The 236,527-nt window shown below is 42.8% G+C and overlaps 16 protein-coding genes across 22 annotated transcripts; 5 read left to right on the top strand and 11 right to left on the bottom strand.

Moving 5' to 3' along the window:
* Positions 1-9,845: 9,845 nt before the first annotated feature.
* On the top strand, positions 9,846-28,535 carry sacs (sacsin molecular chaperone). The gene is made up of 5 exons (XM_041941028.1): positions 9,846-9,876; positions 10,181-10,327; positions 10,946-12,431; positions 13,613-13,704; positions 15,708-28,535. The coding sequence occupies exons 1-5, from the start codon at positions 9,861-9,863 to the stop codon at positions 27,260-27,262; spliced, it is 13,296 nt and encodes a 4,431-aa protein (XP_041796962.1). The 5' UTR covers positions 9,846-9,860; the 3' UTR covers positions 27,263-28,535.
* Positions 28,536-29,458: 923 nt separating this feature from the next.
* sgcg (sarcoglycan, gamma) lies at positions 29,459-41,590 on the bottom strand. 2 transcript variants are annotated; one of them, XM_041940668.1, is made up of 9 exons: positions 41,418-41,590; positions 37,207-37,408; positions 36,497-36,601; positions 34,854-34,941; positions 33,834-33,953; positions 32,458-32,530; positions 32,025-32,148; positions 30,853-31,035; positions 29,459-30,754 (listed from the first exon to the last, which is right to left on the bottom strand). In XM_041940668.1, the coding sequence occupies exons 2-8, from the start codon at positions 37,399-37,401 to the stop codon at positions 30,868-30,870; spliced, it is 873 nt and encodes a 290-aa protein (XP_041796602.1). In that variant the 5' UTR covers positions 37,402-37,408; positions 41,418-41,590; the 3' UTR covers positions 29,459-30,754; positions 30,853-30,867. The 2 variants fall into 2 exon arrangements, with proteins under 2 accessions (XP_041796602.1, XP_041796601.1); XM_041940667.1 differs by having other exon boundaries at positions 29,459-31,035.
* A 3,963-nt stretch (positions 41,591-45,553) lies between these two features.
* Positions 45,554-48,086, bottom strand: rps25 (ribosomal protein S25). Its single transcript, XM_041941030.1, has 5 exons — positions 48,042-48,086; positions 47,359-47,448; positions 47,055-47,238; positions 45,715-45,813; positions 45,554-45,627 (listed from the first exon to the last, which is right to left on the bottom strand). Exons 1-4 carry the CDS (start codon positions 48,042-48,044, stop codon positions 45,719-45,721), a joined length of 372 nt encoding a protein of 123 aa, XP_041796964.1. The 5' UTR covers positions 48,045-48,086; the 3' UTR covers positions 45,554-45,627; positions 45,715-45,718.
* A 256-nt stretch (positions 48,087-48,342) lies between these two features.
* Positions 48,343-50,480, top strand: trappc4 (trafficking protein particle complex subunit 4). Its single transcript, XM_041941195.1, has 5 exons — positions 48,343-48,531; positions 48,841-49,015; positions 49,613-49,716; positions 49,947-50,073; positions 50,212-50,480. Exons 1-5 carry the CDS (start codon positions 48,357-48,359, stop codon positions 50,288-50,290), a joined length of 660 nt encoding a protein of 219 aa, XP_041797129.1. The 5' UTR covers positions 48,343-48,356; the 3' UTR covers positions 50,291-50,480.
* Positions 50,481-50,678: 198 nt separating this feature from the next.
* Positions 50,679-56,606, bottom strand: slc37a4a (solute carrier family 37 member 4a). 4 transcript variants are annotated; one of them, XM_041940831.1, is made up of 10 exons: positions 55,931-56,590; positions 55,618-55,793; positions 55,146-55,173; positions 54,510-54,742; positions 53,296-53,539; positions 52,637-52,795; positions 52,440-52,525; positions 51,785-51,898; positions 51,531-51,669; positions 50,679-51,242 (listed from the first exon to the last, which is right to left on the bottom strand). In XM_041940831.1, the coding sequence occupies exons 2-10, from the start codon at positions 55,672-55,674 to the stop codon at positions 51,076-51,078; spliced, it is 1,227 nt and encodes a 408-aa protein (XP_041796765.1). In that variant the 5' UTR covers positions 55,675-55,793; positions 55,931-56,590; the 3' UTR covers positions 50,679-51,075. The 4 variants fall into 4 exon arrangements, with proteins under 4 accessions (XP_041796765.1, XP_041796763.1, XP_041796767.1 ...); XM_041940829.1 differs by having other exon boundaries at positions 55,146-55,793; positions 56,522-56,606; XM_041940833.1 differs by lacking the exon at positions 55,146-55,173 and having other exon boundaries at positions 54,510-54,671.
* cfap45 (cilia and flagella associated protein 45) lies at positions 56,422-60,938 on the top strand. The gene is made up of 12 exons (XM_041940731.1): positions 56,422-56,427; positions 56,987-57,097; positions 57,290-57,354; positions 57,500-57,644; positions 57,737-57,907; positions 58,858-59,036; positions 59,303-59,432; positions 59,567-59,713; positions 59,788-59,901; positions 60,066-60,259; positions 60,495-60,719; positions 60,827-60,938. Exons 1-12 carry the CDS (start codon positions 56,422-56,424, stop codon positions 60,891-60,893), a joined length of 1,554 nt encoding a protein of 517 aa, XP_041796665.1. The 3' UTR covers positions 60,894-60,938.
* Positions 60,939-61,032: 94 nt separating this feature from the next.
* Positions 61,033-87,325, bottom strand: LOC121608749 (clathrin heavy chain 1). Of its 2 annotated transcripts, XM_041940079.1 has the most exons (33): positions 87,013-87,325; positions 84,716-84,923; positions 84,270-84,272; positions 81,006-81,274; positions 80,430-80,591; positions 80,105-80,218; positions 79,770-79,943; positions 77,763-77,960; positions 77,199-77,399; positions 76,472-76,624; positions 76,169-76,291; positions 75,712-75,849; positions 75,222-75,386; positions 74,872-75,052; positions 74,615-74,778; positions 74,374-74,499; positions 74,111-74,253; positions 73,055-73,289; positions 72,761-72,883; positions 72,407-72,552; positions 72,114-72,297; positions 71,834-72,026; positions 71,495-71,652; positions 70,811-70,975; positions 70,518-70,625; positions 70,132-70,299; positions 68,932-69,081; positions 68,646-68,777; positions 68,314-68,424; positions 68,019-68,189; positions 67,629-67,850; positions 62,895-62,970; positions 61,033-62,737 (listed from the first exon to the last, which is right to left on the bottom strand). In XM_041940079.1, exons 1-33 carry the CDS (start codon positions 87,052-87,054, stop codon positions 62,607-62,609), a joined length of 5,037 nt encoding a protein of 1,678 aa, XP_041796013.1. In that variant the 5' UTR covers positions 87,055-87,325; the 3' UTR covers positions 61,033-62,606. The 2 variants fall into 2 exon arrangements, with proteins under 2 accessions (XP_041796013.1, XP_041796014.1); XM_041940080.1 differs by lacking the exon at positions 84,270-84,272.
* Positions 87,326-87,831: 506 nt separating this feature from the next.
* On the bottom strand, positions 87,832-114,253 carry vaspb (vasodilator stimulated phosphoprotein b). The gene is made up of 14 exons (XM_041941442.1): positions 113,775-114,253; positions 98,183-98,354; positions 95,649-95,829; positions 94,589-94,655; positions 92,981-93,093; positions 92,226-92,476; positions 91,856-91,980; positions 91,549-91,600; positions 91,342-91,369; positions 91,177-91,216; positions 90,932-90,988; positions 90,269-90,338; positions 89,620-89,677; positions 87,832-89,525 (listed from the first exon to the last, which is right to left on the bottom strand). Exons 1-14 carry the CDS (start codon positions 113,777-113,779, stop codon positions 89,491-89,493), a joined length of 1,254 nt encoding a protein of 417 aa, XP_041797376.1. The 5' UTR covers positions 113,780-114,253; the 3' UTR covers positions 87,832-89,490.
* Positions 114,254-125,924: 11,671 nt separating this feature from the next.
* snrpd2 (small nuclear ribonucleoprotein D2 polypeptide) lies at positions 125,925-129,626 on the bottom strand. Its single transcript, XM_041940853.1, has 3 exons — positions 129,512-129,626; positions 128,459-128,638; positions 125,925-126,340 (listed from the first exon to the last, which is right to left on the bottom strand). Coding segments are annotated over exons 1-3 (357 nt in total). The 5' UTR covers positions 129,514-129,626; the 3' UTR covers positions 125,925-126,165.
* A 3,785-nt stretch (positions 129,627-133,411) lies between these two features.
* On the bottom strand, positions 133,412-134,647 carry foxg1c (forkhead box G1c). Its single transcript, XM_041940729.1, has one exon. The coding sequence runs from the start codon at positions 134,645-134,647 to the stop codon at positions 133,412-133,414; it is 1,236 nt and encodes a 411-aa protein (XP_041796663.1).
* A 1,375-nt stretch (positions 134,648-136,022) lies between these two features.
* Positions 136,023-138,019, bottom strand: pglyrp5 (peptidoglycan recognition protein 5). Its single transcript, XM_041941144.1, has 4 exons — positions 137,950-138,019; positions 137,642-137,837; positions 137,360-137,478; positions 136,023-137,199 (listed from the first exon to the last, which is right to left on the bottom strand). The coding sequence occupies exons 1-4, from the start codon at positions 137,960-137,962 to the stop codon at positions 137,024-137,026; spliced, it is 504 nt and encodes a 167-aa protein (XP_041797078.1). The 5' UTR covers positions 137,963-138,019; the 3' UTR covers positions 136,023-137,023.
* A 458-nt stretch (positions 138,020-138,477) lies between these two features.
* Positions 138,478-140,803, bottom strand: polr2i (RNA polymerase II subunit I). Its single transcript, XM_041941138.1, has 6 exons — positions 140,662-140,803; positions 140,439-140,493; positions 140,073-140,146; positions 139,504-139,578; positions 138,963-139,014; positions 138,478-138,811 (listed from the first exon to the last, which is right to left on the bottom strand). The coding sequence occupies exons 1-6, from the start codon at positions 140,721-140,723 to the stop codon at positions 138,749-138,751; spliced, it is 381 nt and encodes a 126-aa protein (XP_041797072.1). The 5' UTR covers positions 140,724-140,803; the 3' UTR covers positions 138,478-138,748.
* A 731-nt stretch (positions 140,804-141,534) lies between these two features.
* On the top strand, positions 141,535-150,787 carry lbhl (LBH regulator of WNT signaling pathway, like). Its single transcript, XM_041940727.1, has 5 exons — positions 141,535-141,546; positions 142,073-142,563; positions 147,294-147,363; positions 147,625-147,919; positions 148,952-150,787. Exons 1-5 carry the CDS (start codon positions 141,535-141,537, stop codon positions 149,020-149,022), a joined length of 939 nt encoding a protein of 312 aa, XP_041796661.1. The 3' UTR covers positions 149,023-150,787.
* Positions 150,788-150,959: 172 nt separating this feature from the next.
* LOC121609483 (C5a anaphylatoxin chemotactic receptor 1) lies at positions 150,960-153,263 on the top strand. Its single transcript, XM_041941131.1, has 2 exons — positions 150,960-150,988; positions 151,239-153,263. The coding sequence occupies exon 2, from the start codon at positions 151,251-151,253 to the stop codon at positions 152,298-152,300; it is 1,050 nt and encodes a 349-aa protein (XP_041797065.1). The 5' UTR covers positions 150,960-150,988; positions 151,239-151,250; the 3' UTR covers positions 152,301-153,263.
* Positions 153,264-154,665: 1,402 nt separating this feature from the next.
* On the bottom strand, positions 154,666-164,212 carry LOC121609708 (dapper homolog 3). The gene is made up of 4 exons (XM_041941408.1): positions 163,982-164,212; positions 157,382-157,514; positions 156,902-157,012; positions 154,666-156,176 (listed from the first exon to the last, which is right to left on the bottom strand). Exons 1-4 carry the CDS (start codon positions 164,210-164,212, stop codon positions 154,666-154,668), a joined length of 1,986 nt encoding a protein of 661 aa, XP_041797342.1.
* Positions 164,213-166,952: 2,740 nt separating this feature from the next.
* On the bottom strand, positions 166,953-229,562 carry LOC121608734 (protein Aster-B-like). Of its 2 annotated transcripts, XM_041940049.1 has the most exons (21): positions 229,477-229,562; positions 225,328-225,354; positions 189,343-189,553; positions 186,971-186,991; positions 185,384-185,407; positions 182,709-182,729; positions 176,189-176,273; positions 175,123-175,226; positions 174,903-174,998; positions 174,430-174,510; positions 174,198-174,313; positions 173,415-173,577; positions 173,074-173,266; positions 172,832-172,975; positions 172,597-172,715; positions 172,363-172,505; positions 172,135-172,238; positions 171,743-172,043; positions 171,182-171,289; positions 170,656-170,776; positions 166,953-170,313 (listed from the first exon to the last, which is right to left on the bottom strand). In XM_041940049.1, the coding sequence occupies exons 3-21, from the start codon at positions 189,454-189,456 to the stop codon at positions 170,224-170,226; spliced, it is 2,148 nt and encodes a 715-aa protein (XP_041795983.1). In that variant the 5' UTR covers positions 189,457-189,553; positions 225,328-225,354; positions 229,477-229,562; the 3' UTR covers positions 166,953-170,223. The 2 variants fall into 2 exon arrangements, with proteins under 2 accessions (XP_041795983.1, XP_041795984.1); XM_041940050.1 differs by lacking the exons at positions 185,384-185,407; positions 186,971-186,991.
* Positions 229,563-236,527: the final 6,965 nt, after the last annotated feature.

The raw sequence follows: 236,527 nt of genomic DNA, 5'->3' as shown, positions 1-236,527 counted from the left end.
GAGGTTGACCCAATAAGAAACCGTACAGGCCACAGGTGTACGAGCAGCATACTTTGTTTCTGAAGCATGACTCATTATGACATCTAATACAATGGTAAAAAGTAGCTATGGATTTTTAGTAAAGGACTGTACTTGAGTACAATTTTGATGTGCTTGCACTTTACCTGGACAGTTCTATTTTCTGCTACTTCAGACTGCAACTCCACCATCAATGTATCATTAATTATAAGACAGTAATATAATAAAACATTATTCTGAAATGAGACATTAAGTACATTCTGATAATACTCAAGTAGTTTCACAAATATTTAACTTTAAACAGAGTATTTCTACTGTGGTCTTGATACTTTTACTGAAGTAAAACATTTATTTCTTCACCACTGACGTAATGCTGGTTTGTAGTCTAAGCTGCATTTATTCAGAGGTTGTCGACATTAAGTTAATTATGGAAGCTTTCATCTGTATGAACTGCAGATGTCATGATGTCAGTGTGCTGCTCCAGGATTGGCTGAATTTCAGCTGTCTTGTCAACCCGTCTGCTGGTGAAGAGCACAGTTCAATGTCAAGTTGCTGATTTTGTCTGCAAATTTGGGGGTACACTGGAAAATAAATGTCTCATTCATGAATACAAATACATACACTGAATGATTTGTACCCATGAACAAATGCTCCATTCATGGATACAAATCATTCAGTGTATGTTTTAGGATTTGATATATTTCTCCTCTTTCCAAAGCTGGGCCATTTATAAAATTATGTATCTCAAAAATTGACACAGCATTGGAAACTAATTAAATCCCAGTGAGTAAAATAACCCACTTTAAGAGTGCTATTAACAGCGAAGAATCCAGTAAAGATAAACGTCTTGCTAATTAGTCTTGGTTCCTTTAAATCTAGATGTGTAAGAAAACACAGTTATCACATACACATGGATATGGACTGTGTTAACACACCTAAAATTTCTCAACAAACATTTTTATTTTCTCACAAATCCTAATATTGTCTTCATTTTCCTAACAGGTGTCTTGAGAGCACAATTAAGTTTGTGAAGATTGTTGCAACAAGAGCATCAACTGATTTGACAACGGCCATGTTGACACAAAATGTACATGATCATAGCCACCTCTGGCAAAAAAAATGTGCTGTGTGCTCACTGGTGTTTGTGTGAAGCAAGGCAAAGACACTGAGGACAAAAGTTCAGCACTGCAGCAAAAGTGGCCAATTACTGTACATGTCCGGACATGTTGCATATCAATTCCAAGAAATCAGCCTCTACTTTGCAAATGCAATTAGCTGTTACTTGCTTGCCTGTTTTGGAACATTAATATTCAAATTGCTTCCTGTATAATTCAGCCTGCAAGAAACCTGTTTGGTAATTATGGTAATTATTACCATTTATAGCCATAAGTATGTGTCATAATACTTGAATCATATTTCTGTTTTTTAATGAAATCGTAGAACATTAGTTCCACATTGTAGAAGTGACAATAAAATATTCTTACATCTCCTTTTAATGTTTATAATATACATATAGATATTCATTTCCACTGTGTTGAGGTCAAATCTGTAGATTAGAGACCTGCACCATGTGACACCAGTCATCTAGCTGTGAGAGTGTGGTATTACAGTCAAGGCCTCTCCCTCATACAGCAGGAGATTCAAGCTTTGCTGTTGTCCCCATCTACTGGGAGGCTGGCGTCATGGTTTATGAGTCCGTCTTTATTGCTGCTGAACACTTGGTGTTGTGTCTATGTACTCTCATCTGCTATGAAGCATCTATTAAGCAGTTCTGTCATTAAGAGGTGTATGGACATTATTTCCCACTATTTGCTCTCAATTCTTTATATCGTATTTCTTGCACAAGTAGATTCTTAGTCTATTCTGTTTTATTCTGTTCTATTCTATTCATATATGCAGTTGATGATTCTAGTTTATTCATGGACTGTACAGTCTATGATTCTGCTCTATACTAATGTATCTATTCTGTTAAGTATTATACTTCATACATAATGTTTGTGGCATCTTTCTCCTATTCTATTCTATTCTATTCTCTAGATAGTCTATGTTCTATAGACTGTAAATTCTATGATTCTATTCTATTCATTACAATGATTTATTTTGTTCATGGACTGTACAGTCTGTGATACATTTCTATTTTATTCTATTCTATTCATTCACTGCATAGTCTATGATTCTACTCTTCTATTATTCTACTTCTACTTCTACTATTGTATGTATTCTATTAGATATTATGTCATATTTTTGCATACTTCACACATAATGTTCCATGGCAAGTAGACCCTTATTCTATTCTAGAAAAATTGATGATTCTAATATATTCATGGACTGTGCAGTCTATGAGTCTGCTTTATACTAATGTACTTACATACTTTTGCATTCTTCACACATAATGTTCCTTGGCAAGTAGACTCTTATTCTAGTCTATTCTATTCAGTTCTATTCTATTCGCCCATCCCATATTTGCTGGTGTGTTGTGTCCCACTGGAGCTGTATACAGAAGCTGTCGCTTTAAGAGACCAGTGCGTTAAAACCTGCAGTAGCTGTCCAGGGGTGCTCACGACTACGAGACATTTCATTTTGAGGTCATCCCATTCAAACAACCATCCCTTAAGAGTTCAAATCATTGTTTTTGTGCAGTGATTTAAAGGAAGTTGATCCCTCCGCTGTGGTGCAGAGGACAGGACAGAGGTGCTGCACTGATGCTGCTGCTTTCCTAACGTGAGTACCCCCCTCTCTCTCTCCAATGCGGCATTAAAATGTAGGCTACCGGGGCGAAAGGGCACCGGGAAATAGCTATAAGGATATTTTATGACGACAAAACAATGCATTTTTCTATACACCAGTTCTTTACATAATATAAACGATTCTTAAGGGAAAGACACTAATATAGCCGTGGGCGCCTGAAGTCGTACAACTCTGGTAAGTCTGACGTATTTTTGCATATGTTAATTGAGTCCTATTGTACTGCGCTGTATTGCTATAGAGTTGTTTCTGCAAAGGGCACTGTTCACTAGATTGAGTACGTGTTTTCGGGAAACCCAAGAAAATACCACTGAGAGCAGTTCATATTTAAGATGCTGGGAGTCCTTGACTCTGATGATGTCACTTATCTACGTAATTCTGCTGGTTTTGTCAAAAAGCATTGCACCACACTGAAGATGTGTTAGAGAGAGTTTACATCGTATGTGCATCAGATATTACTGTCAGAACAGCTTCTGGATATTCAGCATCCGGATCAACCCAAAAGGAAATCTTATTCGATTTAATACGAGTGTCGTATTGATCCCGGGCCTTGAAAATGTGGCTGATCAGATTTAGGGGGACAAGCACGATCCTCAGCCACTGATTCTCGTCTACAAAGTTGATGTGCGCATCTTCGACTGCAGTGTGCTGGCGTCTGAGCCCTTTGGTGTCTGGACTGCAACTCCCAGAATTCAGCGGAATAAGCCTCTCAGGCTAATCAAAGTAATGCAGCTGCATGCAGTCACTAGTGGGAATGTGGCTAGAAGTCACTACGATCACACCACTAACAGCATAGGCCCTATGAGGTTGTTGTTAGGCCCAATTACAATGTTCAGTAAAATAAAATTGGGCATCGTGACCAGTATGAATAAGACAGTAGGCTATGAGCCTGAAGTGTGCCACTAAGTTTCACTGTAATTAATTGAAATAAATAAAAGTAGTCTGACCAGTTAGATTAACTTTAATTTAAGTGAAGCAAAAAACAAAGTAAGAAACAATTTTAAGAATTTTATTGAGGAATTGATAGGAATAATTGTTTTCATACTAAGAATTAATAACTGATATATTCAAAGTGGAATTGAACTATAAACTTTTAAAGTCCTCTTAGATTTTAATTTTTAAAGATTATTATTATGTGTCTACCTGTTATATTCCTTCTCTCAGTCAATTTTCATCCTATTTACATTACTATTTCCATTTTGTAATCGCCTTGATGTCAGATGCATAAAATTGTGCCTCCTAAAAATGAAATGACCTGCCAGAGCACCAAACAGGAGGCCAATCAGAGTAATTTATAAATGTATCAAGATAATGTTATTAAGCTGCATATTTCCCTCAAGCGTTGGCGGAGAACGGATCTGAAAGGATAGTAAATATGGAATAAGCAGCTAGTTAGACGAATGCTAATATTGCCCGCTGCTGTAATTGTTGTCTGCTGGATGTGTAAATAGGCAACTGTTGGCTAACATGTTAGCCATACCAACTTCTGTTAGCAGTTATATATTCCACAGCATTTTTCAGATTGAAGTGTCCCACCCTGAAGTAGAAAAAAAAATCAATTAATGCATCTTTAAATTCTATCAATCGACCCGACCCTTTGCAGCACAGATGCTCATTGTTTGAACGGATGGTTTCAAGCCCACCCGAGCCTTGGAAGTACTCCAATTGCCAGTCACTCATTTATCAATGCAATGTAATATCAATAGCTTTACTTCCGGAACACTGGGCTAGCACAGTAGACCAGAACAGAGTGAAGCTCTTTGGTACTTCATTTCTGAGGCTTTAACTGCGCTAAACTCACACATTGTGTACGTTAGTGTGCACATTTATTATTATTATTTAAAACATATAAATAGCCAGCTAAAGTAAACAACAATTAATACTTAACCTACAAGAATGTTCTGAATTAAATAGACGTTAGTTGCTGCGCATGCGCAAAACTAAAATACTGCTTCTCACCAGTCTGTTTTAGGATTACAAAATTCGCAGAGGATTACGAAAAACGAAAAATAAACCCCTTGAAGAAAATATTTATTGAATGGTTTCGGTGACACAGCTATGCCGACTCCCAAAAAGGCAGGAGAGGTAGTTGAGACCGCTGTGTCCGCCTGACACGGAAGTAAGAGGGAGTGAAGCCTCTCGCTCCGTCTCCGGAGTTTTTGCTCTCACGCGCAGTGTAATTCATTATTAATAGAACATCGCCTTTGAAGGAGTCAATATGTTGATGGAGGCAAATAACCGTGTCACTTGCTATTGTTGCTGTCATTGTTTCCAGGAACACAGACTGCAGTGAAATGCATCAGAGGACCGTTAGCGGCGCGCGCTGGACACATTCAAGTGAGTGGGCTTTGCTGGGATAACCATCCTAAAGAGGCTAAACAAGCCACCCGGCGCCGGCTATACGCGGTTAAAAGAAAGCCTCTTAGCCACAGTCACAACAACATATTGATTGTATGTGTCTTCTCGCCTTATACACATCACCAAAGGAAGCTTGGTGTGTATTTATCGCACAGTTATGCAGAGCAGGCAGGTGTTTTGGAGGAAAATAACGGTTCGCTTGTTTTTGCGACAGCCGTCTCCCGGGTGGAGTATTCCTGCGCTCGGTGCAGAAGATAGTCCAATGACTGTGTATGTGCTGGGACACATAACAGCAACGAGATGGCCAACTGTCCAGACCCGTGGTAAGTTTAATGCCTGCTGTGAAATACTCTTGGTAACACTGCATATTGAATGTTAGCAGTTGTGCTTCAGTGGCTGGTATGTTCGGCTTGTTCACAACTGAACCGTCTGACAAAGGGATAACACTTTTCCAGGCTCACTGACTTCTGTAATGTGTTACTCTGTATCTGTCCTCATACTGTAAATACTGGTCCAGTACCGGTTATTATGGGCTGAGGAGCCTTTCAGCTCCCCCTTGCATGCTGCCACACCCACCCCAGCTCCAGTGAGCTCCACTGTGGACTTGGCTGCGTGGGTCCAGTGGCCTGCTGCTGAATAAGCAAGAATATTTTGCATTATTGCTGTTAACATGTTGACAGGCTAACTAATGTTTGCCTTACATAAGTAAAACAGCCATGCTGTTCCCTGAAATAGCAGCACGGTCCTTTTTAGAGTGGGTGGTAGCCAATGTCATGGTCATGGAGGCAGAGTTGACAAAACAACAGAGGTTGAAGGCCTTCAGATGGGAAATGGCACAATTCTCTTGAGGATGGCTTCAATCAACATTTTTAAGTGTTTTGCTTTTCACAGAACACATATTACGCTGCAGTGCAGTAAGCCTGCAGGCTGAATATGAAGGTATACTGATCTCAAAATCTACTAATGCACTAATGGACCACTAGCAGATGGACCTGGAGAGGTGTCCATTCTCATGTTTCTTCCTAACCTAAACTTTGATCAATAATAGCAGTAAGCAAGACTCAAATGTCCTCTGCAGTCAAGATCAAATTTGACACCTCCTTTTCTCTGCAGTGACTATGTAGTCTCGTCAATGCATGTGTACATTTTACATCAGTTTTTTAAAAAAGCCTTTACTTAATACTGTGCGTGCACAGATGACTCCATTAGAGGAATTTTAAACATTATATGAGCAAAAGCATTCAATCTCTAGGCCATCCTCTGATCCCCGTGATTAAGACACATAGCGTACCATATAAGTGTAACATCTGATGTTTCTGAATGGGGAACTTCATTGTATTTCACACCCCCTTTTGTCCCTGTGTCTGCTGTCTGTGTCTTTACTGTCACTGTCAAATAAAGGAAAAAATCCCATAATGATTGTGTTACTATTAAAAAAGCTCTACCCACACCCCACACTAGTTTCAGTGTGTACTCAAAGATTTTATTCAAACCTCAAACAAAATTTCTCTCTGTATTTTTCAGGTTGCCATGGGTGACGGTTCGTCATGAGTACATTGGCCTGAGGTCCTACCAGGTCTCTCCTTTCACATCTGTTCAAGATGTCAAACAGCTGCTCTACGAAGAGACAAACCTGCCTGTCAAAGAGCAACGGCTGACTCACAATGGAAGAGTGGTAAGTTGTTTATTTTTATTTAGACTTTTTTTTTAGTAGTTGATAATTAGGAAAGATGCCTGTTCATCGTGTTCATACACTGCATATGTCTGAGACTAATGCTTTTAATGTGTCTAATTTCTGGGTTGCTTGTTCATTGTTTCCTTATGTACTGTAAGGCTTTCCAGTCACAAAAATATTAGATTGCATGATGGGTAAATCAAAGAAGAAATTGACTTTTTGTCCAAACCAAAGACAAAAGAGAGAAATCTAGATTTTGAAGTATGTAGTTAGGCAGAGACTCAATCCCAGGAGTAGTACTCACAACACAATGTTATTATTTTACCCATGTTCTGTGGTTCTGTCTATATGTCATTTTCCAATGACATATAGAAACACAAGTGGTTTCTTTCTCTTGTTGAATGATCCCGTGCCATAGCTGCAGGACAAATTATGTGATACTGACCTAAACCATTTACAGTGCCTTCATTGTTCAGATGCTGTGAGCCAAGTTTCCCTCAGAGGTTTAATTTGTTGTCACTGTGAACAATTAATTGAATCCTTTTTGTTTTGTTATTGATCTTATGATTGATTTGAGCTATCTATCTATCTATCTATCCATCTATCTATCTATCTATCTATCTATCTATCTATCTATCTATCTATCTATCTATCTATCTATCTTATCGTCTGTTATCTTGACTGCAGGCTTTTGTTAGATTCCCACAGAGTAATGCAGTGGTCCTGAACACATTATTAGCTCGGATGGCTGCAGTCAAATAATCTGACTCATACTGTGGGCAACATGACAAGGCACCTCATGGCCAGAGTGTATTGAACAAAATGCAGTAGTTCACTTGCTGCACTGTTTTATAAATTAATGTCTTATGCTTGCTAATTATCTTTCATGCCTAAAAAATATATTTTGCATAAAACAGGTGTGTCAGAAGTGTTAATGTAATTAATTAGTTACTTTTTCTGCAGATACAGTAAATGTACTGTGTGGCTCTTGTGTGGTAGTTTGTGATGGCTGTGTCAGTGATCCCCCTTCTTGGGGCTCAGCTGATGGAAAGCACCAGGTGGTGGTCAGTGCGTGGCAGCCCCCCCGATCTCATATGCAGAAATTAGCTGCAAGCCACACCCACAAACTAATGTCAAATAAACACACAAGGTCAGGTACAATTCAGACAGGAGTTTTAAATAAAAGGAAAAAATAAGATGTATTCCTGTTCTGCCCGATGCAGTTAAAAATGTGCAGTAGTCTGATGGAGGAGGCACCGTGCCAGACACTGTACTTAGCTTAGGAGTGGTATGCACTTTAGGAGACACTGAAAGGAAAGTTAGGCTTGTTCTCCTTGATCCTTGTTAGGAGAAAAAAACGTACAACCAAAGCACTTTGTTCTCCAAATTGATGTAAATTGCACAAGACATCAGACAAATATAAATCTAGGTAATCAATTATGTTGCTGTTTCTGAGTCTGACTATGTTCTGTGTGGGTACACTTCCACCAGTATCAATGTCTGTCTCACACGCCTTTTATATGTTGGGACACAAGTACAGAATTTGACACAGAATAACTGATTATTGAACAGTGCAGTGACCATGATGAGGATGATGACTGGGGGTTTTGCTCATGCAGAGCTCAGTTTACCAGGCAGCATGATGATGTGCAGAGAAGACTGCTGAGTGCAGTGGGTCACAGTGTCACCTTGAAAGGCCTCAAACGGCAGGAGCAGCAATAATCGGCCTGGTACAAACTCTGGATCCCTGCTGCATCGATTCTGAAATGTGCACCAGGAAAAGACTGCCTGTCACACTAATATGTGCAATAATGCAGCCCAAAAGGTTTAACAGTCACTGGAGTGAGAGACTGATGATACATCAGCCTTGATGGGAGGAATTCTAAGTCTGTTAATAGTTGTCATAAACATGTCAGTTGCAGTTGGCTTTCGAACTGTTTTATGAGCACATGGAGTAAAATAGAGTTTATGGCAGAAGTTATTTTTTCATTGTTCACAACATCTTTCACAATAACATTATTCTGACACACAGTGCAGAGCAGTCTTTGTATTGAATTTAGTTTTTGTTGAATCATAGCCTAATTTGCTGTTTGATTTCTGCACATTTCCACAGGACATTTTCTCTATATAACAGACCAGATCATTCAGATTAATTAGATTTTCTCAATAAGACAGTTTTGTTGTGTGTTAAATTATGCTTTGCCTCCATATCAACCCCTCCTAGCTGGATGACAGTGTGCAGATCAGGACGTTGGTGCCTACAGGAAGCCCAGAAGTGTCTGTTACACTGGAGGGAAGAGGGCTTAAAGGGGGAGGTATGGTTGCAACCTGCCACATATTTGCAAAGTAACCAATTCCTATAACAGCGAGGCTTACTCGGCTTGGCTCTTACAGGGAGGTTTGGACAGACTACACCGCCGCTCGTTGAATTTCTGAAAGATATCCTGAGGAGGTATCCTGAAGGTGGACAGATTCTGAAAGTAAGTGTCAGGCTATGTTGTTATTTCACATTTCCACAGATATTAAATGCATTTAGCATCACTGTTTTGTGGATGTTGACCTAATACAATTCTCTCAAACAGGTAAAAATGATATCGTTTTTATTCTTAGTACAATGCTCTGTAATGGTTGAGATTTCTCCCTGACAAAGGCTACAGTCAGTAACACAGATGTCATGGGATTTGGAGTGAGAAAATATGTCAAGCTTGCACAAAAACAAAGGGCATAGTTTTATTTTGGCTTTAGTTGCTGGCATCAGCTATATTACCATACATGGTAGCAGCATTACAGGGGCAAAGGGATGAAGTCCCACCGGGGCCATTCACTCTAATAATGTGCTCATTTTACTGCAGTGCTTTTTGGATAAAAGCATCCACCAAATAAGCTGATGTCATCATGTAAATCATTTCTTAAACTCACAACAAAGACCCTGCCTTCATAAATGTATTTGTTGCATTCTGTTTGGAAGGAGTTGATTCAAAATGCTGAGGATGCCGGAGCCACAGAAGTCAAGTTCATGTACGATGAGACAGAGTATGGAGTGGAGTCATTGTGGTCACCTGACATGGCTCAGCATCAAGGTGAGTAGTTACAGTAAACAACTAAGCAGTCAGTGATCAGTGGCACTCTTTTTTTAATTGGAGGGCATAAGTTCAAGCCCGTGTGTTGGCAAGAATCTGTACACGTACGTGTCGTTAAGCTGGTGTTCAGTAGCTGATCCTCTGCTCTGACCTCTCTGTGAACAGGGAAAAGGGAAAAGACAAATACATTTGTTTCAGGGATTATTAACATAATACACTATTATACTTGTACTTTTACTGTACATGCATTTTTAGATTGTCATAACTTGTTTTGCTGACCTGGTTTTAACTTACTGTATTGCAGGTACGGCATTGTATGTCTACAATGATGCTGTGTTCACTGTGGAAGACTGGAATGGGATTCAGGAAATTGCGAGGAGCAGGAAGAGAGAGGACCCTTTGAAAGTTGGACGATTTGGGATTGGCTTCAATTCTGTGTACCATGTTACAGGTGAGGACTGAATACCTAGTGTAAAGAATTTTCCTGCCAAAACGTTTTCTGTTTAACTCTGTGAATGTTTGTCTATACTTTTTGCTATACGGGGTAGGTAAAATTTCATTGTAAAAGATGCACTGTAAAAAACTCATTTGAGGTGTACATGAGAAGCATATCAGACAAAATCATGTCCAGATATCCTTTTGATGATGTGACAGTTTTAATAAAAGCTTTGCTAAAGTTCCCAAGTAGTGCAACACTAACTATTAAATCCTGGCTTTTAATTACTCTAAGATATTTAAAGGCAAATACCTTCTTGAAAGAAAGCAATTTTTCCATTTTAAGTTAAGTATGGCTGCAACAAAATATTTTAAAAAGCACAGGATGACATCCTCAGATGTCTTGCTTTATACAAAAAAAACAGTAGAAAATCCTAATATATTTAGTTTTTTATACATAACAATTATACATAACACTAAAAAGCAGTGAATCCTCACACTGGAAAAGCTGGAAGCGGGGGATGTGTGGCATTGTGGCATGACTTGAAATGAAACTGATAAACACTGAATGGAGAATTAACAACATGTTTAAGTTTTAATGAATAGTTTTTGTGTGTTTCTTCTCAATGTTTAGATGTTCCCAGTATATTCAGTGGAGACCAGATTGCCATGCTGGACCCTCATCAGACCTTGTTTGGAGTGCATGAGTCTGGACAGTGTTGGAACTTGAAGACAGACATTAAGGAGATCACAGAGCTGGCTGACCAGTTTGCTCCCTACATCGGGATGTTTGGGAGCTCTGAGAAAACCATTAAGGATGGCAGCTTTCCTGGAACATTGTTCCGCTTCCCGCTGCGGCTGAAACCCTCCCAGCTTAGTGGCAACATTTACAACAAAGAAAAGGTTTTGGAGCTCTTTGAGTCTTTCAAAGCGGATGCAGACACAGTGCTCCTGTTCCTCAAGAGTGTTCAGAAGATTTCCTTGCATGTCCGTGAGTCGGATGGTACAGAGCGCATGTTGTTTCAGGTCACAGCAACAGAGAATCCTGATGACAAGTTAGAAAGGCCGAACGCGCTGAAAACACTGGGTCAGGCTATAGACAGCTACAGCAACGGTGTTCCCAGTTCCACCGTCACATGTGTCACTTACCAGGTCAACATAGAGACTCAGGATGAAACAGCTAAAGAGATTCAGAGGATGACGTGGCTGGTTTGTAATGGAGTTGGGGGCAGAGGAATGTGTGCTGAGTTGGACTCTCTGGCAGATGATTTGAAGTTCATGCCTACCATTGGCATTGCTCTTCCTCTTATTATGATTAACAAGGAAGACAAAGGTGCCACATCTGGTTTCTCAGGACGAGCTTTTTGCTTCCTTCCCCTTCCCCCCGGAGAGGAGAGTGAGACAGGGCTTCCAGTTCACGTCAGTGGCTTTTTCGGTCTCACAGACAATCGTAGGAGTATCAAGTGGCGGGAAGTGGACCAGTGGAGGGACCCAGCGGCCTTGTGGAATGAGCTGCTTATAATCACTGTCATCCCGAGGGCTTACTTCATTCTCATCACTGAGGCTATCAAAAGGGTAGAGACAAAAAAGGACCAAGACTTTCCATTGTCCCCTACAGGGACCTATGGGGCCTGGCCAGACCCTAAGCAGGTCAAGTCCCGCTGGAAACCCATCCTCCAGCCACTGTTCAATGATTTACTGCAGCAGCAAGTAATCTATTCCCTCAGTGAGAGCTGGGTCCAGGTGGACCAGGCTGTGTTCTCAGAGCTGGACACAGACGAGGACATTTCAGAGACAGTGATCAACTACCTCCAAAGCTCAGGAATGCAGGTGGCAAAGGTACCTGTTGCCGTGGACGTTGTCTTGACTGCCTACATGACTGAGTCCACCGAAGTGAAGAAGGTGACTCCATCTTTGTTGCGGCAGGTGATCAGGAAGTACAAACACAAAGGTCCCTCTCAAGAGAAGCTGCTGCTGCTGGAGTTTGCACTTAGTGACGGCCATTACAGCGACCTGATTGGACTGGAGCTGCTGCCACTGCAAGATGAGACATTTACAACGTTTTCGTCACCTGTCAGTGAAAAGGATGCCATTTTCATTGCATCTGAAGAGTATCCCAGGTAGAGATTAAGAGTGAAATAATATATTTCCAGTACACTGAGTAGCAAAGGCAGTCCTTGTTTCAACTAATCTTTTACAACTCACTAAATTGACACTTGACCAAATTACATCAAGTCTTTAGTCTCCCCTCATTTAGCGATTAGCATTTCAAGCAAAAACATTTGACATTCACTGGGAACTGTTCAACCATGCTTTAAAGACCCTCCTGCCCCTCCCTGCACATGCACACACACACAAACTAATTTAGTCTGGCTCTTATAATAAGTAGCGTTAGCAACCCAGACTGCTCTGCCGATGAAAGAAGGTAGCGAGCCGTAAACAGGAACTTTATTGACTGTGCAGTAGCAAACACAACTTCTAACATTATTGGGCTGCAACCTGAGCTTATCTGGACACTTTTACACTGGCTATATTCCCTGTAGAATACACTTTACAGTGGCTTCTCTAACGTGCAGGCTCTCACACATGAGAGATTTGCTTCCAACAACACCCGATGAACTACGTCACACCCACAAAGTTTAAGAACAATGTAAAATATAAAGACAAGACAATAGCCATATGAACTATTCGATATTTTATAGTTTAATGACTTTTCAAAAATCATGACCCATCCCGACTCTTAGTGCACATTTGATGTGACTTCAGAACTGATTATAATAGGTGGAATCAATACACTTTTTTTTTTCCAACCTGAAATTAACTGCAGCAGATATTTATTTTAATATTTTGTATTTTGGACCAGATTAAAATGGGTGCACCAGCCTGGAGGATTAGTTCAAAGGAAGAAGTTGTGGCTGATTACTTGATTAGCTGCTGGCGTTGCTTCTTCCTTTGCAAATCAGACAATATAATTACATGCAAATTTAAAGCACAAATTGAATGGCAGCCATTGTGCAAATTTTGCTGTGTTCTCATGCACATGGAGTACCTTCTTAGTTTTCAGATGAATGTTTTCTTTTTTACGCAAACTTCATCCAGATGTATTTATTCCTCAGCTATATTGCACTGAATGACTAGACATCAAATGACTAGATCAACAACAGCATCAAGCCTTGTATATGGAATTTTGTTAGCATTAAAAAGCATGCACATAAGAATATATTGACTAAAAAAACGCATGTGCATGTAGAATTGAATTTGTAGAATTTCTCACCTTTTTTTTCTTTTTCCTTCTTCCAAGGTCTCTGTATCCAGGGCTTGAGGGCCGGTTCATATTGGAGAGCATTAAACCTTCAGTAATGGACAATTTGAAGAAAGCAGCCAAAAGCAGAGGTAATGCAACATAGTATACATGTAATCTCCTCCCCCCCAAAAAAATGTATGCATAAATATCCTTGGTCCCCCAAAAATGACCAGGGCACTTTTATATTATAAAAATATTTTGACCAGTTTATTTGTAATCTTAATCTGACAGTAACGCTCAAAAATCTGTGATTTAGATCTTTAGGGGCAGCTGTGGAAAGAATGATTTATAGTTAAGTATAAAATGTATGAACTCAAACTGAAACAGAAAAATCCTCAGTGTGCCTGTGATGACTACATGGGTTATGTGGCTTCAGACATGTTGTAGTAATGCTGGGTCACTTTACTCCTGTAGTGCCAGCAGGTCATAAAATCTGGTGCTGCTGATAGATAATTAAGGAGGGAAGAGAGAGTGAGCATGCTGATTCATAGAAGAGTTGTTTTTGTGCCACACATTCCATTCAATCCACAAGATCAGATCCTAAGTGCACTCTCTGCCATACACAACCATGATTATGACAAGAAGGCAGTGAGCCAGGCAGAAGAAATATGCTGAGTAACAGATTTGTCCTCTAAACCCAAAATGAAAGACACAGAGAATGCTACAACAATGTGTGGATGCTTATAATTTTTGTGTGGATATGGAATTTTTTAAGACACATACAGTAATATTTCTACTCATTTTGTATGGTCATTTTACAGTACAAGCTACGGTATCTTAACTTTCAGTAGCATCCTTTATCTGTTAGAAATCTTCACTCTGCTGCCCACACTGACCCCACCCGTGTAGATGCTGTTAGAGGACCACTATAGAGTTACTCAGATCCTCTGACATCACCTGACCTCCCCCTTGCCTCCTACTGACTAGCTGTGCATTGGTTAAGACAGGCTGAAACAATTCATCATTGTATACTGATGCTGAACGGAGTGGAACAAAAAACAACCGTGTTATTAGGTACACCTGTGTTTTGCCAACTAGGACAAGTCAAAATGTCAACTGCGAAAAAGGCCTATGCATTTGCAGATCTTAAAATGTTTTTCTTTATTCTTTTAATTTAAATAGGACAGAGATACAGGGTACAATTCATCCCAGACTCTAAAAATTTCACTTGAATTACAGTGCAACAGTATCTTTGGGGGTGCTCAGGTAGGTTTTTCAAAGTGTGTTTAGTATTGAACCTTGCTACTAGTAATCTAAACTAATGCATGAGTGTAAATGAGCACCATGGTAACTGCAGTTAGAAAACTCTCATTGATATGAGAAGTAGAATAAACAACCACTCACATATTTAATTTCTGTCCTGTAAGTGAAAAACATTCACTGATTATCTTTCAAACGGATAATTTGATACAGGTTTCCTGCAGTGTTTCATGGTGCACCTTATGACTTGCAATGTTTTAGTAGTTATTAGTCTCTTTCAAAAATGTTTTCCCTTACACTGAAATGATAAAAATGGGTTCAAGGATTTTGTTATAACTGTGTATGTGTGTGTGTGTGTGTGTGTGTGTACAGAACATGGTTTGTGCAAGTGTATTTGCATGGCTTACATCAGCAATATGTGCTGCAATATTGCTTTAAGTCTCAAATGTTGAGTATGCACATACTTATTATTTATTATACGAAATTGAATAAAAGTGAATCTGTTTGTGTAAGGTAACTCTCTAATTCATTTAGAAATTGATTTTAGTCGACTGTTAAGCCAGTTTTGACAGTTATTTCCAAAACAGCTGCAATATTTTTGCAGTTTTGAAATTGTAGCTGATTGAAGGCAAGTGCCCAGAGTGTTTGCACATTTAGGAAGGTTTTAGAGAACTGTCAACCATCTGTCGTGCCGTCGACTTGACATGACATCTGTCCTGAGAAAAAGCCTGTTGCACCTTGTTATACCTCACTGAAGCAAACCTTTATGCTCAAACTGCTGCATCGTGCAATAACAAGAAAAAAACTAACTTTGTCAGCGTTCATATACAACATTTATCAACATATTTCATAATGACTCTAGCTAATTACATTTTCCCTGTTATTTGAACAGGAAGACCCTGTACTCAGCTACAACTGCTGAATCCTGAACGATCAGCTCGACTCGTCAAGGATATCCTATCAACAGCCTGGCCAACCAGAGACTTCAGTGTCCAGTGGGAACCAGGAAACAGAGAGTTGAAGCATCCTACAGTTTCCTGGTTGAAGATGATTTGGAAGCATCTCTACATATATTTTGCTGATGACCTAAGTACCTTTGAAGACATGCCTTTGATCCCACTTGTGCCGCTTGAGGAAAGCATGGACGCAGTTATGCTTCTGCGTCTCAAAACTCCATCCCCCATAATTCTTGTGGATGAGGAAGAGGCACCGCTTTCTGACAGCCTTCTTGACATCATGGAAAAGCTTGGAGGAGTAGTGATAAAAAAGATGGATTCATGTTTGCAGCACCCTCTGCTAAAGAATTACATCCATCCCTCCTCTCCTGGTATGCTTCTGCAAATTATGGATAGATTGTCAACACAGCGATTATCTAGCCAAGTCTCTTCTTTTACAGTCAAAGAGAAGATTGCACTCAGAAACTTTCTAGCAGGACTGTCTGACATTACAGAGAGGGAAAAGCACACCCTGCTTGAGCTTTCCATCTTTGAGAAAGTGGGGGCCTGCTCTGGAGGTACCTCAGCATTTACTTCACTGAGAGGAGCTAGAGCTTTACATCATAGAGCCAAGTATCCACCAGATGTGAAATTATCTGTAAATCTTGTTGGTTGCCGTGATGAGGAATCAATCCGCCTCATTAAGATGCTAAATCTAGAACAAGTGAAAACAACAGAGTGTTTGAAGATGATTATTCAGGATATTGAGAGGGGGTTCTACACAACGGATGAGATAACCCAAATCATGCTCTGGGCACTCAAGCATCTGGCATTTCTAAAAAATGAAAACTCATCAGTAATTGGATGGCTTTCTGCTCTTAAATTTATTCAGCTGCCTTGTGGAAAGTCAGTCAAAGCCTCTGATCTTTTTGATCCTGAGCTGGAGATTCTGCAGAATCTCTTCTACATGGAGGAGAAAACCAGGTTTCCCACAAATACATTCACGTCTTCCCCTGATATTCTTCATTCACTCAGACAACTGGGACTAAGAAATGAAGTACAGCTCAGTGAAAAAGATGCACTCAAAGTGGCAAAGAAGATAGAGGAGTTACAAGGCAGCAAAGAACCTGAGTGGGACTTCATAATCAAAAAGGCGAAAACACTCCTGCAAATACTTAACAGACAAACCAAACTGGTAAAATCAGCTGATGCTCAGACATCATTGCTAAAACTGAAATGGGTACCTGTCTGCAAAGAAAGACCTCTAACTTACCCTAAATCCCTTGCTTGGGTTGGAGATACTCTTAATATCTGCGCTTTGTCTGAGATGTGTGACATATCCCATGCAGTGCTTGTGGGATCTGCAGTAGCACTGGTTGAACACACATCTGCAGGTATGAAGAAGGCACTGAAACTAACTGTTGAGCCACAGGTGGATCAAGTGTTACAGCACCTGAAAGCAGTGAATGACTGGCATAAATCTCAAGCATTCACCACAGAGGATTGGTATCAATTCCAGCAGATCTTGTTTGAGATTTACGGTTTCATGCAGGCTCATCTTGAGGATGCTAGAGAAGCAATGAAATCACTGCCTTTTGACTGGGTGTGGACAGGAAAGACATTCTCATCACCTGGTCAGACGGTCCTAAAGCCCCTCCCTGACCTTGACTTGCAGCCTTACCTGTACTCCCTGCCAAAGACAATTAGGAAGTTTCACAAGCTTTTCAAGTTTTGTGGTTCAGTTGAAGAGGTTGTCCCAAGCCATGTTTTTCAAGTCATCAGCACCATCCAACAAAGATGTGAAGGAGAAATTACCAAGGAGGAAAGCAAACATGATATCCTACTTTTAATCAACATTCTGAGATGGATGTACAACAGTCAGATACCTGTAGATACTAACATGCATGTGCCGATTCTTTGTTACAAGGACCCAAGCAAATTAGCCATGAAGCCTATTCATGAATGCACCTACTGTGACATCAAGGTTGACGATTTGAATGACTTGCTTGAAGATGCATCAGAGCCCATTATTTTAGTTCACGATGACATCCCCATGAAAACTGCAGAGTGGCTAAAGGTGCCATGTTTGAGCACAAGGTTGATAAACCCAGAGAACCTTGGCTTTGAACAATCAGGCCAACGAGAACCTCTAACAGTGAGAATAAAGAACATCTTGGAGGAGTATCCATCTGTAGCAGACATTTTTAAAGAGCTTCTCCAGAATGCTGATGATGCAAGTGCAACAGAGTGCAGTTTCCTCATTGACATGAGAAAAAACACCGACATTCGAGAGAACCTCCTTGACCCTGGCATGGTTGTTTGTCACGGGCCCTCCTTGTGGTCTTTCAACAACTCTGTATTCTCAGATACAGACTTTCTGAACATCACAAGGTTAGGTGGATCAGTCAAGAGATGTGAAGCAGACAAAGTTGGAAAGTTTGGTTTGGGCTTCAACTCAGTTTATCACATCACTGATATCCCCATCATAATGAGCAGAGAGTTCATGATCATGTTTGATCCGAACATCAATCACATCAGCAAGCACATCAGAGACAGGTCTAATCCAGGGATCAAAATCAACTGGAGCAAACAACAGAGAAGGCTGCGAAAATTCCCCAACCAGTTCAAACCTTTCATTAATGTCTTCAATTGCCAGCTTCCTCTAGCTCAGGACTCCCCATACAAATACGATGGTACACTGTTCAGACTCCCATTCAGAACAGAACAGGAAGCCTCACTAAGTGAAATCAGTAGTCTGTACTACAACACCACTGACATCTATTCCCTGGTTGATGAGTTCAGCATATGTGGCCATCGGTTCATTCTGTTTACTCAGCATGTTGGAAGTATGGTCTTAAAATACCTGAAATATGAGGAACTAAATCCAGCAGGAGCCCAAGATGTTGTCACCATCAACAAAAGTGTGTGGTCTTCTAAAGCCTCATATGGACCTTTGAGTATCTTAAAATCTGCAGCAAAGGTGATGAAGAAAGTAGCAAGCACCAACAAGGTGCCTGCTGATGTTCCCAAGTCTGGCTGCATCATACGCGTTTTGGTGGAGGAGTTTCACAATGTGTTCAAACGCATTGTCGATCTCCACTCACCACTGTTCAGAGGTTCAGAGGAAGATCCTAACCAGTACTTTGAAATGGCTGCCAAAGGTATTCAGACAAGAAGACTCACAGATGAAATGCCCCAAAAGGCGGTCGAGGTCACCAACTGGCTCATTTGCTCATGCATGGATGTAACTGAGGCACTCAAGTTTTCCCTCAGTGATAGTGGAAAAAGACTTGGGCTAGTTCCTTGTGGAGGAGTGGCTGTTCTACTCTCAGAGGAAGAGAATCGTAAATGGACAGTGAAGACAAGTGCCACACCAATCGGAGAGGTGTTTTGTTATTTACCTCTCAGAATCAAAACAGGCCTACCAGTTCATATTAATGGATGCTTTGCAGTAACATCCAACCGCAAAGAGATCTGGAAGACCGACACCAAGGGACAGTGGAATTCTGTGTTCATGAGACATGTCATTGTCCAGGCCTATTTAGCAGCACTCACAATGCTACGTTCAATGGCTGAAAGTGGAGAACTGCTCGACTACAGCTATTATGCAGCATGGCCAGATCCAAGTCAGGTGCATGATGACTTCACACTGATCAGCCAGGGTGTCTACCAAGAAATAGCCAAAGGAGGTGACAGCGACCATGCAAAAGTTTTCTCAGACGGCAAAACCTGGGTGTCAATCAAATACGTCAGATTCCTTGATGATGCCTTACTCTGTAGGCCAGACATTGGTCCTGCTGCTTTCAAGATATTCTTGAAATACCTCAAAAAGAGCGGCTCACAAAACCTCTGTGCTGTTGAACTGCCTGACTGGGTGAAGGAGGGATTTGATGATGCTGGATGTAAAGGGAAGTTGATGGAAAACACCCTGACAGAGAAGCAGTTCTTTTCAGATGTCTTTTTCCCTCACATCCAGGAAATCGACAAAGAGCTCCGAGATCCACTGATGCATTATGTCTTGAATGAAAAACTTGAAGATTTTGCATCAATCCTGAGGGTTACTCCTTGTATCCCGTGCTCTGGCCCCAATAAGGAACTGGTTTTACCTTCCAGGCTCATCCACCCAGAGGGAAGAGTTGCTAAACTCTACAACACGGATGATGGAAGATTTCCTGAAGGGACTTCTAAAGACTACCTAAACCCTGTGTGTTTAGTGAAGCTGGTGCAGTTAGGCATGGTTAAAGATGATCTGTCATGGGAAGACCTGACTGAACGTGCTCAATCTGTTATTGAGCTTAATGAAACTGATCACATAGCTGCATGCTTTCGTAGCAGTATACTACTCAATCTCATTGATGAGAAACTGAAAGTGAGGGATCCAGGGGCAGCTGAGCTCTTAGAAAAGCTAAAGGACATCAAGTTCCTTCCATTCCTGACAAGACCTGCCGGCTTCTCACTGCCGTGGCATGGGAACAACTTTTCCCCAACAACAATGTTCTCTGCTAGAGAACTCTTCACAACTGAACATCAGGACACAGTGTGCCTGATGAAGCCAATCTTGAATGAGAATTCCCCATCTTTCAAAGGTTGTGGTACAATGTCATTGGCTGTTAAAGATTGTCTTGGTCTGATAAGGAAGCCCACAATTGGACTGGTCATCAGTCAACTCAAGAAACTGTCTCAATCATTTGATGGTGTTACACTGTATCAGGAAAACATAACAAATGCCTGTTACAAGTTTCTTCATGAGGAAATGCTACAAGATGAAAATGCAAAAGGACAAATAACTGAGGAACTGAAAGCATTCAGTTCCATCCTGGTGGAGAACACATATGTCAGTCCCTCCAAAGTTGCATTCCACATGAACTTTGATGCAGCTCCACATCTTTATCAGCTTCCTAACAAATACAGAAACAGCTGTCGTGAGCTCTTTGAAAATGTTGGGGTACAGCCCAGCTTCACAGTCGAGGATTTCTCAGCAGTTCTTGAAACTGTAAAGCAAGAATGTGGGAGAAGGGCACTCGCTGAGGAGAACTTCCAGTTGTGTCGCAGAATTATCAGTGAAGGAATATGGAGCTTGATACGTGACAAGAACCAAGAATACTGCCAAGCAAATTATGGTGGGATTCTGTTACCTGATTCCAGTCTGACATTGCAGCCATCAAAATCACTATGTTACAATGACTGCCCCTGGATCAAAGTGAGAGACTCTTCTGTGAAATACTGTCACGGGGACATTCCAAGAGAGGTTGCTGTGAAATTAGGAGCAGTCCCAAAACGTCACAAAGCCTTGGAGAGGTATGCCTCCAATGTCTGCTTTACTCGACTTGGGAGTGAGTTTGGACAGAAAGAAAAACTCACAAGCAGAATTAAAAGCATTCTTAATGCTTACCCATCAGAAAAAGAAATGCTGAAAGAGCTGCTTCAAAATGCAGATGATGCCAAAGCCACTGAAATCTACTTTGTTTTTGATTCAAGGACACACCCCACAGATAGAATATTTGATGATAAATGGATCCCAATGCAAGGCCCTGCCCTCTGTGTATATAACAACCAGCCTTTCACAGAGGATGATGTCAGAGGTATACAGAACCTCGGAAGAGGAACAAAAGAGGCCAATCCAGGAAAAACTGGTCAGTACGGCATAGGATTCAACTCTGTCTATCACATCACTGACTGCCCATCCTTCATATCCAACAATGACATTCTGTGCATCTTTGATCCACATGCACAGTATGCACCTGGGGCTACATCTGTGAGTCCTGGCAGAATGTTTAGAGACTTGGACTCTGACTTCAGATCTCAGTTTTCAGATGTTCTCAACCTTTACTTGGGAGCTCATTTTAAGTTAGAACGCAGCACTATGTTCAGATTCCCCATCCGCTCTCCAGAGATGGCAAAGACTTCAGAGATCAGTTCTGTGCCTGCATCAGACAGAATGGTACAAAACCTTCTGGATAAGCTTAAAACTGATGGTGCAGAACTTCTGATGTTCCTCAACCACATGGAGAAAATATCAATCTGTGAAATTAATCATGCATCTGGAGAACTAAAAGTGCTCTATTCTGTGACAGCCAAAATAACTGATGGTGATCGACTAAAACGCAAACAGTTTCATGCCTCTGTCATTGATAGTGTGACCAAAAAGAAGCAGCTTGCTGCAATCCCAGTCCAACAGATAACCTACACAATGGACATAGAGGACACTGATGGAAATTTAACCACATGGATGATCTGCAACCGATCTGGCTTCCCTAACATCGAAAAGGTCTCAAAAGGTGTAGTCTCAGCTCACAAAAATGAAGACATAACTCTCTTTCCACGTGGAGGGGTAGCTGCATGTGTAAGTCACAACTACAAAAAGCCCCACAGAGCCTTCTGCTTTTTGCCCCTTTCACTGGAGACTGGCTTACCTTTTCATGTCAATGGGCATTTTGCCCTAGACTCTGCGAGAAGAAACTTATGGAGAGATGACAATGGAGTAGGGGTAAGAAGTGACTGGAATAACAATTTGATGACATCACTGATAGCCCCTGCCTGTGTGGAACTGCTGATTCAGCTTAAGCGTAGATACTTCCCAGGTCCTGATCCCACCATGACCGTACTACAAGGAACACCACTTCATGTTGTTAAAGACACATTGCGGAAATATCTGTTCTTCTTCCCTGTCAACAGACTTGATATACAGCCAGATTGGTACTGCCTGGTTAAGGCAGTGTACAACTGTATCCATGCCGACTTGAAGCGCCTGCTTCCTGTAGTCAGAGCAGCACACATGGACAACTCTGACATGCACTCTGTCATTTACATTTCATGGGTAAATACATCCACGGCTAATAAAGGCAGAGCCTTTTTTGATAATCTGCTACAAGATGAGCTGCAGCACTTAAAAAACACAGAGTACAACATCACTTCAAGGAAGTCTGTTGCTGAAAATGTCTACAGGCTGAAAACCTTGCTTCTGGATATTGGTTTCAACCTGGTTCACAGCTGTGATGAGACAGCAAATCTCTACTTCTGTTTGGAAGATGCAGGGATACCAGTGAGTTATGTGACACCAGAAGATGTCCGTAACTTTCTTCACACTTTCTCATCACCCGATACATCTTGCCATGTTGGAAAACTCCCCTGCCGTCTCCAACAGTCAAACTACAAGCTAGTTCACAACTTGAAGCTTTTAGTTGACTACTGCTTCAAAGATATTGAAGTAAATGAAGTCAAAATTGAAGGTTTGCCTCTGTTGATAACAATGGACAATATGCTACAGGTGTTTGATTCCAAGAGACCAAAGTTCCTGACACAACACCATGAGCTAATCTCATCAAGGAAAGAAATGTTCATGAACACACTGTACATCAGGTACAGCAACATCCTTTTTAAGGAAGGAGTTGCAAAGATCTTTGACATTAGCTGCTTTGGTGACTTGCTGGGGTCTGTTCTTCCAAGAGAGTATCGAACAAGGATCCCTGTAAAGTGGAGAGACACCTTTGCAAATGAACCTTGGCTGAAGAATGTTTGGAACTTCATCAGTGAGAATATTGCTGTTAAGGAGGATCAGGTGGACATTAAACCCAGTTTTGACACGGTGCTTGACATTCTGAAAGACTGGGCTTTGCTACCTGGAATCAAATTCATGGCAAGAGAAAAGATAGTTGTCCCTGAGCAAGACGTGCTTTTACCACTGAGTCTGATGAACATAGCCGTATTTCCACATGGCCAAAATGACAAAGTCTTTCACACCCTAATGAAAGCAGGGTGCATTCAGCTTGCAGTGAACAAAATATGTGTCAAAGAGAATCCCATCATGCATTTTCTGGCACAACACACAGCAAACATTGAAAATCCGTCAAGTGTTCTGAAAGCTGTAGAGTACATGATTCAGACATCTGCATTCAAGGCAGCAAACCTGACTGACAAGGACTTTGAGGCTCTTCTGTTGTATTTCAACTGCAACCTAGCTAACCTCACACAACAGGATGCACAGAGCCTAAAACTCCTCCCATGCTTCAAATCAGTTAGTGGGAGATACATCAGCATTGCAAACTATGGGGCAAATTATGTCCTTGCAAAAAGCAGCATTCCCACTGCAGACATCGACAAATGGGCTCACACAGCATCCTTTGCCTTTCTTGCTGACAATCCACAGCTGAAAGAACTATACACCTTCCTTGGCTGCATGCCAATTGATGACTTAGAAATCTACCTTCAACATCTCCTGCCAAAGTTTGAGAGTCTTTCCTATGATGCCAAAGTTGAACACATTGTCAACTTGAAGGAGAGACTTTTGTCAATGGAAGAATCGTGCGAGATGAAGGATCAGCTCTATGAGAAATTGGAGGGACTGTTGTTCATCTATGACTACTCAAACAGACTCAGGCCAACCAAGTTTTTCTATGATGAGACAGTGAAGGTGTTTGAAGTTATGCTACCTGCAAAGTCATTCATACCAAGTGACTTTTTTAAGAAAGTTGAGCAAGTGTCAAAACCCAAGAATGGGACACTGTTGCTCACATCATGGATAACCTTTCTGAGAAAAATTGGTCTCAAGCATGAAGTGTCACAGCAGCAAGTTCTTCAGTTTGCAAAAGAGGTCAGCATCAAAGCCCAAACAGAGAGCTGGACCAAAGAAAAAGTGCAAACCATTGTCGATGTTCTCTTGAACCACATTTTCAAAGAGAGGACAGACCTGTTCCAGGGTACTTTTCTCAAAGAGCTCTCAATGATACCATTCCTGTGTCCCGAGAGAGCCCCCAAAGAACTCATTAAGCTTCATTCGCAGTACCAAGAGATGAGTGGTACACTTCCTCTTATTCGCTTCAGTGGGTCTCAGGTAAATCCAAAATTCAAGCAAACAGACATCATTCACTTGCTTTGGACATCTTGCCCAATTCTGCCGGAGAAAGCTACACCATCAAGCATAAAGGACCAGGATGGGAGCACTCTCACTGGACAGGAACAACTTGACCAAGTGCTGAACATGTTAGGAGTCAACTTGGACCCACTGTTGGAAAAAGTCATAAGCAACTGCAAGAACGTCTGCAACATATCCAATCCAGATGATGAAATGGTGAAAACCAGGAACAAAGTTTTGAGGTCCACCTATGAGTTCCTTAATGCAGATAAAAGAGATTTCCGTTACCAGCTTCGTGGGGTGGCCTTTGTCATGGTTGAAGATGGCTGGAAATTGCTGAAACCTGAAGAGGTTGTCATTAATTTGGACAATGAATCTGACTTCAAACCATACTTGTACAAATTACCTCTAGAACTTGGTACCTTTCATCAACTGTTCAAACTTCTTGGGACAGAAGACGTTGTGTCAACTAAACAGTACGTTGAAGTGCTGTGGCGAATTTACAGAAGTTCCGAGGGCAAGCAGCTTGACCCAAATGAAATGCGAACTGTGAAAAGGGTTGTTTCAGGATTGTTCAAGTCTCTCCATAATGATCCAGTGGAAATTCGCAAAGATCTTGAGAGTCTCAGAGATTTGATATTTTATCTGCCAAGTCATGATGGTAGATTAGCAAAATCCAGTTGCTTGGTGTTTGACGATGCCCCACACTACAAGAGCAGAATTCAAGGTAACGTTGGAGTTCAGATGCTTGTGGACATGAGCCAGTGTTATCTGGGCAAAGATCACTCCTTCCACACAAAGCTGATCATGCTACTTCCACAGAAACTAAGGCCTAGATTGTTGAGTAGCATTCTTGAAGAGCAACTTGATGAGGATTCTCCAAAAATGTGCCAGTTTGGAGCTCTATGCTCACTTCAAGGTCGCCTTCAACTGTTGCTGTCATCAGAGCAGTTTATCACAGGACTCATTAGAATAATGAAACACGAGAATGACAACGCATACCTGGTGAATGAGGAAAAAGCCATACGTCTCTGCAAAGCACTTTGTGAAGGATTGAAAGTCTCTTGTTTTGAGAAACTCCAGACAACATTAAGAGTGAAGGGATGTAGTCCCATCCCACACAGCCGCAGCGAAACACTAGCCTTCCTCAAGAGGTATGGGACAGCTGTAATTCACCTCTACATCCAGCACTCAGACAGCAAAGACATTAATTTTCTCTTAGCACTGGCAATGACACTGAAGTCTGCTACAGACAATTTAATTTCAGACACATCCTATCTGATTGCCATGCTGGGATGTAATGACATCTACAGAATTACGGAGAAGCTGGACAACCTTGGGGTTAAATATGACTCAACAGAGCCTTCACAACTTGAGCTACCCCTCCCTGGAACACCTATACCAGCTGAGATACATCACACACTCCTCATGGATCCCATGAATGTATTTTATCCAGGAGAGTATGTGGGTTACCTTGTAGATTCTGAGGGTGGAGACATGTATGGGTCCTACCAGCCAACCTATACATATGCCATCATTGTTCAAGAAGTAGAACGAGAAGAGGAGGAAAACACAAGTTTCCTTGGAAAATGCTTTCAGATTGACATTGGTTACAGTGAGTACAAAATAGTCAGTTCCCTCGACTTATACAAATTCTCACGACAAGATGAAAGTACCCATGTGCGAGACACCACCGCCCCATCAACTCCTACGAGCCCAAACAGTCATTCCTCTGGTCTACGAATGGTCCCTCCTCTTTTTGCTGGTAAGGAAAACCTCAGACCCCCCCCTCAAAAAGTGTCTCCAAAAAAGATCAAACTTCATGCACTGCCTGAGATTCTGAAAGAAGTGACCTTAGTAGTGGAACAAGCTTGGAAGCTTCCAGAGACAGAGAGAAAGAAAATAATCCGCCGACTTTATCTCAAGTGGCATCCAGACAAAAACGCAGAGAATCTGGACATTGCCACAGAAGTCTTTAAGCACTTACAGAATGAGATCAACAGGATGGAGAAACAATCTTTGGCTGATCAACAAAATACAGACAGAGCCTCCAGGAGATCCTATTCCACATCATCATCCCGCTTCCAGTCAGAGAAGTTCTCGTTTCAAAGATTTTATTCATCATGGAACCAAGAAGCGACAAATCACAAGTCAGAAAGGCAACAGTTCAGGGAACATCATACAAGCTATGCAGGTTCGTCACACTCTCACCGTTTCTTTGTGCCCCCGACTTTCAAGACAGTTGGGAACCCTGTGGAGGCACGCAGGTGGTTAAGACAAGCAAGAGCGAACTACTCTGCTGCTCGGAATGATCTTCATAAAAATGCCAATGAGTGGGTTTGCTTCAAATGCTACCTGGCAGCAAAGCTTGCACTGATAGCTGCCGACTATGCAGTCAGAGGGAAGTCAGACAAAGATGTAAAACCAACAGCTCTTGCTCAAAAAGTTGAGGAGTACAACTCCCACCTAACAGGCCTTGCCAATGATGTTCAGATCCTGGAAGGATATGGTGTGGACAGCCTTAGAACTCGCTATCCTGATCTCCTGCCGTTTCCACAGATTCCTAATGACAGATACACATCTGAGGTGGCAATGAGAGTGATGGAATGTACCGCACGGATTATCATAAAGCTTGAAACATTTGTGCAGCAAAAAATGTAATAATGTTGACACTGAAACTACAGTTTGCATAGTTCCTCTGTGGAATAGAGGATGCCTGTGGCTGTGTGCAATACAGACCATGTATATTACTTTGAATAAAATTGAAGTATCCAGCTGGCAGCTTATGGTAAATATGCAGTTTCTAGCTGTGATGGGGGTGCTGTGGCCCATGCACAGTAAATAAATGTATGGCTCCCATAACTTATTCGGCTGTCTCAGTATAGATTTGCTGTAATATGTGAAAAAAAATCTGCATATGCTGTACATACAAATGCCTAAGCAATACGTTTTGTTTACCAAAGTCCCCACACTGAATATATTCGCTCTGAGTTAGATTTAAAAATATGCTGCTTTTTTACTTTATCTTTTATAGAAAAAGACATCAAAATATATATATTTTCTTGCTACAGAATACCAGTTGACTGTACTGAAAGGATGTGCTTATAATGAAGAAACAGATACAGACAGAACTCTAAATGTCAAATACTGCAATGACTGTCATGCAATTTGTCCTATTTACAAGATCTCAGCAAGTCAAGGGAATTACAATCATGTTTGTACATTTTCTTTTTTGTATTTTTATGGTTGATTTCATATAATTTCTGTAAAAGTTGTAAATTTTCTGTAACATAGCCAGTCACTTGTATATGGACAGAGCACCTTTTTGAAACTCCTCCGCATGCACTCGCATTTGCAGTTATAGAGCGCTTGTGTCACCCCAGCAACCTGGGAAAATCCAACTGTGAATGGAAAACCCTTCAGGTTTAAAACACTTTTTTTGTATATGTTTTCTTTTGTTAAAGCTATGTAAAATGCTTGTTGTGCTCTGTACAGTATATTTGGTGACTGTTTTTCATCATTACCTTTCATATAAACCGTGGGTACTCTGGGGCCCTACAGAGAACAAGCCTGGGTTGATAAGTCATGTTTTGGAGAGGACCGTGACGACGGTGGCTTAGCTTTACCTTAAACAAGTCATCCAGTGATGGCCTGTTTGGGAATACTCAGTAGGAGTGTGATAAAAAAAGAATAATGTGGGCACAACCCTTAACACGTCAACCGTTGCCAGCGTTAAACCATGTTCATACATTTGGGTAATTTTAACTTTTCAGGTTTAAGGAACATAGAACAGCACTGAACTGTGGTGCTTGCGTGTTTTTACTGTATTATTGGATTTATTTTACTGTTGATGTGACGGACTACACACACACACTGACCACATATTGTAAAAGTCATTCTGAAACATAATTTGAAATGTGCTTCTTGGTATCTGTTGTCTTATTACACCTCAAACTTGAGGTGACTCAACCGAGGCGGTCTCCGTTAATAAACCACGGAGAACCTTGTGTATCATACATGTTGATGTACACTGTGCCATAGGAAGGCCAAATAAATTCCCCTTAAACAAACTATCTGTTTTTGTTTCTAGGATTATAAAAGAAGGCAGATTTAAAGATACTGTTGCTAGTCAGTCTAAGTCAGTCTTTAAACTACAGTATTTCAGCACTTGTAAATTGACATATTTTGTATTGCATCATTTTTAATAGTTAATGTAATATTTTTTCATATGTTGGCAAGCAAAGCACCCTATTTGTTCTTGTAAGTGGAGAAATATTAACTCAGTTATAATGTAATCCTAATATTGATATTGATATGGGATTGTCACAGCTGGTAGGTTCACACATCTGATCTGACATCTGAAAATCTGATTTTCTGATATGACAAATTTTCGTTGAAGTCTGAACAGTCCTCATGAATCACTCAATTTAAAAAAGGGAGAATTCTTAGCCAGATCTGATACAAATCATGCAAGAGTATATGGCTGATGTCAGGAGCAGGCTAGCTGATATTGACATTGAGTATTGTCACATGCGGTTGAGCATGAAGGCCACAAATTTTAGCTGCAACAAATACACACTGGAACCTGTTGAACAGATCAGAAAGCTTGCAGGTGTAAGTCCTTTAGTTCGTGCTGATTATCCGACCATGTGTTCTATGCATCCTGGTGGTACTGCAGAGCTTTTCCACTGGAGGGCATTAGAGAGCCAATAAACATGGTTAGGAAACGATCAAAACTCTGTCCATCTCCACATTACAATACATTATGAGACTTGTCCACAAGATTTTGACTAGAAAACATGAGACCAGTCTTCAGAAAAACAAACATGAAAATGAATAGCTCTGATAGACACATCATAGAAGAATAGCACAAAGTTTATTTAACATACAAAATTAATAAATACACATTACACACTTTATCAAAATATGGCAGAACATAGGTGAGAACTGCAAAAGTAACTACTTATCTACACTGACAATGACAACACAACCACATGAGATGTTAATTATGCTAAAAAATAGTGTCAGAGATAAATTGATGCTAAACTCAGTGGAACTATCATTACAAAATATTGCCCTTTTTGATGCAGTGAACTGAAAACATTACAACAGAGGCAAATGTTGTTAATCACCTGACATGCATACTGCATAAAAAGAAAAGAAAATCCAGGCATATATGATGCAAAAGGCAAAATAATCCCATTATTGTGCCACATAGAATCCTAAACTACTGACAACTAAAGTACCTTCATTAGACCTGTTTGGCTTTTGTTTGCTGTTGCTGTGCTCAAACGTAATGCTTTGTTAATCATAAACCCTCGGCTTTAAATGGATATTGAATAAACAGAGCAGCTTTCTTGCAAGAAAAATATCTTTTTGCTAATGCATAATTACATGCTTATGCAGGGCTTCAAAATAACACAGGCCAAACATACATAATCTTACAAACTGGAAAAAAAAAAACATAATTACACATGTGTTGCCACACCACTAACACTTTGTGGTACCATAAGGACATTGTATGTAATCTCAACCCCATAAAGTAGTCAAAACAAAACAAGAAACAAATCGGTTGCCTAGAGTTACATCTGAATTTCAGTTAAGAAAGAAAGAGACAAAAATCCATCAGTGAATCTCTGAAGTGACTGACGGTGACAAAATATATACCAGCAATTCTCTCATTTTTCCTTCAGTTAAATACAAACATGCTGAACACCAAAAAACAAACAAAAGAAAAAAGAAAAAACTACGTACCAAGGGCTTGGAGCCAGAAGGGTGTAAGTAAACCAAAATACATATTTTAATAACATTCTGTCAGCATTTGAGAGATTTCTTCTTTTTATCATTCCAAGCCCTTGACACGTGTCACTTTCATTTATTGCACCACAAGATAATATTGCATAGGATGTAAGCTGTTTCCAGCTCCTCATTGCCCAGCCATGATACTGTGTGTGTAAAAAAAATTCTCCACGAAGCTCTGATGTAGATAAATTTGGAACTGAGTGCCAATTTGTTTCATCTGAATAGTTAGAAGGTCATAAATGCAACTAAAAGAATGCATGACATCTCCAACATGTACGCCAGCAGGCATTTGTATATTTTCAGGCCTCGATGTGCCAGTGGGATCTTAGCACTGAGATCATCACAGATCCACTGTGGTATAAAGATAAAAATAAAAAAACTCAGATATAAACAGTTGTGCTTGTTGCCTCCCAGAAGTTACAACAACTGAGAGATGGAAAATCGATTACCTTGTCAGAGTCTCTCTAGCACTCCTGATTCTCACTGCATGTGGAGGTGACCCCAGCCTTGGACAGGAAGAGCTTGCCGCTGGGACAGACGCAGACTTCATAGAGACCCTGAGCATTTCCAGAAACCCCTCCTTCACTCAGTGGCAGGCTCGGCATGCGCACCGTCTCAGCATCCAGCACCAGCTGCACAGCGGATAGTGTGGAGAGCAAGGACGATACAAGGAGAGCAACAGAGCTGCACTGAGACGACAAGGTAGCATTCACTCTGCTTCACTCTCTCCACATCGTGGCACGCAGAGATAGAAAGTGGTCCATAAGGAAGATGTAATAAACAGAATGTGACACAAAGGCTGAATTGATGCGTCCGAAAAACCCAGAAAATATGAGCGCTCAGATTAATTTTTACTATCATCCAGGACAAACTCAGTGCAGATTAACACCCGCTTTTCTGCCCTAAAGCAAGAAAAGAGAGATGAGAGTGTGCTCTAGCCTGCAACTACGCTGTCACAGAAATGCGCTGGGAATGCATTCAAAAAGGTCAAATAAGTGCCTGTGTTACAAATGCTTTACGTAGTTCAGCCAGTTAGCTGCACCACAACAATTACCCGGCCCTGATTCAGCCAGAATCAATCACCAAAGCTCACTGTAAACGTGGAAAATGCAAACCACCACACCACAACGGACTTACAGGGCCCAGAAAAATGTTTTGGAATTTGAAAGGGCAGCTCACAGATGAGTGTATTGGTGCTGCTTTTGGCTTTATTAAGAGCTCCTTGTGTGCTGGAAGTCCAAAGAGATAGTATAGTCTAGAATAAAGCCCAGCTACCTTTAAAACCACAAGCAATAGATAGATATGTCACTTTTTACAGTAGAATCAAGTAGAAATGTTAAAACTATAGCAGAACTGCTCTAATGAGCTCTCTCAGGGCAATCTGCAAGCAATTTTGGACAAAAACGTCCAGTGAATGGAAAAAACAGAGCTACTGTCAAACTGCACTTGAATGAACTTGTGGATGAAAAACTCCCAGGTGTGACTCTGAGAGATTATGGAAGCTTGAAGCTGCGTGTTGCTGAAACGCATACTGTGTATATTCCCTCGGTAATCACAAGAAAAAAACAGAGCAGAAGTCGGCGTGGAGCAGACTTCAGAGAGTGAACAGTGTCTTTCTTACCAGTCCTATACTCGACTGCAGAATAACATCCATGTTGGAAGCAGCATCGATGTTTCCAGCCAGCGCTTTAATATGAACTCCTTTGGGTGCGTCCATACTGAGAGAGCGAGTAGGAGACTCCAACCTAAAGCAGCACAGCTCAGCTTTAGACAAGTACAGCTTCCATCCATATAGTTTGTCCTTTATTAAACACTGCTTATTTAAAACTTTAAAAATCTGTAAATTGCATCCTCTTAAGTTTCATTTTACATAGTATGCATGTGTTGTAAAACCTTTGGATTTTGCATTTCTTTAGTGGATGTCATGCAAATTTGCTTACTGCAAGGTCCAACCAACATGACAGCCTGATCCTTCCACATCACTTGTAGGAGTCAGTCTCAACATATTGTCCGATAACATGACCCCTGCAGTACTAGATGGCGGAAATGCTCACCTCAGATCTTTGAAGAGTTCAGATCTCAGCAGAGGCACTTCCACTGAATGCTGGAACAGCGCTCCTTCAGGACCTGATGGAGAAAGAGATGTGCACATTCGCTGACTTCCACTGAGGTTGAGTCAAGGTATATTACAGAATCTATTGCAGTCTGAGGGCTACTTACTGAGGGCTGTAGCTACTTAAAGAGGCAGTTAATTATCTATTAGAATCTGTGGCATTTAAGCACAACATTTAATTTTTAGCAACGCTACCAACATGGCTCCAAGGACGTCTGTCTGTCTGTCTGTCGGTGCACCACTTTGGTCCTGACTGAAATATCTCAACAACTGTTACATAGATTGGCATCAAGTTTTTTAGACGTTCATGGTCCCCAGAGGATGAATACTGACTTTAGTGAACCCATGATGTCACTTATTGGTCAACCAGCAAGGTGGCATTTCAGGGAAGTATCTAAATAACTTGTGTCTTTTGCTAATTAGAAAATGCTAGCATGCCAAAAAACAAATTCAAAACGATGGTGAACATGATAAACATCCTCTGCTTAGCATAAGCATGTTAGCATGCTGACATTAGCATTTAGCTCAAAGCAGCGCGGCGAGCACGGCTGTACTCTGTCTTCTTTAAACTGTATAATGCTTCAACGTGCACAGTTCATTTTTGAAAGTGGGCTTTCTGCTCACTTTGACTTCTGTACACAAGGCAATGCCAGAGAAGACAGGAGACAAATTAGAGGAGACACGAGAGGTAAAACTGGATCCGAAACCTCCAGCGAGCTGTACAGCACGCGGCTCCAGCTGTGGTGGATGTAACCGCTCCACTCGCAGTGGGAGCAGAAGGCTTGTTTCGAGGGTTTTTCTAAGCAGCTCCTCTGCTGCTGCGTGCTGCTGTCTGTGGATGGAAACCACCCCGGGCATAATGAAGCTATCGGCCGACACTCCGATCAACATTAATCAGCCGGCGCAGTGTGCGGTCAGTGACCCACACCACCATCGATGAACACACACTAGGCACGGAGACAGAAAAGATAACCAGGGATGCTTCAGCCTGATATTGTAATGCTTTACCCCTCAACACTTTGTTGAGCAATATTGCATAACGTGGGGTACTGAGCTCCTGACATTCATTCATATGTAGGTGTGCTTTAGAGATATGCATGCTCTCAAACTGTAAGACATGAATGACCATGAAATGACTGCATCAGTCTTTGTCCTTGGCTGCTGGATGGCTGCACACATATCTGCCATCAAACCAAATTGCTCCTGTTGAGTTAACATCTGTTGTCAATTACATCCTTTTCCAGATCTGAGAAACATTTTTCGCCAAGAGGTGTGCAATTTTTTCAAGAAAACAGCAGGTGGCACACGTTGGTATACCTGTGATTCGTAGCTTGTCTGGTCCAATCACAGCCTGGTCGCCATCTGCAGTGAACAGCATGTTGTCATTGTGGGAGCTAATGAGCAGATTTTGAGTGTGTCCCTGAGCCTCTTTTGGACCTGCAATGACAAAAACAACAACAGCAAGAGTACTTGAAGTGGTCTGGCATTGGAAAGAAATGTTACAATCATCAGAATCAAATCTTCCTCTTCCTGTTATACTGTTCAGATCTGCAGCGCTCTAATGAGACACATTCATGCTTTTCTGTGTGAAAATGTCAACCTCCTCTCATGCAGCAAAGAAGTGAGGTGTGAGCGAACGACCGTCTACTGCGAAATGTGTAGATTGAACATGTGAATCCAGGAAGTAAATTAATAATCCCATTTCCGCTTAAACTGAAAGGTAACACGTCTGAGGTTATTTCACTTTACCCTTCATTACATCAATGTTCCCAGTCCTGTACGAGGTAAATCTAAAGCAGGCTGATCAGTCAGTGAGATATTTAACCCGCGTCAGCACCTGCAACTGTGAGCCGGCATGTAATCTTCTCTAACAAGCATTCCACTTTTATGCACAGGGGGCCAAGAGGATGCAGGCGATGGCTTAATGATCAAGGACACATAACGGCACCGTGGAACACGGCAATTAGTTGGGTCATTTGTTGGCCTTTTAATTATGACAAAATACCCCAATGCAGCCGTTGGTGAGCCATAAAAGAAGCACAAATATGATCCTCCACAGGCCTCGGGCCTTCTGTGTAATGCAGAACAATCCAGAGGCAATGGTAGAGAGAGGAATGTTGCATTTAATGGCTTTTAAATGGAAATCCAAGAGATTATAAATGGAGAGATGGCTTCTTGTCGCTGTTAATGTTGGATGAGAAATTGCTGCGGGACAAGTGCATGAATGACTTCACTATTGCCCTCATACATCAATGGGATACTTTGTTATGCATGAGTGCTATACTGTATGCGTCTGTGTGTGTGTGTGTGTGCATGTGTCTTCTTGCAGGCTCTTACCGACAGACATCCTCCCTGTGACGTTACCGTTTTCATTACGGGCATTAAGCGAAACGTCCTCCGTTGAGTGCACGAGAAGTGAAGAGTCCTGAAAAAAAAGAAGGAGCCATTTTAGCATGTTGTGTATATCCAACTCAAATACATTTGAAACATAGAAATTTAAAAAAAAATCAGCTTGAGTGAGCGAAAGAATATTTTTAGATTTGCACAACTGAAACGCATGGACTGTGAGGTTTTTAGCCGTGCTGGCAGCGCGGAAACACTGAAATATCTCAAAAGCTAATTCCTGCATTGTCATGACATTTTGCACAAACATGCATGGTCCCCAGTGGGTGAACCCTGTTGACTTTCATGGTCTTTGCCACTTTGCACCAACGTGAAATTCCTCAACAAGTGCTGGCTGTGTTGCTATTAAAGATCTTTGGTGAAGAGCTTTGATGATCTCCTGATTTTCTCATCTATAATTATCAGGTTGGTTTATCACCACTGCCTGCAAATCTCATGACCTGCATTCAGCCTCAGCTGTACTTTGCAGCTCTACTTTAAGCAAATGTTAGCACGCTAGCAATCGCAACTAAGATCAGGTCAGCATGGTAGACATTATACCTGCTGAACATTGGCAAGTTAGCCTTGTAATTATCATGCTAACTTTAGCATTTGTAGGTTGTTTTGAACCACATACTGACAGTAGACCAGAGAGAGGGGTTTCACAAACTGGAAAGCTGACCTGTGAAGTATTAGTAAATGATTTATTAAGCAGTAACACAGTCATTAGTTACAGCATATACAGCCTTTACATGTGATGCAGTTTTTACACAAATATTAGCAGAGGATGTGACACCAGCTAATTGAGCGAGACATTACTGAAGCACATCACTAAAAAAGTAAGCTTCAATAAAATGTTTAAATGAGGCAGCCTCTGCAATAAATTACTACTGTTACTCTGGAGCTGTAAGGAAAACCTGTTTATAAAAACGATCTAAGAAAATAACTTTGACGTCGAAGGCGAGAAGGTGGCTCACTAAATCCTGAATCTCATTAGAAATCTACAGAAGACATTAGAGAAAGTGTCAGTCCATAAATGAGGCATACATTGACTTTTTAATGAGGCCCATAAAGAAGAAAGAATGCTAAAAAAATTGCTGCTATGAGCAAGAAAAGCCATAACATGTAAACAACTGCAGCAAAGTGTTCCCATCTGCTGCTGGCAGGCGGGCCATAAACTGCGCAAATATCCCTGAGGTTAATGGGGAGCTCACTGCACCACCACGTGCACTTTGTGGGACTGCCAAATCCAGTTTGCTCAGACACATCTCCCCAAAAAAGTACAGTCAGAAGTATCACGACAGCTGCATAAAAACTGCTCGAGTGGAACGAGATTTCGATGATAGCAGCATGTGTTGTCCGCGTGGATCCAGCTCACAATGAAGCTCGGTAAACAGTGAGATGAAATAATGGCCGGGCGGCCAGGCCACTTAATGGAAAGAACAGTAGTTTGAGAATGAGCCGCGAAGAAGACAGAAGAGGGAGGAGAGCAGGAGGTGGAGGGGGAGGAAAAGAGGGATAGCAGAGGGAAGAAGAATGTGGGAAGAGGAGCAAGAAAAGTGTGTGTGTGTGTGTGTGTGTGTTCCTGATTATCTTACGTCTCTGGAGTGGATCTCCTCAGCGTAGACGGGGAAGAGGAACTCAGACTCGCCCTCCTCCAGCTTGACCCCATCTGAGTGCACTTGCAGGAGTCCCATCCCATCCTACAACCACAATCAGGACACACACGCCCTCAGATAAAGACACAGCGCAGCCAGCTTAACAGGGAAATGACAACCTGCGAGCGAAGCTGCATGACTGACTGTAAATCAACTGAACGGCTTCATTTGCCAGGTAAGAATAATAATAAAAAAGAAGGCAGGTTATGAAACGCACATAGGAATGTTCCCTGTAGGCCAGTTGCTTTAGCATTCACAACAGAGTGTGTGTATCCAGTGTGTGTGTCCAGTGTGTGTGTGTGTGTGTGTAGGTTTGTTGTGTCCCTTTTTTCTGCTTCCGCATAAATCCACAGTTGCCATCTGGGCTTGAGACAAAAAGCTGACAAGAAACAACAAACTCATTAACCGTCCTGTTTAAACAGCCAAGTATCACTTAATGATTGATAACACTACTGCTGATAACGATAAGCAGGGTCACTGGGTCAGCGTGGTGAGGTGAAAAAAATAATAATATAAGGAAGAGACACTGATCGCTACCATAATAACACTGAGTGCATAAAGAAAAGCCTGGGAGGAAGAAAAGGGGGGAAAGGAGGGAGTGAAAACGATCCCAGCTGAAAATACACACTGCCAAGGTGAGTCATGCGTACCGTGTTGAACCACATCACCCTGAGGATCCAGATGGTGAGGGCGAAGTTGACCACCAGGATGATGATGAGCAGCAGGACAAACAGGTAGAGGCAGCGCTTCCTCCAGCCATAGATGCCGATCTTGTAGACGTGGTCGGGCACCGGCCTGGGCGTGCTGCTGCCCTGGGTGGTGGTGACATACTGCTCCCGCACCATCTGCTGGCTGGGCACGACACATGAAGACATCGGGCAGCAGAAATAGACAAAAAAAAATATACACAGACATTAATCTGGCGTGGAACGTCACAGAGTCGGTGGTAGTTAGGGTCAACTGATTTTTTGTTTATTTGTTACTTGGGAAGGGTGGAAACACATCTGTGACTGCAACACTGACGTACTGTCATCTTTCTTTATCAACTGTTGCCTATTTACACATCCAGCAGTTATAGAGCAAAAGTTCCTTTTATTTGGCGTCGCATTTCTGGTCACCTGAGCAATCTAAGTGCAGTATTCACTCTTTTTTAGCTCTGGTTTTGGTCCCCACCAACTCCTGAGGGATATATCTGGCTCTTAAGCTGCTAAATGCTCCACCATGTTCCCTAGCAAAGGGTTTTTGGAGCTTTTGTGCTAAAAAAAACTTCAGTCAAAAGTTGTTATAAATCTCTGTAGAGCTGAGTTTGTTACTGTAAACAACCTCATTCACTCTTATCTGATATAAAAATATTAATTATAGCAGCATTAAGTAAGCCTGTGAAGCCTGCTGCCATAGAGACTAGAAACATATTTGTACTTATTGTAGTTTTATTTCCTGCAAACACTAGTTCAAGAGGAGTCCAACTTTTCCTTTCATTGTCTTTTTTCCAGATCTGCACAGAAGAACCGTTTCATAAATTTGTTGCCATCTACATTATTAGCATGAATGCTAATAATGTAGGTTTGAAGTCAATACAATGCTGTATTATAAAAGATGCTATAAGCAACAGTTCTTTGACATGGGTTTGGTCTTAGGTGGATCCCCCCCTCTGAAGTTTGCCATGAGGTTGGGTTTTATATCAGCTGTCAAACTTCCTGTAAAATCCGGATTCACTATGTTCAGTTTGAGTATTTTCTCAAGCCTTTAAGTTTAGTTGTATGCATGCACACTGCCTCACTGCACCTCTATACAATGCCTTGTTCACACAGTACACAGCACATCATTCATGAGGCCGGAGCTTGTGCACAGACTCAGTGGCTATCTGGCTCATTGTGCCAGTGGAAAACTTGACTGAACTTCCAGCAGTTTTTCAAAAAAGGCCAAGGCAAAGGAACGTGCCACTTTTTACAGAGCAGAGGCGGTGCTTTCTGGCTGCACAGCAGCAGGCTATCAATGACAGAAACCACAGAGATGAATGTCAGCATATTTCAAAACACAGTAGTTCTCTGTGATTAGTTTGCGCGAGGGCAGGCGGAGATCTAACTGCAGGGCTGCAGCACCTGCGAGCGAGCCCCCCAGTCAGCACATTTAGACCATCTGACACAGTGACAACAGGGGACCCTCGGGGACGGAGTGACATGGGGAGTGTGTGTTCGAGCGCAGTGGAGCCAAGGACCGCACAGCCTCATGGGGCTGCAGAGAGAGGAGCCGTGTCACTCTCTATTGAATAATCTGAATTAATAACCAGATACAGGCTGCAGAGAAAGGTGCTTTCAGGGCTGAAAGCTGCTGTCAATCATGGATTATTATGAGTCAATAAAACACCCAAAAACAGGCAGGAACAAAGACAGACTGCGGCTTCCTGCGAGCAACAAACCGCTCCAGATCTTCATCAACAGTTCAGAGCCGTCACATCGCGACTTTATGTGAAAAGTTATCTGAACAAATCTGAACAAAGACGCATCGAGGTTGTGTCATCAGTCTTTTGTGAAGCCGGCAGGGCTCAGGCTCCAGTCGCCAGGCTGATTTACATACGGGACAGATGTTGGGTCTTACTGCCACACTAAAGGTGTTTTCCATCATGTTAAAGGAGCCACTTTTCAAACGAAAAAGTCATTTGTCTTTGACATTAACAGATGTTCAGCTGGGTGCATCATCCCGCTGTGACTCCCATGTGATGATACAAGCAGAAAAGGGCTGATAGACTCTGCATACAGTGATCTGCTGCATATGTAAAGAAACTACTGTAAATAATGAAGTAAATATGCCTCTGCCCTCACAGCATGGCGTTATGAATAAAAGCACACACGCTCACAGCCGGGGTCTGAGCTCTCTGAGGTCCAGGGAGAGATGTTTCAGAGAGACGATAATAAAGGCCTATAGTCTGCGTGGCTGGTTTCTTGCTGTTTCTAGTAAACACAGGGAGGAGACGTGTTGGCACGTAAGGCGGAGAGTATTTCTATGACCAAATCCGCCTCTCTGCAGGACCTGTCACATGGCCTGCAAGCCCAACTGTGATGAATAGCCCTTAATTCACAACCAAACAAATGAATGTTGCCTGAAAAAGGAGGAAAAAAGGACTTTGTGCTATTTTCAAGGGGAGAGGAGTGCGGAGGTTGATAAGGAGCAAGATATGTGAAATGCTCATTTATATTTATTAACCATACTTGTGAGAATGAGTCTTAATGACTAATTGAATTTCTGCAATGCAGCAGAGTATCAGCATTTTTTTTAAGCGAGGGCATGCACTACAGCATGGCATTACTCAGCTAGTTTCATGGATGTGGATTCAGTTGGGTCTTATTTTTGGTGTATTTTCAAGGGAGTTCTCCATTGAATCTCACAAAAGGACTAAGATTAATCAGTGTTAGTTAATTGACCAATTCCAATATCCCCACACTATACCTATTAACACCCACAGATCATTTGTGTGTTAGCATGTTGATCAGCCCACTCTGCACTTTGGGCAAATGAGCAACAAGGATGAAAGAGCTCTGGATGTCTTCATTATAATGTTAATGAATTTGATTTAACCCGGTCTAATTACGTTAAATGAAGCCATTACGTGGCTTCCGTACTGAAGCAGCAGTAGGAGGAGGAAGCAACTTTGAGGGTTGATCTTCCAGCTCCAGTTTCAGTGTTAACCACCAGCCCTCAGCCACAACTGGTCCTTCCATAGCAACCCAAATAAACACTCCCCGAACAGTCTCGCTGCTCAAGTGCCAGGAATGCTCAATGTATGGGACTTTATGGTCGGAAATACAGGCTGACTTTGAAGACAAAGAGCGAAAATAGTTTTTATCAGGTCCACGCCTTTATTTTTAAGCTTCCCGGTGAAAGAGCGTTCAGTTTAAATGAGATTCTCAGTCTAAAAGTTTAAAACTTTACAAATAAAGTTCCTATACCACAGGAGAGACAGCTAAATGCAAGATTCAAAGGTACTGCAGACCTCTAACACAGTCCCAAAGCTGCTCCCAAAGATGAAGAGCACTTGGTTCAGCACAGTTGGCAGGGCTATTTATTCTAGGGCACCATCTCAATTAACCTTAAACAAGTGATGCTCCCTGCACGCCTCTGTGCCTCTCTCTCCGACCTCTGGACGAAAGCGAGAATCCACTGGGTCCGCCTGTAATTGAGAATCCAGGCTTCCCTCTGAGCTGAGGCTTGACCTGACAGAACGCCAAAAGTTTCAGCGAGTTAGGGAAGCTCAGATTGTTGGGCTTGAGGACGTTTGACGAGGAGCACTCAGAGGAGCTCGGCGTGTGGGGCGAGGAGCGATCGAAGGCTGAGCACAGGGCTGCAGCTCGTGTCTGTCTGTGCAGTAAGTGGTACCACTCTGCTCTGATGCCTTAACTTCTAAAAATAGGACACGGCATTGTGAACTAAATTTAAAAAAGCAGCACAGGACACACACACACGGTCATACACACACAGACATGCACACACACACTGCATAGGTGTAACTAATGAAAAACAAGACACTGTACTTCTGTGACTGAAGTACTGCACACAGCACACATGAAACATTAGTGAGGTGCTGTTCCACAGAGTTATTTCTGTATGCCCAAATTGTGGCCATGTATGGTAAAACTGCAGCTGGCAACCAGAAAACACTTTTTCCAAACCCCGCACTACTTCTGCAAGGACTCCAAAGTGATCCCAGCACAACACGAGCCACAGAGGAAGACAGAAAATGGGGAAAATTGTACAGTGGGTCAAAGGTTGCCATTACAGAACACTTGAACATTATCTTAAGAGGAAGTTAGGAAAGAAACCAGAAGAGACGGAGTGCTCTTGGAAGAAAAGGCAGGCTACTCACCGTTGTGTGTTGAGGCACAGTCCTCTTTCCTACGAGACACTAAGCAGAGCTCGAGCTGGTACGAGCAGCTTGAGAAGCAGCAGTGCTTGAGCTCCTCACGCGTCTGTCAGCCACTCAACAGCTGCGTGCCATAAATCCAGCTCTGGAAGCGCCCTGACTAATCACCACGAGACGGCGCTCCCACTCCCCTCTGCCTTTTTAGCCTTCCTGCAGACATTTGAATATCACCAGGGTGTATCTGAGAGAGAGTGAGAGAGACAGAAACACAGAAGAGGAGGAGGAAAAGGAGGAAGGGGGAGAGTTGACCATCAGTGAGGAGGTTCAATCTCTCTCAAATGCACACACACTCACACACACACGCACACACACAAAGCTTCCAGTTTGTCATGCATGCCAGTGAGTCACTTTCACTGCCCAGCCCAAGGCTTCAATGCAGTCCAGTCTAATTCAGGACGTGAGTCATGGCTCTCAACATGAAGTGAAGCTGGTCTTTCAGATAACTGTGCCGGGTGACAGTCAGCAGGACGGGGTGGCAGAAGAGATGGGCAGCAGACAGCGTATTAATGGAGAGGAGGGGGGGGTGAAGGTTGCAGTTGTTGGAATGGAAATTGTTTCGTGGTTTTGGATTATTTCAGTTAGAGAATTCAGCTCACTTTCAGAACTTCATACCTCAGGTAAACAGCTATGAGTAACCCAAGGTCATCCATCAATATTACTAATGACGATCAATTTTTTTCCTCCAGAAAAAAAGGTGCTTTCAAATGACCAGTAACTCTTTTTTTTTTTTTTTTTGCACGTTCATAACTTGTGCGTTCAGCCTGACACACCCGTCGAAGAGGACTTGATTGACATTCACTTTGGGTGATGGCTCCAACAGTCCTGGAGCTGCGTGGTAAGATTGCACACTGGGAGAGACATGGCTGACAGAAAGCGTCTGCATCTCACCTGCCTGTGCTTAAGAAGCTGTAAAACCCAGAATTAAAGCAGAATTCTTTAACATGCTACCACATGCAGAGTGTCTGCAGTGAAAAGGATCTATTTTGACTTGTCATAGAGGGAAAAGAAGCGCAGGTGTTACTAACAACATTAACGTTGGCTCTGTTCACCCCAAGTGTCCCAGTAACTCGTGACAGTGAGCCAGCATGAAAATACCAGGACCCTGAAGCAGCTAAATGGAATTCAGCCATCATTAGTCTTCTTACTGTCACCTATGTTTTTGTTGCTGCTCATGAACTTGCTCTCCCTGTGTTTACTTTTTTTTTTTTACCTCTACCTTCATTCACTACTATGAAATATTAAAAATGCCACATTAGAGGCCATGCACAGCCCCGGCAACCCGCAGAGGTATGTGAATGATCGTGTCTGATTGGACCTCTTCTCAGGACTGTGCAGGTGCGCACACACCGAGGTCGATTTATGTCTCCTTGATTCTATTGTTAGCTTTGTTGCACCTGTGAGGGTGAAACAAATTACACCTTAAAGACACAGTCACATCACACTTCCCACTGTATGAATAAACTGCAGCGTCGTTCTCATACATGGTTTACAGTGGGTGATTGTTCTACTCAATATTTATTTATTACCCTGTGTGTGTGGCATTACATTCTTTTTTAGCACTGAGTGTGGCGCAATGTCATTGGACTGAAGGTTAATGGGACTGTACTTTTACATGGGGTCTGGTGACCTCACAAAATCCCCAGCATAGCCCCCACCCACCTTCAACCAGAATAGCTGAAAACACCAGTGTGGGGATGCAGTGCCTTTAAAATGTGATGCATTTGTAAACAAAGAGATATAGGAATTCACAGAGCGAGTGCCCCATTAATTATCAGTGACACAGCAGGAAGATCACTGATTACTGTTATGACATTTAGAAAGGTAACATGATTACAAGCACTGATTGCGCTACGCAAAAATAGGCTACTGGAACGTTGCACGTTGAGGTGGGTTTCTGAGCAGCTCGGACTTCCGTGTGCATGCACAGTATGAAGGGTTGAGGAGATAAAGGCAACACTGTCAGTTCCTTTACAAGGATGAGAATTGTTTTTGCAAAAATCTTTACCTGCAAGGCTTATTTGACAAGAGCACAATGCCCAGTATCTACAAGCAACCAGCACACTACAAGTGTGATGTATACCTTTCATTTACCTTATTAAGTGAAGAAATAAACAGATAAAACAGGTTCGTTCGTTGCCTCAATATGCCAGATGATTCCAGTGCAGAAGCAGCAGCAAAACCCACAAAATAATCAGCCTTATAAAGAATTCAGTTAGGCCAATGGAGATGAGAAAACCAGCCACAAATACTTCAATATGTGACAGTTGGTCTGTTAAAAAGTCACTAGTGAGTTACATCAGTGAGAAGTGTGCTCCACTGAAAAACAGACAGTAAATGTCTCGGTGTTCTCACAGGCAGATGCTGCAGGAGCTGACTGTTGGTGCATCTGTCAGTGGCGTGCATCCTGCATTTTGTTTTGCCGAAGCTGCCCGAGGTGATGCTGTGCCGTGACAAAGGGACATCTGACAGCATCCATCACTAGACTCCTGTGTCTTTCATGCCCTGAGAGCAAACATCTGATGGTGGGGACAGCTTCATTTCATGCCATTTCTTATCAATATCTCATAACCTTTGACTGCCCGTGGCTTCTAACAGACAAATAGAAGACAAATGATTAATCGCTTGCACCACGTTAAAAACAATCCATCCAACACTGAAAACAAGATCAGTTGAGTCAGGATGTCTCTTTGAATTTACTGGATGACAACACTAGGTACACTGTGTTGGTGAAGTTCTGAGGATTTTCATTACCAAGGACACCAATAATTGAACACAACAAGCGCACTAAATGAGGTGTGAATGCATCAGGCAGCACAGGCTCCAGTCAGTGTAACACTCATCCCAAGTGTGCAGTTTTAAACAGAATAAAGCAGGGAAGGCTTTCAATGTGTTTGCTGTGTGTCAGAGCCCACACCATTTTCACAACACCCCAATCCAATCAGTGCAATTAATTTTCAGCGTCAACAAGAGAGGGGATAGACTGCCATCCACTATGTATGCATAAAAAGGTACTGTTGGAAGTACAAGAGTTAAAGCCTTTGTGGGTAGATGATTAAAATCCAAAAGCACATTATGTAGCCACAATAATAAAGCCCTTTTCACTGTTGTATATTAATCGAGCAAAGCAGGGACAGGGGCTTCCTGCACGTCAGGAGCACCTGCTTTGTGTTAAATGACTGTCAGATCCAATCAGAGCCTCCTCCCTTGGTTTTACGACATGATTTGCAACTTTGTTTTCAGCATCACAGTTTTAAGTGCATATTTGAACAGAAACGGAAGATTGAGGTTACTCAACAGGGTCTTTGGCCTTAACTCATCCTAACTTGAAGGAGCATCAGACAGAGTGCATCACCACACCAGGAACCATGTCCACCATCTCAAAGGCAAAGGCATGATACTGACATGATCTTATGTAGCACTGGGTCCATAGTCGCTGTTTTTGCACTAATATGTGATTTACATTTACTTGATCCTGCCAGCAGATACACATGGTGCCTTTTGCAACATTACATTTTTATTTTCTTTAAGTACTCAACCTACACATATTTTATTCTGACACATTTATTACTGTGCAATAGAGCAAACACTGTACTTAATTTATCCAAACCCACCTTGTGCAATTTTCTTGAAACATTTATTATTCCTGTTCCTGCTGCCTGTAACACCCATATTTCCCTGGTAGAGGATCAATGCAGCATTCTTATTCTTGATGTAGGGATTTTCAGGTGGGAGGACACCAGAGATCCCACAAGAAATTGAATATGGAGACTGTGTGCACATCTTTACACAGAAAGATAAGCTGTGATTCAGAAGACTGCGGGAACTACAAAACTATTGTGCCACTGGCTTTGTGCATGTTTTATTGGTGCTACCCTTATCTTATAGTACTTTAAGCCTAAAGTCTATGATTGCTTTCCTTGCAATGTCATACCTTACGATTTTAACTTTCATATGTTGCGGCACAGGTCCAAAGTTGTAATTTAGTCATATTAAAATAACAAAACAAAAAACAAAACTTATAGGATGAATAACCAAACTAGATAAAACAATTTTGGACACAGGAAGAGTAAATACAAAGCTGAGATTTTGTCTTTTCAGTTTTTATTCACCTTTCATTACAAACAGCTCATCAAAAGGAAGCAAACAGGAGAACCTGCAAGACAAACAGGATGCAGGTCAGTGGATGCAGCTAAAAGGAAATACATATGATGTATGCAGATGTACAGTTCTGCTGCTGTACCTGATTATGCTTTCTCTGCTGCTGCCTCCTCGTCTCCACCCTTGGTGTTACGTGTGTAAATCAGCTGTGCTCTGTGTTTGGACACCAGTTTGATCATGCCTGGAAGACAAAAACAGGATCTTCTGTCAGTATATTCTCATTTTCATGTACACATTAGCCATCTGATATTGTCACTTATTGTAGTTGGCCTGCACTGCAAATCACTTGATCAGTGGATGTGTGCATCAGACCACTTCAAACGTCACAGCAACAGTTCTGTTATCGATGCTATTGGATACCGTTTTCATTTTACGAGGACATGGAGGTAAAATGGGTTTCAGCTACACATAATTTAGCACAACCTTCAGAAATGGCAGCAAAATGAACTCCTGCAGTTTAACCGAAAATTAATTTTGGCACCAGATATTATACAACTAATCAAACTGTTCTTTTGTTACAGGTGGCAGGGTTCATTTAGAAAGGAAATAACATTCACTGTTATACTGCTTGCTTTCATCTTGCAATTTGTAGCTTGGGTATATTCAAGATGAACATGTCAATGATTTCAATGGAATGACAAAAACAAATGTTGCAGCTGTGATTAGCGATGTTAACAGTAGTCACGCTGCACATTAACCAGGCAAATCACTGTCACTTTAAAGAACTAATGGAACCGTAACAAAACACTTGTGTGTAAACATTTAGAAATGTTAGAGACAGCCAACAAGCAATGCTGATGACTGCTGGATATACGGGTGGGATGAGCGTAGTGTTGCATCAAAATACGGTAGACGTCAAATGTGTTATTGTTGCCATTTTGCAGCGGGGGAACCAGAGAAACCAAGAAAACGTTTAGCCCAGCTCGAACATACAACTAGTGGCATTTTTTTCTGGATCCAGTTTGTCAAGATGCTGAAACATTCATTGTAAGCATCTCATTTTTCTGCTTCTTTGGCTAAAATATTGCTTTTCAATTGCTGAACCAACAGTCGAGCAAATACTGACAGGACTCCCAGAAACAAAGTAAGAATTAAGCATCAAGAGTTAAAATATTGACAGTAAACACACAGGTTACAAATGATGTCTAATTTTCATGATCAGACATTATCAATTAACAGCTGCATAACAATCTGTTATTTAATCTAAATAAGTGTACTGAACTGAACTAGACCAAAACTACATAAATCCAGAAAATAGTGTGGTGCAAGGCACTATGCCCTGAGTTAAGCCCTGGTAACAGAGCCCATCGAGAGCATCCACTAATATCTCCTGATGTGTTAAATCCAACTTCAAAATATACTTGATTTGGATGCAGGTATTGTCTCTGAACCTGTGCTCCCCATTCTGGACTAAAAAGTCACCTTTGGCAAGCAGCTCCTGGAGGGCGTTCCTGGCCAGGGAGCCACGGATCTTCAGCCTCTCTGACACAACAGCGGGTGTGATGAGTTTGTAGTTGGGAACTTCTTTGTACAGCTTGTCGTAGGTCGCCTTGTCGAAGAGCACCAGGTTGTTGAGCTTATCCCTCACTTTTCCCTTGGACCACTTCTGCTCACAAACAGACATATCGTTTCAATGATTAGGAAAGCTCCACAGTGCAACTGGTCATCACTTATTTCACATCACATGTTAAGGGCCAATCCTGGATCGGTATTAACCACTGCGTACCTTCTTCTTGGCTTTGCCTCCGGACTTGTTGACTGGGTCCTTGTCCTTTTTGGACTTCCCAGTGTCCTTCTTCTTATCCTGCTTGGGAGGCTGAAAACAGAGAACACGTTCTCACACCTGTCAGCACCTGCTTTAATGTACCCACATTTAAGTATATCGATGCTTCTGCAGCAAAATAGCTTGATGAATAATGACAATGCCCGGCTGATGGACAGAGTCAACAGCCTGAGGTTAACTCGGTTGGCCCGGCATGGGATGGCCTTGTCTACGTCTGTACAGAGCTTTACTAGCGTCACAATTAGCACTGTTGGTTATTCTCATCGTTAATGTGTGCGGGCATTATAGTATTTTTCCAGCATTAACGCCACGTGTACAGTTTTAGATATCGCTAACATTCTGCAGAATTACGACCGATAACTTTGTTCGGCCCATTTTCTATAACCTCAGTACAGCATGAAAGCATGGTGGAATTAGCAAACTTGCTAACGTTAGCTAGCTAACTAGCCAGCCGCTAAACTGTTAAAATTTAACAACTGTTTGCTTCACCCACACATTCTTATCACACCGTGGGAGAAGCACATTGATGTTGCCAGCTAATCCGAATAATTACAACTCCAGATGAGTTCCAGAAACATGGGTCATTTTTAATTTGTTTCTACAAAACGTGTAATGACTGTCCTCACCATGTTTCCTCGTCAAGATGTCGGAGCGAAAGGAAGTTCACCCGTGCAAGAGCCCCTTAGACAACCTGTATATGCGGAAATGGAATAGGGGGTTATGGGAAATAGTGTTTTTCTGCGTTGTATCAGTTTAGCTGTTTTTTATTTTTGATACTGGCTCCCCACTGTTGCACAGCAGTGATACCGGTAATTTAGAAATTAATAAACGTCGCCAAAAAGCTCAAACTAGCAAAGTATTAGCTCATATAGATCCTTTTCTGTCTTTTGTCGCTTTACGGTCATGTGACACTTTTGTCAGCTGGTCTTGACGTTGCAAAGATGGTGATCTTCAGTGTGTATGTTGTGAACAAGGCTGGAGGTTTAATTTACCAATATGACAATTATGTCCCGAGGGCGGAAGCCGAGAAAACGTTCAGTTATCCTTTAGATTTAGTGCTCAAGCATCACGATGAAAAGGTCGTGGTGTCGTTTGGACAGCGGGACGGAATCAGAGGTAACGTTTTACAGCGTATCGTTAGCGCTTTACTAGCTAACCTAGCTAGCCGGAGATGTATAACGTTACTCAACACGTAATACTTAGACAATTCAGCGAAAGTAAAGCAGCATTTATGCCAAGCATTTAATTAACTAGCACCAATTTGAATAGTTTCCCACGAACTGGCTAAAATGTTCATTTTCTGCAGTCTGCCTGTTAGCATCAAAAGTTTCCTTATTGTAGCATTGCGGATGTGAACTGCAAGATTTGCCGAAGCCTGACTTTAAACTGTATTTTCTGAGACTTGCGCGTGTTGTCATTCTCCAGTGGGCCATGCAGTGCTGTCCATCAATGGAGTGGATGTGATTGGTAAGAGCACGGCAGATGGAAAGGACATCCTTGAATACTTAAAGGACCCTTCAAATTATCCAGTGTCTATTCGCTTTGGACGGGCACGCCTGAGCTCCAACGAGAAGCTGATGCTGGCATCTATGTTCCACTCGTAAGTCACATCCGTGTGTCACATTTACACCTGCTGGGCAGTGAAGGTGGTCTAGTTGAGGAGCCCCATCAGTCAGCCTAGCAGAGAGGTCTGGGTCTGGTCTGTTTTAAGGGGAACTTCAATCCATCTTTTTCTACCCTTTCTACCAATTCTGATCCCCAAATTGAGGATATCTGTCAATACCAATGTTCTTTTCCCCCCAAACTGGAAGCAATTAACATCATTCCTCTGTACGTACAGTAAGGAGAGGCTGTAGGCAGACAATGGTTTACAACTGTAATTGGAGACATTCACACAGCAACATCCTTTTTAGGCTTGTGCGAATTTAACCCCTGTCGTTCTGGGGGATTCGTGGAATTGCGTTAGTTATTGATGGTCAGAACCAATGTATTTTCTGTCTTCTGTGTGTGCTAGCTTCACTTAGTTTAATCATGTTTGTCTTCACTAAACCACATTACCTGTGCTTGGCTCCATGTTTAAAACTACTTCTGGTTTCAGCCTACATTCATTTATTAAGCATTGGCCTCATTATATTGTGTATGGCTGCGTGATCCCAGCATCAAGCATGAATCTGCCTGTCTTTGTGTTTTTCCCCAGGTTGTTTGCTATTGGCTCACAGCTGTCCCCTGAAGTTGGCAGTTCAGGGATTGAGATGCTAGAAACGGACATGTTTAAGCTCCACTGTTTCCAGACTCTGACAGGTCAGTAGTGTGAGTGAGTGCCACTGTTGGTGAAAGTCCAGTGCAATCATTTTGTTGTCAGCCATGAGCTGTTGCCAGAAAAAAGCTGAGACAGTGATATTCAGGCCCACTGCCCCATTAAAGATCCACCCACTCAGTAAAACGACCACTCATTTACTCATTGTATGATTGACAGTATGTATTTTAAACTGACGTCTTCCTCACTGCTTGTTCCATCTCTGTTCTGTCAGGGATCAAGTTCATCGTGCTGGCAGACCCTCGTCAATCTGGTATTGATGCGCTATTGAGGAAAATTTATGAGATATATTCAGATTTTGCCCTCAAGAACCCGTTCTATTCTCTGGAAATGCCGATCAGGTAATGGAAAGAGTCGGGATGATGTTGCCTTCTACTGTGTTATGTGTCTTCGTTTTATATTTAGCTTCTGTTACATTTCAGATTACATATCAAGGGTCCTGTGTCTAACACCTGTACATCCAATTGCTTGATTTTCAGGTGTGAGCTCTTTGATCAGAATCTTAAGAGTGCGCTGGAGATTGCGGAGAAAGCTGGCAACTTTGGAGCTGGATCTTGAACCAGAGAAGGCTAGTTAGAATGAGCTAAAATTTCTAACCTCAGCAGATTCACTGAATTCATGTGACTGTAGTTTAAGTTCAGTTGGAGCATTGTCTGTGTTTCTTTTTATCTTTTGGTTTCAAAGTGGCAGTTAACACATTGTAAATATGTCATGTTTTGTAAATACTTGAAGATTAAATTACATACTGTGTGTAAACGTTCCGTATCCAATCTTCTTTTTGGCTGCATATACATTGAAGTAATAAGTGATCTAGTTGTAGTCTACAGTGCATTGAGCATAGACTATGAAAGTAACTGAAAAACTTCATCAGGAAGACCACACACTTTCTACAAAAAAGACGAGTATTGTGTAATTTAATTCCATTCATCATTTAATATTACAAAGTAGTTGTTTAACACAGATACTGTATAATATACCAGGTTCTAGTTTTGTGCTTGCATCATGAAAAACTTCAGCAGCCTTTGGAGAGAAAACCTTTCTCTTGTGTTTTTGCCACTTTTCATTATATGACATACGCAGTCATTTACATTCACTTGTTGAGCTATTGATGATATGTTTACAGACTGTAAATGCTGTATGTAGAAAACCAACTTTCAAAAGCCGTTCCTGAAGACAAAGTCCTGAACTTCTCAGAGCTCCCATTTATGTTTATGTCCTGTGAGATTGGCAGAGAACATACTGCGGTATAAAAAAATAAACAAGTAAGAAAAATATGAAAATACAGTGAGGGCTCAGAGCATCCAGTTCTCCTCTGGGCGCAGAGGATGAGGTGTAATGACGTTTTACTCTGCCTTCTTGGACACGTGACCCATCTTGGTTCGGATGTTGCGCAGCAGGAAGAATCCAATAGTGGTGACGACACATGTGATCTCTGCTATCCAGAAGGCCATTTCCCAGCCATGGTGCTTGGCAATAGTGCTGAACGGTAGTCCAGACAGGAAGCCACCAACTGGGGAGAACGCAAATTGAAAAGTTTGCTCCGAGGATTACAGAATATAAAAAGTATAGCACAAAATTCACTTTGAATCCTTTGAGTCTCAATCTGCTACACCAAAGATGAGTCAGTGTCCTGTGGAGAGCTGTGGGGTAAGTATTACAGTATATAAACTAAACCAGAGAGAAACTAGTGGTCTGGAATAGTATAAAGGGCATTTAGCAGTTAGTAACAGCTTGTACAGGCTCTGTATGTATAGTGAATGCAGAATGTTGAGACTGAAATGAAAAGCAATCCACTCACAGTTGGCCATCAGGGCAACAATGGCATGTGATGTCCCGCAGTAGTTGGGTGGGGCGCTCTCATTGGCTATAACTCCAAACAATGCAATTGGTCCATATGAGGAGAAACCAAAAGCAGCCCCCAAGCTGAGAATCCACATCTGTAGAATGTAGAAATAAGAGATACAACCATGAGGGGTCTGACACGCTGTGTGCTGCATTACAGAGTCAGTCATTGATTTTTGTCCATGGGGATGTCAGTGTGAGCGCAGATACCTTTGAGCTGTCAGGAGTAACTGTGACTCTGAACAGGTACATGGACACAAACATTCCAGCCATCATGCAGATCAGGATGAAATGGCGTGGATTGCCATAGATTCTCATGCCTTGCTGTACAAAATAAGGAAACGCATAGAGATAAGATGGTTTTGCTGGTGATGAGCAGAATTTTACTGGTTTCTATTGTTGCAAAATTCAATTCGGTCATGAAATGCAGACCAAAAACGTGAGAGAATTTATTGTCATTTTAAGGCCATGAGATATCTGTGTATGCAGTGAGGTGATCCTAACATTTTACCATCTGTGTACTGAGTGACAGTGAACCCTGCCAATCAATAACACATATATGACTGTATTATTTTTTGTGTAATATGAGGGAACAATGGCAATCCAGGAATAATCAGTGTGTTGGTTTGCTATCAAGTTGTACCTAAAAAAGTCTTTTGGGATTTGTGGCAACCATATTGCCCAAATGGTACAATCAGTTCAGTTGCACATAGCTGATTATGGAGGAAATTTTGCAGAAAAGAAAAAACATGGATCCATGTCCCAATCTTCATGTTGCACAAGACAAGAGCAGTCAAAAACTGATGTAGGCTGAGACAGAGTGTTTTTGCCACATTGTGGGAAATAGTTCTATCTGCAAACTCACTTTGGCCACAGCCTTGTCAGAGAGGAAACCTGCTGCGAGACTGCCCAACAGGCCTCCAACCTCCAGGGCACTCATGTATGAGCTACCTATGAAGAAGAACATAGTGATTCACAAGAAATACTAAGCTAACGAAGTTTAACTCGCAACATAATTCTCTACTGAACTTGGAGGTGTCTACCCTGTCCCCCCTTCCATACCCATGAGTGTAGACTGGCCCTTGTCCTGAATGAGAAACAGCTGGCCCCAGTCAGTGCACACCGTCTTCACCCCGAACACCACCAGGTAGGACACAGACAGCAGCCACAGGTAGGGTGACAGCAGGAACTCAGACAGTGTGCTGTCATCACTGGAAGATCCTGAGCAGGAAGCAGGCGGAACAGAGTATTATTAGCCAATCTGGTGTTTGTTACATGCCTCTGAAACATGACCATCAACACGGCACAGTGGATGTAACATAACCGAGGTGGGGGTGGGAGGGATGTCTGTTTCTAATAAGATGATTGGATACAACATCTCTTCACCATAAATATTACTTTCTCACTTTGCTTGTTCATGATCTAGACACAGCTCACAGAAGTGGCATGTGAGGGGCTCACTGGTACAGAGTCCACCAACCTTTAGTCACAAGAGACACATGCTGTATGAACACACACACACACACACACACACACACACACACACACACGCATGCACGCACATCTAGACAAAGCACATGTATATGTTCACTGTTTTTTGCCATTACACAAATGCGCTACTTCAGTCACTGTCAGAGAAACGTAGAGGCTACAAACTGTGTTTCTGATTGTTATCCAAATTGAAGAATTATTAGAAATCATCCAGTAAAAATCATTCTCACCTCCTTTGGTCTTCTTGGCTGCTGTCTCTATATTCGGCAGCCCCACCTCCTTGGGCTCATTCTTGATGAGCAGCAGACAGACAACGGAGAACACCACACAGACCATCCCAGATACCGACAGTATCGTCCTCCAACTGTAGCTCTGGGCCAGCACCGTGGCAATAATGGGGCCCAAGCTGCCAGCCAGATTCATGCTGCAGGAGAGGACTGACCACCATGTCCCGAACTGAGAGGGCTCAAACCACTGAGAGCAGAGAAGGGGAAGTACCGATATGAAATCATGACAGAGTTGAGAGGAAGTATCTTGCCTTTCATATACAGGAAGGATGAAATAATTGAACCAATGCAGTGCTCTGAACTGACAGCAGGTAATAAGTGAATGGCAGTCATTGGACAGTTGCAATGTTGCATGGTTTAAGTATAAATCAATGACATCCAACACTCATGCTGTACATACATTATAACACAGCTCTCATGCATTGCAAACGTCCAAGTGACAAAGATAGGAAAAAAAGGAAAAAACACATTTTCTTAGATGGCTTCTCACCACGAGCAATGGGGCCCAACATGAACTTCCAATTTTCTGCCAAATCTAATCAGGATTTAGCAACATTTAAAATAAAATGTGTCGGCAGTTGTGGGATTGTTTGCTAAGGGGTGTTTTTGGGAGCATTTGGTGATTTTGTTCAAAAATATAAAGCAGTTCCACCTTTAGTGTGTGAACAAATGGTTCCCGGCCCACTGTGCATAATTTCCACCTTCTTCGTTTCATATTCAACTATAACATTGAAAACATAGAATTTAATAACCAAATCATTGGTGATTCTCATGTGTGGAATGCCCCTCTGGTTGAAAAGAAATATTTGGTCAGGAATACTGAATTATTCTGAATATAACAAAGGAGCAAGGATGTGAATTTTTAAACAATAAAAAAAATATCCTTCCTAAATCAAAAATGTAGCCTTTAATAATTGTACGTGTCATGAAGCCAACATTAGAATAACTCTTATTTTTGTGGACTGCATATGTCTGATTTGAATTGTGCTTCTGCCTACATGTACAACTGAACCCAGTTCATGCTGCATGTTCCCGGTTAATTATAAGATGTGTTATGGTGCCTGTTTGTTCTTTGCATCACAGGAGAGAAAAAGAAACCTCTCCAATCAGACATCAGTGTGCGGCAGCTTTGATATACTGGTTTGTGGCTCGGGTACCTTGCGCAGCACCCTGCCGCAGGGAGGCCAGCCAAGGCCCTGGCCCAGACCGTTGAGAAACCACAGGGCAGCGAAGACAGCAACAGTGGAGGACCAGGAGAAGACCATGTTGATGCCTCCCACCATGCACAGGCCAATGGAGAAGAGCCAGCGGGCACTGATCTGATCGGAAAGCACACCACTGATGAACTTACTGATAGCGTAGGCCAAAGACTGACTGCTGGTGATCATGCCTGAACAAAGGGAGGACATGAGACGAAGAATGTCCACAGGGCAGATAGTTAGAACCAGAGAAAGACATACTGTTCTCTGTAAAACACACAGATAACATGTAACGCATGATAGAAGTGTACTTGTAATCTAGAGTCTAACAAGAAACAGTGAACTATAGTATGTGAGAATAAGTCAATGTAACAGCATGTATGGAAGTTAGTCAGTCATGCTTATAATGTCAGTTTAGGGCTTAATAATTCATCCAGTTCTAGATTTTTTCAATAAAAAAAGTCAAAGTTATGATTTTTTAAAATTTTCATTTAAAATACTACCTACGTATTGTAACAGCATTAATTGTGCCTTACGGTTGTTATGCAGAACTTGTAAAACATGGCAATCAAGCATAAGGTCAATGTCTCATACCCAGGTCATCCTTATCCAGCTTAATTTCCTGCATCAGAGAAGGCATCACAAAGGAGAAAGTCTTTCTGTTAAAGTAGTACAATGTGTAGCCCACAAACATGGCCAGAAATATAGTGGCTCTGTAGTATCCATAACTTGGTGAAGCCATGGCTGCAGATTTAGTCCTATAAAAATGGCAAAAACAAGAATAGAGGACAAATCCAGGGTAGGGAGCAAGCTCCTGCTGCTTGACAGACTTCTGCTGCCTGTGACAGTGAACTTTGCTTCAGGACCCGCTGTACAGAAGCAGCTGCTCACATGTGGAGAGGTGATTGCAATCAGTAGGGAAGGTTAATAGTCAACTTTTCCAGCCCGAAGCTGATTTAATTTGGGTTGTCATGTGCTGCAGGCCAGCCAGAGGGGTAGGAAAAGGAATTCATCAATCAGTTTGTGACATCAGCGCTGTATACGATCTGTTGTTTTCTTCATCTACCTGTTTACACTTGAAGAACGACCTTGCTGTTCTTTGGATCTGTTGCTGTTTGTCCATCTGAGGATGTTAGGGTAGGCCTCCGCAGATTTATGTGGTTAATGATCTACTGTGGAGTCCAATAGTCACAGCAGAGCAGGGGGCAGCTCCTCTCCAAGTGAGGGGGGGCAGCAAAACATCTAGCACACAGAGATAGTGCGAGCAAAATGTTCACAAAGTTGCAACAGAGACGTTACAGTCATTGTGGGTTGCCTGAATATATCATGAAATAACTAAAGCATGGCTACAAATCACCTTAACATAAGTAAAACCTTACATTTACAGTTGTCCATACATCACAGTAGTAGTAGTAGTATGCAAGATGTGAGGTATGTATACTCGACAAAAACAGTCTTCAGTGGAAAGAAACCACTCTGATAGTTTGTGTGTCCAGTTCTTCCTTCATGTGTCCACCTCACACATGTTTGCGTGTTGGACTGTTTCGTCCCATAATAAAGTCGTTTGTTTTCATTGGAGAGTTGCTCATGTCAAGGAGGCAGAGAAGGGCTGGAGCATGTTCGATTTCCGCATTACGTGGATGAACTGACACCGCCCAGCCACAGCGGCTAACTACACAACGCCATGTTTTAGCAGCAGTGCCGCTATTATCACAACAGTGACAGGCGGTTGTTAAAAGTAATTAATAGATAAACATAAATGTTGAACCAACAAGTTTCGCTTTATCATGTACTAAAGCAGTAGTAGCGCCAAGCACAGTAGTTCATGACACTGTCGTTACAAAGTATTTACCCAACAGGAAGCACTAATATGGCGGTTAGCTTGACGCACGCGAGTAGTTACACTACGCGAGGCTAATATAGCATTTTTAGGCAAAACGGTTAGTTTCCTTTTGCACGCAAAATCCCACCTAAGAGTATAATGCTTCATTTCTCTCTCTAGCTCGGTGCAGTTGCTCATGTTGTTATTCGTAGCCCGGCGTAACGCTCACAGAGCTTCTGAACAGGATGTTACGTCGCCTACTTAGTAAAGCCCTCACGTTTGTCCCCATGGCAACAGGCAACAAACCTTTCCAAATTGTCAGCGGATGTCGTGATATTGTCAAGTTTATGAGTAAGCTAGCTGCATTTATAACAATTTTCTTGCAAGTATTATCAGCCTTGAAACTTAAAGTAGAAACGAACACACTAGCCTCTCTGGACACGACTAATTAAGGACCATGGTAAGTTTTAGGTTAAAATAAGAAGCAATGCCATGGCACTTCTCATATAACATTACCTACTTTTCAAAGGCATCTCAATTTAACTGTTCCACTAACCCCACCGAACCGCTTTCATTTATGCAGAACGGTTATTTATGTTGTTAATCTCCATAGAAACTAGGATCCAGCACCAGGTCCTCAAGGAGCGGTTCTTATACCCGCCGGTACCACACACGAGCCCCCACTTCGGATGTGGACGAAACCCTGTTTGGGAGCCCACCACAGGTGAGTGCCTGTGGTAGAAACAATAGCCTACCCTGGTGAATGAAGTTATTGGTAAAGGTGTTTTGTTATTATTATTATTATTATTATTATTATTGTTGTTGTTGTTGTTGTTGTTGTTGTTGTTATTTCTAATGCCATCACTATCGATAGTAGTACAATGCATCTAGTTTGAATCATTTGTTTTTGAATCAGTCTCAGAAGAACAAAGACAAAGAGACTGTCCAAATCATCACCAAAGACCTCATTCGCAATCTAAGGTGGGTGAGAAATGTAGAAACTTTATAATCAATAGATCATAGAATTAAAAAAGATAATGTCACAATAGTTTAAAGGTGCTTACAATTCAGATTGATAATGCAGTACTGAAACCCATTTGACAACTCACACCTGCCATTATGCCAGGATCCCATCCAAGGATCCTTCAGGAGAGTCCGTGGTTCTCCCTTCAGCTGAGTTTGAGCGCATCAAATCAGATGCCCGGGTTCTCACCAAGGAGGAGAGGGAGGCCCTGAAGGAGGCTCATCAGAAGAAGAAAGAAGAGGAAATTGTAAGAAACATGAAACACTCCAGAAACGGTCCTTTAACATGCATAATTTATGGTAAGACGATAAGACCCTCGCTTCTTTTGTAATATACCAGAAAGCTGTAGAGGAAAGGAAGCGCCGACTCTATGAGGCAGACCTGTCCCGTAAGAAGAACCAGGCCCTGACTGAGCTGGAGCTAGAGGCCCAAGACCGTGCGCAAGGCTTGGTGGAGCGAGCCAGAGCGCTAAAGATGGAGGAAGAGGATGAGATCAAAAAGATCAACAAGGTGGTGAAGTTTATTTATACAGCACATTTCACAAGACAGGCACAGGCTCAGTGAGCTTCAAAATAAAAGGCAAAAAAAAAAAAAAAAAAAAAAAACGGGCAAAGGTCATACTCGACAAAAACACATAAGAACATATAAGATAAGAAGGTATTACAATAAAATGGGAAAAGGTTTGAATATTGTTATTAATAAGGTAAAAATGATAAGAATAAAACGATTCAAATATTATACAAGTTTTACCTGTTAACCACACACTTTAAACCTAACTAAAGGCTTGTGAAAAGTTATGTTTTAGTCAGCTTTTAAAAGAAGACACTGTTGTAGCAGCACCATAATGGCTGAAAGCGACATGAGCTGATTTAGAATTGATTCTAGGAATAGTAAGGGGACCTTTACTTGATGATCTGTCTGGTGTGAATCCAACAACAGGGTAGGACATACAGTAGATAAGCCATTCATAGATCGCAGAAGTATTTTAAAATCAATTACTAGGAGCCAGTAAAGACAAGTTAAAGAAGGAGTGATGTGTTCAGACCTTTTGAATTTAGTTAATAGTATTACTACTACTATTATTACTACAGTATTCTGAATCAGCTGGGGTTTATTTTGCACCTGGTTTGTCGGTGCAGGAAAAAAGTGCATTCCAGTAATCTAGGCTGCTAGAAATAAATGCACAAAGCAGCCTTTCAGAGTCTGACTGTGACAGAAAGCATCTAACTTAAGATATTTTGCTAAGACAATAAAAGGCAGCCTTAGAAATGTGCTTCTGGAACTGAAGATCAGCATCTAAAGTCACACCCAAGTTTTTGGCATGTTCACAGGGTTTTTCAAACAGGGGAGTTAACAAAGAGCCTGGTGCCTCAAAGCCAATCACTGGCTGCTGTTTTTTTTTTTTTTTTTGTAGCAGTGTCATCGGTACATCAATACTTCTATGTGTGTGGTTCCCTCAGCTTATTCTGGGTGCTCAGTGTCAGGCCACACTTGACACCCAGATCCAGGAGAAGAAACAGATCCAGACGGAGTTGTCTGAGGAGGAGAAGCGTCTGGACGCCATGATGGAAGCAGAACGCTGCAAGGCCTTGGAGACTGAGGAGCAGATTGATGGGCTGCGCAAACACGAGAGGATCCGGTGAAGGGAGTTCTACTTGGAAATACAGACAAAATCATTTAATGGATTAATTTGATTTGATGAATGAAGTTGAACAAATATTCTTACACTTTACCAACCTGGTGGCATCTTCAGTGCTTGCTCGATCCACCCAAACCACCCACATCCTTCCCATCCCTAATAGTGTTCCTTTTTCTAATCGCCAGTCTGCTGGTGAGCAGTAAAGGCAAAAGGCTTCCTCTTTAGGATAGTTATCACGTGTGTGTTGTGCCTGTCTTATATTGTAGCTGGATGCAGCAAATTAATGACCAGATCCAGGAACGTCTGGAGGACAAGAAAATACAGGAGACGATGAAAGAGTATGAGAGCCAGCAGATACGAGAGAAGCAGGAGAGAATGAACCAGGAAGATCTCAAGGTACAGCCCATGCACAGGCAACGCACACAAACACAGACAAGTCACATAGTACATGCTCAGAGGGACATGCAACCACATGCAAGGCACACTTGCACTGGTGTCTGTTTCCTCTCTGACTGGTTGTCTTCATCCAGGCCCTGGAGATGAAGAAAGAGGAGCAACGGCATCTGCAGGAGGAGATCATGCAAATCAATGCCCTGACCGTGCGGGCCAAGGAGCAGAGGAGAGAGGACGAGAAGCTGGCCGACATGAGAGATATGGAATACGTCCGAAACAAACTGGTCAGATGAAATGCAAATTATCTCCATATCCACACATTTCAGTGAAATAACTCTGTGTTTCGTAACCTCTGCAGGAGCGGGAGGCAGAGTATGAAGCAGAGCAGCGACGAATCAAGAAGGAGAAGGAATTGGAGATTGCCAGTCTGAGGAGTCGGCTTGAAAAAGCAAAAGACTACAAGGCAGAGCAGGTCAGGAGCGAACCACCAGCTGACTACTCCCTTAAAGGTGGTACATGCTGAATTTAACCCTACTATAAATTAAAAGTCTCTAATTACAATCACAAGGGTTCATGGGAAATAAAATCATTTCAGTATGTCCAAATGTAGTGCGTTTGTGTGTGTGCATTTGGAAGGATGAGCTCCGTGCTCGGAGGAACCAAGAAAGTGCAAACAGAGAATGGAGGAGAAAAGAGAAAGAGCTGGCTGCAAAGAAAGCGCAGGAGGAAGCGATGCTGAAGGCGGCTTACTTGGAGCAGATTCGCTGCAAGGAGCACTTCCTGTCGATCGAGGCTGGCCGGGAGAAGGCAGAGTTTGAGAGGGTGCTGAAGTAAGAAAGTTGATTTTATCTTTTTTTCTCGTCATCAATTCACATTACCATAAGATTTTGAATAAACGTAGAATAGCACAACCTACAAAAGGATGGTTCAACCACTGAGGTAAAAAGTGTACATATTATTTAATCTTAAACATTTGTTTCCATTTATTCATATGAATTCACACATTCACCTATACCACTGTATTAATATTAGTTTTCCCTGCCCCTTCTACCTTCCTCCACACAGGGTGCAACAGGAAGCAATCACCAAAGAGAAGGAGGAAGAGGAGAAGCAGCGTCAGAAAGCACACCGTCAGGCAGATGCCCTCCGATATCAGGTGAGGCAACGGGAGCTCTCAGCCATAGCTAAGCGCAGGGAGATCTTGGACGAGGCCGATCGATTGAAGGAGGAAGCCCGGCAGAGACGTGTGCGCCTCAGTGAGATCAAAGAGAAGAAGCTGAAAGAGCTCAAGTAAGAACGAGCGGCTTAATGGCCTCACTGTCTACATGGAAATAGAGGCTCTACTGCGCTGTGAATGTGTGTATTATAACTGAATAACCCTGTTTGTCAATGTGCAGGGCTTCAGGGCTCTCTGAAAAATACTGCAGTGAAGTGGAAAGGAAGGCCCAGGACTACGTACCCTGATTCACTCACAGCTGGATCCAAAATGGTGTGAAGCTATCACGTCTTAATTTAACATTTAATGTAGCTTGAACATACGTAAGAATGTACCAATAAAGGTTTCTACAGCCACTTTATTTTTGATCACTGGTATGTGCACGTTTTACAAGCTTTTGTTTTAGGATGGCTCTTTGAATGGATGCATATTTGAGACATCACCACTTCCTCTCACACACTGACTCCACCAGAGACTGGGTACAATTTTGAGTTTTTATTTAGGCTAGTATTTCCCTTTCAGGTGAGTCATATTCTTCCACTTATCAATGACAGATCCCCTTTATTACTAATATGCATGACAACAGAAAGGAATTCAACTTATGTTAGGGTTAGGATGACACTTTACACACACAGCTTAAAGCATGTAAGGAAGTTAAGTACATCAAGGTAAATACAGGCTCTTATTTCAGACCATTCTTGACAAAGAACTGGATGTACTGAGACCTAATTTCTTCATCATAACCATCTAAACACACAACCTACAGGAGTGTTTATGGATCTAATCAAGTTGTCTTTAGGACACCAAAGATTCCACTGGCCCGTCTTCTTCTGCCTCCTTATTTGTTCTTGCCATTAAGCATTGACGAAGGAGGAAACAGGACAGGAGAGCAGGTGGAGGACAGATGGGTGGGGTCTCCATCTAAAAGTTTTCAATTCGTCATGTTCACATCTGTACACGCAAAAAAAGTAATGGTGACCGAGGGAAACAGCACAACACCTGGCATACACGGACCTCAGCATGAGGAGGGTTCAGAGTAAATACACACACACGGTACGGTTAAGGGTTAAGGGCCCTGGGGTTTGGTAGCCGTGGTCCCGTCCTTGCACATACACAGATACAGTCTCACACAAGCACTGTACACGGCACAAGAGGTCACCTAAATACATGGAGCCAATGAGGGAGAGCTAACACCTAGGAGGGTGGATTGAATAGCCCAGTACAGGCTGAGAGGGGTTTAAAATTCTTATTTAGACCATCAGGTCACTCTCACACACAAACACACACTCATTCACACAGTGACATACGTCTGTATGCATTTAAAACTCCATAAAGCTACACGCCTGTGCAGAATATACTATCATCACTTAGTGTTGCTAGCTATAGCCATTGAAATGGCAATATATGTTCAAATATTATATGTAACCTTTTTTTCCTCAGAATATACAATGATGAAATGCATTATACAGACAAACAAGACAATGTAAGCTGTTCACATGTTCCGTACATCAAAAGTAAGAGCTTCTCTACATTAATTTCTTCACGAGTGCAAAATCCAATGCTCCTCCACCTACTTCAAAGGTTCATTGCTGAGCTTTAACAAGTCCACTTCTGCACAAACCATAAACCAATTAAAAAAACATGACATTAACATCAACACAAAAATAATTCTAAATAAGTAGTCATAAATATGGAATGTGAAAAACAAACAAACATGTGGTCCAATTTCTTTTCAAACAATACAAATAAAAGTCCTTCAATGCAGTTAAATGTTTTCTCTTCTAACAGGACAACGTAATAAAAAAATAGTACTCAAAATGAGAGTGGGCTGTTGCTTGCTTGTGGCCCCTGTTGTGAGTAGAAGACCATGGGAAGCTGGTGAGGAACACAAAGAGAGAATGACAGATGGAGGGAAGGTGTCGGGTTAAGTCGTGATGGGGGTCGTTGGAGTTGGTGGGTGTTCACATGCCATAACCGAAGCTGGGCTGTGGCGGCTGGCCGTAGCCTGGTGCTGCTGTGTAGCCGTAGCCGTAGGGCTGCTGAGGAGGAACGGCCACGTTGGGCCCTGCTGTGAGCATGAGCTGGGGTGTGCCTGCAACACAAACATCAGAATAAGTTGTTAGAAGAGCATGGCTGTGGTCATATTCTCAAAATATTCTCCACTTTTCCTTTAAACATCCTCAAAACTGGTGAGGGCTGGATTACACTAACACTAACATTATCATCTGTGTGAGTGTGGTTTTTTTTACCGTAAACAATGGGTTGAGACTCTGTAGCCTGCTCCTCCTGTTTCCTCAGAGACTCAGAGGCTTCGAGTTTGTCCACCTGTGTAAAACACAACAACAACGACAGTGTCAGAACTCAGTTACACTGCGGCCGATGGGGCTCGTGAAGAGCAAGGGCTGAGGCGCCGGGTTTGTAAAAACTGACCTCTGGGGCATTTCACTGGCTGACGGATGGGACCATTCCTGACAGGCGAAGACGAATACAGTCCAGATTTAAATAAAAAACAGGCTGCAGGACGCAGGCCTTGCTAATGTGTTGGAGGCCCTCTAGAAGGCAACAGGTGTAACTGCATCTGGAGAGCTACTGGCTACTCTATCGAACTTGGCTACAGCAGTCTGTCAGATAGACATCGACTTCTTTGTGGAAAGTATTAGGGATTAGGAGGGGAGACAAAGACAAACAGCTACTGGGCAATAATGGTCCCACCATCCAGCCATCCAAATCATCTACTCTACCATGTTGGAAATATGGAGTATGTAGAGAACCAACCCCTCACCAGTATAAACAGCTGTACAAAAACCTACATTCATGTTTTTCACGTAACAGTTTGTCCGTCCCTTAGCAGAATATCAACACGTTTTGCACATCTTTGTATTAAAGACAGAGAAGCAGACCAAGTCACAGCTTAGTTAGCCTTCAGTAGCGTTTCTGTCTGTATTATAATACATTTTCCAGCTGTTACTATGAACCTAACAGAGGCAGAGACTTGATTCTGAAAAACTGAGCTCTAAAGATAATAAAATACAGTTACTAAGTAAGACTTAACTGAGAAAAAGCTTCATGTCCCTGTGTTTACGCTCACTTGTCTGTAGACTGCTGTGTGCCATCCAGAAACATGTATGCACACTTACTTCACTCTGTCCTTAGACATTCATGGGACAGGCGTAAAAATGCTCTTCACGAGGATCCTTTATAGCTTTTTGTGGTCAATAAGGAATAAACAAGAATTTATATGTTTATTTGAAATGCACTGAGTTTCCTTCTACAGTATAGTGCAAATAATTAATGCTGAAAATACGGCTGCATCTAATAACTATTTTCATTATTGATTAATCTGCTTAATTACTTGATCAGAGAAAAATGTCCACCGAGTGGAGGGGATGTCATCAAAAGGCTTGTTTTGTCCAAGCAACAGTCCAAAACCTTGAGATATTAAATGTATTGCCACATATTTGCAGGTTAGAATAAGCACTGACAAATTTGTTGTTCTTTTATTTACCTATTCTGTCATTTTCAAGTTTGAACATTTCCAGAGGCATGTCCCTGGCCTTCACACATGGCCCAGTTAAGTCACTGCCTGCCTGCCAACAGCTACAAGAAGCATGTAGCAGCCTTGAGACTCAATTTGCTAAAACTTCCTGGACTTTAATTGGTGCTTCAGCACTTGTTGAGCAGAGCAGAAGAAGACAATGGCGGGGAAAGGACAAAAGATAGAGCTAAAACAACTTAGAGAATGAAGCAGGCAGCAAAAAGCTTCAGGTATTACCCCCAGCTATGACAGTGTGCATCTTCAATACCAATAAAAGTCAGTGAAGGACAATGCTACATGATGTAACAGCATAGCTTCCATCTCATGGTGGATTTGGGTTCAGTTCTCTACATACTGTCTGGTTTACTACTACAGTCAGTCAGTCTGGTTAAGCAGGCTGTTTCAAGAAAAGACAAGCTGTTGTTTTGTTTCAGAAGAGAAGGGTTGAGAGACATGCTGAAGCGGCAGTTTTGTTATTTTCTTCTTGAAGAGTGCATGAGAAAGAAAGACGGAGAAGCAGAGAGTATAGTGGAGGGAGTGTGAAAGAGGGTGGAGGGGATGGTTTTGTACAGCCAGTTCAAGTTTCCAGAAGCGGGCACAGCCAACAACGATGTCTCCTAGCCTGGCCTGAGTGCTGCTGATGCTACCAAGGGAAGGGGAAATGCATGCTTGTTGCTCTACATGTAGTTTTTCCCCAGAGAACACACCCAAACTACAGATTATATGCTCTCATAAACTCATCTTGTTTGTCACTTGAAGAGACCACACTTTACAGTAGTGAAGAATACTCAGACATATAGTGTAGGAAAATACCTCCCTCTTGAATGCTGCTTGGTTTTTATAGCACTGACATAAATTCAGTAGTACAGACAGACATGGAGAAAATAATAGAGAGGTCTCTGAAAGAATGGTCACTTCACTTACATAATGCCTCACTGGCTTATCTATTACTGAAATTAGGTGTTACACTGCAGTCTATGCTACTGCACTGCTATCCACATGCAGACATAAATATGCCCTCACAACATGATGATATATTACGCCAGGATAATGTCCAGCAGCAGCCTGCAGCTGAGTGGTGTTACAAGACGATTGAACATTAAAACTGATCTACAAGTCTGTGAGAAAAGGACCTGACCACAGCAGGTGGAGTATTTATCCAGAGTAGCGCTCTTCACCCACACCTATGGAGAGCTGATGGGTTTGCTGGTTTAAGTGCGTGGCTTGGTGTGTTTGAGGAGAACGGCTGTCATGGGGCATATTTGATAGAAAAGGGGGGACACTCGTATTGACAGACCCACAGAGAATTAGCACCGGACTCTGCAGTTGGCCCCAGCTCTTCATAGCATCTGTAAACTTAGTGCTTCGGTTCACTCTCACTGCTCTCAAAGTGTCGTCGTCGGCTGCAGCAGGCAGCTGTTTTCAGAGAAAAATCTCTCGTCTAGTCAAGCTTAAAAGACAATAGCAGGTTAGGGTTGTATTTATGGTTTGTTTCCTGCTGACAAAAAATACATTTTACCGGTGTCAGTGAGGCTTAGAACAACAAAAAAAAAGTCTAAGGCTAATGCTCTGAACTGTAATCCTGCCAATTAAAAGTAGTATTTAGTCAAACCAGAACATAGATCCTGAGTCAACGCTGGCTAGCTTTAGTTAGGATCAGACGTAAAGGCATTGACACGTCCCGAGAAAATCTGACATCCCTGACAGCAACGTGTCACCACTTTAACAAAAACACAAGTTTACAGTGATCTCATAAGATCTCCCAGTAGGTGAATCCATCAGCAATAATTAGTGGTGACTTTGACTAATGCAGAGGAGGAAAATAATCTAAAGTCTTGAACACATTGGAATAAAAGACCTCCGCTTGGAGTTTTTTGTCCCTTCCAATATCAATAATTGGTTTTTAGGTGACTCTCTTTGATCCAGAGCCATCACTGACACCAGTAAACCTAGCAGAGCCCTGAGGGATGGGTGTGAAGAGCCCCACTCTGAAGTCTTGTGGGTTGGTAGGTGGTCTAGTGGAGATGTGGAGTTTACAATCAGAAGCAGCAGAGTGACATGGGGGGAGGGGAGGGGATGGGGTCATGCAGTTTCTGCTAATTTTACTCCTCCAAACTACAGGCTACAGGACAGGGGAGAGGGGTCAAAAAGAATGATTAGAAAATGGATTCGACTTTCACCTTTTCCTTTATCGCATCAACCTGGAAAGGAAATTCAGAGAGGCAACTTAAGGAGGAAAAAAAAACAAATGGAAGTCTCCCAAAATAGAAATCGACAGAGAGAAAAGAGCAAACAGGCGATTTGTCACAAACACAAAAATCCTGATAGAGAGAGAGAGATGCGGGTAATAACACCACTTTTGATACAAATGCAGACTTGAGATCACTTTGGTACTGTGAATGTTCCCCTTGTTGCTTACAACAGTGTAAAAAATAAAACACAGATGTTGCCTAATAGGGACTACAGTATGTTTTAACACTTAAACAAGGTTTAGAAATAATGTTGAGTGTTTAATATATAATGCAAAGACTTGAAAATGACTTATTGTCACTATACAAAGAATTCTTTATTTCAGCTGCTTAAGTAAACAACTGGTGGGGTTTGCCACAACAAGCACCAACAAGTAGTCAGCCACAAGAAGACTAACTACATGACAGCTGAAATGACAAACTGCATTTTTTTTGATGTAGTAAAATCCACCAACTTGACATTTCAAGTTTGGCAAATAAATGCAACAAATTTTACAAATGCTCCCCTCAGGTCTACTATCTGTTATGAAAGCAATAGGTGGGTCATATTTTTTGCCATGTAACAGAGATAAATGGCATGACGAGCGACACAGCAGTTATGAATCTCCTCCAGAACACATTTGTATGGAAAAGTAGCTTGAATGGATGGAAACTCAAATGAAAAGGAAAACACCAGTGATGACACATGACAGAAGCATAGGAAGATGAGCATGAATGGAGGAAAGAAAAGGCCATACTGGGGGCTTCGTCTTTGATATGGTCTGGGGGTAAACTGTGTGACACTGCCTACAGCTGTATAGTATTTGCAAACACATTTTAGCAGCTGCTTCTATTTAGGTCTCAGGTGGCTGGAAATACCAGACAGCAAATAGGGAAAGAATAAAGATTTAATTGAATATTAAGTTTCTTTCTGTGGTACACCCACCTGAGCAGGTCTCACAAACAATAGAAAGGTGGGTCTCCACAGATACATACAGGTTTACAAATACTATTCCAGAAGTATCAACACCTAACAGCATCATAGAAATAAAAAACACAGTGAACACGAAGTCTTGCCCCTCTACCTTCAAATGACCTCTTTTCGCTGTAGTTACTTTAGGTTTGCTAGGATTTTGCCTTTTCTTTTAAGAAATCTTCCCATAAAGCCATATATCTTATCCTGATACACTGCACACACTGGTTACCTCTGGCCAACCCACCTTAGAGAGGTACTCCCTCATGACCTGGATGAAGTATGGCATGGAGAAGTCCATGATGTTGTGTCGCCATGCGGTCTCCAGCACCACGTCGGGCCGCAGCAGGTCGTAGCAGGTGAATAGGCAGGCTGCAAAACACTCCTTCTTGTCTTCCTTCAGGAACCAAGCAAGAAGCTCCTCTGCCAGCTCGATGTCTTTGGACTCAGATGCGTACTGCATAGCATCCTGCAGAGAAGACAGCGACAATACATTGGCATGGGGAAAGGTGTTCACATCTGCAATTCAATTTGCATAGCAAAACCAATTCACATGGGTTTCAGGGCCTTGGTTTACATTATTTGGAAGAAGTGGAGTATTTACTGAAAGCTAGTATTTGTTTTAGTGATCATGCACCTTGTAGAGCTTGTCCTTCTTGCAGAGCTCGACACTCTGTTTCCAGCGGTTGTTGCCCTTGAAAAGGTAGGCTGCGATCCTCCTAAACTCGATCAACTCGTGCTTCTCCAGGCCCTGGGCCAGTGAGATGTTGTCAAAGTTGTCATAGGCATCAATGGAAGTGCGCAGTGCCTGGATAAGAGAGAGAGGGGATACAACTGAAAATGCAACTCTGTGAAAACATTTATTCTACTGGTAAGAAATTAGAAAACTTTGGACACTATCTGTTAAAATACACAGTGTTAAAATATCATACCGCATAGTCTTCCTCAATGATGAAGAGGTTGTTTAGTGCCTCATTCACTGACTTGTTGTTGTGGTTCTGGACAGACCTTAGGTATGGTTTCACCAGAGGAAGCTGTTTCACCTAAACAAAGAATCAGAAAAAAGATCAATGTCTATTTTCATGTAAACTCTTATTAAACTGCATGTTGTTTTCACAGGTCACCATCTCACAGCACCTCTATCGACAACTTAATACAAGTGAGTCACAATAGCATTCATTTCTATCATATCATTTTTAGAAGGTATTTCGTAATTAAACACAATTAAACACCTGGAGAATTGTTTACAGAAAGCAATAATGACCTTGCTGAAGAAGTTGACGGCACGTGTGTGGTCCAGTCTTGGAGAGAGGACGATGAGCAGGTCATTCAGTAACAATGGTTTGAACTCCAGGTAAAAGTGGATGGCCTTGTAATACAGCTCCACATTGGCCACCTACAATGAAAAACACAGATATACTCAATTGATCATCAATAAATAATTTCTACCACAATTAAAGGTCATTGTTGTGCTTGGGCCCTCACTAGTAGAATCTCTTACCATAATGATAACTAACACCACTAACCGATTTGTCTTTTCTTTTTCTTACCTTGGTGACAATGTCTTTGAACTGGCCCTCCTTCCACGCGTCAGATGGGTGGTTCATCATGGTGATGATGGCGTTGTCATACTCCTCGTACTTGTCGTAGAGGAACACCAGCTCTGCCCAGAGGTGGGCCTGCTCTGCTGCCCTGAGAACCTGATACAAAAACACACACAACAGGAATTGATTATTATTTATTTATTACAGCTGCTTCTACAATGGTGCATATGATTGTTCAGGATTGTTATATGTACACTGTATTCCAAATTATTATGCACATGCCATTGTTGTTTGTCTTTCCTAAAGAGCCAATACGATTAAGGCTGTTTTATCCTCAACAATTATAAAATAATGTGGATATTATTACAGGCAAAACTACGAATGATCAAAAAAGCTTTTTTAATATTTTGAAAAGGAATCAAACTACATTGTTCAAAATGATTAACGCAGGTTCAAAACATTCACAAGGTCATAATAAATTCAAAACAAAAAATCTGTTATATTTGTTGCATGAAATGTTGAGTAAGGTACTCCACATATTCTGCAGGGGTTATACTGAGATCTCCCCTAAAAGAGACCCACCTCCTCTCTTCCCAGTATTCCTGGCCAAAACATCATCCCACCACCTCTTTGCTTTGCTCTCGTTGGAATGCGGTAGTACCAAAGCACTCATCAGTGAAAACCGTTTGAAAATGACTCTTTATCCATTTCTGAGCCCACTGCAAACATTTATCTTTGGGAGCATTGGTTAGAGGAGGCTGAAATACAGCTTTACGCACACCTGCAAGCATCTGGAGGAATCTGCATCGAGAGGTTCTTTGGACTCCAGAAAGAAACCAGCAGCTTCAAATATCTGTTTGAACAGGCTTTTTTTATCGTTGCCCTTTTAACACTATTAATTTGCCTATCAGAGACTTCCCTTAAAAGCCTTTATCTCAACAAATTTGTCTGTGTTCTGAATCACATACAAATCTTTTTAACAGTTCAATAATCTGTTTTTGGTTGTCGATGTTTGTTTTCATGCTTTTTGCAAGGCAGTGCACGGTGCAAAATAGGACAAATAAAAACAGCCAAACACTTTCATTGAAAAACTAAAAACTAAGTGACCTGCAATCCTACTGATATGTCACCTGCATAACGATTTGGAACACAGTGTATATGTTGTAAAGTTGATAATTAATCATGCTTTGTTTGAAGTTGCCTTACCTTAGGAATATTGACACGAGACCAGAAGAGCTCCAGGTGCTCCCTCATCTTCTGGGGCTTGAATTTGGAGTAGAGGATGGCCAGCTCAGTGAACATACCCATGTGAGCACGCTCCAGACCGAGGGCGGCCTCCAGCATGGTGATCAACTCCTCAAAATAACCGCGGTCCTGGAGGGTACAGAGACACTTAATGACACTAGCCATAACCCTTTAAACCATACAATACAAACAGAATACAAAAGACATTTGGCATTTAAGTGCAAAGCAAGGCCAACACAAAACCATACTGTATGTGCACAAAAGGATGATTGCAGATAGTATATGTGCTCAGTTACCCAGCATTCATAGTATATTTAAAAGGTAAGATTTACACTGGTCCCAGTTACCTGGTAGTAGTTGATGAGTTCTTCCAGTTCATCGGCATGGACGACAATATGCAGGCCACACATTTGGGCAAGACGGAACTCTTTTCCATCTACACATGCAAAACACACCTGGAAGAGAAGAGGAGCAAATCAAGCAATGAGTTTAAGTACACTGCCCACAGGCACTGTAGGACAGCTTAGTGGCAGATAGAGAAGACTGAAACGCTTCATTTGACTCTATACTCTTCAAAGAACGGAAGGTTACAGAAGAAAGAAGTACAGACTTTAAAATGAGCTGTATCATCATTCCTTACCTCCTTCCAGGTGCGGGTGCTGTTGGCCTTGCGAGCTCCGTCCACAGCTGCCTGGTACTCTCCCAGGTGCACCAGAGTGGAGGCCAGACGACCGAAGTTGGACACGTTGTTGTAAAGCAGCTTGGCTGCCTCGTACATCTTGTCATCATAGCAACGGTCACCCACCTGAAGAAAAATTGACAAAGAACAAAAAAAGATCAGTAAAGTAGCAACAAACAGTAAAAAGAGACTTAAGTGGTACAAACTGTGTAGAGCTGACTTTTTTTTTTACATTCACACAAAACCCTCAATTTGAATAAAGTGATTCATCATATAAAATGAGTTAGTCATTTTTCTTTTTTTTTTTTTTTTACAATAAACTTTGATTTGGACTTTACAATGCTCTGGGGCTACTGGGATTGGATTGCAGCCCATACTGGACTCTAATCCTCCACTTTAGTATGACATGATGAATATTAGAGTAGCAGAAGCTTTATCTGCAATTGTGCAGAAATATCTGGTTTCTACAAAATGGACAGACAGAAAAGAGAAAACAAAATGCTGCTTAGCATTAGAATTCAAACGTTAGTATTACGAATAAAGCTTCAAGGCCTTGAACTATTCGAAAGCCCTACAACTGTGAGTAGTGAACTGTGTCCAACTCTCAACTGTGTGTTGCATGTCTCTGTGCTTCCCAGGACCTACTTGCTGAATGTGAGCATTATTGGGCCCGTTGATGAACTCTTCAAGCTCAGCCAGGCGGTTGGTCTTGGCCAGTGCAAAGATCAACTCTGTTTCAACGTATGACTCGCGGGCCTTCTTACGGGCCATCTGCAGAAACTTCACCAGGTCCTCCCAGTTCCCTGTACATGACAATCAACTCTGATAAGTTTCATACACACATCTATCTATTGTATATTTACCAAAACACTACTAAAGTGTCTTCATGAAATAAAACAATAAATGACAAAGCACCCTGAACTCAGCATTTATCCAAAATACTTCAGATCAAAGCATCAAATGAGCTAATAAAGTTCATCTTACCACTTTGGGCTGCAGCTTGTCCCACCTCCATGTAAGCAGAGGGGTCATCAGCCTTGATGTAAGAGTCAATGGCTTCTTTGACCAGGCCCTTCTGAAGCTGGGCCTTTGCTAGCTGACTCCACACTGGTGGCTCATTGCACCGCTCAGCAAACTCATAAGCTCTGTCCAGGTTACCGATGTGCTCAATCAGAACCTGGAAAAATTGAGAGCACAGATCATATCAGATCACGTTACATCAACTTTAATAACACAATTCTGGTGGCCATAGTAATTAACTGACCTGCACAGCAGAGGTGTTGACATCAAATTTTCTAAAAATAGCAAAGGCTTCCTCAAACAGCTCATTGCTGATGGCAATATTTGCAATGTCTGGGGCATCGTAGTTGTCAAGACGGTTGATGTACTCCATAACGCGTGTCCGATCAGCTTTAATGGCTGTCAGGATGAGCAGATTTTGGAGGTTTCTAGAAAAAAATACAACAACAAAGGACAGTCTCAATGATTTTCTACGTATATCTTGGAATCAGAACCTTAAACATTTTGGATGTACAGGTAATGTCAAGCCTCTCTCACCTGTGCTCGCTAAAGACAGAGTTGTCCAGGACAATCTTCTCCAGAAGCTCGATGAGCTCATTGGGAAGGTCAGCGGTCATGAAGGCCTTGACTGTGACAGACACCTCCTCTGGATCCTGGGTCTCAGACAAAGCTGTCTGGACAACCTGTAGCAACAGATGTGATGTATTATAGCTGATGTTTTAAGCAAAGGTAAAAAAAAAATAACCTAGATTACAATTTAACAATCCTATTGCCAAACTGGTAGATTGAAAGAAAAAAAAAACAAATTAGAAGACACAAATTGCGTAATGTTTCCAATTATAATAAATTGGTTAGTTATAAGTTTGTATCAGAGATGGCAAGGGGTCAGACCTGGTCGATGAGTGGTCTTCTATAATTGTTGGTCTCCAGCAGCACGCTTGCCCACAGTTCAGGGTTCTTGCGACGTACAAGGTAGCGTGACAAACTCTTGAATAGTGAGTTCTCATTGCAAACCTAATATACAAATAAAGTTAACATGAGAGACAACAACAGTTCAGAAATGTCATGAAAGTGATGTATGCACATCAGAACTAAAACATCAAACGTTAATTAACAAATTGAGCAACATGGCATGCATGATCGATTTTTGTCTTCAATGTAAGTACGATTTCAGATTAAACTCACGTGAATGAGTTCCTGGTCACACTGTCCTCTTTCATAGGCCACACAGGCCAGGTGGGGGTCTCTTTTCTCACAGTACTTGCCCACTACGCGGCTGTCGTAGTAGGGGTTCTCCCTCAGGAAGCGCTCAGGATTGTTGTTGCTGTCGATGTAGATCTTTGCCAGGGCGTTGTGGGTAGCGGGCTCCTCACATCCTTCATGAATACGAGCCTCCAGCCAGGGCAGAAGCAGTTTCAGTCTGGAGAAAGACACATGGTAAGGACTTCTCAGCACAAGGTTTGAAGATGAAAAACAACTGCAGACTCATGAGAAATTAGTCATGAGTCTCTAAAAAAAAGTGTTACCTAAGTAAACTAAGTATTACCACTCAGATACGCGTAGTGTAGCAGGACATAGCAATACACGCTTTGTCGGGCTTCGTTACCATCTGAGTGCATGTTGATTTCCTATAATTTGGTCTCACCCCTGTGTACAAAGAGAAGTTTGTCTTCAGGGCTTTCTGCTAGAAAGCCTTTTGGAAGACAGATGACACAGTATAAAGAGGGACAAAGCCCATGGAGGGACCAGGTTTTGTTGGGTGAATGGGTCAAACGCAGGACATTTAGTTGTACATATTGTCCAGTATGATGTATTGATGGTCAATTTGTGAGTTTACCAACAGTCATTTTAAAATCTACAGGAATTCCAGTTGTGTTTCCTGCATTGCCAGCAGTACAAGGAGCAATAATCTTCATATGTGCATCTTCATAAATCCATGATCACAAAAAAAATTACAATCAGGTATGAGATCTCTGTAGGCTTAATCACGGGGTAATGGCGAACATTAAGTTATTGAATAATTTTTAGAGTATGACTTTGCCAGTTTATCCAAAATGTGATGAGATTACTCAATGTGAGCCAACAAGAACCTATATCGGGCACACAACACTGTATGACTGCAGGAAGTAAGGCAGCGCCCCCAGGTGAAATACCAAGTTTTTAGGGAGCCCCATATAAGGCTAGGTTGTGAAGGTTTGACCCACCATTGTAATTCAGTTCGGTTAGTTCCTCTCTTCTTACCGATTTCTTTTCTCCACTTCAGCCACCAGTTCGTCTGTGGAGAACTGTCCTCTAACCACCATGATCAGGTTCTTAATCACATCCTCTGCACAGTCCACATCCAGTAACCCTCCAATGACTACAGGCAGACGGCTTGGGTTCACCTGAAATAAATGATAAATATTAAATTATTCATGGACAAATGCGCAATATACAATAATATAATAATATTTTATGGACATTACAAAAAACAGTTTCCATCAGGCTTGAAAGTAATGATGTACCTTCTGCACATAGATCTCAATGTATTTCTGCAGGCTGTTGCGGTACAGGTACAGGACCAGATCATGGACAAAATCAAAGCGGTCACACACAATGATCAAAGGCAGCTGGTCGGTCAGCTTGGCTTCCTGTTGAGAAAAATATGAAGCATTTTTATTGGCTAATAGATGCCTGTTTCGTTGAGTAATAGCCTTGGAAAAAGATTACTGAATTAAGTGTATTCTGCTCTGGTCCATTTCTGACCTTGAGGAAATTCTTCACACGCTCAGGGTCGTAGCAGTTACTCTCCCGGCAGATTCTCTCCACCTCTTTGATCTGGCCTGTCTTGCAGGCGGCCTGGATATATTTGAAGTGGACCTCTGGATCCTGGCTAAAGTTCACAATAGAACCCAAGAAGTAGAACAAACCTAAAAGACAAAAAGAGTCCAAATCAAGAGGAGAACTAACTAAATGAACAGGACAAGCACATTTGCTTGGCACTCTGTATGTTCCCAGCTTACCCTCGAAGCTCTTGAAGGACTCAAAAAGTTCAGTGAGAGACTGAGTACTGAGCTGCTCATGGTACTTGGAGGCGACCTGTACGCAGATCTGCAGGTTCTGGCGGATGTTTGCGGAGAGCATGGCCCTCAGACACTCCAGAGAGTCCTCCACTGACAAGGAGCCAAAGAAATTCACCAACCACTGCAGAGACAAAGAGAAAACAATCAGCAACACGAACGCAATGACAAAGCAATTAATCAAAACACATTAATATGTATTTTTCAAATGAGAACGTGTAGCAAACAGGATTAGTCATGTTGTATCATCAACTCTGTTCGTATTTTCCCATGTTCCCTGGTCTGTGTTGTACCTCTGGGTTGAGAAGGTGTGTGTGCACCACAGCGCGCTTTATGTCATACAGGTCAGTGTAATGCTCCAACGCCCTCTGCAGGAGACCAGCCTTTTCACACAGCTGCGCCACATGTGCACGATCATAGTGTGTGAACATCTGATTGCCCAGGATGGCATCTGCAACCTGCAAGACATGACACAGAGACAAAGTCATTTCAACTTTACTTGAAGCTTTCTTGACAAGAAACTTCGTAACAGGGGCAACAGGAAATTAAAAAAGGAAAGGAAGAAAAAACCTTATGGGGAGTTTTAAAAAGCATGATTCAAAAAACTGAAGTCATAAATTGAATGAATTTATAATCTGGACGAAAGTTGAATGTCAAACAATTAAAGATATACAATCATTAATCTGTAACTAAACGTGAGAATTGTGTTCATTTTAACATTTGGACTTCTGTCAACCCAAATTAACTGTGGCTTTCCATCTCAAGATCAGGACGTTTATGTACCTGTGGTGCATGGACCAAATTCATTTCCAGCAGGCGTGTCTGCAGTGGCCCTTCCATGGGTCTGTTGTTCTTCAGGGCATCTAGCAGGAAGGATGTGCACTGCTGGATCAGGTTGTACTCCATGAACACATCAACAATCTGGAGACACAAGAGACAGAAATTATCAAAGATGCCAAACTCCTCCTGGCTATTGGATGTAGGGCAGTAGCCTTTGCATAATTCTGTTTCTGCATCACTGATTTTCCGGTCATGAGGTTACTCTTCTAAGCTTTAGGCCAACACTGGTCCAGGTAGTGTAGGTGCAAGAAATGGGGAAAAGTGGACCTGCTAGAAGCTACTGCTGTACGCTGCATAAACCTCTTGATGAAAACCACCAGATGTAATAAAATCCATTTGTTATTTTTGACAATCTGGCATGTAGTTGCTTGTGTCATGATAACATGTTTTTTGTTTTTACCTGTGTAATATCAGCAAGTGGCTCTTCATCCTGAACCAGCATCTGTGAGAACTGAAGACCCTGCTCTGGACTGATCCGCATTACGTTCCTTAGCAAGAAGATCCAGTCTGGAGTATAGCCCACCTACGGGGAAAACAGATCTTAATAGGTCTACATCTGAGATTTGCCATAGCTACAATGCAATCATATAAAACACATAAATGATACAGTGGAACACAGGTTACAACATTGCATTTTGGAGAATAAGTACATAGTCTTATATTATATCACAAAAAACTCTGAATAGTAGGCATTGTCACAAACCTTCTTGGCATAGAGGACAATCTTCTGGAACTGCCCAGTCTCTGCAAAGCACTGAATGACCTTATTGGGGACGTTGGCTCTAAGGTAGACACTGAGGGCAAGAGTAGGGTCCACAGACTTCACCAAGTCTCCAAGCTCCTCAGAGCACTCCAGCTATAAACACACACACACACACACACACACACACACACACACACACACACACACACACACACACACAGAGGGCCATTGAAAACCAGTGTAGGGTTTATAAGTGATACAAGTACAGGAAAAAGCAATTAAGGAAACAGGAGAAGTAAATCAGAGAATCAAATGGGTGTACTTTAAACCTCTTTCAAGCAAACAAAATGACCAAACTGCCATTTATGTGTAATCCTCAAGCTTCACGACTTGCTGTGTTTCAAAGAACAGGGACAGACTGACTCTGAAATGAGTCATATTGAATAAAAGCACCATACTGGCTTACAACTGACTCCACTCCCACTATTTTACAAAAATGTTCTTACCTAAAATTTCCTGGTCAGTTCTTCCAAAAACAAAGATGATTCAGCAGCAGTGTAGTGGTATTTGTAGAAGTGGAGGAGCCACCTAACTGACTTTGGTGAATATTGTCTGATTGCAGGTATGTTTCTGGATATATATTTTTTCATGACACAATTGGTGAAAATAATTCTTGTAAAGGTAAGACAAAGCTTGTCCACTGCTAAACCACCTGCTGAACACATACCTTGTCCTCTTTCAACCATTTTTCTAACAGCTGCTTGCGGCCCTGCTGGAGGACTGGCCTGCACAGCTCCAAAGACTCGAACTTGTTAAGTTGGCCTTGGTCCAGCAAGATGCCAAAGTATTGGAGCAAAGGAGAGGTCTGGCCTGGTTGGGCTGGAACACTCTGAAACCGACGGATTGTGTCTGGGGTGCGCAAGATACCCTGGAGAAGAAAAATGGATGGACAGACAAAGTAATTAAGTGCCAGTGGGAAGATTCAGTGGGGTATGGTTACATTAGGTGAATATTAGTGACTGTAGTGAATTTAGATTAATAATGTCTTCCTTTCAGAAACTTCTCAGGCCATTGCAGTTACAATAAGGCAATCTGTCTAATTGCCTTTAAACTATTTTTAGTATGCAAATCAACACTTGTTCTACATATCCAGTACCTCTGGGTGTTTATTGTCACACTAAGCTACAGAAATCTGCTTAGTCCTAACAGTCTGAGCTTGTATTACTTGAAGTACGAGTAATGTCACGTTGCTTGACCCTGCTGTGAGTGCACAGTGGCACACTGGCAGTACCTTGGGTGCGTTGGCTGCCACCTTGGCAGCTTCTGAGTAATTCCCTGCTGCAAAAAGGGTGTTGAATTTGCGGGCAAACAGCTCCTCAGCACCGGCTAAGTTGTTGCGGACAGCCATGCGGAGAGCCAGATCTGGGTTCTGGAGCACATTAGTGATGTAGGGAATGATGTTTTCCTCTTCCACGCACACTGACAACACCTGGAGAAGTACATTTACATGTTTTATTGTCTGTACACAACAGAAGATATCTAATGGACAGGATTTATTCCTGGGTGTAAAATAATGCAATGTCCATGTTGCATTTTTATGAATTTTCTTCCTCAGTCCATTCAAAAAAGCAATTACCACAACAGTAAATGAACACATATGGTGACATAAACATACAAAGGGTGACATTCTTCACCTAGAACACCTGCAGTGATTCATCCTGGGTTAGCGCCCCACACACACTATACTTACACTATTTCATGCCAGTGAACACAAATACTAGCAATTATCTGCAACAACTGGACACTTTCCTGCATGAACAGTACACTTTGGAACGTTCTTTGTTCACACCTCCTTATGCAAAAATAGATTTAAGTGAATTATGTCCTAAGAAGTGTACTTGTCACATTCCTAAATTACAGATAGGGATTAGCCCATTGTTGCGTGTAGTGTTACATTTAGTGCATGTGTGTGTGTGTGTGTGTGTGTGTGTGCACACCCAACACACCGAGCTGTATATGGTAGACCTGCAGGTGAGAGCCAAGAGCAATAACAGGATTAGACTGTGTAGTTTGCCTAGCCAAGATTAGCCCTCCTGCTGTGACTGTCACATGCTGCCTGACACCGAAGATGCTGCAACAGCCTGTTATTTTCAGAGATTTCCTCAGTCAAGGTCACACGACAACACCCAAGGACCCACACTGATACAGTACACAAAAGGGCTGACATACTAGGAAAGTGAATCATCAGGAACAGTCTAGTATGCACATACACATACTGAGTCTCAAACTGGCACATATTTAGAAATAAACACCATGGATTTATACCTGTGTGCATACCTATGTTCGTCTTTTAGAAGATATTCATTATTCAGAACTTACTTAAAAAATTGTAAAACAATTTGAATTTTTTCACATTTTTTTAAAATGTGTATTGTAAGAAGTTCATAAGGGTTCTCAATGGTTACCTTTGTACCACATTTCATGCCTTGAGCAACATCCCAAATCAAAAATCAATAATCTTCAGTGATATATACGTCCAAGTTGTCAATTTGCAAAAATTCAGAAAAAAAAAAATGTATCATGAGGCTGGCTATTCCACAGACAATTATCAAGCAGATGATTCAGTGTCCCAACGGAGTGGGCTACATCATGTGATTCAACACTACATGAATCTTACAAACATTTGTCAGCCTGACACCTTCAGGGTTGTACAGTGTGACAAGAAGCCAATGACTTGAATCTGTTGCATTCTGCTAGAGAGCGAGAAAATCTTCTGGATTCTAGTTTTAGTTGTTACACAGCTTGTCATGTGTGTTAGTGTTAATCACTGATGAGGGAACAAAAACACTTTATAGATTTATACTATATGATCACTTTGAATTTAATATAACTAATATAGTATGTATGATGATATAATTTTACTAAGACATGTGCTACTGATTTGAAGTTTTATATGGATGTTTCAATGTTTTCAACATTTGATAAAGTTTAGTAATTCTAATTTATGTTTAATCTGAGAGCCCTACTTTGAAACAGAAATAATTTTGTGAAATTTGCAATATATCATAAACGTCAATAATTCAGTGTTTACGGCAGATAACTTGTATGTACGTGTATGATCGAATATGATCTTGATGAACATTAACCCATGTTATGTATGTGGTTGTTAAAGAATGTCCTTTTGCACTGTATGCAACATGGTGTCATTAATTAGGAAATTACATAACATTAATTTAAATGAATATTAAACACATTTTCACTCTATTAAATAGATGGGGTGCCGGTGTGTGCACATTACCTGTCCTTTCCTGTTCACTCCAATAATACCAGCAGTAGGCTCATGGGGCGCAGTGACAAAAATGGTCTCCCCACTAATCCTGTTCATGTAGATACAAGTTCCAGTCTCCAGGTCATAAAGGTGGATGTAGCCGTATTTGGTGATGAGGAAGACTACATCTTGCTTGGAACTGATCTAGATGTACAGAAAAAGAAATCTGGTTAGAAAATCTAAAGAATGAACAAAAAGATCATTATAAAAATGCCCCTCAGAAAGACACTGAACTCAAATGTTAAACGCTGCATGGCCCCAGTTCCATGTCATATATTTCAGGGGGTTCAGAAAAGCTTCTGTACCTGCATGGCTACAGGGAAGTCATTCTGGGCCTCTGGCGGAAAGAAAACATCCACAGCTTTCTTTGGAAATGGCTGGTTCCCAGTCGGTGGAGTCCCCACTTCAATGATATGCAGCTAGAAACGAAAAGACGTTGAAACAAAGGGAGACAAAGTCAGGTTACAAAGGTCTCTGGACAGTTTTTTTAAATGTGGTAATTTTGATTTGGATTCTACATACTACCAAACACTTGTTTATTATTGACCTCCATTTTTTAAATGAGTCACTCCTGGTTTCTACATTTTCATAGCTGTCAGCCTGAAACTTTGCAGTGCAAGTACATCTTACTTTTCCTCCTGCCTGTCCTCGCACAGCAAAGCAGAACAGAGTTGACTCTTCAGTGTTGCCCTCCATCTTGAACTGTGCAAAGCCAGCGGCATGCCCCTCGATGGGCTGAGACACCTTCCTGTCCACTGAGTATAGCTGCATGGCTCCAACAACACGGTTTTGCTAAAGTGGAGAGAAAGTTTGTTTAAAGCCCAAGATTCTTTAACACCTCTGCTTCCAGCATCACCAACAGTACTGAAATCAATGATAAAATCTTCTGTTTCAATACATAAACTTAATCTGCAATATCTAATATAAATGCATCTTCATGTCCGAGACAGTGAAGCATTTTTGTATTACACTTTATGGTGGATGAAACCACTGTACATGTAAGTGAGTAATTAATCACACAAAATGATTCCACTGCAGATTATTGGGCAAGTAAGACAATGTGTGACATTGTTAAACTGTGGTGCTGCTGTTCTCCAGTGCAATAACTATTTCCTGAAACTGAGACATACAATAGCATTTAGTAAATGTGTTAACAATTAAGATTAAACAGGTTTAAGCAACTCTTCAGCCACACAGTTTATTTACCTGTGCTGAAATGCCAATGAGCAGCAACCACTTCTGTTTGGCATCAGTGCGGTAGTTGATGATCTGGCAGCCTGCAAGGCTGGAGTGACGGTCAAAGACTTTGATTGGCTGAGAGTCACCCTCCATGCTCCAATGGTAGACTGCGTTGTCTGTGACCAGGGCAACAGTGTTGAGGGAGATCCATTTCCAGAAGGTCACGTCATCTGTCATAGTGTGAGCCTTCATTTTGCTCTTCATCTCAATGTTGAAGATCTGCAAGGTCTTTGCCGCTGAAAACATTAAGAGCTAAGGTTAACATAGTGTGACACAGATGAATGCTGTGACACTGCAAAACATCCTAATAATCATAATAATGCTCAGAAAAGTATTTAACAAAATCAGTCTAGTGACTAAAGCTACCACACACAACCCACAGCAGACTTTGGGAGTAAACATACCGTTTGGGCATAACAAACTCCAGTTGCTGTAAAAATGTTGGTAGTCAGGGTTTGGTTGGAGTAACACCAAAGGACCATACAAAAAGCCAGTACCAGTGTCAAAACAAGAGGCAAGACCAACAAAAGGGCAACCACTTAGGTGGTGGATCTGCATTCAGTTAGGTCTGATGCAATAAACTGTTAATGAGAAACCCATTCATATGAGGCTGAATATGCAAACCCCTTGTGGAAATGTGAACTGAAAATTTAAAACCATCTCGAAAACATACTTTAAAATTGAGAAACTCCAATAGACTAGACTGTGTTCAGACTGATATAAGCACTGCATCAAAAAATGTATCATAACTTTTGTCATAACATGAGGCACTGCACTGACCAAATAGGTGCAGGTGAAGATTCCAGGTAGATTTATTTTTGCAATGTGAACAAAGTATTGCAACTTTGCAATCATCGCAAGGGACATTAAACTGTCACTGTGATTATTTCCAAAGTAATAAAATCCTCTTTGGTAAGGCATAAAATGTTGTTCAGTGTTTTGGTGTCTGATTAGCCTTTAGACTTGTAGATCTATTACTTAAACTGGACTTTCTGGATCCAGTATCATTGTCTCAACAATGTTTTTTAATACAGTGCTATTTTAGGTCTGGACCCTCACTTACAGATAGGTATCACTATGGCTATGTTTTCTGTGCTTTTTAACTGCATCAGCAATGGCCTTCAGTGTTATTTTGATACAATGATTTAAATCTCAAATGATTTCTTCAGCGAAAACCACATCAATTAGCAACCAATGTCTGCCGAAATACACGGTGCACAGTGCAGTCAAAATGAGGTTTTATGGCCTGTGTCCAGCCCTCCGCCCCCACCACCTACTAGAGGAATGAAACTCCGAGCATGTTGCTTTTGCTCATAAGGGATTCACATCAAAATTTAATCCTAAAACAAGGGATATGGGAATTTGTGTTGGGTCTGAATGCAGATTAGCAAAAGAAGACCACAAAGCACACAAACAGATGTGATGATGGGAAAGATGCTGGACGGATGCACTCACACCCATTCTGTTTTTTTTTCCCCCTCCAGTTCAGTCTCACTGGAGGAAAGACACTGCAATTCTTTGGGTCCCAGCAATTAATTTCAGATTCAAACACAAGCCAAAAGGAGGAAAGTAATCAAAAGAAAGTCCATTTGTCTCCATCTCTACATTGTCCTGGGGCTGGCCAGTCGACACTTTATCTGAACGTTCAGTAGCACATTCATTTGATCCATCTGACTGGTGTCACAGGTTAATCCAAGATCATCATCAAAGATGACACTGCAACTCTACTTGTATATATGATAGTGCTTAACTACAGAATTATGTTGCATTAAATAAAAAACAAATTAAGCTTGCTCAGTGTCACCCTCTTGCTCGCCAACTCTCAAGTTTGCTTGCTCTTTCTCTTACTGGAAGCTGGAATAAACCCAGGCAAAGCAGAATATTAAGATGTGCACTTCAGTCTTATCTTTCATTGATAAATTATGTATAATTTCATGTATTTATTTATTGTCAGTATCTGTGCATCTCCCAGTGTTTTATTATGTGTTTTTGCCCATGTTGCCCTGTGCTTTGCTACATGCCACAGTGTCTTCCTTGATTGTACCACTGGGGGTGGCAAAATGGAACATTTTTTTATTCTCCATATCGTAACTAAACGGAAAATTTGGCACATAAAACCTTATTACATCAAAACTCTGACATCAGCTCAAGGTTAGATTAACATATACTTGAATGAAACAGAGAAACAAATATCGTCTACAAATCAGTATGAATGTACCAGCCTCTGCTGGCTGACATTATATATATGTATATGTATATATACATATACATATATATATAGGAATACATTTCATTATAACATCACAGGCCAGTAGCATACAATTCTTATGAGAATAAGAGCTACTTCCACAAGAAAGCCAGTGCATTATGGCCTACTATTTGTTTATGACTGGCCTAAATGTCACTGCTTGCTTCATTTTGCCTTTGTTTAAATGCTATATTTTTTCTGCATGTTTTAGCCCTTTAACATACATACATAATATACATTACTACCAACCATTTTCCAAGGCACATAATACTTTGCAACATTTCTGAATATTCAACTGATTTACTGTTAATGCCAGGGTGTGTTAGTCATTAATTTCTTAATTCAATCTTCTGGCAGAGATGGGTATTCTGTTATGTAGATGCCTTCAGGTTAAGACTGACAGTTTAAAACTGATTCAGGGTCTGTATTAGTGAACACTGGCACATTTTTTAATAATATATCAAGGTCTATACATTGTTTTTACACTACCTATGTTTGCCTTCAGGTTTGCAATGTGTATCTCAACTTTAGGAGGTTTTCACCACCAAGTCAATGGATACATTCAACTAAAATTCTGACCATAGACATACAGTCTGTGATAACCACAATAATGTTGTGCAGGATGTAATTAATTATGTTTCTGAAGCTAGTTTTTAGCCTTTATGTGCTTATGTTCATACCGTACCGAAGTAATTACAAAGTATAACTACATTCAAAAATATGAAGCACAGTATGTTCCAGAAAATGGTCAGCTGTAATATAAAATATATGTACAGCATAGCAAATGGGACAAACACACACACACACAAAAACATAGAAACGATAGTCCTGAAGCTGCTCTCTTAATTTTTTTATGCCCTGCCTGTGTTATCCTCATAAATTCAAGCATTCAAGGAAATTACTATCAGTACTGTGCAAACAATTCAAGACAGTGCATACAGGATTACACTTTGACAACTCATGATATGTAAAATTCAACTCACCGTCTGCAAACATAAGAAAGCAGTAGGAAATGAAAAAAGAGCAAAAACAAGCAAAATACACAAAGCATTCATGACAGCATGACATTTTACTACCACTGGTACCACGGCTACTTTTCCTAAAATATCAGCGTCTTGTACATTTACACTTGTTACACTACAATTTAGTTACTCAACCTTTTTGACAAACAGAAATGGGGTGGTCTACATGTGAACATCGAAATGAAAAGCAGACTGTGACAGCTATGTAACTGACTGACAACACAAACGAAATTTACACAAATGACCCAGTGTATTAGAAAAGCACCATAGTGTGGTACGTGAACAGACAAAACTTAACGGTTTACTTTTCAGTCTATGTGATTCCAGAAACCTAGTGCGCTCTTCTCTAGGTGGCACATAAAGCTATGTGCTAACAGTGCTAGATATGCATTTTTGCGAGAGCTTACCTTTAAGGGCAATAACTTTGCTGGCAGGGTTCATGATGGCGCTGTCTGCAGAGATGGGCCTGCGGATGGGATTGTTCGGGTCGGCCATATCAATGATGACAACCTGGGCCTGCTCACCCACTTTCTCCCTTATACAGATGAACTTGTCGGACTCCATGGTGAGAGTGCTGAATCCAATGTTGGCTGGGTTGATTCCCAGATTCTGGAGCTGAGATACGAATGCACAACCTGTTTTAATAACAGCCAATGGCCTACACAGCTTGCTACAAAAAATGCATAGTATAGTACAAGACCTCTTTGCATTGTAGTCCTTTCTGCAAAGATATCATATATGTAGGAGTCCTACAATCATCTCAAGTCAAGCTTTTTAAAAAAAATCACACAAATGATCAATCTCACTCCTTTAGGTGTCCCACAAGGCATAATTTCACCTTTTTAAAATTGTGGTGGTTACATTTGTTTTTTTACGATAAATATGAAAAGGCAACTTGTTCAAATTCCTGGCACAAGAGAACCTAAGTAACACAATCTTGATATTGGGGCTTTAAGTCTTAATAAATCTTACACGAGAGAGTAATTCAAAAATTCACCCCCTATGCAGTTGTTATGAATAGGGAAACTGGCAATAGAGACCAAAACCATACTTTATTTGTACCAGGCTGTTGGGCATTTTAATAAGGGGTCTTCCTTGGGAGCCAGCCTCAAGTGGCCATTCAGGGAACTGCAGTTTTTGGCACTTCCACATAGGCTTAATTTTTGAGGCCCGGAGGTTGCAGCTTGGTAAAAAGGTGCACAAAATCAAATGCATTATCATTACGAGTGTAGTGTTAATGGGTTCCCTCAACACTACAATGTTGGACTTTTAGGAACATGGGGGCTGTGCTGTTATAAGTATTATGTGCTGGACTGAGTTACAGTTCACTACAGCACCATCCTTCAAGTATAACCATTCTTGTTGACGAACATGTAACACAGACTTCAGTTTCTTAGGTATGCTTTGCTAAAACTAATAATTGTATTGTGTTGTACTAACAGGTGTCTCCATTAGTTTCTCCACCCCATTTCTATCAATGAGGGTAGGTTAGATAACAGAAACACCTCTCTGTATGATGCACTACGGTTCAGCAGCACCACAAACTGCAGCCTCCAAATGACCAAAAAGTTGAACCTCTCAAAGGGTTTCAATAGAAACTGACTTTATATTATGATTGATATATCATACTTTTATAACCTATGAATGTAGGATTTATTGAACGACTGTTGTATTAGGCAGCATTTGTTTTAGCTAGCTGTACTTAATTCACTGGCAAAGAAGTGTATATTGTACCTTGGATAACAGTCATCTAAGGTGCATTGTCATACCATGAAAACTGCCCCTAGTGGGGTTGAATCTTGAATTTAAGGTTTTAGTGACAACACTAAACACATTTTATAATCCAATACCTTTAGAAGATGTACCTGCTGAGCTTGAATTTGACTCAACTAGCTCTAATCCGTTCGCAGGTGTTCTAGAAAATGATGTGTGTATGTATGCGAGAGAGAGGAAATTGTTTTTTTTTTGACAGAATGGGTGACATTTTACAGTTATAACCCCCCTACAGAATAACCTTAAAGACTCCATTCAGTTGTAAAAATACCCTGTCGTACCATAACCTTATATTGTATGATGACGCGAAATGGTACAGGGTTCAGTCAGACTGCAGCTGACCACGGTTTCACAGCTACTAGTTAGCTTTGAGTCACCACAGACATTTCATTATCAGGTGTATTAAAACCTTAAAGGCTGCATCAAAACAGCCACCCCAGCGATAAACTTTGATGTAAGCCAGGTCGACGAATGAATGTCTTACATAGATACAATTAGATGACGTGACTCCCAACATCCCTCACGACACACAACCTGCAACTGTTAGCTAGCTAATGTAATAACGTTGGATATTAACTAACGTTAACCTAAATGCAGCCATACATTGTCAATAACGCAATAACTGGTCATTGAAGGTCAGCAAAAGTGCTTAATGTTAACTAGTTTATCCCCATGGTCGCCACTGACAGCTAACATCGGCTAACGTTGAGTCGGCTAGGCAACAGCATCACTGCAATGAATGAGCGTTGCTAGCCTGAAAAGCTAGTTGTTAGCTGCTGGCTAAACGGGGGAGGGGAGGTCATTCATTTGCTGCGGGTATTGACGTTTAACATTAGCTCAGCCAGCAAGCTGTCAAACGATGGTTATGCGGGGAAATCAACAATTAATGAGAATGTTGGTGTTTCTAAAGTTTTTACGTGTTCCCACATACCTGCAGGTGCTCCTGGAAGCGGATAGGTAGGATTTGAGCCATGGTGGTTTCCTTGAGCTTCTCCGGAGTCCTGAAATTCTAGCCGTGCAGCTAGCTAGCTAGGCAGTAGCACCGCGCTAGCTACGACCTCCTCACTGTATGTGTAGGTCGGAGCCAGTCAGTGAAAACAAAAAAGAAACACGATAAAACGTAATATGCAATGTTGTTAATCGTGTTTCCGAAATCTGGGATCAGTAGAAATGCTAAATATGTCCCCCTTCTGTGTGTGCTTTCTGCACTGCATCGATGGATAGCAGTGGCTACGGCTGATCTTCTGTCCAAAATCCGCAATGGCGGCGGAAACGGCTCAGAGCCTTCCCAATCCGGAAGCATCCAGGGAGCTCTGGAAGGACACTGGCTCTGGCCCTGTGTGTAGGACAGGCATTGAAAACTTGTTTTCATTTTTTATTTTAAATTTGAGCAAAATAACAATTTATCTATGTTTTCTATGTCTTATCTATGTTGATATTTTCACTATTCCGTGTAAGACCAACTCGCAATTTGCCCACGTAGGTCAGTTCCGTGACAAAATGTTTTTTTTTAAAATCAATGACAACATATTTTTTTTAAGTTTTAGTCCCATTACTTAAAATATTAGTTTAGAAAACACATACAAGCAAACAAATGTAGTAAAACTGTACCATTAAAATGTCTAACTTCTAACTACATAGTGCAGATTGTCTGTCTGCACATCTTCATTGTCTGGAAGCAACAATGCAGTCATGAACACCACAGCTGAAAAACTTCGTCTGATGGTGCAAAGATCTCTGAAGTTAAATATTTTTGTTTTCATTTTCTTTATTTTTTCTGTTTCACAACATTTCTAAGCCAGGCTTTCATTCAAATGTTTCTATTTAACAGATGAGTTTGGATTTCAGTGTAAGAAAGTTGGTGCAATACAGCTCCATAATTGATCAAATTTCATTAGTCTGAAATCAAAGAAATCTTAGGACAGGATGCAAAAGATGACTCAAGACAAAGTAATGCATTTCAAGAAGCAGCTGTATTCGACTATAAAGGCATTTCTAATCCAGTGTCTCTAAGCTGTTTTCTTAATATTTCAGTGTAAAAAGCCTAGACTCTATTAGAAAAAAGAAACAGTAAACCCAAAATAACATTTCATATGAAAACAATCATTGAAAAAAAAAGGAAAACAAAATCCCCATTCACCAGTCATTTCAATTAAAATAGAAACACCATTTCATTTTTGCTAACATTTTCCCTCAAAACAAATATATATTTTCCTTATATATATATATTTATATATTTATTCTCAAGGCAGTTGGTCATGGCCAAATTAATTGACCTCATCATGGCCATTTTCATGTTTCAAAGTTAGAAAACATAGCTAGAATGGAAGAAAATAACTAGCGGAAGCGCAGTGTAGGACCACTGTGCTGGCCAACAAATACCTCATTTATGAGTGAGAGGGAATAGTCTGTCAAGGCAGTGTGGCACACAGACACACTTCCTCTTGAACAAGTGCAATGCAAAGAGAATACATTTCTCACACATCATAAAACTACTACTAAACACACTCCCCTTTCACAGCACTCAGGTTGTCCATCAGATTCCCTTTGCTTGTCTCCTCTTCCTCCAACTTCTCTATCTGGCAGCAGTGAAAGCTTGTGTTGTGCTGTTTCAGTTCTTAGCCGTTACCAGGAGCTCAAAGTCCACTTGATGGAGAGACATTGCAGTAGTCAGGGAGTTTGGGTCTCTGATCCATCCTCGATTACTGTTGCTTTTCCACCTCCAACTACCATTCGAGACAATTACCTACGAGCAGATGTCTGAACTGAACTATCGCAGTGTTTGAGGTTGAACATTTGTCAACTGAGAAAAAGAGAAAAAAGGATCCCAGCATGCCAGCATCTTGTTTTTACAGTAAAAATGTGACTAATATATTGTCCCTGAATACTGAAGACTGCTCTATCAGTAAATGGTGTGTCTGATAGCAGAAGGGAGAAGACACAAGTAGCAGGATATCTGCAGAAAAGAGGGTTATGATGAGTTTACGTGATGACGAATTGGGAGGGCCACTGTGGCTGTAGCTATGTGCTCTGAATTGGTTCAAATGAACAGAACACATGGAGGACACACAAGGAGACGGGGTGAATGAGCAGGGGAGAGATGGGATAGATGGGATCACTGGCGCAATATTAGTAAGTGATCATCAAAAGTGCCGGATGGCGACGTGAGGAGGTTCCCTGGGTTACCATTTACATGAAGTGAATATGCATGATGTACACATAAGCAAGTATGCTCACATGTGTTTGTGTCAGAAAGAAAAGAGAAAATGTGTTGGAGGAAAAAAAAAAAGAAAAAAAAAAAAAAAGAGAAATCCCTGGGCTACACGGGAGGGCGCAGTGGAGGAGAGGTCCTAACGAGGCCTCAACCACATCCATCACATCCCTCTGTTACACCTGACACGCAGCAGAACTATGTGCTTCTCTTTTGCAGCTCCTGAATAAAGGCTGTGAAAGGGGAAAGAGAAACTGTGCATTACATTCTGTGTACTGAAGCAAAATTAAATGTTCTAACATTTATAAAGAATAAAAGTAATCTCACCTCCAATAATTTCCTCCTTGACTTTTTGTAGTTCTTTCCGCACCTCTTCCAGGATCTCCTGCAAAACAGTGATTGACAAACAGACTGTCGGTCATGGTGACAGTGATTTAACTCTTTGTGCACTTTGTAAATAAATACATAAAAACAAATGCAATCATTTGCAAACAAACTGTGTTTACTGGTTTTACAAAGTGTTCCTGAGCCCATGCAGTAACATCTTTTATACAATCGTGTTCACAAAGTGGTGAACCTCGCTTCATTCTCGCTTGTGAACGACTGAACCTTTCCAGGATGCTCCTTTCATACCCAATCATAATACTATCACCTGTTACCAATCAACCTGTTTACCTGTGGAATGATCCAAACAGGAGCTTTTGGAGCAGTCTGTTGTTGCTCCTGTCCCAACTTGTTTGAAACATGTTTCTGGCTTCAGAATAATTTACAAAAGTCAATGAAGTTGATGCAGTAAAATATTAAATACATGATCTTTGTACTGTTTCCAATTGAGTATATGTCAAAATGGATTACCAAATTATCACATTCCTGTTTTATTTATGTTTTCCACAGCGTCTTTTTTTTTTGATCTGGGCTGTTCATAACGCTAACAGAATTAGCGTACTGGAGGAGGCCAAGCTAATGAGAAATTCACCTGTTTCATTTTCTCTAAATCTGAGTCATCCATTCCACCTGTATCGTTGCTGTTGCCAGCAGGCTTCGCCCTGTAAGAGGACAAGAAACAGACAAACGCACGCAGTTTATGTTTGTGTTTCACACAAAGCCAAGAGGGTCCATGGCACTGCATTGACAGGCCAACTGTCCAGCACATCACTATAGCAACAGAGGGATGAAGGAATAGTGAATGGAAATGTACACCCAGAGATGCAATGAGATATAAGTTCATTTTGCATACATTTATGCACTGGTTGGAATTTATCCACCCTTTAACAACTGTATAAAAATGTCTCGACAACAATATACGGACAAGCTACACAATCAGCTGTAAAAATAAAAGAACATGGTAAAGTTTACCACAAGAGGACAGCATAGACCCCAGCACTCAGAAGTGGGAAAAAAAAAAGTATTAATCACAGTATCAAGCCTCTATCTCATTATACAGTTTTCAGAGGTAGCACACTCAGCTGTTACATCTACAAGTCCCTTGGGTGTATGCCATTCTCTGATCCATTAGATGGTGCTATCAACTGTAAAATATGCTAACCCAGTATGAAGCTGCAGCGATGCTGCGCTAACCTGAAGAGAAAAGAGAAGCAAAGGGGGCTGAGGTCATGAGTGAACGGGACAGCATGTATACCTGGAACCGTGAGACAATGAGGAAGTGGAGTCCATGCTCTTGGTGATGGTGTTATTCCTGTTAGTGAGACACACACACCCTCCTCTTAGAATGGAAATGGAAGACATTCACACGCAAAAGGACACATGTTCACGCAACCACATTCACACTGATGGAGAACTACTCTGAGGGCGAGTTCAAACATCAGGCGTCAAACACTGGTGGGGGGAGGGGGGGTCAGATTTGCTGACTGAATGCTGCATTACCTGGTCATAGTAGATTTCTCCCAAGGTCTTTTCATGGTGTCTGAGAAGGAGAATGTATAAAAACACGAGAGGTTAATATTCCTTCCTGCATTATGTAAAAATTATAATTATAATATCAGAATGAATGTAGGTGGCGTGCTACAGATAAAAATGTTCAGTTCTCACCGCTTTGACCTTGAGGCTCTGAATCATCCTGTATAGAAAAGACAGAGACCTGTTGAGAGTGAGTCATCCTCAACCCATTTCTACTTTATTCCATAACGGAAATATCCCTCATCTACTGTGTCACGCCACATATAAAAACGGATATGTTATGCGTTCTTTGCAGCACTGAAAACAACGTGACGAAAAAGCCTTGCAAAGGACCCTTACATTATCTTGTGTCTTCACAGGTGGCTTCTCTCCAGTGTCTGCAGCTTTTCGCCTGATGTAAGGAGGAACCACTTCAAGTTAATAAAGAGTCAGCTACAGTTAAATAGACTTGGAATTTTACACAATAGTTACAGTTACACAAGTAAAACTGCATTTTAAACACTCAAGCTCAATATTCAGAGGAGGAAGGGCATAAATGAAGATCAAAAGTACCTTATATAACAGCAGAAACACATGAAGCCTAATTGTTTAATTGAGTCTGGGCACTGTGTATTTCAACCGAATTCAAACATGTGATGTCACCCACCTTCGCGCCAAGATGGCACTCATTTCACCCATCAGGTCACCTCCCCCTCCTCCTCCAATAGAGGAGTTGCTGCTGCGGCTGGAGTCAGTTCTGCCGATTGGAGCTGCAGGGGCGCCGTCCTCCTGCTGAGGGCAGCAAATAACAAAACACAGAGGAGTTCAGTGGCCATTGTGCAGGCATGACGACTCCATAAACCTTGATGGGTGCAAGTTTCATCACTATGCAAGCGGGAGCATTACATCATTACAGTAGCAGAATTCCACATGTTTAATCAGAAAGCACATAATGGATTCAACTACATACAAGTTTACTTCAAGAGCAGCAACAAAGTAACAGTACTATCAAAATCCAAGCTTTGTTATGTAGTCACCTTGGATACTTTGCGGAGTTTAGCTCCTGCTAGAGCAGCTGCCAAGCCTCCACCTCCTATTCCACCACCTCCTCCTCCTCCTGCAGGGGGCAGAGGCGGGGCCGGCGGAGGTCCTGAGGAAGGTGGTCCCGAGGGAGGTGGTCCCGGCGGGGGAGGGATACCAGCAGCCGGAGGAGGGCCAGGGGGTGGAGGAGGGGCCGGTGGAGGAGCGGGGCCTCCAGGGGCCAAAGGTGGAGCTGGAGGAATAGAGACTAAAAAACGGAGAGGGACCATCGGTAACCATTCCCAAACTATTCAGCAATAACAACGTGCCACAGGTGACACAGGTGCACTGTCATATAACCGAGGGAGAAGTAAGGGTCCCAGACATTTGACAATCTTTTAAGAAAGGTGGAAATCGTTGGTCTATGATCCAAAACAGTGATCCTAAATCATGACGCAAAACAGCTAATTCAGAGGTTTGGTGCCACAGGATGGCCAGTGTCAAAATTCTAGTTGTGTCAGGAATCAGCACCATGAATTGTTAGGCTGACTTGATTTAAAATTGGTATCATACAGTAAACTTTTTATTGGACCTCTCTTGCACAGTATGCAAAGAGCCTGTAAGATCACGAGTATCGTAGTGTGTGGGGTCCTTAACAAATACTGTGTTCACTTAAGACAAAAGACAAAGAAAAGGACTGAAATATGAGAAACTCTTAAGACTGGGCTGTACTGTAGCTGAGTTATGCTGACCAGCCCAGGTGTTTCCTGACCTGCAGCAGCTTGTCGTTCTCTATCCAGTCTCTCTCTTTCCTGCCGCTCCCGCTCCTGTCTTTCTCTCTCCTGTCGCTCCCGTTCCTGCTGTTCCAACCTCTGCTGCTCCAACCTACATACAAACAAACACATCTGTCAGCGACAAATACACGTAAACAGGCTCAAAATAAAATCAGTGGATGGACAGGACAGACAAATGACGCTCGAAATTATTATACTTTATTTGGCTGTTGTGATTAGACAGATTAGTCATTAGATAAAACAGGGAGCCAGTAAGCAAAGGGGCATGAGGGGTACTGCCAGCATTCAGCCATCCTACGTTAATATGCAATTGTCTGGCAAATTATTTTATTATTTATGTAACAGCCATTGTTAACAAGCAACTCCATCTAATTATAGTATTTGGCAGTGGCATAGAGAGCTATAATAAGGATTTGTATTCAATATAGCGACTTTGGTAAAAGGATGAGAGGTGGATTTATATAGCTTCTGATTAGCTTGCCACTCAAAAGTCCACAGCTGGACACGGTGGCCTAATTCGAGCTACCTCGGTTCACTACCACTCCCTCCCCTATCCCCCGACACATCTGCCGCTCACAACAGCTGTATGCAGAACAGCACACACACAATGTACACATACAAGCACTCAGAAATACTCAGGTCCACACATCATCATGCACACAAAGAGAGGGTTGCTGTGATTTAAAGCACAGCTGATTGACTTAGGCAGAGTGCCCAGGAAAGGAGGAGGGGAGATGATGTCCATGTTTGTTTGTTTGTTTTTTCATATTTTATTTAAGAACCATTTCATCCTTTGCATATTGTGAATCTATGTTCATCAGATTTAAAAGTATTCATGTAAATAATACGCAACAACACCTGTATATGCTGGATTTCAAAGATTTTAAAGGTGCCCTAAGCCACAGTACACCACCAGCCACTGAGGCTGCTAGCAGCTTGACAGACAGTCCCTGTAGCCAATCACAAAGCCTCCCCAACTGTGCACCATATTACCTTTTAGTCTAAATAAGATTAAAAGGTTAATGCCTAGTCTATGCGGGCGTGCATGGTGTCACCACAAGGGGTCTCGCTGTAGAAACAGATAGACGGAGAGAAGGTGGGGTTGATGCGAAAGGAGTCCGCCTTGCTGTATTTTTAACCTTTAACCTACAGGGGCTGACGGAGGGTTTAGCACTGTCAGGCTAATGCCATCAAATCCTCTACATATGCGTGTGTGCAAACCCTTGCCAACAGGGCTACCACAAAGCCAAGACGGCTTGAACTGCTATTGATTGTTATGCAACTAAACCCGGAGGATGGTGTGCTTCTGTTAGCAACAAAAACTTCACATGGACCTCACACAGCAGCCAACTTGCCTAAATGCTAAAAAACTTGCTTATAAAGAAAATCTACTCTTTAAACAAATATTGAGAACACTGTGTATCTCTGGTGCTGAAAACAGGCTGCAGACCCAGAAGAAGCCTGGCAATGCTGTCAGGGTTATCTACATTTTTGCTGAATCATGTCCAGAGGCCATCAAATGGAATTCACAATAAAAAGTGACAAATAAAATAAAGGTGGGTTTAATTTAGGAAGTCTGGAAGTACCTCCTCTGTTGTTCAAGCTCTTCTGGAGAAGGTCCATTTGACACTGGGCGGGGGAGGGTTGCATAGCCTGCCCAAACACAACACAAAAAACATTAATAGATTTGAAAAACATTGTGGAACAGGGTATAAGACATCGCTGTGAATGGGTTTAACAGCTTTTGAGCAATTCATGACTTTTGTTCTTGTGATATTATTTGAATCAAACTGTTTATGTGCTTTTATTGGTGTACACACCTTTTATACCCATGCAGTTGAGTGCACAAAGTCTGAGGGCTGTGTAGACAGCCACAGGGACTGAAAAGGGTGGTGTGTGCATCAATCAAGGATTGGTCCTTTAGGGCATTTTATTGTCTATAATTGCACTAGGATTGCCACACTGTATCACAGCTCTTACAGTACAGTTTTTTAAATTTTGTTCATGGTTCAATAGTACAAGATATAGAAGGTTAGCTAATGAAGGAGGATGCAAACTGCAAGCTAGCACATTTACAAGCCAGATCAGCTTAGGGAGACTGGATAAAATACCTGATGTTACTTAGCACAAAACAAAGCACCTTCCTTGCACAGACACAACAGGCTGAACCTTGCTATTGCATCAGGTTCTTATTTTTTCAGCCGACTAACTTGTTTAGTGAAAAGCCTTCAGTCTTCACTCCTATATTGGCTGCACTTAGCAGGAAATCGGTCATAATGCCTGAATAACCATTCATTAGGGCAGTAAAGCAGTGTGAGAAACGTATCTTCAAAAAATAAATGTTAAAACTAGGAATCAGAAAAACATCCATCAGCCTTATTAGGGCACAATATGGGAGTAGCATGACAGGTACCAAACTACAGATGTGGATCAGCAGAGGGGGCCTAAAAACTCAGACATGCTGTGCTAAATGTAGTCTGGAGAGAGAGAGAGAGCTGCCAGCACTGGGGAAGATCGCAGGCATCACTGTCAGGTGTATTGCACATAGATGATCAAATCTGCAGACAGCATTTCATGAATGAGGCCCAATCAGTGGAAAGCAAACAGGAAAATCCATAAAGTAGAATGTAGTGAGAACTAATTTACCTGCATCTGCTATGGTGTTGAGCACATCCAGAGCATGGGTCATGCCGTTGGCGAACAGAGCAGCATCCTCCTTGCTGCCAAAGTTGAGTCCCCACACCTGCCTGGCATCCCGCCACTGATGGAAATTGGGTGTGGCCTGGTTATACTTGAGGCCTCTCACGATTGGACAGTTTATAACCACCTGGTAAAGAAAGGGAACAGATGATCAGTTCAAGGACCCTTTTGGTAGAGATGGAGTGCAAAATTAGTACTTTTGTGGCTTTTTGTTTATGTTCAATCAAATGGTGACAGTTCTATAGCTCTGGTTTGAAAACTTAAACCCGAATCCAAACCTGCTCATCAGAAGTTTAAAGTAAAGACCCAAAACAGGTAAAAGGATGAGAAAAAGCTTTGGGAGTTGGTTCCCTCAGAAGAAACTTGGAAAAACTATTAAAAAAACCCTAAAACCCACATGCCCTAAAATTGCTTAAAATGCTTAAAATTACAGTGTCTGTTTTATTTTTGTTGGATTATCCTGGTTTATTTTCCACCCAGCAGGTGGCGTGAAGCCTACGACCCAGGCGGGAAAAAAAATGTTCTGGGTTTGAGCGCTGCCTGAATGTGCTGACGCGCCATTTCACTATTTGTTTAACAGCCTCTGGATTCCACAGAGCAGAGAGGAGAGGAGACCCTGTCAGGGTGAATATCACAGCGGGCAACGTGCAGTGAAAAGAGAGGGGAGCAAGTTCAGCTGCCACTGCAGACAGCGGCATTCCTGAACTCTCCACAATCCTGTCGAAAGGCAAGAAAGGCAGGTGAGACAGACTGAGGATGTGACCAGGAACACATTAAAAATCGGGATAAAAGGGTGCGCTTTTGTAATTTTTTTTTAAGCAAAAGGAGAATGTTCAAACAGCCTGAAAGCCTGCAGAGAACCGTAATACCACGGTTCCTCTTGAGTTTTCAAAGCATTTTAATCGTACAATCAGGCTGGGATGCATAAAACTAATTGAAAAGACAAGCGTGAAAACAACAAAAAGTTACTCTGTATGCAGACAGCCAGAGAGAGAGAGAACAGGGAAGCAGAGAGAAAATACAGCCACCCTGTATTCTCTCATTAGCTCCTCCATGATCTCATCCACCACCATCCTAAACCGAGCTGCACGTCTCCATCCGACACAAATATAGAGTCCTTTTTGGGTATCAGGCTTCTCCCTAAATTGTCGCAGGAAATGGTTGAACAGGCTAACTATCTCACAGGAAACACCATCCACTTTAAGACCGGTCTCTGGGGAACACTTTAGAGTCCTGAATGTTTAAAGAAGGAGAGAGGCACTGAGGCAGCAGGGAGAGCAGGGCATAGTCAAGAATAGACCCACCCAAACTCAGTTTACCCAGCTTTTAAACTTGGAATCTGACCACCTTTATCTGATGGTATCTGGTCAGTCATAATCTGGTGATAACAACAAGGAAGCCATCTTTGCTCTCCTTATGCAGCGTGCTGGTGGCTTCTCAGGTTTGAAGAACAGAACAATCATGTTTAGGTCTGAGTGTGGTAATACAGCTTCCCTGCAAGTCCACATAAAGGGTTGAGCAATAACTGTAAAAACGCTTGGACAAAACACAACCCGTAACTTGTGTGTGCACGCTAAAACCATGGCTGATTCATGATCTTCGTAACATTTAAGCAATAAGAGAGGTAAATTAGTACAAGGCAGAATTATATGAAGACTGGTTTTAGGTAAATGGCTGCCGAGTGCTGCAAAGTTACAAATGACCAGCACTTGAAATCATCACAGCCAGTTGTTTGCAATCAAACTAAAACTCATCTGTGAGCTTGGTATCGTTTTCCAGCTTCCTCTCGAGCACATGCAGAACTGTACATGTTCTCTCATTCCACTGAACCCAGCTGACAAGATAAACAATGTGAACAACAGCGTCCTGTCAAGTTGAGAAATTTCGGCTGTAAATCGAGCGGCCTAGCCCCTCGCGCTCTCTGAACATTAAGATTTACGATCAAATGGAATAAAATAAACCGAACCGGGAAAAGTGATGTATTCTTCCCTCTGCTGAAACAGTGGGCTCTGGCGGAAGAGTTCAGTAGGTCACCAGTTTTTTTTGTAGTACTGGAGCCAGCTGTCATATATGCATCAAAGTATGCAACTGACAAAATGAACGCACTTAAAAAAGCAATTAAAATCGATTGACAATAATGCTATTGTAGCCAATAAAATGATCATAGAACATACAGTAAATATTCTCCATACAATCTTCCAGCCTAGTGTGCAGTATCAGATAGAAAATGTGAATGAATGGGCAAATACAAAGATAGACTGTCTCACACTTGCTTACTCATACACCCTTAGGTACCTACAGGAGACCACAGACACCCACAAGGCCACATGACAAACACAGATGAATGAGCTACTCACACAAACACACAAAACTACATACACCCACATTTCCAGAGGCAAAGTCACACACACGCGGCAAGCACGCACGCACCAAACACAAAAAGTCAGACACACAGCGAGCCCAAAAGCTGATAGATGTACCTGCTGGTCCGTCTGCATCTTGCGTCCCACTATCCTGAAGGCGTTGTTGGCGGGGTTATGATAGATCTGGACTCTGCTGAAGGACTGGGGTCCAGCGCCCGCCGGCAGCCACTTCTTATTGCCATCGTCATAGATCATCACAGTGGCCCGAGCCTGGCAAATACTCGACTCACTGTAAGACAAGAGGTCAAGACAGAAAGACATAAATCAGTTGGGAGTTTTGGAAGCATGAAGGCCACGACTGAATTGTTAAAAACTAAATCTCACTCAGGATGCAGTCAGGAAATTGGAGATCTGATTCGTCATTCTTTCAAAATCGGTAATGGCAGCCAAGCATCACATTTAAGGCTACAACAATATGGGATTAATCTTATTAAATGTATTAGGCTTTGAGAGGTGCATCATTTCCTTTGCTCGACACAACACACAAAAGAAGTGCAAAGCCTGTACCTTAGAGGAGAAAGTAGTAACAACTGCAAGACAGCAAAAAAGACCACAGAGGTTTGTGGCAGTGATTGCACACTCAGCCGATAAGATGATCAAGGATCATTGCCGTCGCTACCACAAACACATAATTCATTTTTTCTGGTGACAGCCCAGAGGATCTGTAGAGGTTTAACAGCTCTTCATGGCTATGTCTAAAAGATGCTGAGACTCATATTTCTTTTGTATTTTGAGAGGTGACAAGTTACATGCTTGAACTTCAGTTTTGGTGAATCTCATAATCTTACACTTATGAACGAGTATAAAATAGAGCTGAAACAAACCACTTCGCTGTCAATTTCTACAATATCTACTGACAAATGCCAAATTAATCACAGGCTAATTAATATAATGCAAAATCTCATATTTTGTCTTCTGTTTAACCACAATTTAATATAGTTTTCTTTTACCATTTTGAAATGCTACTCGATTATGGTATGTAGTGTAGACTGCAGCTGGAAGGAAAAAAGCCAACACAAGGGGAGGTGAAGAGGAACTGGAGACACCGGATGGACCAACAGACCAAAAACACTCAGTAGTCTCCACTATAAATAAACCATGTTAAGAGATAAGAGTCACAATACAGTGTTTTTGAAAGTATGCTATGATACCAACATACAGCTGATGGATCATACAGTACAATATGCTTATACATCCAGTGTTGTTGATGGTGGAGTCTCTGAATTTCATACTGTGTCTGTCAAGCTGTCGGACAAACAACTACACCACACCCTGGATTGATTAAAAAGCAGGATCTGCTTTAGCAATCATAAATGACATAAGGGCTGCAGCTAACAACTGTTTTCATTTTTGATTAATCTGCAGACCGTTTTCTTGATTACAAAAATGTCAGAAAACGGTGAAAAATGTCCATCTCATTTTCCCAGAGCAGCCGTCAAACATCCTCTGGTCTAACCAGCCGGAGTCAGACCACTCCATGTGTCCAGGATTTTAAAATCCCAGACAAATATTATCTGTGTATACTGAGCCTAGTAACAACCTATAGGCAGGCTATATAAAGGATGACATCATGGAGTTTGCTCAGTGAGAGCTGAGGTTCTCATGTTCGTTGCTCCTCTGGTGAATCCATTCTTCCTCTCCGAGTCTCGCTGTGTGAGCTAAACATTTTTTCTTCCCCATCTACAATGTTGCGCCCGAGCCAGAGGAATTTGCCTTTCCATGCAGGCCTGAACGGTCTACATTTCTGTTTCTTTTTCGGCTGGAGCCACGGCATCAGCGGCCTCCTCATCGTGACTTCAGACTGTATCTGGGACTCATCGTCGTCACTGTCATTAGAGCTGCTTGGTTTCAGAAAGGACTTTTGCTTGTTTGGCCATGTCCGATCTCTCTCTATGGTGGTCAGGGATGGCTATGGCATTCAATCTGAGTGAGCCCTTTATCAGAGTGAAGCAACAATGAAACAAATGTAGGCTTGTTTTGCCTACACATTAGAAATACGAATTCAAAAAAGCATATGAAGGATGTGAGGAAATTTAATTCCCTCTAAGCTCAAAGTTTGCTTAGAGGGACATGTAAATATGTCAGACTGCAACAGAATTTCCAGGTTAAAAAAAAACAACAACTAACTATCGGATACAGGAAGACCATGTAACCAGCAGTCTAAAACCCAAAGATATTCGATTTACAATGACATAAAACAGAGAAACAACAAATCCTCACAGTGGATTAGTCCATGATCGAAATAGCTGATTAATTAATCAGCTAATCACTGCAGCTCTAATCATGACCATGCGATTGAGGCGTTTAGCATCTGTGCAAAGAAAAGAGGATACTTCCCACCTCTTTTACGTATGCCAAAACAATATGAAGTGAAAGACTAGGAGAAGGAATGCAGCAAAGTGTTGATTTGAGAGGAGAAAAAGAGATTAGTTTGATGCCGAACAAGATGGGAGGCGAGACAACAATGGAGGGTGACAAAGACAGGAAGTTGTGCCGAGCTCCGCCAAATAGACGAGGTTCTGGAATCTTCCACCTGCTCTGCATCAACCTCAGCACGCTCGGTGAGAAAACATGTGCTGTGGCCAGTGACAAAACATTTATTTATAGTTCCATGCATGCAGAATGCACATAAGCTGCAACGCAGCCAGCAATGCCCACAGTTTAGGCAGCAGTGTTAGAGGCTGCAGACTGTGTGTATGTGTGTCTGCATTTCAGACAGTAAGATCCAAAGATAAACAAATTGTTCATTGTAGGAAACCACAATTTTACACCACAGCAAGTATTGCCCATACAAATACCTCACACAGGTATGAGGTATAAACAAACTGGAGCGAGTACAGAAGAATAACAGTGAGTACAGAAGGTGGAGGGGAACACAAAGAGAAACAAAGGCGGCTGACTGTCAATTCCAGTTTTTTACCATTCCTCCCCCTCCTCTCCTTACTTGCACCCCATGCTCTCCCCACAGTCCCCTAATCCATCCCTTCCACCTCACCCCCTCTCCCTCCATCTGTCCTGCCCATGATACAATCTGCTACTTCCCGTGACACAGCACCAAAGCCACATCCCACTTCCTGTTGCCAGCACTGCCTAATAAGGACAGCCTGAGCCTGAACAATCAGTGTCCACACACTCACACAAACACACACAGGCCTTATCCTATATTTTCCCACAAGTAGATAACATTGAAATTCAGTCCATATTAACTGGAAAATATATTTCTGCTTCACAGCGACAGTATGAGAGCCAAATGAAAAGAAAAGGGAGAGTAATGAGCAAAGATTTAGGATTAGATGAATGATTAAGTGTTTGGGATGCTCGCTTTTCTCCAACCTGGAACTACTTAAATGTTTAGGCCTACAAATATCCCTTTAAACCGCTCGAGTACTCCTGATGGAAACGGTAAATTACACATGGGAGTAGTTTACGATTTCACAAAACGTCAGATAGCTTTGGATTTGCTGTCAATCACAGAAAAGTGTATTACATAAACTTCAAAACGCTTTCCTGTTATTGTGTTATTTGGTGCACGTCTTAAAATAATTGTGCCCACAGTGAATGTTAGTCTGTTTTTTATAAAGTATCTTAAGTCTCCTCTGTGCTTTTTGGCAACCTGTATCATAGAGGTTTTTGCAGATGTTTGGCACTTAAATTAAATTTCCTGTAGTTATTTTTCTGCCTCTTAGTTTCTAGTTTTTCTTGTGTCTGCATTGTAAGCGGTCAAACTTAGCACATTTTGTGACAAATACTTTCGGGCAGATAAATCAGTCGAGAGAGCTGTGATGAGGTGGGATCTAATCTTTGACAGTGTGTGGAGATGTTAATGGTGCTTCTAACATAAGCAAAAATGTGTAAATACAGTAGTGGTGAGCTTTGGGTCAGAACTGACTGAGGTCGAGACCTCAGCATTAAAGGATATTTCTGAAATTTCTTTCAGAACCTGAATTTCCCGATACTGTATGCTGCTATTTGCCCGATAAAGAGGTGACTCGGCCTATGCTAAATACAGGTAGAGTGAAAAACTGCCCCGGCTGATGCATTGGTCAATTTCATCTTACTGCAGATCCATCATATCTGCATCTCTCAGCTGACAGCTGAGGAAAAATTGCAATACAGAAATGGCTGGATATGTTTGAGATTATGCACCATTACAAACTTTGTCTACCAAATACAAATGACCAGTTTATTTTTCAGATGCAGAATGTCACACTCAGGCAATGTTGAGCCCACTCAATGTCCAGCAGGTTTAAAGCACCTCGGGTTGGACGGATAAACACTGCAGCGCTCTCTGATCTCATCTCATCTGCATCGAGCATGCCGTCGATGTGCAGGGCAGAGAGGGCTTATGGGAACTGGGAGGGGACAGAGACATAGGACTGGGAAGTGGATGCATATTTAATGGCAGGGAAAGCGAGGGCTCAGGAGTGAGACCGAGAGTGAGCAGATGCATTATTGATAAAACTACGGACACCGAGACTCTAAAAGCGTGTGCGGTACACGCGCATTAAGCCGAGGACTCGCACACACGCTCAACACCTGTCAACCTGCCAACACGTGTGTCAGCGTGCTGCCCCGGTCCACTGGGTAAAACAGGGTGAAGAGGACTCACAGCTGGGTTTGAATATGTTTTAGTACTGGAATAAACCACAACAGGCGCAGCCATAAACAATCTATTCCTGTCCTCTCTTGGCTAACGACCACCAGTTCACCACTGAGGACACTGAAGTCGGCCGTGGAACTAAGCTAACTAAGTGACCGGTTGACTTAAGAGGGTTTTCTCTTAAGCACAAATAGGTCACAGGTTGATGCTGCTGGGGAGGGATTTCAGCCACCAATCTTTAAAATACCTCCAGCGAAGGACTTGCTTAGTACAACAGAGGACTTCAGGACAGGAAGTCACAGGCAGGATGATATGCGCACACACTAAGAACAACACTTTAAAAACCGAACCCAGTCCTTTTCTACTCGTTAATACAGGCAGCGTGAGTTCCTCATGCCTCCGCGGTTCCTCGCTCAGTGAAGGGGTTAACAGGAGACTGCAGTGCGTGGCCGGGGCACACGCTCTCTTGGAAATGTCTGTATAAGGCTGTGCTCTCAGAGCTTTTCCCCAAATGTGCTGGCAAGTACAGTCAGGCCCAGTGGCTCTGTCTCGTCCCTCCTCCTCTCCTCCTAAGTTTACCTGACCCTCCCACCGCTCCGCTGCCACTCTTCTCTCCTTCCCGTCACCCCTCTCTCTGAATCAAATAATTTCAACAAGCGCAAGATCTGTCAGGAGATGCCTCTTGGTGGCATTCACGCAGAGGGATATTACATAACAGCGCAGTTCACATTTATATATGGTGCAGGGATAAGAAGACCTAAAGTACAGTGAAATGGACAGGAGTACATTCACCCTGTGCATCGCTTTTCCAAAGCAAAGAGGCAGACATGACAGACAGACATCAGTCCCCAGGCTGAGACAAGACACACTGAAGTTACACAGTGTTGTCCAACATTAAGTAGAGTAATACCCTTTGTCTCTGCATCTATTCCATGAGGCTCATTTCTCCTCTAGAAGTTCATAATGCCTATACCCACAATACTCTAGGCCCGCACAACTACAGCCACCTGTCTTCTTTTAACGACGTTCAGGCTTTTTGAGTTATCCTTGCCTTGAGGAGTAAGCTGTCTTACTCTGCAGTAAACAGACAGCAGAGAAGACAGACACCTCCAGGTAGGTTAAAAAGGTGTTACTCATGCTCGACATTTTACAAGCGCGTGCAATCGAACAACAATAACATCCGGGAAGCTTCTCGTCTCTCATCAACATGAAAAAAAAAATCTGTTTTTTTCTTTACGTAGCTTTGAGAATTGATTCACACACATCTCACGGGCAAACATGAAGATGGGAAAAAGGTGTCATATTGGAGTTCATAAACCTAAAGGTGGTGGTGCTGCACCTTAGATGGACAAACAGTGATTCATTACTTATTTTCTTTCCCTACAGTCACATGACACATTAAAGCCAGACAATAAGTCACTTGATAACGTCTGTGTGTGCGTAACCACACCAGTTCCTCCCTCTCCTTCACAGCCTGATAAAAATACAGACAACAGCTCACAGATGACAGTCACACGTGATAAATACTGATATTACGGGAAAAAAGGCATCAATTTAAATGACTTCATATACTATGTAAAACAATGTTTTATATATGTTCCACTAATAATTTACATGTGAATTCCTCTGTCTCTCTGAATGTTACAGTCAACTGAAAACTATTTAATACAAATTTAAAAAAAAATCAAGTAAAATTAATTATTCAGTCCAATCAGTACATTCTTTCTTTTTTCCTCTGGATTTGAGAATTCCTCTGGAGTTCAGAAGAGTGTAATCCGCTTTTAGATATAGATACAGATATATAGAGATAGAGATATAGATAGACAGATATGTAAGAGTATACAGTGAGAAGTCATTCAGTGTGAGGGAGTGAAAGTGGACCGCTGACAAGAGACACACATGGGAAAGTCATGAATTAACACAGATGTGAGAAGAGGAAGTGTTAGTTGCAAAGAGGCAACATGGGAAAACACAGCATGTGCCAGTATGTGAATGCTCCTCTGTGTATTATCTATCTATCTATCTATCTATCTATAGTGCTGCCTCATTACACACACTGGACTGAGGTCACGATGGTGGTAAAGTACTTGACCTCTGATGCTGACTCGGACATGGGGAGTCCACACAATAGCCTGTTGACGCCGGCCTGGTCATCTGACAGTACACTGTCCTCAAAGCACCCTCGGGCCATGTACACGGCTGTCAGCGATGTTGAGCCGGGCCCACATGACTCTGAAATCTACCCCTCTCTCAACAACACACATCTCGGGGAACTTGTTAGTCCCTCCGTCAATAACCAGTGACTATCAGTGATGGTAAAAGTAGGTGCGAGATAAGCTCGCAAACGGCAAAGTACAGTTCCTGATGAGCTGTTAGAGCCAGCTGCCCCATAAACGTTAATATGTAGCCTGACGCCCAGCCATGAGATCAAACTTCCCACTGATGCGGCTTCTTTTCCTCAAACAAGAGGTGTGAGGATGACACCGGCAGAAACAGGAACCTCAATGCAAACGCAAATCATTCAGAAGATTCTGCTTCAGGATTTCATTCATGAGCGAAACAGAAAGGAGATCACCAACATTTTAAAGAAGTATAAGCGAAAAAAGGAAATTTAAGAAGTAGTTTAGGGGAAAATTGTTATTTTGTACACGCATTTTGGAGGTTTGATGACAGATTTTTGTCAAAGCAAATGGTTTTCCAATATTGTCCTTCTCATTACAGTAAAGGCTAAATAAAAAATTAAGGGGTTAAGACCATGCACCCCTCCTTACTACCCTTCACTGAACTTCACTCCCTCTTTCTTTGTCCTTTCCCTCATGCCTGTTTCTTCTCACACAGGTCCTAGCATGCTGCTGAAGCACACAAATAGACACACACTTGCTGCAGGCTACTGCTTTCTGCCTCCACGAGTCAGCCTTACAGAAAGAGGCATCCAGGCTATCGCAGCTATTCTTAAGCTCTTCCTCTCTTCAATATCTTTGTCTGAGCGGAGTCAGACATTTTCAGCTGAAACTCCTCAACCAAGAAAACCCCTCAGCGTTCTTTGAGCGCTGACTCATCCTCTGCCTGGCATCGTTTATCGGGCATTGTGGAAAAGCTGAATAGACGTTTGGCAGAGAACTTTCATTTTGTTGTGCGACCACTTCAAGAGCGGAGGTGAATTCCTTCCCGCCTCTGAGGCAGAGCAGGGCGGCTGTGTGTGTGTGTGTGTGTGTGTGTGTGTGTGTGTGTGTGTGTGTGTGTGTGTGTGTGTGTGTGTGTGTGTGTGTGTGTTGGGGGGCGGGGGCGGCGGGGGGCACGTCTGGCACACTAAATGCCCATATTTGGAACCATCTCACCTCTGTCCTCCTCTCTGAGCTCAATTCCTTTTACAGGTTGGAGCACATCCTCTTCGACTTGGGCTGAGGAGGAGGCAGGTCCCGCTTCTCCGCAGAAGAACAATCCAGCGAGAAAACCTCCCTCCCCCTGTCTCAGCTGCTCTAACATGTACACTCTTCCCTTTGCACCAGAGAAGAAACGTCTGCAACTCTGAGGCCAAAGCTGAGAAAAGCAAGAGGGAAACGCCTAATTATGTTTCCTGCTTCACACCGTGGCATGAGTGTGTACACGCTGAGCGTACACTAGTCTACTTTGCGGATAGCCAGGTTACCTGGTTAACAGTCTCATTGGACCGGCTTGCACCTCTTCCTCTCCTCTGCACTCCAGCACCTGTTTTGACAGTCACCTATGACAGGCTGCACAACACAAGCCTCCAAGCATCAGAAGATGTGATGGAAAACAAACTGTGATAAAGAGCCTGAGTGCTCTTGAAGACCTTGACAATTCATTTCTTCATCTTACTGGTGAAAGCTTTGCTGGCAGCGACAAACAAGGCCTTTTACTTGATAGCTGTATGACCCTCAGCTAAACCTTTGTGCTACCCAAGCAAAAAGCAATGCAAAAGACGATGATCTAAACCGGCCAATCCACATTTTGATGTTTATTCTGCTAGTGACTGAAACTATGTACAAACAAAACAGCACGAGTAACATTCAGGCCAATATTCACCCATGACTGAGCATTGAGCATTAACTATTTCACTGATGACAAAAGGATAGTCCTCTTGACTACCCAATTGACCTCAAATTCCCAAATTAAACGTGTACTGTTCAAACAGAGCAGACTGCCGCTCATACAGACAGAGTGGGAGTTTCATGCAACAGCCAACAACATTAAGTGCATCACTATTCATGCCCAAAAATGTCGCCCATGCAGAAAATGACTCAATCTTAAACAGAAGAAGGCCAAACAGGTTCTCCTCCTCTCACTGTTGCTTTCTCTTTAGTTACCTTAGTCCATGTCTGGTCAAACTCTCCTGAGGCAACGTTATCTTTCCTCATCCGTTCCCAGAGTTTAAGTGGTGCCTAATGATAATGTAAGGAAACTGCTGCCCACAAATCATCTGCTGGGCTCCCTCCAACACTGCTTTATCTAATGCAGCCTTTGTGTATCAGCAATCACCAGCATCCCAGATCAGTGAAGTTAAGATCTGAGGATCTGAACGATAGGAATGCTTGAGACGGCATACAGCAGTTTTTCTACTGACTGGCATCCATTACGCTCCATTAAGTAGTGGACCCCTGATGAACCCAATGTATCTTTGCACCCATTAGCAGTGCTGACCATACAATATATCATGGCTGCATTACTGCCCACAACAAGCTTTGGTTTCACTACGTTGTTAGGCTCTCCATCAGCTGGGATGATGCCACTGTTTGGCTACTGGAAAAGGACCACAGGGTTTGTAGAGGTGCCTTACACCTGACAGATCTTTGCCACGAGACAAGTTGTACAAGCTAAAATAGAGACATCTAAATGGCCATATATTCTTATCCTGGTTACAGACCTCTCAGATTTGTTTAGCGATTTATATACTGTATACACCTCTGATGTTGTGCCCACTGAGAATCTGAGAGACACAATCGTCCAATCAAAGCTGTGTAGGTGGGATTAAAAATGGTGACATAACTTCCTTCATTTTTGGCTAGCTACCTTGCTACATCCGTGAAAAAACGGTGTCGGAAAAATGGGCAGAAAACTGGCAACAAGTGTTGATGTGATCAAGGCAGCTGTACAGGTTGGTTTAAGTCAACAAACAGATATCACAACTGCCAAATCAACTTATTTGCTAGATAGCTGCTCCTCCTAATCCCAGCTTCTGCGATGGACAGAAAAGGACCCCGGCGGGACAGACACCTCAGTTGCATGCTGAGTTTATGTTGCAAATCAAAACGGCAGTTCTGTATCTGGCCAGTGTATTCTGCATGTAACTCCACATTCAGTCATCGCACTGCAATGGAACCCGGAATGAGACTGACTCACTGAGATATTTTCCCTCTGCTTCATCTGCACAATGGTCAGTCTCCAAGGAGATATTATTTTCCATATTTATCAGCAACAACCCTAGCATTAGGGCCTGATTTACTTAGAGTCAATTTGCTGCCTGTCAGATTTTGCTGTAACGTTTAGACAGAGGTAGGTATCTATCTCTGGTTGTAGCTGTTGGTAGCCATGTTTCCATCAATGGTTGATGGAAAAAGCTAAATTTGCTACATAATATAATAAATGAATTTCCTCACTAGCCATGTTTCATTTGATTGTCAAGCGAATATGAGGCAAACTTTTGAAATGTTGCGAAAGAGAACACCGAAAATCCCGCCAAAAAAATCTGAATCAGAAGTTGGCGCTACAGGCTACATTAGACACGGCTGCAACAAACAGAGTCAAAGAAGAAGAGGTCATGAACTGAAAGCAAAACCAGCTGTTTGCCCAGCACCAATACACTTACACAAGAAGCAGAAGAGTATGTGTGAACTCATTAGTCTACACATACCTGTTACTACTACCATCCATGCCTTGTGCATAGTGGGAATTTCCCAGAAGACGCCAACAGTGGAGACGGCTGATCAGTAATGCGAGTTAAATGTTTGCTGTCAAAATTCATTTGAAAAAGGCTATGCAAAGCTCAGTTTGGTCAAAAGGTGGTGGTATAGGCTGCAATGTGCATGGCTTTAAGAAACAGACAAAAAGTGGGAGTTGTGAACTGCCAATAAAGTGAGAAGAAGAAGAAGCTGGAACAGAAGAAGCAGAAGAGGCTCCCCCCCTGTCAAACCACTTGTGAAGATGTATATGGCCAAGACAACTGGTTTCTTCATCATCTTCTTCTTCTTCTTCTTCTCCGTCTTCATCATCTTCTGGGCAGTTGGCAAACAACTGGTTTTGCTCCCGGTTTACAAGCTCTACTCTTTCTGTAGTTATTACAGCCATGCATATCATAGCCTAAACCACTAACTTCTAACAACAACATGGCCTAGTTTATTCTCTCCAAACCAGATTATGGAAACGCACCTAATTTGCATTCTTTTTTTCTTTTTTGTGACATTTCAAAAGCTCACTTCAAATTCACTTGACAATTAGACAGAAACACAGCTACTGAGGACCACTTTAGCCATATTGGATTTACAGAACATTTACATAAATTTGCTGAAGGACCATGATTTGACAGGGGCTTAACTTATTGAATCGTCCAGAAAGCAGACTCTGTGCCATCTGGTTATTTTATCCATGAATGCTTTCTTATTTGAGTTTCTGGAAAATGTACATCACAATTGGGGTGCAAGAATTACTTTCATTTTTTAAAACTATTTCTCAATTATATATTTAGACTAATCCAATAATTGCTTAGTTTATGGAGCACAAAAAGAAAAAAATGTGCACCCTAATTACCCAGAGCCCATGTTGTCCTCAGATTGCTTGTTTTGTGCAGCGACAATGCAACAGTGCTGGATATTCAATTTATAAAGATAACCCAACAAAAAGTGGCAAATCATCACATTTGAGAGGCTGGAACCTTTTTGGAAACATTTGCCTGACAAATAACTTGAATTATTTAGCTATAGTTTATCAAAATTGTTGTTGATTGCTTTCTTTTATTATTCGACTAAATGATTAATAATTTATCTGTTATAGCTCTGGATCACAATATATATTTGAATATATACACACATATATATATACTGATAAAATGTATGCAGACAAGACTGTATCCATTATACCCATGCAAGTAATTTACACAACTTCTCCCACAAACTGGGACAAAAGGTTCACACCGAGATCAGTGAACGACCACTTAATATGGGTGACAGATGACCAACAAGCTAGCCATGGTAAAGGTTAAGTTTAAAATAAGTGAGCATAGAAGAAATAATAGCATACAGAGGGAACATAACAGCCTACAGGCACAATTAAAGAAAGAAAGCATCGGCCACCACAGAGGAAACTGGATTTGTCACCAAGTAGACAATAGTAGGTTTTGTATGTTGGGCAACTCCTGTAGCAAAGCGTCTAATCCAAGAGGCAGGCCGGCATAATGGCCTATTTATGAGTATGAGGGGTGGGAGGACCAAGAGGGGTAAATTGTTTCAGGGGAGGGGGCTGCAGTGATTGGGTGTTGTGGGAGACAAACTCACAAGGCGAGACCATTTCAATAATGGAGAGCGTGGAGTGATGATGAGGCATACGGGCTTTGTGATCATTTAGTCACACCAACTGTGCTGCAGTGCACTCAGGAGTCTTTTGAAGTGCGTATCAACATGCAAGTCTTTTATCCATGAAATAAAGCCATTATTCTTAATCCATTATAGATAAGAATTCCCACAAGCACAGCCCAATTACCTCAAATTGTTATTGCTCATGGGGCGCAGGGGATAAGTGTGGATATTAGGAGGGCTTTGGTGGAAAAACAAATTTGAAAAGGTTGCCTACATTCACAATAAAAAGTGCAATAATTTCATGTACACAGAATGTCTCCCAAGTATTCGGGTAGTTTGCAAAAGACAGCGCGGGTGAATCTGAAAACAGTCTGTCTGCTCAGAACAACAGTTTTATATCGCTCTAGCCATAACATATCAGCATTAAAGTGAAAACTGAACTGATCATAGGGTAGTTAAGTATTTCTGTGCTTACTATTAGGATATGTAAATGAGATTTATGGAGTAACATTGATTCCAAACAGGACAAAAAGTCTGTTTTTATTCTGCCACTTGTGTCAGAGTTCAAAAGAAAAAAAAAAGACTGCACAAGGGAATTAGAGGAACAAGTGAAGACATGAAAAAAATCAGCATCCCAACACACCAACCACACTGTAATGAACATTACACAACACTGTGGCATGAACACGCTGTTATCACAACGCCGATGAGTTTCATCTTGTTATCCTTACATGGGCATACGCACTAATATTGCTAAATACCTTAAATAACAGCTACTGCTCTGTTGGGACATGAGGTCAAAAAGCTGGACACTTTGGTGGAGGAAGAAGATGTGACAGCAAAACTGCAAAAGATCACTGCTAGAGCTGCATTCCTTTCCATTTACTGCCAAGGCAGAAGAAAAAAAAAAGCTTGAGCTGAGACACAAAGGATACTGAGGGGGAGGCCATTTCCCTGCTTTTAAGGCTGATCAATAATAAGCTCATGCAAGACTGTAGGGAGGAAAGTGGAGGAGCCCAGTTTGGCATCGCTTCCAGGCATGTGGAGCTTCTAAACTGAGCACAGGGAACTCGTTAGATTGCAAACAGCGTGTGGTAAGCAGATGCATTACACCTGTCTGTGTGTACGCTCACGTCACCCGTGTTAATTCTTGAGCCTGAGGCGGCCATGCTGTCGGTGTCAGATAGGACAAGTCTTTTAGTCACAGAGACCCAGTCAGTGAATCAGAGTTGGAGACGCGAGTCACCTCTGACAATAACAGTGAATCACTTTGCAGATGAGTGCACTTCCTGCACCACTTAGCCACAAGGATGAGTCTGAAATGCTGATGCAGTGTTCGAAACACAGTCTCTGTTCGCTGTGACAATAGTGTGGAAGATAAACAAACAGGGAGGGAAGTCTGTAAACATGACCAATGGAATTCTAACATGCAAAAATGCACATGTGCATCTTCACCAAATGTCACAGAAGTATCTACTTTCATTTCGGAGCACCTTTATGTGCAGTGATGGTGGTCAGTGGAGATAGCGCAGCCCGAGTGCGACAGCAGGACATTTCTACTGACTGTAAACGTAACAGGCAGCTTAAAGTTGGAATGCATTAATGAACCATTTTCTCAACTGGGTCAAATTGCTGAACTTTTGACCAACTGACTGCACTTCTGTGTCAACATTCACATACCACAGGCACGGAAGACAATGAGCATGAGTGGAGCTGCATTCCAGCCTTTACCTATTATACAAGGTGACATGACATGAACTGGCCATGACGGAGGGCCAGCAGGAGCAGTATCCCGATAAAGCAAGAGCTACGATTATCAAGACAGATGTCACCCATCGGCTGCTCGGAGACGTTGCTTCGGTGGAACCTGAACATAGAGGGAAAGGTTAGACTCCTTCTTGTTAACCCCGTGGGTCGCGGGTGCAGTCCGCACCACAGCGGTTTATGGTTGCAGGTGAGCCATTCCACAATAAAGCAGTTTGCTGCTTATCTTATTATATGATGGGTAATAATTTTATTGTGTACCATGTATGGCGGGACAGAGTGTTGTCATAGTGATGTGCACATGTTGTCTGACAGTAACTCTTACAGCACATGTATACTTACAGGTGTACCAAAGAGGCAAAAAGTCTATTATTTCTTTTGTGTTGCTAGCTAGATTTCTTATTAAACTACCCATGTATTGTGTAAATTAAATTAACAATGTGATCTTAATAATTTTTTTGCATTAACTTAATTAATTCCTCATTAACATGCTATGCTTACAGCATTACTGTGACTGTGGCAGGATTTCAAGCAGCTCAAGTGCCTCCTGTTCCTGCTGTAATCAAAGTTCCTATGCAGAAATATGTGCAAAACAAATACAAACCCAGGACCAACCCATGTCCCGAGCTCAGATATATTGTTACAGAAAGGGCAGCGCACTCGGGTTTGAGATAAAGAACTAGTCACACAGGTTATCGGCCCTGCACCGCAGTACCTCGCGGCCCAGAATTAAACGTGCATCCGTCGAGCTTTCAAATGGCAAAAGTTGCTCCTTGACGACAACTTTTGTTTAAATGTGAAGGAGTGAGGAGGGGGGGGGGGGGGGGGGAGAGAGAAAAGAAAGGAGCGAGCCCAGAGAAGCGGTGGCTTCAAAGCATGTAATTGCCAACTGCACACAGGCCGTGACAGGATGTGGAATTTGTGGACATGAGCTTTCCACAGAGCATTTTTGTTCCCGGTGCAAACTCCTAAAACTCCCAGAGGGAGAAAAATAGTAGGCGAGGGATAGGTTTAATGCGTGGCTGTGGAATGCATGACATGATACAAACAGCAGATGCATTGGGGGCAGCAGGGTGGCAAAGTGGTCATTGTGCAGCTGATGGAGCCCCCTTTATAGACAGGAATCCGCCCTGCTGAAGTGCCTTTGAGCAAGACACTGAATCCCTTTCACATGCTCTTTGAATTACCCTGACCTCTGACTTTGGTTATAAACATACTGATGTTCACCAATGGAGTTTCTGCACGATGGTGGTTTGATTTAAGCACAATAACACCGAACTGCTGCAGCCAAAGGAGCAAAGCGAGGATCAACAGGGAGCGTTGGAGACAGGTACAAAGCCATGTTTTTGTCATCCAACCTGCTCAACAACCCCAACACTTTCTGAATACTTTCCCCAAAGGCAGCCTCACTTGAACACTTACAACACACACGAACCTCAGTTTTCACCAATCCTCCATATTCTTATCAAGTTCTTCGCTGGCCAAGGTCACAAAAACCTGCTCCACGGTGTCATGTGCGTCCCTGTTAGCCGAAACGAGACCAAAACAGGCAGCAGGCTCGACTTGTTTTCTGAGGGAGAAACGCGATTTAATGCGTCGGAAACAACTGCTGCGGCGATTAAACTAGTAGGCAGAGTCCGAGGAGACACTACGGGGTCAGGATTTAATAGTCGCCCTTTGTGAAACCAGAGGCCGAAACACGAAATGTAGCCGGGAAACACAATGAAGATGAAGGGATTTGAGCCGCTTTACCCACCTCATTGTTCGGCCAGAGTGGAGCTCCTCTCCTCGCAGGGAAGTTTGGCTGACTTCAGAGCTGAAGCTCCGGCTTCGGAAGTCAAACTACTGGGATACAAAAAAAAACAAAAAAAAACAAACGAGAAATATGGGCGAAAAAAAGAGCCACGCATCTACACCCGTAAACGGGGTAGCCACTAGCGGTATAAAGGAGCACACCTCGACGATTTCCTGGTTCTTGTGGAGCGGGAGAGGAGGGAGGAGAGAGGATATACAGTAGCGCAGCGGGCTTGTCAACTCGGATCACTATCCCGCATTGATTTCTGCGAGCGGAAGAGGTGAAGCCGAGGAGAAGCGGGGCTGCGCCGAAACCACAACTCCTCTTTTCACACTTTGAGTCGCTTTAGCGTCCTGTTTGTGGACATTAACGCCGCGTGTGTGCGCCGGACTTCCCTGCTCTCCCTCGCTCGGTCGGCCGCTCTGTGTGAATCCACTGGAGTCTGGCCCAGCCCGCCTGCTTCAAAGTAGGCTACAATCTTAAGACGCGTTCAGCGCGCCTCGGAAAATAAAAAACAAACATTTCGCGAACGTAAGGGCGATTCCTGAACTTTGTTGCGTGTGATTTATCTTTGAAGTGTTGCGGCAGAAAGCTGCAGAGTTAGAAATATGCTAACCAGTGGTGGGAGTTGCTGGGAGCTATTTACTCAAAAACTGTACATAAGCACACTTTTGAGAAACTTGAATTTCTGCTACCATTAGATATATTGTACTTTTTAATGCATTACAGCTGTAGTTTCCCATTACTTTTGACCATGAAGATTGTTGTAAAACATGTGTTCAGTTTATAGAATGTGGTAAATTGTTTGCTTTTCAACTGTAACATCTGCAACAATATCATGCTGCTTACACATGAATGTGTATTTCTTTCTTTTGTTACATAAACATATATTGCCACTTGCACTTGTGTAAAATTATGGATCCAGGACTTTTACTTGCAATCGAGGTGACCTCTGACTCATTGCTGCTTTAAATAACCACTGATAGTAACAAAACAACTTGCTTTAACATCAGCTAAGCTGGAATTTCAGAATAACAAGTGCGCTGTAAACACTAACCTAGTTAATGTTGTCGAAACACGAGTAAACATGATGTGATTATTAAGACCATCACCCATTTATTCATCATGTAGTACTATAATATAAAAAAAATACACATACATTTTAAGGGAAACTTGTCAGCAACAGCCCCCTTTTTTCATAATGATTTGACCCTGCATTAGTTAAAAATCGCAAGCCAGATAGGTTTGTTTATATACTAAATGCTCTTATTTATTTATTTGGGTGGTTGGTGAATTAAATTTCCAGTAGTACTTGAAGGCAGCATCGCATCCAAGCCAGGGGGGCCTAGCCAAGCCCTCCACCTCGCCCTGCTGGCTGTCTGGGTAACTTCAGGTTTCTACTAGCAACTGTGGCTTTTGTGGTTAATCTATACAGACTTTCTGTAGCATTTCATGAATAACGTTTCTGGAATAAAAAGATAAATAAATAAATAAGCACAGCTTTAAGTCAAAAGATAGATAATAGGACCAGAAATTACAGCAGGCAACTATAGCAATCTTTTAAATAACTTATGCTAAACGCTGAAGTAATTCTGTCTAATGCTGTTAACAATAAAGGAGAAGAGGAATCTGGTGCCTCACATGGCCCAGTTTTCAACACTGAGATATTGCACACGCTAAAATCACTCCTTCCTCCTAATGGGGACAGAAGTGGAAGAGAGGATGAGAAAGGAATGCATTACGTCTGCCTGGCATGTGTAAACATCCAGAAAGCCAATATGCCTTTCGTCTCACTACACACACACACTCAGACATACAAGCTGACTGCTCTGAGCAACTGTTAGTCTAGTCTGGTATATATATATAAAAATATATATATAAATATTTAGCCTTGTGTCCCCAGTTAACTCTGCAGACCACTGAAGCTCAAACTGTCAAGCACAACCCCATTTTTGTCCATCGCTGAGTGTGCAATTTTGCACATATTAACACCAGATCCCGTGTGAGCTTGTGCTCAAAACATGCGAGGAGGTGTTTTTGTGATTTGTGCTGGCTCGGTCTCAAAAAGTTGGTCCAGTTCCCAGAAAGTAGCCCGTAAAGAATTAGAAACAGTCATGCTGTAATTTTAGGTTTCTCCTGCGCTCCTCCCCTTCACCACAGCTTTATTTCCACAGCTTGACGTCAGTTGGTCAGCGCTATCCGCAGACAGAAGAGCCGTCAGACAGCCAGCAGCGAGGAGGCCTTCATGAGACTTGGAGCAATAGGTGTTCGGAGGCACTGTTCAAGGTTTTCACTGAATGACAGATGTGTGTGAGTGCACGGAGAAACTGAAAAATTGGGGGGATGCAGTGGATGTGCTTGGTCTACCAGACTGAATTACCACTCCACTTTGTTTGTAGAGAGGTTATTATGTAAACAGACTGCACTCCTGCCACATCTGACATCAGGGAGTCCAGGACTTGTTGAAGCATCCAGTCCTGAGGCAGCGTCTGAAAGCCTCGGCCTCCACTGCTGGATGAATAGCAGACAAATAAAAAGAATTATACAACTGAACTTCAATCAAGGAACCAAAGTGTCAGTCTGGATCCTGAGGTTGGCAGCAGTTAGCCAGACAGGCATTAGAAACAGTGTAAACTATTCCACAGTAGTACTGCAAAGGAAACCCAGAGGACACAGAGTAAATGTTATTGTTCCTCAAGTGTTTAAATTTTCCTCTCTATCTCTTTCTGACAGGGGAGGAATGTGACTGGAGGAGGGTAAAAATATGTAAAGGGGAGGCGAGACACAAAGGTTCAGTAAGAGGTCTGGGCTGGAAGCCAGTTTAGCAAAGGGCAGCATTGTGGAGATCGAGAAGTCCAAATGACATGTCCTGAAAAGTAGGCCCTGAACTCATCAGGGGCGAACTGGGGCCATTACACACTGACTAAGTATATTGTACCAGGCTACTGTCTTTGAAGTGAAAGATAAAAAAATGAAATAAAGCATTTTTCTGAATTCAGAACTGTTTACATTTTAATATCTGAGCATTGAGCTTTCACAAAAGGCAAATCTGCATGTGACAGACAGACCGCTATGATAAATGTCAAAATGAAAAGAGCCCTAGAAATCACTTGCGTGTCATATGAAATATCTGTACTTAGATCAGATGATGCGTCCAAGACCCCGTAAATGTGTCTAAGTTTGCACGACCTTGTGATTAAATTAAAATGGCTTGTTAGTCAAGCTGACACCTGTTCAAAGACTGGGTGCATTACTTTTAAAATCCACTAGAGGGCAATATATCCTTTACATTCCATATATATGCCTCACACAGCAATGAGCTGAAAGAGTCCCGCAAACTAAGTAGTGTTTCGGTCCTCTCTGATCTGTTGTGTAGCCTAATCTGAGACCATTATAGATTCACATCAGGACTGAAAGCAATGATTAAAGATATTCAACTTGTAGAATTTAATTAATTTTCTGACATCCAGGACGTCTTGCAGTGTAATCTTTAACTAACAGCTCAGTATACAGAGCACTATGCTGCCACCCTTCCTCAAGAAACATGTACTGTTATCCTTGCATTTCACATAATCCATCCATCCATTATCTATACACCGCTTAATCCTCTGCAGGGTCACAGACAACCAAGCACACCTCTCATTCACACCTACGGACAATTTAGAGTCATCAATTAACCTCAGCATGTTTTGGGACTGTGGGAGGAAGCCGGAGAACCCGGTGAAAACCCACGCTGCACAGGGAGAACATGCAAACTCCACAGAGAAAGATCCCAGGCGTCCTTACCAGGTGGCCTGGCTACCCACCGAGCCACCGTGCAGCCCCCATTTCACATAATCCACATTATGAATTTCTACGCCTGATTTTGATATTCCAAATATTAGTTAATAATAGTTTTGATCAAAAATGTAGGGAGATCAAATCTATTTTTGTTGTTGTTTTATTTGTTTTAAATGGACGCATGAAAAAAAAAAATACCCATCATTTCTGGAGCAAAAGTTTCCACGGTGGAAATCTGGACAGATATGATACAATCCTGGCTACGACCCACTGAATCACCCACTTATACATAAATCCTTAGTATCTCCCAGAAGTTCTTCTGTACAAACAGTATTTCTAATTGTAATAAAAGGGTCGTTCATGCGTCGGAGCCCAGTGCCGCTGTGCTTGTTTGTAAATAGGCGCGAGTCGACATGCGGCAGCTCGATACACCTGATCCCTCTTGTTTGGGCTGCCGTGAACGCGTCCTCGCAGCTACTGTCATTCAGACTTAAAGGTGAAGTCAGTGTTTGTGTGTTTTCACAGAGCTGATACCCTCTCCTCCTCCTCTCCTCCCTCCACCTGGCCTGGCTCGGGCTCTGACACCCGGGCCGCGGCTCTGCTTGAAAACAAACTGCGGCGGCGGCTCCGGTTACCGGGGCCCGATCGATGCGCTGCGCGGTGTCGCGTTGCTCGCGGGCTCGAGTATCGATGCATGGCCGATCGCTATCATAATCACACTTCCCCCCTCTTATCGCTTACCTACTGAATAAAACATCTGCCTTCCTGCTCATGGATCGCCCTCCTCCCCAAAATCTGGAGGGAAAGAGACTTCTTGAAGTGTCTTTGAGATGAGTGAGGTAACATGAGAGAGGCGCACGCTGATACCCAACAAATGAGGTCCCCAAAGTTGTTTTTATCGCAGGCATCTCCAAATAAACCCACCAGCTACTTGACAGCGCTTTGTCCCCGGATGCTGCAGCTGTCAGGGTAATTATTTTGAGATAAATCCAAAATAACCTGCAGCTTCTTGACAGATAAACTTCAGTAGAGTTAACACCTTGCACATCAGACACAACCTAATGAAGCAGAGGCCCTGTGCAGAATGTATCTTGGCCTAAATCAGGCCTAAAAGCAGCAGCTCAGTTTGCTTGATTTGCCTCACAGACACATGTGTTTAGCTGAAATATCCCATCCAAACATTGAACACACACACATATAAATATAGAGAGAGTTCTGTCATTGTTGTGTTGACTGTAGGTTTTTACACTTGGTTTCAGAATGGATCCCTTTTCATGAGTTCAGCACCAGAGTCCAGTCAATTTCAGCCTTATTTCACTGAGGTACAAAGTGACAGATCTCCAGTTTGAGTGCCACAGTAACATGTAGGTTTGTCCCAACAAATATCACATTTAAATCCATCATGGATTGGGAAGAGTGGGGGTCTTATTTGGTGTAACATTCCTACACATTTTGTATATTTAAGTTAATTACCACTGAATTGGTGCTTCACCCCTTTCCAGTTTTAAATTTAGCTGCTGTTTAATCGGGGGGTTAAGATTATAGTAAATTCTACCAGTTAGGATTCATTGAATCCACATGGTTTGCTCCTTTTTGTGGTGTCAGACAACTTGTATTTTCACACCAATCATTGTAAATTTCCTGTGATGACTATGCCTTGGATACATGACTCAGTGAGGGATGGGGGCACGGACCCATCTCTTAGGACCAGAGGTAGCAGTACTCAGGTGACAGGGAAGGCAACTAAGGAGAGCAAAAGTTGTGCAGCAGAGGATAAGAAGCTTCAAGTTTGCCCATGTGGCTGGCAGAAAATAACATCAATCCGAGGCCTTAGAACCCATCAGGGAAGGAGGAAGTGTTTAGCGGTGGAAGGGCAGAGTGGCCGCATCGACCAGTATTTCTTGAGAAGTCAGTCGAATCAGTCGGATGAAGTCCAGCGACAGGTAGAAACCCACAGTTCGCAGGATATCAGTAACACTATCCCTGGAGAGGAGGAGGTATGGAGAGGGGATGCAGTTGGTGTTGAGGTCAACAGGCCAGCCAAGGAGAGAAGCATGGAGCAGAGCAAAGCTAGAGTTAGGTGGCCGAGGGCTAATGATAGCAAAGAGTGGGAGGCAGTTGATAGAGATTTATCAGTCATATTAAGCAGGCTTAGAGGAGATGTAGTGGAGAAATTGGATAAAATTGGAGATGTGATCTACTCCTATGGTCGAGAGAGATTTGGCGTGCTTGTCAAAAGGAAAGGCGAGAGGGTGCAGGTCGGCAAGTCTAGGCGGCAAAGAGAAATAGAGAAGTTAGTAAAGGAAAGGAGGCAGTTAAGAAAGCAGTGGAGGAAGGCGACAGAAGAAGAAAGGGAGGGAATTAAGGTGTTGCAGGAGGAACTGAGAAGCAGGTTAGCAGTACTCAGAAGGGCAGAACACCTTAGGGAGAAGAGAAAGAAGAAGGAACGTGCAAGGTCAGCATTTTTTAGGAACCCCTTTAATTTTGTGAAAGGCTTGTTTAATCAAGAAAAAGGAGGGCAACTTAAGGCAACGAAATCAGAGATTGAACAGTATTTGAAGTCGACGTATTCAGATTCAAAGGAGAATAGGAACATAGGTCTTCCACCTGACATGCCACCATTAGGGGAAGTGGAGCAGGAGATGGATGTGAGCCCACCTAGGTGGAGAGAAGTGGTGGAGGTGGTTAGGCGTGCAAAGGCTTCTTCGGCCCCAGGGCCTAATGGAGTCCCCTACCGTGTCTATAAGAGTGCACCTGGCATCTTAAGGACACTATGGAGATACCTGAGAATAGTTTGGGAGAAACAAAGTATTCCAAGAGCATGGCGCAGGAGGAGGTGTCTTCATCCCTAAGGAGAAGGAGTCATCGGACCTTAGCCAGTTTCGGATGATTTCTCTCCTAAATGTTGAGGGAAAGATTTTCTTTAGTATCGTAGCACAGAGGCTGGCTAAATACTTAGAAAGGAATGGTATGATAGATACGACAGTGCAAAAAGCAGGGATACCAGGATTTGCGGGATGCTTAGAGCATACTAGCATGATTTGGCATCAGATTCAGACAGCTAAGAGGGAGAAAAGAGACTTGAATGTTGTATTTTTAGATCTGGCTAATGCGTTTGGGTCAGTGCCACATAACCTTATTTGGAGTTCCTTTGACTACTTTAAAGTGCCGGAGATAGTTGTTAACTTGGTGAAAGCATATTTCCAAGACATCAGACTGTGTGCAAGTATCGCAGAGCTCACAACAGGCTGGCAAAGATTGGAGGTTGGTATTATGGCAGGATGTACAGTGTCCCCGCTAGCTTTCACAATGGCTATGGAGGTAATTATTAGGGCTTCCAAGTGGGTCGTAGGTGGAGAGAGACGGCAGAATGGAATGCGTCTTCCACCAATTAGGGCTTATATGGATGATATGACACTGCTAACTTCAACAGTGCCATGTACAAGGAGGTTGTTAGATAAAGTCAATCAGAATCTCAAGTGGGCTAGTATGAAGATTAAGCCTAGTAAGTCAAGGAGTATTTCAATATACAGAGGGAAAGTAAGTGATAGAAAGTTCGCTATAGATGGTGAGGAAATCCCAACAATTAGGGAGAAATCAGTTAAGAGTCTAGGACGGTGGTACAATGTGGACCTGAATGATGTTGAACAGGTTGTGCAATTTAGAAAGGATGTTGCAGAAGGGCTGGAGAGAATAGATAAATCAGGGCTCCCAGGAAAACTGAGGTTGTGGTGCTTGCAGTTTGGCTTGTATCCTAGGTTAATGTGGCCAATGTCAGTATATGAAGTCCCATTATCTGTAGCAGAGAGAATGGAAAGGCTAGTTAGCTCTTATATTAGAAAATGGTTGGGTGCTCCCAGGTGCTTAAGCAATGTAGCTTTGTATGGGAAAGGAATGCTTCAGCTGCCAGTATCCAGTCTAACAGAGGAGTTTAAATGCACTAAGGTTAGGACAGAACTTTTATTATCTGGGAGTAAGGACATGTTAGTTAGCAATGTGGTTCCGAATCCTTCTGGGGGGAGGAAATGGAACCCAAGGGCAGCAGTGCAGGAGGCAGAGGCAGCTCTTAGGCATGCAGAAATAGTAGGAAATGTTCAATTTGGCCGGGGAGGCTTGGGGCTTGGCCCAGGCAAACCAGTGTGGAATAAAGCAGGTCTAAAGGAGAAAAGAAAGCTTGTAGTGGAACAGGTGCGTAGGCAGGAGGAGTTGTTAAGGGGGCAAAAGCAGTTGGTCAAGCCAAACAGGGACAATGGTTGAATTGGGAAGGTGTTGAGAAGAGGAAACTTAGTTGGAGGGACCTGTGGAATATGGAGGAAGGCCGTATTAAATTTCTGATAGGGGCGACATACGATGTGTTGCCAACCCCGCAGAACCTAAGTCTCTGGGTACAGGGCGATCAATCGTGCCCACTCTGCTCAGGTACAGCAAGTTTAAAGCACATTTTGTCAGGTTGTAGAATTAGCTTATCACAAGGCCGGTATACATGGCGGCATAATCAGGTGCTGAGAAGCTTAGCCGCAGGCATTGAGGAGAGAAGGAAGCAGGTGAATACTGGAAGTTCTAGAAAGGAGAGGTTAGATGTGCAGTTTGTTCGAGAGGGGGAGAAAAATAGAGCTGCTAAGTCAGGGAGAAAGCAGGTAGGTGGCTGCCTGGTAGGGGCTGATGATTGGCAAATGCAGGTCGACTTGGGAGGAAAGCTAGTTGTGCCCCAGGAAATAGTTTATAGTAATCTGAGGCCAGACATTGTCTTATGGTCCATGAGTAAAAAGACTGTGTATTTTATTGAGTTAACAGTCCCTTGGGAAAATTCAGTGGAGGCAGCTTATGAAAGGAAGAAGACTAAGTATGCAGATTTAAAGACAGAATCTGAGCAGAGGGGATGGAAGACCAGGGTCTGTCCGGTTGAAGTGGGGTGTAGAGGTTTTGTTGCAGGGTCAGCTGTTTCACTGTTGAGGGAGCTGGGAGTGCATGGGCAAAATTTAAGAAGACAGTGAGGGAGATGTCAGATGAGGCTGCTAGGTCTAGTCAGTGGATATGGATCAGGAGAAATAATAGTAGTTGGGGGGTGAAATAGGGACGTGAGGGGGGGGGGGGGGGGGGGGGGGGGGGGGGGGGGGGGGGGGGGGGGGGGGGGGGGGGGGGGGGGGGGGGGGGGGGGGGGCAGAGGACATGCATGCCTAACCCGGCAAGAGAAGAGGTTAAAGTCTGAACAAGACACCTCTCCTCTGCTCTGCTTTCCCCGCCCCATCTTCTCGCTCTGCCAATAGGAAGAGAACCAGGAAGTTTAGATAAGGTGGGGGTGTGGCCAGCTAGAGTCTCTCTTTGGGACCATGCGGCCTGTTCAGGTGAGTTTGCGTGGTAAGATACAGAGTTGGCTTGTTTTTTGATCTTTTTGGTTGTTTTCCTGTTTTGTTTGCTTCTTGAAGGAAATGTTAGGGTTTGTTTTCCTGCTCTGTTTGCTTTTTGAAGGAAATGGTAGGGTTTGCTGCTTCTTGAAGGAAATGTTAGAAGAGGCTGTTAAATCTAGTCTGTGGTTTAGGCCTCCACCTTCACACCTAAATTTTCCACCCCCTACCCGAACAAGGGTCTGTATCCAATCCCTACTTCCATCTTTTGACTCTACCTCTTTATTTTCTATCCCCTACCCGAACCAGGGTTTGTATTCCCACCCCGCTTTTTCTTGGTGCAGTTGGTGAGAGGCAGGGGTAGATGATGGTAGTGTGGCAATCGGCAGTTACATGTGGCATCTAGGCCTGTGGTAGCATTGTAGCAGCTAACAATAGCTAAAGCGGTGAGAGTATGATAGTATCTTAGCAGTTAGTATTGGTAGCTAGCAATTAACATTAACAGTATAGGTGAATCTAGCTTTATTGTCTTCTTCTGTTCCTCTTAGCAGGTAGCGGTTAGCACGTAACATTAGCTAAATGGTAGCATCGGAACTGTATTGTCTTCTTCTGTTCTTCCTAGCGGTTAGCATTAGCATTAGCAATAGTTAAATGGTAGCATCGGTACTGGCCACTACCTGGAGCATCTCTGGGTCAGTTGAACGTGGCGGTGCTGTTTGGATTGTGTAGGAGCAGTGTGAACTGGCACTAGGGGGGGTGACTCTGGGAATTAAGCTGCTGCCAACACAAACACACAGATTTGTGAGGTGTAGTTCTTTGACAAAATCTGATGCGTTCAAGCATAAAACCTCCTTTTTCCTCTTTATACCAAAGGGTCCATCACCTGTTTGAATAAATTGCAACTGTGACACAGTAGCATTCATTTGCTATCGTTCATCTCATCGTGTCAATCTGTGGAAATAAATGGTGTTAATATGCCAACACAAAACATAAAGACATAAAAGAAGCAGGCTGAATAAGTGCAGATGTAATCAAAATGTGTTTCCTCATCAAGTCACAACATCTCTGAACAGAGGATGTTCACATCACAGCTGGAACACATCTGTCTAACAGTGAATTGTGAATGATTGTGTTGGCCCGGCAGGAGATCAAAGTGGCTCACACGAGGCGGCCAGCCGCTGTGGCCTCAGTGATGCTCCAGCTGGTGCTACATCAGCCTGCGGGGGTTCCTAATAAACTTCTGTACCCCTACACATTTATTTTAAATCACTTTTTAAAACATGCTTTAACCTGTTTATATTAGTTCTCAGAGGCAATTCATTTTTTTTACCAGAACTTTTGGTTTTATTTTACCTTCTTTTGCCCATTTTCTCATCATAATCTTTCTCTTGTTCTTCACAGTTCAATCTTGAGCTACTGGCGTCCATATTTGTTACCTTTTTTGTTAACACACCGCCAAGGCAGCTTCATTTCCTGATGAAGATACGGTGAGGTGTGTGAGCTTCAAGTGAACCCTTGAGTTGACGTCATTTTGTCAAGCATGTTGCTCCCAAGCTCAAGAATGAGCCTCCATACTCAAGCACAAACAGGTATGAGATGAACCTGGCAGACATTACTGTCAGTTCAGGAGTTTGCTTTTTTATTGAAAGTCTGTCTGTACAATCACATGAAATTAAAATGACTTCAACATTTTAACGATGAAAGTAGGCAGCAGCTGACTCATCCGGGGGCCTCCTGGTGGCCACAGGGCCCTGAGTAGCTGCTGTGTTTCCTCATGCCTCGGGCTTGCAGCGCAAAAACTTTTTCCGGCCTGCGCAACATGATCTCCTCATACTTTTGGTATATGTCAAGATTTACCTGAGGCAGGAGTGCAATAGGTACCATTAGATTAGTCACAGGAAAGTCAGAAAAGTTCACTGCAGTTTCACAAGCAGTGCTCTGACTGATTCTCCTGGTGGCTGAGTCCTCCTTCTGACCCAGCAGGCTTCACCTGAGAGCGGTAAATCAGTCAGGCTTTATGGCCACACACACATCCACCACAGGTGCTGGCCTTAGGCTTGCCAGGGTTAATAACGAGAGCAGTAACATGTTGCATGAGGGATGATACATCACATGAAAAGATATTAGGACAGAATACTGAAGCAGGTAGGGAGGTTTAGGCATAGTAAAGCTATATAAGATGCTTTCTGGACACAAACATGACTTTCAGGGAGTTCTATTCTAATTATAAAGCCAAACCAAAGGGGATTTCAACACTGATACAGAAATCGATAACATTCAGCTCTCCAAAAGCTGTAAAATACACAGACAAGCATTTTATTTACTCACACAATCAAAATCCTGCGCACCTGACCACTAAATCTGAGAGCAGCAAAGAGCAGAGGTTAGGTGCCAAAGCTGCGAGAGAGAAGTAAGGCGAGACTAGCTGTTAAGCTATTAAGACAATTAACAAAGTGGTCAGGAGGGGCAGAGCGGCAGAGGGGAACAGCCTGAAATGGAGAGAGATGAGGGTGTGAAGTGACAGTCAGCACATCTGGTCTCATCAATAATGCAGAGGGCCTTTAAACGGCAGTTTGTCGCATATTGAGCGCTGCTGACTGAAATCAAGCCCGACACCTAAGATGCTGTCAGGGGAGAGTGAAAAGGGTGACAGCGGGAGGAGGAGGAGGAGGCTGGCAAGGATAGCCAACAAAAGAGAGAAAGAACTTTTCACTGAGGTTTTCTCTGATACATGTGAAGTAGAGGGCAATAGATGAGCGAGGTTTGGAAGAATGGAATATAGTTCTAACCTCCAAATATTCAACAATGATAGAAAAAATAAATTAATAAAGTAGAATTATCAATATTAATGTTGGAGATTGGAAACTACACTGAAATTATTAATAAAACACACATCACATGGCAGCATTTAATCTACATATCCTTAAATCATGTTTTCAAAGCAGGGAAAAACTTGGAAGCTTGAAGCAAAACATCTAGACAACACTTAAATCTCATCACTTTTTTTATTAAAATGAAAAATACAGAATACTTTCACTGAGAATGCAAAACCAGGTATTCTTGGCCTCACCAAAAAGTTTTACCAAACAGTGGCTGCAATGGTCCAACAACTAAATAAACAACAAAACAAAGAGGTTTCTGTTCATCATTCAACAAAAAACAAAACAAATCAAAAAAGAGAAGAAAAAAGGCTCTGAGACCGGTTCAGCTAGGCGGATAGAGAGAGTTCATTTTCCTGTGATCAGAGGATTTCTCAGCACGATGATGACAGAGTCGCCCCTCAGGAACATTTTAGAAATGTAGCGGTCTTTATTGACGGGCTTAGACTTCTTCTTTCCCTTCCCGCTCTTGGGAACCTCCGTCCACATCTCCTTCACATTCTCCAAGACCATGTTGCAGTGCCTGAAATAACAGTGGGGACGTCAAACATTGAAACTTAGTATTACTGAATGTGAAAGTTGGAGAAAATGTCTGAAAAGACAAAAAACACTTTTAATTTGAACTTGTGGCATTCACCAATTTTCTCGTATATGAATTTTCTCTTGGATATAAACAAACTGGTCATCAAACCAACCGTCTGCTCGTCTCCACAGGGAAAAAAACACCAGTTTAATCTTAAGAATCATTACACCCTAATCTGAATGAAGTTTAAATTATTATTTATGGTAATAAAATAAAATATATAACACAAACTTAATGCAAACTCAATATTGTGTTCGCCAGATCATTAGTATCATGGCATGCCAATTTACTGAGAGGCTGGTAAGATCTTGTGATTTTTATTGGCACATCTTGCACAGCAGTTTATCCAGTGTCATGCTCTGCTGTGGTGTAACATTACCTTCTGTGGGCTATGCTATTATCCTGTCTGATAGCTCTGTCACTGTCACATCCTCTTGACCACCTCTCAGATTAATCATGGAGTGCTATCCTTTATAAAGACGTAGCATCACGCCGGACCATTCTTGTTTTTGTCTGTTGAAGTACAGTGCTGCTCTGGTGACACGTCGCTGGCAGCTGTACTATTAATATTTTCTAATAGTTTCCGGTCCTTTCATCTCTCTAGTGGATCTGCTACACTTTTCCTGTTTCTGTCAGCTGATTTCTGACCGCAGGACCTGAAGGTTTTCTTTTTGTTCCTTGATAACATTTTTGTGAATGAGAAAGCGGAACAGGTGGCCTTAAACAGAAATTCTAGGGCTGTTGATAAATGTAATGTAATAAGCAAATTTCAAGCGCACCTCCTCATGAACAAGTGGCATCAGGCTGAAATGAGGAATGTATGATAAGTAAGTCCAGACTTTGATGAATCCGGCTTGAATCTCTCATACAAGCAAACCTCACAAAAAAAGGGTATGAAGGTTATGAAAATGCTGAATGAGGCTCAATGATATATACCTTGGACCGAACTAAAAAATTAAATAGGAGATGGCATCAGTATACATAAATTAATTAAAAATGTGTTACTGTATTAGGCCCACAATAGAAAATACCCTGCGAAGACGATTTATTTGATAATCACAAGGCTATTAAGGGTTCTTTTGTCTTTACTTTAACCACAGGATTTTATTGTGACAATAATTATTCAATTCTGATAAAATAAATCAAAATTTACAGTATGTGCATTTTAAATAATTTTTCAGATGACTGAGAGTTTCTGATTTCCCTGTCGAGGGAACAGTCTGCATCATACATAGAATCCTTTGAAAAAAAACCCAAAAAAACAATTTATACTCATCAAAAAGTAGTTTGTACTTGTATATTTCAGGCACCATTTTTAGTACTAAATCAGTACAGGGGGGAAAAGCAATCTCTTTAAACATATGTGTTATTATTAAGGTTAAAATATCATAGTGGGTAAAACCCACTGGAGGAGAGTTAGCACACAGACATATTGTAACAACATCAAAATGGTCATGAAAGGTTATGGTTTCCCACACGTAGACTTTACTTGGGTGGGTTGCCCAGGGATATTAACAGTTGCCAAAATATATTTGGCTAACTTAAAAAAAAAATCCGTCTGAGAGAACGAAGCCATCTGCAATCAATTAACTAACGGCCAGTCTCCCCTTGCTCTACTCCTCCTGTCTATTGACAACTGCACATGCTTTGCAGGGAAATACAGAGAGAGCGAGAGCTGCCGCTGTTTTGTAAAAGCTTGTAAGTTAAGTGCACCTGGTTGGTGCTGATCCCATTCAGTACGTGACTTTATAAAACATGAAGAGAGTCAACAGAGCAGACATATGGGGAGGGAGAGAGAGAGAGAGAGACAGAGAGACAGAGAGAGGTGTGGCAAGCCGGTGTGTGTGTATCGAATTAAGTAAAATTAAATAGTGAAATAAGAAATAACCTACTAGAAATTGGGTCATGTATTCTGTGGGGAAACACTGATCAATATCAATAAAAAAAAAAAATACCATCCTGAAATAAACCTCAGAACAAAAATGTGAAATAATCTGACATTATCAAGCATTAATCTCATATCATACTCTCAAAGCTGTCAGTGAAGGGGCTTAGTACCTGTCGAAAGCCTTGACTCTTCCGAGCAGCTTCTTGTTGTTGCGACAGTTAATGAGGACCTGAGTGTTGTTCTTGACTGACTGGGTGAGTACCGACAGGGGGCCAGTGTTGAACTCCTCTTCCTCTCGTTTCTGGAGCTCCTCTGGTGTCATCTCTGACTTGGGTTTAGTTAACAGACTCCTGGAAAATGATACAACATGACACTAATTAAAATGTTGATAATAACTGTCTGATATGACCCTAAATAGGCTGTACATTGTAATAAAGGTAGGCTTAATGCACTACTGCCTGAGCCTACACTTTTACAGGCTGTAAAAAGTCTTCTGTTACTGTTACTACTACTATTACTGTAGCCTTTTATCTGAAGTAGCTGTCGGTCTTCAAATTTCAAATTTAGATGAATGTGTTACCACGGGATGCTACATATAAGAAATATAAGTATAGACTTATAAATATCATACTGTACACAACACATGACCAAAGTACATTGGCTCACTATACCTGTAGAGTGAATTAATTTATCAAATGTGCTTCAGACAGTCCAGCACACAAACCTTTACTGTCGGAGGACTCAAACTTCTGTACCCGCAAAAAAACCTAACCAGAAGATATTTCAACTAACACAAAAATTCTGTGTGAATCGTTTGTTTCACCTGTGATTTTCAGACGGCGCATACTCAAACACACAGCTAGTTAGCATTCGGCTAACTAGCTTATACCAAAGCAATTGTGTGACTTCTGGCTCACAACTTTTCAATTTTGCTCTAAAGCAAATTAAAATGTGTGAATTATTACTACTTTATACGGTAACAGCAACGTAGTTGTAACATAGATGAGCACGAATATAAATAGCAGCGAAAAGACATACAAAGGGTTTATCGACAACAGCTAACACCGGCCTTGGTTCCGACCGCTGGCACTGCTGACTCTCTACAATGCTAACGAGGTTAGCATTCAAACTCTTAGCTACTGGCTGCTGCGATTCAGCATGCGGGCTCTGAGACAGAAAATGACCCATCTCCCGCGGACTGGTCAATCATGATAGACACTTACATGGTTGCTGATTTATAAAAACTGTTTTCTTAGGTCGTATCCTGCTCGTCTCCACCGGGCGCCTTCGTATCTGCAACGATTCCACTTGACTCGTGTGGACAGAGGTACTTCCGGGTCACGTGATACGCGCCTCAAAGTTTTGTAATAACTACCGGGTTACTGCATCCTCATTAAGGTGGACACGAATAAACAGTTGGTTGTCTTTGTCTTGGACAATTTGTGCTCATACTGTCGATGCATCTGATAAACATTTTGTAGGCTGTCAGTGGTGGAAAGTGCATGTTTAAATGAACGATTCTTAGGTTCTTGTACTTTAATATTTACATTTTATCCTACATTATACTTCTACTCCACAACATTTCAAAGGCAAGAATTGTAGATACATTTTACTTTAGTACGATTACCTGACAAATATAGTTTTTTTTTTCAGATAGAAATATTAGGAAATTAGTGTGGGTAAATAAAATTGTTAAAATCATTTAAAATGCTGATCACAAGTTAATGTACAAGTTATGACCCAATATTGCAATCGCCTTTATTTATTTATGATATAACTGGGTCTATACAGTATAATGTGCAGCCAACTTTACTTTTGATCCTGTAAGTACATCTTGCTGAAAATACAGTATGTACTCAATTTTGAATGCGGGAATCTTACTGGCATAATGGAGTAGCCTGACTGTGCAGTTCACACATACTGCTATTTTTATTTAAAAGTATCTGAATACCTTTTCCATCATTACCGACTGGAGATAAGGGACCAAAGAGGATGAAAAGGAAGTTGACTTTCTCAATAAAAATAAAAATATGTTATCCTTATTATTATTATGTTGGTTATGTTGTATTGATGTCTTATAAATTACACGAACCACTTGGGCCCTTTCTGTTAAAGAAAGAGATTGTCACAGGAAAAGAGAGGGAGCAGTCAAAGTGAGACCACAGACCCAAACAGATAAGTCTTTGTTTTGCTCTTTAACACAACAAGAACGAGAGTAAAGTGTGTGTGTAAGAGAGAGAGAGAGAGGGAGACAGGCATGTAGGCTACATTATCTACACAGCAGCAAGGAGACACTGAGAGATTGGCTTTCTGGCAAGAGACAGACAGACGCCGGCTGGGGGTGTACAACCCACCCACCTTATTTCAAAGGGTGGCACATCTACCTGTGGAAGCCACTTGCTGCGGATAATGGCAGCCTGTGTGTTGTTAAGAGAGGCGAGTACATGGGATTGATTTCCAGAGCTGCACTATATCTTTATGAAGCACACCTAGCTCAGCCAAAAGACTTCAATCTTAAGCTGTGCAGCAATGGGCCTGTACAATGAGCTCAGTGTGGCATTAGCCTTACATGTGATGGGACTGCAGTAATCTGAAAACGCAATGCAGTTGTCCAAATGAGAGAGCAAAGATGATCCTACAACGATTACATCTGATGGGCAAGAAGAAAACACTCGTATGACTCTGAAACAACTGAATAATATTTGAGATTGCATTTTAATTCACTTCATTATGGCCAAAGGATTGCGTTCTTTAGGGACTGTACGGGAATGATTGGGTTGAGGAGGGACCCTGAATATTATATTTCATGTTCTTTTTTTAAAAAATGCTCTTTCCAGGTGGGACATTATTGGCAGCGTGTGATGCTGAACTGCTTATACTTCAGGCCCACTTTCACATGTTTTAATGTTCTGCTTTTGTTTATGATGCAAAATGGGAGCTGCTGTAGTCACACGCCTGCTGTCTGATTTTGATGGGAAAAATAAATCTCCACTGCGAGACAGGACTAGCTGTCCCCTGCACACAATATGTGATATTTTTCATTTCTAGTTTTTTTTAATTAATCTTACAAAGGAAGAATGAAATAAAACACAAAGCTGTGATTTTAAAAATTAAAAATCCCCCCTGCTCTGCCAAACAAATCGACACAACCATCTGTTCATCAAAAATAAAAAAAACCAACTCCCCCCTCCTCCCACTTATAATTTTTGTACAGTGCCTTAAACTATTTAGCTTTAAAATGAGTCACTTTATCCTAATTTTGGTGGCAAAGTTTGACAAAGTGGGCTAAGAGAACACAATTAGAGACCAGAAACCATGTTGACTGACTTTCAGCATATGATCAGCACCAAACCATCCCAATCCAACTATCTGAGTCAAAGACTGCAGCAGCAGGGGTGATTATTAGTGGAGCAGTCAAAGGAAGGTGGTTATTTATTACACTAACAGCAAACAGTATCTTCTTACTCCTGCCTCAGGCTATAAAACTCTACTTCGCACCAGAGACCTGTTGATTCACAGTTCTGTCCCCCTTCTCTCTGTGCTGCGACCACAATTACTCATGCCAGTAATGAAAATATTATTATCTGCGTATCTATCTAGACCGTGAGTGTGCCAGCAGTGAGGTTACCTGATCCAGCCCAGTCTGCTTTAACCACAGGCGACTGTGAATGTGAAAGGTGACGGGCTGGGGTCTTTTGATATAAAGAGTCTTTGTCTGAAGGAGGCAGCGGTCCAGAAAGCTGCTCTAATCTCCATCCTCACACATGTATTTTTTATGAATTTATATCTCAGGGGGAGCGACAGGGTGAGGTGAGGGAAAGTTTAACAGGCAGTGATGTCAGCACCGGGTGAAACACAAGACAGATCAATAAGATCAGGCTGGAAATGTCATGTCTACCTGTTGAAGTTACATCACAGTCTGCACACAGTTTCAACATGATGTCTCCCCAAGAAAGCTTCAGATGAACATTTGAACTGTTGATCTTTACAGGGAAAAAAAAGCAAAGGATCACCAGACGTCTACAAAACTTCACTGAGATTTCTCACACTTTACTTTAAACAATTAAACTCAGCCTGTAGTCCTTGTTGTGTGGGCTTTAGAGTGAAACATTTAATAACACAGCCGAATAAGAGCAATCAAGAGGTTTTAATGAGGTGAAAAGAAAACACAATTAAAAATACATTATTTATCGTTTAATTACATGCAAACTAATTAAAATAGTAATGTGATATCTTTTGGTTGCAGCTCACCGAAACGAAGGCAATTAATACAGGAAACAAGCACTTGAATTGTCATTTTAACATTGCATCGCTCTCTTCTTCTTCTTCATCTTCTTCTTCTTTTGTTTTTTACTTACACTGTATACCTTTCTACACTTTAAAACGATTTCACCTCCCTGGACTAAAAATAATTATATTACTTTTTTTTTTTTTAAGAATGAAGTTAGCTGAAACTCGCTCATCTTCCACAATATGTCAATAGCTTTTAAAGGGCTTGTTCAACATGCTGACAAAAAAATAACCTTAGACAGAGTAATCATTTTGTGTCTGTTTTTTTTTTATTATATTACTTTTTTAAAATGACATTTTTCGGTATTTTGCGGAGGATCATTTCTGATGACGCCATTAGACCGAAAACGGTGACATGCGCGCAAACATCGCCTCAATTTCTATCCTGACAAGTGCATACAAGAGTGGAGAACTTTGTTTCTAATATATAACATAATTACATTTTTAAAAATGATTTGATCCCGTCCTGGTTACCCTAACGTGATTTAAAATAACCAAATACAGATTTTTGCACATTTTGAAGAAGCCTTTGCTTAAATTTTATGCGAGACCCTCACATGTTTATGCATCAGCAAATATTTTGTTAATTTGACACAAATTGCGTAACGGGCGTTCTGCTGAAATAATACAAGTGCAAAATATTTCGTATTTCAATTTAAATGTTTTTCACAGTAGCACAGAGAAATTATTAGGGAAATATTCCGGGTTATATTTATCATTTTTCATGAAATCAATAAAATTTGCACGTCTTAATCTTTAAGTAGGATACTCCGGCCTTTTATTAGCCAACTTCATTCATCTAAATTCTACTGCAGTATTTTATACCTTACATATTAGGCACTATGACTGATTTTTTCTATATTCCAAGACGAAGGGGGGCTAGAACTGACTTGAGGGCAGTAATTTGGAAAGTCATTACAGCAACCCCCCAGGTCCGAGTGGCCGTTCTTGGATAAGAATTGTCCCGGAGACGTCTTGGACGTGGCGCACTCCTCCTGGCACGGACTAAACGTTGCGGCACATGGTATTTGGTGAGAGTAAAAGTAGCTGGCCTGTCCGGAGATCATGTTAAAAGAGCACGGATCCGACAGCGGCAGGGTGCATGCAGGGATGGATGTGGAGAAAGCGGCGCAGGCTGTGCCAATCTGGTGGCGACGGGATTGCGCGCAACTGACCCCAATGTAAGACATCTCCTGGTGAGTCTGCACGAACCGGTCGGCGTCTGCAGCACTTGTTGCACTCAACCGGGACCGCTGAGAAACAAGCGACGTGGCGTGGTTGGGGAAGCGGGGGTGAGCACTCAGGTAAGTCCCTGCGCCAAGGTGGGTGCGCACTGGTGTTTGGAGAGGCAGGAACGGTGGCACCGGCCAGTAAAATGGACCCGCTGCGGCCAAGGTCACGCTGGTTGCGCTGTTGGAGGACATCAGACCACCTCCTCCCCTTTTCAGTGCAAGCTTGGCCCTGGAGCCAGCCGCGGCCCTGCGCCGTAGTTTCCCTGATGTGCCACCTATAAAGACGTCCTCACTGCAGGGGTCCAGCATCCAGTAGTTGCCTTTACCCGGGTCATCATAGTGGCGCGGGACTTTCACGAAACACTTATTCAGACTCAGGTTGTGCCGGATTGAATTTTGCCATCCTTGCCTGTTCTGTCGGTAGTATGGAAAGTTATCCATGATGAACTCGTAGATGCCGTTCAGTGTGAGCCGTCTTTCGGGGCTCTGGCGGATCGCCATCATGATGAGCGCGTTATAACTGAACGGAGGTTTCTCAGGTTTAACGCTCTCTTCTGCTCCCCCGCTTTTCTTTGATTCTCCCTTATTTCCCTCTCGTTTTCCATTTGAAATCACCGGTTTGGTTTCTACTTTGGTGAACTGTTTGGGGGTTTCGCAGTTCTTTTCGTCGCCAAAGTTTCCCACTTGGCTTGGTTTCTCTAAATGCGCGGAGCGCAGTTTCTGGGACGGGGAATGAGTCTCCTGGTCACCCATCCCTCCTTCTCGTCTCCTCAACAGGCTGCTGATGCTAAATGAGGACTTGCGGAAAAAACGGTCCGAAGTTTTCAAATCCTCCATATTAAAGGTTAAAGTTGCAACCAAAATCCTGAAAGGCGCGAGTTGATGAGAGGAGAGCGCGTCTCTGAAGCCACAGAGCAAAGATGCGCTGATTCAAAGTGGTGAGGAGCCAAAGACGCGCTGGCCAGACAGCGTGACAACAAATGCGCATGATCACAGCGGCTCAGGACTCACCACCTACAAAAAGTAGAGCATTACTCTGTTATTGGATGTAACAGCGAAACATTTGGGGGCGTAATGTGTGCACGTTCCGTTACTGAGACAGAACTGGATCCTCATTTTAGGAAATACACTAAATAATTCACCCCCTATCAAACCACTTTTTCTCCATACAATCAAAGCCGTAACACGATCACAACGTCTCTCATAAAAAATGATTTTTTGACACTGGCTCGTGAGGGCCATTATTAAAAGAATCCAAAAAATATTTCGGACTAACTAAACCCACGTGCTCCGCACCCAAAACGTGCCAATACACACTTGGGCCCGGGATGAAATGCTGTCAATCAGTGTGACTGATCGGTGAACTCGCGGGTTCAATTATAACACTTCCGTGACTGGTGAAACTGAACCCTCTCACACGCGCCTTGCCCTCCGGGCTGGCCTCATCTCTCTGGTCTTGTCGGTAATAGGCCTGAACAAACAGAATAAAGGGAAGTAATGGACAGATTCACGTTGTGTACAATTTTTTAGCAAACAGGGTAAGGTGATTCCACTTATTTCTACATTTAAAACAAGTCTCCATATCGTGAAAGAGATCTTGTTTTTAAATGGAAATGTATTACTGAGCAGACATGAAATAGGCCATAGTGTCTATCTCTGCTCATTCTCTTAGGGCTGTTCTGCTTTGTGGTGACCTGATCCAAATGAATTTGTTTGGAAATATCATATGTATCACAAATCATTTAATCACAGGTGCTGCTGATATGCTCATAATTCTTAATACATGTTCAATAAAGTTTCATCAAAATTGACTTAAGTTAACCAGTCCCTTCTCCTGCTAAGGATGGAAAATTACTGACATCTTAAAACAGCAGCCTGACTCTTGTTATATGACTTGAAATAAATACTGCTATGAACATTATGGTCTTTGGACAGAAGAATGTCAGCAAAGTGGATTTATAGTTAAGCTGGGTGTTTGGGTTGTTAAATTCTTTCCAAATCCCAAAGACAAAAAGGACAGGAACAGAAAGTCTGTGATTTCTGTTCCAATATTCAAATGAATGAGAAAATATTATTTGACTATAAATGATTTGCTACCAGTAAAGGCAGTGCAGAGTGGCCTTGGGGTAAAATTTCTGAACCTTTCTGTAAAATGAAAGAAAATCATAAACAGGTTCAACAACAACAACAACAAGTTCCCTTTTATTTTTTATTTTAAAAAAAACACAATATGTACTGGTTATATTTGTCACAGAGGAAATTTAATCCAATTTAAAAGTTACAGAAAAATAGAACTGAAAATTAAATAAACCTTGACATATCAAAAAAGAGCACTATCTTATCACAACCTTATAGCTAATTTATATTTGGTAATATTTCAATACAATGACAACTTCTTAATTTTCAGTTACTGAATATCAGACATGACAGCCGGAACCACACATACAATCTACTACTATCACACCTTCTCTTATCCAATTTGATAGGGGCCTCCCTTCATAATCCCTGCACAGCACAAGTGAGCACTTGTTGGGAATGTTTCAGGCACTGCAGAAAGCACGCATTGTTATTTCAACACTTGTAATCCCCTTGGATCTTTTCCTCTGTTAAATATTTGATTTCATGTCTTGTGTTGTTTCCAATGATATTGTACCCTGAAGACATTTGCATGAGCTCACTGCCCTTGCCGTGATTTTGTAGGCTTGTATACAGTATATTTAATCAATGCTTGAATTAATTCTGTTTGGTTGGGGACTTCTGCGAAGCCTGCCTATGTGGGAGACGATAAGCAAAAAGAGAATTCCTCACATGACGAAAAAATACATCATATTGTCACAATTTGCTGATAAATGTATCTTAACATTACAACGGGCTGTGGACGTTAACAGGGAAACACTAACAATATCAAGCAAAGCATTCATCAGTAAAATGCACTGCCCACCATTATACCATGGAAAAATTGAAAGAATGTAATCAAATTAAAAAGTAAGAGTTCCCCAGAAAATCTGTCAGCATATGAATTGAAGTGCATTGATTTGGAGTTTCTATAGGCATTTTGGACAGCTAGAGAGCATTATTGGTTTCATCCAATATGATGGCTCCCTCTACTGTGAGAGAAACGTCTGACAGGATATAATAAGTGCAGGACATCTTCACAATCCACTTCAATTCAATTCAAAGCTAAAATAAAACCATCATAATCTGCAGCGAGCCTTATTTGGCACTCCTCAGTTGTGGTAGTGCAGCATAAAGTTTATCTCCCGGACATTCTGTGCCTCCCAGATCCCTGTGCCCCACCACAATAAACTCAGGGCACACAAAATCCTGAGAGACACCAAACTGCAGCAGCTGTTTGACTGACGACATTGCCTCAGCACTCGGAGTGTCATCTGAAATCAAAAGAAGTAGCATTATCTATATGTGCAAAACTTTATCAAGACTTTCTAATACCATCCTGAAGGGTTATGGAAACTGCAGCTTTATATGCTCTTTGACATGTAATGCGCTGTTATTGTTGGCGAAATGCAAAAAGTAATTAAGTGAACTCACTGTTGAAATTGCCCATGAAAGCAATCCCCAGTGAGTCATGATTGTTGCCTCTGGCATGCGCTCCCACCACACCCCAGCCACGGCCCTCGAACACTGTACCATCTCCCCCGACGAGAAAACTGGAACATACAGAAACTATGTTTGTTGATCCTGTAGCATTAAAAACTAGCAGAAACTCATTAGAAGGAATACACGACTAATATCCATCCAATACGTCCACATAACACATACAGTAGTACGTATATAAACAGCATTTCCCTTGAAGGCAACAGGCCTACTCACTTGTATCCAATGTCATCGAAGCCTCTTTCTGTCATGTGCTGTCTCTGGATGCTGACAAGGCGATCCTTACACTCTTTCAGGCCTGTGCACTTTGGGAGGGCAGTGTGGTGTATGACAACTCTTTGAGCACAGCCCTTCAAAGCCTCCTTCTGTCGCGGGGCAGCTGCTCCCCACTGCGCCCTTGACACAATGTTCACTGAGAAGCAATTTAAAGACGATCAAAAGCAGGTTGAAGTTAAAAAAACGTAGCATATGTCATAACTGAGATGAAAATTCTTTCAATTCTAAGTAGCGCAAAGCTGTCGTACCTTTCTGGTCCATACCTCCAGGCACGCAGGTACCTTTGGTTTTGATGACTGACTGCCAGCAGACTGTGCAGCTGCATTATCAAGGCGCCTGTTTCAGGAGGTGTGGTCATGGGAAGTACACCTTCCTTGTTCTTTGCTGTTCGTGTGGATAAGGTTGTTCTAATGAGCTCACAAGTATTTTTTCTACGGTTGCCCAACAGGTCATTTGGAATCTACATGTGCGATAAAGAGGGACTTAATGACTGTCAATATTCCACAGTGACAGTAAAGCTGTGGCAGCTTACTTCCCACTGATGAGGCATGACTGGTTTAAAATGATGTCAAGAGTCACGGGAGTGTTAAGAGGAAATCAGTCTGTTTTGCAATAACAAGTAGCGTGTTTGATTTTACTGCAGGAAGAAACAAGAACGATATGAGTAACTGGCCTGAACACTTTAGAGGCCAATTAAGTGTCGATGCTGTCAAAAGCATAGGTGTGTCTGCTATTGTGAATAATTATAACATGCTACTTGTTTACTAGTTTCATTAAAAACACAGAGACGTTTGAAACGACTGATTCTTTAATCTAACAAAACACTTTTGACAATGACAACTGTTAAAAAACTATTAATACATAAAATTTACATGATGGTTTCTGACCAACTGCAAGTCGTCACACAAAGATAATTCCAGGGTCTGCAGACATCAGCAGCAACAGAACAGTAAGAATAAAAAATAAGTCTTTGAGCTGCAGCTGGGAACAGTTCTTTTTTGAACAGCACTGCTGTAGATGGAAATGACCACTTCATGATCACTGACTTTACTCTGTCCATCTGTGGCCACAGTGAGGGGCTGTGCAGACGTAGTACAGTCTCATGGCATCCTGTCAGGAGAAACAAAGCAAGAAACGGTTTCATTACTGAGTGAAAAATGTGATGCTGCGGACCACAAACAGACAGTCAATTCATTCATAGACAAACAATGTTAAGACTAAAAGGTCATGCATAATGAATTTCATGACGAAAGATCATTACCTCAGCCTTCATACTGTGCGACTGGAAGAACACTGCCTCCTTGTGACCACATCTGGGAAGAAACACAACACAATGTTAGAAACTGTGACAAAAGCAGCCGCTCAATGTCACAACGTCTCAGTAATTTCAGTCAGGCCAAAAGGCTCCAAGGGTACATACGCTGGTGCTCTTGCAGAAGAAAAAGCAAACAAATGACAGCTATAATTTTTATTTTAATTTCTCTTTGTAATGTGAAGGGATTGTTGATTAATGAACTAAATTCGATTATTGATTACACTGAGATTTGACACACAGTCTGTAACTTAACATCTACCTTAAACCTATATGTGGTTTGCATGCATGGTCCGTTTCTGGCATCAGTGTAACTTTAGGTGACTGTTTGTTAATACATCAGAAATTACATATGATGAGGTTATAAAGCCTTGGTGCTGTGAATTAGGAATTTAGTAGTCAACTTTCTGCCTTCTTGTGGTCCAAAATGACTTACAATTACGAGCCTCCAGAGGGAATGAATGAAGGTGACTTATTATAATAAACTCACTTGGGGCAGGGGTGGTCCTCCGTCCTTGGTAGTGTTGGATCCTGAGATACATCAGCGATGATTTGTGTCAACTCACTGGAGAAAGACAGAAGCAAGATGACGGATAACTTACCAGTGACTGGCCCTCAAATGACTGACATCATGGGGCATTACAAACAAATGTTTTGCCTTATGTGTAGTCACTCAATATGTGTTAACACATATCAAGGGATTGTCTTTTACAGATTTTCAGAAGTGCTGTAGCAGTTGCGCAACAAGCAGGACACAACTAAAAGAGGAACTTAATACAAGGCTGAAAAGTTTAAAGCCTGTTCCTCAGAACATATAGAAATGTGCTTTGTTGCACCCATATCCACAGCCAGCAGTGATGTAACAGTGTCCTGTGTACACCTGTTCATCACTACAGCAAGGCGAGCAGGTCAAACAACTGGAGTGTAGCAAGAACAAGATTTTCAAAGGGTGTTAAATTATTCTTTCAAGCAGTGAAAACGGTAGAGTGATATACTGGTGAATTTCAAGCTAACTAAGATCTTGGCCATTTATGTGGCACCATGTTTTCTTTTACTTACTCAACCTCATGGGTGATCTTGTTGACATAAATGCAGCTGTTGTCTGCCTCTTGTTGGTAGTCACAGTTCCTGCACTGTGCACAGGACATTCAGCAAATTAATACAGGCATAAAATGGACGCTTGAGTATCTTCCTGTGTCAGAAGCTATTCCTGTATACTTTTATTTTATATAGTAGATATAGTTTTGTGTTAGCAACAACATCACTTACCGCACTACATTTCTCATTGTGATGGACTCAAACTGATGCACGAGACAACTTTGCTGGTCGCTGAACTTTTAGTGTTTCATTTTTTTAGCTGGTCACACTTATGCTAACTTTGCTTCTTAGACACAATTTCATAGTAACTTCCTACCGCAAACTTACCGCATAAAGCAGGATACGGTTCTCCTTGTCTTCTTTCGGGTATAACATGTTGTTACTGGAAGACAAAGCCAGCGTGTTTTGTGTGTTACGGAGCTTTTCGATTCTTATACAAATTTATACATGGCTATATAATAATAAGGCAACGTTATGTTATCTTGCACAAACGATGGCTAGCAAGCTAGCTTGCTAACTTCTTAAACCCTCTATTCGCCCACAAACTCACCATTCTTGACAAAACCGTATCCCAACAAATCCTGGTTCGTATGTTCCAGAGTCCAAATCCATTGGAAAACCTATCGGTTGAAGCTAAATCTTGACAAATAATAAATGTGAGGCACCTTCTCTTCGTCTACCGCCGCTATGGCTTCCACTTGTTTGAAAGCAGACCATCTGCGCATGCGTGTACAGTTTAATCAGTGATGATTGCCGAGGCAGCGCCTCTAGGCGTCGGAGGACAGAAAAAAAATGCAAGCAAGCATGTTTTTATTTGCATTAAAGCCACACAGTATTACATTATATGTTTTTTCATAGGTATATATCCAGTTCAAAGTTCAGCCTTGAATTTACTGATGCAAATCAAGACTTGATAATAATAATGATAATAATAATAATAATAATAATAATAATAATAATAATAATAATAATAATAGTCTGAAGTGGCACAAAGCCCAGAGAGTCTAAGAACTTTATTGACATTTTGACACTGATGTCATTACCCCAAACAATAACCAATGTTAATGTTGTATGTAGAGAGAAGCTCACAGTTACTGTAAATTCTGAAAACTGATTGTTGGGACCAATTTTGTAAGCAACTGTTACACTACAAACACTGAACTGGGAATATGACAAATTCTACATATACATATATAAATTTTCGATGGTGTAGTTGTTCTGGAATCGTTTGTCTATGATAATTTAATAATAATGTGGAAAGCTGCATTTGACTCACCAGCAAGTCTTTTTACAAGTGCATGACTGTGTGTGTGTGTGTGTGTGTGTGTGTGCGTGCATGTGTATATATACACTTGTGTATTTTAAAATATCACTGGAATAATATGAGTGTTTGGGATTGATTCTGTACATACAGAAAGTTATAATGGGAATGGTGGTAGAGCAAAATGTAGCGGTGTGCTAAGGTCCAAAACCAGCATAAGAGAAGTGCTTGCAGAAGCAGGATGCCCTTCATGTTGCACCAGCTCCTTCACTACCTTGTTCCATATATAGCCTACTGACTTAGCCTACAGAGGGGATTACACACTGCTGTTAGCAGCGCTCTGTCTGTTTAGCAATAGTTGGAGACTGTTATATATATATATCTGTCCCCTCCCCACCCCTGAGCCCTTGATCCCTGGGCTAATTCCATGAATCGTCCAAATCTAAATCCACTGATGGAGCAATGGCACACACAGTTGGGAACAGGCAGAAAGAGGCATGGTCCACAAATGGACAGGATGGGGGAGACGGAGAGGGGCTCATATCAAAATGTGCAAAACTTGTCTTTGTCCGTTTTGTGAGAACTTATGCTCCTCCTCAATCAATTTAGCTACCATCATCAGAGGGGCCATATGCCATCTGTGTGCCCTTTATATGTTTCTTTACAGATGTACCAGTGACCCAGTGTGCCAACTCATCAGAGGGGACTGTCAAGCCTGACTGACGTCACCCATCCAGCCTCTGTAATCGAAAGAGACGCTAATCCTGCTGCTCTCCAAAGCCTGGCAGTGGGGTGGGGTGGAACAGACAGGGATATTGAGAGAGACATAAGGAAGGAAGTTGGATACTGGAGACAAGGGAGCGTATGCAAGCTTTGGGCTAGCAGACTCAGCACTGGCCTGGTCAAGACAGGTGCTGTCCTAACTGACAACGAAAACCAGGCGCACATCCACCGCCTGCTCCCCCGCCTAACTCCTGGGACACCTAAGGGTTTGGGAGCTCCCAATCCAGGCTTCGCCCTGGAGGCCAAAAGCCTCGCTGAGGGCTCTGCGGAGGGGGAATGCTGCGGGAGCTGCTCAGCTGCACCTGCACCCCCTCTCGTGTCACCTGAACTCACTGTGGAGGAGCCGGGCTTCACCACTGTGGAGCTGTGCCAAGATGGAGAAGAATTCTGCCTGACTGCAAGTGAGGGGTAAGAGGCTAATCAAGTTTGCGTGTGTGTGTGTGTGAGAGAGAGAGAGAGTGTGTGAGCGTGTGTGAGCGTGTGAGTGCGTGTTAGTGCGTGTGAGGAAGTGTATTGCAGGCACAAATGTCATTCAGCAAGAACTGTGGGTTTTTCCCAGGATGCATTCCCCTTTGTGCCCCTAAACAGCTTTCTTATAGATAATAAATAGAGAGTAGTAGTTAATAAAAGTGTGAATCTTCTCTGGTGTGTGGAACTCACCAGAGAAGATTCACTCATGAGATCTAAAGTAGAAAATATAGCTGACAAAACAATTTCAATTCAAGTTCCATTTAGCAGCTGTCCTGTGTTCACAATGGAATCATTATATTATAAATTTGCAATACCCTTAGCACATACACATGTGCATTTGCACATTTTGACTTTTATTTATTTACTTTGTAGTTTTTCTGAATCTGAATCTAAATAAATATCCCTATTTGTGCTACAGATAAAGATGGAAAAGAATAAACCACGTCTAATTTACAAAGAGTTTACTAGCTATAGTACTAAGAAGATAATTAACAATTACTGGAATGTCTTCTAAAAGGTTGAGACTGTTAAATCCCCATTTGATCAACTTTAGGACTGTTTGCTGTGTGGCTGTGAGTGATGAACCCAGTTATGAGCCCATTAATTGGTTCTGTCAACCTGCTGGTACCTGAGGTCTTTGATTCTGGGCATGTTTTGAATCATCTAACAGTCGAGCTCTGGTGATGCTAGAGAAGTGTAAAATAGCTGTGATAAAACAGGAAGCCCTCATGGCCTGCTGTAATGGGACCACAGAATTTCTTCAGCATAATTTCTTTCATTGCACGAGAACAGTAAGTTTTGAAAAAGCTTTAAAGGAACGCTTCTAAGCGGGTTTTGGCTTATTTGTCTCACTAATTTGTGGCTGAATGGCCAGGAAGGTTCTGAGATGAGACAAGATGTTTCTGTGGAATCTGTCATATCTCTCACACCTGTCACAGTTTCCGCTTGATGACGCTAATCTGTTAAGTGTGAACTATTTGTATTTCACTGATCATCTGGCTCATTGGCATTATGAAATATTACATTTTGTTTTTGTACAAAAAAAATGGTTGAAAACATTTGTGGTATCAAATCTCTGCACAAGGCTTGTGGAGCAGTTTCATAATTTGTAGTACTTTGTAGTTTATTTAGAATGCATTTTTATTGTTAAGTATGAGAGTGTTTTTGAACAGTGTTGCACTGTACGTTTGAACCTGTGGCATGCATAATATAGTACGCTGCATAAACTAGGAGTGATTGTTGACTGAGCTGAAACATGCAGGTGTTTGGAGAGAGTGTATATGAGAGGGATTACATGGAGGTTAAGCTCCTTCGTTATAGCTACTGAAAGTTTCCATCCCAGGTGGCACACAAACGGCTTAGCGTGACACAGTTGTCAGCAGTGTAATATCAGAAATTGAATTGTAGGGCTGTGCACATTCACAAGTGGGTCAAAAATGATAGCATCCACCCAAAGCTGATCCTATTTAGATGAGAACAGGGTGTCCTCGTTTTGACGGCTGCGAAAACTGGCTTAGTGTTTCTTCATTTGTCATATTATACAATGAACTTAAGGATGCTGATAGGAACACTAAGCTTGAAATCTGTCACATTAAGGCAGTCAGAAAGAAAAGATCAGCAAAAATCAGTTCAGATCAATTCTAATCAGAGCTACTCAATTTGAGAGAGACAGAGAGAGGGTGGGGGCGGACGGAGGGAGAGAAACCACTGAGGCAATTTTTGAAATTCTCAATTGTTTTGAAATCATAAATTCTTCTGTTGCCTAATATATTCAATTGACTAGAAACTCTTGTTGATCAGACGTAAGCCTTTACATATGTTAAAAACTCTTTTTAGACACTTTCAGACCATGTTTGCAGCTGCTGATCTGAACACTTCTCAGTCAATGTGGGCTTAGCCTGTGACCTTAAACGTACCCGTACTACTTATTCTACTTGACTTAAAGATGAATAGGGCAGACATTTACATCGGCTTGCAGTTGGCCTCTTTTATGGCACACACAAGTGTGCATTAATGTATTACCAAAAAAAAAAAAAACAAAGAATACTATAGCCTTATGTACTAGCTTTAATGTGATATAAAATAGTTTTATGCTATATAAATGAAGCTACGCTAGCAGCTTTGTGAGAATGCGCTTTGTCACAGCAATGCTTTGGGGTGATTGCTAATGTCAGTGTGCTAACGTGATCACAGTGACAATCCTAACATGTGTTTAGCAAGGGTAAAGTTCACCATTTCACCATCTAGGTTTAGCATATTAGCATGCTAACATTGCTAATTAGCACTGAACATAAAGCTGATGGGAACACCATTTTGGAATAAACTTTCACTGGACCACTGGGGACTGACATGAAAATGAAACGTGAAAAGTGAAGGAACCACTGAAGTTATAGGATGCATCTGCTGGAAACCATGAATGTAGACAAGTTCATGGCTCTCCATATAATAGTTAGTTAGTCCGGTTAGTTAAGATATTTCAATCTGAACCAAAGGGGTCAACTGAGGAACAACTGACGGGCATGGCTAAAATGCATCTATACTTTGGTTTTGGAAATGCATTACATTCCTATATTCTTTTGTGAAACATACAGACTTTTCCAGCCACTTGTCAGAAATGCTATGTTAAATTTTCTTCAGACTTCCTCATAATATTGAGCAGCTGTCACATTTGCTCAGTTGCTTAAATTCTTTAAAAGCAAAAGCAAATTTGTATCTTATCTCCTTTACACAGATTTTTTTACTTGGTGTTTATGTCCATGCTGTTTACACTAGGCTGCATGTTGACAATGGATCTGCTATGTATTTAGACCCTTTTTCCTGCTTGACATACGTTTGTTCTCAGAGCTCATTTCCAGGAAGAATTCACAATTTTAGACAGTTTGATTTTACCTCCTGACACAGAATGTGACGGGGGCTGCTGTTAGGAAATACAAAAAAGTACCCAACACAGAGTCTAAAAACAGAAGGACTAGAGATTAGACTTGTCTTTCAACTGCAATTTCATTAAAGAGGAAGCAAGATTTAACAGATTGTGTCATTACACCAGGCCGCCGATTGACAACAAACCATGATTGGTACTTATGGAGCGAGGACAGACACTGAGACACAGTGAGGAAAAGAAAGAGGGAGCAGGAGAGGGGGATAAAAAGAGGATTCGGACAGATCCTCAGCCCTTCTTAATCCCCTGTCGGCTTTTCTGGAGACCATAAACAGATTGACGTTGGATGTGGGCGCAGGCTCGTGCATGTAACACAAACTAGTGACTACTTTACAGATACTGTGGAGCATACAGTCTGATAAAGTTCATCTTATCAGAGTGTGGCTAAAAGAAAACAGAGGTGACTCACTTTTCACAAGTAGTGAAAGTGAGATGACATGTTGGTTTCTCAGTGTTGTGTTTGGGTTTAGGTAGAAATAACATATGGTTGGAGTTTGGAAAAATTCATCTTTTGTCTTAAGTTTAATCACTCGAACTGGTCTGCTGCTTGTCAGTGGTCTTGCCTAGTGGTCCTCCTCGTAATGAGGAATAATAATCTGAACTCTCTCACTTTGATTCCTTTTTAGAAATGTTGATGTGACACTTATGAAACTCATAAATAAATGAAGCAAATTTAACACGTGTGGTTTGCAGGAATGTACAGTGTCAACATTTTAGTAGCGACTGGGCTGAAGAGCTCTTTATAAGTGCTGGCAGAGCCAAAACAGAGAATTTATTCTGTCTGAAAATGAAATCCAGAGGACATGATCCATTTTGGTATCAAACCCCATTTGAGTTCTGCACTAATCTGAGTGTGTTTCAGAGTGTGTGTTCGGACAATCACACACTCACACATAGTCACATAATTCATATCGCCAGACCAGCTTTGGCAAATCAGATGTAGGGCTGAAAATCTCTGACCTATCAGAAGCTTGGGACGTTGGATACTGAGATATTAGTGCAATTCAGCTGTGACACTGGGTCGTGAGGGGGGCAGTGATGTTATTTCATAGAAAACCGGATGAAGTGATTTCATCTAGTGCCACTGAGCGTCCAACCGCGGACGGCCGTTGAGCTGTGGGAAGCTTGTAGACGAGTCAGATAGACATGTCATGAGGCCATGTAAGCAGGCAGTCATTTCCTGATCGCTTTCCATCTAGTAAGCTGTCAGTCACTGCTGATTTCTGGTGTATGTTGTACTGTCCTATGTAGCAAACATCATTCATCTGACATCCAACCTGCATCTTTTAAAATGTATCCCAAAATAAATTTCTTTGGAGTTTCTACTGTCGCACTGAAAGGTATTTCGAGGACTTTCTGAGGATTTCCATGAGTTTCTGCAGCGATTTTACAGCGGTACACTCGGAGGTTCTGGGTGAGATCTAAGAGACTGTAACTGGATTTTACGGAGGGTTTTAAAGTCTTCTAAAATTAAAGTCTTATCAAAGTTGGCTCTTCTGAGGTTCCAAGAAAAATTCAAGGTCTACTGTAATGCTACTAGAGTTGTATAAAACTTGCTAAATTTTTAGGTTCCACAGTATTAAAAGGATTTTAATACACATATAAAAGAGGGTTAAAAGAGATTTCTTACAGACTTTAGATTCACAATGGGAAGAGAAGGTTCCCATGTTTGTTCCATTTACAGTGTATGTTTGTTTCTAGTCTTATTGTTGCTTTGTTTCCTCTGCAGAGAGATGGAGGAGGTGAGTGGTCCAAACTGTGAAGACATGGATAGGAAAGACCAAAGACTGCCATTCCAGGTCTGTCCCATCATCCTTCTGTGACCAGACTAGACTTTAATTACTGAAGTGCAAGCGGGTTGAATTTATTACATCAAAATAATTTAATAGCTGCAGATGAAATGCCAGTTTCATTTTAGATTTCTTATAATAATTATTAAAATTATTATATTTAAAAAGGCAAATGCAGACTTACAGATTTGACTAACAATGAACAACTTGCGTGAAAACATACTTTCTGTGTAACTTTTGTGCTCAGTCAGCTCTCCCCCCTGTCTCCAGATCTTCCCTGACCCTGTTGAGGTTGTCCTGGGCCCAGAGACCACCCTAAACAGCCTGGACCACGACCACGAGAAGGAGCGTTTGCCCTCCATTGTTGTGGAACCCACGGAGGTGAGCGAGGTGGAGAGCGGAGAGCTACGCTGGCCTCCAGAGAACATGGACATGGAGGAAGACGAGGAGGACCTGTTCTTGGAGCAGTGCATCCCCCCAGCCAATATCGCAGACTGGGGGGAAGAGGAGGAGGAAGAGGAGACGTCGGTTATACTGAACCAGCAGCAAGGCTTGACACTCATTGGTGAGAGACTCTGCTTTACACTCATGAATATAGAAAATCTCAGATACACACACACACGTGCATTTACCAGCATTTATTTTTGGTGTCCTGCCCCATTTGAAAATACATTTTCAACAGAAAAACCAGCTCAGCAACAACCACAGAAGATTATCTCACAGTCAGCCTTTTTATGCCGCTTCGCTTCTCTTATTTTCTGTGGGAAACTGTGTGTGTTTCTGTGTGTGTGTGTGTGTGTGTGTGTGTGTGAGTGATGTGCTAACCAGATTGGATGTGTAGCTGAGAGAATCATATGCACGGCTGCCACAAACCAAATAAATACAGTAGATTATTGCACAGTCAGCATTTCCATCCTGCCTTGTTTCTCTAATTTTGGGTGGAAAAGTGTGTGTGTGTGTGTGTGAGGGTTAGGGTCAGGCAAGTAGTGGTTATGGCTATGATTAGTCTCCGGGGAATGAATGTTAGTCCCCAAAAGTGACTTGTGTAAGATTATATTATATTATAATACTTTATTGCTGTATATGTGGCTCAGTATCCACTGGGAAACACCCTAGCAACATCTGAACAACAACCTAAAACACCTTAATAGCTTAATCGCTTAGCAAACACTAAAGCAGTGCCAACCAAAGGCCTACTAGCATCTCTAACAGCAGCAACAGCTTAGAAAATTGTTAGCAATATTCTAGTAATGTTTGCATAATCATTAAGCACATCTAGATGAAAAGGAAAGGAACGCTTTGATGTCATATATTTTTAATTTGCTTAAAGATAATGAACAATCACACAGCAACATTCAAACCAAGAATTATGTAGGGCTGTACTGTTGCTGCTTCTAACCAACACTTCTCTAAGACCCTACAAGCAATCCTTTAATGTCTTTATTTAGAAAATTACACTTACACCTCATTTATAAAGAAGAGAAAAAAGGCTCATATGGATCTCTGTTGGAGCTACTGTTGAAAATGCAAGTTGTGCGCTGTGTTGTCTACAGACAGTGAATGCCAGACAATAAGACAGTGCACCTTTCTTCTGCAGACCTTCAGTCGGATGCGTTTAGAGACGACACCCCCACGCTTCCACCGAGCAGTGCGCCGGCCCTCAACTGACTTAACCTCTGAGACCTCTGACGACCCTGTGGGGAGACATCCTGACATTCAGTATGGCGACAACTATGGGACAACATAGCCAACCTGGAGTTTGACAATGACAGCTGAGGCAAAGTCTGAACTGTAAGCCCATGTTGATGAAGTGGAGAAGTACAAGTCTGAAAATATGTTGTACATGCTGATAAACAGGCCAGTTCATGCCCACTGTGACATTTATGACCACATTTATATCAATACGTAGAAGAAGAGCCAGATAGACACATGCCTGCACACATGGCAATCCGAAGAGGGGCACAAATTGACCTTCTCAGACACTAAAAACTTGGTGACAGATGCAGGTCATGAAGACATTTTCAATTGAGCAACACTGTGGTGTTTTTTTTTCTTGCAGAAAAAAATGCTGACATTGTGACTTCATTTCCCATATTTCCAAATTTTTAAGGGCTCAGTGATGTCACTGGGCTAAAATAGAATCCTGCCATGGCAACAAATCTTTATCTTTGTCTCTGATACACAAACAGATAACAGCCTGTACCTCATTCAACATCTTTCTCATAGATCATCATTTTGACCCCACAATACCTGGTTATACCTTCAGTGTGAACAGTATTAATCAACGCGCTGTAAAATGTGTTGGCTGTTCTCTGGACCGACTTGCTTTTTTAACATTTTTTGCTCAGTCCTGAATCTGAGGAACATTGTAAGATGTGCTTTTTTTCTAAACTGACGTCACTGACCACATTCAGTGGCTTTGTGATTTGTTTCAAATCAATGAGGCAGCCAGAACACAATCAGATGTCTCATTGTGCGTTATGCGAGTGACTAATGCTGACTACTGTTGTGGGCTTTGAATCAGAATTTTCCAAAAGGTTTCAAAAAATGACTGGTCAGAGGTTTTCTTTTCTCTTTTGTTGGACATGACTGGACATTCAATTTGTTTGTCATACATATTGAACCAAATAAAGGAGGGCAGCTCTAGTTGCTTTTCAGTACAACAACAGTTATAGGCACCATTGAGAACTGTAGTGGGGTAATAATACTCTAATTTGTGTGTAGGTTGATGTGAATAACTTGTACATATGGAAAAGTTCTTGTGTTACTGTAAAATGATTATTATGAAGTTCACAATAAAGTATTTTGTCCCATTAATACAAGAAATAGTTATTGGGTGCTCAAGGTTTATATTACTTTTTTTTAACATTTAGGAAATGCTACCCGTTTCTATATAATACTTGTTCTTGAATCTAAACTACAAAAATTATCTCATGCACAATGCAAAAATTATATTGGTAACAGTCCTCAAACTCTGGCAGACTGCATGATTTTCAATTTTGTCAGATACAAATCTTTACTGGAAAGGCTTTTCATACCCTGTAGTATAAAGCCCAGAAGTCAGAAGCAGGACACAGAATGCAGGTGAGTCCAGGAAAGAGTTCAGTTTATGAAAACAGGCTCATAGTGTACAAGACTATGTATTTTCAAAAATGGGATGGCAGCATTTTTCACGAAGGGAAGATAAAACAGAGAGTGCAACTTAGAGTTCAGTTCAAAGAAAACAAGAAGAAAGTAAAAAGTCAAGAATATACTGCAGATCTGAGGGAGGGTCTCTAGGCAATAAAGCACATTCATTTCTCTTCATATTATTGTATGTCTAAGGCAGCAGCAATATATTTATGAGGGTTTACAATGTGTTTTTTGTAACCATTATTTTACACTTACTATCCTATTAAAACATGAATATGTCTCTAATACTGGATTAAGAAATAGTGTTACACCACTGCTGTCGTATTGGTAAATAAAGCTTATATCTTGTAATTGTTGCATGTTTTTTTTTTTTTAGAAATATTGTGCAAGCGTGTGCGTGTGGGTGTGTATGAGGGGTGGGGGGGTATAAAACACACTTAAAAGCAGAACAGCTCCATAACTTCCTGCTAGCACTGTGGGTACAACATCTCCAGCTGAAACTGTGAGTTGAAATATCAGCAAAATCATAAATTGAATTTTAAATGTGACGTTTTTTTCCATTAAATTTTACATACTTAAGGTAATTCATATTTAATCAGATGGAATTGTGTCATATGTTGGGACTGTGTTGACCTGATTTAAAGGATTTGTCTTTGTATCACACCTAACAGCTGTGATATTTAAAGCTTTACATGAAACGTGTCGCTCGTGATAAAAAGATTCTTCTAATATGTTGAGTTTTCCATCTGCAGCTTGGAGCAGCGATGGACTATGATGACTACTTAAGCATTCTGTCTGAATACAACACGACTGACTACAACTACACTCTGCCGGACCTTCCTGACATTTTGACGCCTGAGATTCAGCCGATCCAGATAGTGGCTCTGTTCTTCTACGGCCTTGTGGTCCTGCTGGGTGTCCCCGGAAACGCTCTGGTTTTGTGGGTGACGGGCTTCTGCATGCCCCGCTCCGTCACCTCCCTCTGGTTCCTCAACCTCGCCCTTACCGATCTCCTGTGCTGCCTCTCCCTCCCTCTGCTCATGGTCCCTCTGGCCCACGATGACCACTGGCACTTCGGCCCGCTGGCCTGCACGCTGGTCAAAGGCCTGTTCCACCTGGTGATGTACTGCAGCGTCCTGCAGCTGGTCCTGATCAGCGTGGATCGCTGGCTGCTGGTCAGCAAACCCGTCTGGTGTCAGAACAGACGGCGATTTAAGCTCGCTGCCTGTTCGTGTGCGGCCGTCTGGTGCCTGGCCCTGCTCGGCAGCATCCCCCAGTTTGTCTACACCCGGGAGATCGAGGCAGGTGAAGCGAAGAGAGAGTGCCTGACGGTGCAAACCGTTCTCAGCGCCTGGATCCTCACCTCCTACCGCTTCTTGGTGGGATTCTTCTTCCCTTTCGTGGTGATCGTGGCCTGTCACCTGGTGGTGTACAGCAGGGCGCAGAGCGGACTCTCCCGCGGTCGGACCCGCTCCAAGCGCACGCTGCGGGTCATCGTCGCGGTGGTACTGAGCTTCTTCCTGTGCTGGCTCCCGCTGCACATCGTGGACTTCCTCATACTGGTCACCCCTCGAAACTCCCCCCGCCACCACCAAATTTACCTGGCGCACGTGTTAGCGCTCTGCCTGGCGTATTTCAACAGCTGCCTCAACCCCCTGCTCTACGTGTGCCTGGGCCGGGGCTTCAAAGACAGCATGAACCGGTCCCTGCGCAACATGCTGCACTTCATCAGCGAGGATCCTACGACCAGAGTGACCATCACCAACAGCGACACCAAGAGCACGAGCAATGGGAAGGAGGTGACCAAGGTCTGAGGGTGATGCACTGTCTTATTAAAGAGCTCCAGCGCCCACACATGTGGCTGAGGTTTACTAGATGGTGATTTGGTTGGGCATGAGTGACCTCTGCTACAGTGAAGTAAGATATCACAACCACAGGGGTTCACCATTAACTATCAGTGTTTGGGATCAATGCTTTGACTCACTCTGGTCACATATAACCTCGGACTGAAAGCAAAGTTCAGTATTTGTATGTGTGAACACGCCAACTCTGCTGTTTTTTTTTCTGAGCGCTTTCGGGAAGGATTTCTGCTGAAGCATTAAGATCGCATTTGAAGATGGTATCAGGACTGACTTGGCCTTACAAATCAGCAACTGTTGGTCAACCTGCAGCATTCCGTGTAAGCATTCGTGCCTCAAGCAAGAAAATGCTTTGCACTTCTGTTTTTAGCCCCTACACATGGATGACCCGTGTTTCTGTTATTAATAGGATATCTCCGCATTACTCTGTGTGAGCTGCAATTAAAGTTTGCAGTCAGAAACTAGACACCGAGATGAACCTGCTGTTGTTTTATATTGTAAAAATGAGTAATTATTTCGTGTAACACATTTGATTATCTCGTGTACCAGTAACTTTACAAACCACGTCCTTTTGTGCAGTACCACACACGGACCACATGAGGGAGCTACACTCTTAAAGTCTAATGCTGAGGGGCATGTGGCTGGTGAGCTCCTCCTCTGAGAGACCTTTTGTTTTTCTGTGATGGAGCCTTAAGGCAATAGGTAAGATTAAAGAAGTGATCAAAATTAACGCGATCTTGATAGGTTTGTGGGTTTGTCAAACACTTCACACAACTTGTCTACAGAAGTCCAGAGAAGAAATGTGCATTCATCGTTATTATTTAACCATTTGTCGATTGCATGCCTAATTTATGTTAAATTATGATGTGTTACGCTGATCTTCTTGTACCAAAACATTAAAGAAAGAGCAAAACAATAAAAAGGTGTTAAAGTAAAATCGCCTTTATTTACAAACTACATTCATTCCAAACAAGGCCACGTGATGGTATATACAAAAATGTACATGTTTACAAGAGAGTCTAAGTCTGTGCACATACTATATGTGCATGCATGCATGCATGCGCACTGGTCCCTTACTATGGCCTCTACTAAACCCATTCCTGACTCACAGACGTGCTTATACGCACCGGGCCCTAAAGCAGCTGGCGGAGGAAGAGAGGTAGCGGACAGTCCACTTCAGCGTGAATCCACAGTTTACAAAGAGTATAATGACTAATACAGATAAAGGGACGCTCTCTGCTCAGAGACTCACAATCAACACATGAATTTTGAGAATGTGGGAAACCCAAATGTAAATGTAGATTTGTATATATGTTTGTTCACTCATGCGCAAATGAGAGATTTTGCTGCAGGATGGTGGCTACGTGCAGGACGAATCCTTCCTCTGAAGCTTCAAGTCTTACCACACACTAACATTTTTGTAACGCTTTTAACGCTGTTTGATGGGTTTGTGATTTCTAAATGACATCCTCATAATTTCTAAATCACTTCTGATAAGTTGGAATGAACAATGTAATTTGGTGCTGATTTGTGGGAAAACAAAGACTTAATTAATTCCAGTTAATTGGTAGTGTAGGTTTGTGAGGCTTTTAGCCAGCTAACCATACAAACAGTGAAAGCTTAGAGTTTACAATAGTAAATGGGTATTCAATGAGTATTTGCTTGGGTTTAAATGGAGCTGTTTTTTCCCTTTGACTAATACCGAATTCCATTGTTCTATCCTCGGAAATTAATGGGAAAATTTGAACTTGTCAAATAGATAAAATTGACATTTCTTGGAAAAAGTCAGATCCATAAAACACTTCAATCTCATTTCTAGAGCGTCAGTGCTCAGAAAGACTTGAAGCTTTTGACAATATACATAGTAGACATGTAGACTTGGATTTGGCCAGCTCTGCACTGTAAGAATTAATTAACCATAAATCTGTGATTAATTAAATGCAAGACCGACAGACATCAGGAAAAACTGGCAGCGTATTCAGCCACTTAGCTGCAACGCGGCCCATGTCAACACAGTGTAAGTTTGCATCACATCCATTATCATCAATTACAGAAGGATAATGCCTATTAGTCTAGTGTCTGATGGTTGTCAGCTACAGGATAAATTCAACCAGATACTGCAGGCAAATGATCTCTAGCAGATGTTTAATCGTCAGCGTTAATGTAAATGTCTCTCACTAAGAGCATACTGTAATTAGAGGTAGGTGGACAGCAAAGACTGGATTGGTTAGTAAACATATGATTGGTGACCAAAACTAGCAGCTTAAATGTTGCTCTGACAATGGCTTTACAACACAGTGGTGACGGTTTGACCGTTTCCTCACACGGTAGTCATGACTTTGAGGGACCCTGAGCGGAATCTCAGGATCTTCTTTTTGAGAGCATGGGAGGCTTTGATCTTGACAAAGGCTTTTGGCTGAGAGGGGGCGCTGGCAGTGGCCTGTGGTGACGGTGAGGAAGAGGAGGAGGTAGAGGCGAGGCGTGGTGGCAGCTGCTGGGGCCACACCAGCCCCCCACTCTCATCCGAGTCACTGGACAGTGAGCTGGAGACTGGGGAGTACACCTCACTCATGCTGGACTCGGACTCTGCGGGGGCGGCACCAGCGTAGCCCTCCTCTCCCTGACAGAGAGGGGCCCTCTCCTGACAGTCCTGGTGCCAGCGCTGGGCGTGCTGCTGCTGCTGGTGGTAGTTCTGGGGTTGGGAATGGGGACAAGAGTGACCGTGGCGAGCTTTCCGGGGTGGCCGTCTTTGCGCCTGCCCTGCTAGGGTCTCCCCCTCGTCCTGGCTGAGCTCCAGGTTGGAGCACCAACGCCGGCTCCCGTTGTGGCTGTTGTTGCCCAGGTGTGGCCCAGTAGCTTGGCCTTGGTTCTGAGCGTGATCCCCTCTGCCTTGGTGCCTCTCCGTGGTGCTGTACCTGCGCTCAGGCAGCACTCGCTGGCCCAAGAGGCTGTTTTCAGACTGGGATCGGCTGGTTTTACTGCTTGATTTCTTGGCTCTCTGGCGCTCGTTGTGGCTCTTCTTTGAGGTTCTGGACTTGGAGTTCGGGTGGTCAGGAGAGGTGACAGCTCGGTTGGGCTTAGGCTGCTCTGGTTTGTAGTGTCTGGGGGAGCGCACGGGGGCATGGCAGCCTTGTCCAGGGATGTATTGAGCACTTACTAAATTGTGTTTGTGATGAATAGGAGGTTGTGGATGTAAGTAATGCTGGGGGGATGGAGGTTTGCAACAAAGGTCAAGAGCCCCAACACCACAGTTGGGGTCCAGGGAGGGCAGAGGTGATGGTAGCCTCTCAGTCAGGGAGTGTGGCCTGGGCTGGGGGTAGGGCAGAGCCAGATAACAGTCCTCCTCCAAAGATGGGGCCTCTCCTCCACAGGCCTCCCCCTCCAGCAGGTCACAACCCCAACCGTGGCTCTTAGGGTTTGTTGAAAGGTCAACGTGGGGCTGGAGATGGGGGTCAGGAAGGCGCTGCTCTGTGGTCAGAGAGGGAGTTCCCCTGTGTAGGGAGCTGTGTCCGGAGGCACAGCAGTATGGGGGGTCGGGGCTCAGGGTTGTGCGAGGCTGACACGGCCGTGGTGCGAGGGTATGGCGCTGGATGAGATTTAGGATGTAACCCTCCACCCTCAAGGCCTGCTGGTAGTCCTCCTCAGTGAAGTGATCCTCCGCAGGCTGCTGCAAGGCTTGGTTGGCTCCGCTGGGGTCCCACTGCCAGGAGTCCGCTGCTGCGCCCTCTTCAGCGATGCCCTCCAGAGGCGGGTAAGGGGCGGAGAATGAGCGGGGTAGTGTGGTGCGTAGGACTGGCACATCCAGTTCTCCATTCGGCATGAGGGGGTCACCTAATAACAGAAAATAACACTATTGTAGGGGCGTAATGCTGCAAACAAAAGAACAATCATAAGACATAAGCAATGATGCATGATGTGCGTTCCCGATATATGAAAATAAAGGACCAGGCAATTTATTACTATCATTTTCTATACTGGAACTCCTCAAAGTGATTTATAAGGCAGAGAGATGTTCAAATCATCATAATTTTGGTTACAGTCGTCTGTTTAACTGTCAGTTACATAAGTTTCAGCGGTGAGTAAATGCTGCATACAGCATAAACCTCAAACTTCAACCCAGAATGCAAAGTCAGTGTGTTTTCTACAGGATATTAGGTTTTAATGCTTGATTTCACTTCCACTGTTTGCCTTGGTGCGGTTTTTAAACTAATGTTTTCAAATGTAGCTTATAAAACTGTCTCATCAGTGGTGGTCACAGCTTCTCATTTCCTGATTTTCAGGCACTGAATGACCAACACAGTGAGAAAAAAACGCAAACTCCATGTTTCAAATCAAATCCCAGTAAAAAAAAAAAAAAAGTGACATCAGATGTTGCATTTGTGTCTGTTGTGTTTAGTGTCTGTGAGCTGGTTGCAACCCAGAGAGGAATAACAAATCAGCTGTTTTTTTCCCTCCATTTTTAGAAAAAGGAAAAGAGAAGATGAATAAACTCTCTGAATTAATGTATGTACGATTTCTGAAGAAAGACTGTGAAGTGTGCGTCTACTTTTTCTTACCCACAGACTTTGGCCTGTCATTGGTGGAAGCCCAGGAGGAAACGGTCTCTGTGGGCTCAGTGGAACAAGTTCTTCCTTTTGGCGACTGACCCTCACTCAACTCATAGAAACCTAGGACGTACAATTAGAGAGCGGGAGCGGGAGAGGAGTTGAGCATCTCATCTATCATAGCTCACTGAGCATTCCAGGTCTCTATAAATATGCTGCTGGATGCAGGCAGCGCCTCACCGCATTTCACAAATAGGCCACAATACAAAACTGCAAGCAACTGGAGCATGAACGAACAACAAGAGCAGGAATGAATTACATCCTCATTGCCAGGATATTTAAAATGCAAAGAGAAAAAGTGTCACTGCGCAGAGCAAAAATTTCATTCACTCGTTTTACTGAAACTGAGCGAATTACAAAGTGCACATTTAGAAAGATCTTAACTTCATGCACGTCAGAGCTGACGCCAGAAATTTAACAGTGTGGAAGTACCCGAACTCGGCCGACTGTCGCCTGCGTTTCCTTCAGCTCCGTCATAGCAGCCGTCGTCAGTGTCGATCCTCAGCTCTCCCGCCTGCTGCTCCAGCGCTTGCATCAGGCCCCATGGGGAACTCTGAAGGGCACTCTGAAACACACACACACACACACACACACACACACTTGTTTATGCCTTGTTTCCATGAAATGCAGGTGTGTTGACTTACATTAATTTCCTGGAGTCTTCTCCTAACCCTAACCTTAACCAAAGTCCTCACCCTAACACTCAATGTTTTACGTTGAGGGGTCCAGCGTTTTGGTCCACATGACATTGTCGGACCCCACACCCTGAGTGGGATCCTGGTTTTGAGAATACACAAACAAAGGCCACACACATACACACACACACACACCGTACACACACAAGTCTGTATGTTTGATTGTCATGTTGAAAAGTATTTTTCTAAGCAGGCAGTACGAGGCAACAATCAGTGATTTCAACAACAAAGCAAAAAGTTCAAACAGTGCTCGCAAATCAAATTACTGGCTGGCATTAACGCTAATGACAGAAGCGCAGCTGTGAACCCTTCACTGCTTGTTTCTCCAGCTGCACACCAGCCCTCATTTTGTTTGGCGCTCACATAATTGTCAGTCACCTGTTGAGATAAACTAGGAAGTTTGTGAGCAAGCTTTTGCAATTAGGGGTAGATGGGTTGTACTTGAGTGTGTTGTCATGGAAATTCTCCATAATGGAGATGAATTTCACAAAGAGAGAGAATTGTATTTTAAGGGTTTATTGCAATATCTAATATATATTTTGCAAATGGACCTCTGTGCTTAGATACTGAGAGTTTCAGCAGTCATATTTTTGCATACAGTCTCACAGAATATCCTCACCCTCAGGGACTAACAATTACTCTTTGTCCATTCATAGCTCCCGTCCATCTTTCTTAAGGACTTTCTTTCTCAGCCTCCATCCGCTAAGAACTAAAGGTTGAACGCCAGATCTCACCTCTGATACATTTAACACCTGCTGGGAACTGGTAGTGCAACGGTTTCACACAAGAAACAAAGAGGACAAAGCATCACACCGTGCACTCCACAAGATCGTATAAAACATGACGGTGCTCCCAGACTATATATTTCTATTACAGTGTAGAATAGAAAAGAATCCAACCAGTGTAAGTCGCATTATTTCGTGTTAAGTCAGCTACTGACTTAATTCGAACCACTGGTCTGAGTATCACTGCGGTACAAGATGTGCTTTCTTTCAAACTCTGTCTCAGCTAACAGGCAAAAAAATGAGTAAAAACACAAAATGTCACAACTCAGATGATGTGATTCTCCTTGTCTAGCTACTAAAACACAAGAGGTCCACTGTGCATGACTGCAGTGCTTCCATGCACGGCATCCATATCTGTCACTGGGCTCTCCTGCGTAATCAAACGTACGGGGGAAAGTCGGAACATGAATAATTCAAGGGTCTGTGAAGGGTAAGGGGATGCTCTTTCATGTGGGAGGGGTGTGTGTGTGGGGTGTGTATATACACAGACACATGCAGACACATGCTGTGCAGATATACACACAAACATGCTTGTTCATAGATATACTTGCACGTCTATCTTGAACACGAGGACCCTCGGCTGATGATGTATATTCCAAAGACTTAACTGACGATCCGAAACTCAGAAGTGGTTCTCATAAAGACAGAGGTGCAGGAATACACACACACACACACACATTCTTGTGAGACAGTGATATTGGTTTTGCTAGTTCAGCCAGCCAGCCAATTTGCGCCGGTCTCATGTGGAAGTCATCTGACACATGTACTGACATCTGCAGACACTTGCACGCAAGCTTGTCCACATGGCTTAACACACACACACACACACACACACACACACACACACACTCATGTGCACACACCAAGGCACTTCATTTTGTTGGAGGTGATGCTGTTGACACTCAAGGCTCATTAAGGGACTTCATTAGCAGAAGATTGAGCATGTCCTCATAGCACGGTGACACTTTTTACATTACAAACCTGCTATGATGGACCGCCTGTCAGACCATAGCTATAGTCTTCTGCACTTCCTGAGCGCCGTCTCTGTACATTTGCTTGTCTGTTTCAATAAAACACTGCCTATAGAAATGTAGACAGGCTCTATGGTGTGCAAATCATGCAAAACAGCTGACGTTGGCAACGTCGGTCGGCCCACCACTTGGTCCAGACTGAAATATCTCATCTGTATTCACGGTGCCAGCAGGATAGAGTCTACTAACTTTGCTGATCCCCTGATTTTCACCTTTACCGCCACCATGAGGTTGATATTTCTCTTTTTTAGTGGTAGGCTTTGACAATTTTTGGATGGATTGTCATATCTGGTTCAGACATTCCTGTTCCCCTCAGGATGAATTATAATCACTTGAGTGAATCTTCAGCTTTTTCGACGGAAACGTTACACCTGCTAAATATCAGCATGTTGTCATGACCATTACGACTATGTTAGCACGTTAGCATTTAGGTCAGTCCAAGTCCATCCTCACACAGCCGCTGTTCCTTCCTCCTCATTGTCAGTATTCCCGGACCAAGTGACATTTCCATAACGCTTCCTTCACAGCTCAAGCCTGAAGAAAAAAGTCTGTGTTTGTGCATATTTTATTTCTTCAAAATTGTAATGTGTGAGGAGGAAAATTCCTGGAAAAGAGGGTAAACTGGGCCTGAACTGCCGCTGAGAGTGACCTTTTGGTCAGTGCACCAATCAGTGCCTGAGCTCTGACTGCTTTGTCTTGCAGACTAAATGCGGTCATGATGCAAATGCTGTTGAAGGGCAATTGACCCAAGCTAACCTATGCTTCCCACACAACCTCTTCACCACAAACACTTTTCTTTTGTCCCGACAAGGGCGCTTATTGTCTTAGTATAAACAAAGCATTAGCATCACTACATCACTGTGGTTTTTGTGTGGCAGAAATGAAGAATCAGAGGCTTTGTTTTTAGCTGCTGGCGTGGGTTAAAGAAAAAGCTGGGAGGAGGGGAGACTATTGGAAATCAATGAATCAATGATGCAGACTCACACAATTGATCGCTTGCTGCCATTCCTACAAATGCACACACACACACACACACACACACACACACACACACACCGTGGAAGCTATGGTCGTGGTTATTAAATTACAATGCTGCAGAAAACAAACAAACCTTTGTGCATGAACAAACCAACCAAATACTATGCAACATTTAGTAGCGTGGCTTTGGAGCATGTTCAGAGTGTAGCGGAGACCATTTTGCAGACTGGTCTTTGATTGCATTCTATTATTAATGGTCTCACACTGGTTCCCTGACACTCGGCACACTGTATCATTACTGTTTTACTGCATCCTCTGCCCCAGGCTGGTGGGGGATGGGAGACCAGAGGACACGGTGCAGCCAGCCTCACCTCAGCCATTAAGCCGTAACACACTGGGTGTATAAGACATCAAGACCACCTGCTCTTTAAATGAAAACAACTGATCAGCAGGTGAATCCAGGACAACACTATCAGTGATTATCGGCTGATTCACGTGTAACATCTTCTTCAGCTGCTGAGGAGCGTCAATGAAAAAGTGCGAAACAGCTTGATGAAAGAATTTCGAGCCAAGGAACAAATAAGCTTTTCATTGTGTGGGGGAGTGGTGGTATAAAGACATTACAATTCTGCCACGTGAGAAAAAGGAATGATATGGACCTTGGCTGTTGAAAAGAGGATTTCTATCTGAGCAGAACAGACCTCTAACCAGCCACCGGTTGAAGGGTTTTGAAACGATAACGCCAGGGTAGAAAAATCTATGGAACAGGGCACACAAGGCATGCAGCCGCACTGCTGGACCCTCCATAATTAAAGCAATGTTGTGACTGGCTCCGCACAGAGAGGTCTGTGGGAGGCCGGAAACACACACGCACACAAACACACACACTCGATTAAAGAACTGGTCTCTTCTTTCTTCAAATATACTCATCTCAATGCTTTACTTTAAAAAGTTGATTAAATTTTAATGATCAATTCTAATTTGGAGGTTGAATTTGTTCACACACACACACACACACATACACAAACACACACAGGTGCACAGTGTTTACATAACCGTAGTGAATGGCATTCATTAGCATGCTCTGACTCAGTGCTGCGTGCACACAGGCTTGCAGGCAGGGCAGCAGGGTGAGTTGACTGTGAATGTCTCTGAAGACAGACGTGAGTCAGGCTGTGCTCATGCGACTGACAGTCGTGGACATCATGTTTGCAAATGTGTGCTGGACAATCTGGTTTGTCTGTGCGGGCGTGTGCATCAGCATGCGTGTAGCATAATCTACCTGATTGCCTGTACAAATAAGCCGGCTCACACACAGTCGTGTAGGTTTTTTTTTTTTATCTTTGTGTGCCAGAACAAAGGGGAGGAAACCATTCAGTGATCCACTCCAGCGATCGGTCACTGCTGAGTGGACTGACTCTCTATAGTCTCACTAATGACGTGTTGCTGTCTTAACACGAGGACGCACACAACCTGATCGATGACAAGCCAGCATTTCAGCGAGGGCACAAAACAAAAGCAGAACCTCCTGCAGACACGTAATCCTGCGTGAGAAATGTGTCCATTGCTCTCATGCACCTACAAACACACTCAGAGGCACAAGTGACAATTTAACACTTCATTTGAATCCATGAGGTCAATTTTTTCAGAGGAGTGTCACTCTTAAGATTTCAAGAAATCAGACTCCTCCAGATGTATATCACACACTCACACACAGTGTATAGCATATTGCCCCCCTGCTCTCTGCAAACACACACATTTGGTAGCTGAGAGGGAGGTCAGAGCTGGATGCTTTCCCAGCTGCTGTCTGGCGTCTCACAGCTGTCAACACCTCCAACAGCACACACTGTATCCAGGAGAGAAGGCCCCTCAGCCTGTCTGATCCGGGGCCTCATTCACATCCACCGGCAGTCTCTCCCATGGGTCAGTTGTTTCTGTGTCACACCGTGAACCAAACATTTTAGAGGCTTTAACCTACATGGGAGATGAGATTGGGAATTGGCTCGGACGCAGATGGCGACCAGATATTGTGAAGACTCAATTTTGAGACTTCAATTAGGGTCCTGGCAGGCAAGGGGAAAAAATATTCCCCGAGGAACTTCCCGTGTAATTACTCACACGCTTGGATAAGCATAACAGTTAATAAACATCGATCCGCAGACGTTGCGTTGAAAATGCAAACGGGGAAATAAGCGAGCCTGCGGGGAAACGCGTGTCGCTCCGTCTCCGGCCTTGAAAAAGCCTGTTTCCCGTCAGCGTGGACGAGGAGTCGGGCTGAAAAGCGCTGACAGCTCCAGCATCACCAGGGGATATGAATTCACCAGACTGGTGTGTGTGTGTGTGTGTGTGTGAGAGAGAGAGAGTGTGTGTGTGTGTGCGTGCGCGCTTTGGAAACGCTTAACCCTGGTGCACTCCTGTTCTAGGTTATTATACATCTGTGAAATTGGTTCTCTAATGAGATGAATCACTGTTTTCTATAAGAATACTAAAACCGGCCCATTAAGGCAGAATAGCACAGTGCCCATATCATGCCACACCAAACCGACGCCGGCGTGCAAGGCCACCTATGCGCCTTATCCTCTCACTGGGGCCTCGGTCGGCATCATTAGTATTCTACTCCATATGCGTCTATTGTTAGGCCCCCCGACGGAGGAGAGGGAGGGAGGAGGGAAGGAGGTGTGAAGAGGAGGCGGCTGATTTAATTCCCTTTTCACCCTCTTTTAATAATGGCTTCCTATTGTAGCAATGTTGAGACAGCTTGCGCGAGAGCATCGGCCAAAGCAAACTGCCAGTTAAAAAAATGAAACTTGTCAGCAGCAGCAGTGTTACGAAGAATCCAGCACAGAGCACATAAAGCAGCCTTAGCGGCGACGAGCGTGCTCAGCGGCGCGTAAAAGTTTGTGCGGGAGATGCCGCTGCGCCGATGCGCGCACGTCCGCTTCGGTTCGTCTAGATTAACCCAGTTTTTAATTGTCGTGTTGTCGCAACTTCGCTCGACAGCAGAAAAGCCACCTCATCAATCACGCGGGGGGTATTTATGACATGGACGTGTTCGCTGCAACCGCGACACACAAGCCGGAGGGATAACTCATTCCTTTATGATCTGCAGAGCGCACAAATAAGAGCTTGTTAAGTAGTAAAAGCTACAAAAGTCCATGATGAGGGAACAATGGGCCATTAAATAGTCGGTCTGTGCCACAAACGGCGGGTGCTCCACCCCCTGATTTCGTTACCCACAGGCATAAATCTCAGCCCAGAGCGCAGAAACGCATTACATCCTTTCAAGCAGGGGCCCTATTAATCAAGTTGAGTAACTTTTTTTGCAGATAGAGGTCACATCCACACAAAAGGCGCAGCCCAGTCCAAGAGTCCATCCAACGGTCAAGCGGATTACAATGAGGACACGCCGTAAAGGCTATCAGACATTCAAAACTGTGTGGCACAAGGGGGAAAAACGGGGTTTCAGCCCGGGGTGCGGTGATACGGTGTGGGGAGAAGCTGCTGGAATTCAAACATGCAGTAGAAGACGCACAAACTTCTTACCAGCTGACGCCTCAGTGTCAAGTTCTCCTGCCCCCAGCTGCTGAAACACGCCAGGTCTCCTCTGGCGCTGTCTTGGGGCAGGGGGTCTCCCAGGGCCAGCGCCCCCAGCACCAGGCACTCCTGCCTCTGCTTGCGGAGCTCCAGCTCGCACAGCCCGGCCAGACTCGCCTCCAGGCGCTCCTTGGTCCGACTGCGCTCCACAGTCACAGGGAAGGAGAACGCACGGTGCATGCCCCCGCGAATCCCGGCCTCGGTTGCACGATGAAAGAAATTATTTCCCTTGCTCTGTGTTTCTTTTCCCTTTAATTGGTCCAGATTTACGAGGGCATTCGCGGGCTATAAAAGGCCATGCTGCATCCCACTCCTTGTGATAGTGTGGTTGCCTTGGAGCAGCATGGTTTCCCAGACCATCGACGCTCTATACATTTTCTATTTCGCAGCTGTCAAACGCAGGCACGGAGCCCCGCCCTCTGCGACCGGCCACGGCGAGAGAGTGGGAGTCATCTTCCCCTGCGCACGTCCAACCTCGAGCCTTCATTGGACGTGAGAGGCTGGTGGGGTGCTGCGCGTAACGTTGTCCCATCCCCCTTGATTCATTACAGTGACGCCTCGACCTCACCCATTTTCCCATCCTGGTCTGGGACTAATGGACTACTTCAGGGGATGGTTATTTCTGGGCGTATAGTGAAACACTGGGATTTTATTATCCTGTGGCGATTTAACAGAGCAACAGAGCAGAGAATACATCTATGGGAAGACTGAAATACTGGTGAATGAAGCTGTAAAAAGAGGTTAGACAGGATAAAATATACCATGACATCAGGGCAGGCTGCTTAGTGCACAAATACAGATGCTGCACTTGCAATAAATTATAGAACATAATTTAATGGGATTGTGGCACAAAAATGAGTAGGACAGAATGGCCAGAACGTGGACAGTTTCATATTTTGTCTCAAAATGTCCAGCTTTGTGGTTTGTTTATAGGAAACTGTAATTGCTACCTCATTATTGAATCAGGTCTTTATGCCTCTCCATCTCACTGCCAACTGCCCCTCTGCTGTATGTCTTCAGGAGGCCGAGGAGGGTTGAACAGGCTCATGTTTGGACAAATCAGATACAGATAAACGACTCTGACTGGACTGAATTTTGCGTCTTCAGCAGCTGCTCTTCAATCAGAATCTAAAATATTCTCTCCAAAATAAAAAACAAAGCTGAAGAAGCAGGATTGTTGCCCATCTGGGTGTCTTCTGCCAGTCACCTGTTGGCATTGTAAATACCTGAATACCTGTAATATATATGTATAATGTGTGAAAGAGCATTTTAATTTAGTATAAGGTATAGTCTAAATTAGCTATGTTCTACATTTACTTTATTTATTTTATACTCTACAGTGTTTGGAGATGTCTTAATTTTTTTGCTACATATTTTGCATGTGCACATGTCAGTTGTCTCAGAGCTAGTCTCATCCTCAGTGACACAAGCATCGAAGCATTCATCTGCATTCACTCACTCAGTTTATATACCAGTAACTAATATGTCATTTACGCAACTGCAATTGCAGTGAGGCGATATGAGCCACAGGAGTCCGATGGGCAGTCTGCTCTGAACATACGGCATGTTGTGAGGAAGTTGCGCTGTACGTGCAGCTCCCAAAATAACAATGCTTTCAATAGCTGATATCAATATTTTAAAGTCTTTTGATTTGATTTTGCTTTTTTAAAGTGCAGTGAGAGATGAATATTTCATCTTGGTGCTTCATGCAATCTTCCTGTGCTCTACTCAACTGTAAAGTCTCCTGAGGTCAAACATAGTGGCTCTTTAAGGATAACAACTCTCATTTCCTGCCCTAAAACGTGATACATCTGTATGAGATTCAATCCTTACATTCATGGAAATGATCTAATAATGAATGATCTCCTCCAAAAACAGCAACACTATTTGTATATTACATATATTTTTTATTCATACTTCCAATCTCTACTTCACATGAACCAGAAAGCCACTTTCATCTTCAGTCTATGAGGCAAAGTCATCGGCAAGTCAAAACCTACGCGCAGCGCAGGTTGGATTCTTTTGTCAGTGTGTGTGCACACACACTGCAGATATACACAACATATACTTACAGTATATTTATCTCATGTATAAATTTCACTAAAAGTCTCTCTAGAGATCAAAACATTTTCTAAAAAAAACCCAACAAAACAAACAAAAAAAAACATACAGTAGAATTCTTTTTGAACAGAACTACACCAGTACATATTTTATCAAGACACACTCGAAGAAGAGCATTCGCTGTGAGTTTGATCAGTGGTTGTTTTCAGGAGGGTGTGTGTGATTCCTACCGTGTGTTAACCAAGGCTGTTAGTTAGTACTGAGTCATGTGGGTGGCACTAATGCCTTGCCCGCTCTGTGACAGCGAGGCAAATGCCAGTTAATACAGTCAATGAAGCTCAAATTTCATTAGTCAGGGACAAAAGGGTGGCATCCAGAACACTCGGGCCACCTTGGTTCCGCAGCTGTGCAGCAATAGCAATCGTACAATCAATTTGTGTGACACACGATAGGAAAGCAACGACAAAGCAAAAAAAAAAAAAAAAAAAAAAAAAAGCAGCAAACGTGAGAGATCGTAGCTTTGATTTGCTTCAGTCAAATATGTTGGTGCCAGTGAGAAACACGGTGTTTTGAAGGGAATGATGAAGGTAAAAAAGCTGCTTAGTTTGCATAATTGACGACCAGTCAATTAATCAGTGGAAAGAAAATCAATCTGCAACTGTTTTGATAATCGATTAATCATTTTAAGCACAAATGTCAAACATCTGCCCATTTCAGCTTCTTAAATGTAAGGATTTGCCCCTTGTCTTTGTCCTTTATGATAGTAAATGAAGACTCTTTGGGTTTTGGACTGCTGGTCGGACAAAAGAAGCAATCTGAAGACGTCACTTTGGGCTCTGGGAAATAGTGATGAGCAATTTCCACATTTTCTTTTTTTGACATTTTTATAACAAGCAGCGTTAACCGTGAAAATAATCTGCAGATTAATCGATAATGAAAATAACTGTTAGTCGCAGCACTAAATTTCAGTGTCCCAAGATTTAAAATCAGATGTCAATTAAAACGGGGTTTCGGGGAGCAAAACCAACGTCATCAAGCATTTGTCATGTTTCGTTCAAAACAATATGAGAAGGTTTGTCGTTTTCAAACAAACAAAAAAAGAACTCAAGCATCAGAAAAAGAGAAATCCATTTCATCATACACTCTGAAAAACAAGCTCTTTAAAGCATTTCAGTCACATTTTCGTATATATGACTTTTCTGTACCATCATATACACGAAGCACACCTTCACTATAATCGTCCAGTGTCGGCAGGATTGTGAAAGTGATTTCTATAAAACAGAAAACATTTCCAACCACTCACATTCGGATCTTAAGGTTTCTCTGTGTTATCGTCACTCTGTGCCCTCTTCAAATGTTAATACACGCAAACACGCAGCAGAAGTCCAGTCCTGGAGCTTTGCTGCCGTTTTCAATGAGTCGGTCGATAACACGCCATGCAGGCACACAGTGAAGACACCTTTTCCCTCATAGAGTCACTCATTCTCGCCTCACCCTCAAATAGACAAAGTGTCAGTCTTAGATTGGGCTTTGGGATGAGAAATTGAAAGAGATTCACATGTGAAATAGAATAATGCACAAATATTCTATTTGGAAGTAACACTATTTTTGATCAGTAACAAAAGAAGAAATTCAGCTATTTCCATGAGTATGGAAGTTGTAAATGACCAGTGTGATTGTCAAATGAACTAAAATACAGCACAAAAACAAGTTCCTCAGCCCTGCATTCACCTCCAAACTAAACCACTGCCATTTCTTTCCGCCATTCTTTACCTGAAAAGGCCTTAAAGTGCTTCACTTTCTCTTTTATTTAACACAAGGAAGTTTTTTCTCATTTTTGGAAGTGCTTTCATCGCTGAAGTCTGTCAGGTGTCAGGGGTCTCTGTCGACAAACTCTCCGGAGATGCTCTTTGCCGCATCAAATCCAGTATATATATAAAATACATGACATACATGATAAATACTTCATTTAAAACAACATGATACTTCGTGACGGTACATTTCTATTTCTTTCTTTTGGTTCAATTTAGTTGTGTAGAGTTAATACTCATGCTTTCATTGCATCCAAGACAGACACTTGAAATGGGGGAAGGGAGAGCAGAATATGGGTCGAAGCAGGTGTTTCTTAAAGGAATAGTTGGACATTTGGGAAATGTGCTTATTTCTGAGAGTTGGATGGGAAGATTGATACCACCCTCATACCTGCACACGCAGTTAGCTTAGCACAAAAGACTGGAAACAGGGGGACGCTAAGCTAACCGGCTGCAGGCTGTAGATTCAAATTTACCGTACAGACATGAGGTTGGCATCAATCTCCTCATCTCACTAAAATAAGCATATTTCTGTCATAGTGTTCCTTTCAGCAAAGACTCGTCAAACCACTAATGTGGTGACGGCGGACAAAGAGAGGGCAGATGAAGGGTTCATCTCCAAAATGTTATATATCCATTTCCAAATCATCAAGTTCATCCTTTAATTTTAAAAATTTAGATGATCTGCCTTCTTCCTTTTGTCAAGCACAGATTTAAGCTACTCAGCATGTGACATTAATTGATAGTTTAAGCAATCAATCATTTTTGTAAAAGTAGGCGTAACTTTGTCTTCAAATGCTGGATATGTCATTTTGGAACAAAACTCTTCAATTGTAAACTGTGCCCTGGTGGGGCTAATGCAAGGCGGCATCCAAACGCATTAGCATTAAAAAAAGGCAGTCTGGCTGCGGGAGCCAGAAAAGAAAAAATAAGAAACATACACAAGTGTGGAATGGTAAAAATGTCACACTTTACAGCACACACTTGTGCGCACACACACACGCACGCACTCACTCACACACCCACACACACAGACGCGCGCGCGAATATAATCGCGTGAATGCAGAATCATACTTGCACACTGGACATGTCACAGACATATCTGGCATGCATTTTTTTTTTAGAAGAAAACACTTTTTGTTAGAAATTCTTTAACCGGTCTAGAGCTCTGATAATTTCTTTATGTACATAAATTAACAATAAATATAGGTAATGTTTATATATTTTGAAATATATATATATTAAATAGTGAAATATTCTTATATATTTCAAATATATTCATAGAATTCTTTCTAATTTGAAACTTTTTTTTAGAGATATAGTCACAGTTTAGTAATAAAACATGTAAGAACACAGGTCTCCCTATTAGCCTGGTTGCAGCATCCCTTTGTCGTGACCAGCGGCTGGCCTTGTCGGCTGGCTAATACATTCTACTTCACCAGAAGGATGAGGAATAATGCAATGGAAGGGGAGCTAACACTGCGGCGGGAGCAACTGATGAGGCGAATCGTGTACAGGGTTAAAAGTACTGGCGTAGGTCCCATCAGTCTTAAGGTTTTGCTTCAGAAGTATTTTAACACATGGTGGTGTGACAGGGAACCAGCCCTGACAGAGACCACACAGACCAGGTTCAAGCAAGGCAATGGGGACCGTTCTGTGACGCTGAGCTCCCAGCTACACATACTTTTGGTTGGATACTGTACTCTGATCACACGGGGGCTTACCAAAGGGACGCTGCAGCGAGGACCTCTAGGGAACAATTGGTTTGGAACAGTCTAGAGAGCGTAGAAAGCCATTAAAGACTCGAAAGGACCCCCCTTTCTTAGACTGGATCGCTCCTGTTCTTCTTTTTTTTTGACACACATAGACTGGAACTGGACCACATTAACACTGACTGAGGGGAGCTAGGTTGTCTAAACGCATGCAATAGTTGTCCTTCTTTCTCTGCCACTGTCTGGTCGACGTGGCATACAGTGGGATGCGCTTGGAAATAAGAGAATAGAAGGAAACGGTTATCCCACAGGTGTAGAGAAGGACCAAGTCTTGCACCTTCCGCCAATGCCTCAGTGATGTTGGGGACAGTCAGTTCCTGTGTGTGGTTGGGGCGCTTTCTGTCCACGATTTCCTCCTCCCGGGGGTTTAACCTCTGTGCACTGGAGACGACTGTTCCTCTCTTTGTGTCTTTTGGACCAGCTCACTGTTGGTCCCGCCTCCCCCTCTGTCCTCTCTCTCTGTGTCTTGCTGCTGCCTGCATACTGGTTCACAAACAAAACAGGTCCTATATTGCACAGCATGCCCTCATGGCCTTGTGGTGGTGTGTCAGTGGTAGCGACTTCTCTTCTCTTCAGCCTCAGAGCTGTAGTCCCTTAAGCCAATGCCTCGCTGGAGGTTCAGTAAAGAGTCTTTCATCTGGAGAAGAGAGCCGGGGGGAGAAAACAACATGTAAGCTTGTTTACACTGACCTAGATTAATGCATGGGACAAGATATAATTCCCTCGCTCCCTTTAAGGTCGTTAAATCATTTTCCCTCTGGTGCCACTGGGCAACTGCTGGTCACACATGCAAAGTGGGAAGATTCTTCAACAGCTTCCCGAAAGTTCATTTCAGAGCTTACAGTCAGGTCGCCTGAGATGTTTTCTTATATTATTAGCTGTTGATGGGATACTGCAGCTTTGGCACACTGGGAGCAACTTCAGAGAGCTGAGCAACAGATAGAAAAATGGCACCATTATGTTGTGTCATAATTTGTACCTGGTCTAACAGCACTACTGACGACTTGATAATCTCCCTCCACTTCTGCAGCTCGGCTTCATGGTAACGCTGCTGCGCCTCCAGGAGCTGGGCCCACTCCATCTGCGTCTGAGGCAGTTTACTGGGACACACACACACACACATACATTAGCAACATCAGGGTGCAGCCGCTGAAGCATGACTTCTATTTTGAGCGACTGCCAACAGTTTGGCAAATTGTGTTTCAGTAAGCCAAGAGCTATTCAGGGGTAATTTTAGGAGCTCAGTGTTTTCCTGTCACACACGTCATTTGACATATGGCTATAGTTAAGTGTGTGTGTTTAAATGCGTCTGTGAGCATGTGTATGCCTGCAGTGGTATATTTGTGTGTGGGCAAACAGCCAAATAACTACAGTTCCATTTATTCTCACTGAACTCTAAAATGCCCAAAATCTCAATTTACCATGTAGAATCTCTAATAAATGAGTTTTGTATAAATGGGTGCTAAAAAAGGTGCTAGTACACTTGTTTGTGTTTGTGTGTGTACCTTTCATGGAGCCGCAGCCCTTGCCAGGTTGTTAAGGACTGTGCAGAGTACTCCAGCATCCACAGTTTGTAGAAAAGCATCATGTTGAGGAACACCAGCAGGACCAGGCTGAAGGAGAGTCAACAAATGAGTCTTTGTAATTTATTCACTCAAAATCTAATCTGTACTTGGCAATGACACTATGATGGGAATTTTTTTTATATATATACATCTGGCTATGCTGGCTAATCAGATTATGTACCTTAGACAGATCCTACGGATGGCAATGAAGGGAGAGGAGAGAGAGATTACACTCAAGACACCAACAATGAGATATTTATAAGAAAGTAAATGTTTTTATTCCAAATCAGACAAAAACTCCACAGAGCCTACTGGAAAAACTGATGAAACCATGAAACAAGTGACTCAGACAAAACTCTCGGCTGTAAGTGAGATGAACATGCGTGTCATGTCTGCATGTGTCAAATGTGTATTCGCACCCTCATAGCCAGACTTACAAGCATCGTCTATATGAGTGATTGTGCATGTGTGTGTGTGCGTGTGTTGTGATCAGCCGCGTACACAAAGCTGATGATGAGCAGCAGTTTGGAGACGCTGTAGAAAGCGAGGCCTCCGGGCAGGTGATGGTGTTCTGGACTCTGGTGTCTGGTTTGCGTGGAGCCGGCCACTTGTTTGATCCTCTGAATCACTTCTTCGTCCGTTGGCGTGGTAACGGGGCTGAGGGCCTCGTCCAGGTGCTGGCTGCGCATGTGGGGGAGGGGCCTCTTCTTCCGCCTCACCGTGGAGTTTTTCACCACCTTGGCCTTCGGAGACAGCTGGTGGGACTCGGTCAGAATCTCCTCCAGCTTGGTCAGCGCCATCTCTGAGAGGGAGGAAGAAGACGACTGTCACACATAGTTGCATGTATGCTTATAATAGTCTAAACATACAAACGAACGAACATTCAGCTTTACCAAGATGGCGGAAGTTCTCTTCTATTCCGCTCCAGAAGTTTCTCTCTATGAAGCCTTTCACCAGCCCCCACGGCTGCTTCCTGTAGCGCAGCTCCGTCGATACCCTGACACAGCGAGACAGGAAGAAATGCATTTACACATACAGGTAGGCAGTCTTTTATTATAAGATATACAACAGGAAATATTTGCCAGGTGCGAGCTGTGGGTATCTGACCACGTCTTACTCACCGTAACCGACACTTGTTCTTGGCCACCCTGGTGAGCATGTAGTGGTTGAGAGTGTAGAAGTAGTCGTGGTAGGGCACGTCATGTGTGATGACCTCAGCGTCGATGACGTAGCACTCGCTCTCCTGACTGACTTTGTACAGAGTCTGATAAAAGAGGGACAGTGTGGTTTAATGGGTTATCTTGAAAGCCCTGTCAAACCCACAAAGGCACAAACAATGAGAAAAATTTCTGTACCTGCGTCTCACTGGCTGTGGATGTTTTAGGGGCCAGGGGGTTGGACAGGGAGATGGTGTACATGATCTCTCTGGTCTGGTCCCCTGCCTCCTCCTTCTTCCACGGGTGGTACACCACATCTACACGGCAAAATGATGAGAGAGAGGTAACCGGGTTAATGAAGCCTGCAGGGGAGCATACTGCCTTTACTGCAGGGAGGTCAGAGCTCAGCTGCAGAAGCATCTGAAATACTGACCTGAGATCCGTCTCTGCTCCATGAAGTCACTCATGAACTGCGACTCCGTGAAGAGGATGTCGTACAGCTTGTCCACACTGAACTTGTAGACCTCGTTGATGTGCTGCCTGCCGTTCAGATCCTCGTGGAAGGCCTGTACTTCACCTACAGGTCCGAGACACACACACACACACACACACAGCTCAGTAAAAGAGCGGACGTCCCCCTGGGTTATGCATTCATGAAAAAAGCGAGGCGTGTACCCTCGTCGTGTGTTTCCGAGGAGTCGCTGAGCTCGGTGGGGATGTCTTCATTGTCGTTGAAGTCCAGAGAGGGCGAGGGGACGGGACCACCAGGCCCGCTGGTATCGTTGTTCTTCTCTTCCACCACCAGTGGCACAGCAAGCAGCTCGCCGTCTGGCAGGAAGTCTGCATACTCTTCTGCTGGGAGGTCAAACTGTGGAAGAAACAAAGTAGTAGAAAATAAATCACTGTTTATCTGGGAAATATCTTGTAGTTCTTGTGGGTCTAAATGGGTTTAAATGTGTGTACGTGTATATATGTGTGTGGATGTTAAAACACAGTATACAAGACACGCCACTCACTGTGATGGGTGTGTCATGGTTGCCCGGGCCGGGGATGGTGCTGTTTGGGACGACCTTCTTGTGTAGCAGAGGAGGGCTCCCCTCAGGCTTGGCCTCAGCGCTGCTCTTGGACAAGCTGTCGTTGTTGATCTCATTCTCCTCGTTGGGAATCTCTTCACTGAACCTGAAGGCAGCACAGACCAGCGATCATGATCTCCACTTCAGACTTCTCTCATTAGCAAAGCCACAATAACTTCAGGAGCATCATGAAGCAGCTACTGTGACCTCAGTTCAGCCTTTGAAGTAAATCTCTCCCCTCATGTTGGCAGTTTGAGAACGTACCCCACATGTCCTCAAAGGCGATTTGACAGACGTTGGGAGCGCACAGGAGTCTAAACAGGTTCAACCCTTGACTGTATTGATTTCACCTCGTAAATCCACTTCAGACATGAAGGGAATATGTAAATGAAGGAAGAGAGTGATCTGTGAGGCCTTCAGACGAACACAGTATTTGCTGCGTTGCATCTTTTGCAGCCTTGAAGCTCTCCCTATTTGCTGAACAGTATGCAACCGAGCTGGTAAAACAAATGCAACAAACTGCAGTGTAAGTAAGCAGAGAGTTGCATATTGTGTGTGAGAATTGCCTAGTTGAGAGAGCTGGAGACAGCGTGCATGCTTTCATGTCACTGAGTATTGCTCATTACAGCTCATATTGGACTCCAATTATTTTGTAATTTGGGCTCATCTGACCTGTGTTTATAGTGGTAACCATAGCAACTGGTGTCAGCAAATAAATAGACTCACCCCATGGTGTTGAAGTCGTCATCAGGGGGAACGTAGTCCTCATCGTCGCTGGTTAGGCCGAGCTCGTTGCCATAGCACTGATGGACAAAGTGCCACAGTTCTTTGGGGCACAGGGGCTGCAAGAGGCGCCGACCAATTAAAGTAAGAAATGAGGCTGCACGAACTACCTGTGTGAGCATCACCTTCCAGACAAACGTGCAGAATCACAAACTGGCCGGCCTGATTCGCTCACCTTGTCCAGCAGCGCATTCTGCCACAGCCTGAACATCATCATGTAAGTCCTGTCCCTGGCTCCAAATGAGGTGAAAAAGTGCTGTGAAAAACACACCGTCATTATTTTTGAGTCTGGTTAGCACTGCAATTAAATAAAACGTACTGTGGAAGTCTAAGGGCCATTTTTGAGTCTTGGATCTTAATTGCAGTAGTGACACGGAGGTCATGGTGGGCATTAATATGTTGTCAACCATTCTCCGGACACCAATCTAAGACAGGAATATGTCCCCACAGTGGGCATTAAAACTTAAATCACCAAACTTCCTGCTACCAGCCAGACTTCTAGGCTTGTCTACAGTCTCTTTAGGCAAAGATGATTAGATCCAAAACATATTCACTGTTCAGCCAAAGGTAAACCTACATTAGCCACCACTCTGTGTGAACTATGACTGTCATATTAATGTGTGCATATCCTCAGTTTGTATCTTTTACCTTCTCATTGTCTGTGCAGACCTGGATGGCATTGGGAATGAGGCGGGCAGTCTTTTCTTTTGTCATTGAGCAGATGTCCTTTAGCCGCACTGTCAGCTACACACAAAAGCAAACAGTTATACATACATATACATACATCATAGTTCCAAGTATGACCCAATACTGCCAAAATAAAAAAAATATGGGAAAGCACAGAGGTCCTGCGCGTTAGCAAGCATACCAGTGTTTCCCAGCGGAAGATGTTGCTATAGAAACAGATCCAGTTCTCAGAGAGGTAGAGTCGTCCCTGCAGGAGGATGTCCCGTTGAAGAGCACAGGAGTAGTCTGGAACATGAAGATGTCATAATAATCAGAGAAAAAATAACAACACATACAATTTATTTATATCTTAATGACGTAGTTTCTCTGAAATTTGCATTAGAGAGAAACTATGTCATTCAAATCATAAGAAGTCAGACATAAGAACAATCATTTTCACTGTCACAGCCTCACCGCGGTGCATATCTGTACATCCTGATTTGGATTCTGAGCTGTGAACCCTTCACTGCCAAACCATGACGAAGTCAAAGTCCCACTCTGAGCTCCGTTTCCCCTCCAGTTTTATTTTTCGAGGCGTTTCAGACAATGGCAGTATTCACTGGAGAGTTACGAAGATCATGCAACAACAAATCAGCTGAACTTGTGACACTATGCATTCATCCCACAGTGTGGAATGTGGCTAAAGACCCCTCCACTGATTGGTCATTTCTAATCCATTAATGCACAGTTTGTAACATGTGCATTTGTCGATCACTGTCCCTGTCAACATAAATACCTGCACATTGTAAATGTCATTGTATTTTATTGCTTATTGCCTCGACATTCTTTGCATACACTGTTTATTGTTTATTTTATATTTTTGCACGACTGGTTGTTCAGTCTTTTGTTGTTCTTTTTTCCATTGAGTGCAATGTTTAAGAACCGGAGTCAAATTCCTTTTATGTGCACACATACACAATAAAGCCGACTCTGATCCTGATTCTGATCCTGGACTGCTCTTTATCAGGCTATCAGGTTATTTACTGATTCTAAAATAAGCAGAGGAAGGTGTCTGAAAACTGTTTCTAATGTCGGTGATCTAGACATACTTAAATCACGTTGTGATGTTTGACACTTGGAACGTCCTGTCTTTGTTGGAGTCTTGTCCTATCGCTGTGTGGATCAATCATTTTCTAATCAGTAATAAGTTAGCTGCACCCTGTCCGCCCTCAGATGGTCCCTGTTTGTGTTTGGCGTCCACCACTCACCCACAATGAGTCTCTCTGTGTCAGGGAGCTGCTTGAAGAGTTTCCTAAAGTCCTCATTGCGCTGTTTGTATGTCGGGCTCAGCACCTGCAGGGACAGGCAGAGTCAGAAACACCTCTCTCTCTCTCTCACATCCACACAGACACACACGTGCACACACAGGCTTCCATAACTCACACTCTTCATGCTCTCTGACTTGCTCACTTACACGTGTTGTCTCCTTCACGCAGCCCGAGTTATTTCTCTCCACGAGCATGTGAGATAACCTTGTTAAAACCACCCACAGGCTTGATCAGGATGTCTGGTTTACTCTCAGCAAACCATGGATTTCATTCTGGGGGTGATTTTGACAGGCACTGGAAATGTGTGTATAGTGAATGGCAAGCAGAGGTGCGTGTCCCGGGTTATCTTTACAGCTCCATTATTAATGACACAAAGTGATTTAAAGCCATAGACTGTATAATAAATAGTGGACAAAGCCACTGTGATATCACCCAGTGGTTTGTGGACTGCTGTTTTGAAGCCTCGAGTGACCATATTTGGATGAGTGTGTAGAGCTGGGAAAGATACACATTCCTACACATCTATCCTGATTGGATTTGACTGAGAGATTGAGGACATGCTGTGAAGCGACTTGTCAATCACAAGGTAGCCACGCCTATCCTCCACTTTACTCTGAATGGGACCATAAGTTCCAAAATGAACATCAAGCTGTATTGAAGACTAAAAACCATAAACCCAGTAGGAAACTGTTTACAGAGGCATAAATCAAAGGAGAAGTCGGGTCATTTTCTCATAGGCTTGAATACAATCAGACTTCTTTTTGCAACCAGCGGAGTCGCCCCCAGCTGGCTGAAAGGTTGCAGGCATTTCTGCATTGACTTCACTTTTCAGACCCAGAATCTCCGTCCACTTATTATACTGTCTATGTTTAAAGCGCAATTCCAAAAACGTCAGCCTGCTGCACATCATTCAGTACACATGCTGCTGTGAGTATGAGTATTTCTAATATGAGTCACGTTACAGAGCGACATGTGACAAAGGGTAAGACGACTGATGAAACCTCAAATGCAAACAATACTGTACACGCTGTTCAGCACTGGGAAGGATACTGCGTTCGACATGATCGCGCTTTGCTTTGCTTGGCTTCAGCCGACTCGATTATTTACAGAGGGAGCCTGTGATGTATAAAATCTTCAAATGTGTGCCAAAGTGAGGGTTCTCACTGTCTGCGCCAGATGCTTTCCTTCAACAGGAAAGCTTCAGGAAACAATAGCTGCCAATACAGTAACAAGAGGTGTGCTGAGACAAAAGAGAAATAATATTCCATTGAATCAGGGCTGGTGGGAAAAGAACAGCCTGTTTACATTAAACATCGCCGCATGTGCCCCACTTGTAAAACTGAGATGATGAAATACTGAAATACTTGGGGAGCATCTGTTTGGACTTCTATTCGCCGTTGAGAAAAGTGCGGTGATGGGAAAAACTGTTCTGAAAACATGTGACATCTCCGAAAGCCCTTTAGTTATCCTCTGGAATTAAGACCATCAGGATCCTTTTTGAAAACTCTCACCTATGACCACAAACAAGCAAACGCACCTACACCGGTCAAACATCGAGTCACTCTCACCGTGACCCAATGAACACTCTGAACAACAGGCCTCTATGACCTCCGGGACAGTTCAAATACCTATGACTCATATTCAAACCAGTTGTTTTCTTTAGTAGTGGGGAATTACCAGCGAATGCTCAGCAGTGTACAATAAAGCTCGCTACGAAGCCTGTTCCCCTCTCTTGTAACACCGTCTTCGTGCCAAAAAGAGCTCAATAATCTTTTTCTCCATATGTTGTTCACTCTCTCCTCGTGGTTTTCAGTGTATATGTGGAGGTGAACTTACAGCAGGGATCTCCTCAGAGTCACACTCAGGGTCCTGCAGGTCCGAGGCAGCCCAGCCCCACTCCCAACCCCACTCCCCTCTCGCCGGACCCTGCAGGAGCCACCCCGCCAACGCCTCATCCAGCTCCAGCACGGCCTCCCAGTCCGACATCGTACAATCCTCGTGCAATTCCATATTTCGCCGTGCCAGATCCTTGTAGGCGCCTGGACGGAGGTGGATTTTCCGAAAGCGAGGGGCCCCAGTGGGCTCTTCTGACGTTGGAGGAGCTGTCAGTTACAGTTGGTTTGGAAAATAAGAGCAGACGGAGCTTGTGAGTCCAGAGGTTTGGAAGCTGCAGTATCCGCCCCCTGTTTCGGGTGCTGCTCCCAGTTCAGCGTCGAGCGGTGGACACGGCACACTCCAGCCACATGATCCTTGCCTCGCTCTGTCTTTGCCTGGCTCTCTCTCTTCCTTTCACACACACGCGCACACACACACACACTTGGAGAGGAGTTATGGCCGTTGCCCTCTAGTAACCCCCAGCGAACAAGTCCTTTATTATCATGCCAGTAGCTTTTCCCCTTTTCTTTCTGCTTACTCCTCCAAGTGAGTGTGTGAGTTGAGTGTGTGTGTCTGTGTGCGGTGCTGTCCAGGTCTGAGTGCCTTGTAATTACCCAGTTTACAACCAGCAAAGAATGAGGCAAGTTTACATTGCGGAGAGGAGGACTAATACAAACAAAGATACGGCTGAGAGGAGAGAGGCTACAGTAAGAAAGAAAACGGGACTACATAAAAAAAGAGAAATGAATGTTTTCAGTCCGCTCAAGTGTGTGTTGAGTCCTTTTTGCTGTCCCACCAAGTGATTGAGTTACAGAGAACAGATGTGAGCATAACCTCCAGTTACCTCCGTCTGCAAAACAACACCATCAATCTTGACGGGGTCTGCGCTGGTTTTGCAGGGTCGCAGGGTGAAGTAACTGGACCAGCATACCGTACATATTTCTTTGTCTGTTTTTTTTAATCATTCATTTAAGGAATGAAAAGCTGCTGGAATCCAAAAGTGCTGATCAGCGCTGATTTGAAGGTACCGAAGCTATGAAGGTGTCCCCTCCTTCCTCTCTGCTGTGGTATTTGCCATTCATGTACTCGCAGCTCCTATTTTAGCAGCACTCATATTATTGGTGTGCACATCCTCCCACTCCCAACTAAAAATATTTCAAGAGTCAATGAAGGTGGGCAAAGAGATGGAGGTCACGGCGGCACTAAAAAACAAACAAAACACGAACAGAGCTTGCAGTTCATTGGCTCCTGCTGGATGAAGCAAATGTGTAGCCCACATGTATACACTCAATCAGGCCATGACTTCCTCTGCTCTTATTTCCCGGTCCTGACTTTAACCACGCACTGTGGAGACAGTCCGAAGAAGGGGAAATAGATGAGACTTGGAAAATAATCTTCAGCGGCAGGCCCCTCCACACGCAGCTCGAAAGCGCCCTGCACCCTGTCGACAATGCCTTTACGTCATGTGGATGAAATTTCAGTGGAACGAGCGGCTCATCTGATAAAAACTGCCGCCAGGACAAACCGACCCTCCAAATTATTTGTGGCGTCCGCGCTGAGAGCAGCCCTTTATTTCCTGCTCATTCAATTCATTTGTTCCAATAAATCAAGCGAAGAAAGAGGCCATTGCTGACTGATGCGGCGTCCAGCGTTCAAGTGACAGTGACTTGGGATGAGGAGGACTGTGGACACACAGTGTTCATACGGATCCGGTTAACTATTAACTCACTGGACAAACAGTAGGGGATGGAAGAGACTGGTACTGTAAAGCAGGGCGGGGTTTCTGTGTTTTGAGGGGGTGAGGGCTAGAGGTGTGCGGCCGTCCCGTTAACAACAATGCTTTTGGATTGGCTGCTTTTCATCTGATGGAAAGTCAGGCGAGGTATGTGGGCGTGTGCATCGATCGATCTCTGCTGCATCCATCTATGCAGATCCAAACAAATTCACAGCCTACAGTACTAATCTCCAGGCACTGCTGGCCAGGGTTTCCACTCTTGTTGCTAACTTCCGGGGGCCTGTGGGTATGGTTGCCACAGAAGCATTGCGACAAACTTGCGTAGATGCAATGTGAATGAACAGGCGCTGTCAGACTGACTGACAAGAAAGACGGCCACTGTGCGCATCTCTAACAGGCTCAGAGCTCACATTGGGACGGATGGATTGTTAATCATTGTGGGTTCAGTGCCATGGGAGGTCATCATTGCCATGTAGAGGTGCACACATACACACTCGTACGCACGCACGCATACACACGCATACACACACACACACACTGTCCCACATGCAGGTACATACATACATAGTCACAGCCAACTGAAGTAAAGGTACCAATTGGACATATTTCACTTGTTGATTGAGCTTGAGTATTTATTGTATGAGTAAGAACGAGTGTACAAGATGTCAGGAACGCAGCTCTAACACTGAGATGACCATTTTTTAAAAGGTAAATCCACCATCATGAACCCACTGTCATGGTAAGCTCCACTTTTCATTCATATACACAATACACAATCCATCTGCTCTGATGTTCAGCTTTTAATAGTTTAAAAACTATGACAGTGTGCATTGATGATCACATTTACTGCAAGGCACTGATAAAATTACACTTGATCGCAGCAGGTTTTTAAAGCTATATTGTCCTATTGTACTTTCCTCCTCTATCAATAGAACTCAGCCCTCTGGCTGCTACTGAAGACACAAACAGGTCACACGTTTATAGTTTCACTGCAATTTTGAGCAACTGTTACTCAAATTGGGGAAAACAGTGTGTAAGTATTTGTGGACTCTTTTCAGCCGCAGATTAATACACATGCTGCGCTAGCAGCTAGTATGTGAGTTCAAGTCAAAATTACCTGCAGTGTTTTCATGATAATGCAGGAACATGTCAGCCAGTGCAACAGCGTGGCTCAATGATATGTTTCTAATAGTTTTTGGACAGCTATGGAGCTCCACGGTACAGAGGAGTAAGATATCAGGCCTTGGATACAATAAGAAAAATATAATGTGACCAACTTTGCCCTTTAAGAAAACAAGAGTGGGACTAACTAGGCAATACGCCGGGGTACGGAAAAAGATTTCTGCAGCGTATTAGAGGATGGTCCTGGTATCTTGTACACTGTGCTGGCAGCCAGCTGTGATCTGTTAACATGACATTTACATCTGTTAGACATTAACAGTGTCAGTGCAGCATCGACTCTAGATTGTTACTTCGCTTTTTTCTAGATAGCGGGTCAGTAGAGGAAATGTGAGTGGCTCATTCTAGCTGAGCGCATTAGAGAAGTGTTTGAGAAGCTATCTGGACTTTTTGGACCAAGCCTATTTTGACCTCAACAGCATTTTCCCTGTGTTTTCTTCTGACTGCCATACTTGGACCCCAAAACCTAAATGTCCCGGCGTCCATGTCTGTCAGAGCAGGACACGGACACAGAAGGTCAGGCTGCGGGGAAACATGCCACGACATAAAGCACCATGCTCCATTCCCCTGTTGTTCAAAGGCATTCAAGGCTCGTCCAGAGGCCCTCGTGATGGTTTTTTTGATTTGTTCAGTACAGTGAGAAAGTCAGTGGGCTTGTTACCACCTGTCGCGTGCCAGACTTACAAGTTTGTGGTGACAGCCCTTTGACCACATCTAAGGGACTCAAGGGACAAAATGGGATCTCTCTTACCCTAAGTATTATTTTGAATTTAAACTATAGGGCTTTAGTTCAACAAAAATTTAAGATGGTTATTTCACCGTGTTCAACATGTGTGGCTTTGCTATAAGGTGGTAACAACACTGACTGAAGTCAATGGAATGAGAAACAGGCAGGAGGGATATTATCATTCCACCGGTCTGAGGACCAAAAGGCAGAGCAAGAGAGACAGAAAGATTTCCAGGGTTGCACAAGAATACAAGTCATGCTTACTCTCAGGATGTGTTGTCTTTCATGCTGGGGAGAGAGGGGGAGAGTGTATACACAGGGAATAAAAAAAAGAAAAGAAATAAAAAAAGAAATAAAACAACACAAAAGAGGAAAAAGTCCAATAAAGACACTTCTGGAGAAACTAGGGTTTCACACTGAGAAGTCCAACACTCTCATTCTTTCTCACTCTGTGGACTTAATCAACACAACAGGCACCTTTGCAGTGTCAAAGCTGGTTGAAATTATTATTATGGGGCTGTTCAGCAGCTGACCATAAAGAACTTGTAGTGGGGTCAGAAATAGTGTTAGCACACCATCTTGTGGCACAATATAAAACTGCAGTCTAAACTGTGTGCAGCTTGAAGTTGGGTATTAAAGTATTAAAAATTACATCTAGTGTGTAGTCTTCCCTTTGCTTTGCATCAGAAAGGTCCACCTGTTGTTCTTTTAAGCCCAAGCTAATCCCCGCCTGGAGGCCCAGTAACTGCGACAGTCATTTGGCGCTCCAGTAAACAGGGTCAAGGACAGCGACCTTCAAGCAGAGCTCGCCACTAAAACAAGTCCAGGAGACTTCCAGGAGTCACCCACATGACGTCAACTCACGCCGGCACACATACGCACTCATAAAGGACTTACAAAATCACATGTGTCCATAATGTGAATAAAAAGAAGGCGTGACTTACGTTGTACCAGCTTTGGCTCTTCTGTGGAGAGAGAGAGAGAAACAGAGGATGTGTTTAACTCTGTGGTACTTGTGCAAACTACACAGCAGGCTTGTTGGCTCACACAGACATACAGAGGGTGTGGCATCAAGGTCGCACTGTACCTCACGCTCTGTCCTGCGGGGAGTTACAGGAAGTTATCAACAATGTCTAAAAGCCAGAAACCGCCCGTTCCTTTCAGATCACAGTGAAATTCTCTTTCAGTGCGCTCACCTCGCCACTCAAATCAGGCTCATATTTACAGGCTGACACAAGGTGCTCTGTTTCAAGCACTTATTGATTAATCAAATACAGGAATCTTTCAAAATAAAAGCATTTCTGAGGAAAATCTGCTTCTGAAAGTAATTTCACTCCCAAACTGTCACTTGTAATTTATCTGAAAGTTGTTTTATCAAACAATTGTTGTGAGATGATTCCAAGAAAGTTCTAGAAATGAGAGTTTTGAATAATGTGCAGTATTTTACAATTCAAGAAAGAGCGAGTGAATAACAAGTTGACCTTCTTTGCAGATTTGGGACTTGCTGACTTACTGTCATTTCTAGTTTTGTGTGCTCTTCATGAACAACCAATTGATTCAGTCGCAGTTTTTCAACAGCAGAGGGCAGCAGAGATATATCTTAATCATGACTATGACATTACAACATTTTCCAGCCACAGAAACACACTTTCTGCGCTAACAGTCTAAGAGCGAAAGTCCCAGAGGGGAAAACATGCAGGTGATCATTCAGAGGGTGAAAGGAGGAAGAGGGGATTCAGGGGGAGAAGAGGGAGAGTAGAGGAGTTGAAAGTGATATCCAGTGTCTGATTCCAGTGGTACAAAAAATAAAAGCACCAAATTGTCAAAAAGTCAAAGAAATGCTTTTTTTTTTTCAAAACTAAAAAAACAATCTGATTTTTTCCCCTATTTTAGAGACCATCTTCTGATGATCTGTAGTTAGACCTCTCCTAGAAAGACCACTGTTAAACATTTTAACATTTTTGCGAACTTGATAATCGTGATGATCATAATACAACTGAAGATTTTGTCTTAAATATTGTTATGTTGACCTGGCAGATAATCAGCCATACAAAAGGCCACACAATTTGCCTCACAAGCTGAACGTAGCAGAGTTCATCGTACGTTTCTCTGTCAAAAACCTAAAAGGCGCTCAGTTTCTGTTTGGCGCCTCGGGTCGCCTCTGACAGGGTTCAGTGGTTATCTGGTGTGCGTGGCGTCAGCGGGCAGTGAGCTGCAGTAGCAGGCCCCGGGCCTGGCTGTGACGATAGCTGCGCTAATGTGGGCTAATCTGATTTGAAGGTGACAGAGACACGAGAGAGGAATTACTTTGAGGCCACTGTCTGGATAAGAGGTGTGTGTGAGTGTGTGTGTGTGTGTGTGTGTGTGTGTGTGTGTGTGTGTGTGTGTGTGTGTGTGTGAGCGAGAGAGACTGTGTGTGTATGCACCATTGTGTTTGACTTTGCGAGTTTGTGAGATTAATGGTGGCATTGTTTATACAGAGATAGACTATTTATTGTGACTGTATACATGTAGACAGAGAGAGAGAGAGAGAGAGAGAGTCAGAGAGAGACAGAGAGAGAGACAGAGAGAGAGACAGAGAGAGAGAGAGAGTCAGAGAGAGACAGAAAGAGAGACAGAGAGAGAGAGTCAGAGAGACAGAGAGAGAGTCAGAGAGAGACAGAGAGAGACAGAGAGAGAGAGTCAGAGAGAGACAGAGAGAGAGAGAGACAGAGAGAGAGACAGAGAGAGAGAGTCAGAGAGAGACAGAGAGAGAGAGAGACAGAGAGAGAGACAGAGAGAGAGAGTCAGAGAGAGACAGAGAGAGAGAGAGAGAGACAGAGAGAGAGAGAATCAGAGAGAGACAGAGAGACAGAGGGAGACAGAGACATACAGAGACAGAGAGAAAGAGTATCCAGCAGTTAAATAGAGTTTTGCCTCCCTTTGACTCCTCTGTGATTTAGTGATTTACTCTTGATTATATTATGTGGTTTAAATGTCAAGCTGTCAACACATAGGGGCCTGTGGATTGCAGAAACATGAACCTTTCACTGGGTGCAAAGCTTCAAAAGAATGAATAAGAACCAAAATTCAAGTAACAACTTTTTTGTGGACTTTTGTCATGAAATGAAAAAGTGCTTTTTTTTTTCTTTTTTTTTTTGGGGGGGGGGGGGGGGGTATCATCCCAGAGTTCAAAACATCAAACATAACTCTCTCAAAATGGTAAGCAGAGCTTTTTAAATACTTCTGTGGCTGTCTTGTTAAAACAAATGAATCAGCAGAACTGTAAGAGTATTCATAAAGAAAGTAAACAGTGCAAGTGATGGACCTGCCCTGTCACTGAAAACAAGTGGCATCAGTTTTTAGATTACAAACAGAACCCTGCTTGCAACAGGCTTTAATAAATGCAGAATCCTCAATATAAAGACATTTTAAAATCAGCAACTTTACACAATTCACAAATCTCTGTCCTTTCTGAGAGATTCGGGGGATGGAAAGCATGGGAAAGGACACGAGGGACTGAAACTGTCAAAAGGGATCCTACAGTTGCACAGCTACAGAGGAAGTGAGAGCCGGGGGATTTAATGGGGGCCAGCGGGGATTGTCAATGGGTCAAATGAAAACAAGAAGAAATGCTTACTTTAATCAGGTTTAGTCTGTCATACTGAAAGAAAATTAAAGAGAAAACAAAACGTTAACCAAAGCAGTGAGCAACATGAACACAGAAAGAAAGAAAATGAGAGAGAAGAAGCTGACGTCTAATGAGAGCGTGGCTCATTAGCTGGAACACATGACTGTCAGCACAACGCGGCAGTTTTTCGAGGTCTGGTGCTGAAAATGTCATGAAATGTGACCCTCCACCTAGCCCGCACGCTACACGAGAAGCCTGATTGATTGTTGTGTCATCGCCACTGTTACTGTCGTCATATGGCCCTGGCTGCAGAGAGGCCCTTTCGCTGAATGCACTCTTTTATTTGGATTGCATTAGGGCTGGGGTGATCAAGCTCACGTTGCCAGGGCGACCTCACGCCATGTCTGGGGTCATGTGACCACCGCTGACCGCAGAGACTCACGTGGTGAGGGATTGCACTGGGGTTGGGGCGGGGGCTTGGAAATGAAAAGTGATGTGATCAATTGGGATGTGTGTGTGTGTGTGTGTGTGTGTGAAACACAAATGGCATAGCAGCACATAGAGCACCATTAGGCTGTCCGCACCAACCTCCCATTTAGTATGTCCCTGTGTCTGATTGTCCCACTTCTGCATGTGTCTGTACAGTTTGGACATGGCTGAGACTGTGCTTATACTGACGATGCATTTAATGAGTCACAAAAAAAAGTGGGATGAAGTCTGATAAGCAGCAAATCGGATGGATGAAAACGTGGGGATGTACTAAAACGTGACACCAGCCTGCAGTATATGTACAGGACGGGGGAGGGGGGGTTTTAGGCTCGTGGTGCAGAAAAAAGAGCAGGAGGGGTCCTCTCATGTGGCAACAGAGAGGCTGCTCAAATAATGATGTAGTCCTGGAGCTCTGGACCGGGATGCTGGCAGGACTTTTAAGGGTTTATGCCTCTGCAGCCGGGCGGTTACACAGCATGACAGATATAAAGCTCTCATTACCAAAATGTAACAACGGGATAAGTTTTCAAAGAGAGGGACGGGACATGGGCCAAAGCAGAAAAAAGGAAGAGGGAGGGAGGACTTTTAGACAATTATTTGCAGTATTGTTTAATAGGAATTCGCACCAGAAATGTTCATTTTCAGTGGAAATCAGACAGAATCTTAAAAATAGGGCTCCATTTCTCCATTACGTGTGCATTTTCGTTCATTTTCTTTTATTTCTCTACATTTGAATAGCAAAAACAGAGCGTATGCCGACTCCATTTGTGCACACGCACAATACAGATATTTGAAAATGTAACCAGGAACTTGCTACATTGCATATCACCAGAAAGGAAAAGAAAGGACACAACAGGAGAGGAGAGGAGTGGAAGTGAGTGCGGTTATGCGTGGTCGTCTGTCTGAAGAAATGTCCATCTGCTATGATCGTGGGTGCAGATGGGGCTTGTAACGGTCGCAGTGTGCACAGGAACAAGCTGGGTTCAGGGTGAAGCATTGCAAACAGGGTTCAGACATTTCCACAGAGCAGCTCACAAGACAAGAGGTGGGGCAGAGGGGAGGTGGGCACAGAGATATTTGAAGAACAGAAAAAAGAGTAATGCTTACTTTGGAAAGTCGCTTGTGAGACTAGCATGCAATCAGGAGAAGAACAAAGAAAAATCAGATAGAAAAAATGAAAATAAAAAGAAATCAGCTGCAAGAGGAAACAGCTGAAAGTACAAACAGAAGAGCTGAACAGTCATTATCAGATGGCACACGTTATCATATGGCATGTAGCAGCAGCAGCAGAGAGAGAAGGCGTGCACACTGTGTCGTGGAGACAAAAAAAACAAAACAAAAACCGATGAACGAAAAAGAGACAAAACCAACAAGTGATTTAAAACAGATGAGGACAGAATGAGCAGGTACATGAGGATGGGAGTGGCATGGCTTATTTCTAACATTTTGGAAGCTCAAATGAGTGCTGAGCGTACAAAACATTAGAGCCACATGCTCCACCTGCGAAATAACCTGGAAGATTCAATCCATAGCTAAGATCGGCTGTGAGGGGCGGATGCAGATGAGCGGGAGGACAGCAGCTACAACTCCTGAACTCTGGCTTTCCTCAATAGGAGTTTGGGACGTCAACAGATTAACTCGGCTATTAAGAGCTGAATACGTCTGACAAGCATCGAATGCAGGAAACACGACGCAGCAAACCACTAAGTTCTCCAACTTGCTGTTAAAGGATGAGCCGGTCTTAAATAATCTTCATGTGCACATTGAAAGACGTTTTTTGCTCGCTCTTCCTCATGTGCTTCAAATGTTAAGCGATGGGGGGACAATATCCACCTCAGGCTGCCGAAGCCTCACGTTAGCTTCGGCTAAACGCTGGACTGTTTTGATTTTGTCCCCCGTCGCTCACGCTGGAATCACATTATGGTAGGATCTCTTAGCAGGAGCGAGGATTTTAGCAAGTAAGTAGCAAGTAAAACCTACATCAGCGTCAAAATGTTGGAAATATACCTGCATTATCAGCGAAACCTCAGCTCATAACCTGTCTATGCATAGTGTGCTGTAGAAATCTGCTCAACAGGTCAACAAACCAAAAGGACCCAAAACAAACCTATTTTCTCTGAGGCAACACATACACCACTGGTTTAGGAAGCATGGTGGTCTTAGTTTTTAATAATGTGCAGAAACCAATCCTTTGACAAAGACATTTTGTTTGTTTAATTTGTTAGTTCCTGCATCTTATTCAAAGCTTTTACTATCACTGTGTGCACCAGACCGCATCCCTGCAGACCCTGTCTCATCGCCCCGGCTGCTCAATCACTGATTGGACCTCATCCACTCGCTTTTACCCCCAATCCTAGCATCTCCTTTCGATGAGCATAACAAAATCTCAATGGACAGTAAATACGTGAACATATAAACATATAAAGAACGCTTTCACTCCAGCATTTCGACACTGAAACTATCCTATCATTTAACTGTAGCTTCAGGAAAGGAAGGACAGAGTAAAAGACTAGGGAGTACATGGGATGTAAAAATGAAAGGCTGGAATGGAGAGGAGGGTGCAGTCTCTCCTGAGGGGGGAGAGTGATAGCTGCAGCTCACTAGTTACATATCAGTATGCACAAGTCAATAACCAATCACAAAGGCTACGTCACTGCGCTGGGAAACGGGGAACACAGCTGGGACGACCCTGACTTGTTCATGCAGGCACAGTTTATGAAAGGCTGCCAAATCATCTTGACTACAGTCTCATAAAGTCACTATGATGTAACTGATGATCACTATAAATCGCCATGAAACATCAAAAACCTCACTTTGCTGCTGTCTTTCTGATTTGTGTCTACTTTACACAAGAAAGGGATAACATGTCGTATCCGTCCTGTCGGTAAACATGTAGGTGCTACAGCTGTTTCACATGCACTCTCCTGCTCCTGCTTCACGTCTGTATTAGCAGAGGTGGATGAAATATGTTCTTTAACTTTAAATATAGATGTGAGTTTGTGTGCTGCGCGCTCCACCGGGCAGAGGAAGCTGTAAAAGCATGCTTTATTTCTACATATTCTGCTGAGTCATCACATGCAACGACGTGTCGTAGTGTGTGCCGCTTGTGCTTTTTGTCAGAGACAACTTGCAGTTTCAATTAAGTGTCTTAAGCCTTATCCTGACCAGTCTAACAATAATCCATGTGTGTGGAATTGGCACCTTGTGTCCCACAGTGAAGCCTTTCACAACAGCTATTCTGTGAAAACGTTAGAACAGCTTTGCGAGGCACAAAGTGCCGCGTGATCGTTGTCTACCGGGAATCTCTCTCTCTCTTCGCAGTGCCAACTCGTTTCTGTGGAGAGGGCGCACTGCTGTGCGGTCTTGACAGAGCCGAGAACTCGGCGTGGCTTTAGCGCTAAACCTAAACAACTACCACGCCGTCTATCAAACGGGCACCAGGTGAACAGGTGGAAAAGGAGCATCTCCTGGTCGCTCACCTTTGAGTTCTTTCCCCCGCTTCTGGCTGACTGCAGGGAGTATGTTCTCTGGACAACCTGCTCGGGCGTGGAGGGGGACTTGTCAGAGGAGTGGTCTGAACCCTTCTCGACCATATTCTCACCCTCCTGGCTCTGTGGTGTGGGAGAGCGCGAGCGTTTACGCAGGACTGGTGAGCAGGCAGGTGTGCTCTTGTTTGAGTTACTGGCAGTGCTAAAGGAAAAGAGAGAGAAAGAGGGATGAGGACATCATCTGCAACAGATGCTCAGATACAGTAGAATCTTGACCTGCATGATAGCAATCACATAAATACTCCTCAGTAGCAGTGCTGTTGGTTTACAGGTCAGTGTGGACAGCAGGACGGCACATACACTGTTTCCTCATGCTTACATCATTTGAGGCTTAACGGGCTTGAAGCATCATGTGCTCACCTGGCTAATAACAGCTAAGCTAATACGGGAAACCAACCAACAACAACAACAGCAGCAGCAGCAGCAACGAGGGCAACAAATGTAGTAAGACACCGTCACGCCTGAGCTGAGGATTTTCTCACTAATGCTGCACTTTGAATGTGACAGGGAAATCGATATGTTTGTTTCTGAGCCCATCGCTGATTTGATAAGAAATGCACTGAGTCTGGAAAAATATCCAACTTATAATGCCTCCACCCTGACATTTATTGAGCTGTTTACTTCAGACCCTCTAAAATATGAGGCCTTGCAATAATTAAGATTCTTTTCCCCTGAAATACTTAAACTGTTTTCTTGGCTGTTGCAAAGACGGTCAGAGACACAATGCCAGGTGGAAGGCATCATTCTGGCTGTTGAGGCAGTCCTATAACATACGACTCTATGATCTCAAACATGGGGATTTGCTTTAATACCACCACTGACAGCTTTCTAGCCAAGTGGAAGGACTGTTGTCTTAAGTCAGGTAGTCCCTGTCCTTCCATTGTACACAAAGTTCCTATCAGGTATCCTCTGTGATCCAGCACAAGACACTGTCTTTTCTTACACGCACACGCTCACACACACACACACACACATCAAAGGCTCAGCAAGAAGCCTCCTCCTCACAATGACAGCAGCTAACAAAAGGCCCGGTAAGTGATCTGTGTGGCAGGGTGCCCGCCAGGCACGGTTACTTGACATGGCGTTATGCAAGCCATTACGTCACCGCCTGCCAATGGCCGCCGTTAGTGGCCATGAATTACTGATCTACTGTTACATTCGGGACTTCGCAGCAGCTTAGAGCACTGAATCATAGGGGACAGCGCTGACAGCTTCTGTCTGACCGTCAGGCTCTGCTCTACCACTCGCTGGCTGATTTTAAAAGGCAAGGACAACACAGAGCCTGCACATCTGTTGCATGCACGGGGATGGATCACACACATCTGGTATATTATGGTACCTCTGATATCAATTTGTCTGATTACCAAATGATCTGCTGTTCTGTGGATGATCATGTTGACTGTACTGTACATTGTGTCCTGATTAGTCCCTGCTGACCTGATTCGGAGTAAATTTGCAGGATAATCATAGAACATTTGTTATTCGAAGTGGACGTCTACTGCCAGGTGAATGCCACGCGACTCCTTACTGCAGAGCTGCAGTTTAAAACACCTTTTTATCTATTCTACACAGATCTCTGGTTCATCAGGTGGTGTACGTCATCCATTGGGGTATGAAGTCTGAGCTCACTATGATGGTAGAAAGCAGAGTCCATTGCTATTCAGCATGCATGATAATCTCTGTCTGAGCCGGGAGACTGTCTGGCTTTAACACACATGCAAGTTGGTGTAGATAAAAATGTCAGCATCCCTTTCCCATGCTCTGCTTGGGGCACACAAATGAACGATGAAACTGTTCCTGAGATCCTGTCGCATCTCGTCTCGTGATCAAGTTTGTTAATCGATGACGTCCTGAACAACATCCACATCAATCATGAAATATATGGCATTTAGTGTATAAAGTGTATATCTTCTTTATGATGTAAGCGGAGGTGGTCTATATTTCAGGTGTCGCAGCCTGCCTCTACTATAAAACACTGCAGGCCAAAGGCTGTTTGCTTAGCAACAAATTAGATACAGATCTGAAACAAAGTCTGAGAACTGTAAATACTAACAACTACTAACACTCAAGTTTATTGCTTTAGATTTGGCCACAAAATGCGATGTTGCAAAAAGAGACACTTCGTCATCCTTGGAATCATCCACACGAAAGGAGGCAGATGGACTAAATCAGGCTCCTGCTGTCTTTTCATAGCGGAGCAACTCACGTTATCAGAGTGCTAGATTTAACTACTGACTTTACACAGCTAACGAGGGCAGGAGGGTGGGTGTAGCATCACAGTATTTTTGGAGGCTGTGAATCTGACTGTGTAGGGATGTGGGAAAGGTATTGCAGGGCATGTGTTGAGTTATAAGGGACTCCTTGGCTTTAGCTGTCTGTCCTGATCAGGGATTTATATTATTCATATGGTATATGGCTATAAAGTGAACGCCTGCCGTTCAGTGGTGGTCAGTGTGCAGCGCGGCATGAGAGAGGGAACTGATGTCACATCCTCTACATGTCTGGCTGGTGGAAGCCCTCCGGTTCAGTTCGTCTAATATCACTGAACCGTTTCTTACGCTGGGCCACAGTTCTCCTCGGGTCAGCGCAACACATTAATAAAATGGGTTATCTCCTCCCAGGATAATTTCTTCATCATATGCCGTGGCCATCTTATTAGACACGCTGTATAGTGTATTTGTCTGCGGCCGTTCTGATTGTTTTGTCCAAGGACATCAGTTTACTCTTGGGAGCAGCTTTCTGGGCTGTTCTCATCCATCTAAAATTGAAAAGTACCAAAAAGTACACTCTTAAAAATGATGTCACGGAAGGAGATTTTGTGTGCTTAAAGTAAAGTAAGTAAGCTTAAAGTGCACTTTTCACAGATGTAACATACATGCACAGGGCTGTTATGAGGGCAGATGTGCGTCTTTTAATGCAGCAAAGAGGTTCAAAGTTTCTTTAATATCCCGAATTAAACGTATAGTTAATTAAGACGGTTGTGGTAGCAAGTCGGTTAAAACGCCTCGGTGGTGCAGCTTAAAAAACACTTCACCGCTGCAGAGACCTGAGATCTTTCCATCCTGCATCCTTCTGTCTACACTCCTCTCAGACGACAGAGGGAGTTAACATCAATGAGGACTGCAGTGGGGACAGCCTGGCACTGCAAATGACAAGAAAAAAAGGAAAAACAACTGAATAGCAAATACAGGTAACACTCCTAAAGCTTAAACCACTACTTGAAGCTGCATTTTTGCCACTTGGAGTCAACAGGAAGGGAATGTAAAGAAGTGATTATCCTGCACAAGTTGGGTCAAAAAACGATTGAAAAACGTCTGCTTCTGCCAGTTACCTTGCACTGTGTGGACCTTGACCTGGGGAGGTGACAACACATGTGATGTACAGGCCAGCCAACAGTCACCTGCCGATGAGGCCATCATAGACAGAAACATTTAAACACAGGCACACTGCATCCACCACCACTACATGTTCTCCTGCACACATTACTCCGTCTCAAAGAGACAAGGATGGCATCGGCACACAATGTGCAAGTGTGGCTCTTTTCTACGTCATATCCTAGCTTGGTTAATGATGCACCAGTCAGCTTTCGTCATATGGTCAGGAGCACACACACACACACACACATTCACACTCGCCTCACACACTATAGGTCAGGGTGGATAGGTGCCAGAAATGGTGAGGCGCTAAAATCTTTGGATTGTACGATTATGTATCCACATAGGTTTAACCACAGGTTTGGCCTCTCAGGTAACAGGGGGTAAATATTAGATAGATTAAAAAATATATTGTAGTAAGTACAGTTATTCAAAGGTTGCCTGAGAAGCAATACCTTTTATGATTAAGAAACTGTGTTTGGGTAACAAATCCCAACTGAAAAAATACAAGAAGAACAAAACTGTGTTACATAAAACAAAACATTAACAAGAGGAACATCCCTCATACTTTCCGTCTGCGCAGAAAGCGAAAGGATTTCATCACAGGAACCCCCACTTGTTGTTTTTAGCAGATGAGGAATTCACGGATCACCTCGCCTTTCCAGATACATGGTGGTAAACAATAGGGACACGGCTCCATCATCGGCAAATGGATGACTAAGCCCGATATCAGCCATTCACACAACTGTTTGCTCTTTGAAGCAGCATGGTGGTGTGGATAGAGTGAACATGCAGCTGACACTGGCCTGCCGAGGAGCAGACAAAGGCTGCTATCACAGCTGCTTTGTTAGAAACGGCTTCATGAGACAAAACACGGAGAGTTTGACATAAAGCAAGAATACCTGCCGAGCCTTTATCTCTGGACTGTAACGCTCCGGGCATTAAACGAAAAAGCACAATGTGTTATTCAGCTGAACAACAGGCACCAGGGTTGGGCCATTGGGTTGTCTACTGAATTAGCATATGAGGATGTCCACAGTGAAAATATTATAATGGATGATGATATCGTTATGTGGACATTAATTACTATTATTTTGCACATTTGAGCCCATTCACAGCCCATCACCTCACCGACTCACCCCCTCTGTTACAGCCTTGTTAGAAGAATGACTCCTTAAAGGACCAGGGCAGTGTGTAGTGTGTGCTTACTGGGTGTGCGGCTGAGTGATGGCTGCGTTCAGAGCAGACAGGTGGTGGCTAGCGGAGCAGAGTTAGAGGGCTAGCAGTGTAGCTGTCTAGTGGCAGTACGTAAGTCTGCCCATAAATAAACGCTGCAGCTTCTCAATACTCAACAAGTGCCCGTGTGTTGCTCGTCAGCTGCTGGCTAAAAGTGAAGGTTCGGGTTAGCCCTGAGGTCAGATGCTGTGCTTCCTGGCCACGGTCTGGAGGCTGCAGCACAAACACTTAATAAGCAGATCATCTGATCTTAGAAAATATTTTAAATACCGGTCATAGCTATTTACGAATGCTTTTATTGCACTTTCAGTGACAAGGTTTTGGCAGGTGTTCATTTCGGTGTGTGTGTGACAGTGTGGGCCCTGGTGTTGGTGTGGCAGTATGGGAAGTGGTGGGGGGATAGATGGTATGATGGTAGAGGGCTCAGTGTTCATCACCCAACCCCGAGAGACACAGCTGTTGCTACTTGTACATTAGCTGTGTTTTACTACAAACATATGATATAGAAGTCAGGTTTGATGCCATGAAGGACAACCTGTCTTGGAGTGTGTTGATAAAAAAACAACTAAATAATCAATGCACTAGTCTATTCAATTTAAAAATGCTTATTGAAAATCAAACAGAGCTCGAGTCAGGGACGGCAACATGTGCGTCACTCATGAAAGCTGGCGTTTTCAGCAGTGCTCGCATGAGCTATTGAGTTATGCAGCAGCGTTGATTAAGTGGTCCGAAGACTTCAGTGATGCACTGTGGAGAGAGAGAGGGCCGACAAACAATTTACCAATTAAAAAGCCATTTCACTTAGAGCACCGCCCACACAACTACAAAAGAATGAATATCACTATAGCAACAGTGAACAGAGAGAGAGAGAGAGAGAGAGAGAGAGAGAGAGAGAGAGTGGTTTAAATATTCAGAGTGTGTGACTAAATATACTTCCCCGGCTCTGCTGCTAGAGATGCCGTCTGAGCGGGAAATACAGCAGGGAGGCAAAGTGACAGACCATGCATCAGCCCATCAGGGCTTTGTTTCTGCACATTTAATGACTGATTCCTGAACTTACTGATACAAATATCCATTCAAACGCTTGGAAGTTAGTATTTAAGGACTCATTCTGTAGTTGTGCACAATATCTTTTTTGTTAATTTGTACAAGCATGAAGATATTTTGCTTGACTGAATTCTACAAATTCTATAAATAATAACACATATATGAGCACACTGTAACATAGAAAACTTGATATAAAAACTATGCTTTTGTGGTGAATAGCTTTTTGTAACCCAGCGCTGTAATTTAGCTCAGAAAGATGAGAAACATTACAGGGTTACAGACTGCAAATCACAGCTTATTGTGATCCAAATGTTCTACATCTAGCACTATTAACATCTCACTGGATTATTAAAACAGTAAAATCTAACATTTTGCACAGCACAGCATGGTCATTTGCATACTGTGTGAGAGGGATCAGTCCCAGAGGCTCAAGCACAGAACTCATCTGCACTACAGAGCTCTGCACAGACAGACAGACGACTGACTTCAAGGTGTTGATCAGACAGGATCCCAGCATGCCACTCAAAGTAGGTCAGGTTTGTACATATAGAGCGAAAAAAAAATACAAGAGAAACAAGCATGCTGCTTGTGCCTCTTTGTTACAGTCTTTTCTTTAAATAAGCTCTAAAGCTCTAAATCCAACCGGCTCAAGCTGTCCAATCGTTCAGCTTCACAATAGAACAGAGTTCCGGGCCTTTCTAAAGGCCCCGCTTGTTTCCACAGTATTGCTGACCCTGGAAAATACCCATCTGGCAGTGGCCCTTCAGCTCCGCTCGGTTTGAAAAGGCCACGAGGAACGCCATGCTCACCAGCAACCACTGCGCATGCACACTGAGGAATGCGCATACAGTACACACATGCAGACATAAACACGGACATGCGTGTGGACACGTACGCCCACGTACTGCAGAAATACATGACAGCTCGCTCTGTTTTCCTAAATGATGAACTCGGTAACGTCACACACCTAATCTACCCAAACTCAACAAGGTCTGTATGTATTATATAATCACACCCATGCTACCCCACCCATCCACTCTCTCTGCACACGCACACTGGCACCAACATGCATCACAGAGGCCGCCATACCCCGGCTGAAAGACACAGTCCCTCAACACCTCGCCGTAGCAGCCCTCAAGGCAGCGGCAGCCCTCGTCGGCCACCGTCACGCACTCAAACACCACCATGTCCTCGTGGTAAGCCCCCAGTAATGAGCTGTTCATCCAGCGGATCATTCCAAGGACTGCGCCCCGCGCTTTCCTTTCTCCGTCAGTGTAAAAGAAGAAAGGTAGCCGGACAGATAAATGGAGGGAGAGAGAAAGAGAAAAGATGGAAGAGGCAGGCGGGGAGATTTTCCTCAGCAGGCTTAGGGCCACTGATCTTCCCCGGCCAGCTCTGATCTCCTAATAACCAGCTTACAGCGCCCTTAACACCACCTGCCAAAGAAGAGGCATTGGTGGTCTGAGATGCAGCAGCCCTCCCCTTGGACTCTGCTTCTAAATAGCACGCGTTGATCTCGCCAAGCGGGGAAACTAATCGTTATGCAGGCTCCGTGTCGTTCTGCTTGAACGCAGGCAGGTAGGCAGGCTTTTGTTCCCAGCACTAACCTGGTCGTAGCCATGTAGAGAGCCGCTCCGCAGCGATCAGCCCTTTTCAAACGGCTTCATTCAGGCAGCGGGATGAGGCAGAGGAGGAAGGAGAGGAGTTGGAGGAAGAGGGGGGGGGGGGGAGGAGAGAAGAGAGAGGGATAAAGGGGAGGAGGGTGGATGAGTTCTGGAGCATGCCAGGAGGATGGGGGGAAAGGAGGAGGAAGCAGACGCAGCAGACAGAGATAAAAAGAACGTATTTTCCTGGCAGGCGAGGAGAAACCAGTGAGGCTGGAGCTCAGGCTCCGTCTTTTCCTCTCTCTTCTCCTATCATCCGCTCTCTTCTCCTTTGTCTATTGGGGCTGAGCTGCTGTTCTCTCCAGCAACCTGCACTGTTCTATTTCCCCCCTCTTTTCTTCCTCCGCTCTACCAGCCGTTGGATCGTCTGCCCGATTACTGCATCCGCTAGTATCCAAGCAAGGCTCTTCTCTCGCGATTTCAGCCCCCCGTTGACAGAATTTCACGGCTGCGGACTGACAATAGATGGAAAGAGATTGAGGATGAATGCGCGACTGGATGGAGAGAGAGAGAGAGGGTGAGAGAGAGGGGCAGCGCAAATGAGGAAAGAGATGGCTTTCACTTTGCATTCCACCTCTACTTGGTGCTGGTGCACTGAGCCTGCTGCTTCCTCAATTATTCATGTGCTTCATGAATGGAGGAGCTGACATCACCGGCATTCAGGTCACTTTACATTCGAGGCTCCTTCTAAATCACACAATAAGCTGGACCGGGCTGCACAGCTCGTAGTCACACACACACACACTCTCTTTCTCCCTCTCTCTAACACAGGCACGCACACAAGAAATGCAAGTTGAGCACATATAAACCAGGCATGAGTCAAAATAATATTTTTGAATGAATGAATGTGGCAGTTTTTCTCTGAATTCAACTATTGCAAAACTTGGCATTAGATGCTTGCTGTATCCTGCCAATATCCAACAAATAATTAGAAGCTTCAGTTGATTTCACTGATATTTATTTTGCATGAAGGAACGACTGCAACATTAACTAAATATGCTCCTGAATACATGGTAATGGTGATTTCAACTTCTCATGAACAGACGTTCCCCTTTGGCACTTAAAATATACTTTGTTGTTGCTTTTTGTGAAGTTCGTAGCAGTTACGTATTACACTGATTACAATGTTTCCTGTGCAAAGTGTAAATAATGAAATGAATGAGGGATAAATTCCATTTAGCTTCTTCAGTTCCAGGGTCCTGGTGTTGTTCATGCTGGCTTCCATCCACTGCCATAACATTTCTGTTTGTTTCATGTATTCATTTGAGGAACGTTGCAGTCTCCTCTCCAGCAGAAGCGTGTGATACATAAGTCACATGCTCCACGTGTGTCAGGATTTATCTGCACTTTGTTGCATTTTGTATTTATCGATGCATTAACTTCTGCCTCGGCCGAGCATAAAATTTTGCTTTTGTTTTTCTTGTTTACTTTTTTGAGTTTTTTATTTGTTTATTTTTTTAATGCACAAATTGTAAATCCACATAAAAACAGGTGGATGGAAATGCATTAACTGTCATGGCTTACTGGGACAGTTGAAAGGAACAGAGCCATCACTCGTGTTTTTAGCAACACCTGTGCTTTACCTACTGTAAGAAGGCAAAATGTCTGCAGTGAAAAAGGTCTATTACAGTATATACATTAAAGCCTTAAGAATGCTGAGATCTATTAAAAAATACCATTTGGAACATTACACAATCAGTCTGTGGGTGTATTGTTAAATCCTCTATAATGAGTTATTATATGTGGTTTTATTGCCATGATGAACTAACTGGTGAAATAAAGGAACACATTAATTAAAAGAAGACAGCTACAGAACTATTGACTCCAGTCCTATCAAACAACCTGCTTTGTTAAAAAAAAAAAAGACGAGCACAGCATTTACACTGCTCATTCCTTTTTGAGTGACATCTTATCAACCCTAAACCAACAGTGATTATTCTCCCGAACACGGCAGGAAAAATCATTTTAAAGTAATCTCTTCACACACACAAAAAGATTAGCACAGTCAGTAAGCACCTCTGCATGTCTATAAAGAAGGCCTGAGCTGTGCTGTTGGAAAGACCTGACCCCGGGGCTGCAGCATTGCTGGCTGCCTCTGTGGGAGCGCTGAGCGGAGCTGTGCAGTGGAACAAAGGGAGCTGGTCCACTGAGCCGAACCACTGTGTGCCCAGATAAGCCTGCCCAGCCTCACACCAACAACTGACCTACTTAGAGGACCTCTGTTCTCATTGTTGTTGCAGGAGACACGCAGATGGTCAGACTGACCACACGCTCAGAGCTATGGTACAGTAGGTAATGAACAGCCATGAGCACTGAGTTGTCCATTCATTCATCTTATTCACTGATGACTGACACACTCGACGGGCTTGAATAGCTTCAATTACATTTTTTCCCCATTAATTCTGGTGTCGGTTTAAGCCAAACGTTAAAGACTCCAACAAACGTCTCCATCGTTTTGAGAGGAGGGCGTGCTGTTTACCGAGTTGTCATGGCAACATAAATGCGTGACGCCTGGCTGGGTCGGAAATGTCTGTCAGCCTGACTGTGTCTCGGCCGTGCAGTTGCCATGGCAGCCCGTCAAGCCATTCATGTGCACCGCCACTTGAAGCGTTCCCAACCAGAGGGAGAACGAGCGGGCTGGAGGAGGGTGCGTGTTTGCGCGTGTGAGGAGGTGATGCTGCTGCACACAGCGTTAACACACATAATTAGTCATCTGCAAAGCCCTGGAGTTTAAGTGCACTTTGCTGGAAACGTATTCTGAAGTGAAAGTTAAATCAGTGGGGCCCTGACGACTGATATATTCATTTTACTCATAGCGGGAGGATAGTTTGAAAGACCAGAGCACAGCAGTCAGTGCAGGACAAAAACAAGCAAATACAGAGTGAAACCACTGCATGTCACTGTATACTGTCCCTGAAACTATTTCAAACCAATCCCACAAGCATAACTTTAGCATCGAGTCCCAGGCTTAATTAAAATGCTCAATTATCCTCAATGTGTGGCAACCTAACACAGGCAGGCCTGTAACAATTTTTGGGTTCTCATTGAAGCTACGACCTGCTGTACCTCTGGGTGCAAGAACCCGTTTTAAAAGCAGCTATAATTAAACACACTGATTTAAATTCAAGAGCGCAACACGGCCCGGTGAGGTAATTCAAGGACTCGGCGGAGATGTCAGAGAGGGGCAGGAGGGGACAGGAAACTGGCAGCCGGATTAAGCTCCAGTGGGACACGTTGTCCCGGTGGGACGGGACTCAGCCACTGCCATCTGCAGGGGATATCAAGGCGGAAGGAAGCAGGCTGGGTGACAAAGAGCGGTGGGCAAGAGAGGGCGAAAGGCGGACAGACAGAGAGTGTGTGTGTATGTCAACGAAGTGCGAGGGTATTTTGTTTTTCCTCAAATTTTGGAACACCTGTCACATCAGGTGTCAAAACTGCCATGATGCTTTGACAAGAGGCACCTTAAAAAGTGACTGAAAAAGCTGGAAATCAGTAAGAGCTGAAATGATTTGTTTAGTTAACCGAGTTAACAGAAAATTCATCTGTAAGTATTTTGATATTCATTACGCCTCATCTATCAGGCAAAAATGCAAAACATTAGTCAGTTCCATGTGGTCAAATGTGAGAATTTAATGATTCTAATATAACAGTGAACCAAAAGGTTGAAATCCTGCACACTGTCAGCAACGCGGAAACTCCACTAATTTTATTTCTGACGTTGATGCTCGAACGCAAAGGGACGAATGTGCGTCACCTCCACATCAAGTCATTGTGGACCTCGCCTCTAATGTGTTGACAGTTTATCCTCAAGTCTCTGGGACCATTACAGGCTCCATTTGTGTACCTTATCGTTCAGACCTGTTTATGGGTGTTTAATCAGTCAAAGAACGGTGGTTCTGTCTCAGTGATTATGCTTTATTGCTCGTTTCTGGTTTAGAGTTTTGTTGACATGCTAAACGGATGCCATGACAACTTGAAATTCACTTGGAAGATTGTACAAAAAAAGATTTATTTCTTGAATGAGACTTGACTTGAGTTGTGTCTCCACTGAACACAATGCTGTCAGTGTGCAGGAACCCAGCCTTCTCTCTTACATGATTGCTATGCACCTGTAGTATGGGAACCAGACAAATCCGCCAGCTCCTGTTTTATTTGCTCAAGCAGATGTGTCTGGTACCCCTCCCATTCAGACAGATTTAGATCCTCCCTGGTCTGTGTGCAGCTAATCACAACTGTTTATCTAATATGGGATGGTGGTGATGGTTTGACACAAAACAACCAAGATGGCTGTGAGAGGGAGGTCGCTGGGAATACAGACTGTAAAACCAGATTATTTTCACATCTAACAGTAGATTAAAGGTTTATTTCAATCTAATTAGAGCTGGTGATTGCTGGAACAGTGGAAAGACTAATCAAGATGGTTTGATTGAGTTTTATTTTGTTTCTGTCAAGTTTGAATAAAGTGTGTTTGACAATGATCGATGAGGCGCTGTTAAATTATTGTTTTTGTCAATGGAGTCTGGTGACAGTGAGCAGACTGATGTAGCAGCTTCCGGTTAATCAAAAAGGTCTATCTCTGTCCATAATCCATAATGTTGTCAGACATTTAGAATAACAATCCGAGCCTGTTTGTGGTATAAACAAGCACTTCTAGTGGACATATTGTGACAGGCACATTTGCCATCAAGGATTGGGTTGCAGCCATTGCAGCCTGTTTTGGCTGAGGTGATCTAGTGGATGTAAGTGTGAATGTATGGTATGCTCAAAGACACATCAGTGCTACAACATCACAGCTTATCTCTGCATGTTGTGGTATGGTTGTAGGTCTATCCAACTGCATCCTGAGGCATTTTGGTCTGTGCCTTGGAAACTTAAAATGAACTAAAGGTTCTGCTGATGCCAGGCTAATGCACCTACCTACCAGGTGTGCATTACATAAAACTACTATATATAAAGTCAAACTAAGGATATTATCTAATACAGTATAAGGAATCTTTGGATTTGGACTGCTGGTTGGGCTCTGGGAAAATATACCAGTCACTTTTCACAATTTCCCAATATTTTACAGACAAAAAAATGTGTTGATTAATCAAGCGATCAAGAAAATAACCTGCAAATTAAATGATAATGAGCTCTACTCGTAAATTGGTGTAATGTGACTTCATTTCTCTTGAGCAGTTATTCAGTAACACGGTGCATTTCTTCTTAAAAATAGTCAAATTACGATTTACTTAAAACACAAGCCTGTGCATTGTAACTTGGAAACACACTAATCGGCAAAATCTTGTTCCCCCTTTGTCGACTGTTATGATGTCAACTCTTAGCTGCTAAAGCTGCACACTAGTTGATATAATAAGACTGTTTGCTTCAGGCTTCAGGTGGATTAGGCAATGTGTTGAAGCATCATGGCCAAAAAGAAAATACATAGAAATAAGTGACAAATTATATGAAACCAATTAGTAGTATGTGGCACCTTGTACACAGGAACACATGAAAGTTTACAGCACTAAAAAGAGACTGGGCTAGGTGAGCAGAAGGTCATTTCTTTTGCTGGTGGACAGTAGCATTAGGCAGGGAGGAGGGGAGCAGGTTCTGATTGTGCTTTTAAAAAGCTTAATGGAAAATGGCCTTATTGTTTGGACAGGTTTCAAGTGTATGGAATGCTAATGTGATGTCCTTTCATCAAACATCCATCAAGGAGAGGTACACCTGGCTGTCTGTCCCTGAACGCAGCTTGCAGTCCATTAATAATGAGTCAGATAGAGACAGAGGGAAACAGAGACATTCCCTCCCACAGCAAGGCCTGACTGATGTTGTCTGGAAGTAAATGCACCTTTCTGTCTGCTAAAGTTAATCTTTTATAAATACATAACATTATATAACTACTGTAGGATTAATGCAAATACAACCAGCCTTCTTAGTCGTCCTTCCTTGTTAAAATGAATACTTAATGCCAATTTAGACACAATTCCTCTATCATTAAGTGCTATGCAAGCGTCTGCTTTCTTCAGTGACTTTATTAATCACTGCAAGACCAAAGGGTCACCAATAATAGCACCTCAATCCCAAACACAGAGACAAAGTTTGTTTTATCGGGCAAAGGAGTGTTCCGGGGAACAATATAGAGCGTAATCAGCAATGACAAATGGCTTGTGGGAAGGATGCAGTGATAAAAAAAAAGAAAAAGGGGAAGAGAGAGAGAGAGAGAGGTAGAGAGAGACAGAGAGAGAGCGAGAGAGAGAGAGTTAATAAGCTGTGGCCAGGAGGGAAACAATTCTGCAGTTTCTCTCCACTGCAGAGCCCCTGCTGTGAACTTTCCCAAGTCCATTGTGGCCCAGTCTGATGGCGCAGTGCTTTATCTGTAAGGCTGCAGTTGGTTCCGAGCCTCCTCGTCCCCTCTCTCTTAGCTGTGGACATTTCATGATTTTGTTTTTAGGGCAATTCAAAACAGTTTTGCTTCAGGGAAGGCCTTTAATAATCACTTCTGACGACCACAGTAGATCTAGAGGACCATCTAATCAGCCAGCAGTTCACCTACAGTTAATGCAGGAGTTCTGTTCCTTCTCCCTCTCTAATACTTTACATATTGAAATGAATCTTGGTGCAGAGGCCCGGGAGCTACAATTTCAACGTCAGCCTAAAATAGCCCAGAGAGACATTAGTGGCTCGGTCCTGGATAGTACACGCCTGGGGATGTGGTTAGTATGTATGTATGTATGTGAGGATCTGAGGCATCCTTGCATATGCTGGCGGATGCTCCGAGTTTCTAAACGCCTTTGATGTTCTGTTTGTGTGTGTGACAGCTTGTACGACTCATTGCAGATGCACACAGTACATGCATATGAGCGCGTAGACGCATGTACACTTGTGGCTGCGATCGAGCTGCAGTCTCACGAGGATGGAACAGTAGAAACCACGAGGATGGAAGACTTCGTCATAGTGTTGGACTCCGTTGCTCCGCTGCTCTGTGAGCATGACATAAAACACTGGAGTCGCCTGCTCTGATTGGCATCGACCGATAAGATAAAGAAGCTGAGCAATTGACCAGACAAGTTTGGGGAGAAGATGCACACAGGCATTTATGCATGCGAGTCTGCACTCACAGTCTGTCTAACTGTCCTGCAGCAACAACTGGCTCGTCCGCTGTGCCACGTGCGGGGAGTAAGCTCCAGCTCCAGCCTGCTTGCAGGGCCTTGCTGTTGCTACAGCTGCTGCTGTTGGCTGTGTGTGCACATCTGTGCCTGAGTGCATGTGTTTGTGTGTGTGTGTGTGCGTGTGTGTGTGTGTGTGCGTGTGTGTGTTTGTGTGCAGATTTAAGTCACACCAAATGTCATATCAAGAGCAAACATCCCCACACTGGGGCCACTGCCAAATCCTGAGCAATCTCCCTCTCTCACACGCATGCATGCACGCACACATGCTCTCGCTCTCTTCTTATCTCTTCCTTGTCTTCTGACAAGTAATGCTGCAAAAATACCCCCCCCCCACCCTGGATCTCAATCACAGCACACACTGTGACAAACATACACCCAACAGGGCTGCCTGGTTTCCAATCTGAAAACTCTTTGACACTCGGTTCCCCTAACATCAACTCACAGTACATCATATGAGATGTTTTTTTGGCTGGTACTGTTGAATCAAGATCTCAGCTATTCTATCTTTGGGCTCTTTTGATGCAATTGTAGTACATGCAAAGAACATTGTGGGATCAAATGCCTCAAATAGACAGGTAATAATAAAAAATATAACAGCTAAAAAAATTAAAAATGAATTAAATAAATGAGAAAACCTTAAAAGAAAGCCTGACTAATGGTGCTAATCCTAAAATTGACCAATTCAGTCAAATTAGACTGGCATAATGGTAATATCAAACGTCTACTTCAGTTTCTCTAGTAGTGTGCTTTAATGGTAATTTCTAGACTTTTTGCACTCATTTTTTGTAATCATTTCAAACCGCATGTGCATTTTGGATCATCTTCACATTCATTTGTGGTATCTTGTAAGCAGCCTAGGCATTTTTCTTGGCATGGCACGATATTCATCATCGTCTTAAGCTATCTTGTTTGCACTAATAAACACAAACTGAGAGACAACAAGCATCTCTGCCCAGTTTGCTCATGTACATGGAGAGCTCTGAACCAGTTAGAGCTGATAAATCACCGTATCCACCGCAGATAAACAAGCTGCTATATCCAGGGGCAGCTAGTGGTTTATAACACACAGGATAACAAATGTGCTGATTGAGGTATTGATTGATGGAATGACCTCTAGGTCACACCGTTTTGCCTACGTAGCAGATTGTGCCTGGGAGAACAGCATGCAGCTCTAATAGACATGTTAGATTTCAGCAAGATCCCCTCACTGATGAACCTGCGAGTAGAAATTGAATTGATTGTAATTTCTGCCTTTGATTGATTTTTTTCTTTATTTCAAAGCGTATTGAAACACAGCTGAACAGAAGCTTTTGGACCAATTTGCATGTCTAACACTATCTTTTGCAACACATTCTTGATTAAATGGTAAAAACATTGTACCATTTTGTAGTTTTGGAGAGCAACCGCAAGCATACGTACAAACATGCTGTTATATAACATGACAGCATGGCAGCAAACTATGGTGCTGCAAACAGATTAAGTGACGACAGACTCAGGTTTAACAGTGTTTCTGTGCTGCAGAACGATAAAGAGGCCCTGGAATGGTCACACTAACACACACACACACAAAAAGGAAGAGACATGGCTGACACACACACACACACATACACACATGCAGTATGCACTCACTCTGATTAATCTTAAGAAGCCCTAAGAGGACATTTTCAAAGCTACAGTCCACAGCCTAAAGAAGAAATGACTGGAGGATTAAGTGATTGATTTGAGATTTGAGAGGCATAGAAAACTAAGATGAGGGGAGAGAAGAGAGGGATGCAAATGAAGGAAGGGCACAGACAAATATAGAGAGACGTTAGGGAAAAGAAGAGGTCCTGCAGGGAAAAGAAGAGGTCCTCATGAAAGTGAGAAGGAAGCAAGCGGGACGCACGTTGCCGAAACTGCTCCCCCTCTCGTTTTTTTTCCTCCTGCAGTGCTCTGTAATTCGTCTCTAAAAATATCAGGCAAGAGGAGGAGGAGGAGCATAAACAAACACAAGGGGAGGAGAGCAGAGGAGGAGGGAGGATGGAGGGAAAAGTGCACGCGCCGTGGCAAGCAAAACGGGTTGAAAAAGAAAGTGAGTGCGGGGCCACCTGGACGCGGGGCTGTTTGTCCATGTGAGATGGCGAGGGGAGCGGGAAAACAAGCGGGGACGGCAGCGAGGGCGAAAGCCGGGGAGAGACGGAGGGAGCATGTGCCTGCTCTTTTCCAGGCGGCCACGTGAGCGCTTCTCCTCAGCTGCTCTGCTCACACTGAGCCCGCCAGAGGGGAGCAGAGCAGGGTCGCCACAGTCACAGCGGAAAAAAAACAAAAAAAACACTAGCCCACACTCTGGCCACAGCTTAGCAGTGTCCTGATCTAGCCATTGTTACAAAGTGGCACATTTCCTGGAGGTTTATGTAACCATATAGAATCTGCACAGGTGCAGATGGACAGATTAGCACACATATATAACATATATATAGCATAAACATAATGTGCTCACAGATATTTGACAGAGTATGCAGCCTTAGATTGGTATATGTCAATAGAGCCACAGTCTGTCAGACGTCAAAACCCTGGCCGGGTTGTGCTTTGCATACACGACAGCCTTAAAGCCACACAGAAAGAACAGGTTACACAATCAGACACATAATCAGAGGAAAACATCTTTCTATTCAGCCTTACCAGGCGAGCTTGAAGCCTTTCATTAGTACAGCGAGGGGTGTCTGACATCCATAGCGTGTTGTGGGCGCTGGGCTGCCCGTTCACACCGCCGCATGCTGACTGACAGCCTGCCAAAGCCTCACCTCCCATACACAGAGCAGGAGAGATGCACAGGGGGAAGAAGGGAGGAGTGGATGCAGAGGCAGATGGATGGTCTGGGACTTAAAGTCTGGAAGGACGGTCTTCAGCTTTGCCCACCTTTCCTTCCTCTCCTACATTCTTTCGCTTGCATCGAGGTGCCGCAGTGCTCAGCAATTGTGCCAGAAATTCACACCTCCCTGGGGTTCTCCAGTTTTCCCAAAAGAGAAGGAGGTGACCTGTGCCGCAACGTTCACCACGCAAACTGCAGCATGCAGCAGGGGCAGGAGGGCTAGCGCTTGCGGAGAAACGCTGACATGGCCGGACGCCGCTCCTTCCTGACGCTGGCTTCTCTGTCGAGCTATCACACTGTCCCTCAAAGCTTCTGTTTGCTCGCTCAAACTCTGCCCGTCTCTCCCTCAGTCGCCGCTGCGGATGAAAGCTGCACTTGCTGTGCTCACAGTGAGCAGGCGCAGGATCTCTCCCCTCCTCCTCCCTCCCTCCCTCCTCCCACCTCCCTCCCTCCTGTTCTCTCCGTCCTCTTCCCTAGATGGCTCTCTTTCTCTATTTCTCTCAGAGATAAGCCTAGCTGGCCCAGTGTGGAGGACTAGAGCAGGATTGTAGCCTCTGGCCATAACATCCGCTGTGCACTGACCCCACCACCCCAACCCCCACCCTCCATGCTACGTATGAGAAGGGTATTAAGTGGGGGGACCTGCTGCAATTCTTTCCTCTTGTATTGGACTCCAGCCTTGATCAGCGTCAGCAGCTAACCCCGTTAATCTCTTAATGCATTGAATGTACTGGGGTACTCCCTGTGTTTGGAGCTGTGTGCTGCGTATGTGCTCTGCATACATAATGAATCAGTTGGACATGATGGTGACTCAGCTTGCTCAGTTGGCTACTAAGTGTTTTATGACTGCAACGGGCCAAATTTAAATCCAACCAGGGCCTTTTGTTAATCGTCCTCATTCGCCAATCAGCGCCATCAGCGCATTTTTTTCCTGCCTTCCCAAAAACACAGAACACAGATGTTAGCAACCAACTCATGGTGTTTTAGCTCTAGAAGTGTCCAGCCAGCTACAGTTTAATTTAAATCCCATGGCTACAGTTGTCATTTCATCTGACAAAGACAAAGACAAAGACTTCTGTCTGAAACTGAAGCCCCCTTGTAGGTGTAGCAATAGTAGCTGTAAGGTGGGAGGGGGAGGTCATTTGCTTCAAACTGTAATTTCTCAAGATACACCACTTAAAAATACTTGAGAACAAGAATCTGAATCAAACACTCTCATTTTGACTTGCAGTGGATTAACCTTTGCGCTGCTGTAGTCCACTAACGTCTGAAGATGCCGTTATTTAATCTGTTCCCTTGGTCACTTCGGGCCACAGGGGTCAGAGAGCAACCGACCGTTCACTTGAATAGAGCTTGTCATCAAAAACAATGGCTGACTCGGGGTCAGGGTGCAGCACATTCCTCCTCTTTAATCTTCTTAAAACTCTGCAAGTTCCAAATTACACCTCATTAGGGATGGCTAATGCTACGGCCGATGCAAACCTCTCTCCACCATCAGAACTCATATTATGGCTGCCTGCACGCGCACACACACACGCATATGCATGCATGTTTGTTCCCCTGAAGTACAGATTTCATTAATGCTATTTAATTGATTTAATTTATCTAACTGTTGCTCATTTATTGTTCTTCTTTTGTTGTTTAATTTTATTTGTTTGTGATGGCAACACAAAGCAAAGCACTTAGTGCAGAGCAATATAAAGTTGTTGTTATTACTGTTATTGAGCTCATCCTGCTGAGTCACTGAGCTCCATTCACTCACTCTGCTTTTTTCAGATGCAGATGGTGCCAGGAGAGAGCGAGTGCATGACTTACTGATAGGGAGGCAAGCAACCAAAAAAGATAATGGCACGCAGATGATGCAGTCGCACTCGGGCGCTTGGCCTGGGAGGACACGTGAAAGTGGGCCCAGCGCCAGGCTCTGGATGTGCTTCAGAACTGAGATCAGTAAACAGTTCTGAGCTGACCCCTCTTGTGACTTTATACGTGTTATATTAATTTCCCAGAGACTTCTGCCGGCAGCCCAAAAAACGCCATGGAAAGTAACACCTGCCTCAGTTATAACACAACATTTGACCAAATTAGAACAAATTTAGAAACTCCCTACAGAGCAGCATGTCATACGAGGTTGGGTATCATATCTTGTGAGAATGAGGCTTGATAGATGCCAAGCTAACTGGTATCACCCTTTTTCAACGGGACGTTCAATAGAGAGAGGTACTACGCAAACAGAAGAATTAACTTCGCTTACAATATGTTGCTGATGTATTGTTATGCTTCTCCTCAGCTGCCGATGCATTCATTAAGTAGCATAGGTTCATGGGGTTATTCCAGGCAGCTGAAAACATATTCTTAATCATTGCCTTGTGAATGTGACTCTATTATTTCAAAGTGCAAATACAATTTAATGTCTCTGTTTGTGCTGTGTGTAGCTGCTGTACGTTTCTGCATGTGTTTTTGTTGCATATTTAGACATGTGTATCTTTGGCTGAAGGGGCCTTCACAAAATAATCTATAACTAGCAATCAATAGCTGGCAGCTGCTGATTCTTAAAAGCACCTCAGACCATATTGTGATTACTCTTGTTATGAAAACCTCTCAGAGGGAAGACGATCGTTCATCCCTGTGCCATGGGGCCGGCGAGAGCAGTCAGGAGGAAATGGTGTCTATTGTTAGCCAGCTTCGTCTCTCCCCATGGGCTACTGCGAATGTGGCGGGACTGCAGGGGGGGAAAGTGAGGAAAAGAGGCGACCATATGAGAACGCTCTAATCCCCTCCCAGGATGAAGCAGCGAGCGCTGCAGCCTGAGCTTCAGCCGAGCAAGAGGACAGTAAGTCATCTCACACAGAGTCCATCTGGTGCTCACCTAGTCATGGCTTGCTAACAATTTAGTAAAAAATGTTAGTGTAAATCACATTAGACATGATTGATGGCCATAATTCCTTGGAGCATCCACATCGCTCTGTAACAGAGAAGCAGTTCATTTTGACCCAGCTTCCTCTGCTAATCTGACTGATGCATCGAAAGAGCGTGCATTATTATTTCCATCAACATTACTTTATAAAAAGGCCGTATCAAAGCATTTGCAGAGTCATTGCGACATTTTATTACTTCTGCATCAAAAAACACCGGTGCCGTACCTGTGCCTTTTGTGACTGTCAGAAAGAATTGTTGGGAAATAGATGTGTCATATCTACATGCAAATGTAGAGAAATTAAAAACATGTTTTCATCCTGAGACATTAGAGTAGACCTACGCTTGTTGTGTCACATACTCCAATCAGGTTGTTTACCTCAATTTTGGCTCTGCTTTGCATTTTGGTTAGTCAAACTAATCCAATCCATACGGAACTGGACGTGGGCATGATGCAAATAATACCATGTCTGATTACTGAAAGGTGGATTTCATCCAACAGCACAAATATTTTGTTATATTTGAGTGTTTTGAGGGGCTATTTTGTGTCAGATTTCTTTTATCCGTGTTGATGTGAGCGCTGGTAGTTTGACTCTTGCGAGTGCTCTGTCCAGCCTGCTGAGGAGGAGCAGCTGCAGAGTGGTGCTGAACGGACAGCTCCAGAGCTCCAGAGTCAACCACTGAGTCAAAGCTGCACCTCTCACTGACGCCCCCTGCTGGCCACACCAACATCTGCTACAGTAAAATGCTTATGATCAAATAATCACAAAGGTGCTCCAACTGGCTTCCATTAGAGAATAATTTATTGTCATTCTAAAGCAAATTAATACACACTCTGATTTCCTTAATATGTTCAATCCTTTATAGAAAGGATTGTAAAAGAAACATGATTCTCTGGGCTGCTTTGATTTAAGGTTTTGGTTGAAGAAAAGATGAAAAGAACAGAGGTCCAAACTCATCTTTCATGGAGTGAGTCATGCCCTGACAGATACTTTTCATTGGTATTAGTTTGAAAAACAGCAGTCATGTGATTTCTGCATCAGCTTCTTTTTTAGCATTCCTTAAACCCTAATCTGGCCCAGAGATTTTTCATTTATTTCTAAGAATAGCATTGTCAGATAATCTGGATTAATCCCTCTACGCTGCTCTATGGGATTGGACGCCACGGCGAGTTTGACTCTCCCGTTCTGCCTGGTGGGCGTTCCGTACTCCGTAACACAGAAAGGATTACACTTGCACTGTTTGTTTATTCATGCTGAATACATCCCCATAGATTGATCTCTACCATCTGATCAGAGAGGGAAAGCGGTTGGCTGCTTGGTTATTGTTGACTGTGTTGGATAGTCGAAGCCTTCAAGGCTACAGTGAGGACACAAAGTGCAGAATCACAGCCTGCAAAGGTGAACATATGTTTGTGATAAACACACTGTGTATTGAATGAAAAAAATATTCTAGCATGAAAAGTGTGGCACAAAACAGAAGCAAAAAAGATCAAATGAGATCAATTTGCTTAAATCTTAAGTAAAACTTTCATTTACAAGTGAAGTAAGAATCGCAGTTACCAGGTTATACATGTTTTTTCATGTCTTGATTAAAGGCAGATGGAGACGTGGAACAGACTTACATGACTTAGCAACAGAGTCACAGGCAAACCAGACAAACATGGAAACTGTAAGAACGAGGCTAAACAGGTGCAAACGTGGACATCAATGCACAACAGGAACTGGCACATTAGGAGGCCAGAGTAAATTTAATGTCATGCAGAAAACCCAGCAGCAGCAGACGTTCCACCGAGGACAGAGCAGACACGACGCAGACGGCCAACACTGACTAAAACATAAAAGCAGCCCAGGGAGGGGCGGCACAAGACAGAACGATGACAGTGATGACGAATGACAACGCTGTTGAATGATGTTCAACAGCACAAAATGAGCAACACTGCGAAGGGATAGACATCGTGTTCAATACTAGGTCAACCCGAAAAGTGATGAAGTGAAATACAGATGGCCTTCTGCGCGGCTGTCACGTGCGCCATGAATAAAAGAACAAAGTGCCGCATGTGCTGACATTAAAGCACTCATTTAAAAAAGCCCTCCACTTCCTGCTTCTGCTGCAGCAAGCAGGATGAAAATAGGCCAAGGTTTCTTTTTCAACAAACCTCCAACGCGCACACACACACACACACACACTCATAATTACTAAACAAAGCATAGCGAGAGGGAGGAGCAGAGAGAGGTGGCGGAAAATGGAGCTCGGGATTATCCCTATTAACCTCAACAATAGGTTTAGGCTTGAGAGAGAATAGACCTCCACTGAATTCAAATATCCAGTAATTGTTAATATTAGTCTTGTTGAGACTTAAAGATCATTTGAACACTCTCTGTCCTCCACTGTTTTCATAATGTGGATACTCTTGAGGCTATGTATAGAGATGCACTTACATGTCGATACCTGCACCAATACTTCCCCTATTAGGCGGGTTGGGTCGGACAGATGTGACCAATCCACCGATATGCGTTAATAGCTACTCCTCAGTCACTGTCATTCTGAAATTCAACGATTGCACCTTTATTTGGCTGCATCAGAGCATAGCACCACAGAAATTCCCTGTGCATGGTGCCTTTTTGTTTATTTATCACACTCTCCCTGAAACAGCACTGTGCCACGACATACATATCAACCCATTTATGGTACCGTGAAAAAAGAATGTAAATGGGATGTAAATTGATTCTAACACGTCTGGATCCGTGTGCACAAAGTTTAGGTGCTGCAATCGGTATCAAGAGAGAAAAAGTCAGATTGGTGCATCCCTAGCTTTGAACAAATACAGATGTGAAGGCTGTTTACCAAGTACAACTGACTGGAAATTCAGAAGCCCCAACACAGATAAAATGTAGTCAAAAATATAACAATCAGTATATAATACTATTAGTTAAATAATCAAAATCGATGAATTAAAGGACATTTATTTAACTCCATCTGCTAGATTGTTTTACTTTCCAAGTATTTAAAGGACCAAATTGTTAGATTTAGGGGGATGTTTTGGCAGAATATGGCAGAAGAGGAATATAATATTCATAATTCTGTTTTGTCACCTTAGAATGAGCTCTTTATATCTACAGTGCAGTGGTCCTTTTTCACAGAGTCCTCCATGTTTCTATGGTAGCCCAGAACAGACAAACCAAATACTGGCTCTAAGGAGGTCTTTTCTGTTTTTCATAGCCACTGCAGGTTCTCCTGCAGGGAGGGCTGAGGCGAGGGGTATTCAGTCGGTTGTAATCCAGTGCTGTCAAATCCTACACACTGGTCCTTTCAACTATCTTATCTGAAAAGCAGTGTTGTGTACATTACACAAAATTAGCTTTCATTTATTATTATTAAATGAGTTTCAGTTTACTTAGTAAGGTACTGAACTACTTAACCAATTACCCCATGAAAGAGTAATACATCACTCTGTGCATTACTTTTACATGTGTGCTTCAATTCTCTTCTTAATGCACCCGTAGCTTTATCATCCTGACTCCCGACCACCAGAGGGCCACACTTGCATTGCCTTGGTTAGATGGTAGGATTTGGTAGAAGATGATGAACCAAAGTGTCCTGCGAAAACAGGACATTCACTGGGATGAAAAGCAAGCTCACATTGCCTGAGCTGACCGCAAGGTTGCTGCTGATAAGCTGGAAATTATCCACTATTTTCACGTGAGACAAAACAAGTAACAGGTAACAAGCCCATTTCAATGTCACTAACAGTAATTTGGTTATTTAATGTGTAAAAGAAATTAATTCCGTAAAAGTAGTGAAATTATAACTTGTCGCTGTTCGGTGTGTCACTGCTTAAAACTGAGCCCCATCCTTTCCAGCTAGCTACCTGGCTGCAGCTAACATTCATCATCACTAGCCGGTGCATGTGATGTTAATAATCCACGTACTGCCACTGCATAGCTGTATAAAATCAGCATTTTAGCCAGCAAGCTTATGCTAACAAATACGTGGCTTTAGGTCTTAAATGTTTACTCGACTCCAGGAATGATGTCTGCTTTAGTGTCACTAAAGAACCATATAAATATCTGACTTTACACTCACAAGAAGCCATCCACTGCGTTTGTGTTATCAGTGAGTGAATGACACATTCAGGTTCATGAGCAGCGATGATCAGTGTTAACGAAGCGATCACCACAGCGTCTGCGTGTGTTTCCAGCCTACACTGGAGCTGTGTGCAGCGCGTCAATGACTCATCACATCCACGACCCTGAGCTCCTCCAATCCGCAGCCGCCATGTTCGGAAAAATGATGTCACGACACAGAGAGATCGGGTTCAGCTGATCTCTCCAGATCTAGTCGGCATGCAGTAATGTATGGTGTAACGTTTAGCTGCGGCCGTATCGCTGCACTGCTGATGCTGCCGTCCAGGGACAGAAATGTCAGAGTCACTTGAAGGAAGCTGTTAAACTGTACTGAGTTGGAGGCCCTTTGGGACATTCATCCCTCTGCAGCTTGTCTTTTTTTCCCTTATTCTTTGGTCATTTGGTTTCGATGCCAAAAACCTTTCCAACATCATCAGCACCTTTTCCACATTGTTCCCGGTTACATAACTACACGATGGCAGCTCAGTCGTCACGCAATTACGAAATAGCTCCACATGACCTCATCGCCAGTGAGCGTGAGACACTGTGGTGTGGAAGTCAATGCGGTCAGATGTGCAGTCGCTGAGGGCTCGTTCGCTGTTGGTGACGCTCAAACACAAACCTCAGCGAGTGGAAGAATAGCCCCATCTGTGCTCCCATGCTCTGTCCTCACAGGAACCTTTTGTTTAACCTTTATTTAAACAGGAAAGTTGATTAAAAGTGCAGCTGCTGCATGGATGATGCTGTCTAAATTAAGTCCATGGACATGTTGTCTTGGTATTTCAGCGGCACTGACACTGAAGGAAAGGCTTGAAGGTAGCGTGAGGAAAGCTATTTTTATTTTAAAGGACCGGCGTGGCGATGGGATAAGGGATTGGGTGGAGGGATATCGACTGACCCCTCCTAGACAATCCTTCTATCTCGTCAGTCAGGGCTGTTGCCGGAGAGACGACCCTGCCGTTATTGAAGCTGGGAGCCGTCCCAGCCCGCAGCTTCAGGGCCACATGTGGACCTTGCTCTTTTCAGTCAGACGCACGGCCGTAAACGGGGAAAACACAATGCTGAGCCCCACACAAACACACACAAACACACTTTACATTTGCTTTCCACTGGTTGCCATGCCATTATCACCCACAAGGCCTTCAAGGACGCCACTTGAGCTATTTCGAGCTTTTCACAAATGATCCACGTCACTCACGGTGACAAAGCAACAGTCACCCGGCAAGGCCTCAGACTTTCAAACACCTCAACTTTGCACTGCAGGAAATCTGCAAAGCTAATTTCATGAATCAGAGTGAAAACCCACTGCTTTTTCCACATGGAGCCTACACTGCGGGTGAAAACCTGAAACCGGGGTTTACATGAACAAGGTCCAATATTGCACAGAGGGAGGCTGTTCTCTAATGTCCTCAGACGACACCAGACCTTAGCTCTTTCTTACACAACTCTAATGTTGTCCAGCAGATATGATTCAAGTTAATGACATTTACGCCACATACTTTAATCATGACCTTTAACACTCAGTTTACACTAATTACCAAAATCACACTAAACACTGGCCTCTTACTGTCCAGTTAAAATAAACTTCATGTGAAAGTTAAACTGCGTGGTTCCTTAGTCACCTCTGCTGTTACCGTGCAGTACGAGCTACCTTCACCAGCTGTACGCAATACACAAATTAACACAATCGACACAATGGTGTCTAGAATGCAAGTACTGTCAATGTAATACACTTATGCTGCTAATTTGTACTTTACACTGTCAGTAGGGTGTTTGAAAGCATAATGTCACTTCTAAAACACTGAAATCAAATATGTGAGGGTGCTTTCTATAAATATATTTGATATCAAATTGCTTCTTGAAATGTTTTTTTGTGCATCTTGTAGCAATCAGCAGCAGTGTTATGAAGTGGACGAGAAAGGCTTCCATCTTTAAATTGGTTCTCCGCAATTCAATATTGCATTTGCAGCTGGAAGTTGGAGGACTCACTGGAGAGGGATTAAAACATGAATGGTCAAAATCAATGCGGCAGAAGCAGAGATATCCTGACTGTTCCTCTGGAGGCACAGGAGACATCACACAACTGTTGAGAAAACTCATCTCGGCGAGTAAACTGATCTTGCAGAATCGGTGGAGCGGCCGTCATTTTCCCCTCATGTCACAGCAGAGGGCTTTGCCGGTTTCTCCACAGTCTTGTCCTCGCAGCAAGGCTTTGAGGAGTTTTCTTCTAGACTACAGATGGAACCAAAACGAAGACAGTGTCCCCACCTCTAACCCTGCGGTGCTCCCGTAGAGGACAATGCTGACAGTGTTTCAGTGAATGATGGGGCAGCAGTTTTATTCCCGGATCTCACACACTGTGAAATCTGAGGACTGGAAGAAGTGGAGAGGAACTAGATGCACTTGTGGGATTTGTATTCACACAGTGTGCTGCACTGGAACAGCTTCCTCTTTTGGTGAGTACATTCTCAGATGTGATGAATCACTTGCAGGGCTCTTTAGCACCATCGATGACTATGAAACATACTTTTATTAAAAAATTGGGGAATGTATACAGAGGATGAAGGATGGTATAATGTGCCGCAACCTCTTCTACATCTTTTCTTCAACGACATGAAGCACGGCTAAGCTGCCATGTAATGTCACTGCCCATGTGTGGAGTGTCTTTTGCTTGTTGAGTTATAGCCTACCTTTGGGGTTTCCATATCAGTTTCTTCCACTTCTTTTGCTTGGCCTATCAGTGAAGGTAGAGAAGAGTGAATGACAGGTTTTGGAAGGTTATCTTCTTTACTTTTTCATGATGTGTTGCTCTGATGGCAGATGATGCTAAATAAAATACACAAGTATTGACGCCTCATTTCTGAAGCCCCTAGACTAAAAAAAAAACAATGACAAGAAACCAAGTTTGTGCTTCCTGTAGTTGGTTCTGATGACCTTTTCACCAAGAACCACACTTTCAGTCATCTCCATGGTTATTTGGTGAGCACTCGAGTACACATGACAAGTCCTAATGTGGCTGTAAAAATGCTCTGACATTTGCAATCTGGGCGATTTAAGACAAAAAATAATTGTTTGATGCGAACATTTCACACAAAATTACATGTGTATTTGTGTGTGTGTGTAATGGGTAATTAGGTTTTGCAGAGTGCAGTCCTTTCGCTCCAGTCACTGCTGCCGCCAGTGACTCAATACAAAGCGCCCACATGTACCATGAATCACTGTAGGCCCTCAACCACTCCTCCATCTATTCAATCAATTCATTTTCGCTGTGGCACCTGATAATACATTTGCCTCTCCAGTCACAAGTTTTTTTTTTGTTTTTTTTTTTCGGCTGTGCAACACCATCTCCAGATCTTATGTCTGTCAGTGAGGTAATCAAGCATAACATTTTCTCACTGAGAGACATTGATTAACTGAGGAATTTCCTGTTGAGACTAAACACACAAGCAGGAACATTTTAGCCAGTTGATGCAAAAACACTTCAATATTCAGTCAAGACTACGGAGAAGCTGAAAGTGGATGTTTCAAACGACCCTCGGTGCTACGTTCTCTTGTAAACGCAGGATACAGAGAAAGAGAGGAAGCCCTAAGTAAGAATAATTCATGGCCCCTTTGGATCAGCTAGAGGGGAAATCAATCATGGCTGCTACTGAGCAAGGCAATTCAGAGGAGACAGATTACACCGCTTGATTTATGAAACCTGAAAAACAGACTTTCCATTAAAGACGAAATATGTTTAAGAAAGGCAATCTGGCACAGAGAATTGAATTTGACTGTTAAGGTCTTTGGAGTTTAGTGTAAATCCTCAACAGCTCTGCGCAGCTAAACCCCTGGATGGACCTGCAGTGTTCAGCATAGTGCAATTGTGTTATAAATTTTTGCATGACAGATGGATCTCCACCTACAACATATTCAAGTTTCATCCCTGTGGATATGCGTCTGGATAAGACTGCTTATTTGCAGAAAAAAAGCGCATTAAGTGTTGCCCTGCTGGGGCGGAGATACAGACGTATAGCGAGATCAGCGGGATTGATTTGCTGATGAACATATGTGACTTATACTTTGAGTCACCAGAGGCCCTGTGATGAGTCGCCAGTGAAGGCCTGCTGACAGACACACGGCCCACTCAGGTACAGTAGATACAGTGGGGGCTGTAAGGGGATGTGAAAAACCTGGATGTACATCATGGATGGCTCTAGCCGGCTCCATTGCACCTGTCTCCTCATCCTTGCCCACATACTGTAAGTGCCCCAATTTACTACTTTGAGTAGTAAAATGAATTGAATAAACCCCGGTTTCATTATCTTGCAGAACTGAAATCCCCTCTGCAACCAATATTCCATTAATAAGATAATAAGGGCTCCGGACAGCGACAGGTCTAAATTTAGTTTCGTTCATACCATTAAACAGCATATGCGCATGGCACATCTCCTTGTGTAACTCTGCAGTGAGGCAGACGTCCACCCAGCATGAAAACAAGACCTTTCACCAAAGCGGTAAGTGGGTGTGCCAGTGACAGACAGATTTTCTACAGACAGGAGTACTTAATGAGTCACCTTCAGTGAGAGTTGTCAACAGCTGGCCCAAAATACAATCTGTGATATGATAACAACTCAGTGCAGATTGGTGGAAATCATAAAATTGCTTTATTTGCTTTGTTTGTGGAAGCTTTATTTGATTGTGAATTAGATCGAATGCGCCCTTTTGAATTTCCTCCAATCGATCCATGCAAAAAATTGGAGCCTGCAGATAAGGAGCCACATGTCCTGCTTTGAGGTTTATTTCAGAAATTCAGTATCTGGTGAGTTGCTCCCAAAGTGGGTGCTGTACCAACCGGGAAAGGGTGCTGCAAGATTGACTTCTTATTTATTTGGTCGCTCCTAAATAATGTTTAATCACCTAAACACAGGGCTTAATTTACATTAACTGCAACTGATATTACATTTTCTTTTTTTTAAATATGCATTAGTGAATTTGCATACTTTTTTTACTTATGAAGCTCACATTTTAGGGCCAAAAAATGAAAATCTGCATATTTTAATTTGAATTCAGCGGTTAAATGGACAGCGGACGAGGAGGTGTTCATCTCACTGACCAGCGGTGGCAGAAGCGCTAAAGTTCGTCTGTCTGACATGGTTCATCTTTTGTGTGGCTGACCTCACTGGTGCAGAGCACACGTGCTACGAGTGATGGAAAGATCGGTCACAGTATTCTTAAACAAGACACGTCTGAGTCATTTTTAGCTTGAGCACGGTGGTGCGGTGCTGTCAATGGTGATGGGTGCAGTGGTTTTAAAAGAAACATCCTGATCTGAAAAAATAATAATCCCAACATGTTCTAGTATTCTGCAGATATCAAGAAGTCAGTAAATATTGATGCGAGTAGTAGCAGCTAATTCACTGTAATGCAATGATATTAATATTAGCATACTCAGTGCCACCGGTTTTCAAGGAGCGTGGTGATATTAATATCATTGCATCTGATGTCATACAGACCACCTCTTCTTTGCAGTTTCGTCTATGGCCAAAGGGTTGTGTGCTCTCCAATGTTTAACTTCACACTGTCAACACTCCTGATAACTGAATAAACTGTGCAGCCGGAGGTTTGACGGTAGAGAAATAGAGAAAATTTCAAATACAAACCAGAATTCAATATTTGGTAGATTTACTGAACTGCAATAGTAAAGAAAAAATGATACAAATGGCGCTTACTGTATTAATGGCATGACACTATTTGTAGGTTTGGAGCAGCGAGCCCATTATATAAAAGAAGTCTGAGGCTTTAGTCAGTGATCCCATTTTTCCCACTAAAGCAAATGAAATGAGCCCTTTTTTTCATTGTCTCATAATAGATGAATAATAATAATGAATCAAAGTGTGCTTGAGCTACTGGCACTTCTTTCACACTTTAATGACTATCATTCGTGATTCATTTAAGGGCTAAAGAGATAGTTATGTGAGGGTAACACAGTAATACCTGCCAGGAGTATTTATCAAGGAGTGGTAACCTAAAGCAGTGCTGGGACTGCCCCGCATCCCCATCGACAGCCACACTAAATCTAACCAAATTGCCCTTAATGGACCTGGGGAGCAGAGATCACGGTGGAGATTTAGGAGGCCCAGAAGCCAGCTGGAAAATCCCTCCAAATGTGTGCGTGCACGTGTGTGTGAGATATATTGCAGAAATACTGACATACAGTGATTTATTCCACCGCACCCTGCATTCATCATCAGGTTACGGTAAATGCATATTGATCATTTTGACATGTTTCTCCTGTTTGAATGAAATGCAGACTAAAGCAGAAGCTGATGAAAAGTCATTCTAACACTGAAAACACTAATATAAGCCCTGCCACACCCCTTAGAATAAACATATGGAACAGTTATCGCAGCCACAGAGTTCTCCGTGATGCACTCAGCGTTTAAATGAGCTAAACCTGTCGCTTTACGTCATTCCTGCGTTGCAAAAGGGGCCTTTAAATCTTTCAATGCTACATTTCACGAGCAAGCCATTTGGCATTTGAAAGTCTGCTGTGGTCAGACAGAAAGCAGATGCATTTTCTCAGCAAAGGTCAAACAGAAAAGGGTACAGCTGCAGAACAATACCAGGGTCGTCCAGGCTGTGTGATTTAGTCATTGGAAACTACATTAGCGCTCAGTTCAGTAGATAATCAAAAGGTGACTATCAGGCAGCCAGAGGACCAATTTTGAATTGCATAGTATATAATGGATTGGAGTAGCAGTGCATGTTGTTTTATATGTGAAAATAACAAGGGTGGGGTCTCTTATACAGTAACAAATCAGTGTTAGATGTGGAGAAATATGTCAGTTCAACATTTAATACTCAGGTACAATTAAATCTTTTGAACTCATCTTGCTTCCTAACAAAAAGTTTACATATACTCACGTACCAATGCTGCAAATGTTTCAAATACAAAAGGCTATTAATGGCACACATTCATTTCCATTTTAACCTGCTATGCATGTCAGGTGATAAGCAGTTTGATCAGATTGAAGACTGGACAGTGAGAAAGTACCACAGCGCAGAGAGAGGTAACAGAAATCAGACCTGACCTTATGTTTGTGCATGGTGAACAGGCAGACACCATCCTGGCCTCTCTCCTGGCTCTCATGGCCTCTCTTCAATCACTGCCTCGTTGTCAGATTGTCACTTGTCCAGCGTGCTTTGTCATCATCGCCAAGCCTCATAAAAATCCCTCTCGTCCTCCTCTCTTATACAGCACATCCAAAATCAGCCAGAGGAACAATAACGTCACTGGCTCAGAAACTGAAAGTTGCAGGGAGAAGTGATACAGGCGACGCTCGCCTGTTTAACACGCCGCAGGATGCTCAGACTGACTCGAAGCCGCTATCCTGATATAAATACATCTAAACCAGCGTTCTCTTCCTTTGCTTGCATCACCTCACATCTGCTTCGCTGAGCCGCGGATGAGCAGTTGTACGAGGGAGGATGGGTCAAGGATGCGAGCGCTCTGATTGGCTGGCCGGCCATGGTGTGTGTGGGGGAAGGTCCCTCTGGTAGGCTCCCTGGGAACGGCTATGCTCGATAAGAGTGGTCCTCTACCTCCTTTCCTCCTCTTCCTGCTCTCTCAGCCTCCCTCCCCTCCCCTCCCCTGCTCTCTTCTCTGTCTCTCCTCCTCTCGTGTCTTCGCGGCGTCTGTGTGTGTGAGGAGCAAAATCAGCGATATGGTTGCTGCACACGCACACGCACACACACGCACACACGCACACACACGCACACACACACACACACACACACGAATATGGAGAAGGGATAGCAACTATGTCATGCATTTATAGCGTCTTGCAGATGTAACGATCCTGGTGAAGCCCATGACCCAAATTCACAAAACAAACAAACAAACAAAGAACACTTTCATCATCATCATCATCATCATCATCACTACCATGTATTGATATGATCTGCTGTGCAGTTGGAGCTGGATTGCTGTGCAACTACAGGAATCACGAGGGAAGACTGCCAAGAGGAATCAGATACCACTAACAATAACATAAGATTGGACAGAAAGAAAAAGTTACTGTTTGCCTCCGCCAACCAGTCAAGCCACCAGTTCAGGTCACAGTGACCTTGACCTCACGACACCAAAAGTCAAGGGAATGTTTGGGCCAAATTTACAGAAATTCCCTCAATGTGCTCATGAGAACGGATGTACATACATACAGATGGACAACTCGAGAACATAATGCCTCTGGACACAAGGGGTCGCCAGTGAGGAGGCATAACAGCGCTGTAGATGTAGCCATGTAAGACTCAAAGGAAACTGTATGTTTCAGTCATATGGAAATGTGTGGATAATAACTTCAAATCTATAATTTGATCTCCTTTGCTTGTCTGAAAGTCATTTGGAATAAGAACCTGTGCACTGAGTATCACTTACTCAGTACGTCGTATCCTTGCTTTCCTGAGGCTGCCGCACAAAGTAAAGAGTGAGATCAGATTATGCTGACCTCCATCACTGGAAGCTAATGCCTCAAACCACAGACGATGATCGATAATCCAGCAATCTAGACGGCGGAAGAGCAATGCGGACATTAGAACAGAGACAGAAAAGGCAGAGTACAATGCAGCCCTGCTCAGGAGAAACAGGACTATCCAGGATAGTCATTAAGAGGACAACATCAACTACTGTGGAAGAGAGAAACAACAAGGGAAATATAAATTAGGAGCGTTTGGAGTGAATAATCTAGGCCACACAAAGAGTGATGGCGGTTTAGGCTGCGATACTGATGGCTTTAATAAACGGAGTAAAGAAGTAGAGGTCAGTTTACTGGAAACAAAAGCATTTGTTTGCCAAGAGCCAATAAATCTTAAAGAAGAAGAGCAAAATCAGTCGCCTTGGCCATCAATGAGACAACAGCTTCTTCTTCTTCCTCATGCAGAGAGGAAGCAGCTGATCAGCCGTGATTTGAACAATAACATTGATTGAGAAAAGGTGTTCCCATCTCCCAACCTTATCTACCGCAATACCTGCAATACAAATACTGACAGCAACTAACTCTGAAAAATGCAAACTACAGAGTTTTCAGATGCATTTAATCCAGCATGAATTATTTACAGCTGGCTTTATAACAAACTATCGATCTTGTAAAGTTTGTGTGACTCATGTGCACTTAGGAAATACCTGCAGTGGCAGTGTATCAGAGCCGTGCTGGAGTCCAGGCGAGACCGGGATGATCTAACATTATGTGGCTCCAGGAGACACAGTGTGTTCATGTATTATTGATATGGTAATATGAGACGGTTATTATGGTTTTCTGAAGGGCTGCAGTACAGTTACACATGGTTTTGTTCTGTAAGTGTCACAGACTGTCTGCGTGGCCACCACATCAACAGCTTCAACATCAATTCTCTAAAATATGATATGCAAGATCAATATTGTGCCACTGTATGAGGGTGACTTCAGTTTCACAGGCATGTATTTATGTTGCTGATTTCACTAAAAAGTGCTTTGCTCACTGTTGGAAAATGAGCCTCAGCTGAGTATAAATCACCGGCAGTTTTTACTTTACTGGTGATTAACACTATCTCAGCTGACCCTTTGAATCATGTTCTTGTCTGAGGACATACTAATCCTGAATCACTGATTTCTCTGATTTCCTCTCACTACACTTTCCAAATTAGGCATTATTTTAAAGTAATGCAGATGAGAGAGAGAGAAAACTCACCCTATAGTGCCAGAGGAGCAAAATCTGGAATTTAACAATTTTTTTTTTTACATAAAAATACTCTGGTTTGAATAATAATTTGTGTCTGATATGATTTTTAGCACAAAAATAGTTAGTTAGCGAGTTAAAGCTAGAACAAAAATCGAAAAAGTAGATTTACAGAAAATTCCAGAATCTCTGATTAAACAAATACTTCTTATTCCAAAGGTTTAACAGCTGCAGATGTGTCCTGCTTCACTGAAGTCTTAAGCATCACATTTGTGTCTCAAATGTTACAAGTTACAAACCGAACCGCGATATGTAAACTAGCTGTGATGTCACCAAATCACGCTTGCGAGGTACAAACTTTAAACTCAGATTAAAGGTGAGGAACGTGTCTCCGCTCAGCAGATGAACGTAACAGCGGCCATCTGGTGTCACACACTGTCCTGCAAAGTGAAGCTCAGACATCCAGCTCGAGTAGCGAATGACAACAGAGTGCTGACAGCACCCTCAATACTCAAAAAACAAAAGAAACATCACTTAGTCTAATGGCTGACTTTCATCCCACATATCACACTCAACATTTGAAAACTGACTCACTGCTTTAAAAGCGTTTGAAACTGTACACAGTCAAAGTCATACATTTGTTCTGACTTTCAGTCAATCCTGTGTCTTCATTCAGAAGCACTTTAACAAGAGTTTGAAACACTGAATTCCCATTAAAAAGGCACAACTGATGTTCAGAGGGGTGCAGAGAGACAAAACAAACTGCGTTCACTTTTGGTTGTGTGTTAGACCACGGAGACGACTAGTGGTTTAAACCTGACCCGCATGACTGACCACTCAAAGCATACCAAACCAGACACACACATACCAGAGTGCATGCACACAAATACACCGAAACAACAGTGTCCACTCGGCTCTGACTAGCACCAGTCAAACACCACTTCTACTGACTGATCACGCACACACACACACGCATGTGCACACACACACTCCCTCCAAAAAGCTGCAAATGTTACTTCTCATGGCTATGGTTAATCTTAAATAAGGCAAAGTATGTAGTCACACCACCGCCAGACATCATTTGGGGAAATTTTACCCCACTCATGCACACATGAAGCAAAAACATGCAAACGTTAATGTGCTGAATGTATGATATCACAAAGGAAACTGATTCAAATCCAAAAGTTGGCTGTATTTATTTCTATTATTAATTCTACAGTACTGTACCTGTGTTCAGAGTATGAACTGTGATACTAAATCAATGCACATTCATGTTCTCCTGCACCAACACAAGCATAGAGGACCGGCTCTTCATAAAATTCCCCTGTTCCAACATTTCTCATGTGGTGCACCGCGGACTACAAACATCATTACCGATCACTCACCTTTTCAGCTTGTGCCTTGCACTCCTTCGCTGCAGGACTGGCACAGTGTCTCTTGTGACAGCAAAGCCTCCAAGCCCTGAAGAATAAAGTGTTTGTGCCCACAGTGTGTGTGTCCACGGTGCTGACCTGCCACCGGCTGGCTAGCTAAAAGACTAAAAACTCCACAATGGCGTCCGACTCACAAAGCCCTGTTTGTGTCTGATGTTGTTTGTCCAATAAAAGCAAACAAAGGCATTCCATGGCTTGCAACTGTATTCACTGCCGGCCTCTCTCAAATGTAAAGCGCATTCAGACACCTTGGTCGGCGGACAAAGGCGTGAATCTGTGTCACATGCGGGGTGGGTGGGCCGGGGCAAATGGGGTGACAGTAGGGCCAGCCCCACTGTATCGCAGCTCAATAAGTCCACCAGAGTACGGTGCGTGCTCGCTCTTCTACAGGTAAAAGATGAGCAGTCAGAAAGCGCACTTACCTGATTTTGTCCGCTGCACTGTCAGACCTGCACAGGAGAAAAGAGGAGGGAGAAATCAGTGAGGTCTCATACGCTGCACTTCAAACACCACAAACAATATTCATGATAATTAAATAGAAAAGCATATTTACAGGGTGACACTTTACTTTCCATTTTAAGCACTATATATACAATTAATGCACAGTTTCTGATACATTATAACATACTATTAAGTAGTTAATGTATGTTTGTTTACATTATGTGGCCTAGTTTGACAGGCTACAGTTTACACAGTTTTAAATTAAATATGTATTAACAATTGAGTGCACTGTTTTGGTCACACTTTATATTAAGGTGCACATATTCACCATTAACTAGTTATTTGCTAGCATGCATAGTAGCATGTTGGCTCTTTATTATAGGGCACTTATTAATGCCTTATTTTGGGGGTTATTGAGGGAAAACTCTTACTAGGTTATGGCCTAGTAGTTGTAGAATATTGTCATGCATTAATACATGCTTTATAACGACTAACAAAGAGCCAATATGCTATTACACACACGCCAAAAAGCAACTAGCTCTTGGTACTAACGATGATCTAAGTCTTACCATAATTTTATATCATAATATGTGAATACAAATGTTACAAAGTCTGAACAAGCATTCATTAACTGTTAAGAATCACGTTTTAAATACATTAGCAATTCTAATCACTTATGACAAATGCATGAAAAACGTCCTCAGATCTGCTTATAAGCACACGGCAGTGTTTTATACAGCAGCGTTATTACACCTGCTAATATACCGCTCCATTCTCCAGCCTCTTCTGTTCAACGTCAACATGCTCCCAATAGCTCCAGCCATGGAACACGACCCCATGTCTTGCCATAATTATGCAGATGACACACACATTTATATAACACCAGGTGACTAACGGTCCCATACAAGCACTGAGTAAGAGCACTGAACAAACCCATGACTGGATGTTCCACAGTGTCCTCCAGCTAAACAAAGATAAAACTGAAACGACTGTTTTTGGAGCCAAAGAAAAACCGAGCCAGAAATCTTGGTGCAGTCACGGACTCAGATCTAAACTTTAATAACAAGTTACAAAATCTTCTGTCTTATGTCTGAGCGGGACTTAGAAAAACAGGAATAGTCTCCAGTCGGTTCGGCTACTGTAACGCTTGTCGATCAGCCAGCCACAGCTGAGTCCTCGCTAAGGCCAGGGGAGCGGATCACATCTCTCCAGCTCTCAGGTCTCTCCACTGGCTTTCTGTTTGTCAAAGGATTGACTTCAAAACACAACCGTTGGTTTATGAAGCATCTAAACTTGACACACAGAAGCAGCATTCAGTCTTAATGCACCACGTATCTGCAACAAACTTCCAGAAAACTTGAGGTCTGTTAAAGCTCCCAGTTTGTTTAAATCAGGGCTGAGGATTTCTCTGCTTGCCACTGCACCTCATTTAATCTAATTTGACTTTATTTTAACTGTAATTGTTATTCTCTTATTCAATTTTATCTTCTATTTTATTGTATTCTCTTCTAAATCCTTTCAGTGAGTGTCTATATAGATTTTATCTTGTTATAGTGCCTTTTGCTATACAAATAGACTTGCCTAGTGCCACATGCCTTTAATCGACAACCTAGTGTGAAACGTAGCAAATGCACTGCAGTTACATAAATATATACGCTATACTATAAACTGACCCACTGATGGCATGGCTCACAGTGTGTAAACCCAATTCACAACTCACAATCGCGCTGCGTCATCTTCACTGGTGAGTCATATTACACTGTCTCAGCAAAGTCACATTGTGATATTACATAATATCTGCAGTTATAGTGGGGGAGTTGAATTTGGTAGAAGCCTCCGATGTAAATACGCAGAAATGAACGCAAATGAGCAAACTTGTCCTCACGTCTTCATCCCGACGTCTCTCCCCGAACCACAGCGGCTGCCCCGATAATCTGGCAGAGGCAGCCAAAATCACAGCTAGGGGTGCACATTAGCCGACAGCCTGCTGCCGCTTCACCAGAAAACGCAGCTGCACACAGCACACTGAGCAAACTGCAGCACACAAGACAAACAGCCCGATGCGGAAAGAGCAGAGCAAGACTGACGCCGAGACAGGTGGAGAGGCAGCGGTGCAAGCCTGCAGGCAGGGATGCAGCTGTTTTTACCTGCAGAGGAGACATGACATTCCGTGCCCTCTAAATCCGGCTACAGAACGCTGCTCCCCCCGCAGCTGCCGTAGACACCCCTCACTTGCTATCACCAGCACGGCAAAGAGAAGGGCAGCAAGAAATCCCATATGTTTGACAGGCACTGCTTCCTAATTCGAGCAAGTGGAGCCACTAAGCGAGGAGAGAGCGCGGGAGGGAGAGCCGGAGAGGGAAACATGGAGAAGAGTGCAGGACAGAGAGAAAGAGTGGAGGTGTAGCGAACGGTAGACAGAGCAGAGAGGGGAAGGCAGCTGTGTGGGAGGTTATTATGAGGCCAGACGAGGAGGATTCCGACACATTTTCTGTTTCAGAATTTTCCACTTTTGTCAAACCGTTCCTTCACCAATGTTTGGACCATTAGGTGTAACTACAGTATTAACACGTGCAGCAGCTTCGTCTCTGTGCAGCCTGCAACTGTTTTAACTACAGGAATAATCTGAACCGCTCTATTTTGAGATACGTTACGCTATGTTTTGCGCATATTTTGCATCACCCAAACCAAGAAATTAGCCAGAGGAACAGAGGAAACCTATACAGACCTACAAAGCTAAAGCTCTATACCTTTGCCAAGAGCTGAAAGGTGTTAAATATGGCTGAGACTTGGTGTACAAGTGGTCCTCAGTCCAAAAATCTGTTCAAAGCTTTGTAGTGATCTAAATCCGACACCTCGGCCATTAGATGTCACTTTTTCATTTAGTCAAAATCATTTGACTGTATTCACCTGCTAGGGGCAAAATCTATCAACAATCTGCGAGCTAATAGCTGCTAAACAGCATTAATCCAAGAGCCATCCTCGTTAGAAGTCAAACACGAAAGATAGAAACTAATCACAGAGCGCACTTGCGGCTCTCTCTTTAAAGCACTTTCTGCAGCTTCCATCAAACCCTGATAATCCGGTGGACAAGCATCAGTGCAGTATGATTCATTAACCTGCACTACATACTGTCTTTCATGTCACTGCATTTCCAGCCAAAAAGTCGGTAAGAAAACTTCAGTAATACAGATAGTTCTGCTTTCCTGACAGATCTTCTTCTTGGTCTCCTGGCTACTTTCCTCCTGGCTACACGACTTTACTTCAGTATGAGACTGCATGTCAGATCCCAAGACACCACACACACACACCACACATACACACACAGTCTTAAAACAGACAGTGCTCCTGTGACAGCATATTCCAGTGTGATACAGAGCTAATGATAGAGCCTGTCTCTCAGCTGAGACTGAGCCATGGAGAAGCAGAGGAACAACTGCTGTGAGTCCAGATACACATGGGCACCACTAGATGATTATTAAAGATCCAGATACCTGGAACAAGGACTGCTCATATTGACAAAAATATTGTTATAATATGCCTTTAAAGTTTTACAGTCAAGTGCACAAACACCCCCATGTTACTCTAAAGTCCTCATTAATTTCACCGACATGGCTCCATTTGCACAGAATAATACTCCTCCAAGACAAATCGCATCAGCTGCTCGAAGGCTTGAATTTGTAGCTTGAAGGGAAAAAACGGAGCTAATTAAAAGTGACAATGAAACAGGTTGAAGACCTTTGTGTACCAATATGAAGAGGAAGTGCCCCCTGGTGGAGAATGCGTGCAAGGCATAGACTGAAATCGGGGAATACATTGACATTTTCAGCATTCTTCCCAGTGGCATGGATCTACACGTGACTAGATGGACACAAACTGTATTGTACGTGTTTGCCCTCAGATTCACTGTAACATGGATATAAAAATATAAATACCTGAACAGTGTCAACATGTACTGTACATCTCCAGCATTCAGTCCTGGGCCAGTGCTTTAATCATCTGCTTTTGATTTAAGCAACGTTTTCATCAATTGTTTTATACTCTTTTCTCAGAATGAGGCCCGTACAGAGGCAACACACACACGCACACACACACACACACACACACCAGCATACGCACATATCGCTCACCTCTCCTCTCGGATTAACGGAGTCAAGAAGCGAGTGTTGTCATCTTCATGGCTGCTCTGGAGGCTGCTTTGCTGACTGCTCTGCTGGCTGCTGCATGGGACACGAGAGAGAGACATGAGAGAGGTGAGGCTGTCAGTCATTATGCCATGGCTCTATTAATGGTGTATATAAATATATACATACTTATTTATGTATTTCATCTTGTGCTATGAAAGAAAAGGTTATTGTGAATCTCATGAATCGCATTTTTTTTTTCAATTAATTTTTTACTTTCTATGTAACCCCTTTCTATTACCCCCCCTGCACTCTGTGATAACCATGCATGGCAGAAATAGACCCTCTTGTACAAACTAGACAAAGAATTTTTGACATTACATTTATTTTTTGCTATTTATGCGACATTATCATGAGACCAGCAGGGCAAAAATGCCCAGCATCAAATACAGACAGTCAAATACAACATGTATAAGGCAACTTGGTCATGTCCGGTACATGCATATATCCAATGTGAACACTAGAGGGGGCTATATGACACAGGCTATGCAAAAGATGAGGCCTCTTGTCATAAGTAAGGGGTTACAGATGTGCAAATGAACACTCTCCACTGAATCATTGAGCATCCAAAAGCATCAGTAGCTACAATAATAAATCTTTGAATTGATCTCTGACCACCAAAAAAAATTAGAGTTAGAGTTTAGATATTTGTTATCTAGTTAATTTAAGTTTAAGATGCACACATGAGTGAGATTTTTTCAGTGAATGATTTCCCTGTTTTAAGATTCTGCTGTCGTTCCGTCAACACTTTGACATTAAAGAATAAAGCTGGTCTGTTGGGAAAGCCTCTCATGAATTCACACTCTAACTCTGCAGGGTGCCCTAATCCGCCTCCAACAGTAGCTGCTGTACTCACGGCTGGAGGGGACGCCGGAGTGTATGAAAAACTGTGAAAGACTGTGAGTGCTGAGATACTTTTGATACACTGTAGATGCACTGTGAAAACTCTACAGTCACCGTCATGCACTCATTTAACCTTGTACTGAGATGTGAAATGCCGTTTTTCTCAAACTGAAATAATCTGCTCAATATTTATCTTTACTCAAATTAAATAACACTGAAAATAAATGATCAAGCCAGCTTGACAGTGAGTTTTTCATGCCTCCAAAGACAGAAAATGAAGATTTCACAGTGTGACTTAAGTAACAGTCAGCTTTAAAAAGTCTTACAGTGTAAATCGGTGGCGTGCAGTAAAATAAAGCTGCATTAAGCTTGAAAATATCCATATTTCATTAAAAAAAAGACTTCAAAAGGTATGGACTTAAGTGTAGCCTGCAGCATAATTCCTGTGTTTGAGCAGCTGTGATGGATACATATGAAGCTGTGCATGTATGCTGACTCAGCACAGAGGTGAGACTCCTGTGCATTGTAACAGGACATTTTATGTGCTGCACTCCCTCATCCTCCAGCTAAAGCCTCTTCTGCAGCAGGTGTGGCGTGTCTGCAAGCTGCTCCCTCAGAGGGAAAACAGCGCGCCGGGGAAGCAGACGTGTTTGTTGGGGTTTATGCGAGCGCTTGTGCTCGTATCCCCGTCCTTTAGTGTGCGTGTTCGTTTGAAATCGCGAGGACAGAAAGTTGACATGTGACCCTCACCAAATTATTCATCGCTCATACACAATTGATGGAAATATGCGCTTTGAACATGATCGCGAAGAGGTGCAACAAAACACAGTCAATTTTGAGGCAGAGTTGCACACAGAAAAACACACACAAGCATCATCCCAAACTCAATCATATGTGCAGATCATTAAGTATCTCATTATCATGACATTGGTGCACATATACTGGACGCTAGACGTTGTTTACTGTATTTACTGTAGTTTGAAATGGAATCAGAAGCAGTAACATTGTTAATAGTTAGCTAAAACTTGAGGCGATGACCATTTTGTAGGTGATGGACTTTATCCCGTCACATGCTCTGACACTGTGGGAACTGGCAGCATCGCACAGACGTTTTTTCATCCAACTTATGACCATCGTAAAGTTAGATTGCAGAAAAATTGCGAAATGTTATTGAAGTATGTTTTCATCATCTTACTGTGGCTGCAATTAAGCAATTTTAAGAACTCTTAGACTTATTAGCATTTCTTCAAAGAGTAACTTTGTGAGAGGTTGTGCGTCTGAAATATTTAAATGTTCGGGCGAGGTGGAAGCAGTGAAGCCTGGCGAAAGATACTGCACCACTTCCTCAAAATAGCCCTGCTCTTATCAGCCTGCAGAACAGCAGATTCCACTGTGTCTGCAAGCCTCCACTGTTCCCAGACGCACACACACACACACACACACATCTGCAGTCCGCACATCCTATGCATCACAGGAAGTAAGACAAAAACAAGAATGACAAGATTAAGATGCTGGAGGGACGAATCAAACTAAACAAAAACAACAGTGATGACTATGAGCACTTGAGCCTGATAAAGAATGATTTACTGACCAGAGACCAGGCTCCACTGTGAGGTCAGAGCAGATTCAAATCTAAATATTCTCACCGTTGTATTCAGCATCACAAAAGCTTTGTGGATTTAAACCACTCTGAATGGAAAAATGGCATCATCTTCCACCTCAATGAAAGAAAGCTGGAGCTCTATCAGAAAACAGATTTTTTTTTAATCTCTGAACCTGTATGTACTGTGCCACTGAGCAGCAGTGATGCGCTGCACAGAGTTTAAAACCTTTTTGTTGGAGTTAATAAAATGTACTCGAGTACTTACTGCATTTTAAACCGCTGCCATGAACAGAAGACCATGTTCTATGGAAGGAAAGCGCTCTCATTACGCCGTACACAGACCACAAGTATTCCATTAACTATAAATACTCTTCCATGTTTGTATATTAACTGGGCACTGAGAGCTGGTTCCAAGCCACAAACGTGCTTTTGACTAAACCGCATTCATGAGAAACCACATGTACTGAACACTTTGTGTGTGTTTGGAGTCAGAAAGCATGTAATGACAAAAGTGACAAAATAATGATAATGAAAAACTATAGCATAGACATATTTTTCAGGACCTTTAACCAGCCACACATAATTAACTTCTCAGCTGAGGAAGTCCACGGCTCAGAAATTCAGAAAAAGCTAATTCAGGGGGTCAAAGTGCTGGGCAGCCATGAGTGTCACCCCTGCTGGAGGCAGAGGTCCAGTGTCTTCAGGCCGCTAAGAAGTGGAGGTGACGGAACTGCTGCAGCTGGCAACAACATGCTGTAAGCATCACACTGGCATGACACAGAACGCTGACAGATAAATACTTCCGGATACAGGTCTGAAACTTTCACACTTGTGCGCTGCTGCACTACTACAAGTTGTATTTTAATCCTTATCGTCATTATCAAGTGGTTTCGTTCTCCATCTTATTTTACATTCATTTTTTTTTGTCTGTTTTTATGTCCATTCTGTCTTTTCTATGTAAAGCACTCACTTGGTGCATGGGTGTTGCTTCTTGAAAAGCACTTTGAACTGCAATTGCTGTATGAAAGGTGCTATACAAACACATTAATTATCATTATTATTATTATCAAATACATAGGGCGACCGTACATACAAAAAGGGTTTCTTGCTTAGAGTTAATATTTTACAAAATGGTTTATAGTTCAGGAACAATCTCCACAGGCAGAAATGGCACACATTACATACTTTACTCAACCGCCACACTAACCAACAAACTTTACTAGTACAAATATTTAAATAACATAATTCATCTGAGAGCTGTTACTAGTGGCTTTGTGATTTTAAATTTAAAACATGATTCGACATGAACGACTGTTCTTTGCTTTTTTTCAAAAGTTCTCCTTGAAGTTTAACTTAAGTCGTGATTGGAGGCCACACCTGCCAATCTCTAGAACTTCGTGAAACAAAGTGACAATCACGCCCACGTCAGTCCGTGATTGGTCAGGAGGAGAGAAAGTAAGCAGGGTTTGAACTTCTCTCCTGAGCTCACCCCTCTCTACGACGGCCTGCTTTTCCCCCTGCCTTTGAGTGTGACCTCTAAAAATACTCTTGATTTCCAACGAAGTCGGACCGCACACTGTACGACCTAGTTCTGGTTGAGCATTACTCGACCCCAAGACCAAGAAAGTGGAGCGGATCATTTAAGCTGTCAGACCTTCGCGGCGGCTTCCTGTGTGTCACAGAGTCGATTTTCAAACTATACTTCTACTTTGTAAAACACTGAATGGCTTGAGGACAAAACTGCATTTTTAATCTGCTGTGACGTCGAGCTGTCTGTTGTCTGAACTGTTCAGACCTCTCGGGTCAGAACTCCTGAGGTCTGCTCCACCTCCCGGTTCTTTCAAATCCAGCCTTAAAACTTTTGTGATGCTTCTGCCTTTTATGAAGTTAAATTGGGTCTGTTAATGTAGACTGTGGCTGCACCACATCTCCTATTCCCCTGTTAACTGTGTTTCATATCATTTTAGCTTATATAGCATTTATTATTACGGCAAGCACTGAGCATGGCTGGTGTAAGGTGTTATGGAAATAAACCAGCCTTGCCTTGCATTGCGGCAGGTGCAGCTTGTCTTAGAACTACAGGACCTGAATCTAATGTGCTCCATCATCAGAGAGCATCCTCCTGCTTACTTACTGACTGATAACCGTGCTCCACACTCTGCATGGCTGTAACACCGGAGCCAGTGTGCATTCATGATGCGCCTCAACTAAATAAGATGGCCAGAAGCTGTTTTTGTTTTCACAGTGATGCTATTGTGAAAAAAAAAAATCAAGCGGTAGCGATAAACGGATGTTGGTAATGGTGCTGAAATATCCATCTGCGAGAACACGATGTACAACTTCACATGATAAAAAATGGCTTGTTCTGCTTCATCAATAATTAACTGAAGATAAGCGTTAAAGATCTGGATTATTTATGTCACTCCCACACTGGTTTAAGCCTGTAGATTTTTTTTCATAAACCACATGCAGCTAATAACCAGCCGCAGCTTGAGGAGGGGCTGTGTCGTCTTAGCGCCACGGTATGGCATTAAGCTGAGAAGCGCTTGTTAGAACAGTACCCATTACACCCCGAGGGGGAGCCGGGCTGCGCTCGTGTCGTGCTGGATAATGACAGTATTTTACACTCAGGGATGCTGTCGGGGTTATGATCTCACCCCTCTGGGGAGGTGGTGTCTTCCACTCAGAGACAGACAACACATTGACGGAGTGAGTAATGAACTTGTTCCTGTCAGCCATCTGCTACCAGTGATAGCAGATCTTAGGATAAGGCAAAGACAGAGGAGAAATAATGACCAGATATTCTAATTCTCATCTCCAGCAACTACACTTGTGAAACATTATTTCCCGAATATGGCAGCAGTGGGTCACGTCCAATCAGTTTCCCCATGACTAGTTGGAGTATGAAGGAAGCAGAAGGTTTAAAGCTGAAATTGAAGAACTGTGTGAGTCTTTTGAATGGAAAAACAATTTTTACCACAACTGCAACTCAATGATGGCTCAGTACATTATCTCTTATAGCAGGGACTGCTGAAACTCTCAGGTAAAATAACAATCAGAATTTAATTTATTCAAAACACAAACATATAAATGCTGAAGAGTTAATTCATAAGTTCATTTATAGAAACAACTTGACGGAGTTGGTTTGGAAGATTTCATTCGTTTTCTGAAGATTTACATGACTTGACTGATATCTTTAGCAGGGCTGAACAGCATGAAGGAGTCATGTTGCAATGATTTTAAGGGGCCTGATTGAGCCTTTGACCTTTCCTCTCGTGCCAACATCACACACTGTATCTCAGATATCAGTGAATATCTCACACAGTGCATCCAAAAGGAAGAAACCTATTGATTTTGTAACCCCTCATCTAGTACTGCTGTCTAACCAACCATTTAAGTTTCAAGAGACCCTCCAGTATCTCCTGAGCCTTTGTTTTAAACACACAAGATACTGTAGACAGAGTGTATGTTAATTCTACCAAGAGGAAGCAGTCAGTTAACTTTGGTGGCTTTGTTCTACTTAACTAGTGTGACAATCTTTAATCAATTTAGCAGCTCACTTCTAGTAAGTGTGGCCTACGTCGTGCCTGCTAACTCTCACAATGCTTACGTTGTTTTCGTGGCACATTCCCTGATAGATATATAAACAAAAGAGCACAGTCAGAACACAAGGAAGAATCATTCTAAAAAAGGTCTTTGAATTTCAGATCGATATCCCACTTTCTTAAAACTGCTCCCTTCTGCAGGAACGGGCTACAATACCAGGCCAGGAAAAGATGCAGGGGATGTAGAGGAATGCATCACATCTGGATACACAAGTACTAAAAAGATCAGTGCTGAATCATTGCAGGCAACATACAACGATAGTTAAGAGCACTGGCCAACTGTGCTACGTTTAATATCTATGTTAGAAAAGTAATGCTGCGCTTCAGATTGAACACAAGAATCTGCAGAAGAGCACCCAAGAAGACATCATGGCCACTACCTCCTGTATTCCTTCGTGTGTGGTCATTAGCATCAAACTCTGAGAGGTGAAAAGGAACCTCAAGCTAAACAGAGGCTAAACACACATTAGTGCAGGCAGCGGGAGCCTTGAAGCAGCATGGAGGTATTAGGGAAGATGTGGGGAGAGGAGGGGAATGGGGACAGGAGAGTGGGGAGGGCCCATACCTACCTGCTGTCGCTGCCTTGCTCCTTCTTCTCTCGGACCTTCAGCCACTTCCTCAACAGGAAACGCTTGCGGCGCGGGGAGGCGCTGGGCGTGGAGCACCTCGACCAGGAGGAGAGGGCGTCCTCGTCGCTGGAGGGCGTGATCTCGATGGAGGGCAGCTGGAGGTACTCCTTGGAGCCCGAGCGGGATCGGGCCGCGACGTGGCCGACAGCTAGCCGACCCCTTTCCGCCTCCTTCTCGCTGGGCACGTTCCTCATGCGCCGCATCTTGAAGCGCTTGCGGCGGAGCGTCGGCGTTGAGGAGCTGGATCGCATGGAGCCATCTGACACGACGTTGCATCCTCCGTCTGAGTACGCCGGAGCATCGTTTGGGATGCTCAC

This window comes from Chelmon rostratus, chromosome 7, assembly GCF_017976325.1.
Source record: "Chelmon rostratus isolate fCheRos1 chromosome 7, fCheRos1.pri, whole genome shotgun sequence".
Lineage (NCBI taxonomy): Eukaryota > Metazoa > Chordata > Actinopteri > Chaetodontiformes > Chaetodontidae > Chelmon > Chelmon rostratus.
The sequence above is the reverse complement of the archived record's forward strand: the minus strand, read 5'-3'. Positions and strand labels throughout refer to the sequence as shown.

Coding starts and splice junctions, on each gene's coding strand:
- cfap45 (XM_041940731.1), top strand. Junction 57,355..57,499: donor GACCTCATTCGCAATCTAAG/GTGGGTGAGAAA, acceptor CCATTATGCCAG/GATCCCATCCAAGGATCCTT. Junction 59,902..60,065: donor AAGACTACAAGGCAGAGCAG/GTCAGGAGCGAA, acceptor TGCATTTGGAAG/GATGAGCTCCGTGCTCGGAG.
- LOC121608749 (XM_041940079.1), bottom strand. CDS start 87,054: ATGGCTCAAATCCTACCTATCCGCTTCCAGGAGCACCTGCAG. Junction 77,961..79,769: donor GAGTGAACAGGAAAGGACAG/GTAATGTGCACA, acceptor GTACTTCTCCAG/GTGTTGTCAGTGTGCGTGGA. Junction 75,053..75,221: donor CACACCTTCTCAACCCAGAG/GTACAACACAGA, acceptor TTGTCTCTGCAG/TGGTTGGTGAATTTCTTTGG.
- lbhl (XM_041940727.1), top strand. Junction 142,564..147,293: donor TGCCTGACTGCAAGTGAGGG/GTAAGAGGCTAA, acceptor TTTCCTCTGCAG/AGAGATGGAGGAGGTGAGTG. Junction 147,364..147,624: donor ACCAAAGACTGCCATTCCAG/GTCTGTCCCATC, acceptor CCCTGTCTCCAG/ATCTTCCCTGACCCTGTTGA.
- vaspb (XM_041941442.1), bottom strand. Junction 91,217..91,341: donor AGAGCCTCAAGGTCAAAGCG/GTGAGAACTGAA, acceptor TCTCCTTCTCAG/ACACCATGAAAAGACCTTGG. Junction 89,526..89,619: donor CAAGGAGGAAATTATTGGAG/GTGAGATTACTT, acceptor CCCCTTTCACAG/CCTTTATTCAGGAGCTGCAA.
- trappc4 (XM_041941195.1), top strand. CDS start 48,357: ATGGTGATCTTCAGTGTGTATGTTGTGAACAAGGCTGGAGGTTTAATT. Junction 49,016..49,612: donor CTGGCATCTATGTTCCACTC/GTAAGTCACATC, acceptor GTTTTTCCCCAG/GTTGTTTGCTATTGGCTCAC. Junction 50,074..50,211: donor TCTCTGGAAATGCCGATCAG/GTAATGGAAAGA, acceptor CTTGATTTTCAG/GTGTGAGCTCTTTGATCAGA.
- foxg1c (XM_041940729.1), bottom strand. CDS start 134,647: ATGGAGGATTTGAAAACTTCGGACCGTTTTTTCCGCAAGTCCTCATTT.
- pglyrp5 (XM_041941144.1), bottom strand. Junction 137,479..137,641: donor TTCGATGACATTGGATACAA/GTGAGTAGGCCT, acceptor TGTATGTTCCAG/TTTTCTCGTCGGGGGAGATG. Junction 137,200..137,359: donor TTTCATGGGCAATTTCAACA/GTGAGTTCACTT, acceptor TTTTGATTTCAG/ATGACACTCCGAGTGCTGAG.
- rps25 (XM_041941030.1), bottom strand. Junction 47,239..47,358: donor GAGGCAAAGCCAAGAAGAAG/GTACGCAGTGGT, acceptor GTTTGTGAGCAG/AAGTGGTCCAAGGGAAAAGT. Junction 45,814..47,054: donor CCAGGAGCTGCTTGCCAAAG/GTGACTTTTTAG, acceptor TTTGTCTTCCAG/GCATGATCAAACTGGTGTCC.
- LOC121609483 (XM_041941131.1), top strand. CDS start 151,251: ATGGACTATGATGACTACTTAAGCATTCTGTCTGAATACAACACGACT.
- polr2i (XM_041941138.1), bottom strand. CDS start 140,723: ATGGATTTGGACTCTGGAACATACGAACCAGGATTTGTTGGGATACGG. Junction 140,494..140,661: donor ATACGGTTTTGTCAAGAATG/GTGAGTTTGTGG, acceptor TTTGTCTTCCAG/TAACAACATGTTATACCCGA. Junction 139,015..139,503: donor GAGGACCACCCCTGCCCCAA/GTGAGTTTATTA, acceptor GTTTCTTCCCAG/ATGTGGTCACAAGGAGGCAG.
- sgcg (XM_041940667.1), bottom strand. CDS start 37,401: ATGGTGCGGGAGCAGTATGTCACCACCACCCAGGGCAGCAGCACGCCC. Junction 32,531..33,833: donor AGACAAGCTACGAATCACAG/GTATACCAACGT, acceptor TTTCTCCATCAG/GTCCTGAAGGAGCGCTGTTC. Junction 32,149..32,457: donor GAACTCTTCAAAGATCTGAG/GTGAGCATTTCC, acceptor GTGCTGCTTTAG/GTTGGAGTCTCCTACTCGCT.
- snrpd2 (XM_041940853.1), bottom strand. Junction 126,341..128,458: donor AGAGTCAAGGCTTTCGACAG/GTACTAAGCCCC, acceptor CTGTTATTTCAG/GCACTGCAACATGGTCTTGG.
- slc37a4a (XM_041940829.1), bottom strand. CDS start 55,293: ATGGCTTCACCAAGTTATGGATACTACAGAGCCACTATATTTCTGGCC. Junction 53,540..54,509: donor GCGGCAGGGTGCTGCGCAAG/GTACCCGAGCCA, acceptor CTCTGCTCTCAG/TGGTTTGAGCCCTCTCAGTT. Junction 51,899..52,439: donor CTGACAAGGCTGTGGCCAAA/GTGAGTTTGCAG, acceptor TATTTTGTACAG/CAAGGCATGAGAATCTATGG.
- sacs (XM_041941028.1), top strand. Junction 10,328..10,945: donor TTCTGTGTACCATGTTACAG/GTGAGGACTGAA, acceptor CTCAATGTTTAG/ATGTTCCCAGTATATTCAGT. Junction 13,705..15,707: donor GAAAGCAGCCAAAAGCAGAG/GTAATGCAACAT, acceptor TTATTTGAACAG/GAAGACCCTGTACTCAGCTA.
- LOC121609708 (XM_041941408.1), bottom strand. CDS start 164,212: ATGCACCGTGCGTTCTCCTTCCCTGTGACTGTGGAGCGCAGTCGGACC. Junction 157,515..163,981: donor TGACACTGAGGCGTCAGCTG/GTAAGAAGTTTG, acceptor TGTGTGTTTCAG/AGTGCCCTTCAGAGTTCCCC. Junction 157,013..157,381: donor CGACAGTCGGCCGAGTTCGG/GTACTTCCACAC, acceptor TGTACGTCCTAG/GTTTCTATGAGTTGAGTGAG.
- LOC121608734 (XM_041940049.1), bottom strand. CDS start 189,456: ATGGTCGAGAAGGGTTCAGACCACTCCTCTGACAAGTCCCCCTCCACG. Junction 174,314..174,429: donor AGAATGCGCTGCTGGACAAG/GTGAGCGAATCA, acceptor CGCCTCTTGCAG/CCCCTGTGCCCCAAAGAACT. Junction 171,290..171,742: donor CTGCTCATCATCAGCTTTGT/GTACGCGGCTGA, acceptor ACTCTCCTTCAG/CCTGGTCCTGCTGGTGTTCC.